The sequence below is a fragment of the Simochromis diagramma genome, unplaced genomic scaffold, assembly GCF_900408965.1.
Source record: "Simochromis diagramma unplaced genomic scaffold, fSimDia1.1 OVJJ01000753.1, whole genome shotgun sequence".
NCBI classification, from domain to species: Eukaryota; Metazoa; Chordata; class Actinopteri; order Cichliformes; family Cichlidae; genus Simochromis; species Simochromis diagramma.
Window position 1 is genome coordinate 8,441,735 of NW_024387523.1, and position 288,358 is coordinate 8,730,092.

Sequence of the window (288,358 nt, forward strand, 5' to 3'; positions counted from 1 at the left end):
AGTAGCTGTAATGGCAGACTTTAGTAATGATTCATTTTATCCTCCCAAACACACACAAGCATTATGCTTTGCTGTGATAAATCTGCACAACTTATGCACAATCACACACACATACAAACACACAAGTTAATTCACAGCAGAAACAGATTACAGGAAAAAAAAACATAATTAATGGAGCTTATTATCACACCTTTAAACACACACTAACACACAAACATGCAGATATTAGTGCACGCTGTTTGTTCTCTCTATGAACACAGGGCTTGTCGCTGGTTGTCATTCACGTCTGCATATTCCTGCCTGTAATTTGAATGCGTGCGTACTGCTGAAAGCCAGCTTGGAGCCCACTGACCTGAAACTTGCTAAATGACACACGGAGACTAGAGATGGTGAACGTAATGACACAGAGACACAAGATAAGCCAACCGCAACCACGTTAAGAAGGAAATCTCAATCCTAATCAGTATTTGGGATTCCTTTATTTACCCAGCAGCTGTTTGCTAAAAGTCCAGCGTCTTCTTGAGAGATTTCTGCTCTGTAGCAGCTCCTTCACCAGAGAGGATTCATTAAACCTTCGAGGCGCATTGTAGAGAATTAAACGAGCAGATATTTGACTTCAGCGTTGAGTTGAGTGACGCACAAATTCAGTTGATCTGGAGCTCTTTAAGCTTCTTAAAGCTTATTGTTTTTGTTCTTTGGTCGATGCATCCGCTATACGTTTCCGTCTCAGACAGTCTCATCAGTCAACACAGGCAAGGACTTCTTTGATAAACTCATTCTACCTGCCCAGTGATGAGCAGCAGGCAGAAAATGAAGACAAGCGACTTAAGAGCTGAAGACCCATGTGGTTTTCAGGAGAGAGCACCTCAAGTAAAACGGCAGCATAATTAATATGTATTGTAGAGGCTGCAAAAATAACTCCATCAATAATGCAGGGCTACTGGAAAGGGTAACACATCAAAACAAAAAGTCCTGTGGCAAGTGATGCAATGTTTATATTCAAAAAACAAGAACAAAAAACCCCAACAAAGTTTAAATAAGATGTTAAACCTTTTTTTTTTGTCCCAAATCATCTTACCTAGGTTATATCCTCACCCTGAAAAAGCATTCTTTTATCAGTTTTAGCACAGAATAAATAAACAACTCCACATAAAGTGCAGTTAGAATAAAGACTTTTACAGAGAACATACAAGTGTCACGTGTTTTGGCCTGATTATGCTAATCATGTCTTTCTCCTTATCAAGAAAACACGGAGCAACGTCACCTTTTATTTGTCGTCATGCTTGTGGTGAGATGACATAACTTGTTGCTGTCATTGTCAGTTTAGATTTGCTTTGATCTTTACCACCTAGAGATATTTTTGGCTCTGCAGCTGAAAAACGCTCCATGTATACCTCTTTTCCACCGAGCTGCAGGTGCTTGCGTGGGCCGCCTTTGCCTTGGCGCTTTTCCAGAAACCGCCCCCATTGGGAGAAATAGTTTGTGACTGCAAATCATTTACCGGTATGAATTTCTTGCGGTGGCCCTTCCCATAGCCGCTGACATCATTGGTTCCAGCTTTTTGCACTGGCACCAGTCTTTTAAAGGTGAAAATCTATGGAAGCAGCTCTAGATTAGTTTCTTGCACTGCCACAAAGTCGGTGGAAAAGGACTAAAAGCTCACAGTCGGGTTTTTCTGATGTTTTATAACAACAACGACACTGATGTGAGTGAAGCAAAGGCTAAACGTTATCTAGATTAAACCAAAACAGTGGGATATAAATTGCTAAAATGATCTGCAGAACCGAGGAGTACTGAGGGATGTTCACTCTCTGTGGGCTTATTACTACAAATGACCTCTCACATAATACACAGTTACGAGGCGTTCATCATTTACAAACATGATTAGTGAAGTTTTTAATTACTCTGATGTAAAATATCCCAAATAACTATTCCCCGTGTGGTATTGTTCCTTTGCTGCTTTCAAATGCAGACAAATCTCAGCAGGCCTTACAATCTAGTTGCTATAGTAACTTTGTCGCAGTGCTGTTCCTACAAAATATCATCTTATGCCGGCCGACTCTTTGTCCCACAACACTTTCTTCGCTTAAACACCAGTGAGTAATTTATTCATGCTCCTGCCCAGACTTTCCCAGCTGATGTTTCTGACTTGATTTTGACTTGTTGAACTTTCACATCCCTCATTAATGTAACAAGTAAACACCAGTTTCTTAGGCCTAATACAACCGAGGGGATTGCTAATGTCCCTTAATGGGACAAATATGCAAATGGTCTCATAATCACACTTCACACAGTTTGACGGCTGGTAGATTTTGTAGAACGTTGGAGGTCTAATTAATTCTGTTCTCAAACTTCATTAACATATTTTTGGAATAAAAACTATTTGCATTTTTTCCGGGCACCTAGCCTGGATGATGAGGGTATAGGAAGGATGCACACTTACATATTTGTTTACAGTCACAAAACACAAAGAGACACACTCACACATCTATCCATCTATCCATCTATCTATCTATCTATCTATCTATCTATCTATCTATCTATCTATCTATCTATCTATCTATCTATCGTTGCCTTTGGCTCATGTATATTCATGTTTAATCAACACGGAGTGCAGTTAAGCATAGCCTATCAGATTCTGCCCTGGCATTCCTGGATTTGCATATTTTAATTGCTGCCTCAACAAGTGTATTACTGACACATCACCTGCCTCTTGCACAGACCCACAAACACACACGTAAACAGGTGCTGTGGCACATAAAGTAGAATTTAGGTGTTTAGGATCGGTTTCTTTCGGTCTCTTGTCTCTCAGCCTCTCGGTTTCTTTATTTCACTTTGCTGGTAATATCAGTAATTATTCAGGCTACTTCCCACTAGTCTGCCTGGAATTGAATTTAGCTATCTGTGTGTGTGTGCGTGTGTGTGTGTGTGTGTGTGTGTGTGTGCATGTGTGTGTGTGTGTGTGTGTGCGTGTGTGTGTGTGTGAGCACGCACGTGTGTCTCACTCCCCATGTGTAATTGCTTGTTAAGCTATTTCAAAAGCAGGTGCAGTTTGTCTGAATGACTTCTCTGTTTTCTGAGTAGCTAACTGCTTTAACCTGCCAACTTACATGCCTGTGTGTGTATTTCTGTGTGTTTGCGTGCGTGCGTATAATAAGGGCGACGTTAGTCATCATGTCTGACAGCTCCCTTCCTGAAAATACACCTAAGAAAACACACGCTGCCATTCACATATGTGGCGGCAAGCGCAGGCTCTTGCAAACGCATGCATGGATTTCCACAGGCACAGATGCATGTGTACAAGCAAACAGGCATGCAAACACTCTCTTACGAAAAGATAACACACACCGCGTGCTGCTGACAGATGAAAACCTGACGTCGCCAAAATGTCAACATTTCAGTCTGCAACCTTTTCTGATTGATAGCCTTGCTTGTGAAACTACAGTTTGGAAAGTTTGGAAAGGGTGCAGTGGTGAGTCCTACCACTCAGAGCTCACACAGTGTTAAGAAACCTGTTTTTAAATGTCAGAAGCACAACAAAAACAACACATTGTGATACTTTTTTTAAAGCAAAAAATTTAATGGGCCTGTATATTAAAATACCAAAAGAAATTTTAGAAGAATACTTTTTTTGGGTTGTTTTTTTGTCTTTGTTTAGTTCAGTCTGCTTTATCGTGTAGCTGTTTTTATATGGAAAAACTGCTTTCAACTGATGCACAACACGAATATTCAGAATTACTATGCAGTTACACATACAGTAGTTTTGATATCCAAAGTATCCAGTGTCTCATACTGGAGTTCAGGCACCTCTGGGGTCAAACATAGTATAACAATGTCTTTGAGCTAATGAAAGCCCAGGATAGTTGTTAGATAGATGTTCCATATAATACAACAATGAAGAGGCAGCAGTTTACTTGTTCAAACCTGCAGAAGAGAAAGATAATACTCTTCAATTTTGATTTGGAAGTAACTTATATCAACTTCTGTCAAATAAAGACAGCAGTATGTAGCAAATAGTTGGGAATGTGTATGTGTATAGTTGTTTTCTGCTTCTCAAACCAGGAACACTTAAAACACCACTGCAATTAACACCCCCCCCCCCCGCTGTCTTACTATTTGTACCAAAAGCAATACAGATGTCTAACCTGATTATGTTGCATTTTTTATATTTTGTCTTCAAAGAGCCAGACTTGTAATTTTTTAAAGTGCTCTTGAGAAATAGTTCACCGCTTTTTTGTTTTTGTTGTGTTTTGTTTGTGTTTTTTCTTGTCTTTTCTTTAGACATTGGCTGTTTTTTTTTCAGCCATTTTGAGAGGAAGAATTTTCTTTCTTTTTTTTGTTAATCAATTCAACATTAGCTAAAACGTGAACGTGTGTGATATCTACGCAAATCTAATTTCATTACTTTGTTACTAGCAGCCTGTTCCATCTTATTTCGCTGATAAATGACAAAAACCTCACAAACTTCATTTCAGAATAAAACATTTGAAATATACATTTACAAAAAATGTGTATAGTGTGCAGTGTGTCCAGAACCGGACAAGTGAGGACAGAAGAAGAGGTTTCAGGGCTAAACTACATATACATCAGATGAAAGTCATGTCTTTAAGAAATGTGTGTGTGTGTGTGGGTGTGGGGGGGGGTGGATGACACATCTGGCTCCTCAGCTGATCTATCTACTGTTCACTAAAGCCTCATCAGAATGGTCACGGTGGAAGGGTGTCTACCAAATAGCCATTCTTAAGGAGGTATTTAACGAAAAATGACTGAGGTATGCAAAATTACACAAGAGCACTTATATTATCGGTCATGTTTTGACCTCCTCTGAGTCTGCACTTCAACATTATTTGAACACTGTCGAGAAAGGGGAGTTTTGGTATGTCCTTCAAAAAGCCTGGAAACTTTTCCTGAAGACAACTTGTAGAAATTACAAGACAGCAAGACAGCATGCCTAAGAGAGTTCAGTTTGAACTGAGGAATAAATGTTGTCACAACAAATTGATTTTAATTCAAGCTCATTACAGTTGTACTAAATTTCTTTCCCTTATGTTTGCACATAAATAAATGCCTGCACTGAATTTTCATGCTCCTAGCATAATAGAAAAAAATAGGGGTGGCTCAAGATTTTTACACAGTATGGGATTTTTTGAAATTTTGCAAGTCAGCACTGTTTTTCACTCTGCTATATGAAGTTTGATATATTTTAGCTCGATCCACTTGCTTCTCTGAAGTGTGAAATTCACTTGTGAATGCATTTTACACTGTAGTAACACTTTTTTTCTCCTGTAAGAGAAAAAACAAGGTGAAGGAGACAGGTAAACAGGAGCTTCCCTTCAAAAAAGCATTTCTTAGCCGTGACACAGCTACAATATGTCAGTGATGCAACCGGTAGCCGTAAGGGATTACACATCGTGGCACATGGTAGCTGCCCAATACAACTGCAGTTTGAACTTTTGACCGGTGTGCAGCCCCACTGGAGAAGTTTGATGTCTTGTGCCTTGCTAAGTGACCCCTAAATGGTGGATAATACGATGGAAGAACGTTCCAAAAAGATCTGCTGATCCAGCCAAAGGTCTGCCTTTGTTTGGACAGCGTGTATTATAATAAGCTCGTAATGTACACAAATAAACAGAACAGTCAGGGTTTTATATAAACCAAGCTGCTAAGCTGGAGTGTTTGTACTAATGAGGCTATCATCAACAGTTCTGATTGTTTCTTTCGCCTTCTGTTGCACTAATTAAACCACCGTGTGCCCCGAGGTCCACTTACAGGTAAAATGGGCTCTACTGGTTGCATTAACTGACAAAGCAGGGGAAAGATGCTGCATTGTTAGAATAAGCCAAACTTTTTAAGATTTCGTGCACAGGTGGAAAGTTTTTCAGAACGGAAGGGAAAACGACTTCCCTAATTATCTGCTGACAAGCAAAAGAGAAAATTAACATTTTAATTAGGAGAAATAAATGAGAAGTACTAGCATGTGATTCAGCAGAGACTATCCATTGCCTTCGCATTGAGTTTATTTGTTTATAGCAAGCATGAGAGAGGGTGAAAACGTTGTCACAATTAAAAGTGAAAGCCACAGTTATGGTTTTAAACTACGAGAAACGTGTTTTACTGCAAACGCAGCGTCGCTATCACTGCGCCGTTTTAGCACCGCGCAGTTATAAAAACATGAAACATATTAAACAGAAAGAAAAGGACTGACAGGCTCGCAGAGACAAATGCAGTGAAAGTCTAATAGGTTCAAGAGATGGGGGTGTCGGGGGGAAGTAAAAAAAACCTTTGCGCTGGGTTCCCCTTCGTTCCAGCCTGTCTCATTGTAAATTCCCTCATTTAAAAAATGGTGAAATTCATTTCTCACACAGATGGGAACAGGCAAGGCTGATTTCATTAAAATACCCCATCTGTTGGAGTGGGAGAGAGGGTGAAAGAGACAGAGAGAGAGAGAGAGAGAGAGAGAAAGGGAGGAAAGGGAGAGAGAGCGAGAAAAAAACAAACAAGGGTGAACCAAACAAAACAGTTCTGCTGTCCTGAAATAATTTATTTCTCCTCCAATGATGTATATATATGTGTGTGTGTGTGTTTGTTTCCACGTGGTACTGATGGGAGCTGAATTTGAACAGACAAGCTGCCATTGCTAGAAGCTAGAGAGAGAAGCAGAAATATGTGTAGGCTATGAGGGAAAGACTACGAGAGGGTGAACGAAGAAGAAGTAAAAAAGTAAAATATGCAACTGGAGTGACAGAAGTAGGTGGAATAGTTTAGGACAGAGATAGACAGGTAGATCGCTTAAAAATGAGAGCAGTCGACAGTGTCAGGATAACGCTGAAAAGTCATGTTAGTCTCTCTTTGCCACCCAGCACACGAGTGCGGTTAGCTTCTTAAAAATTACTGGATGAGCTTTAATGTTTTTACACTGAAACTGGCAGTTTTTTAAAGATCATATTCTAAGTTTATCTGAAACATTAAAGTTAATTAAAATGAGCAAATTAACAGTTGGTCTGTCACAGTCACCTGTTAAAAGTTTGATCCAAAACAACATGATGTCTCTTTTGTGTTATGTTCCCCAAAACACAAGGGGGATGAGGGAAAGTAACACTAAAAGCCAACATGATGGAAGCAATAAAATTAAGGATTATATTCTTAAATAAACTAAAAAAAACAAAAAAAAAACAGAGAAGACATGATCATCAGGTGAGAGAGAGAAAAGACTGTCAGGAAACTAGAGAAAAGGCTGAAAAACATGTACCTCTTCAGTGAGCATGAGTGAACCATCATAAACGCACAGCTAACACACTGTAAGGCAAAGTCCTCGCCTCCCCGATGTTAAGAGCTCTTAGCTCAAACTGCTGAGTGGAGACAGCTGGCAGGGGCGTTGCCTAAAGAAGAGCGGGGACGGCAAGACACACCCACAGGCTAATTTAGAGAAGGCGGCCGTAAACATTTTGTAAATTATGGTAGCATTTAGAGTGGAAGATAAAGTAAGATATAGTTTGCAGCTTGACTTAAGTCATCACTTTGAGTGGTAGTGTCCTCATTCCCTCAGTTAAATCCACCTCTTGCCTGGCATGTCTGTTTTCAAAAAAGGAAAGAAGGAGGAAAAGATGCCAACACGCCACACTCAAAGCTTAAATGTAAACACAAAGCCATGAGCTGTGTCTGTCTTTGATATACCTAAAGTCTAAAGATTTATTTACCAAGACAACTTTACATTCTTACTGATGATTTTTGTGAGTAAATGTTGCCATTAGATAGAAATGAGGTGCCAAGTTGTTCAGTATGGTTTTAATAATCTTATGCCCTGTGATTTGATAAAACTAAAAACCACAGTAAACCCTGGAGTCTGGTCACTGATAGAAAGTATCTGGTTTTAAAAATCACGAAATCTGTGTGCTGGTAAAAACCTGAGGTACATAACCTCCCGTAAAACCCTTCACGCTGTTACAGAAACTTTGTCTGTCTTGGAAGTGGTGGCATTTTTCTTTGTGTTTTGGACACAGGCTTATGTACAGTGCTGCGAACAAGCGTTTGTCCCCTTCATGATTGCTCATTATTCAGCATATTTGTCACTCTTACATGTACTTACATGTTTCAGATCATCAAAGAAATGTTAATATTAGACAAAGAGAACCAGAGTAAATGCAAAAAACAGTTTTTAAATGATGATTTCATTTATTAAAAAGGAATCCATGGTAGGATTCCAAAGAGAAAACCAATGTTGACCAACAAGGTCCCAAACTCTTGTCTCACATCTTGATGATCTTCAAGACTTTTGGGAAAGTGTTGCGTAGCCTGACGAGACAAAAGCCAAACTTTTCTGAAGGTTTTGGTTTTGTTCCATCTGATGTAAAACTAATACAACATTTCATAAAAGGAACAACATACCAACAGTAAAACATGGTGGCGCTATTGTGATGGTCTGGGACTGTGCTGAGCCTCCTGGACCTGGATGACTGCTGTAATTGATGGAACCAGAAAATCCTGAAGGAGAATTTCCAGCCATCAGCTTGTGTCCTGAAGCTGAAAAGCACAGTACAATGATCTGAAACACACCTGCAAGTGGCTCAAAAAAAAGAAAGAAAAGGTTTTGGAGTGGCCTAGTCATGTTTTGGCACAACGTTAAACAGGCTGTTCGTACTTTAAAACCATCCAGTGTAGCTGAATTATAACAATTCTGCAAAGATGAGTGGGAGAAAATTCCATTGTCAGCTATTGGAAATTCTTGATTGCAATTCTTGCTGCCAGTGGTGGCACAACCCGTTATTAGGTTTAGGGGGAAAATTTTCCACACAGGTAGATTTGGATAGCTTTTTTCCTTAATAAACAAAGTAATCATTTAAAACTAAAACCTTTATTACTTTTACTTTTCATCACTCTATAAGTCCACACGTGTGTTAACCAGTGTAGGGACTAACGCGTTATTAAGTACCGCGTTACAGTAACTACGTTATTATTGTGGTAACGAGCACGGTAACTAGTTACTATGCCAAAATCAGGAACGCGTTTATCGTTACTGGGATTTAGATTCGTTATTTGTTACTTCGTGCGTTGCGTTTGACTTACCTCCGAAATCGGAACACGGACCTTGAGTTCCGAGTACAATCAAAAGCACCACGACTGCAGTTTCCCTGTTGGTCATAAAAAGCGCAAGTGACGCTGTGACGTAGGCTAGAATCATGGCTGTAGTCGACGACGGTCCAGGCGTGGGATTTCTCTCGTGGAAATATGCAGATTCAGTTGGGGAAGCAACACATTAATAAGAGAATTCTGAGTAAAACCAAAGTTACTTTCCCTAGTAACTAGTTACTTTGAAAGTAACTTGAAGTAACTGAGTTACTTTTGATAGAAGTAACTAGCAATGTAACTAAGTTACTAATTTAAAGTAACCAACACTGGTGTTAACCCACATCTAGCTCTCAAAAACAGGGTTAACACACTTTATTTTTTAGAATGTCAAAAGGAAAATATGAATGAATCACCAATGGATTGTTCATTGTCTCAGTGCAGCAGCACTCAACCAGGTTTACAAATTTGTTTGAGTTGTGGAGAAAAAGTTGTAAATAAAGTTACAATTTCTTTATCAAGTCTAAAATGTGTGTCTCATATAGGTCGTTTACTGAAAACAGAAACAGAAATATACTAATGGAAAGAGCTTAATCTTCAGTTTGGCTCAAAAACCAGTATGAATGATCATGAGAAGAAGGAGGTGACAAAGCAGAGCCTTAACCAGCTGTGACTCAGCAGAATAATTAGGTTGTGTATCACACTCCTTACCAGATGCTAACTCTGATGCACAGTTTGTTTATTTTTTGTGTGTCCGCAGCTTTGGATGTAGAGGGGGAGCAATTTAGCTGTCCTTTTAGGTCAGTAGACTTTCATGAAATGACACAAAAATGTGCAAATGCAATTTTCAATATTTGCTGACTCAGTGAGGTCCAGCTCTTTCGCAGCCATACTGAGGTTTTGTCGGAAGCTGCTGGCATTACAAAGATATGCACACATTGTCCTTTGGGGTTTTTGCCAAGAACAAATGGTGCTCTTTGAGAGAGTGACAAAGTTTGCATATAGAGGTTTTAGGGGTGGTGGTGGTGGCGTAAATCACACAGTGTACAACCCAGAGGTTGGTGGTTTCTGACAGCTATGTGCTTCCTTCTCTTTTCTCTTTGTTAGGCAGAGGCACCAAAAAAGTATCCAGCAAACACCTGTCTCGTTATAGATGTAACCGGTGTGTCACGGCATCGTCAAAAAAAAATACACCTCGTTTGCATCTCTTATACGCCAAAACGCTTTCAGAAAACAGCTGGATTTCAAGGCTCGGGAATGAAGACTGGCTCTGTGGCCACAGTCTGAGACATGAGATTTAATAGAGGGCCGATGAGAAGGAATGAGATAGTGTGAAAGGGGAGCTGGCATTGTATTTTACATTTGTTTTCAGATGGTTTGAGATTTACTGAAGCCCAATCTTAATGTGTGTGTGTGTGTGTGTGTGCATGTGGTGGCGTGAGGCCATGTGTGTACGCGGGTGAGCATGTGATTCATGTATGAGTGGGAGTGAAGGGTGGGTTTAGATTGCTCCATAATTCATTGTGTTCCTTTTTTTATTGCATTTGAACAACAGAATTTCCCTACAGAGGTAATAAAGTTTATCCTCGGAGAAGGCAGAAACTGACAGAGAGGGCTAATGAGTGGAGGAAAATGAAGAGCTGCCAACAGAGAAGTGTGATTAACAGCTTCTGTTTCTGAACCTTTGGCCTGGATCAACCACCTCTGAACGGCAGGATCTGGTATCACGCTCTGCGTATAAAAGTTCAACTAAATACTCCGAGTTGCATGTCTTCCAGAGCCGCAGGGTAAAACAGCATGACCTCATTTGTTGTTGTTTTTTTCAAACCCAGAGGAAAAGAATTGTTGTCCCATTTATTGTTTGTTTTCACTGACAGCAGTTCAGCTAAATTGTGTTTTCCAGGAGGAAAGTGATACTATATTTACTGTGGCTGCCACAGCCAAAGAGAGGAGGGTGTTGTCTGTGCAGGCACAAACACTTTGCACATGCCTCTTGTGAATGCACATATTTTGGACAAGTGGTTTAGATGAGACTGAGATGATGAATTCATGCGTTGCATATGCATTCATTTATTACTCTTTGTAATTTGTTTGAGTGATACATTTATTTATGTGGCTTTTTGTAATTAAGGCAGATCTATGGCGTGATGAAAACAGGAGTCCCCGGGTGTACAGTAAAATCCTTCAGAATTCAAATCAAGAAGAAGAAGAATCTACATGGAGGAATAACCACATGTCTTCTTAATGAGCATGCTGTGACAGCATCAAATCTTAATGTCACTCTGTTTTATAATTGACACATGTGGCTTGCTTTATTACAGACTGTATTGTCGATTGGTTGGGATAGCTGGTGGTGATTTACAGCTGAACATGACATAAACATCAAGTATTTCTTATACAACTGTTAAATTATACTTGTTCTCATTTTGCGTTTCGCTGGAACGAAGAGAATTGTGTACCAAGAGCGAACAACACAGCTCACTACAGCCAGGAAAACAAGAACGACCTAAAATGAGCTTTCATGATCTAAACCTGCAGATCATCATTCTGAATGTCTAGACATAACTCACAATGGGGGAACTGGTTAGTTGTTACTTTTAGCTACATAACATGAAATGGACTGGTTATGAACCAGCGTTATGAACTGCTGACACCAGCAGTGATGAGAGAGCTGCGCATGGCAGCAAAGTTGTTGATTTACTGTTTGATGTGCATCCCTATCCTCACCTGTTGATATGAGCTGTGGGTAGTGACAGACATAATAGGATTGTGGATACAAGTGGGTGAAACAAACTTCCCCCTTAGAGGCTGAGGAGGGTCTCATAGTAGAGCTGCTTCTCCTCCACGTCAAAAGAAGCTACATGAGGTGATTCTGACTAGGGATACTCCTAGATGAGGTGTTTTGAACATGTCCTGCTGGGAAGAGGCCTTGGGACAGACCCAGGATATATGCTGGATAGGTTATTGCTCTCGACTTGCTTACATGTAGGAATGCTTTGGTGCTTCCCTTGAGGAGCTGGATGAGGTGGTCAGGGAGAGGGAGGTTTGGCCATCTCTCCTTGCAACCAGGACCTGGATAAAACACAGAATAACAGTAATTGTTGTAATTGTAATTGCATAGTAACTCCTAACTGCTTATAGGAAGAAAAAAGTGCTAAAAAGGCATCAGTGCACTAGAACAGCATCAAATGTTGGACTGACAACAAGTGACAAAAAGGAAAACCAGCTCCCCTGGTTGAAGTGCACCTAAACACTTGTGGAAAATGTTTTTGCAGTGGTTAAACTTTCAGTGGTTAAACTCCTCTCAACACTGCAGCGATCTCGCAGTGTAAACCAAATGTGTCAGAGTAATATGACTTCAGTGGCTTTATTGTTTGATTCTCGGCTGGAAAGTTTTATCCTCATTGCTACCAAAACATAGCAACACGGCACTCTTGATTGATGTAACAACCTCCTCTTTTTTTCTTTTTAAGATTTGCTTTCATTATTTGAGCTTCACTGCTGAAAATCCTTTTACTTGGCCGTTTTAAATCTTTTAAACTGACCATTTACCTATTTTCACTCTAACCTAAACAAGCTGTGAGAGCTCCATTATTACTATTGACATTGTCTTGCAAAGATGGGAAAACTGCCAAAGATTGAACAGACTTTTGAATTTGTTAATGAGTTTTTCCAGTAGTGAAACACTGCTTTTAAGCTCGCTATTCAATCCCTAGGATTCTGTATTAGTCACCGATATGCGCACATGTCTGAAAAGCTTTTGCATTTTAGTGTTTTGGCGATGTGTGTTAAGTAACAGACCCTGATCTCAGGGGCCTGACGCTTTTTCAATAACATCACTTCAGTCTTTTCAGATTTCCCACCATCTTTCCTGGCAGTCATAATATAGAACTGCCAAACATAACCTTTGGATGATAGAATGAACTTATAAACACCAATTTGGGACTTGCAATTGCATTTCACAAACAGCCTTACAAACATTTCATGAAGAAAAAAATATAAAGAGCAGCCTCTCTTTAACCTAAACCGCTTACCCTCAGTTATTGCTGTTTCAAGATACTATTTCCCCACAAGCCCTCATTAAAGGCTAATTTATTTGAGCTTTTGGAAGTTTGGAAGTGACATGGCATCCCCAGGAGAGTTCAACCCGTAACCTACGCACTTCACTGGAAATGAGAGAGTTTCTTTTTCCTAGCATTATGTACTGTATCCATCAAAGAATAAACACAAATCCTAAAATTAAGTCAGACATTTTATAAAAGTTAATATGTGGAAAAGCTTGTGACCAAAATATTCAATAGAAACTACTTTCTAACATTTGTACCATAAATATGCATGCATGTTTATTCTGGTGTGCTGATGTCATCCCATCAGGGAGCACAGGAACAACACATTTTCTCACTTTCTATAAGAAACAGACACACACACACACGCTCACGCACACACTAGCAACCAGCCGCAAAGTCTCTGTGATAATGCACACTGGGCATTTATCTTTACAGTGAATTATGGTACACTGCGGTCTCATTGACTCTGTGCACAAATGTGAGTGCGTGTCTCTTAGTGTGTATATGCATAAGTGTTGAATTATGGTACCCGCTGTGTGTGTGTCTGCGTGTGCGTGGCTGTGTGTTTTGAATTGAATTATGGCGCTGCGCTATCTCATTGACTTCAACTGAGTCCCATTCATCACAACTTAACCATGGAAATAGACTTTATGGACAAAAATGCTGTTTTAGCAGTGTGTGCGTGTCTGTGTGTGTGTGTATGTGTGTGTACGAGACACCGTGTGCAAGTCCTTGTGTTTGTGACTGTGGAAATTCCCCCGATATATATTACAGCATCGGCATCTGTCAAAGAGAGAGAGAGGTGCTCAGTATACACACATTTAGTGCACTAAAAAATGAAGAGATATCAGTGGTGTTTGATGTATTTCTGATTCTTTTTACCTGCATTGAGACATTATTTTTCTCAGGAGCAGTGCAATTACAGGTCTAAACCCGAACCTCACAATCATTCACTCACATCAGAGAAAAAAGTTACGAAACACAACAGAACGATTTATGAGGCTGTTTGCAGTGACCCAGAATCTATGTGGGCAATCTCATGTGCACACACACAGGTGTGCATGCACTCCACAGTCATAAAGCATGTGCAATCCATTCACATTGACCTTTTACTATAATAACAAAGTTACATTTTCTTTATGAACGTGTGTGGAAAGGTCAGTACAAAGTAAAATTGCACGTGAGCCTTCGACTGAGGGGAACAGCAGGATTCATATTCCATATAACAGGTTTACAATTTCTATACTTTTCTTGGGTAGAGCTGAAAGTTTAGAGTCCAGCAATGAATTTAACAACTGTAATAGTTTCAGCAGCCTCTAAATAATATCCTCGTGTATGCTACAAGACATGACAGGGGGTTGGCATGAGGAGGAGGCGTGGAGGGGAGATAAGAACAGCAAAAGAAGTCCTTTCTGTCAAGGTCTGTTTTCTGTTAAGCGGTGACACATCAGCTGATGTATGCCACTCTTACCCTGTTCTTCTTTTTAGTGGTGTGGAAAGTCAGCAGTATGGGTTTGAATGTTCCAAATACTGAGGTTTATTTTGATTTTTCCTGCACATGTACACACTTTGCGGTACTGAGTTTACCTCTGCATGACAGCTCAATAACAACAGTTGTCTCACAGGTTTATGGTCGGCAACACAATCACACCCGCATATTTTGCCACGGCTGTGTGTCTCTGCTACTGCTTTTAAAACACTGATCCATCTCGCTCTCATGGAATCATCAAGCAGGCTCTCCTCTGCTCTCACCATCTTTGGTGGTGTTTTATCTTGTAAACTCCCCCGTTCCCACCTCTACTGCCCAGCTTCACGATTGCCACTGAGGAGTGTTTATTTGTCCCGTTGAAGCTTAAGTGTCGGTCGATGCCCTTATATCTCCATCCAATCTTTTCCTCTCAGTGTTTATCATGGCTGTTAGGGCTTTTCATCCCTTCCATTCAATCTTTGAATCTCTGCGTTACAGGACTCAAGATTATTGCAGTTATTCACCCAGCACCAACCGTGACAGTAAGTGAAAAAAAGCTGATAGAAAAAAAAGTCATAAACTTTTCACATGTGACCCATGGAAAACATACGATATTAGTAAATGGAAGCAATAATGACATTATGCCCTGAAACTGCACTTAATGCTTACACGATACTTTAAGGCAATCACTGCCTGTGTGTGTTTTTTTTTAATATATTCAGATATTTGGAAAAAAAGAGGAAAATATGAAATAAATAGAGGAAAAAAACAAAACATACATGATGAATGATGGAAGCAGGAAATGACCACCAGCGTTTTAACAAGATATGAAACGTGACTATTTATGATCTTGTCTGCTCTGAAACGACCACTTATGCACTTGTGCATAAATGACAGTACAAGCGTGTGCTTATTTGTGCAGACCGTGGTCAAAAAGCTACAGAGGAGATGGCGTTCCTTTTGGTGCATGGGTCATCCTCAGTCGTCCTGTCGGGCACATCAAAGCCAAGTACTACAGTGACTGACAGACCAGGATCTTTTAAAATGGGCTGGCATGTAATTCTAATAACAAAGCAGGGGTGCTTTGTTCTGGAACCAGAACATTTCATCAGAATTAAAATAAATAAAAAAAATTGGTATAAAAGCATTGGACTTAATATTCATATTGCAGCTCTATTACTGATTCTCTTACTGAAGTGGAGCAGCAGAAGAATTTAAATATAATTTTGTGTTGAATAACTGTTTTTGTGTAAAAAAAAAAGTATTTAGGCATTTAAGATATAATAATACTTAAGTGACTTAATGGTCACAAATTAATTAATGAATTATTAAATAATAGGTAATTCATAGTGCACCAGTTGTATAATAGTTATATAGTATAGTTATATAAGTTATATACTTAAATAAAATATATTTGAAAGATCAAAAGTAAGCAGAATTATGTACACACATTTGAGTGAAATATACAGTACTACATGAATATTATTGTATAAAAATTGTCGGTTCATTGATGTACAAATACTTTGATGCACCAGCTGTTGACGATTTTAATTATTTATATATTGCTGGGTAGCTTGAGCTATAATAATGCAATTAATCAGAACAATAACAAGAAACTAAAGCTTTAAATTAATTGGTATGGGTTACAAAATAAAATATTGGCATCCAACATATAGTGGTATAAAAACAGAAGGCAGCACATACTCTGACTACTCCTCTCATCCTCTCATACGACATTGTTGATCATTTTAAGATTAAGAGCCCGCTACTCAAATGAGATCCGGGGCAGGGGCTGGTGCCATCTCGTACCCCCCTCTACACACACCCCTGTGTAATGCTGTTATATTTTGACATTTAAAATTAAAATAAAATTGTCTATACTCTAAGGTAATGAGCTAACAAAAACATAAACAACACAAGTTAATAAATTACTATAAGAGAAGTTGATTGTTAGTGTGCCCAGTGTCACAAATAGGCATTAGTGTGTCAAGCAAAATACCAAGAACCTTTCCCAGCTGTCTTAGGGCCAGAGGCAGGGTGCACCCTGGACAGGTTGCCAGTCTGTCGCATAGCTAACAAATAGACACAGACAACCATTTGCACTCACATTCACACCTATGGGCAATTTAGAGTTACCAATTAAGCTGCTTTGCAATCCACTTCCAGCCCAGCGCCTCCTTTCACAAGGAGTTCATGTCCCCTAACAGAGCCATGCCACCAAAACAAAGTGGTTCTGATTAAACTGCATTTTGTGCTCAAATGACAAAACACTTATAAAAATTGATCTTTTTCTGGCATTTGACTGCTCCAAAATGGCTTCTAAAGTGCACTTCATAACAAGAATTATTAAAGAATATGCTAAAAATTTAGTGTTATTGTCTTTTTTCAGCTTTCGTCTTTTTGCAATTCAAAAATTGACATTTACTGTTGCAAATTCTTTTCTCTTCTTTGACCTCCCATGATGTTTTTCACTCCAACACGCCGAATACATGCACACAGTAAAAAGAATAAAATATATACACAAACTTTCAAAGGTGATGGAGAGTGCTCTTCTGACTCTGTACTCCAAAATATGCTGAGCCAATGAACTAAGCCAACCGCTGTTTATAATTATAGATTTACAGCTCTCTGCGTGTGTGACCATGGGTGTGTGTGTGTGTGTGTGTGTGTGTGTGTGTGTGTGTTTGTTAGGTGCCTGACTTTTCGGTTTTTTTCTTTTGACTTCACCTGACCTCAATTTACCTGCCGCTTGCCTCTAAATGTAGCGTCACCCTAAAAGTACCCACACGTACACATGCACACACAGAAACGCCAACATACACTGTACTTGCTTTTGCCAATATGTGCACCAGCTTACATATCCTGTCTTCCTCTCACATTATCATATCTACACACACATACACACCATCACACCCAGAGTTCTTCATATGAATAATACATTATTATATAAGAGCTGCCCTAAAGTCTAGAGAGAACTGGAGACAGTGAAAGAGAAGAAGTGTAAAAGTTTCTTCTTGTGTGTTGTTAGAGTTAGTTTATTAGATGACTGGCTGTGACTCTCGGCACACACATACTGTACAGTGCTGCATTTGTCTCTCTCCATGTCCCCCTGCATGTCTCTCTCTCTCTCTCCTTCCCTGAAGGCTGTCAGATTGCATATGCCAACTGATGACACTCTGATCTGTGTGCGTGTGCCTCCATGTGTGTGTCTTTGGTGTGTGGGTGCTATAACCTCTATGCCAACTTAAAGTGGGTTCTCCGTTTAGAGTGGTGATGGCCCGATTTGTCTTCCACTTGTCAACTTCAGCTTCCCGAGAGAGATAGAGAGAAAGGGAGAGAATGAGGGAGAGGGCTGAGGCCCCCCACAAAAAAGCAGTGGACGCGTTTGTAAATTTAAAAGTTTGGCTCCTGAAGCTGTTTGTAAAATCAAAACGTTAACACATATCCGTGTCGACATCTTGTTCTGCCTGGTGTAAAAATATTGCAGACTAATATCAGGGTGATTTAATTAGAGTGCCAAAAGAAGGGGCATTTGCAATACTGCATGTTAAATAAAACATGGTGACCAGTTTTTAATCATTGACAAAGACGGTATTCAGCAGACAGCTGACAGTGCAAGAGAAGGACTGCAGCTTGAGTGAAATGCTCCTGGTTAGTATTCACTATTCAGTCTCTATTCTTTGCTGATGCAGTAGTGCTTCAAATGCAATCAAGCCAGACCTGTTTTTGAACAAAAAGACAGTGTAAACAGACTTACTGCTGCCAGTTTTCAAATCGTGCAGAAGCTGTGTAGGGTTTTCTGGACGAGCTTTACCTACTTCAAAGGTGAGTGGAGGAAGGGAGAAAGTCAAAAGAAGTCAATACAACAACAACAACTTTTCGTCTTTTTTCTCTCCCAAGACCAATGAATTTTGATCCTTGGCTTTCATCTAGCCATAATATAGCATGTATATCTGCAGATGTTTTTCTTCTTAGAAGCTTTAGTCTAATATCTTTGAAGACTGTCACAAACCAGCTCAGGCTCCCTTTTTAAATGCGACAACAAGAAAGCTCATACATGGGCTTTACTATACAACGGAAGAATAAACTAACAAAACACAAACACCAAAGAGGGTTGCTGTTAAGCCAATGGAAGAGAGAACCCATGAGCCACTTATCTGGGCCAGCTTTTTATAGCCTGATGCACAGGTGAACTGCATTAGCAGACGACCCTCCCGTGTAAGCCAGCTGTCAGCAAGAATAGGCCAGAGCTGCCTTCTAGACGGTGGGAGGGGCTTCAGCTTCTTGTTTTTGTTTCTGAACTTGAACTTTTTAACTACATGTTCTGTAGATCTTTTTAAAGGTGCACATGGTGTGAAATACCTGATTTCTGAATTTCCATTTGCCACACTCTAAATTGAAATGTGTGTAATTTAATCACTGTCTGTCATCTGCTTCTGGCCTCACATGCCAGAGGAATTAAACCTTTGTCTCATTTTCTGCACAGCCTTTGAAGCATTCATTTAAAGTACAGCTACAATTATAGTTTGCAAAACAGTCTGCAGCGATGTGAAGTGTGGCAAAAGAGCTAAACAGCACATTTGCGGTCCTTTTCAAAAACTCAAGAAGAAAAACTGAAGAGCAACCACAAATAAAATGCTGAAAAAAGTAGGGCAACGATTACTCAAAGCGTAATGGTTAAAACTGTCTAGAATAAAGTAATAGCACAGAGTGTCCATATATCACTCTTGTACCAAAGTGCTTCTGCTGCCAGGTTCTGTCACCATCTGCTTCTGGTCCCAAATACCAGGGGAATTTAATCTTTGTCTCACTTCTGCCCAGCCTTTGAAGCCTGCTGTTGTTTAGTATCTGTGTTTGCGTATGTGTGTGTGCATGTGTGTGCAAGAATAATTGTGTTTCCATTGTTTAGGTGTCAACAACTCATGGTGGGCTACTTGTTTGCATATTGTTAATTTCCCCCTCTCACTGTGTCCGGCTGTGCTTCCCTGCATGTTTCTATGCGATTTGCGTTGACGCCTGTGTATGTGTGTCCTGCCAAGTCGCGAGGTCCGTGCACAATGACACTCGATTTGACAGGCCTGCTGACACGCTAGCATTTAGCCCTGCATGCGTGTGTGTGAGTGTGCGAGTGTGTGCGGTATGAGTGACAAGGTGTGACACACTAGCATTTGTCTCGTAAATGCCAGAACAAGGAACTGACACTAAAGGGCAGAGAAATGGCGAGAGAAATGGTGAGAGAGAAATGTAGGTGCAAAAGAGAGATGGAGGAAAATGGGATTGCTATGTTCTCATATTTAATTGGTAGTTCACTCGTGTATTTGATATTTTTAAAATCCAGGGGAACCAGCGCACTGCTAATCTGCCTTTAAAGTGTGACAAGCTTCACATCTGCTGAGGTGTTTGTCTGGCTGTGGCACCTTTCATTTTGGATGTCACAAATCCCTTTTTCACTTTGCAGTGCAGACACTGTGCAACAAATCTCCATTTTAACAAGTCTGTTATAGAGTCCTGTAGCAGAAGTCTTATTCGTACCTCAGATGAAAAATTCTGCCAGTCAGATGCCAGTGTTATGAGAGCAATTCGGCGTATTTTCAATACAACTATTTGTCTTTTTTTTTTTAATCATGGTGCTAACCAAGACCTTTATATTATTGCTCTCAGCATCAAAGGAGCTGTCCAAGGTACTCATTTGCACCCAAGTTAATGCTCACTGCCAAAGGCAAGTTCCAGCAGATGATTATGAAATATAAATATGAATAAAAAAGAAATGTCTATATAAAGTAAAAATGGGTCACGGGATTTTTTTTTTTTTTAAATGTGTTTTTGTAATTGGTAAAAGCTGAAGGGTGTACTGTGAAGCAAGACTAATGTGTTAGTGAGGTACGTCAAGCTAGATCATCACAGTAAAGCTGAAAAGATAACCTGAGGCCTGCACTGCGAAGCAGGATTTTATCTTATTCAGGGTACACTTGTTACTGAGGTACATCTTCATGGCAACTTGTGCTGTAGGCCAAACCTGCTAGGGAGCAAATTATGGATCAACAGGTATGAAGATCACCACCTACTGACCAATCAGTTCTCCAGAAAATAATGCTCCCATTCCTGGAAGATCCCTTTCACATCTGTGCATCGACAGTTCCGAGTGTAAATTGTTGGATTTTTAAAAACAGCATCTAAAGTCTTTGTATTTTATTATGAATACAGATTCTTACATGATATACTTCCATATTCATTTCCATCTACATTTGGCCATTTTAATAGAGTTTGTTACTCTATAAAAAAGTCTTCTGTCAATCACATGATTGGTCACTGATTGAAGAAAACAGGAACAACCCCAAGTTTCTCATTGAGCCAACTAATTCTTTACCTTTAACTAGTAATGACTAATGAATGTTAACCAATAGACAAATTTCACCATTAATGCTTCAGTATTGCTGCTCTGAGAGTTTCTTCTTGACTCATCTCTCTTTAAATACTAATATTGTCTGTCTCTCCTATAGTTTGCATTTTGTCCTGTCTTTCTCTCTCGTTCTCTCTTTTCTCTCTTCCCTTTGGTCTCACCTCAACTGGTTGTGGCAGATGGCTGCCCCTACCCGACCTTGGTTTCTGCAGGATTCTTACTGTTAAAACTGAGTTTTTCCTTCCTAATGTCACCAAGTTTCTTTCTAATATTGTAGGGTCTTTACCTTTCAGTGCACAGCACCATGAGGCAGTTGTTGTTCTGAATTGGGGCTATATAAATAAAACTAAATTCAATTGTACACAGCTTTATTCCTTGATTTCCCCCCCTGCTGACTGTAAACAATATTTCAACAATTTTATTGTTTTATAAGTTTGAATACAAGACCATAAAAAGAGCACCTGTTTGTACTTGCATGTAGCCTAGTCTGAGCCTTGATTGTATGTATTCTTTGCATGTCCTCAGACAGTTAAACACCACAGAAACTGAAAGAAACTGAAAGAATAAAATCTAATACTGTCTTCCTCACATTTAAGAATTCATTTTAGTCTTTGATTAGCATTGGATTTAAAGTATTTGTATTTAAACATTAATCAAATTCTCGATTATAATCCATCAGTCTTAATGATAGAGCTGTCAAACGAACAAGTCTGTTAACTTTCAGAGTTGGCACTTTTGACAGCTTTCCCTTCTGGCTTCACATAGGCTTAACTTTATTAATATAGTAACTCTTCTTCAGTCTTACTGAACAAAACATTTAAAGCCCTTACACATTCATACAGTGCTTTTCAGCTCTAATGCACACTCACAGAGCTGTGTTGCTTTTAGTCTGTAACATGTTTAATATATTTTTTTCTAATATTGTAAGGTTTATCTATTTGTAATTGGTCAAACGCTTATAATGCCACCCCTTTCAGCAATATTAATGTTATGTTGTAATAAACAGAAAGCAATGTAAATATCAAGTAATATATAAAACTCTAATAGGATAGATTGTCTTAGAAATAAACAGGACAGAGAGTGCACTGAGCGGCAAAGTAAACAAATACTATATTATAATAAATATATGTGTATATATTTACCAAGGTTCTTGGGTTTTCTTTGTCTTTGTAGTTTTGAATTCTTCAAGTATATCTCAGTTTGGGTTTTTTATTATTATTATTCAGATTGTCTGAAATTTCAGTTCAGTTGGATTTTTGGGTTCCTCTTTTAATTTTACTTCATTCTAGTAATCTTGTTTCAGTTCTTGTAGAAGACTTTTTTTTAGGATGTCTTGACGAATATGTCAGCAATGTGCACAACACAACACATCTAAGTGCTGATAGTATGTTTAGAGGTCACAGGCCTTACTGTGACGGATAGAGACAGGTGGTGATGATGTAACTGTGTGGATGATATGTTCTTGCCTACTTTCTACTAAGTGAATATTATTGAAAGAGTACAGCCTAACAGAATTGTTGCTGAACATTTCCATCCCTTTATGACCACAGTGTATCCATCTTCTGCTGGCTGCTTCAAACAGGATAAAGCACCGTGTCACAAAGCTCAAATTTTCTCAAACCGGTTACTTGAAAATGCCAATGACTGTATTCAGATATCCTCCACAGTCACCAGATCTCAGTCCAATACAGCACCTTTGGGATATGGTGGAACGGGAGATTTACATAATGAAGCTGACAAAACTGCAGCAACTAAGTGACACTATCACATCAATATGCACTGAAATCTCTGAGGAATGTTTCCTGGACCCCGCTGAATCTATGCCATGAAGAATTAAGGCCTTTTTGAAGATAAAAAGGGAGTCCAACCCAGTACTAGCAACATGTACCTAATGAAGTCTGGTGAGTGTATACTGGTAGATGGTGTTTTTTTTTTCCTGGCTCCTCCATTTAGTCAGTGATTTAAGTGCCACATGCATGCATCTTTTAGATTCAGTGCCATAATGTCCCACTGTCTCAGGGTGAAATGAAAACACTGATTTAACAGCTGTTACCAAAAATGGACTTCAATACTCTAAATGTTAGAGCAGGCTAAAGTAGGCTAGCTCATATTTGTTTAATACGCTGTTCCTCTGCCTTAAAGCGACCCGCTCTTTCAAAAAACACCTGTACAACTACATTTTAATTTGTATTTCAGAGGAAACTAAACAATTTTGTTGTACAAGTACAATGACACTGAAGGGCTAAAATTACATAATTACCACTGGTTGATGGTTTACGTAGTGAAACTCGATGAACTCTGTGGAATGGTGCCCCGTAGTGTCAAATAACAGTTGCCACTGGTCTCATATTATTAAAATTGCTTTCAGCAATTACAGTGATAAATGAGTTTCTCTTCAGTGACCTGGGAATATATGGCTTATCTGGCCTAAATGTTCTAATATGATATGAATTCATCATTCTTTAGTCAGGAAATGAGGCTTTTGTGATTGGAGATGAACTAGAACTTGACACTGTGAAGTTTTTATCAAAAATAATACTGACATATCTGTCTTTGGGTTTTTCCTTTTGAATATATACTGTATATATACAAACAGGAGCTTTCTGTTCTATCAATAGTGAGCTCACTCAGCCAGTGAAGAAATCATTTGAGAAAGAGTTTCAGTTCTCAGCATTAGAGCTTAGATGAGCAAATGTGGTCTCTCACCGTGGGACTCAGTCTCATTAAATTGTAATGGCACTTGTGTCATGTAGAGACTTTGCAGTATCACCCTGTGACCCATGTAGAGCCACTGACTATGCAAAAGGAATAATATTTCTGTCTAAGAAGGAGAAGAGTGTCAGATTAAGGTAGCAGACTGTTTACTTTACCTTTTTATTTACTGGATGTGTTTCCTGTTAATAATATTATTCTATCAGAAATTATTGTGGATAAGAAGTTATTGCCTAGAAGTTATTTATTAAAGGCAGGCTACATGGACATGGATCCCAGCACCTGGTTTAGAAACCAAATCTATAAATTTCCACTGAAAAAAAGTGACAAAAAGCTGGCACTGACAAGTCTCTGCAAAATTACTGCTCCCAAATTCGTAACCACTGACATCAGAGGCTATGGTGGGGCCTACCGCAAGAAATTTGCCACCTATTTGCTGGAAATTACAGCTTCTGCTATATAAGTTGGAGCAGAACTTATACACACACGCACACACACACACAGACACACACACACACACACACACACACACACACACACACACACACACACACACACACACTTATATGTGTTCATTTACATTTGGAAACCTTTTTGTTTCTTTTTAGTGCGTGTTGAGTGTACTGTGTATTCATGCCACTATATGGACGAAAACCCTGGGGTGCTCCGGATGTCATTTTTTGGGGGGGAAACATGGAACACGGTTGACAAATGGTTTTGGAAACTCACACTGACACATGTGCACGCCAATTGGACATTGTTTTTATGTGTCTAGAGGCCAACGCTGTGAGTGTTTGAGTGTGTTCACAGCTACAGTATGCTGCAATGCTGTTTTCAGTTACCTTCAGATAAATGCAGGACATTAAGTTTACCAAAATTAAAATTATAAAAGGGAGCATTATCTTCCTGTCACTATAATGTCAGGTGATGCAGACAAACTATTCTTCTGGGGACACCCCAATATTTTAAAATTTTACATAAACATTTAATTGTTACCACTTCTGTTTTCAGAAGATTCCTGTTCTCTCAGAAAGCTACTAATCATGTTTGCTATAAGAATCATATAGAGTAAAAAGTTTTATGTAACATGCCTAATTAAATAGTGTTAAGCTAAAGGTTATGTCTGCTGATTTTAGTCATTGAACTTTTGTTCACTATGGTCACCCTTTGTGTTAACTCATACTGATAAGAGATTTCTGGATGGTACCTTGTACCAGGCTTAGTTGATCGCCTATCACTGCAGCCTTTTGTCAATGTCACGTCAAGCTTTAAAACATATAAAAAAACACACAAACACACACATAAGAAACAGCCCATCAATTTTACGCATTTGTTTTTATATATATTTCACTCTAGGTAATTCAGTGAAACGCTAAAATTAGTGTTGAGCCCAATCTCTAAAGAATCATGATCAGCTATGCTAGGCCCTTTCTGCAATGTGTTTTTAATCACTGAACTTTTATTTACCTGAAAAATGCACTTTCCACTTAAAAATGTGTGTATGAGCTGTTGTACACGAGAGTGTATTCATCATGTGCAACAGTAAAATGATAAGCAAGAATAAGTTCCTGCAGTGCGCCAATTTGCGACAAACATATTTTGTGAAGTTGAATTCCTCAAATGTCATATTTCATATGCCCAAGAGCCACATGCAGATACAAACAGGCATACAAGAAGAAGAAGAAGAAGAAGAAGGAGAAGAAGAAGAAGAGGAAAAATCCTTATCTTCAAACGCTGTGGCTTCCACTCCCTGGAGATTCTTGTGGCGCCTGTGTGCGTTAATGTGTGTGGGTTAAGTGCGTGAGCTTCTGCATATGATTTCCATGCAAGACAATGAAGTTTTTGTGTGTGTGTCATCGTGCGTGTGTGCCTTCTTATGTGCGCATGCTTTCTGATGTGGTTTTGTTCAACAGAAAAACAAGCCTTTAAGTTTTACAGAGAAAATCCTCAAATCCCCCAATGGATTGATAATTACAAACAGGACGAGACTTATATGTGTGTGTATGTGTTTATGTCACAAGGGCTGAAGCCGAACATGTTTTATGAGTTTCGAAGGAAAAATAATTACAAATTCCTGCCACAGCTGAAGAGAGGGAAACAGGCAAAGAGAATACAGATAGTTCGAGATTTAACTCGTGTGACAAAATGAATAAATATATAAATAAAATTGCAGCGAGAATGAGAAAAACATTAAATTCTTGTTATGTGACTAATATTAGATAGCTGTGCTGCAAGATATCAAGCCATCGCGGTTCAATTTAGTCCAATTACAAAAAAAGTTTTACCAAAAGCTGAAAACAGACAAAATATTTCTTTTTAATGAATGACATATTCAGTTTCGTCTTTTAGTTCTTCATATTTGAATACAAAACTACACTGCAATCAAAACAGCTTAGGAAATTAAAGTTTTTCTTACAATGGTATCAGAAACCATCTTTGATGCGAAAATTAAGAAACTCTTATTAGTACAGACTAAGCCAAAAAATAAAAAATAAAATAAGAGCAGCAGACAGGAGAGAAACAAGATGAGAGAACAAAACACAAAGAGAGAGAAAGAGAGACGGAGAGGGAAAGACAGAGAGGGTTGTTTAAAAGAGACATTTTGATGAATGAGCAGAGTTTTGGGCCAGTGGCAGTACAACTAAGCCAGAAAATTATAGACTTCTAAACAACTTCACACTTGCACAAGAGAAAGAGAGACCTTGAATTCAGCTGACTAGAATCCTTTACTGCTCGCTAAATTTATGGACATTTAGGAATTACCATAATTTTTTTTATTATCAGTAAAATCGGTCACATGATAAATTTGCAATATATTTAACATAAATAATAGGTTATTCATTGCTCTCCATGTGCATTGACATCATTGACATTACTTTTGTTTTTTTCTGCTTTGGAAAGTTTTGATGGCACCAAAATGGATGAATGTAAATGCATAAAAATGTATGAAAGAGAAGAGAATAAATGTAGTGGAGTATAAAGTAAACCGAGTGAGTCACTTAAAAGTTTTCTGACCTTTTTTGAAATAGTTTTTTTTTAATAAAGTGTTTCCTACATAGGATTCACCCGATGACTGTCATGTCTCTTTCTTTAAATATCCTTCATGCAAATAAGCTAATTGATAATACGTTTTAGCTGTGCTATCTGTTACCAGTTAGCACAGCTGAGCTTGGCTGGAGTCTTATTAGTTTTAATTCATAAAAACTGACCTAATAATGACAGCTGAACTCATTTTATGTTCTCTGTAGTGACCAGAGTGTGTGCTCATTCAGGCATTAAAGCTTGGAGCCGAACTAACCACGAAAAAGTACATTTTAAAGGTTAAATGAAGTTGAAGGTTAGCAGAAGGCTAACTAGCTAGTTAAGTTTAAAGCTGCTATGCTGTGATATTTTATAAGTTTTACTTAACAAATCTCCAGCACTGCTATAGCTTTGGCAGTAAATAAAGACAGTGTGTTTTAAAAGTTGGGACCTATAATTGAGGGTCAGTCATTGAGTGTCTAATGTAGTGTGAAATTATCCCATATATAACATTACATTAGCATTACATTACATTAACTTCTCAAGCCTTGAAGTCTTGGTGTCCGGAATACTGTGACTCTGGAGGCCATTAGTACACACAGAGAGTTTTGACATGCCTATTCAAAACCCAAATGGCACAACACTGATTCAGGTGAAAAAACAGGAGCCTCGGGGAAAGCAGGAAAGTCACAGAGCCAGAAAGACTGTTATCAGCAGATCTATACATCATTACTTAACAAGCAGAGTAGAAAAGTGTGTTGACTAGCACTGTAACATATTCACTGGAAAGGAATAAGTAAGTGTGCAAAATATAGATTACATAGAAATGGTGACATTAGCTACTTTAAAACCTAAAGATATGCTGTACGGTAGTATTACTACACTGCATCCAATTTGAATTTGAATTTGAAGTACACTAAGTTTACAGGAGAGGTCAGACATATATTTGGTGATTTTTTTTAAACAAACTAAACATGCCTAAATGGCTTCTCTCAAACGGGCATTCGTTTTAAATTCATGTGCTGTATATATAGTACCAGTAGCATAGCATATGTACTGAGTAGGTACAAAAAAGATATTTGAGTACTATAGAATACCTTCAGTGCTGTCTCGGCCTCCTCCAGGTGACACAACTTCACACAGCATAGCTGCAACCTCACTGGCACATGTGTTTATGTTAGTTTTTTAACTATTTGCAATTGTCCATATTAGCTTTGTGTTAAGTTGTCATTAGCAGGTTTAGCAGGTAGCAGGCTAGCAGTAATAGCTAGTAAAATGATAACACTAACATCAGCACTGAACAGCAAACCTTATCAGCTCTGCCTGTCTGTAAACTTAATAGGGTTAATCTACATCTGTTCAGGTATCAAAAAAAAGTGTTAAAGTAAATGACTGAAGCTCTGAAGCTGAGGAAAGAGTACCAGCACCCAGACAGAAATTGTAGCAATCCACATTACCCCCTTTGATCAGCAATAAAAATATGGTGGCAAGTCACCAGAAGCACAGGAAATACAGGACTTTAGACCAGAATACATTTGCACAGTCCAGTATACTTTTAATTTTTATTTCAAACAAATTTTTACCGCTTGATTTAGTCTTTTTCCCCTCAGGGTACTGAAAGTGCTTTTGAATATTGAGTATTTTATTGGGCATCAGTATCTACATATATTGAAATTCTAAAAAGGAAAAAAACCCCAAACAACCCTTTTTTTTTAAATGGAAGTACAACTGTCACGATTCTTTTTGCTATTTTCCTTAAAAAAGGCATGGATGGTTCATGGGAAACATCTATTTTAAAACTTATTCTCAAGACTTACAGAGAAAATATCTGAGATTTGATCCACACGCTTAAGTGTGTCAGTTCAAATTTTTTCAAGTTAAAAAAGATGATAGTGAATTTCACATTTATTTGTATGATAATGTTTCATTTAAAAAAAAAAGCAACTTTATTTTCTAATGTGTTTTTTGGGTGATTATTAAAGACCTTGTGCTTTGCCTCTCAGTACAATGGAAAGCTTTTAAGAGTTTGTGAAAGGAAATAAAACTTAATTATTTATTGAGTCATGCCATGTTAAAGAAAAAAAAGAAAGGTGCAATGATACACATACTACGAAAGGACTGTGCAGACAGGATAGCGTGTGCATTTCATGATTTCATGGTGCATTTGCTTCTGACTTGGGCGTGATTGTGTGTTACACAGTTACATTATAAAGAGATGTGTCTTCCTTATGAACACACAGAGGAAGCAATCATGAAGTAAATCATGAATTCTTAAGGTGAAGACGTGTTTTAAGGTTAAACTAAGGTTTACAAAAAATAATGTAGATGTTTTTTGAGGTCAGGCATACACGACTGTGTGTGTGTGTGTGTGTAATGAACTGTAGGATATGCAGCAGACAGTCATCGTTCTCTTCATCTTCTGCCACTGGAGGCAGCAGTGGCTCACACACAGACACGCCTCCTCCCTTTCTCCCTCTCTCTCTCTCTCTGCCTCACAGAGACACATGCGCACTCTCACTGACACACACAAAATCATCCATCAAGTGTGTGAAAGATCCTTAAGGCCTTAACATTACTCTTGTTTGGTGTGATAGAGTGCCGGACAACTCTGTCTCATTCTCTCATTCCCTCACTGTTTTTCTCTTTTATTCCCTTGTTCGCCCCCTCTCTGTCTCTTAATCTTACTTCCTTGTGTACTCTCACCCTAAATCTCCGTAGTCCCGCTCTCTACTCGCACCATACCTCTGCCTTTTCCACCGCCTTGTCTCCGTCTCGCCTCTCTTTGACTTTTAATCCTACTTCGTCACACGTACGATCACTCACGCACACACACACACACACAAACCTCACCCACTCGTTATCAATCATGATCATTATGAGCTGTATTGTTCCCTTAACATCACTGCATGAATGATGACATCATGCATCAGCGCATACATCACTGCTAATATGGTCTTCATTTGGTGTTCTTGAAGTGGGGTGAAAGGGAGACAGAGACAGAATGTGAAAGAGACAAAAAGCCCTCTTTGGTTGGGCTTAGTTTCCTGAACCATGTCTGAGATATAATTGCTAACAATGGGCGACGCTGCTTTCATGTTCCTATTCAGATGTGATTAGAATCACTGTACTTTCCAATAAATGCTACGAAAACGTGTTAAAATTAAGTTGTTGACATGACATTAACACCAGCATTCATGCAGAGCAGCCAGTGGGGACAGGCACTGTTCATTGTTCATTATTTTTATGTATTTGCACCTTTTGATGGTGCTAGCTGGAGCAATGAGTTGACAAAAGCCTGTTTTGTAATGTTTATGATCTCCAGCAGCTTCAGACTGTTGGAGTCTTTGGCACAATTTTGTTTGAAGGGAAACAAATTAGACTTGAATTAGTTTATTAAGTATCTGGCCAACAGAAAATTTAATGACTTTTTTTTAACAATCGCAATTTCTTTAAGGATAAATAACAATTCTGGCTTGACGAGTATGAGGATTTCTTTTTCCTATGCAAACCTAACATATGTGGATTTTAGACTGTTTTTCAGACATAAATTTAGGCTCTTGGAAATTGTCAAAGGCATTTTTTTTTTTAAATTTTATTCAACAACTGCTTGAAAGATCATTCAATGCAGCCCATCATAATTTATGCATTCATGTTTTTATTTGTGACACAGTACCATCAGGGAGGTGTCTGACTGATCCCAAAGTCATTCAAATGTAATGCAAGAGTGATAAAAAACTGTCTTCAGCAACAAGAAGCACAAGGAGTCGTGATTCATAAAGATGCAGAAGCAACCGAGGCAGTGAAATAACTAGTATGCATTCATTCGTGACATTATTTTTTAATGCATCTTCACTGTACTTTTAGTGCCTTAAATTTACTACTGTACTGCGTGTTATGCAATATTCAAGATGTGTCAGTGCAGATGGGATTAAGTGCTCAGTATCCTTGAATGCAACAAGAAAAAGTTGGTATCCTCCACTGTGATTCTTCTATTGTAGTCATAAAAAGGCATGGATGGTTCATGGGAAACATCTATTTTAAAACTTATTCTCAAGACTTACGGAGAAAATATCTGAGATTTGATCCACACGCTTAACTGTGTCAGTATCAATATATGAACAGTTCTTTGTTGGTTTTTATAATTTCAAACTGTGTGTCTGCTTTATGCAAACTATTTTTGACATCCAGTGAAGTTATTCATTTGAAACAAGTGTAAAACTGGGAGCAAGAGAGAAAAAAAACAGAAAAGGGAAAAGTAAAAGTTGAAGAGGGAAATTGAACAAGAATGAAACAAACACATGAACGTAAACTAAGAAAGTAAGATGTTCTCTGATCTGATGGATGCTGCAGCAACGGAACCTGGGATTGATTTCAGGGTGGTTGTCTGTCAACAAACCAACCACAGCACAGAGGTAGGTGGAGTGATGATTGATTACCATGGTAACATCCGGTAGCAATCTTTTCAGGTAAGTACCATTCCAGTGTCAGGAAAAACAGCATTATCTGCTTCAAGTTGACTGTTTGCATGATTTGCAGTCTGAGGCCTTCTCCTCTGTGACTGGAAAGTACATTTCAGGTATTTTGGGAGAGACAAAAAGTTATGACCATCATTCAATATCTCTTAAATTTAGGGGCTGCAGTTTGGAAAAGTGTCATCATTTCTGCAATCAAAACTTATAGCACCTATTGTCTTTTTCCTTTTGTTTAGTTTTTTTTTTTTTTTTTTCAAATATATACTGCTTTTAATACTTTTCAAGAAATACCTTCAGTTTTTCATCTTGCCTGTCTTGCTAATACCACATTATGTATATCGTAATATACATTAATTTTAAAATATAGAGGTTACGCTTCACTTTGCATATTTTTAAACATACTAAGCACTGGACAGTGACCTTGAATTAGTTCAGTAGTTTTTGATGCTGCTCCTCAGGAATTGGGTGTCCTGCTGGTTTTCATTTGAGTCAGTGAATCCAGAAATGAGTCAAATGCATCACAGCAGGTAAATGAAGTTAACCACCTGTTTTGATAGAAGCCAAACACTGCTGTGGATCTAGCAGACCGGTATGTAAAAGGTTAATATTTAATTCATTAAATTGTTCATTGTATTTTTATTTATTTATTTTTTGTATCCATTAGGATTGGGAGCTCTGCAGTTCATGCTAAAAGTTCTGTTCTGCATTGAGCTGGCCACAAGAGAATTAATCCAAGTCCTTTTTATTTCTTCTTTAAAAAAAATTAATTAAAAAAAATCCTCGAGATTATCCTCACTGTATGCACAGCAATGTTTACGTATCACGGAGTGTAATAACGGCCCCGTACTATTTTTAAAAAAAACATTTTTACAGCGAAGAATAACCATTACCATTTGCATGCGTAAAAGTAAGCAGAGTTAGAAAGGAAAATTTGTTAAAATGTCAACACTTTGACCTAAAAATATTAGAAAACTGTGGAATCTATGCCAAATAAAGTGCTGTTTATATTTTTGACCAGATAAGATCTAAGAAAGAGATTTTATCTCCGTGCTGGATCCATCTGTGTGTTTGTACTTTGCAGGAAGGCTACTGAAGCTCTGAGTTACATCTTGTGTAGTGAGAGAGAATTGAAACCATTTAAATTGGAGACAGAATATTGACAACATGTAAACCACACAGAGGAAAACATCTTTTTACGGGAAAGGAGAGCATTAAAAGAGTCTAAAAGGATCGACCACACTGGGCTCTATTTTCTTCTTTTCCCTCTCAGCGTTCTGTAAATTTGTTTTTTCCCTAATTTCTCCCAACCTTTAAATCTCTGTATTTGTGAAGGTTTTGTGTCCTTCTCAGGTTGTCTTCTAAATTTGGTTGCGTCTGTCCTCTCTTTATTTACAGCATTTATGGTAATAGGTATGAATTTTCTGCAGGTAGTGAGAGGATTTCTCTGCTAACTTTTCTGGTTACATCAGCAAAAAAAGAAAAAAGTGTGATATTCTGCATTAAAGTGTATTAGCAAACACTCAGCTCAGTGTGAGGAAAAAAAACATTTAGACAGCCTGAAATATTAACTGCGCATAATGACTAAAATAATAAATGGTAATTTCAAAATTCAAAGTACAAATATTGGAGTAACGTAAAACCTCAGCTAAATATAGATGTTGGTGAGCAGTTATGTTACTGAATAAAATTCAGATCATTTTAATACATAAAACTGTAATAATGTGTTTTTAAAAGTTGTTTTTAATCTACAAAGGCCGTACAAAAGGAGCAGACACTTATTAAGTAGCAAAGAAACAGATAGATGATGGTTACAGATGGAGGATAAATATTTCTCCTTGACTCAAAACACCATGAAGGGAATCATATGTCCAGGAATTAAGGGGAAAAAAAGAAAAAAAAACAGTAGTCTGTGTGTGTGTGTGTGTGTGTGTGTGTGTGTGTGTGTGTGTGTGTGTGCGTGTGCGTATGCATGCACGTGTGAAAGCAAGCAAGCTGGCATGCTACCTCGTCCACCTCTATGACCCACCCGTCAAGCAGAGCACTGTGGAAAATCCATCTGGCTAACACACACACACCTAATGATGTCACACACACACACACACCATGCAGAAGCGTTTTAGTTTTGTTTCCAAGTTGGAAGTAAAAGTTGCACAGACTAAACTCGCTGAACCAGAGCGGAGGGAAATCGGGTAAGAAAGAAGGAAGATGAGAAAATGACAAGAAGAAAAAGATAAAAGAGGAGAAGAAGGGAATCAGATAGATGTAAAGAAAGACAGATGACTGAAGCCAAAGATGGCACGAAAGGCTTGTGAGTCCGACGTTGCACGCACGCACACACCTAATCAGTCTGTATATGACCACCCTGATCCCATTTCCCCCTCTCATACATAAATATCAAACTATTTTATGCAGGTACAGCTAATCCTCTATGTGTGTGTGTGTGTGTGTGTAAAACTGGAGCATGGGGTGTGGCTGTGTGCGTGTGTGTGTGGTAGGGGGTGGTGTGTTCTGGCACGGCATCGTAGTCATTTCCCTTCTAGACTCAACATCATGCAGATACACACACATACACACACACCCAGCAAGCGTTGGAATATCATTACGGTAAGAGCTGCAGTGAGCAGGCCCCTGACACAAGCGGCCCTTTGTTCGAATACAGACGCACACACACACACACGCTGCAGACCCAGACTCAGGCCTTCCATATCGGCAATATAATTACAGCTATTACATCTGACTCAAATATAACTTTACATCTTGGTCTCTCGCTCTCTCTCTCTCGCTGTGTGTCTGCATCTTACTCGATCTCCCCTCTTTTGCTTCTTACCCTGCCTTTCTTACTGTTGAGCACTCATGTTGGAGTCGTGTATAACCATTTGTGTGTCTGCTTATGTGAGTAAGTGTGTGCGAGTGTGTAGAACGGGTGGGGGTGGGGGGGCATAATGCTATATAAACATTACCTCAACTAACGAGCGGTAACTGGTCTGGCCCAAATTTTGCGTTTGTGTATGTGCGTGGTTTAACTTAATGACCTGTACAGTCAAGTTTTTGTTCAGAGGGCTTTTACTGTGAAATGGAGGAAAGTTCTCTCTCTCAGTCTTCTGATTGAGGGATGGAAAGATGGAGGAGAGATGAGTGGATAGAAGATGAAGCGATAGTTAAATTACCGCCAAAAGACTCCTGAAAAATCTCATAAAATAATGTCATTTTCATTTCTTCAGTCGTAGCTGATTTGCTATGAAAGCTGAAAAGTCTAACAATCACTCAGTTGAATGACAGAAAGCATTTATCCAGACTGGCTGCTGCGCTTCATAATCTTTAAATTTGCACTGAATGCCTTTAACGTTGACATGGATTCATATGTACGTTTTCTTGAGACATATTTTCCCATTTTTTAAATTAGTTTTGAAAAGAAAATCAAAGATTCATCATGTCTCTAATTAATGCCTAAAATAAAACTTCACTCGTTTTCCTTTTGAGACAGTTTGCCAACTAGTACCCATGACATCTGAAGGTTTTTCCCAAAGCGGCACGCATTTGTATGCCGTTAGGTGGACCGCTGGGTTTTTGTTCTGCAACATGCCTGCAGGCGTATAATGTTGTCATCCGTCTGTCCGTGCACTAAAGGAGGAACTGTTTAGATGTTGGTGGTTGGTCAAAGTTAAAGGTCACCGTGACATTAAAATGTTATGCAAAAACACGTTTCTGGCCACTCGTCAGCACCGTAACTATGACTATGCCTCACATATGATCAGATACTAAACTGGTGACATTTTTAAATAACTGATCTTTGATTCAGACTGTATTACAGTCTTAGCATGTAGGCGTGTATATTGTAGCTTTACTGGCTCTATTTCTAGCACATATAATTGTATGCAATCAACTACGGGGGGGAGGAAAAGAAAAAAACTTTTTAAAAAAAATTAAATTTACACATGAAGGCATTTTAAAGATTTGTTTAAGGATCTTTGGTGTTTCAATCGAATGAATGCACTTGAGGTTTTAAAAAAACACTCTAAATGGAAGCCTGTTTTTAGGTTTATCCAGGCAAATAAATAAATAAAACTTTCCATTAGCAGCTTTATTTAATCAGATACTCCCACTGAGATAAAGTTTTTTTTTTTGGACAAGCAAGACCTGAGAACAAAAGCAGTCACAGTCACACAACCACATACGGAAAACGACCCATATAGAGTCAGACAACTAAAAGCAACAAATACTCATTAAAAGCTATTACAGGGGTCATAAAAAAACGTCATGTCTTAAAGCTTTACAATATCCAAAGGGGAATGGAAGAATGTGGCTGGAATTTCCATTTTTAAAGATTGTGTCTCTTGTTTCCCTGATTTCACACTGGAATGACACCATTAACCACCATTAGTCAGCGGCCAAATTACCTGGTCCGTGTCCCAATCTGCCGAACTGACCGGCAAAGAGGTGGGAGGTTTTATCCGGCACACCTTGCAGGACGGTAAGTGCAATTTTTATGTGGGTGACATCAGCAACAAAGGGTGGCTTCTGGTGACTTTGCAGCTCGGCGGGTCAAGTCTCTTGCTAACAGGTTCAAGGTTGAGTACCCACTATCACCGTGAGCATAAAGCAAGTCTGAAGGGAGAAGTGTTAAAGAAAATATAACACATGCCGCACAAAGAGGACTGAGACTTTAGCAGTGGCTTTAGCAGCAGCTGCAGCAGCGTGTCCCCACCTCCCCGCTTGTACTTAAAAAGAAACTTATGTCCTGGTTTCAAAGCTCCTTGATATTTAAACATCTCCCAGGCCCTCTTCAAAAGCCATTTAGGCATCAGAAGAAAGGAAAAGGATTAAACAGCCGCAGTGTAACAAGTTCACTCATTTTCATTCTTCTGAGACGCTTTGCCAGCCAGTAGCCATGACATCTGATGGTCTCGTTCAGACCAGCGTGCACACATGCATGCTGTTACATTGAATTTTTATGAGCTTTTTTTTTTTTTCCTGCGATTTGATTGGCAGTTTAAGTTATTCCGTAATCTCTCTCGCGCCCTCGCTCTCCCTCTGTGTTAAGTAGTCGTTTTCGATTTACAAGGCCAGTGAGTTTTTACTGCGCTCAAATCACATGTGATGGCAAACTGACTTTATGTGTGCGTGTGTGTGTGTGTTTGTTTGTAACAAATTAGTGGCTTGAGAGTAAAACCTTTTTTGTAGGGGACCGCTGGGATGGAGTGTAGGACGGAGCTGATAATGGAAAACAGTCATCCGGCGTCATATGCTGAATGTACCCACACGGGCATAAAATCCGAAAGTCAGACATTAATGTAAATTTACATACACTGTAGACATTAACATTAGACCTGTTAATGTATTGATATGAACTGCTAATCATGAATGATTTGTTACCTGTTCATCCTTAAGCGAGGAAGAGCATTTGCTTTCTATCATTAGTGCAGTGAGCACATATACTAATCATAGATTCTGATAGCTGGATTTGAAAATATAGTTTAGCTCAGTATACATAAATGGCTAGTTGTGTAAAAACAGTATCTCACTGAAATATGCTTATTTTTCTAATGCTTTGTGATTAAACTCTCATATTATATCTGTTAAAGTTATTGTGTTTCTAAACACACACGCAGGCATACGTTGATTGAATCTAGTAATGAACGACTGTACAAGATTATTTCCTTAAGCAACAGGTGTGTTTGTGTGCATGTGTGTAGACAGCGCAGGGCTTGTTACTATGTTTAAATCAGTGATATGTCCTATGCACTATAAGCAGTTGTTTCAAATGGATAATATGGGGAAATACTTTTAAGTTTTACCAGAGCCAATGTCTTTCCTAAATAACTATTCGAATGTTTTTCACCCTCACATGAAAACCATTCGTAGCCGGACAGCCTTTTTTGATATTAAATCAAATAAATTCCTACTTGGGCTCGATTTGGTTCCAGTAAAACAATGCGGGTCCCATTACTCTAACTCTAACTGGAGAATCAAAGATATCAGCGCTGTAGTAATACACCTTGAAGTAATTTGCATGCACATTGCTAAATTGCAAACACACACAGTCAGCACTGATGCATGTCTAAGAGGCAGCGTTGATTCTAAAGGGCAATTTTGATTACATCTTGCTTTTCCTCTTCTTAAAATAAGATTTCCTGCTTTGCTTGTTTTTTTGTTTCTCTGCAATTTTACCCTTTTCATTAATTTTTTATGGCTATAATTGTTCCTGCGTTTCAGTATATATATATATATATATATATTTGATATATATACGTGAAATATGTTCTTGCACAGTTTTTTTCTGCCCTCCTTTCTTTTGTGAGAAAAGGCAGGGGTTATTATTGACTTTCTCACACACTCATGGATCAGTAAAACCCTGATTATGTGTTGACCTGCTCATTAAGGCCTCAGTCACACAGGCCTAGAGATCGGTCGACGACCGATTGATTAATGGTTGACTCCTGGTGAAATTCAATCTGTGCCAACAAACTACAGGTGACTGTTTTGGTCTCAAGCACAGTCACCTGTAGTTTGCATAAGACAGCTGTAGTCAAACCTGAAGTGTGATGCAAACTGGAAACTGATATGGTTATCCTTTAAGTAAAGGTTGTGTTTTACGGCTGCATCCAACCCAGTTTAAAAGGAACACGTTTTACTTGAACACTCTTAATTATTGGTTTTCTTTGCACCTTTCACAATTGCTCTACTTAATTGGTGAGCACCTGGCAAGTGTTTGCATGCAAGTTGGGGTCTTCCACGCAAAGACGGTGAGTATGAGGGTCAATGGGGACATCTACAGACTGCTCTTAGTGACCACGTGGACTTGTACATAGAGAATTTATATTACAATGCACCAACTACGTATAATAGGAATGACTTCTTAGCTGTCGAGTTTCCAGCTTCCGGTGACCACATAAGCAGTGAGTTCCCAGTTCAATTCCTAGCCAGGATACATGTCATAACCCTGCTCTGTTTTCTTTTGTTCTTTCAATTTTAAGTTTGAAAATAAACTATAAATAAAAAGCATAATAAATCTGTGACAAAATAAGTCAAAATCAGCTGTGCTTAACTCGAGTGTAATTTGTACTGACACACATAGGCAGAGTTTCTCAGCAGGAGTCCAACACACAGTCTGCATATTTAGAAATTCACACAGCTGGAGGGTGAAATCTGTGAAGTCCAATTTTTGTACTTTAAAATGGGCACGCATCCTAATATAAAAACCTATCTAAGATTAAAGTCCAGTTTGAACAGTAAAGAGTTGTTGGAAGAAAAAAAGGCATCTGATCTGACGGATGCAAATTCAGTTGACCGGACGTATTTATTTATTTAAGTTAGCATAGAGTTATATAGAGCCTTTATTTTTATAGAGGCCTTGAGCAAGCTGTTAGCAAAACATCGCGTGTATTACTTGACTGTAAAATCTTTAGTATGACTGATCAGAAATGTCTCATACATACTTCAATCATCTAATTTTAATCAAACAGCAGAGCAACAGTCAAGCATAAGAATTAGTGGTGCTCGACTTTGCATACAGGGAGTGCAGAATTATTAGGCAAATGAGTATTTTGTCCACATCATCCTCTTCATGCATGTTGTCTTACTCCAAGCTGTATAGGCTCGAAAGCCTACTACCAATTAAGCATATTAGGTGATGTGCATCTCTGTAATGAAAAGGGGTGTGGTCTAATGACATCAACACCCTATATCAGGTGTGCATAATTATTAGGCAACGTCCTTTCCTTTGGCAAAATGGGTCAAAAGAAAGACTTGACAGGCTCAGAAAAGTCAAAAATAGTGAGATATCTTGCAGAGGGATGCAGCAGTCTCAAAATTGCAAAGCTTCTGAAGCGTGATCATCGAACAATCAAGCGTTTCATTCAAAATAGTCAACAGGGTCGCCAGAAGCGTGTGGAAAAACCAAGGCACAAAATAACTGCCCATGAACTGAGAAAAGTCAAGCGTGCAGCTGCCAAAATGCCACTTGCCACCAGTTTGGCCATATTTCAGAGATGCAACATCACTGGAGTGCCCAAAAGCACAAGGTGTGCAATACTCAGAGACATGGCCAAGGTAAGAAAGGCTGAAAGACGACCACCACTGAACAAGACACACAAGCTGAAACGTCAAGACTGGGCCAAGAAATATCTCAAGACTGATTTCATGGTTTTATGGACTGATGAAATGAGAGTGAGTCTTGATGGGCCAGATGGATGGGCCCGTGGCTGGATTGGTAAAGGGCAGAGAGCTCCAGTCCGACTCAGACGCCAGCAAGGTGGAGGTGGAGTACTGGTTTGGGCTGGTATCATCAAAGATGAGCTTGTGGGGCCTTTTCGGGTTGAGGATGGAGTCAAGCTCAACTCCCAGTCCTACTGCCAGTTTCTGGAAGACACCTTCTTCAAGCAGTGGTACAGGAAGAAGTCTGCATCCTTCAAGAAAAACATGATTTTCATGCAGGACAATGCTCCATCACACGCGTCCAAGTACTCCACAGCATGGCTGGCAAGAAAGGGTATAAAAGAAGAAAAACTAATGACATGGCCACCTTGTTCACCTGATCTGAACCCCAATGAGAACCTGTGGTCCATCATCAAATGTGAAATTTACAAGGAGGGAAAACAGTACACCTCTCTGAACAGTGTCTGGGAGGCTGTGGTTGCTGCTGCACGCAATGTTGATGGTGAACAGATCAAAACACTGACAGAATCCGTGGATGGCAGGCTTTTGAGTGTCCTTGCAAAGAAAGGTGGCTATATTGGTCGCTGATTTGTTTTTGTTTTGTTTTTGAATGTCAGAAATGTATATTTGTGAATGTGGAGATGTTATATTGGTTTCACTGGTAAAAAAAAATAATTGAAATGGGTATATATTTGTTTTTTGTTAAGTTGCCTAATAATTATGCACAGTAATAGTCACCTGCACACACAGATATCCCCCTAAAATAGCTAAAACTAAAAACAAACTAAAAACTACTTCCAAAAACATTCAGCTTTGATATTAATGAGTTTTTTGGGTTCATTGAGAACATGGTTGTTGTTCAATAATAAAATTATTCCTCAAAAATACAACTTGCCTAATAATTCTGCACTCCCTGTACATACAGAAATAAACAGAGGGTCAAAGAAGGTCATGGCACCATGCTGGCTTTCACTGCAACTCAAAGTACTGTACATATTGTAAATGTGTACTATCAGCATTTGGCAGCACTTATGTGCAACATTAGTAATGTCAGCTAATCTTGTTAAGGCTGGAACTGCTGGTGGTCCTTTAGCATAAATCCAGTTGTGGAGAAGACAGAAGTCGAGTTTGGCAGAAGTCAAGAATCTCCTAAAAACAGTGTCTTGACTTCTCTCTTTCAGCCTTTGTCTGGGCTTCTCATGCATGTTTTTTGACCTTTGAAGTTCTTTTCATGCTTTTTCTTTTGCGTTCTGAACTACATAATGTAACATGTCGGGCTACACACTATTGGCCTTTTGGAGCACTGGATCTCCCATTCTGCATTGATTTTCTGCAAACATTCTGGTTCTATTCTCACAATGTCGCTCCTTTTTTAGACAAAGATCTTCACCAGTGGACACCAGGGACTATCAATTCAGTATAACCTTATAAAACACCCAAAGTCACACAAAAGCAACAGCAAACTAATTGAGGAATAAATATGAAATATGGAACTTCCATTATCTGTGAGATAAAAAATGAAGCATTGAAGAATCCATTGTAATGCTTATATAGTTCCTGTTTCCTAACAAAAAGAGCTATTCTAAATGTCATAAATACAGCAGCCTATTGTAGATAATACAATGACTATGCATAGGCCACAGAAACAAAACTCCCAGAATAAATAAAAACTATTCACTGGGTGAAATGGTTATTTTCTTTTTAAATCTCATAAGGAAACCTGTAACATGGTGTCACTAATACCTGGTTTATGGTGACCACATCCGTTGTGTGATGTCACCACAGTTTCAAACATGCTGCAGCCTTCTTCCTGAATGATAGGACTCCTCACTCAGAAAAAACAAACCCTCTGCATCAATTTCTATAAAAGAAAAGGTCCAAATCATTAAAAAAAAGCACTTTCTATTACAGCTCGGTAATAATATATATAGAATTCCTATTTTAATAAAGAGAAACAGGCATGTCTACATTTTGAAGCTCTGTTTTCTGTTTTTTACACATAAACTACCATGGCTAATTAAGTGGTAATAACTTAGAAATTACCACTTTATTATGTTCTTGTATCATCCTTGTTACGCTGCTATTACCACTTTATTTCAGAGCTGTATTTTAATATTATTACCCGCATTAGGAGGGCTTTTATTATCCAGTTACATAAATTTCAGGGTAATATTACGCAGCTGTTACCCCTATTGCTACCATGATATCACCTGGATATTACATGGTTATTACTTTGGTAATTGCATAGTAATAACTTTTACCACATTATTACCTTCTTGTTTCCCCTTTATTACCCTATCATTGCCCCTTCATTACCAAGAAAGTGCAACCATTAATTTTTTTTCTTATTTTAACTTTCACCAGAACTTTCCATGCAACTGTTTTTCATGACCTTTCCAACGTATCATACAGTAGTTTGTTCAATATGGCAAATCATCATGTTCACAACAGGCAGAGGTGACACCAAAGTATAGTGTGCACCAGCAGCTGTGATGTCACTTTCGGTCTGCACCACTTTCGATTTATACCAGAGTTCACGAGGGCAGCAACGGTGAGCATAAACCAGGTGTAAATTTTCTTAAAACTGCAGTGGCTCATGAAAGACAGCCTGACTACTTTAGATACCACCTAGTGCTATCTCTGACCTTTTTACATATTTCAAATACACCCATGTGCTTTTGTTGCTGTTGTCAAACTCTTCCAAGTATCCTTAGTTCAGAAAAAAATGATTAATTTCAGAAAAAATAACTGATTTGTTTATTCAGTGAATGATGACTTAGAGAACTTTAATTAACTTTCTAAAATGTGTTGCTAATTATTCATTAAACTGATGATTTGGGACCTGCGGTCTGTTTATTGCTGTAAAAACTTTAGATCCTCTGGTGATTTTTACACAAATATGTGTATTCACAACCTGTTATAACTCAACATTTGTAAAACACACTTTTAAAGAGATTAAATTTGCATTGGATTTTGAAGCTTTTCCTTTAATTACAATGTGCTGACGCTAACCACATAAATATAGCGGACCCTTGTAGGATGTGTAGAAAAATATCATTTTGCAAACCATCTGAATGAAGTCCTTAAGGAGCTAATTTGCAGTCAACTGAACAACGATATATGATAATGTTTGTTTACTGTGTGTGTTAGCGTGTGCATATTTGAGAGGATGTCTCTCTGCGGGGAGTACTGTTTAACACACACACCATCTGGACTCCTTCAAACACTGCATCAATCTAAGTTCCTGAACATCAGTCTCTGTGCATGTGTGTGTTTGTGCCTGTTTGCACGTGTATATGTGTAACACACCCACTGTATTTTAAGATCATTGTGCTTTTTTTTTTGTCTTATGATTGCTTCTTTGATTGTCTGGATCTAGTGATTATGTATAGGTTCTGGAGCCTGCAGTTGCTGTTCTTGTTCCTTGTTTGTCACTTTCAGCGCTTTTTGTGCAGAGCTGTTGTTAATAAACCTTAGCTTAAAGAATTAAAATACATACATATGTACATAAGTCTATCAGTTACGAACCTATTTGCTTTGCACAGTTACTTCAAAGAGTTACATCATTACAGTATGATAACACCATTCATTGAATGACCTATACTCTTAGTTGTTTGGTACAGTTATGGACTACAACCCATCCACTAATCATGCATCAATTCTTTAGTTATTGCTGCTCACCAACACTCTTACTTACTATCAGTGGTATCCTGTGCTCTAATTAGTATGGGCATCAATTTCTTGCCTCAAAATTGGCTTGCCAGCAGTTATTTCACATATTTAGCTTGAAGTCATTGTCATTGCAAAATGCTGGAGCCATTTAGGAACCATGGCTAAGCAGCTTCTATGTACATGGTTCAGCTCTTTTGCCCATATGGTGTATCAGTCACACTGGTCCCACAGTGTAGTGCAATAATGTGCCCTTAATATCTTTTTTAACTCTATAGTAGGGAGTAATAAGCTGAATTAGACTGTGGACACATACCCAGTTCAAGTTGGCAGGACAAATGAATTGTCTTTTTTTTCTTTTCTGTGAACTTTTTCTGTGATTCGCTGACATTAGCAAAAATACAGACGCCAACTAAAGTAACTGTTTACAGTGTAATCTCATTTTACAGCAAATCTTCGGTAATGTATTTTAAATCTACATCAGATTTGATTGTCCACTGATGGTCATGTGGTCATTGTCTCCTGCTGTTACCCACATCAACAGTCTGCAGCGATTAATATATATTAGTGTTCTTTCCATTTACACTAATTACACCTTTTAACCTACTTCCTAACCTACATTACCTCATTGCTGTTGCTGTTAGGCTCTCTGACGTTATTGATAATGCACATTATGCTATTCTCACTTGCACCACTACTGCAGGTAATCAAATCTTCCATTTCCATTTCCCCATTGCATTTCTACTTATTATTGCACAGCTACACCCATTACACCCTTCACATCCATCCATTCAGTTGTCAGAACAAGAGTGTGATTCGCTCCCTCTCAACAGCGAGCAAGGTATTACTAAATACATAGTGAGGTGAGTGCAATTCAAATTCCCCTTTGCACTCTATAAATATCATTTTAATGAAAGTGTCTGTTATCTAGCAAGTCAATAAGTCAGTCAGCAAGTCAGACAGCTAGGCTGAAAGCCAGCTAGTCATCCATTTATGTATTTGCTCCATGTGCCAACCAGTCAATCAGTTATCCAGCAAAACATCCAGCCAAACAGTTGCCAGCAAGCCAAATAATAAATTATCTACTCAGCCTACTGGCCAAAAACAGCCAGCCAGTAAGACAGACAGGGAGAAGTGTAATTAGTGATAAGTGATTAGGATGTTCCAGTCGTTTAGGATGAACAACTGCATTCTGCAATTACAGCATCTCTCTTTCCCTTGCTGCTGTTTCTCCACTCTGCCTTATTCAATACTTTCTGCTTCAGATAATGTTGTCTGTGTAGCCAGACACGTCATATACACACAAACACAAACATTAGGATTCTGCTCTTTGCTGCACTTAGAGAAACTTCCATTGAGAATCCATTAGTGGTCTAAAAGCACTCAGACTAATTATGAATATAAATTCACTGATGTTCTCAGATGCCGTGTTCACACACACACACAAAAAAGTTGTTTTTGCAGAGCAAAAAATTTCAGTGGCGGAATTAATACAACTTGTTTTTTTTTTAAATGCAAAAGTTTTGTTTTACATCTAAGTAGATATACATGACACATACATATGAAAGACGTTGTAACTGTGTTCCTAAAGCCAAGCGGGAGTAGATGCAGGGATCAAAGCTTTTATGTCTTTATCTGTTTTATTAATCTAGGCACTTATTTATTAAAGTTTATTAATGTTGTAAGGTTGCAGCGTGTTTTCTTTTGTTGCATGTAAATAGCTGAATAAATGCCAAATGAATTTTTACACATCAAAGCCTGTTTACGAGTTTTAAGCAGTACTTCTGCATGCGATAAACATTTGATATACTGACTAGAGTTACATCAGTGCATCCCCCCCTTTTTTAAAGGTGCTTATGCATGAAATGTAAACAAAAACAGAATGAACAGAACAAGTTTTTCTGTTGTTTTTCAATTATTTATGAATTGAATTGATTTTGGGCTTCTGTTGAAATTATATTATTATTTCAGCTGTCTGAAGTTTTCTGAGTTTTAGATTTCTGTTCTTTTGTCTTTTAATAATTGTGAGTCTGATTCCTTGTGATTTTATTGGGTCTTTGATTTCTGTCTTTACAGCAGGGTTCTCAAACGAAGACGTTTCTGTTTGGTTATTGTGCGCTTTCATTCATGATTTAACAGTTAGTATGCTGAGTTGTAGCCTTATTGTATTAGTGGAGTTGTGGTTCCTGAATAATGTTCATAGAGTTGTGGATGACTGTTGATGATTAGCTGCTATAGAAGTAGCTGTGAATTCTTTGTTTCTATTTGTCTTCCAGTGTCTTTTTGCCTCTTGTCTCCAGGCTGAGTATTTCTTGATCGTTACCTAATCACCCCTCTGTGTATAAATAAGGCTGTTTTTCATCTTTGGCTAAAGTGTCTGTTATGTTTCCTGCGTTTGATCCTCACGTGCAGCACAGGGGCTTTTCCCTCATCGCCTGTGCTTCTTTGGATTTTTGTAGACACCCTCGGATTTTTATTTTTATTTATGGATTTAATTAAGCATTAAAGCCTTGCTTTTGTTTAAACTCCATACATCAAACCATATGACTTAAAAATTGCTGTTGCCCTAAGATGGATAAGTGACTACAAAAATGGCTGAACAGACAAAGACAACATGTCATTTGTTGAAATACTGATATTTTTATTAGATTTTTATTATCCTTTTTCTACAACACCAGTGTTTTCGCATTCTTGCTAAGATTTTGGCTCCAAGACAGCTCCTATGTAGAGTTATAAAATCATTATGAATGAAACAAATAAAACCTTTTCCTTTTAAAAAGAATGACACGTCTGAACTGCATGGAGAACAGTTTAGCACCCAACCTTGTATTGTAAAAAGTGTTTTACTTGATTTGCAATTTTGCTAGTAAAATTACAAAATAATTCTCATCTTTCGGGGACCATTTGAATATTCTCTCTAGCCTAAAATGGTTGAGGAGTTATTGTAATTTTAGGCGCACATGGTAAAATAAATGAATTTTTCTGTCTTTGTTCAGACACCAGTACTTTATGAATGCTTTGTGCTCCCGTAAATACCAAATATCCCCATAATGTCTTCTTTCCTGAACCATTTGAATTTCATCTCTTGAACAAACAGTAACAGAATTAAGGTCATTAAAGAGAGCTAGTAAAATGGGCCCACTGCTCATTTTACAAGCTCTCTTCTGTGGACATGGACACAGCTGGAGACACCAAGACTGACTGGTCATTGCTGTTATATTCCTTTGAAAGTCAGACACCTGTGGCGCATGTGTAGATGGTGCACCAGTGAAATAAAGTCTGTACTATACTAATACAAATACTGGCAGGTATTCAATTTTTTTATGCCAAAATTGAAGCCACTCAACCCCAAGTGGACGACAAGACACAGAAAACATAATCAAGACCAATGTTAAGCCTTGAAAAAACATGTCATTTCCCTAAGAAGACATCTGTTGGATGGTGGATATGCTGGCAGTAAAAACCTGAATATGATGCTCAGTTCTAATGGTGCCAGATGTGTAAGTTACCCATTGCTTTCAGAGCATATACAGTGATTAGCGATGGCACCAGAACCAATACTTATGCTACTTCTCTCCACCAAAATTTAAAAAATGCAGTACTTTTTAAACATTTCTCTTAGGTATCAGTTTTGAAATTCTAGTATTATGACAATCCTAGCAGTGATTACAGAACTGTGTCTGTTTTTAATGCAAATGCTGGTTTTTGACTTTGTCCCTTAGGCACAGTGATTTCTCTCTGGATTCTCTGAATTTCTTTTAAAAGATATCACGTACACTGGATGATGAAATCCCCAAATTCAAAAAGGTGGGAAGAGGCTTGCATGCAGAATCAGCATAAACACATTATTCACAAGACAAGTTGCTTGTTGCTTGCAAGTTTGTTCATATATATTTAACTGTAATTCATGATTCTCAGTGGCAAATCGGTAAAAAGCAAAGGGGCGATGCTAGTCCATCATACAGCTGCGGTTTGAGTGGTGATAGGTTGTCAAGATATTGTCGCGTGGGAGGTCTTATATAATAAGAAAGATGTGGTAATATAAAGCTCTTTTACCTCCAGGCCTTGCACAAATTTTCTTTCTCTCATTCTCTGTCTCGTTTCAATCCTCATTTCTCTATTCTCCAATCATGCTTTTCTGTGAACCTCTTAACCTCGCAGAGAAAGGGGGAAAGGCTGGAATATTGGGTTTCTGCTGCTAATGGGACACTTTTAAAAAGGGCCATCAGAAATGGGCTTTTCTTCCTTCATTTTTACTGGTGCCTCACAGAAGACTTGAATTTCTTTTTTTTTTCTTTCCATGTCTCCATTATTTTTTTAATCAGGGGTAAAAACTGCTGACCCCAAATGAGAATGGGGAGCTTGAGCTGACTTGAGGACTTCATGGTTTATGCTATTTCAGAAACAAGTTAGAATTATGGATATAAGGAGTGAGAACTGTGTGCCTATAAGTTAAACAGTTAAGTTTGGTTCTATTGATGAATCACTTGCTCAGCTCCCAACAGCAAATCTAACTGAAGGATCTCACCATGAACATTGATCCATTTCTTCTAATAATTCATCACCTAGTTCATCATTAGTTGTCTCTAAAATATATAAAAGCCAATTTATAAAAATGGTCCAAGTCCTGAAGTCCAGAGGACCCCATAGGAACAACATTAGCTTGTAAAGCAGAGCTTTTTAGCCACCTTGTAATTCAACTCTAAAAGTTTCTAGGTTACAAGATTGACTCATGATTTCTGAAGAAACATTTCAGCTCATTTACTGAAGCTGTCTCACCCCAGAAACACTTTTGGTCTGAGGGATGTGGCCATATTTACCAACTCTCCACGCAGGGAGGGGAAAAGGCCTTTTTTGTCTAGACATGATAGTCTAAATACTTGTGTGGTTACAGGAAATCAAAACCGAGTCAGCAGAGGAAGCACATTTGTCCAGATGCAGATGTAATGGGATTAAAATGTTCCTTCAAGAAGTTAATAATTATTGTTTACAGAGGAGAGCCGGAAAGATATGAGACAAGAGGGCATGTGACAAAAGTCCTGATACAAATTCAACCCCTAGAGTGTCACAACCACATAGTCTGATCTTTAGACCAGCAACCCACAAAGCTTTTATATCCACTCTTTCTCCCTGTAACTATATTATGGCAATAACAAGATAATGTTGCAGAATGAGTAAAGTCATTTTTACTCAGACCTCCTCTGTGTCTGCTGATAAAGAGGACAGATCCAATATCAGTGCTTTACTCTGACACACAAACACACACAGACAGACACTCATTTAATAGAGAAAATTCAATATAACTTTTAGACATCAGAGGACTCAAGAGAGCCAGTGTAAAGCAGACAGACAAGGCTTTTCTGTGTGATTTACAAACGTCTGCATATCTGTCCTAGCTTTGTGTTCAGTCTTTCACCATGACAATATAACATATTGGGATTATGTTTATGAGAAATGCCCTTTTGCAACCTTAAGGAATGAACTGCGATGTTTTTCTGCTATACAGCACTTTGTCATAGATGTTCTGATGCTAGACAGAACACACCTTATGTTAGAGACACTGGTTTGGAGGACTGTGTGTACAGATCTTCTAGTAATCAGTCATCGTGTCTCTTTAAATATTAGCTAACCCATATCAGTATATTAAAGAAGTTATTTCTAGTTATCATGACCAATGCCTGACATTCCACATACAGCCATCTGAAAAATAGAGTTTTGACAGGACTACATTATTATGTGTTTCTCACATTGCTCTGGAAGAATTTTGGTCATCTCTTCTTTGCAATGTTGCTTCAGTTCATTAAGGTCCAGTCACAGCATTTCTGATGGGTTGCGGTCTGGACTTTTTTCTTTTTCAGCCATCCTGTTGCAGATTTGCTGCTGTGCTGCTTTGGGATCATTGTCCTGTTGCATAATGGAATTTCAGCCGAGCATTAGCTCTCAGACAGATGGTCTCACGCTTGATTCTGGACTAAGGTGGAGTTCTTGATCAACTCAAGGACTGCAATGTTGCAGGTCTTGTGGCTGTAAACACGCCCAAACCATCACCCCTTCACCTTAAAGGTCAATGTCAGTTTTTTTTTATATAGCACGTTTTCAACAGCTCATGCTGTAGAAAATGCCAAACAACCTAAAATGGAGTTAAACAAGGAAAATGCACAACAGTGGTGGAATAAAAATGTAAAGAAAATAGAACTATAAGATAAGACAATAAAAAAAACTAAGAACAACAATGACTGAGGGGTAAAAAAAAAAAAGGTTTGAGTCAACATGTGCAAAAATCCAGTCCAGAAAAATAGGTATAGTAAGAAAGGGCTTGGCCATTTAGTGATTTAAAAACAAAAAGCAACATTTTAAATCGGATTCTGTAGGTAATGGGAAGACTGTGTAAAGAGGCCAACACTGGGGTTTTATGCTCCTTCCATTTCGTACCAGTAAGCAAACAAGTAGCTGTATTTTGGACCAACTGGAGATGATAAATACAGGACTAGTCCAAACCAAAGTAAAGAGAATCTGCAAGTAATGAACAGATGAATAACATGTTCAAAGACATTACCTGGAATCCATGGCTTTACCTTGACTATCTGTCTCAGATGGAAAAAGCTAGATTGGACTACTGCACCACCTGCCTACACAGTTTAAGGGAACCATCAACATACACATTGTGGTTTTAACATTTGTCTTACAATGAGCGGATAAAGGGCCCAGAGCACTGTTTACTAACAGAGTTGCCAGAAATGAAAATGTCTGTTTTGTTTTCATTTAGTTTTAAAAAATAAAAGGATATCCACTGTTTAACATCTAAAGCAAAAACAGCTGAAATGAGACTGTCCCGGCTTTTAAAGGCAAATGAATTTTCAATTTATCTGCAAAACAGCGAAAGAAAAAGTTATACCGACCCCACTGGCAACATGCACATACAGTGCAAGCAAGGCGGGAACCAAAATTGCGCCTTGAGGCACAACATAACTAAGACAAGCTATTTTCGAGCTGTAGGGGCCCAGGATCACAAATAAAGGTCCTTCCAGATAAGCAGGAGGATAAGCAGGAGCATGATAGGAGGATATCAAACAACAAGAGGGCAGCAGGGCTTAACAAGAGTTCAGAGTTAAATGAATATCACTGAAAACCCTTAAAAGTACTGTGTCCATGCTATGTAGTGATTTAAAAGCAGATTGAAACTTAACAAAGATCTCATGAAGATCAAGATGGGCCTTCAACTGTGAGTAAACCGTTTTCTCAAAATCTTTTGAAAGAAAGCTTTAAAATTGGCCTGTAATTAGCCACAAAAGTTGGGCCCAGACTGTGTTTTTTAAGGGGATCTTGAACTATAGCCTGTTTAAAACATGATGGGACGCATCCTGTAACAAAGGAAGTGTTAATTAACGTCTGGATAAAAGGGCCAGGAGTATCAAAATATTTTTAGCAGACTGGGGATAAGACAATCTGATGGGTAGTGTGATGATCTGAGACGATGAACTACCATAATTCACTCAAGGAAACAAGCTCAAACTGCTCCATAACAGCTGAGCACACAGAGCATACTTGGTGAAGGTACAGCACCAACATTATCACATAGACTAATAATACGATTAAAAACATTGCATCTACTAAAAATCTGCTAAAAGTCTTCGAACGGGCCGTTTGTAGGTTTATATAGGATGGAAACTTTGTTGGCAAAAAAAAAAGTTTTTCTCTACATTTTTATTAAAAACCTCAGAATGTCCTGCATAATTGTATAAAAATCATATAAAGAAAAGAGAATGAAATGCTCACCTTCTTACTCTTGTGCTATCCTTACAACAAGGATTGTGACACTTGCCTGTAGGTCAGGGAGAAGCCATTTATGCCAGCACATCAAGTAAAATATCACGTCACCATCTATGCTCCACATAAATCTTTATTATCATCACCGTAGATTTGTCTTATAATTCTGAAGGAACAGAGCAGTAATCACTATGCTCCAGAGAAAAGAGAAAGAAACCGAGAGGGGTGGAAAGGAGAATCGAAAATGCAAAGTCATAATTGGGCTATAAAGAATATTGTTAGCAGTAAATGAGCCATAGCATGCGATGACTCAGCAGTTCTTGGATCCTCTCATGAGCCAGCAGTTCTGTAACACGTTTGGTGTCACCCATGGACGGGCACACAAAACTTAAGGTGAAAACAGAGCTAAGTCACAGATTTTGGTGAAGTTACTTTTAAAAGTAAGTAACAGAAGTTTTTCCAGGGTTGCACTCTGGGTCCCTCTCTGCTGAGACTGATGAAATGTTGAAGGAAACCATTGTCACGGCGAGTGAGATGAGCCGTGTGGGAGTAATAAAGGAGGATCCAAACGCAGGCATTTGTGAAGGTGGTTTATTAAACACAAAATAAAAATAGACAAACGGAGAATGAACTAAACTATACTGGGAACAACTAACTACTGACACGAACCAGAACATGAAGGAAGGTAGACGATGGTATATGATGTTGCCAGCAGGGAGAACACACGAATGGCACATGGTAGAAACACAGACGGACCAGCGACTACTACAACAGAAGACACGACTTAAATACACTCAGAGAAACACAGGGAGATTACACACAGGTGGGGGACACAGCTGGGAGTAATAAACGAGACGAGACACGAGAGGTAAAACTGAACACACTCACATGAGACGCAGACCTTCACAATAAAACAGGAAACCATCACAAAAAGACGCAGACTCGACACTGAGAGGCAGACAGAATATAACACACGGAACTCAAACAATACATGAGATAACAAATCCTTAAACACGGATAAACAGAAACATGAAACTCTAATAATAATCATCATCACCAACACAAGCACTACAAGAGAATAAGAAAACAATCCATAATGCAAAAAACACACCTAACATAACAACTGACCCAGAGCCATGACAACCATGCAACGTGACTAAAGTTGACCGTGGTCGGTCACAGTCACCGTGTGAGTCAGAAGGAGTTAGGAGTTTTATTTGTGGTTCATGGAGACAGATGATCCCAGAAATCTGAGAGGAAAAAGACTGAAGAGTTTATTCATTCTGCACTGTTGAATTTAATTTTCAGGAGGCAGAGGAGGAAGAGTCTCAAAATAATTGTAGATGTAGTGCCACATCACTTCATATCTCTTTCTGGTTGAGTAAAACTATGTGTTGAATATGAAATAGATTTTTCACTGCCCAAGTTCTCATCCTATGCATTATTAAATAACAGAGAGGCACAGTGTGGTAAACAGTTGTGGGGTGGTATTATTGAAGGGTCTTTACCGTACAATATAAACCACCTCGAGGTGACAATGGGTGTGATTTAGTGTTATGGTAACTTTGTAATTTGATGACTCTACGTTAGTACAGTAATGTGATTACTCAGACCCCGCCACACTTTACTCAAGGCTTTTACATATGAATACACCACTGACAGTGGATACTAAAACCTGCAGAATAGATACTTCTACCTGAGTAAATACTTTTATTTTGTAAAATATGGTAACAATACTATAATAACACTTTCCATTATGGCGAACCTTCCACTACTGGACATTGTGTCAAAACTAATTCTGACACTTCTTGATTCAGGAAGTGCAGAAAGGTAAAAGCAGAGAGCAGAGAGATGCTGGGAAGAGACTCTCAGCACGGAAAAGACGGGCCGGGGGTTGGGGGTCATCGACTCTGCTGGCTTTACTGTAAAAGTCACTGCACACCACTGCCTTACATAGAGAGCAAACATCAAATACTGGGTCAAACTGACCCAACCTTTATTTCGCTGATCATCACTAGTGAGGTGAGTTGGCTCTCTGGCTGTTTTCCAGAAAGAAAACAGCACTTTCCAGTGCTGGAGACTAAAGGCCTGAAGAGTTCAGAAGCAGGAAGAGAGAAAGAAAAACTCATCACAGGTGAAAACAAATTCACTGAGTCTTTGATGCCAGTCCTTGCTTCTTGCCCTGGTGGTGCTAGAGAAGGCATCCAAACTAGCCCACAGATTAGAGCATCTTTGCATGGTTATAAAAAGGTGACTTTAGAGAGGATTCCATTTATTTACATGCTCTGTATGCACTGGATACTCAAACATTACTCAGTGCTTGAGTGGACCAGTATAGCAGGCCTGTTATACAGGTGTGTAAAAGTTCTCAAAGTTTTGGTGCAAAGGCTGACTTGACACTAGCACAGAATACATCACAACCTGACCGCCTTCCTGCACATGAATAATTTATGAGAAGAGCAGAGGCCGTTGGGACTCATTACAGTCTAATGGAGACCTGGCCAGCGTCCCCACAAGCCCCTCAAGTTGAGAAACTTGTCCCTCACCATATTGGGTTTGATGTCACAACTCCATCTGGAGCCATTTTTAAGGCAGCCATTTTGTGTGCCTCCTGGCAAGCATTTCACCCATTTTATTCGAGCGTGGGATAGAATTTCGTGTATGAGGTCTTTCGCAGGGCTTGTGATTGAGACAAGTGTGTGAAAGCTGGCGTATCTGTGAAGACTCACCAGGTAATCAGATATGTTGCTGCGCTCAGGTGATGGTTTTGGAAGAAGCTGTAGAGAATTTGCTAAAGGTGAAACTTTTTGTACGCTTCACTCCATTTGCTTCCTTCTTTTATTATTCTCTTTGCTTCATGCCCCATTCTGTCTTACCTTCTCATTCACTCCCTTCAAATCTTTCCAGGTCCCTCGCGTCCCATCGTCCTCATCTTTCTTCTTCCCCGTCTTTGTCTTTCTCCATACGAGCCTCTCTCCATCTAGCCATGCCTCACTCCTCCTCTCCAGTGTTTCACTCTCTCACCCTCCTTCCCTGTGTCTGCATATGCTGCGAATCAGAATAGGTTTCCGTGGGGAGCAGCTCTGAATATTATCTTAAATTTTTCATTCCTCATCTCTGCTGCTAGTTTTACCCTCAATTTGTTGCCCAGAGCCAAAAAGCAACATGGGATTCATGAAACGTGCAGACACCACAGAAAATGCGATTATAGCCTATCCATCTCTCTTTCCATTCTTCTGTCTCGCTATCCAAAACAACTTGGGAATCATGAAACGTGCTCACACCTCAGACTGAAGTACTTCTCTTTCTCTCTGTCTTGTCTCCTGTTTCTCTCGCCATACCCCGCCCTCTTTTTTCGCCTCCCTTCCATTCCCTTTTAATTCATTTTTCCTTCTCACTCAACTCACTTCGTGTTATCACTTCTTCTCTCTCCAGTTCAGTGTCTTTTTTCCCCCTGCCTATTTTCCATCTATATTTCACTCCCTCATGCTCAGAGGTAATTCTCTCTCTCCTCTCCTGAGCCTTATTCATCATCATCATCACCCTTTTCTCTCTCTCTCTCTCACACACACACACACAAATATACATTTCTATTGACATGCAAAAGCCCAGTCTGCGTATCGGTGTCACTGCTTCTGACCAATAGAGAGGATGATAACATTTGGGTGGGTTGAAGTAGAAAGAAGGGGAAGAAGAAAAGAGACAGTGATGGAGAGGAAAGGGAGAGTGATCCACTCACCACTTTATATACACATACAGTGCTGTGACAATTGAACCACACGTCATTTCTTTAGATTTTGGGTGGAAAATGGGAAATAGAAGCAGGAATTTATTGAAACGTGTAAACGTGCATAAAAATACAGTATATAAGGCAAAAGTGTGTAGTTCTAATGATCTTGAAAGTCAATATTTGATATGACAGTCTTTATTCATCAACACGGCCTGAACTCTCTTAGGCAAGCTTTCCTTAACGTTCTGTAACATTCAAAGCTCTTCTTTGGATGTTTCTGCCTTTTGTTGCGTTATCAGTCAACATGATCCAACACTGCTTCAATAATGTTGAGTTCCAGACTCTGCTGAGGCCAATCTATGACTGTGTGTATGCTTGATATTGCATAGTGGCTCAAAATCTGATGGCTGAAATACAGGCCCAAACCATGACAGAGCCTCCACCGTGTCTCACTGTTGTACATCTCTCCTGAGCTCTTCTGCAGGTAAGGATGAGATTTTGATTTTCAAATTTGCATTGATTCATTCCTTCGTAAGGCCTGTTGCCAATGATTTTCAATCCGGTTCTTGTGCAGTTGTTCACCTTTTCTCCCTGGTTCCCTTTCTTAACCTCCTAGGACCTGGCGTCCACATATGTGAACATCACATTTTGGGTTGTCTAGATCAAAATACCTAATTTTACTCTACAAGGGCCTGATATCCAGTTATGAGGACATTATACTGCCACTGTTCTATCAAAATTTAAAACATATGTTGATCTTATTTTTCTCAGAAACAAAAATTAGGTAAAAATAAAAATCTGGTAATTCTTTTTTACATTCATCAGGTCCCAGTCAGCTCAAATAGCAAAGAAAAATTTAAAATGCATGCCATGAAAGAGTTTGGGTCTCAGGAGGTTAAGAATGGCATCTTAACAGCCACTGAGACCATTTCTGATAGACAGATCAACTCAAGGTCCAGATGCATTTATCAGGTCCTATTTTAGGTCTTCGCTGGATCTTTTTCCTATTTTGACGGCACATAACTTTGAGATACTGATATTGTCACTGACTCCCCCACCTCACTTCCACACAAACTCTTGCCCACAAGCACTCGGATGTTGTTGGACACTGTTGTTGTCTATGTAAGATTTTGTGTTGTATTGTGTTGTACATAAGACTTTTATTTTGTTTTATTTTTATCTTTTTATCTTTATATTGTTTTAGTGCAGCGGTCCCCAACTTTTTTTGCACCACGGATCTATTTATTCATAACACACGGGAAAAGACTCAGGGAAACCAAGTAAACGATGAAAACGATTTTAAAAAATAACCCTAAAAACCCTAAAAACCATGAATTTGACACCCGAGCCTCAACTCTCGCAGCGCGGTACCAAACGTGGCCCGAGGGTTGGGGACCGCTGTTTTAGTGTACACTGAGGGCCGTGGGAGCACTGCAATTTCAAATTCCTGTGTATGACCTGTAAATATGGTTTTTGACAGTAAAGCTGACTTTGACTTGTTCTCCATTTATCCAGTTTTTTCTTATTTTTTAAGGACACACTGAACACCCCACAGTTTTGCAACAGTTTACTATTAACAAAGTACATAAAGATACCATTTAAAATTGGTTCTTTGCTAAGTTGTCTGTAATGTGTAGGCATAACGCTGGTTTCTTCTCTGGTTCAGTCGCTTAACAAAAAATAAATACATAACATGCATCTAAAAACAGTCAGGCACAAGGTCTGGACTGAAAATGAGTGGAAAAAGAACTCATTGTCCAAAGAAAAACTCTGCAAGACAGTCAGAAAGCCTGGAGAACTGTTGCTCAAGACCACATGAAAAAACTGCAAGTCTGTCTCCTTGGAAACAAAATATAAAGACACAAGGGATGGCTCAGGACTTTTGCACATTAGTGTAACACTGTATCTTCAAGTACTTCGACCAAGTTTCACCACATGTGTAAAAATAAACTGCTTTAACACATAGTACAAACAAAGAGAAGAAAAAAAGCATCGATAATGACAATGACATGAATAGCTTGCTAAATTATAAAAATTTACTTTCGAAAAAAGAAATGACGCAGATTGGAGAAATAACATCCTCGTGCCAAAAACGAAATGTGTAATTTCCACTGTGAGGAAATTCTCATTATTATTATTACAATGAAGGATCCTGTTAATGTGTCAAAATGTTGTCAGCCAAGGTCTTAATCATTTTCCCACAACAAAAGGCAAATGAAGGGATTCATGGAGCATTTTATGGATGCAAAGGAGCAGACGATATTACATTTGATTAACCTTGAATTAATTGAAGTAGATCTGTCTCGCGCTATTCAATTTTCCCTTTCGATGACATTTATTTATGACATAAAGTCAAAGGACGAGAGTTTCTTTCAAGCAGAAAGAAAAGATAAAGTGCACGAAATGGACAGAATTACGATAGTTCACACAAAATGTTTTCAGTGACTTTTGTTGAGGAGGAAAAGAACAGTTCAGTTTCACTAAGATTGATCTTTTCTTCCTGTAAATATCTGCGAAGGTAAAAAAAAGAAGAAGCTGTTGTTGGCTTGTTTTGAATTATTGCTGCGTTCAAGTTGGCTTTTTTTGTTTGCTTCTGAATATAAGAGAAATTTTATAAAACAATTTTAGAACTGCGTCTTTAAAAGCTGTCTTGTTACGTGCTTTCTGAATGAAAACTGGAATTTTATTTTCAGTTATTAAATACATATACATGTGAACACACACATCTAGTCGGACCACAGCAATGAGATGAACCCAGACCACACCAAATCTTTCTTGTTTATGTATACGTGTGATTTAATGTCATATAAATGGAAAGACAGAGCTCCCAGAGATACAAAGAGAGAAGATGAGAGAAGAATAGAGTACACTACACACACACACTGAGGGAGGAATGATAAATTAACATCATGTGTCGTCATAGACAGTTTACCCATGTGACATTAGCTAAGATGATGGATGAGCGCGGTTTATAGGCAAAAATAAGTCTTTGTATGTGCGTTTGCTTATGTCTGTGTGAAACCGACTAAAGTAGAACAATTTGTGCGTTTCTGGCTTGTGAGCGTGCAAATATGTATGATTTTTGTTTTTATGGATTTGAAGTCTGCTTTGTTTTTTTAACGGTTACACACATAAACCCTGCTATTGTTATAGATGTTATGAAAAGTTCAGAGGTGACCCAAATACAGACAACGAACACAGCTGACGGTGTAAAATGTGAAATTTAAGTTTAAAAAATGAACAAAAAAAATAAAATCTTCCCCCCAAATAAACATTTGGAAGCAAAGATCCAGGTGACAGCAAACAAAACAGGTGAAGGTAAAGAGGATGAGGGAGAAAATTCCACTAGAAGGAAACTAGAGGAAAACAAACATTGCAATAAATACTAACACAGGTGACAGGAGAAACTAAATGCAACACAACTAACCAAATTAACAGTGGTCAAAATTATTTCATACATTGCAAAAACACAAAGATTATCACAGTTTGTGTGGTCTTGTTAGTTTAAATAAGATATATTTATTTATATTATGTTATATATGTGTTATATATTTGTATCCAACCAGAATTAACCCAATTTAGTTCTGAGACAAATGGTAAATGGCCTGTATTTGTATAACGCTTTACTTAGTCCCTAAGGACCCCAAAGCGCTTTACACTACATTCAGTCATTCACCCAATCACACACACATTCACACACACGTTCACACACTGGTGATGGCAAGCTACACTAGCCACAGCTGCCCTGGGGCACACTGACAGAGGCGAGTATCTAAGTCGTACATCAACAAGCGCAATGCAAAGCGTTAGTGGCAGTGATATAAAGCATGCTGCCACTGGGTCAAGTACTGGAGATGTTCTCTGGAGTGACGAATCATACGTGTACGTCTGGCAAGCCAACAGACGAGTCTAGGTTTGGTGGTTGCCAGGAGAACAGTATTTGTCTGACTGCATTGTGGCAAGTGCAAAGTTTGGTAGAAGGGTTATTATTAGTTCCAGTGAAAGCAGCTCTTAATGCTCCAGCATAGAAAGATGTTTTGGGCAATTTCATGTTTGGGGATGCTCCCTTCCTGTTCCAACATGACTGTGCACCAGTGCACAAAGCAAGATCCATAAAGACACAAAGGAGCAAGTTTGATGTGGAAGAACTTGACTGGCCTGCACAGTCATCATTTTAAACCCTGTGGATTAAGAATGGTATGTCACTGAGGACTGTGTGTGTGTGTGTAGGCAGGTGAGGCAATACTTTAGGCGATATAGAGTTATAAAGATAACTCATACCATTATGCATTAATTAAACATTAAGCATAAATCTTTATTTCCTGTTTTTTGATGTGATTGGCACCATTGAGGAATAAAGCAGGCTGGAGAAGGAAGTGATTTGTCAAATGTGTCAGATGATCAATATCCCCCATGTTTGTGTTGTGTCTGTGTTTCTGTTTTCCTTGAATGAATCTGTTACTGTGATGTCACGTCCTTAGATATGTAAATCAGATCAGAAAAATGAATGGCAATATTTCAAAAAAAAAAACTTCACGAGCTAAAACAAAAAATAGTAATGGTGAAAAGTCATATCGTGAGCTTATTGCCAAAGGGGGGAATGGGGGAGCTTTCTGTAAATATCACTGATTCTCACCTGTGAATCCAGATTAAAACAGTTACAGTGGTGAGGTAGAAGTCAGGGGACCTGGTCTTGTGCGGACAAATTTCTTCTCAACCTGTTGTGCACAGCGATAGATGATTGGTAGCTAGTTGTAGCCAAAACTTGAATGTGATTTGCAAGGAATATACAACTGCTTTGGAGGATTTATAACAGCCCTCACAGTCAAGGACACTGCTTCAGGCTGGAGCTGCTAGAGAGGGTGTTGTTGGTCTGTAAGAGCGTTTGAGTGGCTGTGTGTTTTTTACAGTTATGTGAGATAGTCCTACCCCGGAAAATAACAACATAGGTTGTTTATGAAATTTCTTATTACGACCTATAATTACATTTTAAGTTATGTGACCTCTGGAGATTGAATAGGTGCATTCAAAATGTGAACTGCTGCACTCACCATTAGACGGGTTGGAAAATGGCACAGAAGTAAGCTAGAAAAATGAGCTTTCTAACCTGTATACTTTAAAGCAAAGCATACTTTCCAATCAAGAAGCTGTGGCACCCTTAAACGCTTAAAGCGACTACGCTATTTGCCTCCTTTTTCAGTGCCTTAATGTTTAATGTTCTCTTTTAGGAAATCTGCATGGGCCTTTCCAGAGGGTAAGAGTGAGTGACTAATATAACCAGTCATTCCTTTTGATTTGGTTGAGGGTTAAAGTGAAGGGTTTTTGAATCATAGACGTACCAATAAAGGCAGCTTGAGCTGATCACTGTCTGCTGGCCTCGTGTCCACTACTATGAGAAACTCAAACTCACATCTATATTTGTGGTGTTGGTGCCATTTGAAGCAATTATAGCAATTATCAAACTAAATAATGTATCCTGCATGTGTAGTACAACCCGCTGTGCTTCCATTTTAGTGAGTAAAATTCTGGTTCATTACATTAGCACTAATTACAGACTGCCATTAGTGCTTTACTAGTCAGACTGACCACTCCGTATGACTAGACACCACCAGAAGATTGCAAGCCCCATTTAACTGTACATTCAAACAGTGTTTTAGTATATAGTGAATAAGTTAACCACTTTATCACACATGCAGGTCTTTGGACTCTGGGAAGCCCACGCAGGCACACATAACAGCTCAGTCGGGATTTGAACCAGGAAACTTCCTGCTGTGGGGTGACTGTGCTAACTACTGGTCAGAACTAACCCTATCAAAGGATGACTCACTGTCTTCACAATGCTCCTCCACAGCCTCACAATAAAAAAAAATACTTTCAGAAATGAAATAGGAGTTCTTGCAACAAATAAATCTTATATTAAATTGACAAACTTCTTCTTCTAAACTTCTGACTCCTTCATAATAGTGATTTTGATCACTAACCTGCTGATATAAATGCACTGTCTAAAGCCTTTTTTTAATCTGTCCTTGAGGCAATTTGAAACCTTATTAAACTGTAAAAATGTCATTAGTATGATATTATTAATCAATAAGAAGGTAATGTTATTTCTTATTTGCTTTTGTTGTTCTGTTGTATTGTATCTTGTCACTTCTCATGCTTTTATTGTACCAAACAAACACATTTAATGCACAAAATACACATTTTTTGCTTCTCGTGCATGTCTCTTAAAATTTAATGCACACAGGCTGAGCTTTAGCTGAGCATCACCAGTTCTCTCGCGAATCGTCGACGATGATCAACTTTTTGGATGGAAAAAAAAGCCTGTTTGTGCTTTTCCATGAATCTAAAATGTAATTCACAGCTGTGCCAACTGTTCTAATGAGGAAAATATGTCCTTATCCCCCAAAACTGACACGGCTGATGTCCTCAAATATGAAATAAGCTGTCAGAGATTAAGGAAAGCATGTCAAGTTTCCTTTAGAGTGTATTAACCCTTTAAAACTGCTAACTGCGTCGCTTTCTGAATGCGGAATCTAAACGTTTTCACTGGCTCAGAGCATGCTAGAAAATGCAGCATCAAAAGTACTAATGAAGAAAAAGCAAGGCGAGTGAAAAACCGTATGGAACGCTGGATTCGATCCCACAGAAATGGCTTTGATAGCAATGTGTAAAAGTAGACACTGGTAGCGTGTAGACAATCGGCACCATGAGACAGACAAAGACACAGAGAAAGAGCAACACATTGAGAGAGAGAGAAGAGAGAGAGACATTGTGGTTTTTCTTCTCATGGATATATAATCAGTTTAAGAGGAAGTTTTTCCCCTCAGTTTTGCTTTGATGCACAATCAGATTTCGACCCACACTGTAATTCTCTGTCTCTCCCTGTCTGTCCCTCTAGCTCTCTCTCGCTCTCCCGTCGGTGTTTGATGTGGTGGCACCCTGGCATTGTTCTTGCTATTGTGCCAGTGTGGAAAGAAGGGAGGAGGGACAGAGATAGATGAAGGGATGGTATTGCAGTATTGATGTGGCATTGAGGCCCCAGTAAAGTTGAAAATCTGGATATAATTGACAGCTACACTGGCAGATCTGGGATTCCCATCAGAATGCGGTGGAATGTTCTAGAACGTTCCGAAATGACCTCTGTGAACTCCTCGGAAGGGCCAGCAGGCAGCAGAACTCGTATATCATCATATCACCATCACAAATACCAAACATTTATGTTTCTAATTATTCCTCCTGCCCTTGTTTATCTTCCATTACACTGTCCTTATCTCTGCTGCTTGTGCAGAGACAGAGTCGCGTGTCTTTGTATTGCGTGTACGTGCGAGCCCACTAGATGCAGTACTGTGTAAAAATTTTAGGCACTGTTGATTCGTTGATTCTTATCCAGCGCATAGTATCGCGAGGGAGGCATCTGACTGGGCTCCAAAATTCATTATGCAGCATGATACTTTGTGACAAGAAGAACAAGGAGTCCTGCAACAGATGGTATGATCTCAGCCTATCGGAGACAGTCTGTGATCACACGAAGAGACAGACTAAATCCACAATAAACTCCAAGGTACTGGAAACAACCCACCTGCCATGTACCTCGAAAACGGTGCGCATGTGTACCTGATCACAACAAAAATTGCACTTTAGAAACTCTTTTTGGTGTCATTAAAACCAAACTTTTGCACAGTGCTCTAAATCATTCATTTGTATCTCTTTCTCTGTTTTTGTTTCACGCTTTCTTTATGACATGGTGTGCTTTCCTGCTGGAAGAGGCCATCAGAAGACGGGTACACTGTGGCTATAAAGGGATGGATACGGTCAGAAGCAATATTCAGGTGGCGCTGAGGCAGTTAAACACGTTCATTTAGTACTCAGGGGAACAAAGTGTGCCAAGAAAATATCACCTATTACACTGCTATCAGCCTGAATTGTTGATATAAGTCTGGTTTGATCCCTGCTTTCATAGTTTTTATGCCACTTTGATCCTACAATTTGAATATAGCAGAAGAAATCGAGGCTCATCAGACAAAGCAACACTTGTTGTCAGATTTTGGAAGCCATGCAATTTATTAATTTCCACTTCCTTTTCTGACAGATGTCTGCTGCCGTAGCCCATCTGCTTCATGGTTCGACATGTTCAGAAACGCTCTTCTGCGTACCATGTTTCTTAGAAATCTGGTCATTTTCATCTTACTGCTGCCATTAACCAGTCCTTTTTCACCCAGAGAACTGTTGCTCACTGGATGTTTTCTGTTTTTATACCATTTGCTATAAAGCGTCGAGATGATTGTGTGGGAAACTCCCAGTAGATCGTCAGTTTCTGAAATACTCAGACCAGCCCATTTTGCACCAACAATTATGCCACATTGAAAGTCACTTTTCTTCCCCATTTGGATGCCGTTTGATGCTGATCTTATTTTGCTTACTTCCAGTTCATTAACTTCTCATCTTCCAGTGATGTTCTGACATTTAGGACCTTCCTACACACTCTTTGGATAACTATAAGGTATTTTAAGCTAATTTGATCACCACCACCCCCCCAAAAAAACCTTCTGATAAAAAACAAAACCCTGCATTAACAATGCATCAATGGACAAATCCGCTAAAGCATTTAACACAAAACCTTCACCAGAGCAGATGCCACATTAGTATATTTTTCTTTTTCAAAAAGGCAAATCATAAAATCAACAATCAGTTACACTAACACAAGAAACAGGATGTATTCAGCATCAGCAAAAAAAAAATTAAATTGGATCATATAAACCCATCAGAGCAAGATAACAGGATTATAAAATTTGCTGATCTGAAGGAGAGGCATTCTTGCCTCTCTTTTAGAAGCAGGAATGCTTCTCTTGTCTGTGTGCATCATTATCTTCAGGTGTGTGGAATGCATTTTTCCTCACCCCGTCTCTCTTTGACCCTCTATGGCTGTGTCTTTATCGATTTAGACTGCAGCAAATGACTAATTCCATTTAAATAACTCTGGATGAATACAAAGGAACCCCTTTCGCGACTCATCCAGAATATTGAAAAGACAGTCCGGCAAGTATCCTGTGAACTTCCACATGAATCTCCATGCGCGTACACCAAATGCTAAAAGGCAATCCCAGCTTTGACTTGCAGTTAATACCTAATGATTCCTGCTGACAGATCTGGGTACTGCAGAGCAGAGCAAACTTACTTCCAACGTGTCTAATGTGTCGCTTTTTGTCTCCTGGCATTACCCCTCTGGGTTAAAGTCTGTGTAACCAATGTGGGATCAAAAGGCAAAAGCTGTTTGATGTGTTTTTCATGATTTAATATATACAATCTAGCTAGTCTGTACAGTTTAACCCACTTATGTGTTCTTTTTTTGTCATTTGCCCAATTCTCCAATGCATGATGGAACAGTGTTGCACTCAGCGAACAAAGACTGAAGTGTAACTATTTATGTTATACTTTAATCCAAACATGGCTTTAGTGTACTAATGGCTAACCTAGCAACAAAAATCAATCAAAAGTGATCTTAATGAATTCAAAATGTCTTTCATTTACCTCTGAATTTGTGTTTGACTCTCAAAAGAGAGAGAGAGAGAGAAAAAAGGAAAAAGTACAAAATGTCACCTGGAACTGTGAGGCATAACTGTGTTGTGTGTGAAATTCAACGGTTCAGTGGCAAATTCAAAGGAGGAAATAAAGCGTGTGCGAGAAAGAAAAACGGGCGATGAAGAGAGCGTAAGAGAAAGAGAAAAGACCGACAGACAGAAAATGGGTGAACCAGAGAAGAAGGGAAGGGAGAGAGGAAAGAAAGCGAGAGATGATTGATGGAGCCAAAAAGCCGATTTCTTGCTTCATCTGATCTGCATTACTCTGCAATCAGCAGACACAGACGGGCACACGCATACACACACCTTGCAATCAACACACATACGCTCTCTCGACATCTCTCTCGCAGACTATTAGTCTGCAATCAACACACAGGTTAGTGATCAGCAGCTGTCATCGACAACACACAGCGCATACATGTAGAATGCGCGCCACAGCTGTAAGCAGGTGAGCATGTCTGTAGTCATCTGCCTTTGTGCAGATGGCTATGGTCATCAAGCACAGATGCAGGCTGACACGCACGCCCACGTGCACGCAAAGCCACGAGATGATTTTTGAAAAAATGAAATGCTGCAGACTCAGGCCCGGTTTGAAGGATTCAACATATGTTAATGGCAACACCTCCCACTATGTTTTACAGCTACTTTGGGTTTTGTCTTTTGGACACAGACAACCTTGCTTTCCTTCTTTCTTATTTTCTCTATTGATCCCCAAAGGGCTAATTCATCTCTGCGCTTGCCTCCTCAACAGGAAGGTCAAACCGCAGGGTCGGCTAAAAAACTGCTCCCCTGGAGCTGTAGACCATGAGTATTTTGCTCAAGGGCACAGCTTTTTGGTCAGAAAAACAAGCAACACAGAACTGAAGGCACGTTTTGTTTTGTTTTTTAGTATATAAATAATATTCACAGAATAATATCTGACATAGTGTCCCACAGATGAAGATATGAATGCAGAACTTCATCGTAATTCAAAAAATATCAGCTTACAACATAAGCTTTATGTTATTTATGTGAAACATTAAATGATTTTATCAGCAAAGATTTCTTACGGGACTCTTTTCAGGACAGTGACACAAAGTGATTCTCATTTTACCTGAGCAGGTAAGACAGGCTGTCCTTGGCAAAGCTTCTGGTGTCAGTTTTTTAGATCTTAACCTTTTTACTCTCCATCGAGAAAGAAGGAAAAAGGCTAAATTCTTGATTCTGATTCTCTAGGAAACTCTAGAAAATATCTTAAGGGCTGAGCTAAAGACTGCTGACTTTGTGTTAGGGAATATTTTCTCAACCATTACATTTAATGTGAGATGCTATGAATATTTTTGTAAATCTGGCAAGTAATGTTTGCCAGAGGAGAGCCTTTTGAAATTACATTAGCCACAGTAAAGCCATTAGCTTCCAGGGTTTGGAGACAGCTGCATGAGAGACTCAAGCTGGCAGAGCTCAGCTTCTGTTGGTTCTTAGACTCTGTGTTATATAAGAGTGAAAAACACAACTTATTGTGTATTTAGCTGAGGCATATTCAAAGGCTTCATCTTTGGGCAATTAAAAATGTCATTGTTATGTCTTGATTGATAAAAAGAAAATCAACAAAAATAATAGCGGTAATAAAATGCCTCAGCTGGAGGATATTAGAAAATATGGAAGTGCATCCATCTGGGAGATTCTACCACAGATTTTTGAATAATTTAACAACGTTTGGTGTTTTACATTTGTTTTACTGTAATAGTGTTCATTAACATGGGAAGATTCCTCACATTATCATAGAGTAGTAGGTATGTCAAGCTACAAAGTGAGGGGCTAAATAATGAAGCTAACAAAGGCGTTTTCTATAAAGCAGCATTATGTAAAAACATAAAAAACGTGACACTTTTAGGACATTTCACTTTTTAAGCTCACCTTAACTGTAAAGAGATTCGTTATTTTAAGAACAACTTAAAATGTATCAACCTGGACTTGGGTAAGAGGAAGGTTTTTGTTTTCTGTCTTTTAATGTGTTCTCTTGTAATAATAGCATGCAGGTCATGTTATATTATTGTAGCCATTTTAACAAAAACATTAACTTGATGGTTAACACATTCACCCGACGCACACAAGATATCAGGTTCCAGACTGGGAAGAGACACAAATCTCTGAGGGCTGTTTCAGGAAAGAGATCAGAGCTGGAAATCTGTACCAAATCAGATTCCAGTCCAACTTCTGTGGTGAAACCTTACGAATAAATGAGTAGCCAAAAGAAGCTTTCTTGCTTCTGGAGGCACTTTTATGTGCACGTGACTTCTGTAAACAACGAAGCCGTGAAAACCTAATAGTTTATTTTTAAAGGAAATTGTGGTATCACAGGGAATGTCCATCTCAAAAATGTAGGTCAAAATAAGGACGACCCAGGAGTTTAGTGGGTCCCATCATATTCAGTGTAGTAACTGATACTGAATACGAAACAGCCAGATATGATATATGGCATTCTGCAAGACCATCAGGAAATGAAGGATTACGTGTGTGAGTCCTGGTCGTGGTAAAAATAAATAAATAAATAAAGGTATCATCACCATGTGTATGAAAACAAGAAGTGCCCTGCAGAAAAAAATGGACAAAACAAAAATGTAAAAACATAGTTTAACATGGGAATGATAGCAAAACTAAAGTGTGACATATATAATGAATATAATGGGAGTATAATGACGACATGTCACCTAAGGGCCAGGTGTGACAAGTATATGTGTACATGCGTTTCTGAAAGTGTAAACATTATTGACTGTAATCTGATACATTTTAGATTACCTTCCTTTTGGCAATTGTAAAAATATGTTAATATTTTTGTAATAATGTATCAAGAGCATTTTTCAATACCATAACTTACTTACTGACTTAAAAAATTCATATGCCATTTTCTGTTTATGCTTATGCATTTCTTCCTGCTTATGTATCTGAGCTTTGCAGTTACACACACCGATGCTGTATACTGTATGAAGTCAGAACTACCATCCTAAATTAACATAGATAAATGAGCCCTCATGTGAAAACGTTCCAAAGTCAGCAAAACAGCGGCCCCTCTCTCCCTTTCTTTGGCCTACAGTTTGGACAAGCAAGCACAGACAAACATATATGGACACACACACACACACACACATTATTGGAAGTCTAATGTATGCATAGTCTTTAAAAGCAAATGCATGTAAACACACACACATGCACATCTGTGTAGATGAGTGATTAGTAACTTAATGCTATCGAAGCGTCATCATTTTTCAGTGGAGTGCAGAAGTTTGTAGTTATGAATTATGACCTCTGTAACGCCATCCATCTACCACTCTCTGTTTTCCCTCCATCCTCCCTCCATCTAGTTTTCTTCTCATTTAAATGTGTGTGTCTCTCTCTCCTCCCCTGTTTAAGTCTTCTTTTCCTACTCCTTCTCATAGCTCACTTCTCTGCCTGCCTGATCACAATAATCAGATATGATTTATAGTGGCACACATGCAATCATACACACACACAGAGACACACACACACAAACAAATTATTAATCAGATATTTGTCCTGCAGTGGCTCGTCGTAATTCTGACAACAGAATCTCTGGAAAATAAAAAAGCTCTGCTACAAGACACTTGCTGTCTTTGGGCAGATCGCACAAACACACACACACACACAGATTTTATGTACTCACATAAACACCTGCCCAGCAAACTCAACTTAAATAAACTGCAATGTAACTCAAATATAAACAGACAACACACGCATTCCCCCACACAAACACGTACTAATCTTTCATCTCTGTCATTATTTTCTCATCCTTCCTCCAGCCTAGCTCATTCTAATGTGCTACACAGTGTCTCAGGTTAGCCGATGCAAAAATGCTAAATGATGCCATACTGTCCTAATGGGATTTATGCCACGGGCATGCTAATGATTGCTGGAAGCTGATGTTAAAGGTGCAATCAGTAATATTTCAATGGCTCTTTGCACCAAATGGACGTAATTTATGAGTGGGGAGACCTGCGAAAGTCGATGATCAATGCCAGCAGCTCAGCAGCCACCGAGGTAACAGAGGAGCTCTGAAACTTCCTAACCATGCAGTCTGTTTAGTGAGCTTGTATCTGTGAATGTGAAAGTAATGGCATCTCGGCAGATTATTAGAAAATGGAGGACGTCTCCAAATCAAAACGATACCTGCAGAAATATGTGCTCTTTTTATCTTTGTCTGCCCTCTCAGAAAACACTCACACGCTTTTCAGGAAGCACATCTTCACTGCTGAGTCCAACAATCTGTAACATACAGCCTCACGTGCCTTCATCATGAACGGTTAAGATGAGTAAAATGTATTACATGTTTGGGTGTGAGTGGCACTGAGCAAAACTATCCAGTAAGAGCAGTCGGTATGGCACTCACCCATTTCTTCCCTTTTCAACTCAATAGCATCAAATCTTTTACTCATAACGTGCCTTTTAATCGCTCGCTTTGCCTACAAAGTAGTGAAGGCAAGGATGTGAAAGCCTCAAGACAGGAATATGCTCAGATGTTAGATGTTTAGTAAGGTTGCATTACTGAGAAATGAAATCGCTTTCCTCAGCAGATCAAAAACCACAGAGTCCCATTTCCCTTATTTTCAAGTCAGTAAAGTGAAGATCTTTCCTGAACACATAACAAATACCATGAAGGTTTGAGCTGCAACATAAGCTGGTATCTAACTTGAACAATAAACACATAATGCAAGAAAAAAGATTAAAGAAGGTCAGTTTTCATAACTAACTATTCATAACTATTAGATTTCGAGTGGAATTCTCCCCCTGTATGGTTACTACCCTTATATTCATATTCTTTGAGGATAGTTTTTAATTATTTGCCAATGTTTAATGTCAGTGCAGAGAGCAGTGTTCCCTGTTAGGAGGGGCAATATAGGGGGGTTCTGTTACTTTAGCCTTAAGTAGTGAAAGGGAAGGTCTGCAAGATGATAGTGAGACCTGCTGTGATGGATGGTTTGAAGAACAAAAAACAACAAAACAACAAACAAAAAACAGGATGCTGGGAGATGGAAGACTTAAAGATTGTCATTGGGAATGACCTGAATGAATGGACAAGATTAGAAATAAGTACATCAGAAGGACAGCTCAGGTTGAGTATTTTGAAGACAAAGTTAGAAAGGCCATGTGCAGAGAAGGGGTGGTGGATATTTTGGACAAATGATGTTGACGGACCACATGCAGAGGGTTCATAAATGGTAAATGCTAAATAGACTGGCTCCTATATATCACTTTTCTACTCAGCTTGAGCACTCACCCACTCACACCCAGTCATGCAAGCACTTTTTTCTACACCTAAGTGCATTCTAGCTAACATTCATACTCTGGGGGGAATTGCCCATGCATACTTAAACTTTAAGACTGGAGCAGCACCAACCTTTCAATTAGTAGATGATCTGCTCTACGTCCAGAACTACAGCAACCCCACATGTGACAGCAGAGTATGTTAGAGATAAGTTGAGATGAAGGAAGATGATCTGCCGTGGTGATTGACAATAGCAACACAAACAAAAGAAGAAAACAAAACCAAATTCAGGCTTTTGCTGACTAATTCAGTCTCCACATTGTCTGCCGATAGAACAGATAAATCTGTCAACACGCTCCACAAAAACATGACTTTGACTTGTCCTCAAGGCTGTAATAATAGGTTCAACACCAAAAAGAATTGTTACTCCGGGCTTCGTCTGAGGCTGCTGAGAGAAAAATTCAGAGTTTTCTCCTTCTGTGTTCAGTCCGTGCACTGTTGCCTGAAACCTGTCAATCATATTAACAGTGCTTTTGTGTAGCATGATCTCTGAATCAGGCTTGTTTGCACTGTCACTCTTGAGTTTGATCATCTGGCATGAATCACACACATACAATTATGGAAAAGTCACCGTGAATATGGTAAATTATGGAAAATACAGCAAATCTTAAACAATATCAAGATTCTTAAATGTGGATATTACAGCTTTCTACTCAATGATCCCTCTCATTTACATGCATGCATACAGTAAATGTGTGGATCATAATTACAAACTCTAGCACGGTTTCACTGATACGCTTGTCTCCCCTTTGTTTTCTCTCTCTGTCTCTGTTTCATTCAGTCTCTGCTAATGCATATGAAATGGAAGAAAAGCTTGAATTTGAATCTCTTTTGGGATAGCGAGCAACGCTCTCATTATTATGCCTACCCCTGTCTTGTGGTAAAAAGAGAAAGAGAAAAGAGCAAAAATAATAGTAAACTCTGTTCTCCCACTTAACCAGGAGGCAATCAGAATCTCTCCTGGCCAAACCGTGAATTCTAATGTTCAGAACCTTTTCCTTAATTTCTTTTCCTTTCTCTGTTATCTTGCCTTCCTGGTGCCTACAAACACTCTCATACGTGAATGCGCACCTGTGTACACACATACACACACAATGATGCAAAAGTTTTAATTGATTGGTCGGCATGTCAATCAGAGCTCTGATTTCCCTCTGGGTCATTTCCCAGCTGTTGTGTTTCTTTGTGTGTCTGTGTGTGTGCGTGCGTGTGTGTGTTTTCACTTGCCCGGCGTTCTTCAATCTTTTCGTGTGCGAGAAAATTGTCTTTGTTCTTTGATTTCCAATTAGAAAGACAAACGGCCCTTCTTTCTGCTTTTATTTATTACCTTCTGCATATTTACTTGCTTCCTCCAACTTTTCTTTTCTCTTCCCACCACCAGTGTTATGCTTCCATTTCCATCTTTTCTTCCTCTCTTTTTATGTTCCTCACTCTAAAAGGCCACCGCTGTCATCTGTAATCAGCTATTCTCTCCACCTCATCTTGTCCACATCTGGGAGTATGACCTTGATCTCCGTTTTCATTAAGCCACTTGATGACTTCATCTCCTTTTCACTGAATGCAACAGTCCTTGTGTTTGCAAGTGGTACACAGGCTTACTCAACTGTCCATAAGCCCTTTACAGTGGATGTCTTATGGACCATTGGATTAAGACCTGGCTGCCAACATCTCACTCGAATTCGAGTAACAACACCCAATCGGTGGCTGGCAATAACACAAAGGTGACTTCTCAGCTCTTCTCATCTCTTATTTTCTCTCTCATCTCTATATGTGATATATACTCACCATACACTTGATTAGATACTGTTGCTTTTTATAGCAGTTAATCAGCCAGTCACATGACAGCAACTTAATACTTAGGCATGTAGACATGGTTAACTGCTGAGGTTCAAACTGAGGTTGTCAGAATGAGGAAAAAAGTGATTTAAGTGACTTTGAATGTGGCATCGTTGTTGGTGCAAGTTGATGACTGATCTGAGGATTTCAGAAACTGCTGATCTACAAGGTTTTTCCCATACAAGCACTTCTAGAGTTTACAGAGAATGGGCTGAAAAAGATAAAATATCCAATAAGCAGCACAGTGATCAGAACAGAGCCGTTAGACTGCTTTTTGGCGGCAATAGTAACTAAAATAATCACGTGTTAAAATCAAGGTATGCAGAAGAGCATCACAATTTGCTGAACCTTGAAGCACCCGGGCTACAGCAGGACTCTCCTGTCAGCTAAGAAAAGGAAACTGAGGCTATAATTCACATATGCAGATCAAACTTGGATAATAGAAGATCAGAAAAATGTAGTTGTCTGATGAGTCCTGATTTCAAGAGTTGGGAGTTCGCCTTGTAAGCGGAAGGTTGCCAGTTCGAGCCCCGGCTTGAACAGTCTCAGTCGTTGTGTCCTTGGGCAAGACACTTTACCCGTTGCCTACTGGTGGTGGTCAGAGGGCCCGGTGGCGCCAGTGTCCGGCAGCCTCGCCTCTGTCAGTGCGCCCCAGGGTGGCTGTGGCTACAATGTAGCTTGCCATCACCAGTGTGTGAATGTGTGTGTGAATGGGTGGGTGACTGGATGTGTAAAGCGCTTTGGGGTCCTTAGGGACTAGTAAAGCGCTATACAAATACAGGCCATTTACCATTTCTGCTGTGATATTTAGATGGTAGAGTCACAATATGGATTAACATCTTCTGATGGCTGCTGTCACAAAGCTCAAATCATCTCGAACTGGTTTCTTGACTTCACTGTACTCAGATGGCCTCCACAGTCTCAATCTAATAAACCACAGCATGGATCCACATCATGGATGTTCTTTATTGGATTGAGAATCTGCAGCAACTGTGTGATGATATCATGTCAATATGAGCCAAAATCTCTTAGGAATCTTTCAAGCACCTTATTGAATCTATGCCACGAAATATTAAGACAGTTCTGAGGGCAAAAGAGGAGCGAAACCCAACACTAGCAAGCTGTATCTAATAAAGTCTTAAGTGAGTGTACAGTTAGATATTCCAGCAATACATTTCACCAAAAACCTAACGGAATGGTCCTTTTTTTTGTGCCAATACGACTAGAATTACCTCAAACTGGTTGTGTTTTTAGTGTGTTATTGTATTGTGTGTATTGTGTTGTGTTTTTAACTCTTCAATAAACTGGACTTTTCAAACAAATCCACAAAATAACAATTATTTATCAACTCTGTCAAATCGTTAGGCTCAAGACATTTGTCGTTTGAACTCACTGTTACTTCAAATGTTTCGGTTGATCGATTATAGAACGATTCCAAGGTGCAGAGGAGAGTTAGAAAAATGGTTTTGATAAAAGCTTTATATATTACAACTTCAGTTCATACCTATTTTTCTTTTACTGTATCGTGAAAAAAACTAGCTCTGTTACTGTTCGGGCATTATTTGAGCATTTATTTGTGTTTACAAAACTGGCATTTGTATTTCTGACTAATTCAGTTACAATATGCATTTAAAATATATAACACGATATATATATTTAAAAAGAAGCTTAAGCTGACTGTGTATTCCACCGCTAAGTTTGGCTAACGCACCAGCTACATTAGCTATATTGATGAAATGTAGCTAACTGCCATGGCTGTCTGTGTGTACAGTCAGACACTGAGTTGCTGCACTTAACTTTTACAGCGTCTCTATGTCCTATTAGTACCCCTATTATCAGCATAATGAGAGCTTTACAGCAGTGAGAGTGGGTCTAGCTGACAGAACTGCAACATAAGAACATGGACCAAGCGTAGCGATTAGCTGGTATTTGGTGTTAACTGATATCCCTAGACAGGAAAGCTTTTCTCCAGGCCTATGTGTAGCAATTTACTGCTATTGATTTGATTTGGGATGGTTATAGAAGTTGTTTGCATTGTTAATCCCATGCAAATGTAGTATTACTACAGTTTTGTCCATCCAATAGTGTCACACAACTTGAAGGAACCTCTGTAACTTGAGTTTTTTGCATTTGCGGTCTTGGTTTCAGGCTTCTCATTGCTTTGTGGGGGGTTAAAAATAGAGTATTTTGGGTGCAAATTAAAAAGGCTCATCTCACAGTATTTCAATTGTATCCAGAGATAATCCTTGGGATTTGCTTTGTAAGTCTGAGTGAAACATAGACTTAGTTTATCCCGTGTGAATGTGTGGCACAAAAGGCACATGGGGGGTAAATCACTTTTAAGTCTATTGATGAGCAGTGCTTTAGAATGACAAGCAAGGCATGCTAAATTCTAAGGCTTTTTCCCTTTATTTTGCAGGAATATTAAGTGAGTGGCAGTGTGACAGAAATGTCTTTGTTGTAATTTGTTACAGTAGGGTGTTAAGAAGAACTGAAAGCTGTTACTGTGTTCTAATGGTGTTGCTTGACCTTGGAAGAGCAGTTAAGCCATTGTGGTCCACTGATGAAAACAAATCTTCTGCAGGATGCAAAAGCTATTCCAGGTTTTAAGCTGAGTGGTATTCCTATAAAATAAGACCAGTCTATGAGGTCACAAAGGTTCATTGTCAAAAAGCACAGACAAAGAGAGAGTCAGATGAGAATAAGAGTAAAAACAGACAACAGAAGGGCACAGAGACAGAGGGGAGGATAAAACCTCATCAAAAAAAAAGTGGGGAAAAAAGGATATACAAAGTTTAAAAACAGTTTTATGAAGACATGAAGCAAAAAAGAATCAGACAGAGGGAGGGAGGGAGGGGCGGAGGCCGGCATGAAAACAACAACAAAAAAAAAGTTAAAAAGAAAAAGAGGGAACTTTACCACAGAGAGCCGATTGCATGTTCAGAACTTTAACTGCTGGTCAAAACAACTACACATGCATATGCACTCACACACACACATCCATGCATGCATGCCGATCCCGACACACTCAGAAAAGGGTTATTCTAAGCGATAATGTCTTTAGCAGGGCAGAGGACTGGTTGGACTTTGGTCCTGCGGTCGGGAAGCTCTGAAGCCAAAAGCTATGATAGTGGCGAGCCAGTTCTGAGGCATGAAAATGCAAATCATCTCAGTTATATACGACACTTTTGTCTAAGTCATCTCCAGTCCATGGCCCCAATTACAAGGGAAATTTTCATAATTAAAAACAAAAAATTTAATTAAAGTAAAATATGTAGATACTTGTCTGAAATTAAAGTTTTCTCCTTCAGACACACTTGGATATTATAGTCCAAGTAAACTTTGAAGGTGAAAAAGTCCCCAAAACATCATTGATGGCCTGCTGAAATGCAAAGTAGTGTGTTTGGGACCAGTGTTGGTCAAGTTACTTGAAAAAAGTAATCAGTAACTAATTACCGATTACTTCCCCAAAAAAGTAATCACGTTACTTTACTGATTACTTATTTTCAAAAGTAATTAGTTACTTAGTTACTTTTTAAAAACACGAGTTTCCCATTACGTCGTAGCGCACTCGGTGCTTGCTTGGAAGTTTAGGGGTTTTTTTCGCTGTAAAAAGAAGTTTTCTTCCCAAGCACAACGGACACTAATGTTTTTGTCACTTTTTATGGAATCAAACTCAAAATAAGGTCAGTACTTCCACGCTTTAAACGCTGCACGCTCATACTCTCTCCCGCACTCGATGATCCACTGTTGATCTGCACACAGCTGTTGTCACGAACGTCGCACTCGCTTACGTCACTGTCATGAGACATTCTCGCAAAAAAAATCACGGTTTTAGTAACACAGTAACACAGCGTTCCTACGGGAAAGTAACGGTAATCTAATTACCATTTTTGCAATAGTAGTAATCCCTTACTTTACTCGTTACCTGAAAAAGTAATCAGATTAAAGTAATGCGTTACAAGTAACGCGTTACTGCCCATCTCTGTTTGGGACCCACTACACTGTCAAAATTCACACTGTGGATGTTGCTCGGTGTGTAAGAGCACTAATAGAAGTATCCGGATTTGGAAAAAGTTTAAATGAGTATTTGATGAGTTATAGGGCTGAGGTATGCCAATTTGCACAGGAATTGGACAGAAAATGAGCGACAACAGGCCTTTTGGAGTGATGAATCCAGATTTTAAATTTTTGGCTGGGAACAGCTTCCTTTTTCAGCATGACAGTGATCCCAAACATATTGCCAATGCAGTAAAATCAAACGGACAATGGAAAACTATCAGACATGGATTGGCCTCCCCATATTCCAAACATCAACATTACAGCAGCAGTGTGGGATCATCTTGACAGAGAACAGAACAAAAAGCAGCCAACATCCAAATAAGAGCTCTGAATGTCCTTCAGGAAACCTGGAGAACTGTTCTTGAAGAGTACTGAAAAAAATTACATGAATTATTAATCAAGAAAGCTTGATTAAGAGAGTTCAGGCTGTGCTGATTGATCAAAGCTCATAGGAAATATTAACTTTCATGCTTGTTAAAATAATATATTCTGTTTTTGCCTTAAATACTGTATTTCCATGTATGCTTCAATAAGTCACTGCACTTATTTCCCATGTTCCTAGATAAATATAAAGAAATGACTTAATACTTTTGCACAGCTGTAAATCTGAACTTTCCCTCTTTCCTCTCATTTGCTTTCTTCTGTTACCACGGTGATTCAAAACCACCTCAGCTATAGAAAAAACCCAGAAATCGTCCTTCACATGCCACCTAAAAAGTGCCCTCGACAGGGATCTCAGCTCTTACGCTTTATCTGTTGCAAGTCAAATAAGGTCACGTGTTCTGCTCTGGGACCTCTTGTTCACATTAAATTCAGATTTAACAGACATATTGAAGAGTGGCTAAGCCAAGCATACTGCTGCTATAACCCCATTAACATTCACCTAACAAAATAACAAAAGAAATCCGTACACCTCAGAATCTCCTGGCAGAGCTGGCGCAGCAGAGCAGAGCTCCGGCCTTTATGTTTAAAAAGCTCTGTGTGTGAGGGAGTTGTTGTGTTTGGAAACTAGATTTTACAGGGAGGCCCTTTCTCTTTTCTGTGGTCAGTCCCTCAATTTCTTTCCTTCTTTTTGTCTATCAGTCGATCTGTTTGTCTGTTGTGGTTGGTGCTCGTTTTAGCCCGAGGACAAGTCAACTCTACATACACACACACACACAGACACACATGCACAGCGTATTGGCACCGAGCTCAAACAAAACCACAGTGGTCCAGCCCTTGGCAACATAGCCAAGATGAACTGACCACTTTGACGTCCGTCTGGACACACACATGCACACAAACACACACAAATAGTAGAATAGAGCCGAATAGAGCTTGTGGAGCGGAGTAAAATATTAATTTCGTCCCTGTGTTTTATATTTCATAATTTCACAATGATTAAAGAAGTTTTTTGAAACAGTTGGTTCGGTGAGCACAAAACACCGTTTTTTTAAGGCTGTTTCTATTCATGCTTGCATTCTAGCCAGCTGTGAGCTTTCTTCACAGTAAACACGAAATATATCGAGATAAATCTCAGTTTTAGGAAACGCTTAGATAGGGCTGAAGCTCGGAAACACAAACACACTGAAGGCTTCACTTCACGCTGACGAAAGAGTATTTCTTTACTTATTGACGTGTTCGAGTGGGCACACTACTCCCAGACACGCGCACGCAGGGACCCACACAAACAAACACACAGACGTACACGTGCACCCTGTGTAGGGCCCCAGCTAAAAGCAGAGGGGACTGTTTCCTGTCTGTCGAACCACACCCTTACTGAAACAAGGAGAGAGTACAGGGCACTCCTTGGCAAATACCATTTATCTGCACCCTAAATATGGATTTTTTTTCCCATTTCTGTTTTACTTCCACATTAGATTAGTGGTAAAAGAAAAACAGTCACAGTCATAGTTGAACAAGCTGAACCTAGAGTACCAGCACGCAGTGCGCTCCACACTCACATAAGCGCCTGCTTTTTGTTCAGCTGTCAAGTTCAGAAATAGTTTTCTCTGTTATTATCACTTCTCATGCACATTTTCTTTTGCAATAAATACTGTATTTAATTTATGATGCTGGTGTGGTTTCCTTTGTCCAAAACTAATTTATAGCGGCTTCTGCCTCATTTAGGTCAAATAAGGATAAAAAATTAAACACATGTAGAGTATGCATGTTTGTAGATGTTTACACAGTCAGCAGTCACATATAAGGGGATCTGACTGTCTCCACATGTAGTTGGAAAACCCAATTACATTTACACCAGCAGCCACTTTGTTAGGTACACCTTGCTAGGACCAGTTTGGACCCACGTTTTCCTTCAGAAGGGTCTTAATTCTTCATGGCACAGATTCAACAAGGTGCTGGAAACATTCATCAGAGGTTTTGGTCCACATTGACATGATGGTATCACACAGTTGGTGCAGATTTGTCTCCTGCACATCCATGATACGAATCTCCCACGCCAGCACATCCCAAAGGTGCTGTGTTAGATTGGGATACGGTGACCGTGGAGACCATTTGAGTACAGTGAACTCAACATTTCAAGGTGATTGAACCTTTGTGACATGATCCTGCTGAAAGCAGCCATGAGAGGACACTATGGTCATTAAGGGGTGGTTGTGGTGTTTTAGTGATGCTCCCCTCTAAGCACATTACACCACCACTAGTAGCCGTTGAACCACTGATACAAGGCAGGATGGATCCATGCTTTCATGTTTACACCACATTGCAGCTGAAATTGAGACTCATCAGACCAGACAATATTTTTCAAGTCTTCCATTGTCCAATTTCGGTGACCCTTTGAGAACTGTAGCCACTCTCTTTTGACCTGTGACACCAATGGGGCATTTTCACACAGAGAACTCCCACTCACTGGATATTTATCGTTTTCAGATCATCCTCTGTAAACCTTAGAGATGGTTGTTTGGGCACAATCCCAAGAGATCAGCAGTTGCTCAGTTTGAACTTCAGTAGGTCATCTTGACCATGCCTACATGCCTAAATACATCGAGCTGCTGCCATGTGGTTGACTGATTCAATCATTTCATAACGAGCAATTGAACAGGTGTACCTAATAATTTCTATATGCCCATTTGTTCTTTTCCCTTTACTGCGTGTAATCATTGGACGAGGACACCTGCCAGTACAAACCATTAAAAGATGACGAGTTTTGGTGCATGTATGTGTGTGTGTGTGTGTGTGTGTGTGTGTGTGTGTGTGTGTGTGTGTGTGTGTGTGTGTGTGTGTGTGTGTGTATTTAAATTTTTGCCGCGGTGGTCATCACGAGGATAAAAAAAAGAGCAAGGCTTGGGTCATGCAAAGTAAAAAATAAAAAATCTGTGTGTGTCTGTTTGTACATATGTAAATTGTCTGTGTGTGTGTGTATGTTTTGAATGTGTGTGTGTGTGTCTGTGTGTTTGTGTATGTGAGTGTGTGGGCACTCAGGTACATAGTATAAGAGAAAACCTAGCCATGTATAAAATTGGCTTCGCTGGCTGGCTGCTCATATTCACTCAACCAGCCTTGTAGTGCCACACAGAAACTATCGTTCAAATCACCTTGAATGGGGATTCTCTCTCTCTCCCTCTCCGTCTGTCTGTCTGTCTCTCCTTCCCTCCTTCACTCTCTCCAGTTCCACGGGCTGGGCTCTATTTTAGCAGCCAGCCATATGAGAGTGGCTGAGGATTCAAATTGAAACCTGCCCATTTATGAATCAAATTTGTTCCGCATATACATTTCCATAGTGCACAGGACTACATTGGGCTGTGTTTAGATAAGTTGGAATATGAATGAGTGTGTATGTGCATGTGTGTGTGCGTGCGTTCACAACGGAGGACTGGGGCATTACATGTTAAAGTGAGTATATGATCTTGCCAGTACGTGTGTGTGTGTGTGTGTGTGCAATTATGAATTATGCCATTGTTCCCCTCATCAACTTTGTTTATTGCACACTCGACCAACCTTGCTGTGCTCCGTGTATAAAGTTATTTTTGAGGAGGTCTGGATTTATTAATCTTCTTGTGATTTAGTTGGTTGGATTCCTGGAATTGCAAAATGTTTGTTGAGGAAATAGTAACCAAACTGTTGCTTGGCGTCATTAACTGAGTGGACAACATATAAAAGACCTGCTGCTTGTTTCACATAGCTGCACTGACCTGGTGGAGGACGGAGGTTAAAGCTCTGGCTCTTGTATTGATTTCACCTCCCAGATCCACTTCAATCATGAAGAGGAGTAAAAGACAGCATACATATTGATTCTTTAGCCTACTGACACACTACAAAAAATATGTGACTATCAGTTTAAATGCACTTCTAAAAATATTATACTTCCAAGCCCAGATATTACCATAATAAAACTGTAACTACAAATAACTGCCTGAGTGTTTCTATAAAAATTCCAATTCAATCTATTCCTTCTTGCTTTTCATCTAATTCTATATGATAGTAAAAAATTAGATAATTAATAAATAAAATTATAAACTTGCATGAAATAAATGATTTGCTACAGTTGGAACCACTCACTAGCTCGACACAAAGAACAAATAAAAAGAATAAAAGATAAAAATGGTACTTAATTTGGAGGGTGTAAATCTATTAGACTATTTACAGAAAAGTTGAAATCAATAGACTGCATCAAGCTTTTTTCAATTTTCTGACAGAGCTTGCATCTGTTTCATCTGATTTTCTTTCTAATGGAACGAAGGAGACCACTTTGAAGCAATTTGTCAGACTTCCAGCAGGTCCCTGGGGCTCAAATGAAGCAAATACCATAAAGTTAGCTGAGGGTTTCATGATGTCGTGCTTTAACTTGGAACTGCAGAAACAGCAGTAATTGGGTTTGGTTCAGTACTCATATACTATGTCTAAAGGTTTCAAAAATACAACCCCAAAACAAACAAATTACAAAAAAAAAAAAAATCTATCTTCAGTCTCAAAATATGTGGCAGGGTTCAGTTGGCACCTAACACAGGCGATATCGACACAGAATTTCAACATTTTCTTTAAGTGATGCGAACTGATCAAACAACGTTTAAGACACAGGAGGATGTCATAAAGATGTGTTTTTTCACATTTATTCAGTGAGTTCTGTTTATTCAGAAAAGTCAGACGGATATGTTGGATAATTATTTATTGATTCTAAGTCCAATAAATAACACTTTTCTCAAGTAGACCCGGTATGGTATCAAAGTCTTTACTGAGAGGGCAGGAAGCAAGCAGTAATCTTACAGGGCTGGGTGCATCCAAGGAAGTGTGGCTTTGGTGTTTTATTGACCTCCTGGAGAATTTCCAGAGAGGCATGTGTCTCATTTATACCACATTTGAATAGTTGCAAATTGTGGAACACGAAGAAAAGATGATTTTGTTTAAGATATGGACAATTCTATTATAAGGAATTAAGGCCCTAGTGACACAGGCCTAGAGACCAGTTGGTGACCATCTGGGAACCCCCAGTCACGAAGGAGAAATAGCTATTCCTCAATGAGCAGGAAAGTGGTTGCTGGAGGCTGATTACTAAAGCTTCAGTCATGCAGACATACAGATCGGTCAGTCCATAATGTGCTAGGGAAAAATGTGCATTCGGGAAATGCATGCGAAATCGGTTGAGGGAACTGGAAGAGGGTGCTTTGTCGCCAGCAGGTTATTTGCAAAGAAGATGCAGACACTCGTCAACGATTTCGCCAGGGGCAGTGAAACTGAAAAGTGCAACGCAACCTGGAAACTGAGAATGTTTACTTTTAAAGTAAAAGTTGTGCCTTTTGAAATGTGCTGGCTACAACATGTGCAATGTGTATGCAGGGGGACACTTCCAGTTTGCGTCACACTTTTTCAGATTCTACTACTGCTAAGCTAGCAGTTAGCAAGTGTTAACAGGCAAGACCGCATTATTCCATGCAAACTACAGGCAGCTGCAGCAGTGTACTGGCAACCCAAGCAATCCCAAGAAGGTTTTGGTGCTCCACCCTCTTTTTTCACCCTGTAGCTAGCAGCAAACTCTAACAACTACTTGGGGACTATCCATTTTTCTCTAGTGACCAGAGGCTGCCTGGGGTTGCCAACCAGTCTTTATGTGTCTGAGACCATAAGGTGTTTTCTAAACAAAAGCAAATTCAGAATAAAACTTGTTAATCGCAGGAGTTTGCAAATTGTTTCATAGTTCATTTCTGTAGTGTAGGACTGAGTTTGGCTATCGAAGACACTTTGAGATAAAAAGGTCTCAGTGCAGCTTTTTTTTTTTTTAAACATCGCAATCAGTTAAATCAATTTCACTAAAGCGGCCAGCCAGAAATTATATATATGTATAAAAACTACTTACACAATTCCATTCCTTGTTTACGTAATTACAAAAAGGGTGGATCTTTTCTGAACAAATGTTTGGATGTGTCTATCAAGGTCTGGAAACAGATTTAGCACTGCTGTTCATTTCTTCTTTTTCTACAGACTCTAATAAAGATTTAACTTTAATAAAACCTTGTTGTACGTTATTGACAGATTCATACTGTTAGAGAGCAGCTTTCAGTTAGAGGGATTATTTCCAGTTATTCTCAATTTAAAAAAGCTACCAGTACAGTAGAGTCATTTTAGGTTTTGCCTCCATACGCTGAACTTCTTTCAGTCCCAAACGTCTTGGATCCGTGTGTGTGCACCGACTCCTACTGCGTCGACTTCAGAGGAAAAAAAGAGAAATACTTTGATACTCTGTGTATATTGGTTTCATTAAATTTGTTTATGCGATGCTTTTATAAATGAGGCTGCAGGGCAGATAAAACACAATCAAAGGAGCCATGAGTGATTAGTTACACAATAGTCTCTAACTTGAGCACATCCAGTATTTGGACAAAACAATAAACAAATCTGAAATGCCACACAATAAAAAATCATTTCTGAAGACCAATTACAATAAGTGTATTAAGTTTTATAAACCCAGCACGCTTGGGCAGCCTCCAGATTTTTAATGTTTATTTTATTGTTTTTGGTTTTTTCTTTTTTAGAACAACCAACTATATTTTAGAAAAATGAGAACAGCATGTTACTGGCATAAATGTAAGAAAATATCTTGCCAATCTGTTTTTTTGATATTGTCAGAAATAGTGGGTTTTATGAAAGAAAGAAAGAAAGAAAGAAAGAACTAGATCTGCAGCTCAGTTCTGTATAAACGAATGCTCTCTCACTCCCTTGAGCAGAAAGTGAAGACGAGGGGAAGAAGGAGCAAACCAAATGAATATACCGAGATGGAAAATGTGAGGAGCAGGCCGGGGCTGAGTTGGTGGTTTCACCAGTATAACTGTCCTTTTGTCTGAGTCTACCAGAGACTGAGCACAGGAGACACACACGCGCACGTACGCACACGCACACACACCAACACCAACATGCAGCTGTGTTGTTGTCATGATCGTCATGAAGCACTAGTAAATTCTAGTGCATGTGTGCCTGTGTAAATAACCACGGAGCTAGACTGAACAGAGAAGGCATTAATATGAGACAGAAAACATAATGACCCCTGGGAAATCGTAACAGCGTTGATGATAGTGATGATGATGATGGTGATGTTTCAAATACACTGAATTTAACATGCTGACAGACTATGAGATATGATCTTTAATCCTGCAGGTGTGATTCTTTTGCGCTCACAGTTTAAGCCCGCCTGACAGAAATATAAACACCATATTCAAAAGCAGTTTTTCTTCTTCTAATGAAATAAAACTTGGATAGTTTATGTGCTAATATACAGTGTAATCATGCCTCCTGTGTGATGATTATCCTTTCTGGACTGAAACTGAGTGGAAAAACTCTCTTCACTTGGCATTCGCTGTTTTCGTGCACCTTTAATACCACGCCATTGCGCTTGCCTGTCACCATGAATAAACCTGTAAACTGAATATTCCAGTCCAGCTGTGGTGTCCTGCTCTCCGAGAGCCAGGCTGCCAGAACAAATGTCTCTAAAGAAGATGGGTCTGCCAGCTCCCCTCTCTGACTGAGCAGGAGGCAACTCCTAATACAGTGGAAAACAGTGATGATCCCAGTGGTGGGAAGTAAAAGTCAGAGGAGGGTTTTTACTTACATATATATATATATAGATATAGATATAGATATAGATATAGATAGATAGATAGATAGATAGATAGATAGATAGATAGATAGATAGATAGATATAGATAGATGTGTATGGAGTCACAACTTGCAGGCCTATTCTTTTGCCACATCAATGTAGTAATCGAATAACAGCAACAACAGGAAAAAAAGAAAGTCTGCCAGTCTCAACCCCACCAACCTGGACTGTGCCAACAAACTTACACAAAGGAAGCAAATGTATTCGTAATGAAAGTGGATAATGTTTACATTTGAACTAACAGCAAAAAAGAAATGTCTATTTATTAAACTGATTAAAAGTGACAGTCAGACATGCCCACTTGCTTTCTAATAATCTTATAATGGTCTTAAATGGCTTATTCGGAGAGACTTGTGTTACCGATGTATGTCCAAAGGCAGGTAACATAAGAATCCAAGTTTAAACAGATAATTCTTTGTGTACATTCTGTGACTGGCGCATGCAGGTGGAGGGTTGCCGCATTACATGCAGAGGAGTCGTGCATGTGACCGGCAACAGCACCAAACTGGGTAACTCGAGCAACTGGGATAAAAACTGTAAGTATCAACTCTGTCTGTCTTTTTTTTTTTCACTCTCTGTTCAAATAAATAAGCTTTTAATAACACAAAGACAACATTTAATACATTTTCAGACAGGAGCTTCTATGTCTCTGTCTTGTTAACTCTTGGTGTCACAGTGGGACCAAGATAGATTTAGATCAATACTTTTACTAATAGCTTCAAATTTTTAAAGCAACTCTTTATAATCTCATCCTAATTCAGATTTAGAGTCTGTATGTGTGTGCGTGCGCGTGTTTGTCCGGCCCCCTTGTGTGTAAAAGCTAGAGGACACAATGAGCAAATTGAAGAGGAGTACGGCACTGAAGAGAAGGAAAAACAGACAGAGGAGGGAGAAAAAGACAGGCAGGCTGATGATTTGTGACCAGAAGTGTGTATGTAAAATCTATAAACGTTACAGTGACATATGGGAGGACCAGCAGCCAGGCAGCATGTAAACTGAAACCAGAAGTTATGCTCGCCATTAAATAGTATCTCACGTTATTCCTCTGTCCACCTCCCCTTTTTATCTGAAATCTACTAAAACCTTTATTAACTCCAGTGTATGAATTTGTTTTATGGAAATTGTTCTGTTCTCAGTTTCGGTGATATTATTGAGAAACTCTTTATTTTACTGCAGATGAACAAATATTCTGATATTATCACACTCTGTGGGATGGGTGTTATTTGATTGGGCCTTTTATGATGGATGAGTGTGAAACTGAAACCTCTCACGGCTAAGTGCCTTTCGAAAAAGTATCGTTAACGATATAATGTGTGAATAAATATTTATTGTATTACGCTAATTTATTTTCAGAAGATACAGAATACCCACAGACACTAAGTGTATTAATAAAAAAATCCTTAGATTTAGAATATTAATATAGCTAGCCTATACATGATAATCTTTGATTATTAAAACATAAAGGGGGAAGTTTGTTCTTTCCTCTTCTCTCAAATTAATTCAAAATACAAGAGAACACATCTTTATTTGGTATCACCAAACTGAACTGAAACATGTTTATGCTTGGGAGATTACATTTCTTCCAGTTCTCTTTTCTAAGTTAAATCCAGTTTGTTACAAATCAAACAGTCATCCCAGCTGCTGTCATTCAAACCCGAGCTGCTCTCTTTGTGAGGCCAGAGAGCAGCAAAAAGCTTCAAAATATAAGCTGACATATATTCTAGGTACATAAATCCCCTTAATTTAATTTGTATGAGAGCTCCAACTAGGTAATTAAGCAGACCAGTTTCTGTGCTGCAGTGTGAGTACAGTAAAGCATAAATTTAAATAGAGATTTGCAGTGTTTCATGCATAAGTAATACAGCAGGATTTTGATATGAGAGCAATTATGTTAAAGAAAATAAAATACCATTTATGTATTTCTACATGTAGCATGCATTTAAATATTTATGAAACATCTTTTTGTGCATGTTCATATACACTACAAATGTTACCATACCATATATCTGGGTCTCTTTTTCTAATTAAGTAAGTAAAATTTTACTTCTATAGCACCTTTCAGGACAAATATCACAAATCGGTTGACAACAAAATACCTGAGCATTCAAGACAACTTACTAAATGTACAATTTGCTAAATGCTTTGCAGCCTGGGTTGTGTCCAGAGGTGAAGTCAAGGATTAAGGCACCAAAAAGCTTTCTGTTTAAGGCTCGATAGAGCTCATGGATTCTGTTAACTGTTAACCATTTTAATGTGTGTTGACTTTTTTTTTCTTTTTGCATTCAAAACCACATTCTCTCCTGAACCAAATCCCGCCGGCATGTATAAACAACAAGTACTGTGGTCTTTATGAGCTGATATTGCATTAAAAGATTCCATATTTGCGCAGAAAACAAATAAAATGCATTGTCAGCAAACAGTTCTGTGCAAATTAGTCTCTAAAATAAGTTCAACCCTAAGCTACTGGTTTGTATTTCTACACGACTACCTTATAGAATGATCGTGTAACCACGATCAATCACGACTGAAAACACACCCGTGTCATCACGTAACAAAAAGCACAGGGTAAAAGCATTATGAAGCTCACTGACTGACACATACTGTATAAACAGAACTTGGGCTTAGCAAAGCTGTAGACAAATTGCATTAAGGAACAAGCGCGCACATTTGCATCACATAAAGAGACCACCTGGACTTTTGAGCAGTGGGGGGAAGAAAAAAAAAAACGTAACCTTTTTTTGCTCTTTCACCCTTTTGTAGTTGGATTTAGATTCTGGTGGGAGGAAAGATGCTGTGAAACAAGTATCTGCAACATTGTTTGGCATAATGGTAGATTTGTCACAGCACGGAGACCACCTCATGAGCGTCATTACACTATATGAGTGCTCTGCATGGTCATAATGATCAAGGCCTTTTTACAAGACGCACCCTGTGGTGCAAATACTTTTCCCCTCAATGCATTTGCTTATTGCAAAGCCACAAAGCTTCTGCACAGGCAGACGTTTATTGCACAATAGAAAGTGAAATGCCTTACCTGTTATTATTATTTTGTTTTGAACTGTACCATAGACTATATTTAATGTAACCGCTGTGAATTCAAGCGGCTAATGTTTACAAGGGAGTAAATGACGACCTTGCTGCCACCCGAGTACAGTGTCCTGATTTCTTGATAATGAACAGATACATTTTAGATGACTTTGTGAGGTTATCAAAAAAATGAAGCCAATTCCTCAAAGTTTTTGATTCACCTTTGAATTAGGTACAACATGTGACTGTACGGTTCTTCAGCTTTGCTCAGAAAAGTCAAACATCAAATTTAAATTGGCTCTTCTCCCCTTCAAGGTAGACTACTAGGGCAGCACTGCCAAGTCCAATTCTGACCTGTTACACACGTACCTCTGCAAAGTGCAATGGAACTCGTCCAGGGTCCTAAAAGGGAAACTCTGCAACTCAGATTTCTATTTGGGGCAGAACATAAGGTCACAGGGAGGAGGTAACATTTTAGGAAAAATATTAGCTCATTCTGAAGAATTTAATGGCAGCAACACACCTTCCAAAAAGTCGTGACAGGGTCAACAGAAGGCTGCAAAAGTAAGTGCTACTGAAAAGATAATGAGGAATACAGTGAAGGAGAATTGATGGTTGTTGTTTTTTTGAGAAGCCACTTAATGTTTTAATGTTTTATGTTAAAGGTATTTTTATATTGTGTATTCTGTTGTGGATTTATATTTTATGTTGTATTTGAGATATTTGGGTTGTATGGTTGCTACTTTGGCCAGGTGTCTCTTGTAAAAGAGACTGTGAAAGAAATAAAGGTAATAATAAAGAAACAATTGGGTTAGTTGGTGACTGGTGATTAAGATGATTGGGTATAAAAGGAGAATCTATAAAGTATCTCAACTTTTTCAGAACTATCGATCAGGTAAATAGTGTTGTTTTCGGTGTGTTATGTGCTAGCAAATGATGGCACAATGGTGTGATGGCATAACCACAGTTTGGGTGATTTGTGCCAAACATTCAGGGTGTTACAGCAGAGCTTTGAGTTAACTGACTCACACTGGGTGGCAAATTTCTATTGGACAAAGGCCCGACGCTCATTACCAGTGATGGTCCTCATTGTAAAGGTTGGTTGCAGTTGGCCTGAGTTGATGTTTGCTTTCTGTGCAAGTCTGAGGTCCATGGGGAATTTAAAGATGTGAAATCAAAGTGGTCACAACAGTAAGTCAACGGGGCTATCTAAAAATATTCAAACTACCACAGTCCAGTGAAGAAGAAGCTCATAAAAGCCTTTCACGGGAGAGTTCAACAAACGTATGACTACACTTCACAATACATCTGATCTGATGAAACACATAATAATGTGAGTAACATTGTGCATTTGCATCTATTGCTGTGCTTTAGTCATAAGTGTCTTTCATTACATGGTGGCATTTAAAGAAGTCACTGGAATAATCAGCTCATAGAAAATGTATCAAAATATGTGATTACATTTCAAATATTCAAATATGAAAGGAAGCGTATTTATTTATTTAAATGTTTAAAAAAATAAATGAATAAATAAACATTTTTTTGTTGCCACTGATGATGAGAAGAGAGGCCATATGAGGATGTCCCTAAAATCTTTCACCTACCTTTGCTGCTAGATCCTCTTTAACATCCTGTCACACCACACAGTCGTTGGTAGAAGCCACGCTGAGTTTGGGCAGGCTCATTATGTTAACCTCAGGGAGGATGTTCAGTTCCATCAGGTGACTGGTCTCACTGTCAAATGTCATCATTTTGTAGTAGTTGGACCACCTGCAGCATAGATACATCAGTCCTCTTGGCCACTTCCATTTCCAGTGCAATACTGACCCAAGGAATATAATCCAAATGTTTCCCCACTGCTCTCATCTCCACAGGAGTAGGGCTCATCTCTGATGCTGTGAGAGAGTTTTAGCGAGTGGTGATAGACTTCTGCAGTTCCAAATCTGCCTTCAAAGCGTATGGCAGGAAAAGCAAGTCTCTTTAACTGCACTAAAATTGGTATGTATTTGCCCAGACATCCAGCCAAGATGATGGTGTTCAACATTAAAGGAGCTGCTCTTTACAGGGACAACACCAAAGTTTTTCAGTGGCTAGCAGAATGAAAGTTACTCATTACAGGGCTGCATCTCCAGTGAAGCACTACACTCGAGCTATGCACACAGAGAAAGTGTTTCGGCTACGTTTTTCAGTCATCCGTCTTAACCGAGTCTGACAGAACAAATACACTCAGCGAAATAAAGTAGTACACCTGAACAGCTTATGAATCTTCACCAACAAATATGGCGAGAAACATATTTGCAATTTGATCGCAATTTTTCTAACTTGCTCATAGTAAGTATTCCTCTGTGAAACTGAACTCCAAATCACAACACAAGAACACGGGGAAGACTTAAAAACAGATTCTGCTGCAGCTTCTTGCACAGGACAGGTGATCCATACCATCTCACTAACATACTATCAAGACACAGTAGAAGAATGGACAACTTTGCAAGCCCCCAACAGGACAATAAGTGATATATTCACTATTTCAAAACTATATTTTACATAAGGAATGGTTCTGTTTAATCAGAGTGGGAATTACGTGTCGGTGGATATGCTTATTCATACCCCTGGCCTGGGATTGTTTTTTCTTCACTGACTCATACTGACTTTTCGTTTTAAACTACATAAAGAGTACTCTACTTCTTGCACTGTCACTGAATGTGAGCATGTAGATGTAAACAGTGCCCTGCATAATCACCCAGTGTAAACATAATTCCTTGGATTACTGGCCCGGTAACAGTCTTGTCAAGTTGCAGTGGTACAGTCGTTGCATTAGTGGCTTCTTACGCAACGGGGTGAGAGTCCACTCATGTTCTTTTTTTTTTAAACTTAATCAGCAAAGCTGGAAACTATTCAGTGACTTCATGATGAAGGAAGAAAACACCTTTCTGGAAGTTCTGCAGAAATAGCTACCCGTCACATTTAATGAAGGCTGACTTGAGTGTGGCTCAGGCTTTGTGCTCACTGTTGATGTAATCCTGTTCACAAAGAGCATCCTTTACTCAAGGTCAGTTGACAACAAGATAGAGCTCCCCTTGCATCTTAGATAGAAGGTCAAACACTTCAGAGATAAAAACGTAGATATTTGAGAGAGTCCTTAGTTGTTATCTTGTTGACTTACAGGCAGATTCAGCTTTGACATAAAACATTTCAGACTTTCCTTTCCTTGCCTTTTCTCTCATGCTGGCTTGTTTCATCTGAGCAGGAATGAAGAAAACACAGAAAGAAAGACTTTAAACACATAATGCCCTTCTTTTCTGTGGTGATAAGGAACAATTACATTGAAATGGTAACCACGGATTTTGGCTCATTCCTTCCACTGATAATGATGGTTGTGGTTATGATCCTGTCTACAGTCGCTTAGCTGGACCACCACGGGGAATAGTCATCTATTTTTTTAGCCTCTGTGGGCACAACCCAGCTTGCAGATAAAGCACTTGGCAAGAACTGAACATGAAAGCGTATCTTGCTCTCAGAAACCATGGTAAAACTTGCAGTCTGGCTGACAGTTGTTGTGGCTGATAGCTCGACTCTGCAGCCCCTCTGTTTTGCACTGCAAGAATGACTTTATGACTAATATAATGAAGTTTTTCTATCTTGAAACAACAGTGTCGCTTGACTGTTAATTGAATTATACTCAAATCATCATTCCAGTATTTCAGAGTTGCAAAAGGATTGCACATTATGTCACACATGGTAGTCTTCAGCTTTTACTTAAATGTTTTCACAGCTCATTATTCTGCTTGCTGTTTCTGTTGCCAAGGTTAGAGATTACACTACTCTTATTGTCAGAATTAATTATCCTTTTAACAGTGGGAATATGAGGGTCATGGATAGGAATATGTTAGAGTTATGAATAAGTTTTTAAAACAAATTTATTTTGGCAAACAGCGATCTGAGAAAGTCCAACAACAAACAAAGTCTAATGTGGAAAATATTAAATAAATAGGATGGGGAGTCCTGGTGACTCAGTAGTTTAAAGTTTCAACCATTTTGGAGACCAATGTCGTAACTTTGGTATTCCCAGACTATCAAACATCCAGAAAGCAAAGTGTGCCTATTAACATTTAAATTACAATAAATAAATAAGTGAAAATGGATAAAGCCGTTTTGAAAAGCACTCTAAATCACCAGGGTGTTGCATAAGAAAAGTGTCTGAAAGCAGCATTTTGTTTAAGTAAGTGCATGTCCACAAGTCTCCCAGTGAGCCACGCTGACCAACTGGAAAAAATCAGCAAGCTGCCTCCAGACAAACTGTGGAAAGAGCGAGAACAAAAAAAAGTCAAGTAATGTAAGAGACTAAGAACAACAAGGTACGCTCTAGTTATATATATATATATATATATATATACACACAAAAAGAGATACTTAAACACCTGGGAACTAGCTTTTGCTGACACTTCTGTCTGTTTGATGGTCTATCCGTGTGGGTATGCCTTTCAGTGTCCTTGCATATACAATATAAAAGCAGCACTAAGGACTAAATATGAAAGGCTGGTGACACTGAAAAGAAACTTTTGTCTTGTATGTCATTGTGGTTTAATCAGGTTTTCCAGATGATAAGGTTTATTCTTATAAGATTAAAGTTATAAGTAAAGACATTATAACACCGCATTTACTAATGATGACACACAAAAAAAATCCCAAACAGACATTAAATTATGGCATACACAAAATTGGGCACACAGAGAGTATAAACGTGATATCTGCTACCCTTTGCTAAAGCGAATACAAATCAAATTCCACTGAAGTTTCTTTATTTTTTATGTATTTTTATTCACAATTTCCTGTGTTTTAGAACAAGAGTGTTAGCTATTGCTTGCTTTGGATATATTTAAGGTTTATTTGGAAATTTGATAAAGTATTTAAAGATTATGGACTAAACAAATGCCATTTTTGAAATACGCTGACTCAGGGGCTCTCGTTCTCACAGGGATTATCCCTATTGCTGATTACTGGGATATGGTTAGTTGTTATGTATATACACACTTCATTGTCCTCTCTGATTAAGGTCGCCTAGAGCCAAAACTTGGCAGCAAGGATAAAAGCAGCATTGATCTAAGACTGACTAATAACTTTATCATACTTCATCCTCAGACTGTATTTTTTTGTGATCAAGTATCAGCCTTTGGCTTCAGTCTTCAATAAATAAAGTATTGAAATGTACTCGAGCCCTTAAAAAATCTTATATATATATATATAAAATTAAAAAAAACTTTGTTATTTAATTAAACTAATTTTTTAGTGTTTGGGAACATTAAACCTGAGCAAAGTGGTTAATTGGTGAACAATTACGCCTATATAATTATGTATGTATACATTTTTGACTGATTCGACACCACAGTTTGGGGTGTGTGGTGATATCTGGAAGTGATCTGATACCAATGCTAAGTCTTTTTTTAATTTTCAAATCAATAAACTGTCATGTTGATGAATGTAACAGATGAAAAAAGCCACTGTTCTAAATTTGGACTGTTGCACTAAAATAAATATACCCCTGCCACTTGATGCTGATGATTAGAACAGTTCTCCTCTAACAGAGACGAAGGAGAGGCAATGACTAAATTACTACTATGAACGCCAAACAATACACTTCTGAATTGTAATTCACTTGAAAAATCAGCATTTGTGCAAATGGACGCAAGTGTTTAAGTAACATTTGGCAAAGTGATAATCAGTCAGACTAAAATTCACGTCAGCCACCACCATGAAGTTTGTGAGAAAAAGAATTCAAACAGTGATAACACAAATTATTGGGATTTTCTAACACAGTACAAAAGATGATGTCTGTGGCAGATCTTAGACTAGAGGATAAAAAATATACACTCTCTTAGCAAACAAGTTGAAAACAGAAAAACAGCAGAGGAAGGTAGGGGGAAAAATGAAATTTCAAAAAGAAAGCAATGGGAGCTTTATGTAGTAGACTTATGGCAGGTAGCAGATGTATTATTTCTCCAGACTTTTTCTCTGTGGTCTATGAAAAAGCCCACACTGCTCTGGAGGAGGTGGATATAGAAATGTGTTTGCCTGGAGGCTACAGTATTGCTTTTCTTAGTAAAAAATCCTTACCTTTGGCTTTTTAAGGACAGCGTTTGAAAAAGAAACTAAAGAGTTCACAGTCTCTTCCGCTTATTTATGAGATGGCGGGAGAAGGACTGAAAAGAATGGTGAGGGACTTCACACGAGGGCAAATTCATTATATATGTCACTCCCATAACATCCTCGTAAACAATTCTTTGATTATTTGCCACAATAACAAATCTAAAGCATTACTGAAAATCCGATATTAAATCCCACAGAAACAAACATTCATCTTGTCTTTATGTTTCCTAGTATCCATGTCACCACCCACACTAAACATGTGCATGCACTCATGACAGAGAAAAGCTGCTTGCATAATTAAATGCCAGCGCTCTCTTTTTTATTAAAGAGTAGACAACGAAGGATGAGATTTAAAATCTGTTACATTGCCTAAACCGGATATGCAGTGGTCCTCAGTAGATGCACTGTTCCCTTGACAAGCTTAATTATCATCTTATCTGTGCATTTACTGATGAAGATTTTGATCATACTGCCAAGTGTTTCATTTGCCCCCTGGTTGAATAGGTAGTGGTACCAGATAACAGCTATTACACTTCGGATCTTACAGTGTAGAAGGAAACCACATCAAATTTGGTTATGATGAAATACGATTTCCCTCAAATGTTAAATTGCCCAAGGTTTTTTTTAATTTAAAATATGACTTTGGACTGCTCATGAATGCTCAAGTTTTTCATGTATTTTGAGACTGTGAATGATATATTTAAATTTTCAATACTAGTGAATGTGGTAGAAGCAGAATATTTGTACCTGACTTATTTTGGGAGTTTGTTACATTTTTGTTGATTATATAAATAAATAAAACTATGCAAGATCTTAGTGTGAATAGATTTTCTTTTGGCTGTTGTGTTTAGATGTAAGGAAAAAAAAACATAGTATCTAGTCAGCTAAAGCTGTCATTCAGCTGAGTAATAAAATAATTAATAACTCACCTGCAGTTGTCTCATTTAACAAACTCTCTTTAAACTTAGAAATTAGACATATCGAGTGCATGATGTTACAAAATCATCTGTAAAGATTGCAAACAAGCTGTCTAGAAAAGGCTTTTTAAAAATTTGGATTATTACATGCAAATTTTAAGCCAAATTGAGTATTTAAATATTGCATTCTTTCTTTTATTCTCGATTAAAGAATGCAAATCTTCATCAGTCTTAATAGCCTCAATCGAATTACTTTTGCAATGAAGACTTCACGCTAACTTGTGGAGATATAACCACTAGAGGCGCTGTAGAACACACTCTTTAAAACTGGTCACACCTGCTTTGGCCATCTGTAATAACTGCAGTGAGTATTGGATTATTACATTATATCCCATGATAATTATAATAATTATCATGGGATATTTTAATATTGTATTTTTGTACTTCGTTAAAATTCTGTAAAATTCTGCGTTAATAGGGTCAGTTTAATTACTTTTCTAATGGAGACTTAAAGCTTCCTTGTGGAGATTTCACCACTAGAGGCGCTGTAGAACAATGCATTTAAAAACTGGTTGTTGTTACACAAATAGTTTCTATGGTTAATGCAGAGAGTATAGTCATGCAAATTTATAAACCATATAAAGAAAGAAATGCATACAAAAATAATAATAAATGTAGATTACAATGTAGATATTAAAACATTGAAATGCATTAAACATAATTTCAAAAAAAAGAAACATTGAGTTTTAGTTAAAACTCAACTGAAATAAATGCCAGAAATGATACGAAAAATACCAGAATACATTTTTACTACACACACTGGAGTTTGTGCCATTCACCTCGACTTTAGTATTTGGATTTTCCTTTAGCAGTTTTATGATTTCTGCTTGAACAGATTAACTGTTAAAGTCGCTTTGTTCCATTTTCATGTGATCTTATGTCAGTTTCTCAAAAACCAAACAAGTGACATTACAGTATATCGTTTTACGACGGGTTTCTTGATGTCGACCGAGCGGTTACTTGGGTTTACTGTGTAAATGCAATCCTGAGATTACAGCAAACTTTCGCTTTAAGAATCTGTGTTTTTGATTTCGCTCGAGTAGTACATTCAGTTTGGTACTAACTGTGTAAATAAGTGTGATTACAGTGTGTGTCACTTTAAGAGTCAGTCTTCGGATGGCTTCTTGATATTAATAGAGCTGCTGTGTCTTCCTCCTCTGACGTAATGCCCACAGCCTACAGAGAGACAGGCAGAGAGGTCCTGTCACAGCAAAGCGATAACACTAGTCTGAAAAAAAAAATTACAGATTTTTCAGCTTATCTACTTTTGTTTGCTGTGCCCAGCAAACCCATCCACGGCTGAATAACATAACTATACCTTCGGAATATTGCAATACCTGAGCCAAACTCACTCAGTAATGAGTCGGTATTAGCCTAGTTTCATGTGCTACCGCGAAGCCTTAACTATCTCTCTTTCCCTCTCAGACCAAAGAGGAAAAAAAAAGAAAAGAAAGAGAGAGACAGCCAAGACACAGTCACCCCGTCCGACATCATCAACAAACAAAAACCCCACAAAGAGACGAAGCAGCCAGCCAAGCAGCCAGCCAGCCAGCCAGCCACCATCTTAACAGGCTGCTGAAAGAGACACACACAGAGAGAACAGAGGCTAATGCTTATTTTTGATCAACAGGTAAGCAGCACCAAAAGAAACACTTCCAGCACAAATGCACACCATGCATACAGCCCTCTCTGTTGGTGCAGAGGCATTGTAAACGGCAAAAGAAGAAGAGAGAGAGAGTGAGGGAAAGCAAAAAAAATGCATCGGCGATGAACGCTTTGGAGTTGTACACGGCGAAATGCATGCTCTCGGACAAGTGGGAAGATGTAACGTGTTCGTCTTAAAAGGGAAGCCGTGTGCGATTAGGAGGCGAAATATCGCTCTGTTAGCTGTTGGTAGTTTTACGACGGGCAGCAGTCGGTTTGCGTCTTATGTAACTAACGGCCTGAGCGGCGTCGGTAAGGAAAGAGGGATCTGCTGAATGAGAGAGAGGGAAAAGAGCAGCACCGCTTTGAATTCACATGGCAATTTACATTTAGGTTAGGACACCCAAACGCCACACAAATACAAATTGGGGGGCTACTGGGGGAACCGCTCTGATTTTAAGACTGAGTTTGAAGCCAGCAACAAGGGGACGTGGAGTGACTTAGTCGCCTCAAGTAGGTTTGTGTATTCTCCTTTCTCAAAGTTTTGTTTCTTGATTTTATTTATTTACGTGTGTCGCGTCAAGTCACGTTAAATGACACCGATTTCCTAGAAGCCAGTGACTTGGAGTGATTTATTTATTTTTGTGTCAGCACAGGGTAACTCTTGTGTAACTACTAAAACTGCACGCTTACCTCTTGGTTATTTTCATTGATAACTTTTTTTTTTTCATTGCTATTCTGACTGCAAACTTGATACTCAAGTTCAGATTTCTTGCTTCTCTGAATGACGCACGTCGCAGAGACACAGAGACGGACAGAGAGAGGGGGGAAAAGGGGGTTTTGAAGCCCGAAAGATGAACGCAGTTAACTTGCTTGTTGTTTTCTGGACTTAAAGCGGAAAGAAGCGTGAGTCCACATCACAGAGATTGCGTTTATCAACCGGTTCAAAGACCGTTTGGCGCTGTTTGTTTGTTTGTTTGTTCTTATGTTGTTTGTTTTGCACCTCTTTCATTGTTAGGAAACTGGCGAGCGCATGGTGGATGTGAATTGTCGTAAAGGATACCCCCCCCCCCCCCACTCCTCCTCCTCTAACCCCCCCTCCCCGATCATCCTCTCTCTTATCAACTTTTGAAGAAAACAAGTGCCTCTTAGCTCAAATCTTTGCGAATTTATTGGTTTCCTCGCTGTTGGACGTTTCACGAGTGATGCCGGGAAGGCATGAGTTGCATTTCCACTTAACTTTGAAAAAGTTTCCCCCCCTCTCTTTCTCTCTCTCGCTCTTCGGTCGTAAGAAACTGTGATGTTCCTTTGAGATAAGGGGAGCTGGGTAGGCATGACAACTCTGTGGGGAGAGCAGAGTATGTGAAGCCAGCACAATGAGGCACACACTGCAAGGAAGCTTTTTACATAGTCCTTCAGCAGAGTTCTCCAGTTCTGGCCCCCAAAGAACCCCTTATGCGTGGAGCAACTTTTATTCAGCAGATAACCTCAGTGGGCTTTTTTTTTTTTCACCCCCCCACTTCTATTTCCTTAAAGAAAAGCAAGACCCTGAGACTTAACTGTGACACTTGTTCACAGCTGTCTGAGGTTACACTTTGTTTTTTTATGAAGCAATTAATTTATTCATTGGGCCCTTTCAAAATTGTCCCACAACCCTTTAAATGTAGCTCCATGGCATTTCAGCGTTAAGCAGAAAATGCTTAAAAGCCACTGCAAAGACTTTAAAAAGCAATTTCAAGTTGATATCTTGAGTTTTTATTTGTATCTTAAATGCCCAACTTCTTGGCCACGACACGGTGGAAAAGTTTCACAGTCGTTTCCCTTCAACTCAAAACTGTGTGGACCGTTTGAGGGGGGAAAAAAGTAAAATAATACAACTTGTGAAACTTTTAAGGTTTAGTTTGCATTTGCCGCAGCAGTCTGACACACGTCTGATTCTGAAACTTCAAATATTGAGCATTTGTTTGGACTTCTTCAGCAGAAAAGCCGTTCCTTCATGCACGAGCGATTGGCAGCATCGTAAGTCACACGTATTCTGTAAGATATGGGATTATGACAGATTATTTTTACTTTGGGGGAAAAAAGTACATTAATGTGATTTAATCAGCTTCATGGGTAACGTTTTCTAGCAGTGCTTTCACATCTGCTTTCCAATGCATGCATGCATAACATTGGTGTTTTTTTTAACAGTTCCACAAATTCCAGTATGCGCAATCAAGTTTGTCTTCTGCTCTTTATTATTGTGAAAAAGTCTGAATGGGACGATTCAGTTAGTTTTATCACAGCACATAAATAAACTTGGATGAAGTGATTTTTATCAGAAAAGAAATCCTACTTTAAATCTTTTTTAAAGATGAAGGTAACATTTTTATGCCATATTGTGTCACTATATCTTTTTTGCTTTAGATCCGCTACACTTCAGCTTTGGGTATAGTCGCTGCAGACAGTCCAACCCCCCTCACCAAAAAAGAAAAACAAAAAACGTGTTCCTATAACCGAAGACATCGTGCATGTAATGAGTCCCTGTCAAACTTTTTATAACTTCAACCAATGTTCTGTAAAATTAGTTAAAACACTTTATCCACCGATGTGTCAATCCAGCTCCGTAACGTTAAAACATTTTCCGCTCTCCAGACACTGGATATTATTGTATCGTACAGCTTTGTTCATAGCCGCTATTAAATGTCAAAACAGTTGAGAACTTCCTAAAGAGAACCCCCCCTGCTTGTAAAACTCATTCCCGTGTGTGTGTGAGACAGAGCGGGAGACAGCGCAGCACTTTTTCCTGTGCGTCTGTATGTGCTGTGGAGACAGCCGTGGCTTCGCTCATATGGCTGCAATATGTGAAGTCTCTCTGTGGTGGAACTCGCAACAGAGAAAGTTTGTAGAGACGGGGAGAGAGAGGGAGAGAGAGAGAGCACACATGGAGCGAGGGAAGTCAGAAATGTCCTGTTCAACTAGCTGGAATGTATCTCCTGTGTTTTATTGATGGTTTGATGTTCTGTAAGACATGAGGAACAACTGTAGTGATTTTGTGGGCTGCCATGCATTTGTCTTTGGTCGTTTCAAAGCGGTGCCGCATTACATGGGGGGAAAAAAGGCCAGTGCGAAATGGAGTGTAAAGGGAGACTTTAACTTAGAGCAAGTGGGTTTTTTTGAAGTAGTGATTAAACTGGTAGACGTGTGATTGATTTTGTTGATCCAGGGAAGCTGTACAAACCTGACGCGGCTGTGAATTTTCCAAAGTAAAATCGACAATCTTGCCTACCCTAAAAAACGTTAACAGGATTGATGCAAGTTTGTAAAACTTTCAGCGAAGCCCCCGCTGTTTCTCCTCTACAGTAAAAGCTTTTCGGGGGGAAGTAAAGTATGTTTGCCTAACGCTGAGGTCTAACACTACTAAAGGGAATGCAGTGTAATAATTTGACCTCTAATCCGTTGTTGCTGTCTCTCTCCTTCTGGTCCGGACTGATGTGCGTCCTTTCTCCGAGCTTTTGCAGCATTTTGTTAAACTGTACATCATAACTAACAAAGAGCTGATTGTAGTAATTCGTTTTGTTTTAATGTTGAATAGTTTAAAAAATAGATGTGATCGCAAACCTGTTGACCACTACGAATCAGTCTGTGAGAACACTTTTTCTTTCACTTTTTGCAAATTTTAAAAAATTAGGAAACTCTTTCTTAAATACTTTATGGCAAATGTTGAACTACTCCCAACACTCACTGTTTCCAATAGCAGGAAAAGATAGCATCTATTAGAGATTCAGTCGTTATTCATCTCGAGCCTGCCTGCAGTTCATTTAAAGGAAACATCCATTTGTCACTGATAGTTTACTTAAAGAAAAACAAGGCTTTCTGTAAGGCTTCTGGCTCTTTGGCTCAGAGTTCTCTAGCTAGCACATTTTTTTTGTTTTGTTTTTTATTAACAAATCTTCTGTTTTGCTCATATCCTCAGGACACAATTGTTTTTAAATTATTTTACTGTGTGTGCATATTTTGGGTCTATTATTGCTTATATTCAGTGCTTGCAGCATTGGTTATACAGGGATTTGAGCTTATTCTCTCGTTGCATTTACTGGAAGTCAGTCTGGAAAAGAGTGTCTGCTAAATGCCCAAAATGTCATCCCCACTCTGTCTGTGGTTACTGCAGTCTTGTTTAGGCTTGACTTTGTCTCTAATGTCTTTGGTCTATTTTAGACTTTTAAGTCTGTCTTTTTAGACCGCCTGCTTCAGATAACGAGCACATGGTCTTGGTTTAGGGTGAAATGATTCTTTTTTCTCTCTTAGTATTTAGATTTATTTGGGGGTGGGGCGGAGGGGGGATACGAATCCTAAATATGGGGCATTTTTGCCCTCCTTTGATCTAAGATAATAAAAATCCTTCTGCCACGTTACTGTAAAGACCGATGAAGTGGTGGGGCAGAGGATTAAGACGTGTACCCGCCGAAAGTAGTGACAAAGCAGCAGTACAGCCCTGTGGTTATAAAGGCTTTCCTGTTACCAAAAGACGCGTAACTTTTAAACTCACCGACCCCATGCGAATTCCCGTGCATCACTTAAATGTCTCAACTGTGCCGTAGACAGCAGTTGTTCTAAATCTGTCTTTCCCATGATCAGACTTTAATTACGAAACCAATCTTTGGCTTGTTAGTTGTGTCAGGGCAGTTGGTAAATGAAACCTACAGGTTGAGTGAGTGGCGAGCCCTGCCTGCTTTGACTCAGCAGTATCACACTGATGCCTCCCATACACCCGTGCGTTCAGATATCAATCACATTTCATTTGAGCGTCGAAGTTGTGCAAAACGCTGTGGAACATTTGATCCAACCCTTTGATAAATGAAGTTTTAAACAAGTTCCAAGTTAAAAAACAAAGATCTCACATGCTGCTCTATAAAATATGTACATCAAGTATGGAACATTGTTACATTTATTCCACAAAAGTTGTTGAACATTTCAGATGTTGGAGAGATTTGACCTTATGCTTTACTCATACAGACAGTCATTGTGTGGCTTGAAAATGCTGCCTCGACTTCTACCTTTTCTCGAGGTTTACAGCAGGCGCTCCCATTGGTTTGAAGAAAAAAAAGTTGACAGCTATATGTCATTAAGAGAGAATTGTAGCCTATAAACAGCTGTCAGTGATGCTCTGGAGAATAAGTAAAGAGCCTGGAAGTCTGATCAGGTTTACTTGAATGAAAAAGACCTTAATGTGTTTTAAACCTTGGTCCCTCAAAGACCTTTGATAACTCTGCATAACAAGATAGGAGCAAAATGTCTTTTATTGGGACTTGCATATTCCATCAAGCTATGTACACTCTTGTGTTAAAAGTTAATATGGTAGATTTTTGTAGTTTCCTTGAGAAAGCAACCAAATAGTTTCACATGTGAAAGTTGCATAAAAGTCCAGAAAGGGTGAAAGGTGACAATTACCTGTTGCAATCAACAAAGAATAAAAGTTGTAATTGCAGTGAATCATCAGTGAGATGTCTCTTGCAAAACCAGTTTCTCCTTGGCTTTTACTGTAGTGGCTCTACGATACTTGCTGCTGTCATTGCATTTCATTTACATTCGTCATTTTCTTTTGCTAACTTGATTTATTAGTGCGCAATGTGAAAAAGCAACCCGGGCCGATTTGACATAGGGTCAAGAGCGAGACGATCCATCACAGGAAACATGCAGGTTGAGGCGTTTGTAGGTGTTTTTAGGTTTATCTCATTGTATGCACATATTAGAGGACACATTATGTAAAGCTTTGCTGCTAGTCTGTATCTTGACACTAACAGAGAGATCAGGAAGAGAGGATACGGTCTAATCACTTAAAATGTTTAGACTCACACGCTTCACGTAAAGTAGTGCATTTCTATAAAATCCTTAATTTCTGTATAAAAATGTAAAGTAAAGTATACTTCAAACAGTCACCATTGTATAAGGGACAGAGTAGAGACATCCATACTGTAATACACTGATTTAAATGTAAACATCAATTTAATTTCAAAAAGTAAGTACATGTTGTCTGCATTTAGACTTACTTTGCTGGATGATTTTGATCGTTGCAAACTTCAGTTGCAAACATCACAAATACAACATTACGAGTGCGTTTCTTTACTGTTTTTCTTAACCGCCTTAAGTAATGAGCATGGCCCCGTCTGTAATTTCTTGCCGTTTTCACACAGCACCCAGCAGGCAGACAGCGAAAATTAACTATGGAAATTGTGACAGTGGCATAAGTGGCAGGAATCTGAATGTGATTTATGTTGTAAGCTTCTTTGTGTTGAAGCTGAAGCGGCTGTGCAACACGCAGATGGAGGGTGCTGCACCATTTTTCTCAAGTACTGTATGCGTAATTCAGTGAGACTTTTCTCAAGTAGAAGAAGTGTCTTTTTTTTTTAAAATCAAGGAAGCTGCTTGGAAACGAGTTATCTTGCTCCGAAGGGAGGAAAGATTGATTGTGAATGAGAAAGTCATTCTATATATTTTTTCATGGCTGTAAATAAGAACAAAATCCACCTGTTTTGTAGTAAGAAATTGTAAGATCAAGCTTTTTCCAGTGTTCAGGGTTGGAGATTTGCTTTTTGTTAACAAGTTCTAAAGTGGGCGGCACATTTGTGTTACAATAACTGTATTTCATGTCTCATCAGTTTTTAGTTTAGTACAATCTGGGCTAATTCGACAGATAATTTTCTGCGTGATAACTACAGTATTTTTGATGTGGTTGTTGACTGTTCACTGTTCACTATATAGTTTTAATATGGCATCCGTTCCTGCAGCATATCTTTGCACATCTTCGCATGCTTGGCCTGCAGTATCAATAAACATTCATCTCCAGACAGTTCAGTGTTGTTGATAGATAGCTATCAGTTATTGTAGGAGCCCACTGGCGCTTATCTTCTCCTCTTGAGGTCAGATCTATCTCATTCGCTGCATGGCTATGATTGAATTGACTCACTGATTGTTTATTTCTACACTGAAGGTTAACTGTCTGCTCTGTCAACAGTCAAATCAAGAACCTGCACAACACGTACGCACAGCTTAGATTTCTTAGCTCTTGAAGTGCCTCTTTCTGTTTCATTATCTCCAAATCTCTGCCTCCTATTTTTACTGTAATGCAAGACAAGAAGGACTGTTAGTGTCATGTGTGCCCAATCATCCTGTAATCACTGTCAAAACACTTAATTTACTTGCTTGAAGATTGCGTTTAACTTTCACTTCAGCTGACATTTGTTTGCTCTTGTGCGCTCTCTCATTCGCAATCGTGATTCTTTTGAGGTTTGATGTGGCACACTTTTCTGTGGCAGCGTTTGACGCTCGATCCAGTGCTTGTCTTGCAGTCATACAACAATACTGCTGCCTAATGCCTGTTTATTTTATGGATGAGTGTAATTGTATGTGTGATATACTCTTAAGCTGTCATTGCATTGACCTATGCTTACAGTTTCAAGTCTGTCCAATATAAAAATTGCCATTTTGTTATACGTGAATCTGTAGTTTCTCTTCTGTGATTATCTGCAGCCAAGCAGTTTGTTTACCTTGAAAGTGTTTGCATGTCCTTGTTACTACTATAGACCTGCTGAGGAACAAACTTTACTTTTACTGTCTTAAAACTATCGGCTTGTCTCTCTCCCCTCTCCTCTCTGCACACACACACACACACACACACACACACACACACACACACACACACACACACACACACACACACACACACACACACGTGCGTACAGCCCCATTAGTATTGTAGTCTGGGATCAGACTAAAACATCTGGTGGCTGAGTAACTTTTCAAAGTAGTCTTTGTCCTCACTCTGGTGCATGTATGCGTGTGTCTCTCACTGTGCGCTTTTCTCTGTGTGGTTGTGTGTTAGAAGGGGCAGACTTTTTATGGCGTCCCGTCAAATTAAAACTATGATTTAAGCGACTAACATTGTTTTTTTCATTAAAGCACATAGCCACACGTTGCTTCTCCTGATTTATTTTTTCTCGTTCTTTTCTTCTGCCTGTGGCCGTGTGGACTATTTAGTCTGTAGAAACTAAAGATGAGGGAATACGGATTAGGAGTGGAACTGTAATTCTGCTGTAACTGTATTTCATGAAGGGCCATTCTAGCCTGGCCTGATGTGTTATTTTATTCATGTATCCCTGGCTGGTTGCCCTATAACAGAAGGCAGCAAGAAGCACAGGGAGATATGACACCCTTTCAACTTGCTTCTGGTCTGGCTTGACATTTCTGAAAGAAGCAGAAAAATGAAGTTAGACATAGCTAACTGCCTCACCTGTTCTCTGCAGGATGGTGCTGGTCTTGGTTTTTGATATTGTAAAGTAATTGTGCGATAGCAGCTTTGGGCTTTAGAGGGTACACCCCTGCAGACAGTTAGAGCAGATGCCCTCAGGGCTTCTCTTCAAGCCACATAAACGTTGAAAAGGCAGGGACTAATCTTCTCTCCCAGCAGTGAAAAGTGCTTAATCAGCACATTTGAAGGTGTTGTAGCTTGTTCTGGTACAAGGACTTTTTAAATGTATGAAATCTAATGCAGTAAATTGTTTGAGTTAAAATGAAACACTTGACTTTGGGCACCAAGCCACAACCTTTTGGCTGAGGTACTCCCTCCCTCCATTTGGAATTGTATATCTGTGGGGTAGCAGGGTTGTCTTGTGGCTGTTTGACAATGTTGAATGGTTAATGGTTAGATATAGCCATTGAACATGCTTTGTGTTTAATGGCTTTAAATGATGTGATCTAAGAATAATATTGTTTTAAAGGGATTTTGCATATTGGGCTGATGTAAAATTGGGTATCGTGTATCATGCAATAGGGATTGGTACCAGCTATTACTGTTTTGGATAGTAATGGAATGGATAGTTAGCACTCTTTATTGATACCAAAATTCTAAAATTCTAAAAATGTAACAGTATTTTTTTGACTGTAAGTACCATAGTCAATGTAAGTACTGAATAGAATTTTGAAAAAAGGTATAAAAATACTAATGAATACTAAATTTAGCTATTTAGCTATTAGCAATTGCCTGATAACAACATTAGCCGTCTGCTAATTTATCATTAATGTAGCATCTGGTGGCAGTGGCTAATTATTAAAATGATGAAATTCTGAGCTAGGAAACAAGTGTTATCACTCTTGCCTGTCTGTAATGTGGACAGACAGTATTCATTTAACAGGATAACGCAACTATTCATAGTTCAGTAGGCCAAAGATGAGAAAAGTCTACCAGCAGCTAAACAGGAACGCGGTAGCTGAACTTACCAATTGTATTTGGTAAGTTAGCAACAGAAATATGGTGCCGAGTCACCAGAAGTGTAGAAAATAAACAGGGAATTAGATGAATAAATTTTCAGTATTGCACAAGTATTGTTTTAAAAAAATTTTTTTTAATGTATACCTATAAATTGCCTGTGAATATAAAAAACTTGAAACAGTTCAGTCACTTTCTATAACACAGTTTTCATCGTTTCCGTGGAACAAACAACAACTAAAAAAATGAAACCCCCCCCCCAGCAAAATGAAATAACCTTAGTGCCTGCAGTGGCTAACAGCTAAAGTTGTCATCTTACGTATTAGCAAACATTAGAGTTTCACTATTAAATTATACTGTTACCTTGAGTGCAGAAAAAATTCAGTAAAAGTTATTGTGAATGCAAATAGCAAGTCGTATTGTTAAAGAAGAAAAAGGTTATCAGTTTAATTAACGTCACCTAACGATGAACCTGTGCTCAAATGCAAGATTATTGCGTTTACTGTGGAAGTAGCCTAAATGGATTGTTTTCTCAGGGCTCACCTTTGGGTCCCAAACAAGTATTTGAAATGCAAAGAGAATTTGTTACCATCAGTATGTTTCTCCTTATGGATAAATGGTATTTGTGATGGTCAGCATAAACATATATGTCTGTATCTGCAACATTCCTGTACTCCCCTTTCAAAGATCTGATATTTTTCATTGGTAGCGTTTTCTTTTTCTTTGTCTCTTTAAAAAAAAGGCTTGTCATTGATAAGCTGTGTGTAATAGTGTGTTTGAAGAAGTGGATGCACGGATAGATGGATGATGGAGGGAGGGAGGTGGTTCTTTTTTGAAATGGAAATTAAGGGGGCACACATCTGGGGGTCTTTGAGACTTTTGTGAAGGGAGACGAAGAGGTGGGTGTCAGAGGCCCACAGTCAGAAGTGTGTGGATATATGTGTGGATGCAGTAAGTGGGGGGTTGGTGTGATAAAGAATGGACAGAGAGAGGGATAGTTTCTCATTTTTTGTGGTAGGAAAGAGTTTATAAGGAAAATAGGATAGCGAGGGTGTCTGCCTGTCTGTGTTGGACAGTGGTTTGGTCCTCATAGAATGATGGATGGATGAATGGACACACTGATGGTGAAAGGAAAGGAAATAAAAGGAGGCTGCGATGGACATTAATAGAGAAGGAGATGAAGCTTAATATGTACAGCAACAATAGAATAGAGATAGAATAAGAAGAGAAATGGAAAGGAGGAAAGAAGGATGAACAACAGAAAGATAGATGGGGGACTGTTTTGCATAGGCAGGAGGAGGAAGGGGGAAAAGTGGGGCGAGAAAGGGGGCAAAAGATCACTTACTGTGGTTGAAAACTTTACGGCTGACAGTTAAATTTTCTTCAGGCCAATGTGTGTGAGTTGCGGTGGGTGGAAAAGCACAGTGGGGGGCATGGCGTTTGTTCTGAAACATGGCTTTTGGGCTTTTTAGTGCTTCACACACAAGTTGTCCTCTCCCTTTTCTTTACAGGCTGATTTCATCTAGCTGTGAGAATCTCTCTCTCGCCTCCACTCTCTCTTTCGCTCTTTTTCGCCCCTCCCTTTTGCTCTTTTAGAAAAGTCAGTGAGTCAGTGAAATGATCAGATTCCCATGTGCCACATAAAAAAAATGTCAGTTTAATGTGTGAACTACCTTCTTTGGGAGGAGGTTTACAAAATCAGGATGAATGTTGGGCGATGAGAGATTTGTAATCTCTTCAAGTGGCCACTCCCTTCGCTGCTATGTATTCTTTCAGTTAACACCTGTGTAAAACTTGCTCTTTCTGATACTTGATATCCATTTGATGTGTCAGATTACCCAACACCCCAGTTTTTTTTGTCTGTTCTACATTATGATAAAGATTTTTACTTTTTAAATAGTAAAAATGTACCTTATCTTTAGAGGTACGTAAATCAGCTTAAACACTGAAGCCATGTTATAAAGGTTAACATAAAACAAAGTTCTCTTGATTTGTTTCCTAAATATATTCTTGTTGCAGTCGAATGGATTTACACCGTGGACTGACAACTTCACTTAAAATATAAGATGATAAAGCAAGGAGTTACAGAGATTTAAAATGTCCCTTCTGAATAACACTTAGGAAGGAGGCAACTGTGACAGTGTCTGATTTACAGATTATTATGGAGGAGATAGAGAAAGCAAAGAGAATTGAGAAAACCAGCATGAGGACTAGGAGGTGATAGAACAGCAGAGAGAAGTTAGGAGCATTGCAATGATGTTTAAACTCATTAGAGATCATCTTTGAAGATGTGTCGAATATCGGCACCACAGGAAAGTACAGCCATTTGTGCACTGAGAAAATCCTTTTGAATAGTTTCTGTTAAATGATGAGAAAAGTTTGCCTGTTGTACATGAAACCTCCCTGCTGTACTAGTTAGTGCTGGTTTGGGTTACCTGTTTGGTGTCACACCTGTTGTGGTTAAAAGAATCTGTCTGTAGCATTTTTCATGCTTTAAAACAGATGGTAACATAACTTAATAATGTCATCGTAAATGTTGTCTTTTATAGTCTGTTAGAGCTCAGTCTAGAAAACAGTCAGCAACCCACGGTTGACAGGGAAAATTGTATACTCCCGGTGTTGGCTCCTGGAAGTTGGGGTGATGTGTGATGCCAAAAACCTCCTTGGGATTGCTTTGGTCGCTAGCAGATAGCTGTCATTTGCAAATTTTCATCCAAGAACCTGCCAAAGATTGGTGAAACTTGAAAAAGTGTGACGCTAACGGAAAATGTTTGCCTTTGAAAGTGCCTTGCCATTTGCGGGTGAGTTTGAAAAGGCACAGATTTTACTTTGAAGGCAAACGGTCTCCATTTCCATTTTGTGTTGCACTTTTCACAGTGGCACCATTGTTCCTAGACTAGTTAGCAACTGTTTGCAGACATGTCAGGATTTTTCACACAAACTACCGCCACTGTGGCAATATGCGAGTGGCTAAAGCAATCCCAAGCAGGTTTTTGTGTAGCACTGCGTACCACTCTGTGACCTGTTTCAAGTAGCGACTGTCAACAACCGCTTGCTAACCTTTGAGATATACATCTTTTTCCCTTGCAACACATTGTTGCCAGAGGGCTGCCAACCGTCCTGTAGGCCTGTGTGATTTTCTTTGTCAAGGGTGGAATTTTCTGTGACTTTTATATTTATTATATATATATTTTATATATAATTATAGCAATGATATATTTGTGCTATGTCCTGAGTGTCTATGTCAGTGCCAATCTTCTGCTCCACCATAGCGCCACCAGTAAGAGACACTAGCTAATATTATCTCGGAAAGCCCATTAATCTTGCTGTCAGCATAAACAAGTAATACAGGCTTCAAAACAAACTCCATATAAGGTAAAAGAAAATTATAATTTTTTTCAAATAGTACTTTGTGATCAAGAGCATTGGCAAGGAAGGGATGGGGCTTAGCCAGCTTAGCCAATTTATGCCTTAGAGAACACTCAAAATAAAGTCAGTTTTAAACAGTGAAGTCTGTTTGTTCAAACTGGAATTTTACCAAAATTTGGGGAAAACTAGGAACCTTTGCTTTGGGGATCAATACAGAATTTATAGCTTGTGTCAGCTAATGCTAGCTTGCTTTTAATATATTTGAGCAGTCATGCACATTAACAGAACTGGTCTGATTGCTCATTTGGCTTATAGGTATGTATTTATCATTGTCCTTTAGACCGATTCCATCTCTAACACATTGCACGACCAGGGACAACTGCAGTTTTTCAGTGATAACAACAGTTTACTAGAGTTTATGCAGATAACTTTAATGTGACTAAATTGATAACGACCAGCTGAGTTGATTAATGCGTTGTGAGGAAAAGATGGTAAAAAGAGGGGCACTCTTATTAGTATGTTTAAAATTTTTACCAAGTGCTTTTTAAATGTGGTTTGCTGAATCTGAATTGTTAACCTCAGCTATGTAAGGCGATGATATGACTCTAAGGCAGTACGTCACTTTTTCTATCTCTTTGCAAATGAACACTGCATCACTGAAAATGTAACCTTGCTGCAGTCTAAGAAAATGAAAGATGCTTTGGCCTTCAGTGGAGATCAGTTTTTGCACCCTCATACACGCATGATATCAAAGGTAAGTTAATACAGCATCTCTTAGGCACTAGTAATATCTTTGACTGAGACACTGAAAAAAAGATTCATTAAAGATGTTTTTACTGCAGTGAAAATTATCCCGTATAAAAAATTACAGCAAGCCATTATGAGAAGTTGATTATACTTGTTTTTGAGATTTGATTAAAGCCCTTTTTTTCTTTTAATTGAGCCCAGCCCTGGATTGACATCACTGACAGTCTTCCAGTCTTGCTTCCCGATACTGCTCAATGGAGAAACGCTGCTTCACTTGGCCAGCTTGTAGATAGAAGGGCTCTGGAAAGGAATATAATGTCAACATTGTGGGTTGAAAATGTTCCGTTGTGTGTACGTGTGTGCGTCTTAAGTTTGTCCAGACATTTTTCCCGGCCGCTTGCAGGAAACGTCCGATTCTCCAGCAGTGGAAATATTGTGTGTGTGTGTGGTTGTCTTTGTGTGCATGTGTGTGTATTCCTGAGAGACAGAGTGTTGAATAGCGAATGTGGCGCAGTGCGTGCATGATCTAGTGTATTTGTCTGTTTCAGTTTGTGGATGTGAGTGTGTATGACTGATGTAATGTTTGAGCCTACCCAGACAGACAAACCAAACCAAGGCACACACAAACACAAGCATGCATGGGTGTGTGCGTGTACTTAAAATCATCAGATATGTCTGGCAGACTTCGGCAGGCTCGTGGAATGCATGTGTGTAATGCGTGTGTGTTTCTGGCAGAGCTGTAGTTTGTTTTCCGTATTTTGGGGGAAAAGACAGCTAGGCAAGAGTCAACAATCAACTTGTTGATTTATGCAGCTACTAGTTCCTTCCATTACGCCTACAACTACCACTGAAGCAGAGTTTGTTCTCCATTATTTTTGATGTATGAGAGTCTTAGCTGTGGAGAGCAAGGTCAGAATCAACAGTCCCCTGTTGATTTATGCATCTCCCGGTTTCCTGCTACTATCGTACATCAAGGCGGGACATTAGCACCGTCCACGAGGCAAATGTGGATACTCATTTGACTGTGGTTGGTAAGTTTGTCTCCTCTACCAGCCTCAACTGTAGTTAACTAGTAATTAGTTGGGCTTTCTCTTTTCTTGTTTTCTAAGATGTAGCAGATTAATTTGCTCAGCAGTTTCAAAACCACTTGTAACACTATGTAGTAAAGTATAGTTTTCTTTATATTAATAGTGTTACTGGTGGCAACGGTGATGCTGTTTTAGACTAATTTCCAAACCCCACAGGAAGAAGTGGACTAATATCAGTCCTACAACTGTTTATTTATCCACTCAGGGGGAACCTATGTATCACAGGAAAGCTGTGCTATGTCAGCAACTTGCACGTGCATATGTGTCAGAGAAAAGTCTAAAAGCTGTGGGTGTTGCATACAGTAATGAATAGGTAAGCCACTCCCTCAGCTTTAACCTCAGCAGCTGAAAGATCTGGTTGATCAAGGTCACTTAGTGGTGTGATTCACAAGAGAGCAGAAGCACTGGCACAGTGTGTTTGCTCGCTTGCCGTGCAGACGGTCAGATCAATGCAAAATGTAGAGCAGAAGTTTTAATTGTGTTCTTTGGTGTGGTTGAACATGTGCATGCTTGATAGGATGATGATCTGTCTATTAACTAGCTATTAACTATCTATCTATCTATTAACTATTATTTTAGTTAATCTGCCGTCACTTTTCTTGATTTGTTAGTCAATCCACCTAAATATTCAATTCACTGTGGAAAAAAAAATCAATTCTCAGATTAGGGAAGGGGGAACCAAGGAATTGGAACGTTTGAATGGTCACACACTCCGATGATCAGCTTATCAGATAATTGACTTTTTCAGCTCTGCTTTTATTTAAAAGTGTGAATTTTAGTGATCTGTTAGGAACATGGAAATATTCTTTTTGTTACCTTAGACGTAGTCATCAGAACATTGTTTTTGTCATGCATGCCAACACTTGCGAAAAGTGTCTGGCTGTATTTTACCTGATCTTAATGAAGTTCATTTTTTGTTCCATCAGGACCTTAAGGTTAAGGTTATTTGATGTTCTCCATAGGCCAATCATTGTCTCGTCACTGTACGAGATTGTCTGCACTTTGTATGATCTGCTGTGTTGGGGCATTGACTGCTTTGATTAACACTTGCTTCGTCTCTTCTCCTAATATTAATTTAATTTACGATTTTGGAAGAAGACAACTTTCTTTGATTGACAAGCTGTTTGCAATCACTAAACAAATTATTATGAGAATCTCAAGAGTAGTTTAATAGTTTCCTTTGTTTACCTGACAGTAAAATTGGAAAGCTCCACATCCAGCTTTATGGTTTTGCACCTGCTACTCAGTACGTTTTATGCCGCGGATAGAACGGCAAAGCTCTGCGTGCAGCTCTTGCTGCTTTTGCACTGCTTTTTTGGTATGATCTGCAGGGAACCGGCCGGAGAGCACTGAATCATAGTAAACCTCATTTGCATACAGTGCCTGCTTGTACATCGTTGATGCTTAAACCAAACAGGGGGACGATAATTCCATGACATCTGAAAAGACTGATAACTACCTGTCAGCACAGTTTGTCTGTATTGATCCAAGATAACGATTTTACTAGTACATAGAAAGATCTTTAGTTAGTGTATTTAAAATCCTAACAGCAAAAATGACCACAATAATCCATTTCAGCTGGAACGGTTGAGTTGAGCTGAATATCAAACAATGTACTCTCTGTGCTCTAATTGGTGAAACATGGAGCATAACTCTGCCTACATAAGATCTGAAAAGGCAACAAGACACATCAAAACGGCCCTTCAAAGACAATTATTTTCCTTGGGACAGCAGAGGAAAAAAAATTGCCGAAAGATGAGGAAGAAACGAGTGTAATTAGTTTGACCACTATGTCATTTGAGCCGGCATTAGCAATAACAAATCAGAAAACAATAAAAGATGAGGACAAAGATAAATTGAGGGTCTTGCGTTTCGTGACAAAAATGATTGCAAATGAACTCGAGTGCTATGTTTGTCGTCATGGATTTACACTAAGTCTGTGCGTCTGTTGGAGGCAGTGAGAGCATGTAACGCGTGTGTGCGTCTGTTTGCATGTGTGTGCGTGCTTCGGAGCGAGCGGAGAGCTGGCGAGTGGGCATGTGTGTGTAATCATGTACGTCAGGCCGTCATGAATGGTGTGTTTGAGACAGAGCGGAGTGTGGAGTTCCTCAGGCTGGACCAAATTGGAAACAGAAAAACAAACATTGCCTAGGAACCCCCGCTTTCCACCTCCCCCCCATCCCCCCCTCGTCTGCTGGCTAGTGGCGCAGTCCAACCTGTCTGGGACAATGTAACAGTCTATGGCCGGACTGGACCACACGCATTCACAAAGTGTGTGTGTATGGGGGGGTGGGGGGCTGCGGGAGTGAGCGCAGAAGGGATGGGGGGGCTGTGGCGGTGGTTGGGAGGTGGGGGGTATCTCAGCCACAATGACAGTTGGAAAAACAGTCAGAAGAAACACATTAATGTGACAGCGAGCTCAGTGATGAATTGATGGGAGAGAGACATGGAACGGAGAGAGGGAGAAAAACGTGAAGTTGATGGACGTGAGCTTGGGAAATGGAAGTTATACTAGAAAAAGAGATGAATGAATGCAAGAAAACAAGAAAAGTCATAGTGGAAGTTAAAAAAAAGAAAGGAAGAAAAAGAAACAGAGAATACAGAGAAAAACACCAAAGAAGCAAAAAACAGTGATTGAGAAAATGAGTAAGCAGGGGCTGACTGAGTCAGAGTTCCACAGGAAAAAAATATTTAAAGCTATACTCACTCTTAAGATAAAGAAAACCTTTCTTTCCCCTTTTCTTTTCCTTTTGTGGGAACTGCTAATGAATAAGTTGATTCTTAGATTTCTCTTTTTCTGCTTTGAAAAGAACATTCGTCCTCTCCGTTATAACGCTGTTATTACATGATGTGGTCGATCATGTAATAACCGGAAGCATGTCTGCTTGATGTGATACTGGAGTTCTCACCTTCTTTTTTTGTTTGTTTGTTGTGTTCTTTGTTTGTTTTTTTTGTTTGTTTTTTGTGGTGTGGACACTTTCATAAGGTTACCTATGGACAACTTTTTTCCAAGTGCCTACCTGGAAATCATCGTGTTTTTTTCTGAGAAGTTTGTTTTTAATCCTGAAAAACAGCACTGTTTTAAGATGGGAGGGTCTTTAAAATGACTCATAATTTCAGTAATGACTCATAATGTTCTTGGCTTTTATTGCCAGCAATTTTTTTTTCTTGCGAAACAGCAGATATCCATTTTCAGATAATGATAGCCTCCAGTTCTGGTGTGCTAACTTTCTATCTATAGCCCAAACAAAGTTAGAACTGTCTGTGGAAGTGGTCAAGACCGCTGAACAGGTATTGAATCTTTATCCACCGTTGATGCAGGCACCCACAGATACACGCACACACCAGCCAGACTGACTGGAGGAAAACGGTTTATTATAAATACAGACTAACATTTTGATTTGCAGGACGAGGTAGAGAGAGCCGAGATGGATGGAAAGAAGGAGACAGGGTGGCAGAGTGAGAATGAAAAAAAAAAAAAGAGAGCGGGAGAGGAGTGTTACTGACACAGAGGGTGGGGTTATTTTTGTGGTTGGGGCAACAAAAGGGGGAACTGAGAACTAGAGTGTAACTTGTAACAGTTAGAATTACAGAATGAAGAAAAATAGACTCGTCAGCGGGCACAGCCGCTGGAAATCCAATATGTGATCATTTATTTTATTGATTCCTGGAAGTTATTCATCAATGACGGCCTTGTTGTGATTCATTAAGCAATCACAATTGAAAGTGAGCAAATCATACTTAAAGAAGAAGACAGCGAGATGCTGGGTTCTGCTGTTAATTATATCCTTGGGATATTATTAGTGACCTTTTTTTTCCCCAGTAGTTTTGCGCCTGCACAGTTTTTTCTCATTATTTACCTGACTGTTAATGTCCGGGCTGTTTGTTGTGCTTCACGTCCTTCTGTGGCACAAAGAAAATATAATTTGACATGTGCAAAAAAGCAACGAGTTTACAGTTGTCAAACACAGACATGTTTGTTAATTGTAGATTTTGGTTGAAAATTGAACTTTTTTTTTCTTAGTTCACGGAAAGCTGACGACGCTTTCACTGTGAAAGAATCACATTTATTATTATTATTATTTTATTTTTTAAATTGTACTGTAAATTACCCGTGGCCCCGACTTTAAAAAGACCTCAAAACTGACTTCACATGTGAAAGGCATTGTCAGCTGTCACATATGGGAAAAGAAAAGAAAAAACCCCTCAAACCGGCCGGGGTCTGAGCAGGGCACTGAATGTTTTCTTGGCTATTGTGCACCTTTGATCAACCATTTTAATGTAGACGTCTAAAGTCCAGGCAAAATTGTTTCCCGTAAACGTAAAGTATGGAAAAAATGTCTGAAATCTGGCTCCAATAGGTTTCATTAACTTCTGCAGCATGTGCCCATTTCTAACAGTATTTATCTTTCTGTCTTTTTGCAGGTTGTTAAGATGATAGTGGACTCTGACAACCATGACTGAGGACCTTAACCAGAATTGAATTACGAAAAAACAAAACAAAAAATAAAGGACCGGACAGCAAACGTGACAGCTTGCATAACAGCTCTTACGCAGAACACACACTTGATCAAACTCAAAGCTGTAATGGCCAGCTGTTAAGCGTACGAGAGGGGGGGGGGGGCAGCAGCCGTGGACTAAAAGTAGCTGATGCGACTTACAGTTGAAGACCTTCACAAGCAAAAGTCAAAGAAGCCGAAGAATTTCAGCGCGGATGCTCACGGACCTGCGAGGAGTTGTGTGGACCTGATTAAGAAATGGAAGGATACTAGCTCTGGTCTGACACCTGGTTTCTGCTTTCCATTACGCTGTGGAGTACAGAAGGCCAGTAGCCGAACTGCGCTGCTGGACGGACCGCTGCGGCGTAGGGTTAAACCGAGCCATTTCATCAGAACCGATGCCAAAGCCAGGAGCCAGCCATGATGTTTATATAACCCGATGATCAGCAGAGGTAGGACATATATGTTTTCACTTTCAATCCCTCAATAGGAAAGTGAACAACTTTAAACTTAATGTTTTTACTGCTGATATTCAGGATTCTGCTGCTTTCTGTCCTACATGTTCTGACAAAACTACCGTGAATATTTACAAAGTCAGTTTATCAAGTGTAACATTTAGTAATTAAATGTATATAATACACTTTTTAATTAGACACTAATCTTTAATACAATATTAATACAAATGTTAATGGGATTTATTTTTTTACATTAAATTAAAGTGCTAATAATTGTTTATGAATTATTTTTCATTAGGAATAAAACAATAATTCACTTTTTTCTGCAGCATCAGCGTTCATTCCTTGAAAAAAAAAAATTAATATCCTTTTTCTGCAGTAACTCAGCGTGTTTTTGTGGTGTGTGTGTGCACAGCAAGTCTTGCTTTAAACTATGAAAGCAAACAATTTCACGAGAAATAAAAAAAATAAAAGCTTTAACAGGCATCCGTCGTTCTCAGAGCTCGGCCAGTTTGTGGGTCTGATATAACCACCTCAAGCCAAAGCGGGTACAGGGGGGTAGTTTACTAAGCGACTGCAGATAAAATGGCGTACACGCAGAACAACGAAGTATTATGAAAAACTGCTCTTAGTCATCACTTGTGGAGGAAGTGACTGCACGTTGCCTTGAATCGCTCCTCCATACGCTGTGGTATTTAATGTTTGCCTGGTGGCACCCAGTGAGGGTGGAAAACTGTTTAAATATCGCTCGAATACTGCGCTGTTTCAAATGATTCCTATGCAGAAATAAAAGTTAAAAGATTGTTTTTGCCATCAAGCAGTGGAGCAGTTTACTCATAGCGAAACGTTACCTGCTCTTCCAGTAAGCATCTGCTGCATTCTGGTTCAGTAGACCTCATTAGCAGAGCTCATTAGTTCCTCACACTTTGTAAAGTTTAGAGGGAGCAACTTGATCTACTGTTTGATTGGTTTGCTTCCAAAATATGCAATGGTTCCCAGGGATGTCTGTTAACAAGAGGTTTCTGACACAACTGCTTTAATTTCGCTCTTCAGATCCCATAAATACGCTTTCAAACGTCGACTCCAGCACCACCACAGCAAACTACTAGCAATGTCGATTAGTACCAGTGATCTCCAAGGCTTTACAGAAGCCCACATGCTACATAGAGACCGTTAATGGTGAGCCTGCAATTAGGGGATGGTAACATATGAATAAGAGTGCCTGTTCAATTAAATGCTGAGTTTTGTACAACACCAAAACATGATCTGTTTGTTCAGATATCAGAGTGTTTGAACTGAAAAGGTTACTTTTTCCTTTTGCTATGTGCATTCATGGATCCTAGAACGTAATGGCACTGCACAGGTTATTGTACTGCAGGAAGTACGTATATTTACAGCTGAGGTTATTATGTAAGCATGTGCAAAAAGCTGCAGTGGTTTGTGGTGTAGCATACATTATAATTATAGCAGTGCTGTATTATTTTATTTCGGTTTAAATACCGTATGTGCCGAACTGTCTGCCTTTATCCAAGCGCTCGCAAATCAAGAAATATTTTTCACATACAGTACATACAACCATATTGTTGAATTATGTCATGTAAATAGAGAATTATTCTCATCTAGATCTGTGTGTATATATGTGGGCGTGTACATTTGTATGCATTATGACGCTAACATACGGCAATTTAACCGCACTGTATTTTGCCTTATCGGGGCTTTTGTGTTACTAACAAGCTGCAAGAACTGACACGCTTTAAATTTCTGAATTTATTTATTTCCATTTTTCACCAGCCATCAGCTGTGCTGAGCACACACAAAAACACACCAACAAAGGTGCACAAACAGCTGCTGTGTATCCTCCTTTACCTGTGTCACAACGCACGCTGAAGCTCTCGACGTCTGCTTCCTTTTTCTTTCTCTCACACACTCTCGTGCTCTTTCTGCTGTCTCAACAGTTTTTATTGGGAACTGTTTCAACCGTTCAAAACTCTCCAGAACAAGGTTTCTGAATGATTTGAATGACTTATACATTGAGTTATGTAAGATAAGTTGATTTTTTTAGGAAGTGTATGAATCCTCTTTATTTGTATAGCTCAGTATATGAGTACTAGCAGCTTTCTTGAAATCTCTTTAAAGTGAACTCCAAGCAGCCTGGAAGGCTAAAAAACGCAGGTCTTTTTTGGTGAAATGACCCTTTAACTGTAAATGCACGATCATTGCAGAGAGTCTTTGAGACTGTCTCTGTACTTTTGGTGCGTCTTTATGAATATCTTTCCACGTAGCTATTTTGCATGCACCATAGTGATTGATAATGGATATGCAAATTTGCGTATGTCCTTTTGCACAGTGTGCGAGCATCTGTGTGTGTGTTAGCATGTTTTTCATTATGCGGTGCGGTGGCTTTGCTTGGTGATGTTATTCAGCAGGGCGGATTACTTTGAGCTGCTTGATGCTTTTAGCTGTGGTCATGTGTGTGTGTGTGTCTATTCAATTGTGTGTATGCATGTGCATGATTGCATGCCTTCAAATGTGTATATACAAATGTTCTCATAGATGCAGTGGTGTGCGTGCATGTTGGGTTATCTCCTAGTCTTTGATATGTTAGTCACATGTGCCAGGTTTTTTTTGTTTTTGTTTTGAGGCTTTAAAAAAACTGAGCAATGTTGAGTAGAGTTAGAGCCATTTGAATTTGATCCTGCACGCAACACGCAGCACAGCGTGCACATATAAAGACTTTTTTTTTTGTTTCTGTGACATAGTAGCCCACAAAAGAGTTTCGCTCCTCTGAGGTGGTGATTCCTGATGTGTTCCTTCCCCATTGTCTGTCAGCAGATCTTTCTCTCTTTTTGCGTCACCCTCTTACTGTCTGTGTGTGTCGGCCTCAAACAGCAAAAGTCAGAGCAGAGCCTGGTTTAGAAAACGTTTGAACATCCGCGTGTAAACTACCTGTTGACTGTTGCCAAAATGGGTCAGAAGGTAGCTCAGTGTGTGTGATGATCTCATCTTCTCGCAGCTTTACAGCGCGCTCTACCGCTGTTAGTTTTCCACACACATACACACACATATGCGCGTTTTTTTCCCTTTTCAGTGTTTCCGTGTGCGTATGTGTGTGTAGGACGTCGAGACATACCCATTCATCAATAAGTACAGAGGGCATTAAACCTTTATCTTCTCGCAAAGACGTACATGGACAAACTCATGCACACAAGTCTTTTTCTTTGTCCCTGACATCCCAACTAACAATTCATTCTAATAGATTCCAATTAAGACTTATTATTTAGCCAGGCAAAGATTAATAATGGAGGTGTCACCAGGTGTCATTGCTATTAATGGCTTAATTTGTCAGTTTGTTAATGATCGACTACTTTAAAGGACATCGAATCAATCAAAGATCAGGGTGACAGATGCGTGTTAATTCTTTGCACAAGTCTGTTTTATCTCAATTATGGTCTGTTTGCATGCTTGCAGTAACTCTGTTTGTAACTACATTGAGAAAGCAGACCTGATTGCATTGTCACACTGAATAATTATCTTTTTATGGTGCAGCTGTTTTGACCTGTTTATTCTGAGTTTGCTTTCTAAGCAATCAAAGTACAAGGCAGGACATAGTTGGCCAATAATAGTTGCTGTTTAGGAATTGATTGCATTGTCTGTAATATATTGATAAAACTCGACCAACAGTGTACTGTATATTGGCTGTTAGTTTATAAATGTAGCATTTGGTTTACAAAAAATTCTCCAATGGCTCTTAAGATGGTTCATTAGCTTATATAACTGTGCCCAGAGCTGTCCATACTACCGCATTGCAGCCCAGATGTCAGCAGGCTTGCAACCCCCAAATCTAGGCATAATATGCCTAGATTTGGGGTAGGCCTATAAGCGTGGTTAACATTTGGATCGAGATGGCATATCGTATATCTTACGACATAAACTGATGCTGGAACAAGTTGAAGGCTTGAAGAAATGTTATCATTAATGCAGGCACGCACGGCACAGTTCATGTTTGTTTCTCCTCGTATCCAAATTGTTTGGAGGGTCAGATTCACACAGCAAAACCTGACTAGCATTCGGTGCTTGGTGCGCTCATTTTCCAAAGCCTTTCTAGGAGGAAAAAAATTTGATTAATCAGATTAAGAACGGTAACTAGGCAAAGCTGAGGCAGTGGACCCAACCTAGTTTTCAAAGCTTGTACCAATTCATCTTCCTCTCAGTCTGCTTCTGTGTTTGTTGGAGAGACTGAGTTGAAATCCATTAATCAGATTTTGTTAGCAACTGACTACATAGCCAGAAGTAGATCAGACCCCAACCAACAGTTTTGTGTGTGTGTGTGTGGGAGAGAGTTGTGCTATCTCAACTGAAGCACTTCCAAGTAACTGTTGCATACACGTAAGATGTTAGTGCGCATGTAAAAGATAAAAGATTCAGTTAAAATGTACAATTTATTCTTTTTATATCCAACCAAGTGTGTGATTAGATGAGACTCCCATACAGTTAATTTATGCTGATTCGAAAACTGGTTAAATTGGACTCAGACATACAAACAGACTTGCCTTAGTGTGGTAAATGGAGTTTTTGCTAATCACTAACATGCTACTTAGTATTTATCAAAAGGTTCCCTCCAGTTTCTCTATATATTTATGTGTGGATTCACAATACTTACCTACACATTTACTCCTTTAAGGATGTTTGCATGTGTGTGTCATACTTCTTTGTGTGCATATAAGTTACATGTACGCTTTGGTCTGGGTGTGCACAGATGTGAGTGCATGTTTTTTTGTTGGGTTTGCCTAAAACTTGTGCTGGATCCAAGTGAACAAGTGTTAACAAGCTCTGTGCAGACTGTATTTATTTAATCCATATGCTGGTGAACTATACAGCTGCATGCTGCCCCAGTATGTCTGGAAGGAAAAATCTCTTTGCAGTTGCAGCCTTGACGGAGTTGCAGAAAGTTTGAAGTCAGCTTGAATGAAGTTTCTCCCCCAAAATACTGCATACTGTCATTTTTTTCTGTAATCAAATGTTGCTGATATTCAGTTTTTTCCACCCATGTATTAGTCGTAGGAATGCTGTGTCTTTACTTGCATCGCTTGTAAATGTTTTATCACCGCAGTGCTCTGTAGCAGCTTTGACCCATTCATTTATATAACATGACATCGTATTGGAAGTTTGGACAAAATTAACGACCACACTCGTTTTTTTAATACGGAGTTGATTTTGTGAATTACATCAAATTTTCAACTGTTGACAGACTCTGTAGAGAGTCCACTGATGAGGAACAACAAAGGGGAAGACAGAAGCTCAGGCTGCTGCTGATAGTACTCCTGCCAGGCCGGCAGCACCAGAACCCTTACCCAGGACGATAAAGACAGAGTTGCTGGGAGCTGACAGGCCAGTTGCTGGTGGTGATGCTAAAACTAGCAGCCAGCACAGCCATCCAAAGAAGCCAGGGTGCCTGGCAGCAGCAGAACAAGTTGCCAGAACAATAAAAACAGAGTAGCTGGGGGCTGACAGATAGTTCCAAACGGTAGTTTTTTCAGGTGCTCACTGAAGCCAAATGCAACCCAGACAGTCACCACGATGCAATGAGTTTCACAGCACACGGCTGTGTTTGTTTGACTGGAATGCCAGTGCAAGTGGTGAGGGACTGCTTGCTGTTGTGTGGAACAATGCAGGAGCAAAATTGTCATTAAAGATAAACTGACTAAAGCCACTTTCAACCTCAAATCCTTTTTTTTAATACTAGCTTGATGGCATCTGAACATGATGCTTTGTGACTAAGAAAGCACCCCAGACACCTTTTTATGTTCTGATAACATTAATGTGTCATTTACAACAAAAGTCTGTGTGACAAAATTACAACTGTGCAGTGGCTCTCACTTGTGTTGCCCCCCCCCCCAAAAAAGCGGACAATGTCAAGTAAGATTAAGTGAGATTAAGACATTTGTCCATGATGCATTATCTCGTTTCCTTAATCCAGAAGACAGAGTGCTCTCATGAAGGATGTATAGCATCGGCAACAGCAGCTGTCAATCACTGCAGAGCACACAGACTGATGCACACACATAGTCCTTGCTCATAGTGACAATGCTAGAGAGAACTAAACGTGTAAAGGTGTGGTTTAAATCAGCTGCAGGAACTTTTCAGGAACTTTTATGGGTCTAACATGGCATTTCTAAAAACATTACAACGTGGGGTATCCTAGATTTGCTAGTTTATGTCGAGCAGTGCGTTGTTGATTATTACTTATGCAAGACATACTTGCCTTATGCTTAAACAGCCTCTGCCTTGCTTTAGTTTTGGTGTCTTTGGGGGTGGCCTTTTAAGTATTTTCATGCAAAATCTCTTGTTTTTTTTTTTGACAAAGTAGGTTTGACATTGGTTCTGTTCAGCTGAAAACACAAAGCTGTTAATAGCAGTTAATGGTATTACTTAGCAATAAACAATCACAGGATAAAATAGCAAATGACTAAGAATTAAAATAATTGTGACAGTAATGTTTGTAACCCTAACTTTTACATTATGGAAACGTTTCTTTATTATGTGCAGTTTCTTCCCCATTAGTATGAAAGGAAGTTTCCCTCTGAGTGAGATGACTCAGTGCTCTCTTTCTCGGCATCGCGCATTACAGAAGTCACTTTTTTCAGTCTTAACAAATCAATGCTGAGTAAGTGGAGCTGAAAAATTGGGCATTCTTGTCTCCAGCTGCTTTGAGTCCATCGGATACATTTGACTGCAATAACAAACACTGTTAAATTTGACTCTGAAATGAAAGATGAAAAGTGCCAAATTTAAAGAATAATGGAGAACCTGCTGCGTCTTTGATTACACGAGAGAAAAAGGGAACTAGAGAGACTGGCATAAAAGTGGATTTACCGACTGTGAGAGAAAACAAAACTATGACCTAGAGGATATGTGGGAAGATTTTTTAAGTAGAGTAAGCTAATGGAAACGGTAAGCAAGACTTACTGAAACAGAAAGAAAGCTACGAGGATACGCAACTGAATACATCATAATTACAACTTTTTTTAAAATAAAGATTTCAAGGCTTCACCGTCAGGTTTTTATAGTAAAATAAAAATAAAAACAAGTAAAATATCAGCCTTTTTATTAGCTTGTATAATTGGTCGAGCTCCATCCTGGTGTACTAAGGAGATCCAGCTTTTCGGAGAGATCTGCCCCAGCTCCTTAACCGAGCAGATTTACAACCACCGCTGTTGGAATATTAAGCTGAATACCTACGTTTGGAGTGAGGAAAATAACTAACCTCTCTAATGGATAAGTGCCCTAGAATGCCTAATGCTAAGCCCCGGTATGTGTGTGTGTGTGTGTGTGTGTGTGTGTGTGTGTGCGTGCGTGTGTGTGGTAATCGCCATAGCAGGTTCTTGCCATTAGTGCACTGCTGAACAAGGCAGCAATTCATTCAGCAGATTTAACTGTCTGGTGTGTGCATGTGTGTGTGTGTGTGTTTGAAAGAGAGAGAGCGAGAGGGAAAATCTATGAGCCTGTGTGTGTGTGTGTGTGTGTGTGTGTGGTAGGTTTCTAAGTGTAGAATGTGTGTTGTTTTTAGAGAATTGTTTCCGTGCGCCTGTCTGCACCATATGGTCCAATGTGGAAAAAAGGCCCCTTTAGGGGTCTGTGCGTATGGGAATATGTATGGGAGTGTGCATGTGTGTATGTGAGTGAGAGAGAGATAGAGGGAGAGCGAGCGAGGGTGTGTGTGTTTGTGCGCATGAACGTGTGTACAACGGTCTGGTCTGCCCAGAGTGAAGCTGTAAAAACAAAAACGTCTTGAGAAAAGAGAAAAAAAGAAGTCTACATAGGAGCAGTGATGTCAGCTACTACCCCTTTCCCTCCGACTCACACACACATACATGCGTATTCACTGCACTTCCTTTTTCGTCTCTCATAAATTACAACATTTGCCTTTTTTTTCCTCTTTCGCATTAGCTATATTAGAAATTATCAAAACGAATGTGTTTTTTTTCTTCTTAACTCTAATGATCGCTTTCTATTTTTCTCCAATTATTACTTTCTTTTCAGCAATTGTGTTTAGCCGCTCTCATGGGGGATAGAGCTGAGGGGGGAGGGTTATTGTTTTCTCAAATTGGTGAAAATAATCACTTTAATTTTTTCTCCAGTAATCACTTTCTTCTCTCCTCTTGTTTTTCATTTATCCTTTTTTTTGTTTTTCGTTTGCCGTTTATTTTGTCTAATTGCCGTAAACCTCGAGGCTGTGGTAATGACTTCTGAGGTTAACGAGCTTCTGCTAACAATCACTCACTCGCTTGCGCAGCCACACACTTGTGTAACCAAACACAAACTCTCAAGCAAGCACAATAAGTACATTTAGATCACATATATATGTGAAAATGGACTTGTTCCTGCTTGTTCCTTCGAGGATTCGCACACTGAAGCCTCATCTGCAGCAGCCTTTCACAAAATGTGCAAGCTTTGATATTATGGTAAAGAAACATGTCATGTTTGATTCATGAAGTTCTTTACAGCTTCGGTTCGAGTGTTGGATCCAAAGTTACAGTGAATTTGTAAGCAAAAAGGCCAATCAGTCTAAAGGGCCATGTTTCAATAAATAATTTGTGTTGGGTTTTTGTCAGATGTGTTGAGAAATGCTCATATATCACTGTCTCTAAGTAGAAAAGTTAAATAGAAATTAAAGAGAAACTCCCAACGTTTCTGATGTGAAGCTGTTTGTAGAATTTGTTCGCTATCTGAAGGTGTCTGTTGTTATTGCTTTTCTCACTCACATGAAAGATGCCAACATGCCTGCAAACACTCGCCAACTATTCACCAAGTGGTAGTGGACTGGTTCTCATCTAACGCACACAAAGCACTTTATAGAACATGCCTCATTCACTTATGTGTATAAGCACTTTTCCTTATGCTGAAGAGCTCTCTATTCAACATTCATAGTCCGAGGAACACATCAGAGAGCAACTTGGGGTTCACCATCTTGCCCAACATGTAGACTACAAAGGCTGTTGAAATGTAACTATGGGCAACCACAGCAATCTACTAGCAACCAAAGCAAACCGTATACCTCTTCATTTCTGTATACTAATTTTATCTAGCGATGGCCAGCTACCTCTACTGACCACTCACCAACCAGCTGCGGAAACGAAAATTTTCCCTGTTGACGATGGTTGCTAGAGAGCCACCGACCCGTCTCGAGACCTGTGTGACTCACTCAAAATTAGGTCACTATTAAGTCTCATAGCTTAAAATTTTGATTGACGGCATAAAACGATAGTTTCCCCTCTCTGATGAGTGAAACTGCTGAGGTTAATTGCTCTTTATGTGGCTTTTCAGTCATTATGTCATTGCAGTAGTTTCTAAAAATGTCTATAAAATAATCAAAGAGTTGTCTTAAATGACGTTTTGGATATTTTTTAAGCGTTTGATGCATTATGCCTATACAGAAACCTCCTCTGTAAAAGATACGTGCCTATACTCCTGTTTGCCCGGACACTCCAGCGTGGCTTCTGTACTATTTTACCTATGAATATGATGCCTTGAATTGAACAGGCTACACAGGTGCTAATGCATCCTGGTCAGTTTTTCAAAACTTCCTTCACTTTCAGCAGCAGATTAAACAGTTTGGATGCTTTGAGATGTGAAATTCCACCAAGTCTTCTCGATGACTGGAATCCAACTTGAGTCTCAACTGCAGTCTGCTAGTTCTCCTGGTGTGAACTCTGCTTTAATCTTCCTTTCTCTCTCTTTCTTGCTCTCTCTGGTATCTTGATATGGTCTGTGTTCTGCAGTGACTTCTAAACATTTACATTTCTGCTTTTAAGTGCTGTTTATATATGGCTCTTATCTGCTATCATGCACACAACACACACACAGACACACATTCAGACAGGGACAGACACTGAATCAAATCTTTAGTCGTCCTGACAGCAACACTGTTGCTATGTCCATAATAGGACAGGAGGAGAGAGAAAGAGGAAGGCAGTAAGAGAAAAGAGTGCCACATAGACAGAAAGAGGGGGAGGCAGATAATTTGCCACCAGAGTGTTTTGTGGTGAGGTGAGGCGTGGAACTGGTGACTTTAGCTCACAGGCTTTTTTGTGATACTCCAGTGATCCCCAGTAGTGAAATCGTCTCTTTTCATCTCCCCCTGTAGATTGCAACCTCCGCTACAGAACAGCACCCCTGGGACTGGTAGGCATTTGGTGTCTTGCTCAAGGACACTTTAGCAGGTTGGATTTTCACAGTCACGAGGGAGATAACTTAGCCTTCTGGTTGAAGGATGCTTTACTCTTGAGTCACTCTGCCACCCTTCCCCGCTACCCTTGGCTTGTATGCTTGAACGCTGCCCTATCTTGATAAACTCTTGACAAATTTCCAGCATGGAAAAAAACACCTTTGGGACCAGTGGCTCCACCCTGTGCTGCACTCAGCAGGGACGGATTGAAAAGGACTGCACGCTGTTACTGCACAGCTTAGAATTTTAAAGCAGGAATTCTCAAAATTTCAGAAAACCAAATGGATAGATATGATAAAAAGGTTTTATAAAATTTGACTTATTATGCTTTTCTCTAATTCCCGGCTTAACGGTGGAAGCTTATATTAAAGGTAGCCAAGGTTTCAAATAATGAGTTTAGCATATGTGCAAGGAGCCCCTCGGGTTTCACACTGCTCTAAATGAAAGGATGCAGACAGTTTTTTTTCTACTCTTGCCTCTGTATGAAGTCAAAGACAGTGGATATCCCTGATATGGTCAACTCAGCACACATCTCTGCCTACTAGCACAGAAGCTTGATATGCCTGCTTCTGTCTATGATGGTAGAATAACGAATAGAAACAGAGCTAAGACCTCAGTCACACACGCTGGTCAATGACCCTGTCACTAGGAAACATTGTGTATTTCCCGACCAGTTGGCAAGTTTTTGCTGTTTAGCAAATTGCCATTGGCGTGGAAGATACTCACTTGTCAAACAAACAGTTCTTAACTAACCACTGAAAGGCAGTGAAACATGAAAAAGTGTGTAAGTTGTGCCATTTCGCTTCCAGTTTGCGTCTTTTAAGCTTTCAATACTGTTAGCGAGCAGTTAATGAGTGTTTGCAGACAAGTTGGCATCTTCCTTACAAACGTCTAGCAACAGCAGCACCCTACTTTCAGTGCAGCATTGTTTACTTCTTTGCAACAAATTTTACCAACAGTAAGAATCCTCTTAAAACCACACACAACTACTCAGGGAAATAGTAATTTTTTTTCCTAGCAGCTAGTTTTTTGCCAGTTTATATAGTACAATCTAATCATATAGTCTATAGGTCTGTTTTCCTGAGGCCTAAAACAGCTTTGCATTTCAGGATTATTTTGATCTGACAATCATACAAAGATACTCTTACAACAAAAGGAAATGAGCACAGTGTAAGCACTTTAAACAGTTTTGATTGATAATATTCCAAGTCAGAGTTATTTGACATTTAGAAGACAGAACATTACACACAAGTTTGCAAGGACCAGATTTATTCTGCTGTTCTTTGTTGGAATTCCTACATTGGGAACCATTGTTTTAAAGTTTTCAGTTTCTAACATAACTTGAAGTAGGTCAAAGAGTACATGCCAGTTTCTGAAGCATAGCTCACAGCTGATCCTGATCCCCCAACCCCTCCCATTAAACTCAGACAAGAGAAAAGACAATTTTATTACAGGGATCAGTTGAGTATCACATCACACAAGACTCCTTTTCATGTGATCATCTAGTGACATACTGTCACATGGCTAGAAATTGACAGCGTAGTTTTTTTGGTGTTTTTTTTAAGTCATTTTTTTTTGGAGGATAGTTGAATTATTGCTTCAGGGAGATGTGCCATGAATCGCGGGATGATAAGGAAAGGCTTGCGGAGAAGGAGAGGGAGTGATCGAAAGCCTCGTTAGATAGGAATAATGTAATGCACACATAGAGGGGGTGAGAGAGGGAGAAAGAGAGGGAGAGAGGAAATGACACATAGGTGGAAAGAATCTTATCCCTGCTTCTGTCTCAAGCTGGCTTTCTTTTCTTGCACACACACACACACACACACACACACACACACACACACACACACACACACACACACACACGCGCCATAATTGAACACTAATTGAACACATCTTATCTGCGTATCTGTCCAAAGAGGTTCAGAGTAAATGGTTGTGTGTGTGTGTGTGTGTGTGTTTGCACATGTGCATGTGCAGTCTGATTCTTATCAAACTGTTTTACTCAGAGCTGCTTTTAAGGCAATGAATTCACATTTCATCCTCTTTCTGGTTCCCTGTCTCTTCCTTTTCAGGCTGTCTTTCTAAAGCTCTCTTTCTCAGTCTCCCTACCTTTTTTTTCTAATGTCAGTAGGTCTTCTCATCAGAAGGTCATCTTACAAAATACAAGTTGATTAGTCTTAGGAGGTGCAAGGATCTGATGTCAGAGACCTTCAGATCAGCTGCCAAACAGCCTTGTAATTTATTTTTTGGGTTAATCAACCCCAGAGGATAAACAATTGTGAATGGCAAAGCATTTTCAGCGATTTCAGTTTTGCATGCCTTCGCTTTTTTAAGTCCTTGCCAGACTTGTGGTTTGTTATGTTTGACTCATGCGTAACTGGGACGAAATGGCGCAAGTACAAATATTAAATGCTGACAACAGGTAATATTGAGAGCAAGTTAGCTAAAAGGTGCGGATAGAGGGTAACCGATAGCTGTTCGGCTTGCCAATTTCCCTGATACTACCAATGTGTATTTGATAATTTTATACCTGTTGTGTTGCTCCAGGTCTATGGGACAGTCTTTAACATCGGGAGAACAGCTTAGGCTGCCAATTGTAGTAAAAATTGAACATATTAAAAAATAAAAGGAAGAGATTATCAGCAGCACACCAAGGGTACGTCATTTTTTTAATGCCATTCATCATAGATCAGAGAGATTAGAGAGGAGAACAAAAAGAGACGAACAGAAGGGAAGACAGAGGGAGGGGCTGGGTATAAAATAAGAGATGAAAGGATTTAGGGTGTAGTATCAGCTAGATAGGTTTAGGCGCTGAACTCTTCGCTTGGTGCGCGTCCATGCTTGTATTTGTGTGTATGCATGTGGAATTTTTTAGGGGTGTACCAGCAGTTAGATGGGTGTGAGAACTAAACATTACATACCTGTGCTCTTATTACTGATCCACCCGAATCTCTTGTAAATCTCTGACCTATTTAAGGTGTCCTAATCTAGTTGAGAACACACGACCTCAACACACACACACAAAAGAGGCTGATAAGTTCTGGCAGAACAGGTAGGATAGGGTGTGTTAAGCTCTTCTTTTTCAAATGTGATCATGTCATTAGTTTGAGGCCATGCGAGCTGATAGCTAAACCGCGTTGGAATCACGCCCTCAGAAAACAGTCCTCCCTTGTTGAATTCTGACAGTGTTTTGTAATCACGGGTAGAGTTTGCTCAATGCTGTAGGTGACAAAATATGCCTTCTTGGAGTTTGGGTATTGTAGCTGACAGCCATTGCATACTGCTGTCTTTTGTAGTCACTTTAATTGACATGCAAAATAAATGCACAGGAATATTGAAAGTTTACCTCGTAGCCTCTCCTTTTTGATGCCAGATGTCAGAATGATCAGAGCCCTGTATCCGTTCACAGTGCCAGTTTCTAAATGGCAAACATATTTTAGACAAGACCGAGCGTAATGCTGTATTTACCCTCAGGTCCAGAATATGATGAAAACCCGCCCTAAGGTCAGAGTGAATTTCCTTAGCAGGTGTTTACAGGAGGCTCTGTTTACATTCACTTCTTTCTCTCTTTTTTTTTTCTACATAACTTATTATCCAAAGTGCATTGCAGGTGGGATGCTGGCGCTAGCTCCACAATACACGATTAATGGTCGATACCATTCTGTCGATATTGCAGCCAGAGGACTTGAGTCAAGATGACCCTCCTGGAATAATCGCCACCTTCATCCCGCTCACAAAGCCTCTGCTTCACCCTCCTCCATAAAATCATCCAGAGCACGCTGAGACACATAATCACAGTTGATCGATTTCAGTTTATCATGTTGAGAATGCAGAATTAGATCAAATCGGGTCCGCGTACATTAGGGTGACATCCTCGGTATGTATGAGCTGTGCAGTTTGATGTGAAAGCTGGAGCAATAAAGTTATTCTAGTTTAACATGGTATGCTTAGCGGATGCTAGACAGGTTGGAATATGCTGCAGTAGATGTAGGATGTTGGACGTTTAATGCACTGAGTGTTTCCTCTTCACTCACTATGTGTAGGTTTTTATTGATCTGTGCTCTCTTCCACAGCATGTCTTTTGTCCTGTCTTCCTCCCCTCACCCCCAGCTAGTCGCGGCAGATGGCTGCCCCTCCCTGAGCCTGATTCTGTTGACAGTTTCTTTCTGTTAAAAGGGAGTTTTTCCTTCCCACTGTTGCCAAGTGCTTGGTCAAAGGGGGGGCTGTTCGATTGTTGGGGTTTTCTCATTATTACTGTAGGGTCTTTACCTTACCAACATAAAGTACCTTAATAAAACCGAATTAAATTGAATAGCAGTTTTAAATGACAAGATATATTTAAACAATTCTCTAACAACATTGAATCATTTCAAAATTTTCAAACTTAGTTACCCTCAAAATACTGAGAATTCATTATTTCAAGTCTTATTTTTTGTTCCACATAATTTTCAAAAATGAAATGAAATCTTGTCCGAACATTTAATTTAATACCGAGGAAGACAGTGCTCTTTTCCCTGTGGTGATGTGTAATGATGGTTGAAACTCAGTGCATATCAGTGGTTTGAGAAGTCATTATTTAAATTCATGATTGTGATGGGTTTACTCAACATCTCTCACAGTTTATGTAGGCAACCGCATGACTGCATTGCAATCTGTTGACATGCGAGTGAAGTCGCAGCATCACAGTCATAAAAACCGGTTCACTTCATAATGTGCTCTGCTGGTAATGGCTCTTTTAAAATGAAAATAAAGTTCTTTTGCACTGTGATAGGGCGATGGCTAAACACTGATTTCTTTTCTCCTAAAAGCCAAATTTATGATAAATCTAAGCAAATTTCCCACTGAGTCCATGTTGTGTGTTTATGTGTGTGTGTGTGTATGAGAGAGTGATAGAGCTTTTATCTCAAGCGCTGATGTCGCAACAACCTGCAACTTCCCCTAGCACAGGAAGGCTAACAGTCTGCACATTTGTCTGTGTGTGTCTGTACTCGTTTTACTGATCTTGTGGGGACACAAATCTCTTCACACAGTGAGATTGAGGGGACCACCTCACTTGTGGGGACAACAAGCAAGTAAATGTAAAACATAATATTTTAAAAAGTAGACGTGGTTCTATCTTTAGGTTACAAATAGAATTGAGATAAGAGTAGTGTAAAGGTTAGTCTTAGGGTTAAGCAAGTTAGTCATGTTTATTTATATTACTGCCGGGAACGCTATATCAACTTAACTTTTGGAAAACTTTACATAACATCAGTTGTGTTCCTGAGTGTGTGTAGTCGTGTGCATGTGTGATGGAGTGTAGCAAACAAGAACTTTGTGGCTAACAAAAGAAATATCTTAAACTTACATTTATCTTTACATTAACTTATCGTCTGCCTTTTTGCGGCATCCGCTTTAAGATTACGTCTCATTTTCTCATATAATCGCTGTAGCAGTAAATGTGCAGATTTGTTTTTATTGTAAAAAAAAAAGTTGGAATTTTGTTTTCACTGATTTTTTTCAAGTAATTTTTCATTCCGGACCAAACGACTCTACTTGTCGAAAAAAGCTGAATGTTTAACTATAGAGCGGGTTTGTGTAGTCATTTCTTTTAGAGCTGTCTACCTCTGCGATTGCTCTGGGCAGGCCAAAAGTCTCGTAATGGTGCACTCTCCTTCTGTCTCTATATATCCGTGCGCTTACGTGCATGTGTGTGTATCTGTCAGTTGTGATGCAGGATAGAGGAAATGAAAGCTCAGACTTAGCCCCAAGCCTTTTCAAACTGCCCCAGTGTCTTTTGCATTGGGTTTTTGTCTGTGACTGTGTGTCTCTGTGTTAGTGTCCTTAAAAAAAAAAAAGAAAAAAAGAATACACTCATGTTATCTCTTTGTCTCCTTTTGTTAGACTCAAATACTGACATCACACACACACACAGCTACATGTCCCTACATGCAATCAAATATGCAGAGATGCACACATAGTGTAAGGAAGTGAATGAATCTCAGTTATAATTGTGAAATAGTGGCCATAGCTGCTACCTCCTTCCTCTTTTTTGCTCTTTGCATGGGTGTCATTAACATTTGAACTGTGCTTCTACTTTTACTAATACCGCGCATCGATCCTCGTTGTTGTAAATGACAGGAACGTGACAGAAAGAACACAGGTTTACATATAAAGCAACAAAGTGCAACAGCATTTTTTTTAAGCCTTTAACTAAAGCCGTTCTGCTCCGGGGGGCCTGAAACTGAAACTGTGACTTCCTGGGTGACAGTTAAGATGATGGCACCTCAGACCATTTCAGATAGAATTTATAAATGCACCATTACATAGAGTTGAGTCAGATTACATTACAGTTTAGTCAGTTACTGAATAGAAATCACAGTGACAATTTGGTGTCTATATCAAGCATGTTAACTGGCCTGAATATAAAAATGAAAGCTAAAACACATGTTTAAATTAAATTTTTGTATATTTTAAGAGTAAGGTAGTGTAAAGTAATTGAATTATTCACAATGTTACAGTATATATATAAAATCATGATTTCAATTGTAATCTAAACATGTTAATTTTATATAAATTCTATATATAAAAAAATATATATATAAAAATATATATATATATATATATATATATATATATATATATATAATAAATGCATGATATTTATTACAATGAGCTGTAATTTTGTCAACTATATGATATGTTTGGGCTCTAAGCTGATGGCGCAGATAAAGACAACTGGTGCAAAAAAGGCTTACAACGAGCTTGGAAAGTTCAAGTCTATGCATTTCTCTGACTTTATGTGGTGCGCTTTCGCTCGATGTTTTGACAGGCTGCTCGTGCAGGCCATCCTAACTTGCAAAAGACTTGAGACAACAGGCAGTGTCAGCGCCCATTTCAGTGAAATGTAACCACACTTTTCTGCTTTTAGGTTTTGTCAGCTTAAGTGCAGCATGCCTCTTTGTTTGTGTGTGCCAGTACAGCATATGAGAGATAAGCTGCCCCCACCCCTCACACTTTCACAGAAAGAGACCTCTCGTCTGGGTTGGGAACAGCAATAACGCATCACAAGTCAGAGCTTATCAGAGGTGTTGACTTTAATAATGGTGCCCTTTGTAATACTTACCCAAAGTCTCCCTGTATGTTCTTCATCTATTTCTATCTTTCTGTTTGTACATACAGTGGATGCAATGTTGGGCTCTCTTATATATACTCTACAGGGGATAACATGAGCGCTATATTTGCTTTGTGTGACTTACCTGTATTCACTTTTTACACGTTTATTTGGTGTCCATTTAAACTGACCCATATCCTGTGTGTATGTGTGAGAATGCGTGTAATTTCCTGGTTTGTCCCCCAGCAACCTCTGAGCTATGATCGCAGGAAGATTAGAGGAAGTTGTCGGTTCTCCGCTACACACACGCGCGCATACATACCTCTGCCTCCTCCCACGCTTTCACACTTCTACAAGAAATGGTAGTGGGGAGTGAATGAAAGGGTGAAGAGCAGCACTCCTTAGCAAACTAAAAGAATGCATTTCATTCATCGGCTGCTCTTAGAAGCCTCGTTAAGGACCCCGGAGAAGTAGAGAAGCTTACAGAAATCTGTGGCCACGTACTTCACATTTCTATTGGTGTTTATGGGTATCACATGACAAAGACCACGACAGGAAAACGTGACAGTCATGTGTCAAAGAGCTCATCCCCACAATCGAAATCATTAAGACGCATAAAGTTTAAAGCACAACTGCAGGTTATTTGAAATTTTAAAAAAAGAAATCTAGCAGCTGATGGCAGGAGAACCCACACCACAGGCATCGAATGCTGCCTTTTAGTGTAGCTTTGGAACAGTGCAGTGGGTCCCCTCGGCGTGGGAAGCCAAACTGAGTTTTTTTGGCTTTTCGACTGCTACATTTGGTGTTTGTTAGATGTGTGTGCCTTCACTGTGTGAAGTTAAACTGTTTCTGATAGTTTCACAGTAAATCAATATCAATATCACTCAATTTTTCTGTCTTTCAAGCAAGCGTAGAAAGCTAGAGTTCCTGCTTTGAAACTTTTGAAACATTTCAAGAGATGCAGCCTAAATTGTGAGCCTTTCAAATATGCACATTTGTGAGTGCAAGTGAAATAGATATTTGGGCATAAAATATGTATTATTAAGGCAATTCTTGGCACTGGTGTAGCGTGATATTGTGGTTCGGTCTTTGATTAGTATTCATATTTCACAGGGTTGTGGTTTTGACATGAGGCATCCTCATTGACTATTTCTTTTTTTCTCACTCCTCTTTTCATAGGGCACGTTTTTTTTTCACATTTCCTTTAAAAGGTCTTTTCAGTGCAGAAAACTTTTTTTGGGTTTGTTTTGCAGGATGTGGAGGATGCCCTTCAGTTGAGTTTGCTATTGAGGGTGCCCTTTAATTAGTTTTCAGACACTACTTTTGATGTGTGTGCTTCATTAGGCATTGAGGCTTAGGTATTTATGTTTTTATCCCAGTGTAACATACCTTTCATTGGTGTTCAAAAATTCGTTTTAAATGCATTCCGCTAGAGAATATTAATCTTTCGGTATCTACTAACTTTAGATTTTAAACTGGAGGATGGAGTGTGTGGTGTTCAGTTGATGCGTTGGGAGAATATGAATGAGTTTTTAATGAAGTTGGATTATTTTTAAATGATGTAAATGTTAGATCCAAATGATGGAACTCATCTTTTTAAGCAGATATAAAACAATCGTTTTTCATGATTATTTACAGCCATCCCTTATTCAGCGAGATGTAATTGTTCATTTGAACAGTCTGTTGGAGGGCTGTGTGAACGTGCATTTATTGTGTTTCTTCGATTGAAAATTTTCTTTTCCTTTTATATCTTTTAGTGACGTTTTCAAACTCTGCGAGACATTTTCCCTTTGAAGATGAATTCAAAAGTGTGATTAACTATGTTGACATGTGTTTTCCCTTTCTGCGCGTTTGCGTTTTTGTCTGTCTCATTGCCAGCCTGTTTCTCCTGCCAGCCAGTTAGCAACAATTGATTACACGCACTCCTTGTGAGCTGGCGGTTTCCATGCTGCTGCATGTTTGAAACCACGCTCTCTCTCTCTCCCTCTCATGACAGGTGTATGACATATTCTTATAGTCACAAATGAGAGAAACACACAGCAAATAGCTTTAGTCCATCATTTGCACATCACAAAAAAATGGCAAAGGTGACATCGTCAGTGGTAATGGGAAAGAGACGGAGAGAGATCCATTTTTAAAGCGGCTTTCTTAGACGTGACCACACACACATGGTATGCTCCCCACACACATTCGCTCGCAGACAGAGTATGCTCCGAGGACCATAGCAGGGGAGCCGTGTCTGTATATGAGCGTGTATGTGTGTGTATATAAAGTTAAAATCCAGACAGCCATTCCAACGGCCAGACTATTGAGTCTTATAAACTCTCAGGTCACAGATTATTGAAATAGCAGAAGAGATATATAGTCTGTGCCTGTGCGTGTGTGTCTTCTGTTTCACTATTTTAGTAAAACTGCACAAATTGTTTTATAAGAACCAGAAATCCAAACACATGTGAAAGTGAATGGTAATGGCTGTGACATAATGAAATAATGCAGATGTGCAAGAAAGATTTGGATGCAGATATGTATGTGTTTATGCATCGTCTATCTTTGTGTGTGTCCGTGCTGTCATACTGATTTATTTCAGTGTTATTTAAACTTGCACTGAAAACTTTACAGCAATGCCCTAGGAGGTAACCTTTTATAGTAGTATAGCACTTGATGTCTTTTTGTGTTGGGAAGTCTAACAAAATATACTTTAGTTTGATTTACTAAGGCTCCAGGCAGACAGCGTTAGGCACCACATGCAACCACCTGGCAGCCACTGGTTGCTAGGGAAAAACACGTATTTCCGAACCAGTTGTAGTGGATGCTGTCATTCGCTGTGATATCGATTGCTGAGCTTCAGTTGCACAGTCCTAGAGACTGGTCAGTGACCACCTGGTAACCACTGGTGTTCCCTGACCAGTTGGTAAGTTGTTTAGCCAGGTTCTGTTGTGAGGCGAAATTGATCGCAAAAAAGTATCCGGTGTTGTACTTAAAAACACCTTAGGCAAATAGTCAGCCTGTTCTCCCTCCCGAGGCGTAACATCCTGACGATTTGTCACGTCCCGCGGCGTTCCTGAGGAACACAAAAGTTGACCTTCCGCGTTCTTATGCTACGTGCTAGCATTATGGGTGAAATACAGTAGAATAATCCTAACCATAACCTTATCCCTAACCTTAACCTGCACTTTAATGACGTTAAATAGTGTTTTCCAAAGCGATGTAAGTAAAATGAATGAACATGTGTAGATTGATTCCAAACGGTTCTCATGTTTCCTCATTTTTTTCCGATCTCGTCATTTAGGGACGTGTCGGGTGCCCGGAAGCGTAATATGTTGACGATTTGTCACCTAGCGTAAAATATTACGTTTTGGGAGTGAGAACGTGTCGAAATAGTAGTTTGCATGGCAGATGATGACTTGTCTCCGAACACTTGCCAACTACTCAATAATTAGTTCAGAAGCTTTGAAAAGTGTGACTCAAACAGAGAAACATCTTCCAAAAGGTGCTGGTTTCACTTTGAAAACAAATAGTCTCTGTTTCGAGTTTCAGTACCGCTGGGTGGTTAGTTAGTAGCAAACTATTCCTAGGTTTTTGGTGCAGCACCCGCTTAGCGACCAATTTCACCCAGTGACAGACAGCAACCTAAAGCAAGCCCCACTCACTAAGAAATTGAGGATTACAGCTTTTCCCCTCGTAACCAAGCTCTTGGGGGTTGCTGGACTGGGTCTGTGTGACTGAGGCACACAGGCCTAATCTCCAGTAATCTCGGTAGGAAACAGTTTACATTCTTTAGAAGAAGTGAGTAACCTGTTTTTTCACCCACCTGTGGCTTCTGGTGTTCACTTCAAAATAATGTTTTTATGGACCAAAAGAGCTAGTGTGTCACCTGTGACTTACTGTCAGGAGTCATAAGTGAGAATTTCTGTGACTTGTAATATTTGTGCGTGCTGAGCATGAAGACAGAAATTTAACTCTTTTCAATTAACAGATCACTTAAAAGAATCTTGTTTGTTGAATTTTCTCTGCTAGAACAGTGGTTTGAATCCCAAAAAGCTTTGTAGCCAAAGGATAGTGCTTGCACTGGACAGCTGCCAGTTATTTTTGTATGTCTGCATGTGGTGTTAAGCAGTGTTCTGCCTTTCCTCCCCAAAGGGTTAGGTAGCCCTCCTACCGAGTATTAGACACAGACGCACATACACATAGCACACACAGTACAGTGTTTCCCAGACCCTGTGTGGTGCAGTAATCCCATGTAGTTATTCAAGGTCAGACTCCTCTAATAGACTTTTAATAAAGTTTGTGTTGGGGGGGGGGGGGGTGTTGAGGGGAGGGGGGCTGTTGTTTGTGTGTGTACAGGATAGACACAGTCGTATTTGAGCGTCTGGAATCTGTGTCTGGCGGATGGTTTTAGCACAATATATAACAGGGTAAATTCAGCCTAACAGTATTGGTTTATTTGATGATAGAAGATTTATTTTACAATTAATTTTATAATAGCAGTAACTGGGATGTCTCGACATATCATTTGAATACTTGTCAGAAAACTATAAAAGTGTCAGTGATAGTTCTGATAAGAAGGCACTAGGGCTGTGCGATATGACCAAAATCTCATATCCCGATATAAGACATCTATCGTCCCGATAACGATATAAATCACAAAAATGTAACATTTTCTGTAAATTCTGTGAATCTCGGGCAGCTCGACTTGCGGGAAGTGTTTCCAGCTGCGCGTCATGTAGCTGAAGTCAAGTGTTTTAACCGATGCATGAAACTCTACATTTTTAGACATAAGTTGTAACGGCCGCCGTTTTCTTTGTGAGTATTTATTACACGGCGTGCTGCGGGGAAAAGCCTGTTCAAACGTTTGAGCGTTTGAGTCTAAGGTTTATTTTTTTAGCACCTGGTGGCTCTTTTTTTACTTCTCATCCGTAAATAATCTGCTCTTTCACGTGATTCAGTTTATTTTGAAAAGTCTCAACAGGATCTTGAGCTTTATTGTGAAAGGTTTATGTGGAACATAAACAAGCGGACACGCGATGGTGTTACCGTCGTTGTTGCTAACGACAACGCATAAAAACAGGCGCTTGTCCGTCCGTAGTGTGGTTATATAAAATATAAGACAAAGAGAGAACTTTAAGAAATGAATATAGCCACTACTGTGACCATCAAAACGATGAAAAAATATTGCAGTAAACAGTTTATTTTGCGACACCACGAAAGAAACGATAGCGTAAAATGAAACGATAGACATTTTTATATCATCATCCGATATATATCGTTATATCGAACAGCCCTAGAAGGCACTATTGGTATTATGAGTATCCTGGATCTTAATGGGTCAACCCAACCTAGACATGTGACTAATGTTAATGGCATAATACATAATCAATCAATAATTAATCAGTTTCCAAAGCAACCGCACCCCGAGGCTGTTCTAAGGGGCTCATTGTAATGGCCCCTGTGTAACTGTAGCGAGAGCTTGGACTTGTACCCGGTAGGCATTGGACTTTACCAGGGGTGCCCTTTGGTACAGATCGTGCTAATAATGTTTAGAAGCGCGATCAGGTAGCCAGGCAGAAATGCTCAAAAGGTGTAAACAGCAGCCTGTCAGTAAATTAGTTATGGAGACAATTTCTTGGAACAGCCAAGATAGAGGGTGCTGGTTTTAGAGGTGTTAGAAGTCTCTGCATTTTGCCGACCGGTTCAAAGTGGCATGAATGACAGTTGGCACCTCCAATCCAGAGGCTTTTGGTTTCAATGAAAGAAGCCTGGGTTGCTTTGCTGGATCCAAGGCGAAGGAAGTTGGGATTTTGTTGACAAGTAGAGGAAAGGTAATGAGGGAGATTGACAAACTTGAGTGACAATTTACTGACTGATCTACCTCCCCAGTCTCACCTTTGCCTGGATTTCAACATCTTGCTCTGCTTTAATCTGGAATCTGGGCTGCTGAGACTGCTGAATAAGTGGCAGAAAACTAGTTAATGATGGGTGGATTAATCAATAAACGTATCAGTGGACCGTTTTTGGAAGTGTTTTGCATCTAAAGTTTTTGAGACAAAATCAAGGTGGAGTGAGCAAGTATCTTTGAAGGATTAGTTAGATGTGCATAGCAAGCACAGAAAGAACAGCGAGGGTTACAGTGCGTACTTCTTTTATTTAAAAAAACAACAAAAAAAAATCTTCCTACATTTAATGATAGCTATCTGCCTGTCAGTCACGTAAAGGGATTGCTGTGCTCTAGAGAATTACACCTTTACACGCACGCACATGTACAAACACATCAACACATCAAGGTTCACGTAAGGATAGGCCAGGAGCGAGAGGAGGAGCGAAAAAGAGATTGAGGGAACGACAGGCAGGGGGTGGGAAATGGATAAGAGATTAATTGAGAGAATGGTGACTGAAAGATGGATAGATAGGGAGAGGAGGAGGAGAAGTGAGGTGTGTTTGTGTGTGCGTGACTGAGAATTGGACCCATATAGCTAGGAGTAAGAGGGGAGCCATCTAGAGAGAGTGAAGAAGAGGTAGAAACAGAGAACGGGAGGCTCATAATGAGAGAAAGGTATTGAAATGTGAACCTCTGATTAAGTTTGACATTTAAGATGACATATTTTGCATGCTGTTACCCCATTACAAATGAGTCCTACACTGTGGTAGAGTGGGTCTGCAACTGAGTCTACGTGTGTGTGATTTGCTTGGCAGGAAAGAATTGGGCCCCTGCTACACAGCAGACGAAGCGAGAATGTGTGTGTAAGTAAAAATTCTGGCATTGATTAGGGACCTGGTAGTCAGCTGAAAGCTTTTAGTCTTAAAATGGCAGGTGGACTCTGTCTCGCGGTGGTTTCATGTTGTCCTCCTCTTTCTCCCTATTTCTGTTTGGCTCTCGAACCCCCCTCCCTACTTTCAATTAGACTCCTGCCTCTGCAAAATCAATTCCCAGCTGTTACTGGTTCTCCCGAAAAAAGAAATCCTCCCCTTGGCCAACTTTCTCTCCCTTATCCCCGTGTTTCTCGAAGAGGCCAGACACGCCCGCCCTCCCATCCAGGACGCGAACGGAGCGCAGCGCAGCATCGTGCGCTCGCGACCATTTCCTATTATTGCTCCGCCGCTCTAAACAGGCTCGGTTTCACGGGGACTGATCTGTTTCGTCTCAGTGGGTACTAAACCGTTTACTTGCACGCTTTCATTAATATTGTCTTCAGCTGCTTTCATTCACTGGCACATAACCTAAAGCTACAAGGCACTGCAGCGTGACTGCCATTTTGTGCATCGGTGGACTTCCTAGAAGAAATAATTGTCTAAATAAATGACTGCTGAGTGATACAAGACATTCGTGAGAGCCTTAACAAATGCAGCAACATTTTTTGAACATAAAATTGAAGCGATTAACACATTTTATTTTTCTTGTCTTCTTTTATTTGAGAAGTTAGAGTTGCTCTTTTGGGCAGTAGCACATCATGATAAGGTGATCATGTTATTTTCAATTTTTTACTAAAAGAAAAAACATTTCTACACTGACACAAAGTTGCTGTTTTAAAAAGGAAATTTCTGAAATGTTGACTTAGTGTGAACCCTTTCTGCGTAATGGACCCGAAAGTGAGCACGTCTTTAAAACCACCCATGTGTGATGCATACATGAGCCATACCGGATCCAGTCTCAGATATGAAGCTGGAAATGCAAGTGTCTGATAGCCACAAGATGTATGAATATTCCAGCAGCTCTAATGAGGAAGCTCAGAGGAGCCTGCTCTCACATTTCTGCAAAGTCAGTCATTGTCTGTGGTTTTCTCAGCTAAACTTCCACACACAGACTCAGACCTAGATATTTGGGAAGCGATTGTTTTGCTAAATTAGTCAAAATAAACCTGAGTTCAAATTGCGGCTTGCAGAATTGTTTTAAACCCCATAGTCATTATATTGCAGGCTGTACGAGGGGTGCCCAGCGGGAAGCCTGACCTGTAGCATGACTCGATCTTCAGTGTTCAAAATAGGCCCGAAATAAAGCGTTCAGTAATGAGTTTGCTTTTGTGGGTATGCAGTGACTTTGAAGGATGATAAAAGGTGGCTTATGAAATATACCTATGAAGTGATGATAAACACTGATTTTCCACATGCAGAATGTGAACTTGTTTTGGACATCACAGGAAGCTTTATATTCAAATCATCTACTGGTTTTTTTATGTGTGTGTGTGTGTTGGGGGGGTCTTGTTAGCATGTGGAGCTTATCTGCTCCTTGCCTCTTTCCTTTTTCTCTCCTCCTATTCTCCCTTTCTTTGCTCCTGTCTATCCATTTCCCAAGACAATCAGCCTTTTTTCCTTCTTAAAAGAAGAAAACACATTTGTGTTCCCGTCTAAAACCTCTCATCCCCTCCAAACGTCTACGCTCCTTCCTTTTACTTCCCTTTCACAGTGCCAGGATTCTTATTCCAATTAAAAGTCCTTACCCACCATCTCCCTCGTGCGTTTCTTTCTCCCTGACTCCTACCTCTCCTTCATGTGCACCTTACTTACCCGTAAGTTGTTCTATCTTTTCCAAATCTCACAAAGTTCCAGTAAATCAGAAGAGAGGAACAGAGATGGCACCGCGAGAAGAAAGCGAGGACAGATAATGAGGAGCAGGAGAGATAGGGACAAAGAGGGGGGAGAGGATGACACGAAGAGCCAGAAAGCAGCGCATCAAGAAAGAGAAAGAAAAGCCAGAGAGAAGTCTGTCTTTGTAATAAGACCTTGCCTTTAGCTTTATTTCTTCATATGTTGCACATTAATCCTTTGTTTATGAAAGATGGAGATGCCAGCTACAGCTGTCCCACGGGGAGGGAGAGAGCACAGATATCTGGAGGCAGCAGGGATATGTGGATGTGTTGAGATTCGGTATCAAACCCATCCATTACCGTGACTCAATAATATGCATTTAGAGAATTAGCTTGGAGTCACTGTGTAAAATGGTTGAGATGTACTCGTAATCTGTTTTCCTCCATTAGAGAGATCTAACTTTGTTCTCTGAATGACAAAGGCCTCTTTTGATTTCTTATGAGTCGCATGAAAATTCATTGCCAGGCTGGCGGTGCACTAAGATGCCGTAAACATGATGTGGTTGAAATGGAGTAAGATATTGTTTATATAACCTAATTAAAGCAACATGTGTTAGACCCCTACAAAACGCATGACAAACGACAGGATTGACCTCCGTTGTTGTTCGTAGCGTTAAAACAAGCTGATTAATTTGTTCTTTTTGTGACAAAGATTGTATGAATGGCCAAATTAATTGCCGACAATTAATCACTGGAGTAAGTGAACAAGCAGAATTGACAAACCTTTGTTGATTACAGCCCCTCAAATATGAGGGTTTGTTGCAGATATCTTTGGATTTTTGACTGATGACAAGGCAAAACAAGAAATTTGAACACGTCAGCTCTGATTCTGGAAAAGTCTTCTTGTAAATAACTGACGTAAAAGCAAATGCTGTTTAGCGTGCATGCGAGCGCTTGGTTGAAAATACCTGCTGGTTTGAGTTTGAACTGCTCGACTACGATGACATTTTTGAAGTTGATTTATAGCGCTTCTCTGGAAAACACGAGCGAGCCACACAAAGAAACGCTGAGATGTAGCGAAAGAGTAAGTTTCACAACATAGTTCCCCAACATGGTCATCCGTCTGCCACATGCTTCTGAAACTTACCATACTCCTGTTGCTGCGTCTTTCAGCAGTTGTCGTTGGATGATTATTGGCAATTTTAGATAAAAGCCTCACTGGCGTTGGGACTAATTGTAGTTGATGGAAATGATTAGCTGTCACATTTATCTTTGCTGAGGTATTGAGGCCAGTGTGGTGTATAAGGGCTAATTGTAGCTAGTAGCAGTAGTTGTTATGCGGTATGTTGTGGTGGGTTGTACCTAATTGTAGTTGATAGTAATGGTTCCAGTCTGTGTATACAGCCTGGAGCAGACAAAAGCTCTGCTGCGACATTGAGAGACACACACACACACACATATATACAGATGCTTACACCCAAAAAACACACAGTTGGGCCTTTAAAGACACACCTCTGCTTCCTGCCTGCATCCAATAAAAGTGGCACTGAAGTATGCATAAGACCAAATGTTTCCAGCATAAATAAATAAAGGCTACAGAATCATTCCTTCTACTTGCTGCTGTGTTAATGCAATAATTGTCATCACCGGTGAACTTACTAAGTCACCAGTCGGATGGATCATACAGGGCATACGGAAACATAGTTTAGGTCAGTCAGTGCTTCTTAGGTCGGGGTTTCAGCTTCATTGCTTTACCACAACGATCTGTAGTTTTCCACTGTGTGTGTGTGTGTGTGTGTGTGTGTGTGTGTGTGTGTTTGTGTGCGTAAATGATGAATTCTGACTGGGTGTGGTCGACATCAGATGAGATTTTCCCCTGCTCCCTGCACTCACTCACACTCTCCCGCTCCCTCTCTTTCCCTACACACACACACACACACACACACACACACACACACACACACACACACACACACACACACACACACGCAGGGCGAGTGCCAGGGCTGGTCTAGGCGTGGGCCCTTGCAGACATAAATGCTTTATTTTAATAGTTGTATGGCAGAGAGAGAGAGAGTGGGAGAAAAAAGGCAAATACTACAAAGGCCACGGAGAGATTGGATTCAACAAAAACAGCACCCCTCTCTCATTTTCTGTTTTGCTCTCCTCTCTATCTCTGTTTATTAAGTATTTTCTAATCCTCTAGATAACAACAGAACGCTGCCCAAATATGGGTATTGTAACTGTGCATCATCACCCGATTATGGATATTCAAACTTATTCTCATATTTTCTTTAGCAGTGTATGTCTGTGTGTGTGTGTGTGTGTCAGTTCTCTCACGCTTTAACTGTTTGCAGGTTGCTATCAGTAAATAACAACAAGCTTTTGTCTCTCACAGATGCTCACAGGGTGGTGCACATGCTTTCTGGGTTTATCATCAAATAATGCATTACTCACACATAAAACCCTCAAAGACAACCAGTGTCTTTCCCCCTCATATTGCATTGATCTAAAAGTGATCAGTTTTGGCGTCAATCAGGCGTCGGTTGGGTTTGACTTTGTTTATGACCAAAAGAAATGGGTGTACGGGTTCTCCGGGTTGACTGTGCACCCACGAATATGAACTGAATGACCACAAATAAACACAGATGCGCGCGTATGTGCACGCACGCACACACTTGTGCAAGGAAGACAAAAAAAAAGAGCAAAAAAACAAAACGCATGCAGCATCTCCCTGTCACGACTGTTGTGAACGCTACAACCACAATTGTTCCCCTTTTGAACAAAAGAAAGATTATGGTTTAACATAAAACACATGTTTGGTTATTTGATGGCTTTGTACAGTGATTATAAGGGAAGGAGGGGAGGGGGGGGGAGGGCAGGAACAGAAAGAAAACATTTAATGATGGAATTACTTAAGTTATTGTTGCAATTATTCTTGCATGTGAAAGAGGGCAACACAGAATAAAAAAATGACTTGGCACTTCATTTCTTTGATATTGGTGTTTTACACAAGGATGCGCAAGCAGGAAAAAGGTGAAAGGTCGAGAGAGAGAAAGAGGATGAGTGGGGCGGGACAAAAGTAAAATGTGACATGGGGGGAAAAAAAGTAGGCAATCAAAAGAGGAAACCGAAGGAGGTGATGCAGATAAAAGTGTGAGAGACAGTGAGAAATGAGAAAATGAGAATTTGAAAGCCAGAAAATGAATGAAAGGTTTAAAAAAACACCCAAAAAAGCAAAAAACGAGAGGAGCAAAATGGGAAGGAGAAATTTGGAGCGCTTGAGGGAATGAATTGCAGTCTGCCGCCTCCCTCATCCATCTTTCTGATATGGGGCGTTCGGTTTGATGTGGTTGTGCGTTGGCCATTCTCCCTGTCTCCTCTCCTTCATCTGTCTCCCCCGTTTCTCTCCGCGCCTCACCCTCCTCCCCCCTCGCTGTCTCTCCCGTCTCTCTGATATGGTTTGGGTTCTTGATGTGGTCACGTGTTGGAAGATTCTCACGGATGGTTTCCATAACGATAAAAAGATTCACTCCCCAGTTGGGTTGAAAAAGGAAAAAAAAAAAAAAGTTGTTCGATGGGTGCTTTTTTTTGGTGGGGGGGGGGGGGGGGGGGTGGCCGTCACATTTCAGCAAGCACCCGCCCTCCCCCCAAAAAAAAATCCTGAAAAAGAAAAAAAAATCTCTCGCAGCTGAGATGTTTCTGATTTGTTGCGCCTGTTTTTCTGTGACGAGGTTTGTGGTCGAGGATTGTCGCAGATTTTGGTGTTCAAAGAAGTCTGTAAATTAAATCAAAGCTATTTTGCGCACATACTGTACATCATTGTCAGATAATTGTATTTGTGTGCATGTGTGGCGCTATATGCAGAATATTACTGGAGTTTGAAAGGCTCTGTATCTTTTAGTGTCTCGAGGGAAGTCAGCTTGCTGTTTTTTATCCCCAAGCTCCTTCTTCTTCCTCCCTTAATACATGGTAACAAATCATAATTTTCTTTTTCTTCTATTTTTCATGTTTGTAGAAATGGTGAGGAAGAAGAATCCCCCTATCCGGAGTGTGGGAGGCGAGGAGGAAGAGGAAGAAGAAGGGAAGAGGCCAGCGGGAGAAGAGGAAGAAGAAGGCGAGGAGGAAGGGAGAGTGGGAGCAGAGGCCGAACGAATAAACCGACCCTCCGAGCCGGAATCCTCCGAGCGGGTCAGAGGAGATGAGGAGCAGCAGGAGGAGGAGGAGGGGGGAGAGAGCGAGTGCATTTCCTCGTCTGTCTCTCCCTCGTCTGTCGGCGATCGCTACGGTAATGAGGAGCGAGGGGGGAGGAGAGGAGGAGGCAGGGGAAGGGCAAAGCAAGGAGGAGCAGCGCTGACGGACAGGCCGGAGAGCCAGTCGGAGCCTGAGGACGGGGACAGAGCGGTAGAAGAAGGGGAGAGAAGCGACAGAGAAAGGGGGGAGGCAGATCATCTCACCCCTCCTCTCCTCTCTGCCCCGCACCTCCTCCCCAGACAGGAAGGAGGGGAGGAGACCACGACCGATACCCCTCCGCTTTCCTCCAGCCCCTCTCCTAAACTCCAGGACTTCAAGTGCAATGTGTGTGGCTACGGTTACTATGGCAACGACCCGGCTGACCTGGTGAAGCACTTTCGGAAGTATCACCTGGGCCTGCACAACCGCACACGGCAGGATGCTGCTCTGGACACACACATCCTGGCACTCCACAACATGGCTCCCCAACACACACCTATTGGTAACTTCAGCTTTCTCTTTCCAGCGCTTATTATAGAAATGAGTTTATAATGGAGAATGAAATGTATGACCCTAAAGACCTGGACAGTCATAGCAAATATGAACCAGTACAGGAGAAAACTGCCAAAAATACATATGAGTTCATCTATTTTATATATATATATACATATATATACTTTGAACTTGTCTTCCAGTAAGGACATAGCAGTTACTTAGAAAAACAGCATGTTGATTCTGAGTCTAGTTTTCCTTCTTCCCAGATGTCAGGCTAGTTCTCACATTTTTTTTTTTGCCTCAAGCAGCTTGAGCCCTCTTTGTTTATCTGTTTCTACCAGTCTGACCCCTTCTTGCATTTCTCATGTCAGACATACAGGCAGGACAAGGGCAGAGGAGCCAAGCCAAAGACTTGGGGAAGACAAGACCAGAGATACAGAGTCAGCAGCATAGGACAGTTATGATGAATGGCACATATGACGTACAGGTAAGTACTGGGTGTGAAATACTCATAAAAGTGTTTAAAATACTCCATACTTTAATAACTGAATATATTTAAAAAAAAAAAAAAAACTATGTGCTGTAGTAGCCCTTTTAAGGAATTTTAAAAGGGGTTAAAAATAAAATAAAATAAAAACCTCCTCAGTCCCACAGAAAGCCTTAATTTTTGGAGCTGATTGGCTTTCATAAAAGTCAGTGTGGTATTCCAAAGTACTATTTTTCTTGAAGTTTGCCAATTTTGGTATCTGTGGCCCATTTTCCACAGTATGTTCTCAGATTTGGTGACTCTCATCCTGCCAGCATGCCAGACTGCAAAAGGCATTTCTTTTCCCATTAATTTAGAGCTTCCGCTCAAAGTACCAGGAAATCTAACTCCCAAGGATTTTTCTCTCACGCCATCCAGACATGCTTCAGACGGTTGACTGTCTATATTTCCAACCCTTGAAATGTCGTGTGTGTGCGATCAAAAATGTTAAGTGCTGCAAGCCTCACCCAGAAATTTCTGTACCTATTGAAAAGTATTAATCTCCCGGGGAGTTTTTTTTTCTTTTCTTTTGTTCAGGGGTAGAATAATTTCCCCACAGTAGAAATTGTTAACTGTTAATAGCCCCTGGAGTTAGTTCCTGCAGCGTGGAAGCTCTCATAAGCCGTTTTTCCACCACAGGAACTTTTCCCAGGGTCTAGAAACTTTTGGAGGGACTCAATATATTTCCATTTGTCAAGTAGCCTAACTGCAGCGTTTTGTCTCATCTCACAGTCATTTGAGATGGTTTTTTACTTCAAGGTATTCCGCAGAATTTGTTGAGTATTGCTTGTAAATACCACATTGTAACTCGGGCCTTCATGTCTGATTCAGAGCGCAAGAACGAGAGAGGGAATGAGAGAGACTGAGCAGTTGTGGTCAAGCATGCTAGAAAGTGAATGTGAACAAACCCGTGAATCAGACAAACCAAACTTTATTTTCTGGTTGTTTCTCAGTGGTTGCGTTCTGAAGTAGTGATAAACAGGCTTATATTGTTTCACAACCCTACGGGAAGGTGCGTGGTTAGATTTTTTTTTATAACCAAAGGGGAGGCTTAAGCCTGTCCGCCGTGGATGCTCTGTCTGTGTGTGTATGTGCGCAGAAAAGAGGCACGATGGAACGTCATCTAAACTTTTTCAGACATCCCACATGTTAAAACAGCTAAAGTGATGGGCCTGGTCTTTTCTTTACCGCAGTGGAAATGTAGAGAAACAATGACAAGGATCAGGGTGTGAGCTCCACACAAAGAAATAATAAAGAAACATGTATTTCTGATGTGTATTTCCTGTTAGGCTTATAATAATGCTGTTATTACACACGTACAAATGATGTTATTTAAATATACTTTTATTTTGCACATGCCACGTATTTATACGGATCAGGTATAAATCCAGTAAACTTTATGTAGTGTGAGAAAAATGTGAAAGTGGCCACGTTGACATCATCTGAGTCATCTGCGTATAAAACATAAAAGTTTACTGTTGGAAGCAAAAGTGAAACTTTTTAAAGTTGTTGTTGTATTTCTTTTCCACGTGGGTTACCTTGGAAACAGATTTTTTTTAAGATAACAAACACAAGTTGACGCACTTATGCCTCGACTAGAACTGGTGTTAGAGATTATGGCAGGGCTCCGGCACATTTGATGTAATCTTATAATTAATTATACAACAATTTTCTTTTATTTTGTGGTAAAACGGTAACATCAGAAATATGCACTTATGGATGCAATGCAGTCTCAGTCTTGTTTGCATATGTTTAATGCGCATCATTGTGTGCACCAACATGCACTAGTAAAACTGGCGTAAAGTTCTAAAAGAAAACTCAAAAATGTTGCATTCATTTCATTTACATCAAAGTTCCAGTTAAATTAAATTTGTGTCATAATAACTCGAAGAAGTGCGACATACTGTATATGAAACATTTTATGTAATCATAGTTAGAAACTTTGATCCAATACAAGTAACACTGATTTAGTTAACAGTTCGCTGTAATCACAGTTGTAATAAATCTGCAAAGTTAGACTCATAACTGAATGGAATAATTTATTGGGTAGAGCAATCTGCAACTGATTTGTAACATAGGGTGTGCCTTATTTGGACAGGGAGGTATTGTGCTGCAAGTTATAAAATTTTATAGACTGACAGATGGATAGACACAGAAAGGGAGACAACCGGGGCACCTGGCAGACAAGTCGCGCATATGGGGGTATGCATAGTCAAGCGTACGTGCGCGCGCACACAAAAGCCATAGTGTCGACTTCCCAAATCTTTTGCAGGGAATGCGTGCGTAGACAAATGCTCGCATGTGCACCACATGCATGATTATAGCTGTTAAATAATTCAATAAAATTCATGCTCATCCCCATATTGAGGGCTCATTTTATAAAACTAGGTGAATGAAGGGGATGCTGCAAACTTGCAGTTGCAACTAAAAATTCCTTCTACGAGGTGAATGTCGTAGATATACTAGGACGCTGTACTCAAACTTCTAATCGTAAATAATCAAAAAACTTTAAAAAAAAAAAAGAGATGTGTTTTGTACCTGACATCAACAGATTGAACAGAACAGAACCGAATCAATCTGAGGATAAAAATAGCTTTCAATAATTTTGTTCTTTGTGTTACCAGGCGTCCATAATCAGTGAAATCAGCAGCGCCAGTATTGATTTGCGGTGCATGTTAGTACTGAACATTAAAGCCTCAGACTAACTGCTCATGTGTCTGCTATTTTTACCTCAAGAGCTACGAAGTTTAAATGAGATCTTAAATCAGATCAGTGATATCTAATCACCTATCAGTTTAGCAGTATTTTCAGTAATAACCTACAGGTTCGCTTGGAAAAAATTTTTTAATCGTCAAATGTTTACAATATGCTGTAAATATAAGCTCATTTTTGGCAATAACTGAGTCAAGGATTAGGATTTCGAGTATTCATGAACTGTGATGTTTTTGTGTGAAAGATTTAGTGGGATGATTCAACAAACGTGCGTGTGTGTGTGTCAAGAATAGTGAAGGAGTTTAGTTTCATTTAAACCAGCAGCCTGTAATGATCTAAAGTCACGTAATGGACACAGTAATACACATACGCGTGCAGACACACACACACATACGCACACCGAATCAGAAATAGAAAATCCAGTGGGCTTAAGTCGTCATTATGAAGAAAAAGTGAAAGTATATATATACTTTAAAAAAAAAACGAATGAAAGGGGTCTCTATTCTCTCCATCCCTCACTCACTTTTTCTCTCTCTCCCGCCCACGTTTGGAAAATTCCATGTTGTCATTTGCTAAGACAAGATTCCATGTCAACCAATGAGATTCCAGACCCCCCCCAAAAAAGTCATAGTGGAGAAAAGGGAGAAGGAATGAGTGAGAGTGCTCGAGATGGAGGAGGAAAGGAGAGAAGGTAGTGACAGAGGCAGACGGAGAACCAGTAGTTATAATCGGCTGTTAGGGAGTGTAATGAAACAGCTGTCAGACATATTTAGCTGTCTTCTTCTCTCCTGCTTCTCCATTTGTCTCTCTTATCATGTCTTTGTCTCTCCTTCACCTTCTCCTCTGCTCTGCCCTCTTTCTTTGATTTGTCTTTCTTAGTCTCTATTACTTTATCTAATCCATTTTTCTCCAACTTCTCAATTTGCTTCCCGGCTCTCTTTCGCCTCTTTCTTTTTCTGCAGCTCTGTTCTTCAACTTACAATTTTTTCTTTCATCTTGTCCCATTCGCCCTTTGCCTCTTTTCTTTCACTCTGTCCCTGTCTCATATTCTCGGTCATGTCTTCCTGCACATTCTGCCTGGTGAAATTACTTGATGCTTTGCTCTTTGCTAATTGTCTGGGCAGGGTCTGTTGGATGAGATAATTGTTGAATTTCTGTCATGAGATCACGTACAGTAATGACTCTCATTTAGACTTTAACATTTATTTTCTTTAGCTGAGTTGACGTATACCATCTCACGCTTAATTCTTTGTACAAATATTACTTTTTCCACCCTTTTTGGCAAAATGATTGCCTTACTGTCACTCTTGTTGTCTATGAAAGTTCAGATTTTCAGCTGTCCTATGAACTGATTGTAGTTTCTTTAAAAAAAAAAAAGACAAACACACAGAGAAAAAAAAAATCTTTTACACCTTTCATCTTCAAAAATGTCCTTGTACCATCATAAAAAAAACTACAAATTTCCCTTTATCTTAACTTCACTCCCACTTTTAATCCCAATACAGTTTAACCATAAGCATAAAACTAGGCAAATAAATAATTTAAATAGTTTTGCGTGTCTTAAAAACTAATTTCTGTGCTAGATTTTGGGAAAAAATCCCAAACAACAGACGGTATTTGTATAACATGAACAAAAAATAGTAGTAGACACAAACTTGTATCTCTTGTTATTTAAAAAAAATCCAAGTATGAAAAATATATAAACATATACAACCTGTCAAACTCACACAAAAAAACCCCGCATGCTAGCAATCCATTATACTAGGAAACATGACATAAAAGCTGAACAGAACATTCCCCGCTAATCTGTTCTTGACACCAATTGACGTAACTGCCATGCTGCACATTCGCTGATTCTGAGATCTAATTCCTAGTATTGAAACGATAAACAAGAGCATTGCGTCTGTTTGGCGTTTTGTTATCTGTGGAGCTTTGCATCTTTGCTCATGTCACATGCAGCATGCAGCTCTGTTACCACACTGCCCATAGTTATCTTAAAACCTCAGATTTAGAGACAAATCTATATTGTACTGTAGGGAGTCCATTGCCACTGTATGGCATGCCAGATTGCCTCATTACTATCATAACGATGAGCACAGTGTAATCACCTACTGTCTAGAGGCTAACTTAATAAAAAAAAAAACAGTGCCAGGTTGCTGACTTAGTTATATAAAACCTTGGCCTCGACCCTAAACACTACAGTAGAGCCTAGTAGTTTTGTTATTGGTTGGTTAGTTAGACTTAGAGTTGCCTTTTAATTGTCTACAGTTACATACGGAAAATGATGGATTATGTTCATTGTGGGTTTGAGTAGCTAAGGCATAATTATCCTGCACAGCTCTACGATCGGTGGCTTGTGCCATGTGTCCTTTAAATATCTGCTGCTTAGGAACACAAAAATAACTGCCTTGTATCTAATTTCTTTCATGTTTGTCTGTTTGAAGGAAAAGGCAGTATAACCAGTCATTGTCTTTTTTTCCCTTCTCTGAATCCTGTAAAGTACTTTAATAAATGTAAAGTTAGCATTAACTTTAACTATTTAAAGAATTATAAAGAAATTCCCGGATTGCTCTTTATTTCACAAGATTAAGAGTCTGATATGTAGTTATTCATTTGCAGCAGCAATTTTAGGAAATGCAGAAATTTGGAAATGGAAAATGGACAATAAATAAAAACATCTTTTATTTGCATGAAGCAATAAAAAGCAAGCAGACTGCCTCTTAATCAAACTGTTTATGCATTAAATATATATTTTTATTCCTTCTTTATTGTCTTTTTCTTTTCTGCCTATCAACAGGTGACGTTGGGTGGCACACTGATTGGAATCGGTCGGAAGACCTCGGATTGCCAAGGAAACACAAAGTACTTTCGCTGCAAATTCTGCAACTTCACGTACATGGGCAGTAATTCCTTGGAACTTGAACAACATTTCCTTTCCTCGCACCCAAACAAAGTCAAAACACCGCCAACCACACCCCTGCTGACCACAAATAACCTGGCAACGCACGACAACCAGCTGAAGGGACGGAGTCAAGCCTTAGACGGGGCCGAACGAGTTGCGGTGCGCGCAGAGGACGACTCTTTGGTCGGGTACTTCATCCCAGTTAGGTCTTGTTCAGATTCATCGGGCTGGGTGGGGGAGGCTGGTCGAGGTGCCGTGCAGACGTATTATTGGTGTAAATCCTGCAGCTGGAGTTGCGAGTGGTCGGGGGGTTCTGCAAAGCTTTTAGAGCACTATGAGCAAAGACACAAAATGAACACCGGTGGTACTACGAGCCCCAACAACTCTAATCCTGGTGGGATGGACAGAGAGCGAGAAAGAGGAGGAAGGAGAGATGGAGGAGAGAGAGACCAAATGGTATCAAAAGGCCGCAAAGATCAGCCATCCAACCTCTCCAGCACCAGCCAAGGTAATGAAGATGTATTGGAACGTGGCAGTAAGATGATGTTCGTTACTGCTGGTAGATTGTATCTGCTTAAAGCGAAGATAAATGATTGCCCTCAATAAATGAGTCTTCTATTATTGTTTGTGGTGATTGTCACCTCATGTTTGTTTGCCTTGATTATCATAATAGAAATTATACGTGATAATATTTGAATTTCTGCCCAGGTTTTATTTACTTTTGTTCTGCTTTTTGCTCCTAGGAGACCCAAACAGCAGTGATTCAGAAGCAGTTGTGACCAGTTATAACTGTCAGTTGTGTGATTTCCGGTACTCCATGGCCCACAGTGCGGATGTGATCGTAGTAGCACCATTACTACTGCACTACCAGCATAACCACTCCATCCACCGCTGCAGCATTCAACACTGCATGTATTGTCCACAGGGTCTCTGTCAGCCACAAAAACACCTAGGGGAGGTGAGATAAATAAAATATTGAAATGTTTATTTGCTTGTTTTGCTGCCTGCTTGTTAATTAGAAGGAAAAAAAGAGCTGTTTTGCAAGCAAAGGAAAAATAAAATGTAATATAGGAACAAGTGTAAAGTTAATTGTTCCAATTTCCTGCCTAGTTAAAATTCCCTTGCTTTCCTCAGTCTACCCACGCTTTCTCCCCTCCCTCCTTTTGTGCCAGCTGCCAGCAGTTCTGTTGCAGCTGTTAAAAATGCAAAAAGGATGGTTAACATCCAAAATTGAGGGTGGCATCATTTACTTAATAATGCACATTCATACTGGTACTGCTGGCTTCCACTTCTTTATTAGATTCATAGAAAATACACGGCTACGCCACAGCATCAAAACGAGATTCTTCTTATATCGGCAGTAATCAGTAAAGAATTTGAAGGTTCAAACCACTTTTGCTCTTACCTTTTTTTCTAATTTGTTTCAACAGGTATCCCACCCATTCGCTTGTCGGAAGCCCACCTGCCCCAAATGCTGTTCAAAGTTCCCTCAACTCGCCAAACAGCAGGACGCCATTGGTTCAAAACCCGCTGTCACCACCTCACCCAGCGTGACTCCTCCTAATCCTAGAGGCGACCACAGTGGGATTTCTGGTTCTACTTTTCACCCCTCAAACCCCGCCCATCCTGTTGTCACACAAGGTATTTGGAGGCATATGTTATTTATATATATATAACATTTATCGGAAGCCTGATTCTGGAGCTTTTCCAGCATGACCCTAAATTCTTTGCTTCTTGCTTCTGATTGGTTCCGCTTTCCTGTCGTAGGCGTCACCCACTTGTGTGACCAGTGTGCATTTGCTACCACTGACATTGACGTGTTGCTGCAACACTATGAAAGCTGCCACAACCTGATCAACCTAAAGGGGGCTTCCCCACATGTCAAAGCTGAGGAAGAAGCTGCGGGAGACAAGGAAGGAGGGCGAGGAGGCGCAGGAGAGAGGGAGTACTCATGTACAAAGTGTCACTTCATTACAGAAGTGGAAGAAGAGATTTTTAGACACTACAGGTGAGATTGCATGGTCATTATAATTGTGTTATTTGATAGGATGTATTTTCTTCCCCCTGCCTAATAAGCTAATAAGCTAACAGTGCCCCAGTTGATCCCGGGAGGAGACACAAATCCCTTTGGGGTCATGGTAGGAGGGGCATCTGACTTAAAAGAAATCTGCCAAATCAATCAAACATGCAGAGCTACCCCCTGTGGCCCTTGTAAATAAGAGAGCAGCCAAAGGTAGCTTCTTGATGATGTTTTTTTACATTATGTAGTGTTTTTTTCTGCAAGGGTTGAGCCATTCAGTTTTCCATCTTTTTCAAAAATCGGTGCTTTTTTTTTGCCGTGCATGCAGTCAGTTAACTTTTTAAGACATAGAATCTCATACAGATTGAGTATTTACTTGATTGAATTCATCATGGTGAAAAAAAAGGCAAGAATCTGAAAAATTTTGTTCAAGTTAGGTGCTAATTCCTGTGCTTTGTTTCAGACCCCTGCGATTCTTCCTTCTTACACTCACTTATCAAGTAAATGTTCAGTGAGAGGAAAAAAAGAAAGAAAATTGTACGCTTAAGTTACTCACAGACACCATTTTGACATTCTCACCTGGAAGCTGCACAGATATGATCACATATTTATAGCCCGTGTTACAGATTTTCAAACTGATATTACACACACCCGTCTGTGATGAAGTCCATGAGTCGAATATCTATGAAAGCATCATGTTGTGGCTTATGGGCTATTTTCTTGAGGGGCGAAAGGCTTTGGCCTTAAGTTCACATTAAAGTTACTCCATGTCGTACATTGCTGGAGATTAGACGACTTAAGACGCATTCCTCTTTAAATGCACCTTGGATGCCTGTGAAGCCAAAACCCCAATATTGCAACAAGCTTTACAGTCTTTGACATTTCACCCACGTCTGCTCACTGTCTGAAAGTGAGTGGTCAGAAAGGTCCTATTGAATTTGTCTTGCACTACGTGAAAAAATAAAGTAACAAGGTCTTAATCGAAAAATGAAATCTAGGTTTCAAAAATATTACATTTCTCTTGCACTGACAAGTGCAAGAAGGATTTAAGTTTCCCTGAAGGTGGGAATTTTCTCTTTTTATTTGCACATGTAAATGTATACACTAAATTTATATGTATATTTTCTAAAAAATACCAAAAACTCACTTTTACAGGCTGTAGAGGCTAGACTGGACTCCACAGCCAATCCTGTCTTCTAGATTCAGATTTAGTGACAGAAAAAGTAAATGAAAGGATGAGTTGGGGTGGGGTGGGAAAAAGGGGAGTGGCGTGGGAAAGTTGGGCCCAAAGACACAAAAAAGTGGAGATAGTTGTGTGGAGATTTGCAGTTACTAATCTACACTACTGATCGGAATGTTTTATTATATGTTGTCACTTGGCATTGGTATCTAAATCAGGCTAAATTATCAAAGAACAAAGTATCGATAAGCTGTGATTGTTTCTGCTGTCAGGGTTTTAAAACAATATGCTGCACTTTCTTTATTCCCATGAAGAATGGAGATCCTCCTCTCTGAGCCTGTGTGCCTGGGGCAGAGGCAGCTGTCACTCCCTTTAACTGCAGCACCATGCAGCACACACAGGCACAGGGCCTCAAACTCTCTGCCAGTGTTAAAGTTTTTAAATGTGGTTGCTCCTCACGAGAAGTGATGCCAAAGACAATTTCTTTCCATGCGAGGGCAGAAACACAAGCAATATGTGAAGATATTAAATGCAGAGGAATTCACAGTTTTCGTCTGCCTAGCTGTTAGTTTTTCTGTCGTTGCCCCGGGTATGTTATGGATACTCAGTGTGTGGGCTCTAAGCTCACACACTGAGATAACTTAATTACACGAAATTGGATTGATGATAAAGCGCACCTTGTGTGTTAAGCTACGGATGGATTCATAAATTCAAGCGCAAATGTTCACAGGAGTATCTGAACGGTTCTCAGTTAGGCTTTTAGAGCACGCACATCGGGAGCACATTCAGAGATGAGCCTTTCCTCAGTCAAAAACAATGCTGTCGCAGTTTGCGGCTCGAGAACTTTTCTCTTTTGACAGCCTGATGAGAACAGCAGATGGCAAGGACCGAAAGACGGGAAGGGAAGAAAGAAGGTTAGAAGAAGGAATGTAAGAGGGAAGGTGAATGAAATACAGAGAGAGAAATTCAGAGAGAAGGGTGCTGAGCAGAGAGCGAGAGAGGGTGACAAAGCAGAGTTTGCAGGGGATTTAACAGTTCATTCACGTCCTTAACAAAATCTAAGCCCTGAATCTTGGAGCTCTAATCAAATAAAAGTGAAATAAAGCCAGAAAGTTTCATGCTACATCTAAAAACAACCATTTTTTATTTTTTTTTAATCTGAAGGCCAAGTCTTAGAAAACAAAAAGCAGCATGTAATTATAGGGTGTTCAGATCAAAGGATGGTGCTGTGTAATGCGAAAAAGATCGTCAGCTAAGGGAAGCCAATCAATCCATAAGTTTTATAGATAAACTCTCACCTAGCTGCTAATATACACCTTAAATACAATCTGATGGCTGACAGTGGTCATGTTAAAATTACACCCATAGCAGCCAGTCACACAGGTTCTTTACCCACATATCAGATATATATGTATTGGTCCGGGTAGAGCCAGTCACAGTAAAAAGGATTTTGTCCACAAATGGGGAGCCAACCAATGGTAAAGCCGCAGTGGACTACACTCACCGGTCATTTTTATTAGTTACACCTTGCTAGTACCACTTTGGACCTTCTTTTGCCTTTAAAACAGCCTAAATTCCGGTGTGGAAACATTCCTCAGTCGACTGCACATCCTGTGATCTGAATCTCCTCTTTCAACACATCCCAAAGAAGCCATTTGAGTAGAGAAGATTTATTGTAATGTTCAAGTTTGAGAGGATTTGAGCTTTGATACGATGGGTTATCCTGCTCAAAGGAGCCATCAGAAGATGGGTACACTGTGGTTATAACGTGATGGCCAGCCCGAACCATTGCTACAAGAGCCATGCTTTCCATCCGAATGTTGCAGTAGAAATTGAAACTCATCAGACGAGGCAACATTTTTCCAATTTTCTCTTGTCCAATTTTGGTAAGCCCAGGTGAATTGTCACCTAGGTCACCTGCTTTTAGCTGGCAGGAGTGCATTCAGAGATGCTCTTCTGTATACCTTCGTTGTAACAAGTGGTTATTTGAGTTACTTTTGCCTTCCTGTCATTTTGAAGCAGTCTGGCATTTTCACCTACAGCACTGCCACTGATGGGATATTTTACATTTTTTCAGACCACTTTCTGTAAACCCTAGAGATGGTTGTGTGGGAAAGTCCCTGCAGATCAGCAGTTTCTGAAATACTCAGACTGTGTCTCAACAACCGTGCCACATTTAGACACTCTTAAATCACCTTCCTTCCCCATTTTTGGCTCGGTTTGAACTTGATCATTGGCTCATTAGATATTTGCATAAACAAGCAGTTGAACAGCTGAACCTAATGAAGTGGCTAGTGAGTCTACAAAACACAAATTGTGCTTCCGGATGCTGCAGAGTGCATTGCTATAATAAGATGTTTGGAGAAAAAAGAGACTTTTTTCCAACTGTCTCGCTGTTTCTTACCCTACTGATGGAACAATGCTGCAATCCTAAAGGAGTCAGAAATCGGAATTTCAGAGTTCCAAGTCAGAATTTGAATCTAGAACTCAGACTGAGGGGCCCCAGTAACCTAGAGTTAACAATCCAAGATGGCGGCATTGAGCGTAAACATTAGCAAAACTATAAAACTTTGAATCTGTGCTGGCTCTGTTGTGTATTAACTCACTATAACTCCCCAAATTAGCCACATGCACAGCACTGGTCAGGCTCAGTCCACGGATTCACAGTGCCAGATTTATCAAAACAAGCTTTAGGACATAATTCTAGTGCAAACTAGAAACTGTTTATTACAAATGGATAAATTATTATTAAAACACAGATAGAAGAAGCATATTTTTTTATGTCTGCTTCAATATTTCCCGTAGGAAAAAAGTTGAATTAATGTTACTGAGATAGATCAGCAATCACTACATGTGTAGTGTTAACAGTGACAGACCCAGTAAATGATGAAATCAGTAGGTACGCCAGTCCACGTGTGGATGCTGATGATAAATCAAGGCTGCTGTGTCGTTCAGCAGCTGGAGACATAAGTCTAATGGACACACTATATGCTTTTTCATTCACACGTTCTCACAGATTTCTGCAAATATTTCAGCCTCTGTGATCTGCTAGAGGTGCAGGCCTTTTATATATTCTTCAACAGCTAATAAAGGGAGAAAGAGAATATGAGGCAGGATGATGAATAAGATAAGTTTATGTCAGAAGTATATATTTATTTCTGTATTTTCACTTGCTGTCGTATAAAAATCATGCATCAGACGTACAAGACAGCAAAGAGTATTCTGAGAGGTTATATATCGTGACGTATTGTAAATGTTTGTGTGGGTCTGGATCTGCAATATCTTCTCATTGTTTTCAAATTCACGCCTTAAATGTTTTGTTTTTGTTTTTTCCTGGGTGAGGAATTATTATGGTAGGGTTCAAAGCAGAAACCAGAGGATGAGAGTCGCAAAATGGAGAAAAAGGTGACTCTGGATATGCTTTTTTTCCCCTGTTTTCAGTGACTTTTGGTCCGTGTTTATTGTCTGCTATTGTAAAACCCTCACTCTGCTGTAATATGCAGCGATAATAACCTACTGGTGGGAAAAGCCTAAAAGAATAAAACAGGCAGTGTTGGGAAAAGCGGTGTTTTCTTATGACATTTGAGTGAAGCAATTAAGCAAGTGTAATTTTGGATTTAAGTGAATTATGTGGTAAATGACGATATTGACAAAGGAATATGAATAACTACAAGATACCAATTGTTAAACTGTGGCCTACCATCATTAATAAATATACCAGCAAAACAATTACATAATCCAAGTGCAGACAAAATGAACAGCTTCATTATTCTGTGAAACATTTATTCATGTGTTGGTATATCTGTCTGTGACAGCTGCGGGGCAAACCGAGCCTGCCGAGGTCCACTGTAAACAACACACAAGTTCTTGTTCTAGATGGTTTAATGCTTTGCTTGTTGGCCTGCACAAGAAGCATCACGGCTGTTGTGTGTGCCAGGAAAAAATCTTGACGCTGTGTATCAGATATATCGCTGGTCGCCCTCGCCAGCAGGAAATGAAGGTGGTTTATTGATGGGCGATCCAGTACTTGTCATTCAGATTCATTTATGGTCCTCACGATTTTGAAGTAATTCACTGTGATTTAGTGGGGCACTGAGTCACTTTGTTGGCCTCGAGCTCTGTGAAACTCTACCTGAGTGTTTGGGGGAATTTAGGCAGGGGCAAATGCACTTTAGATTTAGTCAGTACAGGGGGTGGATTTTCTTCAAACTGTGAGTGATGAAAATCCTATTGGAATTAATTGTATTTACATTTTAGAGCAATAGATTCAAACATGAACTGACTTTCTTGTTGCCAGTAACAAAACTAGTTACTTAAGTCTTTCCTCTTACGTTCAGCCTTATTAGTGTTACTTTGACTTCACTGTGACTCATGCACGGTGAAGATAACCACTGATGACGGGATCTCCTTTTCAAAAAAGTCATGTCTCCGATGTGACTTGCAATGCATTTGTTCAGAGAAGGTTTGAGCAACTCAAGAATAAACTGCTTATTTTTGCAATTAGCAGTATTGCTTTATGATTAACATAAAAGCAAACAATATGTACTAGTGTGTATTTTAATGCTGAATATTTTGTTCCTTCTGAAGGTCCGTTTTGTATTCATGAGTAATTTACGCACTGCTCTTTTCTCTTGGCAGGCGTGTCCACGCGTGTTGTCGCTGTCGACGTTGCGACTTCACGGCTCCAGATTCATCAGCCCTCCTCGACCATTTCAACTCAGCTCACTGTCACGACTCCTCTCCCTCGTTAGGCTCATTCACGACGACCTCCTTGCCCACCTCACTGACTCCTTCCCTAACACTCTTGGCCAATGGCTGCTCAGCGCCTTCTACTTTAGCCATTAAAGAAGAGAGCAAAGGGGATATCCGCCTCCTCTACTCCCTGGCGCCGCCTGAGGGACGGTTGGCCGAAGGTGGCAGAGAAGAGGCAGGCGGGCTGGTAAAAAGTGAGGGTGTTGAGGAGAAAGAAAGAGAACGGGAAAAGGGCTGGGTTCTTGGTGAGACAAGAGGACTGGGGGAAAGAGGGGGTGAGCAGGCCCACGGCTTACTTTGGGTGCCTAAGGAGCGAATGGGACCTGAAAGAGGTGCAGGAAGTGGGAGCCCATCTCTTTTCACCTCCCCACTGTCGCTGTCTTTTGTCCCAGCCAATCACGAAGTCTCACAGCAGAAAAGAGGCGTGGCCTCACCTAGCATGGTTTACCTGGGAGACACCAAGTCATTTTTGGGAGATACAAAGTCCTTTTTGGCAGATGCCAAGTATGGAGGAGGGAGACCAGGATCAACCGCTTCAGGTGGGGCTGGAGCTGGTGAGAAGCAGAGCCAGATGACCCCCCAGCAGTACACAGGAGGAGGAAGTGCTGGTGGTGGTGGTGGTGGAGGTGGCGGAGGACAGGAAGGGAAAGGAGGAGCCAATAAAGAGGAATCCCAGTCCTTGCTAAGGGTAAGGTGGAACATGCAAAAACCCCCTGCTTTTCATCTCATTCTAATGAGATGAAAATCCTTCTTCTTTGTCTCATTTACACCCTGACTTTTGCGTTTAGCTCTCTGAATGGGAGCCTTTGTAGCTAGGCCTCTGTAGCCAGATCCTGCCTGCTGAGAAGCCTTAGTTATCAGGGACCTTCTATTAATACACTTTCATCTTAAACTCATCTTTCCTTTCACTCAGATGTGAGGATTAGATCTCATGCATTGAGCCCATACACTGTAATCTTTTATTCTTCCATCATATTTTGAGGGCTTAAGCAGATTTGGGTTGGCTAGCAGAGTGTGTACCCAAATGCTTGCGTGTGTTCATATCTGTCCCTGTGCATATGATTCCATGACATCATTTCCTTTCCCATAGGCGGCATTCATCTTCTTTAAAAAAATTGAACTCACAACAGTGAGAAAACCACCCGCTGCTATGGAAACGGGGAGGAAAACTGACAGTTCCCATAGCTACCACGTGTCAGTCAGCTCCCTCACCCTACTTTGTGGACCACAATGCTTTTGACTTCACAGTGATGTCATTGACTGGCAGTAACAAACTGTGGTTTGCCTGCACCACAGAGCTCATTGGCTATGATCACATTAGATCAGAATAGACTGAACTTTCTCTCTCTCTCTGTATATATATAAGTATGAGTTAGTGTGTGTGTGTGTACGAGTGTGTGTGGTGTCAGGGTTTGACTTGGGGCTGCGTAAATAGTAATATTGAGTGTTAGAGTTGTGTTCTTAGTGTGTGTACGGATATGCTGCTGTGTGATTCGAGTCCATGGGCCCTTTGTAGGACTTGGGGTTTGGCCTTTTGGATGTGTGTGAATGTGTGTTTGTCTGTGTGAGGTGTTGGCAGTAACTTGGCAGGCTGGGCAGGGTGGGGCAGCAAGAGGTTTACTCATTATCGTGGGTGGGGCAGTGTGTCTCTGTGAGAGAGTGGGAGGCTAAGACTGAAAGAAGGAGGCACAGATAGAGAGAACATGCGTGCATGCGTGAGAGAGAACAGTGGAAGATTAAGATAAAAAGACGTAGACGGGAAAAGTCAGACGGAGATAAGAGTATAACAAATCACTCACCCCTTTCTCGCTTGCTCTTTAAGGAAAAAGCAGCTAGTCAAGAAAATGTTTTCAAAATTATAAACAGAACAAAAGGAGACTGGTTAATACAGATTTGTAAATTTGGCGAGCACGTTTTTCACTTTCACTCTCACTCAGTGTTATTCTTAACAGTCTGACAGTTTGACATGTATGCTTATTTTAGATATTCACTAATATTATGAAATGTTTTTGTAGAGTCAAATATTCACATTTGAGGCTTTTTAAATCATCATCGTTCCATCAGGATGAATATTATCTCTTTTTTCCATTATTGTATACACATTTCCTCCAAAGCTATGGATATAAACCATTCATCCATTCATTTAGAGGGGGGTCCACCCTGGACCCTGTGACCGCAGGGCTATCACTGAGAGACACACAACCATTCACATTCACATTCAGAGGAGGGCATTGTGGTGGAACAGTGGTTAGCACTGTTGCCCCACAGTAAGAAGATCTTGGGTTTGAATCCACCATCTCGCTAGGGCCTTTCTGTCGAGAGTTTTCACGTTCTCCCCGCGTCTGCATCGGTTCTCTTCAAGTACTCTGGCTTTAGAGACGTGCAGTTAGTGGGACTATGTTAACTGGTGATTCTAAATTACTCAGAGGTGTGAATGTGAGCGTGAATTGTTGTCTGTCTCTAGATGTAAACCAGTAGTTCTCAAACTGTGGGGGTGATGTCGCTTGTGGCGAATAGAGTCGCTGCTGTGGATGTGAGGCAGATAAAGTGCTTAAAGCTCTGTATGGGCAAATGTGGCCTGTGGCTTAAAGTGCTTTAAGTGGTCAGTAAGACCAGAAAAGAGCTGTATAAATGTCAGTCCATTTCCAGGCCTGAAAACGTCTGCGAACCGCTCACTTAAAAAACGATTTGGCTGCTGCAGGTTTGCAATGGCCGACCCATCAGCAGGCCAGTAAGGGTAGAAGCTCATTTTAAATATCTTCTATGTTTTGTGAAGACCAAGTTTCGTATGAGCCATCTCTGACTGTTCCATTTGCATCTGTGCTGCCTATGAGAGCCTAAAGAAAAGAGCAGATGTTTACATAAACAGACAAAGACCCAGAGTGAATCTTTGAAGATGAAAACAACTAAAAAAAGAATAAAAGGAGATGAGAAACAAGCAGTTTATTAGAGACGAAGCTGAACACGACTTGTTGCTTAAGTAGCTTCATAAGGTATGGCCTTTTCTTCTTCTTCTTCTCACTGCACAGTATTTATTCTCAGTTTCCATGGCTTGCACTGACACACACAAACATAAATATGCCCGGCACACATAGACACATGGGCTGGAGTTGACTCATCACTGGGCAGGGTGAGGGAGGGGCACTAATGCAAAAAAAAAAAAAAAAAAATCAGAAATAGCTTTGAACACACACACACACACACACACAAAAACAAACTTTTGGTCTAATTTAAATGTGGCATGTGGACTCAAGAGGGCAGAGTCTGTTAAAAATCCATCCAAAATCCAAATAGTTCAAGAGGAGGCGGAAGGCAGTGATGGAGGGATGCAGGAAGTGATTTAGTAGGGAGGAAGTATATGATTAAAACCCGGCAAATATGGAAACAAATGGCCAGTCATATTTCATCCCAACCTGTGTGCGTTTGTGAGAGTGTGTGCATGTGGTTCTGTGGTTTTTGTATGTTTCCCTCATCCTTACTTGTTCTTTCTACTGTCCGCTGCATCGATCTGTCTTCCTCCTCCTTTTTCCTCTCGTTCTTTTTCTTTCATTTCCCTTCTTTTCCTCAAAGGACAACTCGCCCAATACGCGGGGATCGATACACACCTCACGCACACAAAAGCCATCAGACGTGCACAAACGCTCCCACGCAGGTGTGCACTCACACATACACAGAAAGAACCCACAGTTCTTAGTATTCTGGTTTTGTGAGGCTTTTCGCTCGGTGGAGGGGAGAGAATATTTTCTTTTGAAAGCCCTGATCTATAATTGCCGCACAGCATTGCCTTGTTGAGACATTGGCCCACTATTGGCTTTGTTTTCATAGTGATTTATTACATTGAAGACGTTTTCTCAGTCTGAAATGTTATTTTCTAGCTGTTTTACTGACTGTATGAGACAAGGATAGAAAGCGAATGAGGTTTAGAGATGAAATTAAGCTAAAAGCTCGGTTGATGTTTGAGTTTATAAATGGAACGAGGCAGACTTTGAGTAATGGCGGTTTTTCCAGTTAAGTAGGGCTGAGAAAGGTTTGCCTCCGAGCCAAACATATGTGAACATATGTAGATATACCCGAACATGTGTGACTCTGTCCAAAACGTACATCATCTAATAAATTCCAGCTTGTGTTTCCGAGGGGAATTCCACCTCAAGGACGACACGGACTGCATAAAATGCACATAAGCAAAAGAAAGTGTGGATTTGGCCTTACAAACACAGTGAATATCGCGGTCATATTGCAGTATTGAAACACGGGCATTTGAGGTTTTAAAAAGTCCCATGCGTGACATTCAATTCCATGTGAGAGACAGAGAGAGAAAATAGAGAGACCGAACTGAGAGAGATAAACGGGAATGTGTGCTTTCAGCAGATCAGAGAAGAGTTTCATTAAAGTTTCTCTCGTTTACATTTCTGCCCGATGGAGCTAATTATGTTTAAAGGACGCACACGCTCACACGCGCTCGCGCACACACACAGACTAGACACACACACAGACACAGAGCTGTAATTCCATAAAGTTCTCATTACTTGGCTTTCAATTTTCTTTTATCCTTTCTTTCTGTTTCTTTCCTTTCGCGTACATTTCGGTGTACACGTGTGTCTGCGTGCTTACCCCTGCTTGTGTACTTAATTACGTGCATTGTGTCTCCATTTGCATTCCGAGCACTTGTGTGTGCGCGTGTGTGTTTTGCGAGGAAATTAAAGCGTGAATTTAACTTATTTTCTGTGCTGATAATTTAGCATCCCTTTATATCCGCTACAGGAAATTATAGAGCCTATGTTCGAGTCAGTGTGTGTTTGTGTGTGTGAGAGAAACTGTGTGTTTGTCTGAGCCTGTGCGTTTGTATTCTTAATGCTTTTTAAAATCAAAAACTGAGTAAAAATTGTGTTCTTTGACTTATCTGTGTTATCTGAATATTATCTTTGTTTTAGAGCTTTTTTGCCACCGTGCTTTTCGCTCTCTACAAATACCCCTCAGAGTGAACTTCAAATTGCCTTTGATATAAAGATATACTTTACCGTTCCTTCTCGAGAACTTGTGTACCTTTGTTTACCTCATGGAACATCCCTTGAGAGTCAAGAAAAGTACTTTAAAAAGTGGTTTCATTTTAAAGCTGGAAAACTTGTCTCGGAGGTGAGAAACACCTGAACAACCCTGTTTAGTTATAAACCTATCCAGTCATTGCCCATTGTTTTCTAGCTGGATGCTAGTGGACATTCTGGTTGTGTGCATAACCCTTTTGTATATTTCCCTCCCTGTTATATGTCAATAAACAGTGTATCTTGTGGCCAGTGGTTGTTGCTGCAATTGCTCACCTCAAAGCTCACAGTAGTTAACATGAAGGTACCCCTTCACTTGTGCCGCACCACAAGTTCCTGAATTTCACCGACAGACGATGGTTTTTCCACGCACATCGCTTCTCCTCTCTTCCTGTGTTTACGCCACCGAATTATCAACAAATTTCACCACAGGTTAGAAAAAGGAACGTGTTTGAGGCTAACAGCCACTGACAAGTTTTACATATCTCGGTTTCTATCACATGTTTATGTAAAGTACAGAACTCTGCAAAAAGTCTTGAGACGCCCACTCTTTTTTTACATTTCGCTTCCAAGGAGTCATCTTCTCTTTTCGTTTTTTTAAAGTCTTGAACAGTAGTTCTCCAACATTTCTGAGAATCTTTCAAAGTTTTTCTGTGAAAGCAGCATATTAGCTGCTTTTCTAGTCCTTGCACCTGAACATTTTTTGAAGAATGTTTTTTTGAGCGATGCATCTGGCCCTTCAGGTGATCCCTCAGCTGTTACCAAAAGCCGTAAAGTCCCAGTCGAAGGGTGGCTGTCAAGAAGCCATTTTTAAGGAAAAGCTGAGAAATGCCAGTGGCAACAGGTCTTGTGTGATGAATCCAAGGTTGAAATCTTTGGATCGTCATAAATATGTACAGAAGCCGTCGTAACCAAAAGTGTCTACAGCCACCTGTAAAGCACAGTGGAGGTTCTGTGATGGCTTGGGGCTGCATTTCAATCAGTCGTGTTGGGGATCTTGTTATGAACGCAGAAAAGTATCATCAGATTTCGATCCACCGTGCAACACCATGGCGATAAATGCAATAAAACCATTCCCAGAGCCCAAACCTCAATGTTATTAAAGCAGTGTGGGATCATCTTGACAGAGAACAGAATAAAAAGGACTAACATTCAAAGAAAAGCTATAAATGTCCTTCAAGAAGCTTCAAGAACTATACTTTCTTGTAATACTTAGAGAAATGACAAGAAAGCTGCTCAAGAGAGTTCAGAGAGTTCAGACAGTCACATTCAAGCTGTTAGAATCAAACAACTGTTTTTACCTTATGTACTATATTTTCATAGATGTTTGCACATATTTCAATGAATTGTTACTCAAGACACATAGCACAGTACTGTATATAGGTCAGTATGGTTCAGATTCCTGCTCTGATCTTTTCAAATTATTTCATAATCCTGGCAGTGTACAGTAGGCAATATTTAGTGTACAGAAAGAACCCTTTTGATGTTGGTTAGTTGATTTCTTCATTTATCGACACATTCGGCCATTGCTGAGGCAGCAAACTGCATATCCGACCCACTGCTTCAGTACCGGCTGACTATCGACAGGTCCAACAGCCATTAAACATCAATACAGCAGTTGAGAAGGGTCTAAGCTCAAAGGCACATTTTTTTTCCTACAGACATCCTAACAAAATTCACCTCATAGACGAGGCTGCTCTTGTGCACGCTTTTAACATCCTATATACTCTGTTATGGGAAGGGTTAAAAGAGCTGCGTTCGCCGTGTCTTGCTGCAGTTTGTGTGCGTTGTGTGCAGATGTGTGTGCGTGTAGGAAAAAGGAAGACATACTAATATTCATCCATTCTCTCTCTTGCCCTCTCTCTCCCTCTCGCTCTTATACACCCTCACACCAAGTTGTCTGTTCTGGGCTGCTCGGTTTGTTTGTGTAGCAGTCACATTTCCCATCAGGACACAGACTCAAATAAACACAGGCCATGTTGGAAAGAAAAAAAAACGCAAGTGTCTGAGTTTCCGTCTTTGTGTGTGTGTGTGTGTGTGAGGTAATGTGCCTAGTGTATAAAACCCAGGCTGTGTTTGGCGTAACAGAAACATAATCGGACAACCTGTTTGCTATAATTTTTACCTGCGTGTGTTTATGTGTCTGTCTGTGGAAACAGTGGCCTTTACGCTCATGTGTGAGCATGTGCGCGTCCCTCATGTGTGAGCTGCGCGCCCGTCCGCTGATGGGAATGTTTGTGCGTGTCACAGTTAAAACCAGTGTGCGGCTTTATGCTGTGTGACAGTTCACAGCGGTCTCATTGTCTGCTAGGAATATTACATTTAGCTTGAAAAACAAATTACACCATTTTAACCACATTTAGACCCATTTTGGGTTTTCCACACATGTCACGCTCGCACACGCACATTACAGCTGACAACATGCGCAGTTCGAAGGTGACAGCTTGGCATTTTTGGCTCGCATAAATCAAGAATTTGCCTTGACTCGGTCTTGGCTCGTGTTCGAATGGTAATCCTCTGTTTAGGACTGCTTTGAATTGTCTGATTGACTAAGTCTGACTCGGGTTAGAAGGGAAAAAAAGATCTGAAATGTTTCTTCTCAACCTGCTTGCCACATCACACCATTTCCAAAAGCGTAAAATCAGTCAGCAGCCCTAGAAAAGGACGCATAATTGACTTTATAATCACAGGATTTGGCAGCGTGGTTTAGACTTTAGATTAGTCAGAGCTTCCTCAAATATGACATTCAGCCTCCATCCCATGTGCCTGACATGTCTCATTTGCTGAAGTGTCCTTGACATTGAATTATTATTTGCTCCAGGGCTGCCATATGTAGCTGAACTTCCTGTTAAGGGGAAGCAGCGAGATAAGGCACTGATCCTTCTGGGGTATTAAGAAACACTTTCCTGTGATTGTATGAACTTTACTGGCACTCAGTGAATTGTCCTATTTATTACAAACCACACCCCTCTGGCACAGCTTTAGGAAAGCCATTAAAACAATTTGGATAATTTTAGTGTAGATTTCGATTGATTTGTTTCTTTCTTTATATATTTTTTGCTGATAAAGCAGAACTATACAAATATCTTATAATATCTTATATGTGTATAATATATTCATGCCGCCTGTTCAGATGGCCTCTCGCTGTTGGGAGCATATTATTCGTTCAGGCGCATGTCACTTACACATTGAGCGTTTTCATTGGTTTAGCTGGGCGCCAGTGAAACATGTGTTCCACCCACCCCAGCAGAGAACCAACCAGGTGTTTTTCATCATGTCGACATGGCAACGGTAAAACACAGTGGTTATTTTAGCTCCTAGCTGTAATTTAGACGTTTACATCAATTACTGTTACAATCAACTTACATACACACTACTGGAAGTGTGTGTATGTGCGCATGCATGTGTGGCTATGTGTGTCCTTTTCTATTTCTGTGTTTTTCTGCCATGGCTTGCACATCTAGCCCATTGGTCCTTGTGTGTTTCTCTTTGTCGGGCTCTCTCTCTCTCTCTCTCTCTCTCTCTTCTTTTCCTTCCGCACTCGCTCTCTCATTTTTGGTGTAAGGCAGGAGCAATTCACCGCAGGCTAAGTGTGTGTGCACATATGTGCATGGACATAGACACACACACGTGTGTGTGTTCACACATGGAACCAATATTAAGGCCAGATGTTCATTTTGCTACAACAAGACCTCTACACGCAACTCTAGCCAGCTACATACACACACACACATACGCACAAATGCATAGGATACACCAATCTGGCAGCACTTCTGTAATTAGGAAGCTGATTGGTTAGATTAAATGTCCATCTGACCCCTGACCAATAGTTAATTTGAAAACCCTGCCTGCCTTCCCCTTCTCCTCTGTCCCTTGGCTCTGTTGCCTTGCCTCTGCTTTCCTTTCCCCATCTCTTCTTTAAATCACAAGTTCTTCCACACAATTGGCCCTTGTCTGGATAATAGTGAGTGATGCAATTTGACAAATAGGAGAAAAAGAAGCTCGAGAAAATTACGGTGAATAGTTTGACCAAAAGTGCTTCCAGTAAATGACTTAAAGTTGATTGACAAATGACCACTAATGCCTTTTTCTCTTTTTATCCACCCAAGTATCTGAGCTCATTAATGAAAACATGTCTTTCCACAAACACGGAGTAAGGAGCAATAAATTAACATGTAGTATTAGTTGTATTAGTTTTTTTAACTTTAGTTCTTCAGTTTTTCAGTGTTTTGCAAGGCTTATTCTGATCTCTGCCTAATATGTGAGTTTCCCAGGGGAGACACTTCGCCCATGCATTTTAACAAAAGGATGTGTCTCTTCTAGTGTTCAGACAGGGTGAGGGAACATTACGAAATAACCGCCTATGTTAAAAAGAAGGAGAGAACACTTTAAAATTTGAAAAGAAGTGCAGTACAGATATCCTGCCAAACCCAAAAGGTAATAAAAAAATAAGATAAGAGTTCATTCCCACCTACATCTTTGCTGACGTGCGCCAAATACCACTTCACTGTGACGCGCCCAAACTCTTTAAGTGCATCTCGTGTTTAAACACGGAAATCGTCATCACAGTGCCGCACCTAATTCGCTGCGAGAAAGCAAGTGGAAAAAGTAGATTTAGAGAAGAATTTAAAAGAGCAGCACCCATATTCATATTCACACCACACAGGCCCACACACAATCAAAAATATACAGTACGCACGATCACACTCTGGCTCGACCAGTCATCTTGACACTTTAATCCACTTCACTTAAGGACATCGAGTCACACCCTGCTCTGGTGTGCGTGAGAGGGAAAGTGAGAGGGAGAGAGTGCGGAAGTGGATGTGTGTGTGTATGTGTGTGTTTGTGGGCAAGTAATGCCATGGCAACCTTGGCGGCCCAAGGACCTCTTGGCGAGGTAGCAAGATCGCCCAGGGCATGTGTGTGTGCGGCCGCCGATTCCCCCCCCCACCAAAAAAAAAAGGTGTGAGTGTGTGCGTGTGCGAGCAGAATGCAGAGATTTTCACTTTTAACTCGTCTCGGTGGAAACTCACATCCGCCCCTGAAGTTATAATACACACTCGCTCAGTGGCATGCATACTTGATAAGGAGTAAAAGCTAGAGAAAGATACATCACTCCTTCTCCTTCCCCGCTCACTGTCTCTTTCCCTCTCTCTTTCAGCCTTTGCTCCTCCCTCTTCTTTCTGCCTCCCCCATTGTGTCCCATGTGAGGTCTTCACTCATTAGGAATTCTCCACTAGTGTGTGCATGTTTTTGTGTGTGTGTGTGTGTGTGTGTCTGTGTGCTAGTTCGTTTATGAATTCTGCTCCACTGGCATGATGCATCTTGTACACTCAATTTCCCTTAAGAACGTTTCTCTTTTGTTCTCCTTCTCACTCTCTCTCCCTTTATCACTATCTGGCTGTACAAGACAACAGGGCCTGACACAACTCAGCACAGCTTCAACTGTTCCAGACTTGTTTGCTCCTAGAGTATATATATATATATTGACTGGTATTGTGTTCTTGTTGTCCTGTGTAGCTCAGTGGATAGAGCCAAAGCTAAAGACACTGTTGTGTTGTCTGTATTGCTTGTCTTTACAGCTAAGAAGTTTTAGTGAGAGCTGACCGAGTTTGGTCCTCGGTGCATCTGTGGCTGCAGACCTTCACTGGGTTTTTTTTTTCCATATGAAACAGATGAGACACTTCCTGTCCAGCTTGAACAGATGTTTGGGGCTTCATTTTCAGTCATTCTCTGTGCACTAAATGGCCACTGAAATGATAGTGTGAACATCATCAGCATGGTATTCACACCTCTGTATGACGGATGTATAGAACTGTTCCAGTGGATGAAAAATGCAGACACAGAGGGAGCAAAAATGCTTAGAATGTATCAATTTATAGAACCTCAGGAAATTTTCAAGTCTCCTAATCAAAAATTTGAAACCTCTTGTCACTGAGGTTTTGTGGTAATTAATTCATGAATGGGTTTTTTGGTTTTGTTTTGTGGTTTGTTTGTTTTTTGAGTCACTTGGAATCTTTCTGTTTGATTTAACTGTGTTTGCATTCTTAGTAGTTTTTTTGCAATGTTAAGAACATTGAACTTTTCAATACAAACCCAAAGAGTTGGGTGTAGAAATTCTTGTTGTTATTCTGAAATACATGTTAGCATTGTGTTTTTGTGAGGCAGCTATCATTGCCATTGTGAAATCAAATGCATGGAGTGGGTAACATATAATTCTTAGCCTGCTAATTACCTTGTAGTAACATAAACGGGTGACACAGCAAAAAGCCTAACATTTCGCTCTGTGTCCTGTCAGTAATATACATTATTAACGTTTTAAATAAAACAGTCTGCCACCACAGTGTCTGTGATCTAAACCACTTGGCCGCCCCTCGCTGAGCCTGGTTCTGCCGGTGGTTTCTTCCTGTTAAAAGGGAGTTTTTCCTTCCCACTGTTGCCAAAGTGCTTGCTCATATTAGATCATATGAGTTGTTGGGATTTTCCTCTCTATGTATTATTGTAGGGTCTACCTTTCAATATAATGCGCCTCGAGGTGACTGTTGTTGTGATTTGGTGCTGTATAAATAAAATGAATGAAATTGAATTGCATTAATTAGCCCCCATATTATATGTCAGGTAATGCCATTAAGAATTAATTAATTGTAATTTTCTTTAAAAGGCACACATAAAGATAAAGTGAAGGAATCAAGAAGTAGACGCAATGTGAGACATCATTTTAATAATATGCATGCTGTGTGTGTGCGTGTGTATACTCTTATTCAAAGATGCGTCATTGTTGCAGATGTTTGGCTTCTGAGCTTGTGCACAGTCACAAATGAATACACACACACACACACGTGCATGCTGACACAAACATTCACACAGTCCCCTAGTCCCATCTATCCTGTTCCTTAATAGACCAGGTGCAGCCAAACAATGGGTGTGTGGACGCATGCCCCGTTTGTGTGTGTGTGCGTCTTTGTGTCACTGTACGTTACCAATGTGCTCACATGTCCTTGAATGTTTTTATTTTTCAAAGTTGTCTTTATAAGTAGACTTTATGAACATCTAAGGAGGATATATTGCTTCACTAAAATCAGATGTCCCGAAGCAGACACACTTTGACTCAGATAGCATCTGGTTGTATCTGCAGTCTGTGTTTATGTTACCCATTAGAGGAAAACTTAGAGACTGGTCTCATATGTCTTTTCCCACTAGATCAACACAATTACAACACTGTTATCTCCCCGTCTCAGAAATCTTGGAACTATAATTCATCTTTCCAACTGTAACAGAATGTTTTTTTTTCCTTATGTTTAAGCCAAGTCTGATAGGATTCACTTCCAGACCAGCATTTATTCGTGTATTTTGGGTTCAGGTCACTTGGATAAACCCATTTTTGAGGGAAAGTCCTTTCTGAAAGCGGATCCTTGTTATTGCTTTGATCTAACACAGCTCTCTCTCTCATAGCCACGAGCCTGGTAGTCAGAGCTTTAATGCGCCAAAAAAAATCGCATAAAAACAACTGCAATTTATGTATTTTTTTAGTCTTCAAAACTTTGCTTTTCCCACTAATTGGATTTTATTCCATATTAATGTAGTAATAATAGCGCAGCATTTTCCCACCGTGTTACTTGCTGAAAAGTCAGACAGTTCAAGAAATATGGGCAGACAGACTAAAGTGATGCATTTTAAAAAAAGTCACACCTTTGAAGAGGAAAAGGCACAGATGCTTGGTAAAACGGTAGCTGCAGGTTTGCATGTGTTTTCTTTCACAGTCTACAGGCAGAGTTTTGCAGCAGACAGTCCCTGTGCAATCAGCAGTTGTAGAAAAAAAATTGTATATTTTTATTGCCTCAAAGTTGGCTGGTTAGATATACTGTCTAAATTGTCAATATATTTTTTTCTCAGTGTGATCTTGTCTAAATTTTTCTCTTTTTTTATTGAAACATTAGTCCTTCCACTTAGTGTCATTGTGTTTTTTTATGTCCATTTTACAACCAAAATAGGAATGGAATTTCTGTTGTGTCATGCTTTATGCTGCAAAAAAGCTGAACCTTATATATAAATATGAATGAAGCGTACAAACACGTCCCACACACCTTGCAAACATTTGTAAATGATTAGTATTATGTAAAGCCCGCTATTTTCAGATTAACCAGGAAAGAAGCATTTCATTACATCAGGACCACTGAGTGAGCAGCAGAAAAAGAAATTGAGCACCAAGGGACACGAGAGTAAGAGTCAGAGAGCGAGAGAGAGAGAGGAAGAGCAGTGAGAGGCAAAAATAATAAAAACAAAAAAATATGAGGAGGAGACAGAAGACGCGGGGAGAATGAGGGAAAAAAATAAAGACAGACAGAGAGAGAAAGGGGAGCAGCTGCCAAACTCTGAGTGGGGTTAAGCATCACCACAAGAACAACCTAATAAGGTCTGAAAGTGTGCACGCAGACACACACATACACACAGACTTGGCCTGTGTTCAAAATCTGTGTTTCTGCAGTAAGCAACAGCAAGCAGTAAATCACATCTGCCCCCAGAGCCTCCGACGCTGAATGCTGTTGTGATGCATAATGTTGAAATCTTGCGGAGGAGTTTTCTTCTGCTGACCTTACACTACATGATTTTTGAAGCTATTTCTGTGGTAGGCTCATTTACAAGTCGAGTAGATTTACACGGGTTGTCATGTGTCTTTTCTAACAAAAAAAAAAAACCAAACAAAAAAAAAACACATAGGATTTAATATTCATGGGGGTCTTTTTGGGGAATTTGTGGAAATGTAAGACTACGAAAGCACTTTGCTTTGCTATAATAGGAGACCTGTGGAGGCAATAATAAGAGTGAAAATTGTTATGAGTTTATTCACACATTGATGGCCACAGGATGTGTTGCAACACGAGCAGGTATCCTGTCTGCTGATTTCGCCGCGTTCACCTGCTATCTATCAAGCCACACTTGAGCTCGAGATTGCAATCGCTTTCCTTCCCTGCCAGCAGCGTGTGTGGCCTGTTGTCTATATTTTGTGCCGCGTTAGACTAGTTGTGCTGTAATTTGGTGTCTTATATGGCTCTTATAAAACTCTTCAACCTGAAAAGTTGCAACGCGAGAGCTTCCGTCTGCAATGCATCATATAGTGGGAACTTTTCCAGGAATAAAAGCAATGACTCATGGCTGTCATTAAACGCAAGGGTTTGAGATTAAATGTTCCCTTTATGTTGTTTAGGCATTAGTTGAGCTAACCAGTTGAAACAAAACAAATTTCTCATGGTTGTAATGCCAATTTCACATAAATTCACTCAATTAAAAGGTAATAGCGAGTATTATTATTTAACTTTTTTTAAATAATTTTTTACCGGAGAGGCTGTGGCTCAGGAGATAGAGCAGAAGGCCTGGTTGGATTCCTGGGTCCTCCAACCTGTCTATCAAAGTAACCCACGTTTCTCTGTCTGGCAGTCCAATGGATGAGACTAGGTTTGTTGGTTGCCAGGAGAATAGTATGCGTCTGATTGCATTGTGCCACGTGTGAAGTTTGGTCTAGGGGAGATTAAGGTGTGGGGTTGTTTTCAGGAGTTGGATTCGGCTTCTTAGTTCCTGTAAAAAGAATTCTTAATGTGTCAGAGTACCAAGACATTTTGGACAATTTCAACTTTGTGGGAACAGTTTGGTGATGGTCGCTTCCTGTTCCAACATGACTAGGCACCAGTGCACAAAGCAAGGTCCATAAAGACATGAGCAAGTTTGGTGTAGAAGAACTTGACTGGCCTGCACAGTGTCCTGACCTTTGGGACAAATTAGAGCAGAGACCATGAGCGGACACCTGACATCATATTAAACTCTATGAATTAAGAATGGGACCTCACTCAAGTGCACATACTTGAGTAATATAGTGTACTTTCTGAATTCAATTAAAGAAGAAACTGCTAGGGTATTCTTTAGTTATCTCCTGAAACAGCTAGAGGACAAGCCCCTGTAAAGCATCTCCAATCTATTTAAACATTAGCGCACTGAAAACCGTGCTGTATCTGCCCCATAATTGGGTGCAAATCACAATCTCTCACCTTGGCAATAAGTTGTGATCTAGTTTGGAGCTTCATTTCTTAGTGAGTCAGTCTTATTGGAGTGTTCTTAATCTCTTTTTAAAGTGTTAATGTTATAACATGCATGCTGCAGGTTACTCTTTCGCTCACTCTGTAGTTGTGTGTTTAGTACAGCTGTTTAAAAATTGTGCAGAAGGTTATTGGACAAAGAACGATCGGGTTTTTGGTAAAGATCCAGTCTTTATATTTAGCTAAACTAGTACGGTGAGTCCATGGGCCAGGGAATTACACGCCTGACTTCCATGTTTTCATCCACTCGCTGTCTCCTCGAGTAGACGACTCGTCAAGACAAGTATTAAACAAACACAAACTTCACAAAGTCTACCGCTTTGCAAATTGGACAGCAGCAATACTGTGGATGGCCTGAACAAACTCAGCAAGTCAACCATTCCAAGCTAAATAATAACTGTTGAGGCCCTCGTCAGCTCAAAGTGAGGAATGAATGTTGACATTGCTGCCTGCAACGCAGGCGCCCTAAATAACCCGACAAGATAAAATGAATATCATCATCTTTCACAGTATTCAGACAATAGAAATTAAATCACGCGTACACACCCACCCACCCACACACACACACACGCATCTAAACCAGAGCGGGCAACTTATGCTCGCACGCTCCCTCTCCCCCAGAGGCAGGGAAAAGTAAAGAAGCCGTGCGAAACAAAGTGAGTAATGGGAGGAAGGAGAGATAGGGGATAACTTCAGGCCCCTCCCCCGCGCCATTCACTGAGTGGTTATCACTTTCTCTCACTGAGTGCCTTCTCTCTCTCTCTCACTGTAGTCCTCTCTCTCTCCTTCACTCAGTCGCCCCTTCTCTGCTGAAGGGAGATTAAAAGCTGATAGGAGATTGCAAAGACATGTTGCACTCTTGTTCTGACACACACGCGCGCGCACGCATGCAGACGGTAACATTAGCTCTTGTATAGCTGGGAGCTCTTGATGTAAAACACATGTTCCTGCCTCGACAGTGTGTGCCGGTGTGTCTACGGCTGTTTAAACCAACTTTATCGCTCCATCAGTTCAGAGACAAGGAACGATTCATTCAGAGACAAGAGCAGGGGGTGGAGTTGGTGTGTGTAGCGGGCGTAGTGTGTGAGCGTATGCCTGCGTGTGTGTTTGCGTGCTTGCCTTGATATGTGTTTAGGAAATGCAGGTTGAGAGAACTTTTCAATATCTCCCATCAGAATTAATCAAACCATTCAAGCTAAGCTCACCCACCCCTCCTTCCCTCCGACAACAAAAGCATAAAAAAGAAAAAGACAAAACCCAGTGCTGTGCTAACTGGCTAAAGTTTTTTCTATCCTTTTAATATTTGCTTCAGATCACATTGGTTCTTATGTGTAGTAAAAGGTTACAGAGTATGAAGACTCATTAATGCTCTGCTTTAATGAGCCATTATTTTCATTTTTGATTTGGAGATCAGTATTAGGCATAGCTTGTATTTCTCTAGGCTGGCCCCATAAAAGTTTGTAATAAAACCAGATATTAAAAGCTGTTTTTACAGTATTAACTATCTCGGGGAACTTTTTGAGGAAATTTAGTTCCCCTACCACTGTTTCATCTTCTCTGGGTGCACTGAATAGTACTTCCAGATAATTTAGGAACTAGAGCCGTGAACTTTGCGATGCTGAACTTTGCACTAGTGAACAAAAACCATCAGTAGGGATATCGGGATGAACGGTGGCCTTAAAAGGATCTCCAAACCTTAGGATGTGACAGGTTCTTATCAGGGCTGCTCAGTGTTAATAACAAGTGAGACATAAAGGCTCCGCAAAGTGTAGCTGGAGTACTGTTAAAAAATGCAGCTTGTTTAATGGGTCCTCGTTTTCTAATTTATCAAAATGCTCAAACTTTCTTTTTAGGAAAACAATGGTGGGATAGACAGCGTATGACTAATCACATTTTCTGTATTCTGTATGTAGAGTCACACATTATTAACATCAGAACTCTAGTTTTTAGCTCATCTGACTGATGAACCAATGAGACGTTGCCTGCCTTTCCCAATCATTGGTCAGATTTTTATGGAACCTTCACACAGTGATCAATGAAAGGGTCTTCATTAAAGGCAGGGTCATATTTATGGAAGTTTCTTTCCGCCACTGACAGATGTTTGTTCGAAATAAATTGAAATTTTGGGTTAGTATCTTGAAATTTCAACTGAAATAACAGAAATAACTCGAAATTTTGAGCTATATAACTTGAAATTTTTTTAAATAATACCATATTTTTCCACACTATAAAGCGCACTTAAAATCCTTTAATTTTGTCAAAAATCGACAGTGCGCCTTATAATCTGGTGCGCCTTATGTATGGATTCTGGTTGTTCTTACTGACCTCGAACCGATTTTATGTGGTACACGGCGCTCAAAAATCTGTCAAAAAATGTTTTAGTATAACTTTGGTAAGCTGCAAAGCCACATCATTTGATAAACTGTTGGAGCATTACGGCTACTGTAGTCAGGAGCCTCGCGGACACAGAGTAATCTGGGTCCAAAACTCGGTCTCCTTCATGTCCCAAAGTCAAACGAACACTGCGGCATCACTGAGAGTTAAACACTGTCTAAATTCTTTCATCTTTACCAGGTGTAACAACTAAGTTTAACATCCAGGCATCCATGACAACAGAATTTATTAAATTTAATGGAGTTAGAAGTTACCTGGAAGTTAGCTCGCTGGTTTCCACCTAAACATGATATAGCATGTTCTTACTGAGAGATTTGTGAAAAAATTCAAACGTACAGCTCTGTTATCACTTCCAACAAAAATGAAGACAGAAAACTAAACAGCAGTGACTTTTGTAGGGTTACTGAAGTTGGAGTTGAGTAAAGTTTTGTTTCCCTTGATGCACCGTATAATCCGGTGTGCCTTATGGTCTGAAAAATACAGTAACTTGAACGTTTGACTTAGCTATTCTTGGCATTTTTCTTTCTTTTTTTCATTGGTGTCAACAAGCTTCCATACACATTTGCCTTTTTTGCACTTTTCCATTTTCACAAGAAACACTTGAGTATTGGTCAGATGTAATTTTTTGCCCCATGATATGAATGTTTGTGAGCCTCCACGGCTTCACAATGGAAGTAGAGGTTCTGTAGAGGTTCTCAGTCATCCAAGTCATGGTAGTCTAGAGATCTTGAAACAAGAGGCAACTGAACTTCTTTAAGTCTTTGAAAACATTATGTCTCGCATTCAAGAGGCTTCTTCAGTTGGCTGAGGAGGCTGAAGAAGCCTCTTGAATGAGAGGTGTAATGTCTTCAGAGTTAAAGAAGTCCAGTTGCCTCTTGTTTCTAGTTTTCTAACTGTCTTTCTGTACTTAATACATTACACTAACTTGTGAATTATTTGGGATCAGTAGACAGGTGAGTTATTCTGTCATTGACCTTCAAGGCTGTTTTTTTAAATGTATAAGTTCTTCAGTGATGCAGATCCTTTTTAACCCCTTTTAATCCAGTATTTCAGCACTTCTACTGATATTTCCTGTTTTGGGAGACAATTTGATAAAAAGTTCCCGAGTTTTCCTTCTTGATACCTGGAAATACACAGTAAAATAGTCCGTACGTACTAACCCTAATGCCTAACCCTAACTGTGGAACAAAGTTGAAAAAGAAAAAGAACAAAAAGAAACAGCAGCTCAAACACAGTGTCTGGCTTTGGTTAACCACCTGCATGGGTTTAGTCTGGTAGCGAAGTTTGGCTTTATTTTTATTCGCCGTCATTTGACAGTCGTGTGTTAGTCATGTGGAAGCTCTGGATCCCAACTGTAGTCACATTTGAACCAAATCGCAGATTGCTGTGAAATTAAAGTGAAGAAACACGTGTCGATAACATTTTGTTAAACCGATTGATAGGATGGTCAACTGCAGTGAGCGAAATAACAGAAAACAAATAGATTTGCTTGATAAAGGTTTCTTCTTGCCACCAGTCGTTCTGGCAGACTGAACTCATCTACATTTAGATTCACCGGCCAATGTGTGTGGTCATCCGTGCCTTTGATTTAGAGAGTGTGTATTTTTGTGTATATGTGTGAGCTTTATTGACCAGCAGATGAAGGCTGTGTGTGATGAGAAGCAGGGGACCAGATGGACTTATGGGAAATAAAAACCTTTTATTTATTTATACAATTTGATTAAATGGCATTTGTTTCTGTCTCTTGGTGTGTATGGGTGCCCATGCGTGGTAATGTGTGTCTGGCGTGTGTGTGTCGTATTTAATGACAAATAGAATGGAGGGATCAGAGCAATCAGGTTTGAATGATTACTATGGGAACCTGGGAGGGCGACTGATAGGGAGGAAATAAAAGGGAAGTAAAACAGACAAAGTCATATTACAGAATCATTCTTACAAAGACTGAAAGTATGTGTTTGTTTGGGATTTCTGTCACTTTTATTTTCTTTTATCTGTTTTTTCAGTCTCTCCTTAGTCTCTCCAGTCATTGCTCATGTTTTTCTTCTTTTTCTGGCCATGCTCTCCTATATGTGCCGACTCTTTTCTTCATTTTCTTATCAGTGTCGTCACTATTTCCATTATGGGATTATTACTGCTCCCCCACCAACTCCTTTTGCAATATTGCCCCTGGTTACATTTTCTGGTGTTTATTTGCACTCTATTTGTTTTTTTAATCATAAGCATAAAATGACTTGATTCCTGCAGCTAACAATTATTTTTGTTATTGGTTATTTTATTATTCTTGATTAATATCGGTTTTAAGTAAAAACCCACTGATATAAGACTTTTAAGACCAAAACTGATTTCCCTAAAATTTGCTATATGTGGTCATTGATTTACTTCTTTAGGCTTTGCACAACGCTGCTACAGTCTGCTATGTTTCAACCTGGCGTCGCCCTCTGGTGGACAAAATTTGCGGCACCAACACTCATAACATGGTTGAAGGGTGTTTCTCCCAGCTCTTATAAAGGCTAATACTGATAGATTAGCAAAAAGCTCATATTGGCTGATTATTTTGGCTTGCTACTAAATAGGTGGGGTTCTTGTTTTGAGCATCATAAATGAAATACCCACTCCAGTTCCCTATAGTTTCCTATAGTTCCCTACAATCTAAGGTCACAGTAAGAAGACTGATATTTAGTTGCCTGTCACCATTTCTTACAGTCTATTGTAGAATCTTCAAATATGTGTCTTTTATCATTTTTTACCACCAAATTGGTTGATAGTGTTCTGTATCAGATGAAGTATAGAAGTTAGATATATCAGAACTGTTTTGCTTTTTTGCTTTAGTATAATAAAATGGAAGCATTCGGTTTAGAGGGTGAGCAGCCGATGATCCACCAATCGGTTAAAAGGCTCATTGTAACACTCAACTTTACAATCAAAAACTCCAAATCTAAGCATATTTTTTTCAGCGATATGACAAAGATAAATGGTGAAATTTGGCCTTTTAGCTTGATAAATGACACCATAAATATTTGCTCAGTCAAATTGTAGAATATTCATTTCTGTTAAATAACTGATTAACTGAATCGCTGTTTCAGCTTTTGTCATCAGCATCGTATGTAGATTTATTCTGCAGTCTCACCTGTGGGCAGTTTCTTCATGTGTCATATGAAAGACATTTGTTTGTCTTGCTAATGCAGCTTTTGTCGATGTTGTTTTGCCTCCAGATGTTACCATGCATTCTTCTTACTAGTTCATAAAGATCTGGTGTTGATTCATTCCAAGGAGAGAGAAAAATCCCGATTGAAATGATGCCGTACAAGTACTTCACAATAGGAAGTAGAAAGAAAGAAAGAAAGTGTACTTTATTGATCCTCGTGGGGAAATTCCTCTCTGCATTTAACCCATTCACCCAGTGAAGCAGTGGGCAGCCATTGGGCGCCCGGGGAGCAGTGTATAAGGACGGTATCTTACTCAGGGGTACCTCAGGGTAGCTGTTCAGCACTAGTTCAGGGGAATCGAACCCCCGACCTTCCGATCATGGGGCCACCACTCTACCTACTGAGCTATCCCTGCCCTTAGTAGTGTCTAAATTATACTTTGGGGGCTAGTACTTATGAGGATCATTACCATTACTTGTTAGGACTTACTCATGCTACCACTTATTTAGTTTGGTCACTTTATAAAACTAGGCAACTTAAAAATATAAGCGTGCATTACCCCCATATTAAATCATGACTATTCTGTTACCTTGGACTGGCAAATGGACTGGAAATTATATAGTATTTTTCTGAGCACTCAAAATGCTCTTACACCACAGTCCACATTCACTCATCCAAACACACATTCACACAGCACATTTTATTCTGAAACTTTAAATGCGTTGCACCTATCACTTCACAGTCAAACCTGGCAATGACTGCTGACCTTCTGATTAGTGGAGGAGTCACTTTACCTCCTGAGGCACATCCGCTCAATACCTGCCTTGTACAGCGCAATATATATATGTCTAAAGTAGTCAAACACACACTATAACCTAAACAGAGCCGTGGTGAAAAATGTTCTACTCACAGCACCAACTTTCTTCTGGTGTTCCTGGAAATGAAGTCAGTGATCGAGTTGTTAAAGTCCAACTCCCAGACGGTTCTGATTCTGATTTATTGGTCATAAATGACAGGCTGATCGGGTGTCACTGTGTTACCCTGAGTTAATACCTAACATCCTGATCATTTGGGAAAAGGCCAGTCTTTCTAGGCAACAGGGAAAAGTTGAATCCAGTCCACAATCCTTTACCTTTTTACTGTAAAAGAGAACTCAAACAGCACAGCCAACTTTCCTCTGTACCTCGTCTAGTTTTGCCAGCATTTCTGCTTCATCACTGTCAGTCACCCCTGAGCAGTCCTTTTGTGAACCTGGGCTAACAACACTGACATACCTGCTAACTTGATAAGCTTTGATGACTCGCAAAGTTCAACTTTCTCCCATTGTCTTCCAATTTTAACCATCAAATTGACAGTTTATACTTACAGGTTATGTTACAACATGTACATTCAAGCAGCTTTATGATCATAGTGCATAATCCAATATTTAATTACCTTAAAATGTATTTTTTCTCATATATATGCTGTCACATCTAATAATGCGAACATTGATGCCAACATATCTATACTCTACCAATATCATCTGATCAATGTACCTCTTGTTATTATTTTTTTCTTTTACATTGATCATGTAAGATAAAATCATATAAATACATAAAAAAAATCTATATTTCTATGTCTCCTCTGCTGATATTTCATTTGCTACAGCAGAAGCAACAATTCTGCTTATCTAATATTTTCTGTTCATTTATTATTAAAAAATATTAGCGCCGTCATAAATTACCAACAGCTTTGCAAGGGAGTCGAGGTGCGTTTGGAACAAAAACACGGTCTTGATTGATTTTTCTCATTACGATAATTTGGATGCTGAAAGGTTGGATGCTTTTCTAGCTAAGGTTTTTGGATCGCACCTCAAATGATTAAGACATGTGGCTCCCCTGAGATTCCCAATGTAACTGCCTTCGAATGCTTCCGCACATGTGTTTATGGGTTTGTGTGGGGTTCATACGCAGAGGCTCCAAGTTAACTTACAGAAGATGTAGTGTGTGACTGCACAATGTGTATCTGTCTACTGTACACCAGCTAACAACCTCCTACTTGCCAGACACTCTCAGTTTGGCTAAAGAGTTTTAGCTGTGTGTGTTTGTGTGTGTGTGTGTGTGTGTGTGTGAGCTAGAAAGAACGAAGGAAAAGACAAGGAGTGTCTACATATGTTCCAGCACAGATTCCAGCCTCATAAATCACCTCAACTGGTGTTCAACAGTCAATCTCTGTCTCTCTCTCTCCCATTCTCTCTTTTCCATTCTCTCTCGCTCCCTCTCTCTCTGACTCTCTCAGTTGAAACATGCTGTTCTTCCACTGCCAACAGGGAGATTTGTGTTCTGTGTCTCTGTCGTATAGGATTAGAGGAGAGACGAGAACAGACGGAAGGAGAGAGAGAGGGAGAACGAAGGGGGGGAAGCAGATAGAAAGAGGGATAAAATGAGTTGAAGGAAGGGAGACGGCGAGAGCAGGAGAGAGCAGCAACACAGTTTCTGCCTTTTTCTTGGCAGTGTGTGCGTCTTTTTTTGGCCATCTCTCTTCTCCGACATCATCTCTGTGCTTCTCGCTTACTCTGCTTGTGTGTCCGTATGTGTGTGTGCGTCTTTATCTGCGCCTGTGTGTCCTGATGCTATCCAGATGTGCAGCTACAGTGGGCCGTAAAACTCAGAGTTATTGTCATAACATTGTTGCTTACCGTGTGTGCGTGCGTGTGTGTGTGTGTGTGTATGTGTGAGACGGCTTGGTTGGTGTTACTGTGCGCTGCTTCCTGTCTTTGTCCTAACACTTTATTTACAAGCTGATGGAGAGCCAACACAAGGACACTCTCTCACATGCAGGCACACACTTCACATGGGCATACACTGTAAGAGCAACCATGAGAGTCAATTGTCTGCAGTGTAATTGGCTCCACCATGTATTTACACGCTCTTTACTCCCATCTGTGTCCAGGATGTGCACCTCCTGTTATTTGTTCATCTGGGGTGGTATCTTTTAGCTTGCTGGCAGTAGTTTGGAATCAATAGCAAACAGTCTTTTGTCTGATTGCCCTGTCACAGAGTCAAAATAGAGTGTACTATAGCGGTTTGTAAGAGCGCAATGTTCAGTGTGATTTTGATTATAATTTGGAACACCCACTGGGTAGCCTTGAGCATCATGATTGTTTTCCAATATGTGGGGTTAGTGTGGAAAAAAACAAAACCAAAAAATTAAACATCATAACTCGTTAATATGACTGAGTACTTTCGTTTCCTACACCTAACAAAGCAGCAGGTGAGGGCAACAGTAAAACGCAAGTAAGCACAAAAGCTGTCAGTAAATGACAACAGAAGTGCAGAACACAGTGCTCACAATGGCGGTAATTTTGTTTTTCTCACTTTGACTTCACTACAAAGGTGGGTTTTTTTTGCCTTAGAAGTTACTAAGCTCTGCGTAGGATAGGCATACGGTCATGCAGTTCTCTTAAAGTCACGGCTACCCCTCCTGACTCATGATGAGATTGCTGATGCTCCTCAAAAGCAGGCAGTTAGCCCACTGCATCCAGTGTTGCTGCAGTCAATGCATCAGGGATTTGCTTGATGCCTGCCACGTCTGAGAAATAGGCAGTATTCGATGCCCTAGGACGAGAACATGTTGGTCTGCCTGCTGCGATGGCAGCCTTTAGATAAAAACATTGAACCTCTCTGTAATTCATACACTCCGTTAGCTGGTGAAACTCGTAAATTTGATGTGGCATTTTGATAAAGGGTGTCTAAAGAGAAGCGATACTCTGCCAGTACTATAATTTTTTTGACATTTAGAGAACGATATGTTTTGTATGAGTCTTTTTGCTGTACATAAACACATAGTGTCGAGTCCTTTTACACATAATCTGTGAAATCCCCTTAAATTCCTCTCAGGCAGGTAGAAGCAGTTTGAGTAAGTTGGCAGCTGTGGGCGATAAATGACAGATGATGGTTTGAGTAGTTAAAGTCTCAAAAAGCCGAATCCCCCTTGCGCAGAAACGTTACAATTTTACTTAAACTTTTGAGCAAATGATCACTGTTATGCCTACCACCTTAAAAGCTCTGAGTGAGACTGTGCTACGTTTGGTCCTGTCAGTTTGTGAAGCTGATGTCAGCCCTTTAAGGTTTAAACTGTGTGCGGTTGATAATCAGTTATTATTAGCTGTTGACAGTTATCATAACTCCTGATTATCACGATTGCAGCTAAATATTGTTGAACTATAAATGTTGTTTATTGATGTATTTTTTTTCCTTACAGCTTAAAAAACGAGCTAAAGCGGGCTTTTAATAACAATCACTCGTATTTTAACTGATAATTATTATAGTTTGATTATTTTTAATTTAATTTAATAATTTACAACTCTTTTGCTGTACAAACTACACAATACACAGCACGAAAAGCCACACTGAAGGGTGTAATTGCTGTTTTCTTTCAAGATTTCATTATATTGCTGGTTTGAATCAATATATCTATACCTGCTGTCAGCAAATTAGGCGCTACAGCGATTCATTTGCTTGCTCGCAGATGAAGCTGTTTGCTTTTTACGCTCATGAACATTATGATAAACAACTTGTTATGGCAAATAATCCATCACACGAAGCCTTAATGTGGTTTTGTTTCAGTTTCTGCTGAGATGTGAAAGGAAAAAAAAACTAACTTCCACAACTCTGCTTACTGTCAGTGACCCGACACATGACGCCCACAGGAGGAAAAAAGTCTTTGCCAGGAAATAATCCTTCCAAAACGAGTTTGCCTAAATTTCATCGTAGATCTGTTTGTTTGTTGATGACAATCATCTCAGTGTAGGCTTGTCACAGACTTGCAGGTTTAGCCCCACTGAGAAATTGGCACTTAACACATGAAAATGAATCTGCAAGTAAAGTTTTGAACCACTAGAGGGAGCATTGAATTTTGGCTCTCTGCACAGTAAAACTAAAGGATTATTCGGTATTCTGTGTGTATTCAGAAAAAGAGAGAGTAATGAGTGATGTAAGATGATAGGTTTTTTACTGACATTGCTTGTCCATTCGGCTCTGCGTTTACTCTAATAAACAACGGACGTGCAGAGCAAGAGCTCGACCGACTGCTCTCTGTATCAGTTACAGTAAAAGCACATTTTCCTGGTGTTGTTATAGCTACTGTTGGAAGTGATTTTTTTCTCCTCCCCTCCTGTTTACTCCTCTCCAACCTGTGGGGTGTCTTTTTTTTGTTATTTGTTCTCTCGCTGTGATGAGATGAGACAAAAGATGTACCAGAAGATAAAATAAAAAAGAAGAGAAATCAGGTTTTTGGATCTTTCTTTCTTTTTGTGAATGTTTCTCGATATTTTTTGTTCTCTCCACTTCTCTCTCAAAAACACACACGCTCACCTCCCTCAGTTTATCTCATCCCATTCGTCTTTCCCTGTTTCTTTCTATCGCTCAGTAATGACTAAGTGCTAACCATCGCTTTGAAGGTCTTGGTATTTGCTAGCTGTAGGTGTCTTTAGTGAGTCTACAAGAGTGTTTGTGTGTGTGTCTCATTATGAGAGTGCATGAAGCACTCTGAGGAGAATAAGTCAGCCTTCAGGCTGTATCCGGGTGAATGATAGTGTGTGTGACTGTGTGTATGTGGCTATGTTGGATGATATCAAGCTGTTAGTACAAAATTTTATTCACAAGTAGTAATTTGCTCACTCCCTTTCCTTCTTTTTCTCTCTCTGTTTCCTTCTTATTCTCCCACACTGTATCTCTCTCTCTCTTTTGCTTCTTTCTCAAACAGATTGTTTTCTGCAGGGGTGGTATAGAAGCTGAGACAGAGAGAAAAATTGAGATTCCTTGTCCTTGACTGACCCAGTTGCATTTCTCGCTGTAAACGAAGAATCCTCTTCACTGTTCTTTCTAACCACTGGTTTGATTTCAGGGATTTTTGTTGGGAGTTTTTTTGTAATGTGGTCAATTTTTGCTCAGTTTTATCCTGCTTCTCTGTACCTTTTCCAGGATATTGATTACTGCAAATAGGTATTGTGTATTAGATGCTAAATTTCTAAATTAGCACCTTGTGTTCTTTTACCAATTTCCAGTCAGCACATTTAGTAGCCTAAAAAACATTCCCACATAAAAGCCTGACTTGTTGTAGCATCTATAGCTAGTTCATTGAACTGACTTCAAACACTTTAAATATGCAAAAATATGGCACCACTACTGATCACCTGGTTAATTTGATGACCTGATGTACTGAAGGCTAGAGCTCTCGCTGCAGAGACCTTGTTTCTAGTCCAAACTATTCCCTCCCCTTTTCCTGTCTGCTCTCTGCAATGTCCTGTCAAAATAGGACAAAATACCTTCTATCCATTTTCTTTCACTTATTCAATTCAGGCATCTGAGAAACTGGAGCCTGTCTCAACTGTCATAGGGCAAAAGGCAGGGTACACCCTGGACAGGTCGCCAGCCAATCACAGAGCTTACACTGAGAGAGAGAAACTATTCACCCCTAAGGCCAATTTAGAATTGGCAGTTAACATAACCCATTCATGTCTTTTGGGCTGTGGAAGGAAGCCGGAGTACCCAGAAAAAGCCCACACAAGCATGGGGAGAGCATGTAAACTCCACACAGAAAACCCCAGCCAGCCACTGAATTCAAACCCAGGAACTTCTTGCTGTGAGCCATGAGTGCTAACCACTGCACCACCAGGCTGCCTAGCTAGTACCCCTCCCACAAAAAAAAACAAATAAGAATAGGAATTTAAAGGGATGCGAAATGATAAAAAAATAAACAAGGACTTGAAAAGAGATTCTAACTGCAGAATTACATGAGTTTATTCCGTCAGCAGAAAAGTACAGATTGCAGAAATACACTGAGCATAAATAGTGAAGTTCTTCTAAATTAAGCTTATCTATATCTTCAGTTCTGCTCTTGATGTAGCTGTAGTCACTGCCTATGAAGGTGTCAGAGCCAAGTTGGATTTGAAGCCAGGTTTCAAACCTGTTGCTAGATCCGACTTTTGGCAGCGGCTGCGAGCCATGTGTGAAAAGACACCAAGTCCAATTAAAGCCCCATAGGTGACATCAAATTCTTTAAGTCAGCTAGGACACCTCTGCACGTTAACGCTGTTTTCTCGACAGATGGAGGACTGTGTGAAAACAGTATGAAAATCTCTCAACAAATAGGGTGTCAGGTGATAGTCCCCGAGCAGCCCTGTCTTTCTCTTGCTCTCCGATAACAAGGGTTATCATACATGGCTCTGTCTGGAGCAAATGGAACAAAGATGAGACATCGATTACACACACACGCGCACACTACTTGGAGGATAGCTGATCTCTTCCGTTCCTCTTGACAGCTAGAGCATCGCCATCAACACCCCGAGTGCGTGTGCGTGTGTCTTTTTCTTTAAACAAGTGTTTGTGTGTGGCCCCAATGCAGCAAAAGGACTTTGGGAAACAGAGAGGAGTGAAGGGAGGAAGGGCTGGTGAAGGGGTTAGAGTAATTCAGATATTGATGTTTTAGTCTCTAACTCCACCCTGAGGGCCTGTCTTGGTGGAAAATGTCAAATGGGCCCCGAGATGGTCACACCATTTAGCATCGCTGGAGCCTCAGTGGTGTCATAGAATAAGCGAATACATTAAAATACAGAGATATTTAGAATAACCTGGCACAATCGCTTCCACGTGAACGTGCAGATGCATCAACACATACACAAGAGAGCATTTGCATCTCATACTCATTTGCATACTAAACACAGGGATGCTGTAGCATGCAAATGGTGCACCCTAAAGCATGCAGATTGCTGAGTGATATGCGGTTTTCACTAGACTGCGCCACACTAGCATAATAGGTATAGAAATGACTCTGTGGGGCAGATGATCTGAATTGAACTATGTTGATTGTAACTGTATGTAGTATTAACATAGATTTCAAGGCGAGTATTCATGATGCCCAGAGGATTCATTCTTATGGGTTTGATAACCCCCTGATGGTTTTTTCCTTGAAAATGTTCTTAATGACTCTTGAGTGAACTGGCAGGGAAAAAAAACATGGAGGCTTTAGTGGTCTACAATTGTGGTTCATACCTGCACAGTTATTTTCCCATCCATACTCAGCTGCCCTGTGTTAAAATGCTGAGTAGCATTAGGTCCAGTTAGGCTGCCTCTTATTTCCCGATTGCAGTTTGCCCACCCACTTCCTGAGTCTGACGTCATTAGCCATTCTCGGGTACAAACTCTACTTTGGGTCACAAAGTCAAACAAACCAGGAGAAGGGTTAGCTTTATTCCCCCTCAATAAAAGTTAATGTGAGGGCAGAGACAAATGGCGGGAAGAACATGCTGAAAATGGGCTAAATGTCAGTCGAGAGAACATGTGAGATGATTCATCTGCAACACATGGTTAGTGATTGATATGTTGCTGGATGAAAAATTCAAGTCTACAATCAATCTGAATGCAAATTCTATTCAAATTCAGAATAAAAAGCCAAATTTAAATGAGTGTCTTTCATACGGGAGCATAGTAAACTACTTAGATATGCGCTCTGCTTTCTCTGTGCGTCTGTGTATACAGGCACCAAAACTGTGGACATTTTTCCGAGCCGTCTCTTTCGCAGTAACAAGCATAGATACTTCGCCATCTCTAAGTCCCTCCGCATAAATAATAATAAATCCTTAGCTTTGGCATGGCAGACATTGTCTTAAATGGACCAGACACAGCAGTACCTTATCAGCCCACTGTCTTCTCCATCATTAATGTCGGCATACAGTCGTCAACACTGCAGCATGTTTAAGAGTAGCTAACAGTTACCTCATACCGAGACGAGCATAAAGAAATTATAAAGTGCCGTCAGTTCCACAGTAATGATGGTTCAAAGAAATCAATGTCATTAATTTCAGGCACTCGTTATTGCAGGCGGTAGAGCTCTTGGTGTGAATTGCTTCCACAAGTGACTGAATGCAGAGCAAAAACTGGTTGGATAGATAGAGACAGGCAGATGTATTGAGATTCAATTTCATCATCTTCTTTAAAACTCGTTTTTTATATGCACATTTAAAACCTGGCTCAGCTCTCATTAGGTTGTTGAAGTGGTGTTCATTTGTTTGCTTTGACTCCAGTATGGCTTTTGAATTTTTATGAGTGGACCTTAATGAGCTGACTGAGCTTATTATTTGTCCTTTTGGCTTCAGTTTGATGGGTAAAGTTGACCAACTGCAAACTGGGCTTCAGAGCATATAGTGTTACAAATCTTTTTTTTGCACTTTTTCCAGCATTGTTTTTATGTTTTTTAAACAGATTTGGTTATAAAGTGTTGACTTTTTTCTTTTAACTTGACCTTTTAATACTTTTATACATTATGCTTAAAATTTATTAGAGTACCGCTGCAGTAAACACAGGGATTGAAACAATTAATGCTTTGTAAAAGTTATCACAACTTTAGCCAATTAACACTTCACAGAGAAAAGCCATTCTTTTGCTTGCCTATATTTCACTACCTCTATTACTCTGTTGTTGTAGGTTTGTATCTCTGCACTGTGTCTAAAGCTTGTGTTACTGAATCCTGTGTGTGTGTGTGTGTGTGTGTTTTGTATACTACCTGTGCTTCCCAGGCATCACCTTGACCTCTGTGCCCACTCTGTGTTGCTCATTTCCCACTGCCGTGGCCTCTGCCACTAAGATACATGTGCAGATGCTCACACACAGCAGAAAAAAAACACACTATTTACAATCAGGTTGAAGCTTGAGGAGAATCTGAAAATCTTCAGCTTCAGCAAAGTCTTGAACCTTGCTCAACCTCTATCTCTTCCTCCCATCTGCTCTTTTTCTGTGCTCATAATTGCAGCATTTGCTTAGTAGATTGACAGGGCGTAGAGAAAGAGACAGGCATGTGGCCAGGTGGGTGAGGAGTTGACACATATGGCTAAACTGGATGACTGGTAGAGAAAGTGATTGGTAAATGTAGCGGTACACCACAATAGTTCATTTATCCATGTTAGAACATAAATTAAAACCTGTCAAGAAGAGAACTTAGCGCTGTGGAGTTAACAATACTAGAAATGACAATGATGTGAAAATTTCCCTCTTTTCTAGTCAATTCACTATTCTCTCTTTTCAAGCCCGGCCTCCTCATCCTCCTCCTCCCCTTCTTCTCCCCTTTTTTACACTTCCCCTCTACAGCTAATTGGGAAGATAAAGTCATTCTGCCAAGAATATGTGTGTGTGCAGGGCATTGTGTGAGGTCGTTTAGAGGTGTAATACGCTGCTCTGTGCAGCATGGTTGAGTCTTCTCTCGCTTCTTTTTCCTTTTCTTCTCAGTCGTATTTTGTTCTTCAGTCTTTTTTTTTTTTTTTTTAAATCTTTCTGCTCTTGTCATTTAGGGAAATCTTGCCTGTCCAGGGTTGTTTAGCAATTAAGTTGTAACGTGTAACGCCTGTGTGTGTGTCTGTGTGCATGTTTGCACTAGTGCCCATCTTTAACTTGTTTAAATTAAAACAGTATTAAACAATTAGCATCACAGCTGTTCTCATCAGTTCAAAATGAACATTTAGGGACTGAGAAAACTTTTCCTGTCTCTGTTAATAGAGAGAAATGTGCTTTCCTGAGAAGTTTAATCCATGCATGACTTCCCACAAGGCACTGTGGTTTTACAACCTGAGTGCTGAGGTTTACCTGGCTATAGACCCCATAGGACCATCTCTGAGGTCACGTGTCCATTCCCACTGGAGTCAGAGCTGTTTTTAGTGACAGTATTAGGCAGGTGCTTTTAATGTTGTGACTGATGGGAATATGTACTCAGTTTTCCGGCTATACAACATCAGAGCTTTGGGTGTCCAAATCTGGTTACAATATGCATGTGCTTAAAGATTGAAGCCTTTGGTCACAAGTTTGAAAGAACAACTACTGAGAGTAGCCATGGCCGTACTCATAGGAAGACTAGGAGCTATGTTGAATTGCCAGTGATATTCAGGGTCTTGTAGCAATGACAGGAAGAGTCACTGTGTGCAATTACTGAGTTAAACTCATTTCTAATTTGAGGCAACCGGTTGAAGCGGCAACCAACCGCAGCTTACAGTTGACTGCCCCGAGCATAGAATAGCCATTACAACAACCAGCTAAGTGATGCATGACAAGTAAATTGCTTTATGTGTGCATGGGAGTTGAACCTATTCACACATAAATTACGTTGTTTTTTGCTCCTCATTCATATCTATACAATTGCATGACTACTGGATAACAGGACATCGTCCATTGCGGACAAAACTGAGGCTAGCAGATCAACCGAACATGCAGCACTGATCAGCTGCTGGCACTACTCCGGCTGTGTAGCTTTTCAGCACCTCAAACAGACACTTTCACTTAATTTACAAAGCAAAAGTCCACCACCTGAGTGGATCACGTGGGTCTTTTTGTTGTGTGGGAATCAGCCCCCTGAACTATTCTCAGGTAAACAGTAAAAACAGTCTAAAGACAGTTAATAAGACACTTAATACCAGTGGATAAAACAACAAGTATTATGGATGACCATTATAATGAGGCTCTTTTGTATATTTCCATCTCTCTCTCGCTCTCTCTTTTTCTCTAGGCCTCTCTCTTTCCGTTTTGGGGTGAGTTAAGGTTTCAGTGCCCTGGTTTCCACACCAGATTATGTGCACATTGCCCGTGTGTGTGTGTTGTGTGCGTGTACTCGTGCATGTGTATTTATGTCAACCTACAGGGCCTTCCCATGACGCCACACACACACACACACACACACACACACACACACACACACACACACACACACACACACGCACTTCTTTCTCTTTCTCTTTCTTTTGCTCCCCAGTCATTCACACACAGGCACAGACTTTCATTTGTATACATCCTGATCACACACACGTCGAATACCGGTCAGTGTGAAGTGGGTCATGAAGTGCTCTGCTTTAAAAGGAGGAAATTAAAACGCAATTTTAGATAAGGAAATGCACGTGTGGCTTTATAATCGAGAGCGTCTTGCACATTGCCAGATTAAAAACATGCAAGTGGTCGATTATGGCAAAAAATGCAAACCCCTTGGTTTGATTTGAGTTGAACAAAATGTAGTTTTTTTTAATGTTTATTTCTACTCTTAGATTGTTTAAAATGAATAAATTGGAATGCTTAAGGAGGTGGCAGTGTGAAGTATTTCCCAAGATAAAAAGCACAAAATAGAGAATTGTTTTTTTTTGTTTTTTTTGTTTTTTTCTTCTTCTATCACCATACAGAGAAAGTCCAAGGTTAAATCAGGAATACAAGAAAATACACACAGTCTATCTCACGCTATCTTATCAAAACGGTGAGTTTTAGCTTTATAAAACGAGTTGCTTGATAAACAGAAGTACAAAGAACTTGATATTCATCAGTAGTCCAGATGGAAACTCACCTCATACAGATACACAAACACACAGCCCTGATCTCCGGGTCTACGGACTCCAGGTCTGCATACATTCAGGCTGTTTATCAAAATTAGATCAACGCAGAATGATTTCCCTTTCTTCCCTTTGCATCTCTTGCGCTCTATCTTTCTCTCTCGCCCTCTCATACACTCCACCGGTTATCACACTTTTACCCGAAACACATAACTGTGAAGTCAGTGCAACTGAGATCGTTTATCAAAATTAGATCAATGGAAGTATTTTGGATTTCGCCAAAATGTGGCCTGCCCTGTGTTTGTGCACAGGCCAGTTTTTGCACATTTCACAGGAATCGAGAGTCTCGCTGCAGCGTAACAAAGGTAACAACGTGCCGTATTAACTGAAAGGAGGGAGGATGAATAGACCAGAGCCGGGAAGGAGAAAAAGATCCGGAAAGGAGTGATCGCAAAGGCTGAATGAATGAAATGAGGGAAGTGGGCCACAGTGTGTGACCCATATCTGGCGTGTGTGTGTTTGTGTGTGTCTGTGAGAGAGAGAGAGATGCATTGACCTCACTCTTCTCGTCTGACGGTTGGAGATGTGTTTGCGTAGGTGTGCGTGTAATGGTGATGTCATCATGTTCCGGTGTTTTCTTCTCCCCTGCTTTAGACACTTACGTCTGGCTTCAGCACAAACACATAGACATAAACACACACACACACACACACACACACACACATAGAGAGATATGTGGGCCTAGAATAAAAGACCTGCTGTGTAAGCTGACACCTTTTATTTCACTGTCACACAAAGTCAAACGTGTACTGTATGTGTATTGACATTTCTTACTAACAAAGGATCTTGGTTGTCATTTCTTCACTCTTATTCAGCACCTCAGCTGTCCAGACTGTTTTTAAAATATTTATTCTGCGGTTGCATCCGCATGCGTATTTGCAGTTTCACCACTATCGCAACCCGTCATGTAACAAAGTTACTAAGAATATGTTTCAAGCTTATTTTTGTGCTGGTGGGTCATTGCCACTTTGGCGGGTACTGATAGTTTCTTGCATGAAACTGAAAGTCACCAATATAAGGTGCTGATACAGACTTTCAGGCGACAACCATGAGACGAATCACCATTGTCATCATTATCACAATTTGCAAAGCCATCAATACCAATCAATGACAAGCAATCATCGCCTTCCTTCTGCTTATACCGTCACGTAGAGGCCTAAGGCAGCGGGGATAAAGGGCTTGTTATGCCTAATCTTCTTGGCAGGAGTGAGAATGTGACTTGTGTGGTCTGATATATGACAGCTGTTTAGATTTTGATCTCCACACATAGCTATATTGTAAGCAGTCACTTGCATTCCTTTTAAAGAAAATGCTTTAGTGTCAGCCAGTTCTGGGCTTTGCCTCAAACGCTGTCATCATGCCGTATGTATTTATTCACAGCAAGGGATGCCCTCTCCGGCATTATCTCGCTAGATATTTACAAAAACAGGATGTTAATATTCTGGTCCCGCTCTCCCTACATAGCTAATGTCTGAGGATGTGTTTTATTTGGAAATTTCACTTGCGAGTCATCCTAACTGCCAACCTCTGCTCATAAACAGTGCCACAGTAGGCTCACTGCTGAGCGCTTTTGCTCTGAAATTTGATTTTCTTTAAGTTCTGTTGGTGCTGCTTTTAAAGAGGGGAGATAATGGAGAATAGGGTGGGTGTCTGAGGGCTGCTGAAGCAGATGGTCGTATTATTGGTACAGGCTGTGCTTGGAAGCTCAAGGTCACACTCACTGTGACAGAACAGTGGGTATTGTGATAAAAAACAGACAATTTTGATTCTAGCAACAGTTTCTTTCAAATTCCTTTCTCCTCTCAACTTTCCTCATTAGTTTGCGCTGCTTTAGTGACATGTACAACTCATTTAATAAGTACTTTTAGAATTGCAAACTGCTCAAATGCTCCATAACTGTGTACTTGCAAAACCTGTTGCTTTCAGGCTCTCAGGCTTATAGGTACTGAGTCAAGGCAAAGTACTCCACAGACTATAATGTTTTTCTACAGTGTGTCATCATTATCCTTTTTTTTAAAGGTCTCTTGATTCCTCAAGGGGTAATTAGTCCTTCGGTTGTACCCTTTCACAGAGCTACTGGGGTAGGGCATTTTTGGAAGTTTAATGCTGTACTATTTCTTCCTCCTTGCTAATATCATGTGAGCAGATAATCAGCAGAAAATGTAGGAGGTTTCACTTAAGAAGTTAAGAAAAAAACTTGTTCCCTGCTTAAAAATACATTCTCAGGCTTTGGCTTGTAATTAGTTTGTTTAAGCAATAAATCACAGATTGCTGGTGGTGTGAATCTCTCTCATTTCATCTGACTTGATTAAGATTAACTGATTTTTAAACAGTTTAATCGACTTTGTGCTAAAGACTTAAGAATGAACACATACGTTTAAAATGTTAGTCATATTCTAATGTGTTTGTAAGATATTGAATGTCCCTATTTGCATCTCCCTCTACCTTAATGCCTCACAACTTTGTTTAAACTTACAACCCACATTATCCTGACATTATTTGACAATGATCCAAAGTGCTTCTTGTGATGTCAGGAATCTGTGGCTTTTTTCAGTGGCACTGCAGGTGTTTGTTGGGGTTGAGGTCAGGTGGACCCAAGTCCATGAAAGTCATCACTCCTTGGTCTTCTTTGATCTTAAAGTAGTTCTTGCATCACTTTGAGGTGTGTTTGGGGATATTATCCTCATGCTGAACGAATCCTTCTCCACATAGATGCAAACCAGAGGGTGGAGGTTGTCTTTGAACCTGCTTCTTCTTTTTGGTCAGAGAGAAGTCAGGTCTGTACGTGTGTTCAACCAGATTTGAATTTTTCCCACCAGCATATTTCACTAGGGGTTTGATGCACTGTCACTATCATAGGACTTCATCCTCTTTGAAATCCTAGCACGTCTTAGCTTACCCCAAGTTTTTTGACCTTTTTCCCCTAACCTCAGAAGTGGCTTAGAGACTACTCCTTGTCCTCTGAGACTCCCACTGGACAGCTGTCCTTTTAAAAGTGCTTTTGCTCATTGGAGTCTGACTCGGTTAGTAAATTTACTCCCTTTGATGTAGTTGTTTTTCTGTCTCTTGGTGGCCACAGGTTGACATGTTGATTTCCTTAAAATATAGTTAGAGCTTGGTAAAACACTGAAGATATAGCAAGTCAGAATACATGTGTGAATGAGAGGGAGGCAGGTGGACAGGTGAACATGCAAGAAGGATAGGCACTGAGGGTAGATGAGTTTAAATACCTGGGTTCAGCCATTCAAAGCAATGGACAGGGCACAAGAGAGGTGAAGAAGAGAGTGCAGGCAGAGTGGAGTGGGTGGTGATGAGTGTCAGGAGTGATTTGTGACAGATGGAAAGCAGCGAGAGTGAAAAGGAAGGTTTACAAGATCGTAGTAAGACCTGCTATGATGTATGGTTTGGAAAAGGTGGCACTGACAAAAAGACAGAAGGTGGAGCTGGAGGTGGCAGAGTTGAAGATGAAGATGATGATTTTCTTTGGGAGAGAGCAGAATGGACAAGATTAGAAGTTAGTACATCAGAGGGACAGCTCATGTTGATCAGTTTGGAAACCAAGTTAGAGAGGCAAGGCTGAGAGGGCACATGTGCAGATTGGATATACTGGACAAAGGATGTTGAAGATGACGCTGCCAGGCAGGAGAAAAAGAGGAAAACCTCAGGATGTATTGAAGGAGAACGTGTAGAGGGTTTGTGAGACAGAACAGGATGTTAGAGGTAGGCTGAGACGGAGGAGGATGAGCAGCTGAAAGAAAAAGAAGTAAACATGAAAGATATCAGTATATTGCTATTGTGGCGATCTACAATATCATTGAGCTGCTTCTTCAGAGATTCTCGGCTGCTGGTTTAACATACTCCAACTCCACTGCCTTGAACCTGCAGCTGGAGGAGAACTGCTTCATGCGCTGCCACACCAAGATCACAGAGGCTGTGGAGCAGAACAAGGGCTACGATTGCAAGCGGCAGTCTGAAACTGTGTAACTGGAACCCGTGCAAAGAATGAGACTCAGTGAAGAGGCAGTTAATTACATTGCTCAGTTATTCATCTGTCTTAACTGATAAAATATTTGCTGAGGGGCAAAAGAATTATTTTAATAAATATTTAAGAAAGCGTGCATGTGCACAAATATGTGCTTTGTTCGTTTTATTGTTTCTCGTTGTTCAGTAAGAATAAACTAACAAAATTTAAGTCATTAAATCCAAGTTAAAGTTATTTGACTTAAATTCAGTCATTCTATTAGAAGAATCCGACACAGTAGTTTCAGACAAAACCACACAGATGGACTTTTGCAGCCATATGCAAACGACATACTGAGACCTGCACACACAAACAGATAATGGTGGGTAGAACCTGCACGGGGTTCTCTTAGATTGGACCCAGATGCTTTTCAGTGAGTTTGTGTGTGACTGGAGGATAAATTTTAGCTAATCTTTATCTGAGACTATCGTTGCATCCTCATCCAAAGGACTATTTCTTCCCCTTTTTATGTAAGAACTTGCGTGTGTGTTCGAGTGCATGCATATCTCTCTGATTCAGTGTATAGGATATTGGTCTTGGCAGTATGGAATTTAGTTAATTCCTCCAGCTGGTCTTCTGGCTTGATTAAATAATCGCTGATTTAATGCAAGTCAGTGTAAGTGTGCGTGCGTGCACGCGCCTCCTTTTGTGTGTGCATCTGTGTGTTAAAAGCAGGGCCGACTTACTACTTAAGTGAATTAAATGTAATGTCATTTTGAAAGACTTTGTTTGGAAAGCCCTCTTTTTAAATATATTTTAGACCACAGGGCGCCTAAATGGATGCCTTTCTTCTCTCTCTCCCCAGTCTCCTCTCTTGTGCGGCTCTCTGTTTCGCCACATTTCGTCAAGGACCATTTAAAATGTTTTGCGTGTTTACCTTTACTTCACCGTGCTCAATGTTTAAAATGAAGAAATTACAGAAAAATGCTGAGAGATGACAAACGTTGAATTTTTAAACAGCAGCCCATGTGAAGGCCACCAGTTGGCCTCGCCAAATTCCTTCAACTGAAGCTACACCACCAGAGTTTTAAAATGCTGGTGCACATTGGTTGCAGATGCTAAACTAAATCTGAGGGCCTCAGTATTGCGATGAGACCCAAACCTTTGGATGCTTATCTATTCAGGCTACTTCTTCCATAAAGATTTAAAAGACTGTGCAATGTAAACAGTTGGTATAACATCTGTAAATTTATGGCTTCAGGAGAAAATCAGAGTGGACTCGAAGCCAAAGCTGAAGCACTCAGCCACAGCGTGGTTACACCATATGTTTGATGTTGAGTACAACTTCAGATTCTCAAAAATTAAGTTATAATTCACTAGGGCGTTTTATGAGTAAAGTCACCAAAAAAGGCAATGAAAACGGCCAACTTCTATTTGAGTTTAAAGAAAAGCAGCCACTTCGAACTCTTGAATGAGAAGCTGGTGTGGCATCGCAAACATATTAAAGTCATGAGATACATGTTACAGTGAGATGTTGCATGTTTCCCCAAACAAACAGCAGCCGGATCGCGTAGCCTCGTTTATGCATTCTTGCATTAATTCTAATGCCAGACAAAAGCTTTCCGCTAGAGCTGCTTGTGCATCCGAGCGCAGACTGACCGAACTGATTGTGGAAGTTATTAAACCAATAAATGTTGTTTTATATGCAGCCTTCCCTGAGTAGATTGTACTCTTAATTTCTTCTGTTTTTTTCTTTTTACAAGCATCAGGAGACTGATAAAATCTGAACATATTGTCAACTTCTCATTGCTAGATTATAATGTATACTCGCTGTTTATAGTGACCTTATCCTCGGGCGATTAATTAATGAGAGGTATTTGTCCCAACTGTCTTTATAGGTTCATAAGAATAGCAACATTTCATATCCTATCTGGGCCCGGGGCACTCTCCCATAACATATCCTTAAAGGTTAATAAATAAATTTGAAATGCATTTGTTGGTTTGAATTTGGCTTGATTAGGAAGAACTCGATAAAGAGTTTAATTTCCTGGCCCGCTGATCCTCTGTCTCTGCACGAGCACTGCCTGTGTGCGCGTCAGAGGGCGTTGTTTGCGGTGCTGATTGAACGCTGCTATAGGCCGCAGATAAATAGATGTCATTAAGACCCCGATCCCTAATTACAGCCGGCCCTTCTCTGCAGGGTGAGGTGAGCGGAAGAGGCCAGGTATCCGTAATGAATCAGAAAAAGTGCACACCCACACTGTAGGTACACACTAATTTACCCTGCTCACAAAACTAGTTGTCCGAGAAAAACAAGACAAAGTTCACAAATTCAGACAAAGTATTCGCAGTATGTGATATATATATACAGTACAGTATGTTTATAGAAATGTGTGTATGTACGTTTGATGTGTTGATGATACATGTGAGCTTGCACATTTCCACAAATGTCAAGCCAACTAGCTGATGATTGAAAAGGAAGTTGGATATCAGGAGCCACATTTTGAGAGAGCATTCGTGCATGCGCGTGCACATTTTGGACGGTGGTGCGGGCTATTTCTGTAGTTTCCTGTGTAATTGACACTTGAACCTCTCATTCACACACACACACAAACACACAGACACACACCATACAGTATTATTGTAGTCTACTATTGGTGTAGCCAAAATATCCCCAACACACACACATACACTTCTTGCCGCTTCTCATCCAAATCTAGCTTCATTAGTCAATGGAAGCCAATATTTTCAGGTGTGTGTGCTGCTCTCAGGGGCAGCTGTGGGGCCATATGTGAGTGATTTGAGCGCTCAGAGGGAAACTGAATTCTGATGACAGACGCACTGTTTGGCTTGCAACACTATACACACATACACACACGCGTACGCACACACACACACATCCACAGAGGAAGCATACATCAATCAATCACCTGGCTCCGTCTCTCTACATGTGGTGACCGTATGGTGTGTGCACCACACTCGAATAGGCATACACACTCAAGCTCAGTGTGCCGCTGAGAGGATTTGCTAATGTAAGTGTTGTGCTGTCTAATGTCAGATGGATGAAAACATGTGTACCCTAAAGACTGGTAGTTTTAGCTCAGGTGTTTAATACATGCAGAAACATTGGAAGCAAGATTCTTGTACACATATTGAAACTGAGAGACAATGTTTCTCCAGTGTGATCCAGATACTATGAAGAACATCATCATAAATTTGTGTTTATCAGCTAAAACTGCAAACTTCTAAAACAAATTGGCAAAAATCCGACTTTTTTGCATTTAAATTTGCAACAAAGCAAATAGATTTAAATATTTTCCTTGGATTTCAAAGAATATCTCATGTTCTTGCTGGGGATAACAATGGGAATATTCCTTATGACAATAGCTCTTAACACACCTACACTAACATGTCAAATGATTCTATTCAAATGTGCAGTATTTGCACTGGATTGCTCAGGCTGAATGCTCCATGCACATTCAGTGTGTAACGTCTGTTCCCAAAGTTATGTTAAGTGGTTAATTGTTCTGTGATCTTTCCGGTGCATTAGATTGCAAAATAAACTGAACAGTGCTGTGCCCACTGGGCTCTTCTGCTTTTAGCTCGTAGCTCAAAAACAGATGCTCAGTGGAAGTGCCGGTAGTGCCTCCATCTGCAGCTCTGAGACTACAGAAAGCCTGATTGAAGTGTGGCACTCTTTTGTGAGAACTTGAAATGTCTTTAACTTCGAACAGTGGATGCTCTGAGCCCAAAAACTAAAAATAAAAAATGCTAAGCTCTCAGCACTGTCATAAACATAAAACAAAACAGCAGAGAGAAGGTCCCAGTGGACCATAGCCCCATGATGTTGGAGGGAACACGGAGTAACACAACAGCGAGAGGAAGATGGCAGACCAGATACACAAACTGCATATACAGATTTTACCAACATTCATACCGCACGCTTGTATGACTTGTAAAACCTTAAAAGCCTACATTTAATTTCACAGAGTGAACATGTCAGACTGTGAAACTGTGAAATGTTATTGTGCTAAATGCTACTTTTGAATTTGATGCCAGAAACACTTTTCAAACAAAGTTGTAAGCGGGCCATGCTTACCAATGTGTTACATCACCTTTCCATATAACAACACTTTGCAAACATTTTAAAACAGAGGAGAGCAGCTGCTCTAGTTTTGAAAGCCAAATTATTTCTTTATCTTTCTTGATGACATTGTGGGACATCCTTTGTTGCATCGTCAAGCCTCTGACATTTTTCACAGGTGACATGTCTGGACATGAGGCGGGCCCATTCAGTATAAGGACTCTTTTACCACAGAGACATTCATTTAGAACACAGTGTTGTTTGGTGTTGTCGTCCGGATGGCAGCATGCTCCATGTGTTTTCAGAAGTGTTCCTGAGGCCCTGTTGTGATTTCTTCTACAGAATCATATCCAGTTTTAGGATAATTTGATTATTTTTTGATATGGTACTGCAGGCGATGAAAACTCCAAGTAGTTAAGAATTTTATAACTAAAAATTATCAGTTAAAAAGAAGCTGAAAAGGAGAACCCTGGAATAGTGAGCACTTTAAAGGCTAAAGAGATCAGAGCGGAGATCGCAGCGGAATAATTATGGGATGTTTCAGGAAAGGATAGATAGGCAGACAGAGGGAGAAACTGACAGAGGAGTTCCGCTGGAGAAAGATGAGGTATGCTGTCCTCTCAGGGTCATAAAGGTGGTGAATGGGGCCAGAGGCTTAATGGGATGGAGAAACGTTGTGATTGGCTCATTACTGTGATGGAGCACGTTGCCACGACAATTGGCCTTTTCACCCCCCCCACCCCTCCTTGCACACACTACTTTTCTATGCGCCACTGCGCTGTGAACTGCAGAGGTGTGTATATGAGAACTTGCACACTAATACAGTAAAAGTCAAACGCCTGCCTGTAAAGTACCTGCTGCAGTTCAGATAAACACTAAAACGCTTTATGCTACAAGGTGAAAGCATAACTCATCTCTTCCCACGTCTTTCAAGTGACAAAATTACCGCAGTGCCTCATGTCTTTCTTAGATAAGTCCATGTTCGATCTTATCGAATATTCGAAAACAACTTAGTCATCTCGACTACATCATTTTCTTTTCACTGAGGTAGTTTTTTTTTTTTTTATTAACCTTGTTCTATGCAGGGAAAACACTGTAGAGAAGAATAATGTTCTCAATAGGATTTCCCATTAGGTGTGATAAATGAGAGTCCATCATCTCTCTGCCACCAAGCCAATCTGCTCTCTCCCTCTGTCTCCCACCCTAACTACCAGCCTATTGCACTTGAGTGGCATGAAAATTACAAAGGAATCAAAAAGTTCATTTTTGTCCCCCCCCACCCACTTTTTTTTCCCTCCAGCGATTTGCCATCTTTCTTATCCTCACCAAATTTCTTCATTACACCATGTTTTTATTTTCACTCTCTAACATGTCTCTCTCCTTCTTCCTCCATAGCGGCGCAGAGGTAGTGGAGTTTTCTGCGCTAACTGTCTGACCACCAAGACATCGCTGTGGAGGAAAAATGCTAATGGAGGCTACGTCTGCAACGCATGTGGTTTATACCAAAAACTACATTCAGTAAGTCGCACACAGGTGTTTCTGTCTTCACCAGCTGCACTCTTACATTTTAAAAAACAATGCAAGCAGAGGAAATAAAATGGAGGCAAATGCCTACAAGTGTCCTGTTATACAGAAGTTAATATGCTCTTAATGGCCAAACTCATATCCACTTCCTATATATACACGTTTCCTCATAAAGGTCCTGCTGGTGTCTTTTTATACTACATCCACGGGGGTGGTTCTGACCACTAATTATCATTCCTCCTGTCTGGCCAATTAGCATACGGAGCAAATAAAATGCTGCACACCGCGGGTAGATTCTTGTATATATTCTGTGGGTCCTGCTGTGAAAGTGTAATATTTTGGAGAAAGCATATTTGATTTGGTGGGAGTTACAGACCGTTTCAGCAGTCACAGGGAGCCAGATCCATGTAGTGAGAAATATGATGGAATGAATCAACTTTACCATCTAAGCCTAGGGAAAGTCTATGGAAATCCCAAATTTAATTAGACTGCATGAATTACAGATGAGATAAAAACTTGCCTGGAATTTAGTTGACTTCAGAATATCAAGATTATTCACCTCAGATATGTTCTTAAGGTGTTTAAGCCAATTACACACTTCAGCATACTCATTAATCGCAGCGGTTTGCAAATACTAACAACATAAAGCAACTTCAGAGCGTCGCTGCATATGCCGAACCCTGCTTCCAGTGTGCGAAAGTTCAGTGCGGACGTTTCTGTGTGATCGATCACAGTGATAATAAATGCATTAGTAGACTGACCGTGTTGCAACCCTGAGCTATATGCTGCCATTATCCAATGGCGCTTTAAAGACCTTTCGGAGGATGACAAGCTATTGAAGTTTACTGCTTCCTGCCCCTGCAGATGTCCTTGGTTCAACCCGTTCATCTCATCTGCTGCTCCAATCACGTCCCGGCTCCCTCTACTCTTGGCAATCTTCACGACGGCCATATTTTATATCCCATAATAAAAGTTTTATATGCTCTACACACATTATTAGAGAGGATAGCAGCTAGTAAAACACTTGAGAGTGAGAGAGGGGAAGGGAGAGTTATGAATAAAGGGGCAGGAAAAAAAGTGGAGGGAAAAAAAGGAAGGGGGGAAGACAAAGAAAGGGAAAAAGATTAAGGTAAGAAGGAGGACGGGGATAATGAAGGGTCAGGGTGTGAATGAAGAGTGAGAGATGGAGGAAGATGGGAGAGATTAGAAGAGAATGCAGAAGCAACATTTAGGAAGAAGAAGGGAACAGACAGAAAGGCAGATTTATGTGATGTGTGCTAGCAGCAACCACAGCCCAGGTATTCTACCAAGCCACCCCTACAACCATAAAAGTGCACAAAATTACAGCAGCCATGTGTGTGTCTCACTGTTTGTTTGAGTTACTTGCACCCACAGGATTGTAGACACATTAAAACCCTATAAATAAGCATCACTTTCTGCAGTTACTTAGGTGACAGCTCATGTAATTGAAAAGATACAACACAGATATATAAAAAGCTTTTCGAGGAAGTTTTAAAAGGAAAGCATATGATTTCATTTTCCAATCTAAAACAGGCAAAACACCATGTGGTCACACCTGCTGTGAGAAGACACTGGCAATACAAAGTAAACAAAGTAAAGAGGAGGAAAGGATAATTAGGGAATGGACAGGGAGGAAAATCGAGTCAAATTCTTGCTAAAACAGAAGCAAAAAAACAAAAAACAGTGAGTGACTGAGTGAGAAGAAGTAGCAAAAACTTGTGCTGCTTCCCTATTCCATACCACATATGAGCTTCATAGAATATGCGCTACTGGATGCCACTGGATGTCAGTCAAACTGCAACTTTAATAAAGAAACTAATTTATGTTTTCCTAGGTGTTTCACCTCCATGCAGTTGTTGTGTTTATGAGTATCCCACTCCGAAATTAAGGCTTTTCCTCATCTTTATAGTTTATTCAGTGGTTCTCTCAGTGTGAATGGATTTAAATCATGCTCTGAATCACTGTGTCTCGTGCTTCCGTCTTCCATTCCCTCTTTATTTCACGCCCCCTTCCCTTTATCCGTCCTTCTGTGCACCAGTCGGTCTTTAGAAACACAAATTCTAAGGCCAGAAAAAGAGAAATGTTTGTGGATTTTGCTGCTATATTTTGCGAGTGCCACTCTGCCAAGTGATGGAATCTTGTTTTTGATATTGATCCATATGTCAAGAAGTTTCAGCGAGACAACTCTCTCATTAACTTTTACCAGCTTGCCAAACGAAGGACTGAAAACACTTCGCTGAAATGCATGTGCATTAATAGGTCCCTGAATCTGAGTTTTGCCCTTCTGAGTTTGCTTATATAAGCGTATTCGATTGTTTTTGCTTGTTAACATTAATGCGCTAATTATATGTTTACATAAGCACAGCACAGTATCCCCGAATCATTATAATAATATTAAAATTGTAATAGAAGTGACTCTTCTGCTCTTAAATATTTTCGGTAGCTGCTCTACAGTGACTGATAAACTCCACGCTGAAAATTACATTGTCTTTGCCCTTTTCACCCACACACTGGCGTGCACACATGCACTCCCACACAAGCATACTTAATGCACATACTCTGACAGACACACATTCGGTCACAGGCTATCAACACGAACATAAGAATACATTTCCATACACAAAAGGATACTGGAAATCACCCAAGAGTTTCCCAGCATAGGCACAGGACACATTTTGAAGGCATTGGTACAGTTTTTTTTCCTGTACCCAAGTGTCTATCCATCTCAATATCTTGCTCGGTCTTCTGTGGATGGCTTGCATCCGCAAATATGCACTTTGTATTTCAAAGTCCTACATCATTGATATACACACAAGTTTCTTTCTAAATATGTAAAAGTATACCCGGAGATATGAACACAGTTACACAGTACAAAGACAAATTTCTGCAAACCTGTTTTTAAAGCTTTGAAAAGCCATGTCCTGTATGCTAACTGAATTTGACATTGCTGTGCAGAGGTCACTGCTCATAATGTGAATGTCTTTCTTGAATAATGGCGGGTTAGCGACACATTTATTTTGATTGGGCACCTTATAAGACAGTTTAAATTGAACGGTTTATTTTACTAGGAGCAAAGACAGCCTTTCAGTGATTTGTTTGGAAATGTATTAGACAAGCTGTGTGCGTGTGTGTGTTTTTGGCATGTGTTTAGCATCACCATCAAAAAAAAAGTTTCATCATCATTCAGATTTTTTTTTATACTCACACTATTAAACCCAGTGGGGAATTAAATAAGTGGGGAGTGTTTTAGAAATCTGGTGTTTTAGATGCAAATGAGCAGTTTTTATTCTTTGGAATTATGCATGACTTTTGCCTTTTTTTTAACCAAAACACTTGTAACCAGAACACAGCCTTCTTTGAAGCTCACAACCTGCTTTAGTAATTGGTTGTAGTGTTTCTAGCTTTCCTGTTTTATTAAAAAAAACATTTCAGTAAGTGTTTCACGCTGAAACAAAGCATATTATAGGACTCGATTAAAGAGATGAGTGCACTGTAAGTGCGAGAGGGTTGCACTTTCAACAGATGTAAGTCCGCCCGCACCCCCTTGTGGCGAGGGCAAAAACCACAGTCATCTGGAGGATATGTTATCAGTCTTTCTTTCATCGCGATGCATTTAGTTATACTTCAAATCTATATAAAAGAAGAAAGACTGTCAGACTGTAATCTGCCACAAAGGGCTTTTTAGGGAACTTTGGGGAACCTAAAACCAGTAGCTACTGTTTTAGATCTTGACTGTGGTGCGTATTGCTTTCTTTGTTTCACCAAATATGCTTATGATAGCTTTATGATTAAATAATTGTTATACTCGGCTGATTAGTCAAAGTAGAGAGAGCTTTATTTTTTATCCACAGTCGATTGCACCAAAGGCACACACAATGGTTATTTAATCTCTGAGACCACCTATGCATTAAGTAGGAATTTTATCATAGTCAAGTAATGCCGGGGCATGTGTGCTTGACATTTATTAATTAGTTCAGCAAAGTTATCAGCGTGATGAAGTCGAATTACCGCCTCATATATTGCTAACTGTCTAACTCCCTTCCCTCTTGCTCATTCTTCTGTGTTTCCTTTGCCTTGCAGACACCCAGACCTCTAAACATCATCAAGCAGAACAACGGTGAGCAAATCATCCGCCGTCGAACCCGAAAACGCCTCAACCCCGATTCGCTTTCGTCTGAAAACCCTGCCCCCAAGCAACAACGCATCACCAGCGAAGAGCGCATGAACGGGGAGGAAACAGACAGGAGCTGTGCGTCAGTCAAAAACCAACAGCCTTCCCCTCGCTCACGCTCACCGCGGTCCACGCAAGCCTTCTTGGCCAATCAAACATTGGAGATCCACAGGCGTATGCCTCCTCTTCTCCTCCCCTCACATGCCCCCTCCTCAGTGGGAGCGGAGGGCAATGGCGGTATCACAGAGGGAGGTATAACATCGAAAGCGGAGGGGGGTAAAGGAGGAGGGGGATCGGAAAGAGGCAGTCCAATTGAAAAGTACATGCGTCCGTCCAAACCGTCTAGTTATTCACCTCCAGGTTCACCCATTGAAAAATATCAGTACCCTCTTTTCTCCTTACCCCTTCCATTAACCATTTCACCTGAGTTGACCCCGGAGTCAGATTGGCTCAGGTTCTGGACCAAGTATAAGATGGCAGCCGCCTCTGGGGTTCCTGGTAGCATCAGTAATCTAAGCAGCCCCGGGAGCCTTGGAAATAACGCTCATTATCTTAGCGCGATGGTGACTCCAGTACAACATCATCAGCAAAGCTACACGGTGCCTTACTGCGCCTCTCCCTACTCTCCTCTTCCTCCACCTCCAGCTCCTACTCACTATCCTCCTCCTCCTCTTCACGTCCAAACCCCTACTTCATCATCATTAGAAAACGATGCTCCTTTGGATCTCGCAATAAGACAAAGAGATACAAGTGCTGTAAACGCGCACGTGTCCACAAATGGTGCCGAAAGGCGAAGGCAGGAGTCGCCGCTAACTGACAGGCTAAGAGGTAACTGGAAAGGAGAGAAAGAGGAGGAGGAGAGGACAGACGAAGGAGGGAATCCAGGTGAGGAGATAGGGAAGGAAGAAAAAGAATGTTTGTCAACATGTCAGTCAAGTGTCCCGTCTAATCGCAAAATGGTGGAGGTGGCCACACAGGATGACCTGACCAATCGCTGCGTCCACTGTGGGATCTACTTCATAGATGAGGTGATGTATGCCCTGCACATGAGTTGCCACGGTGACAAAGGACCATACCAGTGCAGTTTTTGCCTCCACGTGTGCGCGGATCGATACGATTTCACCACGCACATACAGAGAGGCTTACACAGGTACACAGACAAAACGACACAACAGAGATGTCAAATGCAAGACGGCAACATTCAGAACGCTGCGGGAATGTCGGAGCACGAGTGTCAAAACGCGACGGAGGAGGAACGAGATGAAGACGGTCATTATGAGACCACCGGCGAAGGTGATGTAGTAGAATCGTGTCATGACAACCAAGCAAAACAACACACAGGCAGCGATGGCACTGACAATGAAACGGAGACTGAAAAAGAAGCAAAAGGAGAGGACAATGCCGCGACAAACCAGGACTTGGGAGGCAAAAAGGTGTCGCACATCAGCGATGACGTCACGAGAAGCTCAGAGGTCACAACTGTTGCTGGCTCTAAAATATTAGATGAGAACACAGATGGGAATTAATTGATCTCTTTGACTCATGCAAACCTTTAAGAGCGTTGTTCTTGGATGAATAAGCTGTATGCCTTCATGTTTCTGGAGGCTAGCTCATGTCAAAATGGGCCTATCCTGGGCACTAAAAGGAACACATCCTTATGCTGGAAGCACCCGGCTGTCAAATGGTCAGAAATCATTGTAGGATCCAGCTGAACTATAGCAGGGGCAGTTGAAGAAATTGCCCGAATCCTCTGCTGAGTGACTGCCACTTGACAGCTCTGTGGCAGGCATTCAACAACAGGCATGGAGTTGAAATCACCTTTAATAAGCAGCCACTTCATGCGATTTCCACATAAGGGCATTGGAAGCTGGGCTAAAAGTTGAACTGGTTATATTTTGGATAACTTTTGGGAGCTCAGCACTTGCATGGCCACCATAAAGGAGAGCAAAAAAAAAAAAGAAACTAGAAGCAAAATAATTAACCTGAACTGAACTGAGCTGGGCTGATTACTTATGCACCATACTAAAAAAAAGCTGGTCCAAACTAGTCTAATGTATCATTAAGACGGTTTTATTTTGGTACAGCCAGATGTGATCTGGTTAGGATTGCTTTGTTCTTGTCCAGAGCATGTTTTTGACTGTTTTTTTTTTCTCTGTGCAAATGGATCTAAAACCAAAATTCTTTTTTTTTTTTTGACTAATTAAAGCTGGTTAGTTTGAAACCAGTTTATGCTGGGCTGCAGTTGAGTTGGTGTTACCTCGGTAAAAAGTGATCAGTTGATTTCTTTCACTTAGCCTGTTTTTTCTGAAACTGATCAAGTTCTTGGTTCTCGGGTTTTGAGTCAGCTGGGACTTTTTCGAACTGCTGAGCCAGTTTGACTTGATAAAACCGGTTAAACTCCGGACCGAAGTGTTTTCTCTATCCGTTTGGATTAAACCAAGTGACATTATTTTCTACCTTCCTCTGTGCCATGATACTAGCTATGTGCCTGGCTGCCTGCCCAACAACCATCTAGTACCCGCTTAACATTTATATTAATAATAATAATAAAAACGGTAATAATAATGATGATGATGATGCTATCGTACAAAAAAAATGCAATTTGCTACACTTTCATATATAATATGGTATTTTGTAAAGGAAAATGCTTTTTGCAGGAAATGGTACTATAAAAATTAGCCTATGTGAGTTTTTTTCTCTTGTTTTTGAGCTTCTTAATGAGACTTGTTACATTTATAACAGCCGCCTAGTAGAAATGGTACAACAAGGGAGGGAGGGGGAGGGGTGTGTGTGCATGTGTGCATTTGTGTAATTGCATTTCTACGCGTAAGGATCAAAGGATGTGTCCGTCCCCAAATGATGATGTAAACATAATGAAGGCTTGCAGTTGGTTTTTCAGTCCTCAGGGGTCACACATGTTGCACACCAACCCACCTGTTTCATAGCATGTGACACATCAGTTTTACAGTACATGGCCTAATTGTGTTAGCATGTCACATATTGTTCTCTTATGTTCTCTTATATATGTTCTTGTTGTGTTTTTATGTGTTAATAGGTCAACATGGTCTCAGTATGTAACTTTTTTTTTTCTATGTCTACGAATTGTTAGGTCGCACAGTTTTACAGAAAGACTTAGGAACTTAGGGAGTAAAACCCCAAATCTTATCAAAAGGAACAACTGTTTTGAGTTAACTGTATAAACCTTTGTTCTGTACTGAGTCTACAGATGTTTTTGCCTACAGTGTTTGATGTCATATTACTGAGAGTTTGGTACAACTTAGGTTACCTCTATGTAGCATGTTAGCACCTGCGAAATCTACAAAATAAGTTGCTTTTTTTTCTAAAGGTGTGAGGTGTTACATGAAAGACCTAAATAATACTGAAAGAACACGAGGTGACATTGCAAAGTTATGTTTTAATAATTCAATGAAGTAAAAGTTTCACGTGGCTTGCAACTCCATTTGACCCATCGCACATTACGCCATCATCAGTGATTTCGTTGCTGTTTTTTTGGAACAGTTTCCATAACTGAGTCTTAGTTTAAACCAAATTTCATCAGTGAGAAACTTCTAACAGTCATGTCCTTGAAAGTCCCGCTGTTATATCAAAGTGGTGGCCATCTTGTTTATTTTTGATAAAGATGGGATGACTTCTCTAGCCGTGTTGCCTTAGTTGCTAGAAAACAACAGCGACAAAAGAAGAAAACACCAACGGACTCTGTTGAAGGACATAATATGTCAATATAAAAATAAAAGACAGGAAGGAACGAGCTAAAGAATGTGAGGGGGGGGGGAAAGCTATTTTTCTATGCTTATCCAAAAAGACATGAATGACGAATATTCCACCTAGTGCCTGGTAACTTGTACCACTTTTCAAATCAATATGTTTTGTTGTCTGCATTAAAAATGTTATGTAAGCAATGAGTCGTGTAGAACAGAAGGTGGGAAAGCAAACTGATATATTCCTTTCCATGCACTCACACCACCAAGTCATCTGAGTCATCGATTACGATTTCTGCTTGACCGATCGGTCAGGTGTTTGTTCAAACTTTTCATGTTTGCTTGCTGTGCTAAACTTTCATTTTTGTGCATATATTTACACTACTTTGTAGAATGTTGAGCCATATGCCTCAGTTACTTGTATGAGAGACACAATGCCAAGAAAAGGACCTAATTTGGAGATTGAAACAGAGACACGGCCATGTCACCAGGTCCCATATCATGGTGGATGCAATGTTGATTATTCACACATTATTCTAAGACGGTTAGCAATACAGCTAACTTTGCATTTATGCCGGATAAACAGTTTAAATTAGCTTTTTTTTTTAAATTCTACTGCATTGGTAACAGTCCAATGCCAAGTAAAACTAGATAAGAACCACGTATAGTTCCCCCTGTAAAATTACATTGGATTGCTATTAAGGTTGGATTTTATTTTGATGCGAATGTCGGAGCATTTGCAACCATTGTCAGTAGCTTGTTGTAGCTCTTTTTAAGTGGATTGCCTCAGAAAATTCCCATCACTGGTTTGGAATTACAATTGTTCGCTTATTTTTATTTTGAAGTTTTCAGAGATAGTATACTGCTAATAGGTTTCTAGGATGCTAACAGCCTAAGCATTGCTCATCCAATTAAACCAAAAGTAAGGCTTAGAATTATAAAGTAAAATTCATTCTCTTCTCTATTTAAAACTCAAAAAGAAATAGCTGAACTTTTGGCTAATTTTAATACTTCAGTAATTCATTTTGAAGCAGTATTTTAACTTGCACGTACGTTTAAAAAACTGTGTACAGCACTTAACAAATTTATCAGACAAGAAACGGAAATATTTTGGAAATCTTTGCAAAACTTGTTTAGAGTTAAGAATTATATAAATGTTCTGGTAAATAAAAGGAATTTGTGTTTTTATTAAGCAGGCATACTAGACTTCTTCTTAGTGGTCAGAAATTAATTAAGCAAATCATTCAACCACAAAACCTTTTTTCTTTTTAAGAAAGCAGGTAAATAACTAATTTTGCATTGCAACAATAATGTGTTTTATTTTATTTTTTTTCTGCTTTTTTTAAAGCAGTACATTTGAAAATTATAGATTAAAAACAATAATTATATTTTAGCATTAAAATATTTTTATTAAAGAGTTTTCACGTACCGGTGGTTAACCATTGGTAATTATCAGCACTGTTAATATAGGACAGCTGTGGCATTAACTTTACATTAGGCAGTGTAAGGTCAATTTTTTTTTTCTTTTAAATTTGTTAAGCACTGTATGCTGCATTTTACAGTCAAACTGCCAGTGGATCATCTGTACGATAATGCATAAGAAGGGTTTGTTTAACTTCTCCAATAACACGTGTCAAGTGAAAACATCGTAACTCCTTAAGTTACAAAGTCTAATGACTCTCTCGTTCTGATGTTTGCCTTTCATTCGGTGACCAGGTCTTAACATATTACTGTACGTGCCAGTTGGGTCAGTTCAAAAAGGTAGTGGTTGAAAAATCTGGGGGTTTATTGTTTTTCTTTTCTTTTTGTTTTGTTTTCAGAAAGATTGTTCTAATTGTTTTTATTTTCAGAACTATTTTTGTGCTTTTTAAAACTTTTTAGAATGAATTCTTTGGTTACTTTTTTATCGGCTGCTGATAAAAAAATAATGAAAAAATGTTTACATTAATAAATGTAGCAAAAAAAAAGAAAGAAAAAAATAGAAAGGACGCTTCACCATTCTTAAAAGACACAAGAAAAGGAGGGATGGATGGGTGCCTTTGAAGAATATGTGGAGAGAAGTGGATGAATAAAGGGAGGATGAGTTCAAATGAGGCTAAAGTGGATGATTCATCCCCTCTGTATTGTCTCTTTACCTCCCTTCAACTTTATTTCTTTCCTTCTCATCTATTATTTTTTAATGTATTATTCACTGTACCTCTCCATCCCACCTTTGTTTTTCTTTGTTCACCTGCTACAACTCTAGCATCTCCTCCATTTTTCCTGCATCCCATCATTTGATGAATGTACAAAGATGTTCTCAGTAGACAAAGAGAATACGGAGGTTTTAAACGGGAGTTAAGCGTTTGTATTACGGAATGTTGCACCCCAAAAGCTGAGCTAAACTCAGTTACCCCACACATTAAAAGGCTGATCTACATGTTTATTTAGACTTTATTTAGGTTAAGCTTCTTTAAATTAAATCGGCCTCTGGTTGGTTAAAAGAAAATGTTTAAATACTTTTTGAGAAAGTCAGAAAATCTTTGGTAAAGGTTCTCAACATTGTCATGGGATTCCTCACTTACCTCTCTTTACATGTCATCTGACTCAAAAGGATTTCTCAGTAGACTGGAGACAAATGTATTTTCAGATGCCATAATGTTTCACTAATTCCTTTGAAGTGAAATCCTTGGGTTCTTTTTAAGTTGAAATAAAGAAACCTTTATTGAAATTTGTTCATTCATACTTTCTGTACTCTAAGTATGCCGCAGATATCTGTTCTGTTGTTCATTTGAGAGTTTAACATTTATAACTAAATTATAAATAGATGTTCATGTTGGGGTGAGAGGAATCTCGGGGGAACTTTTAACCCGATCAATCGAAGCGGGACACACATGACATGGCCTTGGGTTACTTCAGCAATGACTTTATGTTTTAGGTTTGATGGCATTTCAAATCAGCGTTTACAATGGGAGGCCTTAACAAGTGCTTTCATGTTTTTGCCTTTGTCAGAATTTGTTATAGAAACAAATGACGCTGTTGCTTGCACTCCATTTATTATGTTCTTATTGCCAAGGAAGGGACAACACACACACACACACACATAAGAAACACACAAACAGCGGTACGGATCGAGTGTACATTTTGGGGTGTACAGTGTTAACATAGGCCAGTTTATTTTTGGCCACACACACACACATGCATGCATACACACAGCAAGTATGTACATTTAATCAGTATATTTTAGTAGATTTTTGTCTCTGTTCAGTTGAATGGCTTTTTATAGAAAAGAAATGGGATTTTTTTTTTTTTTTAGGTTATGTTCTCTCTCATGTTGTATTTTATTCTGCTACCTTTCTGTACGTTATTGTTTTTAGGTTTTATTTCATGCAAAATCATATTTCAACAACATATTTTGACAGCCAAGAAAAGTTTGTTACACAGCTAAACTTGAAGAATAATGTTGATAATGATGATAATAATTAATAAAAGTAATAACAAACAGTACTCAAAATGGACATTTGGGTGTTTATTTAATAAACAGTGAAGAAGAGGAAACCTATATTGTGTATAAATCCTCCCTCGAGAAAACAGCCTATCTGTGGCCTTCCTGCAGGATGTAAATGCCTGTCATTATGTTTTAGATGAATGTGTTCTTATCCTACACAAGCTGGGGACTTAAGGAGCAGCTGTGGAGGGTACAGATATTGAGATATAATTTTTTAAACCTAAAGCTTTCATACCCAGTCAGGCGAATTTGTTTTGGGGAAGGTAAAAATAAAACCTGCAAACCTACCTCCTGCTGCGCTCTCAAGACTGTGGCCAGGAGCCTCATATCATCCATATTTCTCTCCTGATCTGCTCTTCATGCAGTCTTCCTGTGTTTTCCAAACTTGTTTTCCATTTTCCGTTAAGTGTCAGACTTACTTTACTGTTTTCTTTTGCACAACATACGCTAGTGAAGATTTCATCACAGTGCAAGACTCCAAAGGTCGATTCCCAATAATTTAATTTTCTGCTACACAAATGACAAGATTTCTGCTGGATTAATGATTTGGACATTAAACAGGTCAGCATGCTGAAGCCTAATGGCTGAAGTCTTTAATAAAATTTGCTGTGAATGATCCTAAAAGGATACATTTTTTACTGGTTTGGAGCCCACTGACAAGCTCCTCATAAAAGTGAAGATTTTATTACCAGATCTGAAATATAAAATTGTAATATTAATGGCTGGATGATCCTGAGCCATCACATTTTAACACACTGGGGAACCCTATAGTGTCAGTGTGCAAGTTAAAAACAGAAAAATCTACATAAGTGGTCGTTGCTAGATTGGATCAGCAGAGGGGACAGTAGGTTAATGGATGGGTTCAGTTTATTAGTCAGCATAGCTTGGGTTGGAAGAGGCCCCTCTTCAGTGGACCAGCTTTGGATTCGGGACACAGACATTCTCTCTCCTTTTAAGATTAAACTTAAAACTTTCTTTTTTAATAAAGCATATAGTTAGGGCTGGATCAGGTGACCCTGAATCCTCCCTTAGTTACATTACATTAGGTCTTGGCTGCTGGTGGATTCCCATGATGCAGTGTGCAGTGTATGAGTGTTTCTTCTTCAGGGACCTTTCTCACTCACGATGTGTCTATACACCTCTAATCATGACTTACTATTAGTCTCTGGTGCTCTTCCACATTGTGTCTGTGTCCTATCTTCCCTCCCTGACCAACCATGACTGCTTAGCCCTGAGCCTGGTTCTGCTGGAGGTTTCGTCCTATTACAAGGGAGTTTTTCCTTCCCACTGTCGCCAAAGCGCATGCTTGTAGGGGGACATCTGATTGTTGGGGTTTTCTCTGTTTTTTATGTATTATTGTAGGGTCTTTACCTTGCAATATAAAGTACCTTGAGGCAACTGTTGTTGTGATTTGGTCAACTTCTTTTAACTGCAACCAACTCCTCTTCCATTTTCATTACCACTTCAATAGGCCCAATAAGTGATGATAAAGACACTAATAAGGAACATATGGTCTCGTGTCTCGTATCGTCTCTTTTTCAGACAAACATGTCCCCCATGGGCATGGCATGTACTAATTTAACTGATTTTAGAGGAAAATTATTTGTATAATGAACACTGCATCTTTTGTTCTTGTGACACTAACAATTAATTTACTGTTATTTCACTGTAAAGATCAAAGAGACTGATTGGCAACAAAGCCAGAGGCTTATTTCTCACCTACATGCGCCACACTAATATTATTTTAGAACCTTTTTTTAATCTTTTCACAACCCTCCCCTGGGTCACGAAGTTTGACAGCTTTAATCAGTGTAGTAGTGCAATCTGTCAGAAGACAAAGGCTTCTAATCTTTGGTCTATGCTATGTTTAGCATTATCAATTTATCTTTCTGTTTATAATGAGAACATTGATAAGAGCTGATTAACTCTGCCTTTGAGCCTGCAGTGAAATTATGTAGCATTGGGGCACCATTTAAATGTGTGTGTGTGTGTGTGTGTGTGTGTGTGTGTGTGTGTGTGTGTGTGTGTGTGTGTGTACAAGTGTGAGCTGATTGGCCACAAAAAGTCTGTATCAGACTAGAATGCTAAACATCATGATGTTTACCGAATAGGTCAAGACATGGACACACTCAACACGAAATAATTATAAAGCTTTTCAAGGCAAAACAGATGCAATAAGATCATAAACAGTAAAACAGAAGAAATGTAACAACTTAGAGACATATTTACCTACCGATGAAAGGAAAAAACTGACACGAATTGTGTTACGAGATGTCGGGTTTCGATGTGCCTTGGCATCATTTCTCCGTGTCTCTTGAACTCCAGTCATTCTACTTCCAAAAGATATTCCCCTATGCAGTCCTTTGATGATGGCGGTGGAGAGCGCTGCGTAACGAATGTGTTCTGATCCTGGGGCATCGCATAATGCAGCTTTGTCAGATACTGCCTACATCTTCCCATACCCTACACACTAGGTGTCAGTTGACGTTGCTTTGACGCATGAGCAAGAGAGATAACTGATTATTTTTGTAAGCTATCAAATCTAGATTAAGAAACTGGATTAGTCACTTTTTTTCAGCCAGGAGACCTCAGTTTGCGCTACATTTGGCCCTTTGTGTTATGCACGTTGGGTTTTTTTTTCCCACTCCCTCACTACATCCGTGAATCTTCTCTGAGGACTTCCTCTTTTCCTCCTGCCGACAGCTCCATATTCAGAATCCTTTCTCCAATATATCCACTGTATTTCCACTGCAAATTTTGGAACCATTTAAACACTGCCTCTCCATCCATCCACCCTTCCACTCATCCATCCATCCACTCATCCATCCATCCTCATCTGCTTATGGGGACAGGCCTGAGCTGTCCTTCTGATGTACTCATTTCTTATTCTGTGTTTTCTGGTCCACTGTGTTTTCCATTGAAAATCTTATCATTTTCAATTCTGTCACGTCCAGCTTGGTCTCCTGTATTTTTGTCATTGCTGCCGTTTCCAAACCATACATCACAGCAGGTTTACCTACAATCTTTTTCACTCTTGTTGCTTTCCTTCTGTAACAAATCACCCCGGACACTCATCCCCATCCACTCCAGCCTGCCTGCACTCTCTTCTTTACCTCCTTTGTTCAGTCTGTTGCTTTGGATGGTTGACCCCAGGAATTTAAATCCACCTTCGCTACCTTTAGTCCTTGCATCTTGACTATTTTCCTCTCTCCCATTCACACACCTGTATTCAGTCTTGCTTCTACTGTGTTTCTATCTTTCTTCTTCTCTCCACAGCATACCTCCAGATCATTATGTTGTCTGCAAATTTCATATTCCACGGAGACTCCTCCCTGTCCTCAACTGTCAGCCTGGCCATCACCATTGCTGTTTGAATTAAAATACATGGAGTGAGTGGGGAATGACTTCTCCATCATCACAAACTGAGGCAGCTTTGACAAAGCAGTGTTATTTTACACTCTTACTCTACAGAATGTTAGTCTGAACTGGGCTGAGATCTGGTAAGAGACCATAGCATGAATCATGTTATTTTCATAGTAGAGGACTCAACAAAAGACAAAAAAAGTTGAACAATTTTGCGCTGATTTGCAGAAACCCTCCCTTCTAACAACACACCCTCACAGTAAACAAGACAAAAAAGGCTGTAAAATTCTGAGATGTCATCATTATTTCCTCTTATTATTCCTCTCTTTTCAGGTTTGAGGTTTTTCTTTAATTCGTCACCTGCCTGTAGTATGAGGACAGATGCATCAAATGAAAGATTTATGCCTGTACCCACTCAAATTTTCTATTTTTCAGCACCATGCTTGCATCTCTCCTCTGTATGCAACGTCTGCCCCTGCAGGTCTGTCTGTCAGCTTGCTGTCTCCCTGTTTAAACATCTTGCAAACATCATTTCTGTTTATTGTAATTCATGTTTATGTATGAGTAACCTACACCACTGAGAGAAGGCTTGGCTGCAACAGACTATTGCATGTGTGTGTGTTGATGTACAGGTGCCTATGTATCATCCTGCATTTTTGTTATTCATGTCATGTTGTCATAAGCATTGATTGAGATGTTACCTGATACCTGACATTTTATGAGAGATTAGATTTTATGCTGGGATGGATAGACAGATAGAAAAGAGGTAGAAATTCCTTAAACCACACATCTGAGCAGCTCCAATAAGAGCAAAAACTAACCAGTCCTCAGTGAAGTCATAATTACTGCTTTGCATCATCTCAGTATGTCGTCTGTATATCATCAGCTTCGCAGGGTTTTACTGTGTAATTTTCTCTTTACTAGTCCAAAAGCTACACTATCTGCACACCTTCTCTTCTCTTCTCTTCTCTTCCACTCTATAATTGGTGAAAAACGGACACTATACCCAGATGTATGTTGTAAGAAGATCATTGTAAGCAGGTTAAAGTGTCATGTGGCAGGTGAAGGAACCAGTATGGTGGGGTAGTTGGGGAAAATTTCTTACTTAGAAATAAGTCCCATAAAATTTTGTTGTGATTTCCAGTAGATTTTTCCAGGCTGTGATATGCTGAGTTTTCCTGCCGGTGGTTCTGAGGGTTTTTGTGTCTTTTGCCATTTAGCTTCATTTTATAATATTGCTTATGAACTAGTGCTCTCAGCGTTAATCTCGTTAAAATGACGTTAACGCCATAACTGCATTAACGCGGCAAATCTCCGTTGGCGAGTTAGCACGTATCGCGCCGTTCGGCGTTAGCAGCTCTAATGTGAACCCATGGTAAATTAGCCATTATGGTAGTTTTCCATCCCTTAGCCATTATAAAGTTAGTAAAGTGGCGCAATTTCATAAGTGTTCTTTCATGACCTTAAATTCAGATTGATGAGACCTTACTGAAACAAGTCCTGTTACTCAGCAGCCATATTAAAACATATCTAAGCACTTTTTTGTTATTGTCAAACATTGTCTAAATTAACTTCAATATTAGTGGTCATCAGGACATATATTAAGTCAACAGTAAGTCAAATATAATCAAATTTGTCTAAAGGTTTGCTGACTTTGCGTACAAATAATAGAAGTTACACTTCATTGTTACATAATTCTCTCATAGTTTTCAGTTCAGAAAAGTGTTTATCTGCTGCTACCTAACCTAGTAATGGCCAAGGATACCACTTTCTGCCCTGGACCAGTTCAACATCTATAAACTTTGATCAACACGGTATTATTATCCTTCAATTTGTTTACAGTATATATAATATACAGATAACTTGCGCAACACCTCATGCACTACATATCCAACATCTTTTTTATAATTGTAATCTTTAAACTCCCATCACTCCTTGCGGCAGATGGCCGCTCCCTAAACCTGGCTGTGTCAGAGGTTTTGTTTTTCAAAACGGACGTTTTTCCTTCCCACTGTCACCAAGTGCTTGCTTAAAAGGGGTCATTTGATTTTTTCTTTCTCTGTATTGTTGTACGCTTTATACCTTACAATATAAACTGGGTTGAGGTGACTGTTGTGATTTAGTGCTATATACATAAAATGTAATTAATTTAATTGCACTTTCTAATCTAGCAAATGTCACTAGCAGAGCAGTCTATCTGAGAAAAGGATCTCTCATCTTTCTTCTTCTTTCTCTCCCTAACTCTATTGCCTATTTCTTTGTCTATTTTCAGAGAACCAGGGTTATCCCTATAACCAAATGTTCTCTTTAAACCTCTAGCTCTTGATAGAGGTCATGTCCAGTCGTCAAACCTAATTAAACTGGGAAAATATGCTCATAAACTACACAGAGATCCTTTACAGATGCTGGTGGAGCAACTATGAGAAAGATTTTAATAGAAAAACTACTGGTAACCATTTCTAAGTCATAGTACTGTGAAAATAGATGGATGAAACCTGTACTGCTCACAATAAATGTGCACTCTACTCCAGCACAGAGTAGCTGTTAGAAGACTCACTATGTTAGGATCAGGATGCAACTTCACATTCCTGTATTCTGGGCAAAATTGCAGACAGGACACACGCACAGATTAAACATGTTATTCACTTATTTTTCAGTGAATAACTTGAAGTAAGCTCACTCTAAGGGCTTGAAAGACTCAGATGCGGGGTGCAACTGATGATCTCCCTTAATAAGCCTCTTTATTATGAATTCCTAACCTATTGGCATATTACCAAATGCATACACAACAGGCCCAAATTACAGCCATGCATGCCTTCATAGTGGAAAATATCTTACCACTCTCTGGCAAATTCTGCAAGAACCAGAAGTGGGACAGAGCACTTAAAAGAAATGGTGTTCCTGTGTGCACAACATCTCTCAAACACAGCACTAGCCATCATAAAAAAAATGTGTAGAGGCTTTCTTCTCCCACAGCTGGTGAAATACTTTGGAGATACATCTTTTCTCGTTGAACAGTGGCTTCCCCTCAGACAAATGCACCTCAGCTTAGGTGCACTGTGTATAATGACAGGCGCTTACTGCTCCACATAATAAGGCTATAGGTCAGCCTGTGTAAAGTCACAGAGAATTTACCCACCTGCTGGTTTATGTATACCCCTCCTACTTTGTAGATATACTCACAAAAACATGGCAAATACCCACCCTCAACATTAATAATGTAAAGGACACCCTTGTGCCATCTAAATAGCTCTGACCTGTACAGCACAGACCTCTGGGGATGTTCTGTGAAGTCTGGTGCAGGGATATCTTTATTCTTTGGGTCCTGAGGGTTGCACAGTGGGATTTCCATTGAACAGTTCCTTTACATCGTTTGGATTCCAAGCTCCCACTCAGGATCTAGAAGTTTCCTTGAAATGGCAACTGTGGGTTTTCCATCATATTCAGTGAGTAAGAGCTACCTGAGTCTAGCTCAGAGAGATAAAGGGCGGCTTTTAATATTGACACTACAGTTGCTTTGATGTTCTAGCTTGATGGTAATAGAATTGATAGAAAGAATGGCCCCAACATGACATAAGTGATTTTTATCCTGCTAGAATTAGCAAAAGCAAATTTTAACAGGAGATATTCAAAGTTCAGTGATTATCTCCATGGCCCAGTCAGTATATAGTTAAATGGCTAAGCTAGCTTTAGGGCAGCTGAGAATTCCAGGAGATCTTTATACAAGAAGACACTGAGAATACCTGATATGGGGCATCCAGCAGTTATATAGATGGTCAGATGACTGGTCTGGACTCGACAGATGTAGCGGTTATGGAGGTTCCGTGAGTGATTAGGCCAGAAGGCTCTTTCCTTACTGAAATACTGAGTGAGGTTTGACAGAGAACTCTTGGTTTTGACTTTCATTTGCCCTTTCCTCTTCAAAGCTTACTGTCAGAGCTGAAAAGACTAAAAGGTATCCTCCACTTCTTTTTTATATCCCACATGAACAAAGTAGACTTCATGAGGACAAAACACCTACACCTATCACCAAAACCCGGCTGCACATACATGTATATATAGAGGATGCAAATACACTGTTTTTCTGTAGAAGTAATCTTTAGGGGAGATGTATAGAACTATGCATCTACACACACACACACTCACAATTATTCACACATTGCATCATAAACACACAGCTTTTCCTTGCCCCGTCCTTCACATAAAGGCTCTGGAGTTCTTTAATAATAATTCCCTTAATAATATCTCAGCACAATAACAATGATAATGGTATGCGGCTGTGAGTGTGTGTTTTTGTGTCCTCAAAAGACTATTTCTATTTCTCTGAATAAGTCAGATAAGATTTTTGCTCTGTAGCCTTACCTGCAGCCCACAACACCCCCACCGTATAACCTTCCCCCCCACTTTTCTAATGGAAAGCATTTTAATTTTCTCCCGAGCACATGAGAGGACAACAGGACAAGCAGTCGGAACAATTCACAAGAAAAGCTTCTCTCTGTTTTGTCTGGTAGATTTTCGTTTGCTGTAATTCTGTCTGTATTTATCGGTATCTTTATTCTTTTTTCATTGAGTTATTCTGATTATATTTTCAGCCTGTAAAGTTTCTTCTTATGACTCTGCATTGTATATTAAACTTTAATAGGGTTCTTGGTGTGTATGGGAATGTTTATCTGTGTTGTGCGTGTATGCGTTTTATCAAAGAAAAACTCAGTGTGTGCACAGTCTGTGTGTGATGTTTAAACATTAATAATATTTCTTTCTCTTTATCTATCAAGAGAAACAGAATTAAGCTGGAGGGAAACTCACAGTCTGAACCAGGTGTTTTCTACCCTTTAAGTGTAGCGCACCCCTAGGTACAATTACTATTATCATTATTGTTATTACACTTAAAGTTAGACCTGTCTTGCATCTTCTTAAGTCACAGTTAGCACATTATCCTTTGTTCTCAGTGCAGAAACCTCTGATGTACACTCACACAGTGAGTACACTTCTCCTCCCTTCTACTTTATTGCCTCCTGCAATCTCTTTCTTTCCAATCATCCATGTGCTCATTGTGCACTGTCTCCCAAATAATTGGACCTTGATTCAATTTGTGAGATGAATGTATCTTACCACTGGTTTCTAGCAACCCTAAAAGAGACCCTAAACTATTCTTAAGACACATTTCCAAACAGGATGCTTCGTGCATTTCTTGCCCTTTTAATACTGTGCGTTGTAGATTTTTATTAGTAGTCATAGTGCACTTTTAGAAGGAATAACTTGTTTTTGAAATTTGAAAGTTGAAGCTAAAGTCAAGGTGGAAGGATACATTCAAAATGTTCTGAAAGAAAATGCATAAAAAATGTTACTCTGCCTATTCAGGCTGTGTTTACAGTAAGTAACAAGTAAAATCTTGTATTACCATAACTAAAGGTTATAGCTAACCAATTCGGAGCGATAAAGATGGATTTAGGCAGTTTCCTGGTCAGATAAGCCCTATAACTCTGTGATTTCATGCCAAATTAATTAGGCATAGCATCTTAAAGTGATTAATTTTTATTTCATAGCCTTTCAATGTAAATTTGAAATATCAGGCCTATAGGGTCAGTTCAAGTGAAGGAAGCCATCATTAGGATAAAATGAAACCATAAGAGAGATAGCAAAAACTTTTGGAGTGGTCAAAGCTCAGCAGTGCCTAAAGGCCTGCCAGACCACAGGAGGACACTGAAGAGCACAATGACAAAATTATTTCCATTGTTAAGAAAAACAATTACACAACCATAACCAAGTCAATTTTCCAACATCCAATCAAGTGATATCACCTCTCAAGGGTGAGGTGCAAACTACTGGTTAAACTCAAGAAAATAGAAGCCAGATTAGACTTTGTCAGAAAATATCTAAAAGAGCCAAAGAGACTGGTACCAGAATGATGGGAAGATAAATGTGTGGACAAGGAGAGAAACCAGGCATGATCTAAACCATAATCACATCGTCTGTCAAAGAAATTGGAGGCAATGTTACGATATGGTTATGTTTGCCTGCCAGTGGAACCAAGCCACGAGCGTTTATTGATGATGTTAATACTGATAGAAGTAGTACCAATTCTGCTCAGTGTTAGTGAAACACAGCCAACCTGATTCGTCAGTCCCTCACAGTCCAAATGGATAATGACCCAAAAATTCTGCGAAAGCAAACCAAGAATATCTCAAAGCAAAGATTCTTCAATGGCCCAGTCCGTCTTAACCCATCACAGCATGCTTTCGGTTTTTGAAGATAAAACTGAAGGCAGAGGGACACGCAAACTGAAGTGGCTGCAGTAAAGGCCTGGCATAGCATCTGCAGGGAGGAAACATTACATCTGGTGATGTCTGTGGATCCTACACTTCAGGCAGTCATTGATTGCAAAATATTTTCATCCACCAAAAACAATTCAATTGGATAAAATTCAAATAATTGTCCAATTAGTTTGAGCTTAGGACAATGTGGGACTGTGTATAAAAACACCACAATTCAATCATTAAACAGCTAAAGGCAAAAACTTTTGTTAAACCCCTCGAATTAAAGCTGAAAGTCTGCACTTCAATCACATCTTGATTGTTTGATTTAAAACCCACTGTGGTGGTGTGCAGAAGCAAAACTACTAAAACTTTATTTAGTTAAGAAATTACGGACCTGACTGCAGCATTAACAGAGAACTGCTTTAAGACTCAAGTAAGGCCAAGTAAAATGTCTTCTGGGCCAATTACAAATAACATATAAAACACGAATACAAATCTTTACACACCAAGTACTCATTTTTATGGCTCAACAGTCGGTTACTGTTATTTATTTATGATTATGAAGTCTAAGACATAACCTTATGATAGTTTATTGAAGAAATTTAGTCAGATTAGCTCAAATGTTTTCTCTTGTTTGTGTTTCTCCCTGGGTGTTCATTAATATGGTAAGTAAAACCTTTCCTCTAACAGCACAATTGGAGCTTGTGCACCTTCCACAGCACCGCTATAGCCCACAAAATACTGTAATGAGTGACTTATTGGGTTATTTGATCTGCTATTCATGCTTATCAGACTTCTAACTGCACTGACAGAAAAAACTGCTGGTTTAAAAATTAGAGCCGAAGGCAATATCACTTCATGACTCACTAACTTCCTTTATGATAATTCATCTTAACTTAGATTCATGCTATTGACATTTCACATCCACAACTAGTTTTACAGCAAATATTTCAAACGTATTCAAGTTAGGTTAGAGGAAAAATAGGGAGATCTACTTACTGATAGCATAAACCTCTGGAAACCAAAAGGTTGAAACCAAATGATGTGAATGGGGCAGCCTGCTCCAGGCAAAGGTTCATCCCTATGCATCACCAAAGCTGTACTGAAATTTGAGTAAAAACAAAACTGAGGTAACTTTGGTAGAAGTTCTACCAAAGTTACCTTGAAAATCAGCATTATTACTCTTTACATTTAGTTAGCTGATAAATGATTTACATCAATCGTCACTTTATAAAAATGGAATTTGGACAAGAAAACAGAGACGAAGCCTGTTTCAGGCTTCAAAATCTGTTATTTCAATCAGAATAAATGATTATATTTGATCTCTTAAAATGAAGATAGTTCTACCTGTGGCTTCTCATCAAAGGTTGAATCTACATGCTAACAAGCTGTGCCCAAATCAGCCTAATTTTCCCTTCACACAATGTTGTAATGAAGTATTTTTGACAGGCCTGATGAGCTATAATTATTTAATGGTTTACAGGCCGACAAGAACGATAAGAGAAGATTTCCCCCCCAAAAAAGAAAGAAAAATAAAAAAAGGTTGGTGGTGGGTTTCTTGCCCCATAAATCATTTAATCTTTTTCACTTACCTTAAAAGACACATTGTTTTATCAAGGTTATGTAGCATGTTATTTAATATGCTTTTGAGTAACAGTTCTTTACCCAAAATTCCTGCTTTTAGAAACACACTAAACAGTGGGACACAGACAAAACTTGTTCCCACCATCACCCAGTTTTCTTTGTAAAGCAATATCTAAGGTGCCTAAACCTCAACATTATCAAAGCAGTGCGGCATCATCTTAACAGAGAACAGAACAACAAGCAGGCAACACCCAAAGAAGAGCTTTGAGACTTCAAGATGCTTGGAGAACTATTCCTAAACACTACTTAAAAATATTTAAAGAAAGTTTTCCGAAGAGATTCCAGGCTGTGTCGAAGAATAAAGAAGGTCAAATATTGAATTATGGAAATATTGATTTATGGAAACTCTGTTTTTGCCTTATATGCTGTACTTCAAAGTCTGTTTGTGCATTTCGATAAATCGCTGAATCTATCACCAATTTTCTTAGAGATACATAAAGAAATGAGAGGTGGTGCAAGACTTTACCACAGTGCTGTGTATGTTTAGCAATATTTCAGTGAAGTTATTAGCTGCAGGCAATGTTTTGATTAGTTCAGTTAAAGTTTATTTCATTCAAAAGAACTATTTCCTGTGGTAAAATCTCATCAATATTATATGCATAAAAATGTGTGTTATTTATGGCAGGTGTCAGAAGATTTTAGCTTGATAATTTTAATAAGAATATACTTTAAATAATTGTTAATAATAGTGCTTTGTGGTATTGATGAGACGAAAAAGAGAAAAGGAAAAAATAAGAGGGAGACAAAAAGTAAATGAGCAGATACAAAGAAAAGCACAAGAGTGGGGATGAAGTGATGCCAACTCCTACCTCTCCCCTCCACCTCATCCATACATTATTCAGTATACCTTCAGGTCAAACTCTCAGTGTCTTCTTGACATCTTTCCCATCTCCTCCTCATATTCAGCAGCTTCCACTCCAGCTCCCTGCTCTGTAGCTTTCCTTTCTCCATCTCTCTGACTGTCACCCTTTCATATTCACCAGAAATGACCTCTGGGATGAGAGACCTTACTGTGAAATGTCAAACTTTTATGAATTCTTTTTTTCTTCTTTTCCCTTTTTTTTTGGGATTGAGGAGGGTTGATTATAGGCATATGCACGCAGATGTAAACATTTTAAATGGTTTTTAATTTAACAAACTAATCAATTAATTACTTTTTTATCAAATAAAAGTTCTTTATCACTTGCTGGCCTCTTCTTTGTCTTTCTCTGTCTACAGAGTCAGGGCAAAGAATATGAACAGAAAGTGTCAGATTTTATTCAACAATGATTTGATTAAGTATGGAGTCAGCCTGTATGTGTGTACCTATATTTTCCTTTCTGAAAGATTTGTGCAGCAAATTTCTCATAAGTCTTTCTTCCATCTTTTATCTTCTGCATACTAAAGCAAAGTTACCATACAAGATTGATCTGAATCGGTCTACAGTACCTAAAGAAATCAAGGTGATGGAGAATATGTGATGTCAGCATTTCACCTCACCTTGACCCCATCCATGGTCTGTGATGCAAACTAACAAACTCAAACAAAAGTAAATGGAAAGTAAATGATAAACAACTGGATATGAAATAAATTGCATAAAAATATTTTTAAAAATGACATTGGTTTGTTAAATCTGATGTTGATTTTTTTACGTTTTAATTTTCTTCTGTATTGATTTATCATTGTATTATTTCCCCTCATTTACTTTCCATTTCCATGTTTTAACTTTTCAATTTGTTTATTCATTCATTTATTATTTCTTCTGAGGATTATTCAATTCATTTATTATTTCAAGGGAGCACAACAATATTGATAGGGAGGCCTTATAAATTATATCAGCAGATGGGTTCCTACAGACTAACTGTACTACTGTTAATCAAGTAACTTAGGCCCAGGAACGCAACACTGCAGGTCTGTGAAGCTCTATCTCCAACTAAGTTTTGGTCCATTTTTCTCTGCTGTTCTACATGAATGTGTTGCTAAGATTTTAGATATTTGCGGATGTCACACATATGCATACCATATTTGCTTGTATGTCGTGGCTCAAGAGTTGGCAGTTTGCCTTGTAATTGGAAGGTTGCCAGTTCGAGCCCCGGCTTGGACAGGCTCGGTCGTTGTGTCCTTGGGCAAGACACTTCACCCGTTGCCTACTGGTGGTGGTCAGAGGGCCCGGTGGCACCAGTGTCCGGCAGCCTCGCCTCTGTCAGTGCGCCCCAGGGTGGCTGTGGCTTCAATGTAGCTTGCCATCACCAGTGTGTGAATGGGTGGATGACTGGATGTGTAAAGCGCTATACAAATACAGGACATTTATCTAAAACCTTTCAAAATAAAGTTTAAGTGCAAAAGAATAAAAACTTAACTAACTTAAAAAAAATTTAATTAAAAGCTGTTCCAAATTCACCTAAAGCAATGGAATTAATTAAACACAAAGCATAAGTAAGCATTAATGAATTGAAAAAGCCAAATGATAAAAAAGCAGGGTTTAAAAAGAGATTTAAAACAAGATTCAGAGTTAGCCTGACTGAGATTTGCTGAGAGTTGTGGGGCCCGAACTACGAAAGCTCAAACACTTTTAGTGACCAGACGAGTCTTTGGGGCCACTAAAAAGGCCATGTTAGATGGGCTGAGGTAATGTCCAAGCGTATAGAGAATTCACAGTTTAGAGTTGTAGGCAGGAGCCTGACAGTGCAGGGCTTTAAAAAGAAAGAATAAAATCTGAAATTCAATTCTAAAACTAACCAGCCAGTGAACAGCTGCAAGGACCGGTGTAATGCGGCGGCTCCTTTTGCTATGTGTTAAAAGCCTGGCAGCAGCATTTTGAATTAATTGTGGCCTGTGCATGTTACGATGACTGATGCTGGAGTAAAGTGCGATGTAGTGGTCAAGTCTGGAGGAAATAAAAGCAGGACTGACCTTTTCTAAATTGGGCCAAGACAGGAATGAGTAGATTTTAGATATCTGTCAAAGCTGAGTGACACAGGACTGCATAACTGTGGACATTGGCAAATGAAAAAAGAAGCTTGGAGTCAATGACTATGAGAGGTTGCGAGTAAGTGTAAATACTTCAGTTACTGCAGTGCCAAACTTTACATTCAGGTAACCATGAGGTTTTTTCAGTATACATGAGGTTAAAAGAGGAGATGTACTGATATACAGGACACGAGGGTCAGGTAAAGCCAAGGTGAAAACAGCAAGGGCCAAACACAAGTTGACAGTCAGGCAATTAGAGCTGAAAGGCAAAAAAACAAAAAAACAAACAAAAACAAAGCAAAAGAGAAATAGTTCAAAAACACAAAATCACACGATCAAGCTAAAAGTCAAAGTAAAAATCACACACACGGAATCTAATGAGAAACCTGACAACAAAAACAAACAGACTTGAATGCTTGGCTCCAGAGAGTAACAGTGTGGCAAATAAACTACCTGAACTGACTGCATGATTGAACACAGTGGGTATTCAAAACGGATGTGAAACAAAACAAATGGCAATAAAAGCAACTGGAATACAACAAAGTGGCTCCAAATAAAAAGGAAAATTTAAAAAGAGAGTACATAGCAAAACGTGAAACAACATCATAAATTCCCATTTGATATTTGTCTTCTGTGAAAAGACTTTCAGATCATACAATAAATAATTCTAAACACACTTGAAAGAGTATTGGCATCAGGAGAAAAAGAATTAAAAAAACTGAACTCAGCAGATGGATGATTAGATAATCTCTCTGGGACAGAGAATCAGAATGCTGTTACAGTTCAAGGCCTTGAATAACAACACTTAGAGTGTTATAAAGGTAGTGTAAGGTGAGACAACATTCAATGGACTCCAGTTATGGAGTGAATGGCCAATTAAGGAGGAGTTAACATGGAAAAAAAAAGCAAGAGAGAGCAAGAAGAAAAGGAGATTCAACATCAAAAAGTGGAAAGCAAAGAAAGTCCAGAGGTGAGATGAGGCTGACAATGAAAGAGGAGCATAAATTATTAAATGAAAAGAAAATCTTGCATGACAAAGAGGGAAGAACATGAATTGTAAAGAAAATGAAAGCTCCCACCAAGTGATATGAATAAACTACTCAATGTCTTCAGCGAGTGTGGGAGATACAGCAGATACAGCAGAGAGAGGGAGAGAGAGAGAGGCCAAGTGGTGAACAAGGAGAGGACGGGAGAATGAATAAATGAATCAAAGAGAGGTGGTGAGAGAGGGGGGGAAGGGTGTCAGGGCGAGAGAAATGGGAAACAAATGCATCGGAGGGAGTTAAAGAGTGAATAAATGAAGCAGGAAGAGAAAGCAGGGAATGATAATGATCCTTGAGGAGTTAAGGGGGAGAGTATTAGGAAGGAGCAATTGGCGGAGATAGGGAGAGTGACGGATGAGGGGAGTGTCAGAGAAAGAGGAAACAGAGGGAAATGAATGGTGAGTACAAGATGACAACAGAGATAGAAAGGTGGAGGTTTTTCTTGCCTCGTCCCACTTCCTTTCTCATTTTCTCATACTTTATCACTCACTGTCATGATGTCATTCAAGAGCTTCCCTTTTCCTGCCTTACACTGTCTATCACTTGCTTTCCTTTTGTTGTCTTTAGTCCTTCTTTCATCATGGGAGCTATTCCTACTCTACCACAACTCTACTCTATTACATGTTTACAAGTTGTGCATAGCAGGTTAATAAGCTTACGGAAAGACAAACACTCATTAATATATTATTTTATACACATTACCATGTTTCTATTAAGAAGGTTCTTTAATTTTGACCCAGTTTATTCTATATGAGAATAAAGTTTATTCTTTAGGGTCCAGTTACACAGTCTTAGAGACTGGTTGGTGGAGCATTCACCGAATGGCTGCAAAGTTGCTTGCAGTTGATCACCGACTGGTTCCTTGGCCTGAGTGACTGAGACCTTGGTGGAACAGTCTTTAAATATTACAAGACTGTTTTGCACAAAGTCATTAGCCAATGCAATATTAGCTCTGCAAGCCTTGTTGGCATAAGCAGCACAACACACATGACACGTTTGCATATGTATGGTATGAAGCTATGTTTGGACTGTATTTGTACAACTGCAGCTAACATAGCAGTTGCTCTGCTGTTAGTAACTGAGATTAAGTGAACACAAATACAACATGTGCACTGCTTAAGGCCCATTTTGCCAGTTTTTCATAAAAACTTTTGAAAATAGAAAATATTTTTCCTGCATGCAAAAACGCTCAACATTAGCCGCTGACTGCTTCATCTACAAGCACTAGTCTCTTTACTTGTTGTCTTCAAATATATTTTGTCATGATGCACAGCATTACTGGAAACAACTAATTGCAAGTAATATGTTAATTATAACATAATAAACAAAAAATAAATAGCAATAATAATTTAGTCATTTCAAAGGAACATCTGTGGAGAGGTTTTTGTATCTATAAACTAAATGGATAAATAAACTGGGTTTATAAATTAATCATCACATCCAAAAATTTGCCAATTGCCTCCTTTCCGTGAGCTAGACAAGACAGAGCAAAAGAAATAACAAGTGTGAGAAACAGAGATGGCACATAAAACAGTTCCTGGAGAGGCGAGGAAGAGAAGAATATCAGATCAACAGATGAGACACTTAGAATATTTTTTTCAGGGTTTAAATGAGCTCTTGTTGCATAATAGCAGCGAACAATGTGGGTCCATTTGTTTAAAACTGAACAAAGCATTGGCAACATAAAATTTAGAATATGACTACTTCATTAACATTACGAACCTTTTTTTTTTTTTGCTCAGTGCTTTATGCCTGCTGTTGAAAATAAAACACAAATTAAGTTAACCAAGACCCGAGATGGCACCGTTGCAAACGGCAACCTACACATCTGACCAGAACTGAGCACTGTGTCTAATATCATTTATTGATTTTACATTGAACATACTGCAATAAATGGAATCTGAAGATCTGACCTTTCATGTTTCAAGATGCCAACGACAAGACAATGTATTTCATTTACAAAGAATTCATTACACACTTTAACACTAAAATTTATAGCATTCTTATAAAGACATGAGATACACCCACCTGTGCAAAGTGACATCTTTTGTGAGTCCCTTTTGGACCTCCAATTTTAATGTATTGTTAAACGGTCTAGTCTGTTTCTGTTACTGTAACCCTCATAGTTTCCTTAGAGATTAATAAAGTATGCTGATTCTGATAAACTTCACAGGATTAAGCACCCCGAGGCAACTGTTGCTGTGATTTGGCACTTTGTAAATACAATTCAGAACTGAGAGATCAGTAACTGTTTAATCATAGCTGGTTGAATATTTACTAATAGTCCTACCTCAAGTAATGGTCAATATAATATATAAATAAATAGTAGTAATAACTATGATGCTAGTACTCGGTAGTATTAAGTAAAGCATTAAGTACAGTGCAGTGTTATCTAAATGAGAATTAGGCAGCAAGAGAGCATGTGTGCATATGTGTGATTAATTAATTACCAAATTTCTTTTAAAACGTCACTTTCCTGTCTTGAGCTCCTCAGCAGGAAGCCTCAGAGTTGCCTTCCCACAGTTTTCTGAATAGGTTTACCTGACATGACATTGTCGTTTTCCTAGTTTTTATTCTTTATTTTTATGTGTGTCATGTTTCATTTCCTGTCTTTCTACCAAAAACAGAACACTAGACATCTACACCATCCATCACAGCACTAGCTAACAACACAATCAACTTCTAGTGTGATTATCAAACAGGCAAGCAGTGAGGCTTTCCTCCAGTGTGAATGGATGGAATAGTCAAATCGAATAGGAGTAATCACCTTGTTTTAAAATTATTGCACAACGATAGGCTATATGACCCATACTGTATCAGGTAATGTGAAATGCATCATGGCTTCAGGTAAAAATAAAAGGAAAATACAACACGTCTGCTCAGATTTGTAGCAGTTTTCCTGCAGCTGGCACAAAAAGACGCCTCAATTATTATGAAGGAGATGGCAATTTTGAACATTTTATCACAAGCTGCCGATCAAGAAGAGCTGTTTAATATTTGAGAGAAACCAATGAAAAATCATTTGAAAAGGTATGTTTGCAGCCCCTTTTCTGTTTGCTGGAAGATTTGTTGGAGGTCAATAAATCAGGAGCTGACACACACACACACACACGCACGCACACACTTGCCTTTTATATCTTAATCCTAACCCTTAGCCTAAACCGATAATCATAACCTAACTGTAAACCTGACACTAAAACCATGTTTTGAGCCAGAAAAAGTTCTTTCAACATGTGGGGTCCAGACACACACATGCACACACACACACCAACATCTATGTAGTACTAAATGTTGCTGCATGCTTTGATGTCAACCAGCTATTTTTTTTGTCCAGCTTAAGTCAGAGATTTTCATTTCATCTGCTGCAAGCAATTAGTGTGAATGTAGTTCAGAAATCTGTGCAGGATTTCTAGTTCCAGGATTTTGAAGAACAATATTCTTGGTCAAACAACTTGTATATTCTTGGCAAGGAATAATGTGGTTATTTCAATCCTCTGATCGCCTTCCAAATAATTTTTCTTGTGACTGTACTACACTGCACTTTGGTAGAAGTTTCACATAACTTACAACACCACCAGATACTACTTTTGTGCACAACAGAGAGCGAGCAGTGCCCTCAGTGTGACTCTGAGCTCTGTCTCTAATGTAACTTGCTTGTCTGTATGTTAATAATGTACCATGTTTGCAGTAGCCGATTCAGAAGCTATTGCTGGTTCTGTCAGCTGATCTGTATTCACTGCTGAAGCCTCTGCAAGGTGTCAAAGGTCTTTAATCACACCAGTGACCATATCACAAAGGAGGTTATTGTTTTGTTGCCTGCTGAGGCTCTGTTGCCCTCCAGTCCACCAGCATACTCTCTCAGTTTGATGCAATCACTCTGGATACCTTCTGACAATTGAAGTAAATTTGCCTACCACCTCTCCTTACCCAACTAATTATGGATGTCCCTCTCATATTAAGACCCCTTATGGTCTGTATGTTAATAACTCCCATTCCCCATTTTCATTGTTCCATCAACCTTCAAAAGAGATATGATTAAAAAAATTAATAAGTAACGTTAACCTTAATGTCCTCAATAATTACAGCCACATTTCAAATAATTTCTTTCTTTTGTAGTTCAGGAAACCTGGCAAGCTCACTAACTGGTTTTCTGCAGAAGTGCTGTGTTTGAAAAATCTGAGTGTTTCATAGGGTTGTTGATAGCACTGAAACAAGCACACTGTGCGGAGCAGCATTTTGTTGGCTCTTAACCTTTGCAGTGTTAGATAAACCTGAGAAAAGAACATTGAGCACACAATCTGCCAAATCTGTTTGAAAATTTTCCAAAACTTGAAATCATAAGTTTCACGTTGTTGTTACATCTGGTTTGACGGTCTTGACAGCATGGCTGAAATTTGGAAAAGTAAAACCGACCATATCAGCTCCTGCTGCTTTGCAGTCAGTTTCAACAGTGTCCAATTTAACTGTGATCTCTCATTAAAAAATAATTACACTGAGTTTGCTGGCTAACACGCACTGTTCTCATCCCTAAGGTGTCTATGTGTATTTGTTTGTGTGTAAAATTTCTCCAGCCATGCCAGGCAAAGGAGAATGTGGACATGCAGGAAAATGTCATACAGGTGGTGAGGAAAAATACAAATAGAAGGAGAAGAGGAAAGACCAGAAGAAAGATGGAGGAAAAACAAAAAGAACATTGTGAAAGAGGACTACAGGAGGGGAAATTTGACAGTACAGTACTAGAACTAAAGACAGAAGTGGAGAAAAAAAAGAGGATGAAAAAAGAGGAGAAGTTTGCCCATGATGAGACAATTAGTCCCTCCTGCAGGTGACTCAAACTGTGGATACCTGTATGTGCATGTGCTCAAGGGTATGTGTGTTTGGTGAACAAATGGGTAACTGTGGGTGCTGTTCCTAGGATTGCGCTCTTCTTGACAGAAATCGCAGATGTTGTTCCTGGGATCTGCTGCTGGCCTACCTTGGGCGTCACTGCACTGAACGCTCCAATTACCACTACGACCATTGTTTCCTTAACTCTCCACATCTTCTCGAGTTCTTCTCTCAGCCGTTGGTACTTCTCAAGCCTCTCATGTTCCTTCTTCCTGATGTTGCTGTCATTCGGTGTCGCTACATCTATCACTACAGCCGTCTTTCTCTCCTTGTCCACCACTACTATGTCCGGTTGGTTAGCCATCACCAGTTTGTCCATCTGTATCTGGTATCTGTGTAAAGATCTGTGTAAAGATGCCCCTGGATTGTCTCAGGGGCATCTTTACACAGCCTGCTGTGGTAGACCCCAGTCTCTATGGATCTTGTGCTCAGAGCTTGTTCCTGAGCTGCCATGATTAGTGCTTCTGTGCTGTCATCCAGTCCAGCTTTGTCCAGCCACTGGTAGGACTTCTGGATGTCAACCACTTCCTCTATCTGCTGGTGGTACATCCATGATGGTTCTTGGTTCCTCTTCTTTCTTGGGTTTCTGGTGCCTGAGGTATTCACTAAGCACACGGTCGGTTGGGGCCATCTTCCTGATGCACTAATGAATGTTCATTGTGTCATCCTGCACAATGGTTTTGACACTCACAAGTCCTTGACCTCCATCATTCTGCTTAGCGTGCAGTCTCAGGGTGCTGGATTTGGGGTGAAAACCTCCATGCATGGTAAAGAGCTCCTTTGTCTCGATGCCAGTGGCTTCTATCTGCTCCTTTGGCCAGCTTATTGTCCCAGCAAGATATCTGATCACCAGCAGGGCGTAGGTGTTAATTGCCTGAATCTTCTTGTTTCCATTCAGTGGACTCCTGAGGACTTGCCTTAATCTCTGCAGGTATTTGGTGGTTGCGGCTTTCCTAGTGGCCTCATTGTGGTTCCCATTTGCCTGTGGGAGTTGCAAGGAATGGTAGCTGTCCTCAATGTCTGCAGTGCTGCATTTGGCATGTGTGTGTGTGTGTGTGTTTGGCAGTTTTAGGAACTCCATATTTGAATATCACCCAAGCAGTTCCACAGACATAAATAAAGAGACAACTAGTGAACCGGTGAAAGGCAGAAGGTGAGAAGAGGAAGATGGAGACAAAGAGACTGGACTGAAAAATGAAGAAAAGATACACATATGGAATAGAAACACAGACAGATGGATGGATGAGTCACTCTCCCCAGCTCGCCTCTGTGTTCACCTCAGTCCTCTGTTATGGTCCGCCATCCTTTCTCTTTTCTTCTTTACAATGTTCTGTGATCCTGGTGTGATGTTTATTTCCTGCCTCGGCTCTACACACGATGCAGTCTTTGCTGGTCGGTTACTCTGAATAACTTATTGTCATTATTCATTGCAAATAGCTCAAATAGCTCAGGAAGTTGTGGTGGCTCTTATTCCTCCTTTCCTGCATTTATCATGTTCTCTCATGCACACATGCTGCTCACTTTGCTGTTGTTTGTCCTGTGTGTATGTCGTTGCTCATCATGTCATCTGTCTGCATGAGCTTTGTATCAGTTATTATTTACAATTGTTTAACAGCTCTAAGCTCTCTTGATGTCTTACTGCTTCCTTTTACCCCCCAGTGTTTAAAGTGAATTGTGACACTTCTCAGCCAAATGGGCATGAAATAATAAGACTGAAGGTATCAGCTTTACTAAGTGTAGACAGATAGATTATGGCTTACACAGCTTCAAAAGCAAAACACATGCTGAAATGCACTGTAATGACACCCATGTTTCTTGACATATGCTGCAGGAATGAATCACTAATGCGTTGACTTTATGTTGTCAAAAAAAAAAAGAAAAGAATCTTTAGTAAAAACTGAATGTGATGTGCTGCAAAATTTGTTTTGGTATGAAGCTTAATAAGACTAAAATATGTTTTATTGTATAATTTTTTAATTGATTTTCAGTAACTGAAATGTGATTTTAATTTATTTGAGTAACATTTAAGTAACAAATCAGTGGCTTTCTGTTCTTTAATGGTCCTGTAACTGGACTGTATGGATTTGCTTTCCATAGGGTCGCAAAAGCAAAAAACACACTGAGAATACATATACCAGGCAGCACAATTCAACTTTAATGTGATGACATATAAGCTTATGCATAACATGTATTGCTATCTAAACTTGCCTGTATTTCTCAGCAGGTTTTGGATTGGTAATGGGAGAGCTGGACCACTAAATAATCTCCAGCTGAGATTCTCAGTGGGGTTAAGATCCAAACTCTGTGGTGGTCAATCCAGGTGTGATAATTCTGGGAGCATGACATAACATTCCCAACAGTGGTGGGATAACACAGCATGACCAAAGTGATTGCAATCGTGTGTAATAAACTTGCAATCTTGTTGCCTTTGAAATGGTTGCTTCAAAGATGGGCACTATGCCTTGTAATCAGCTTGCACCCTCAAAGTGAGTCTAGTACATCAAGACCAACGACAGACAGCGATAAAATGGCAATAAAATAGAGTCAGTCTGCTATCAGTTTGCAATTGAATGGGGTCAGGTTGGCAATTACATGAAAACTGTTTGTGATAATATGACATTTAAGTTGATAAACTGGTAAAAATCTCAAATCTCTTGTCATCTACCTACACAGAATTTACATTAACTTACATTGAGAGTCCAGGCAGAACCTCATGGAAATGAAACAGGAATTCCTAAAAAAAGAGATATAATCAGAACATAACAATTTGACTACCTTTTAGAGTCGAGTCCCCTATTGAAAAAGAGATGCATTGTTCATCTGTACTGACATATAAAAAAATCATTATTGGTTGTGGACTCAACTGCTCATTTAACTACCTTTAGCAGAAATAACTTGAATTTGATTGAATTCTATGTACAATCAAATGTGTGATCGTGTCGGTTCTTACTGCCATTTTAATGACATTCCAGTACATAGGGTCAGAGATATACAGATATTCAGAGGAAGATGTTGAAAACTATTTGAATACTAGGGACTTTGTAGAAGAAACACTTCGTAAAAAAACACTTGGCAAAGTCTTTGGTTCTGATTTGGACTTATTTTCCTACTATATCAGCACATATGTGACAGTATCATCTGAGTAGCAACACCTATATTCAGGAAAATACTGCAGCTGCTTCTTGGGCATAAGTAGAAGTGATCATCTGTTGCTGCAGAGCTGAAGTGACCAATGCAGAGGGTATACTGGTGCCTTTAAGGTCCCATTACAGCATTTCATTCGGGTTGAGTTCTGGGCTTTGACTGGGACATTACAACACCTTGATTCTTTTTCAGTCACTCTGTTGAAAATTTGATGCTGTGATGTTTGGGATCATGTCCCGTTGCATGACCCAGCCTCACATTTGATTCCAGAATGCTTTGGTATACAGAGGAGTTCATGGCCAACTTAGTGACTGCAAGGTGCCAGATAGCTACAAAACAAGCCATAATCATCAAAATTCTTGTGGTTTGCAAACCTGAGCTGTGTTGCCATGTTCATTTTAAAGAGGAGACTTTCTCCTGGCACCCCTTCCAAATAAGCCATACTGCCATTCTTGTTCAGTGTTTTTCTAATTGTGCTGTCATGTACTTTGATATTTAATACCTTGAAGTGAGACTTGTAGAATCTGAGATGTAGCTCTTTTTGCAGTTTTTCTGATCTTGGGGTGAATTTGCTGGGGTATTGATTCCTGGGAAGACTGGGAGCTGTCTTGAATGCTTTCTACTTTTGAATTATCTTTCTCACTGTAGAATGATGGACTTCAGATTGGTTGAAAATGGCCTTATAACCCTTCCAAGATTGGTGGGCAGCAACAATTGCTTCCCGAAGATCACTGCTGATGTCTTTTCCTTTTTGGTATCGTGTTAACACACACCTGAATGCTCCAAAGCAGCTGACAGACCTCTGCTTTTATAGAGGTGCATACACTTGCTGCTGATTAGTTAATCAAGTGCATTTGATTAAGATCATCGGGACGCTGTTAACACAGTAGTATTATCTTTGCTATATGGATACTGTAGACAAGAGAATCAATAGTCAGTGAAGTGGTCCATGATATGATTTACAGTGGGAAATGGACCAAAAGTAAAGATATTTACAGAGAGTTTCTAAATGTTCAAAGAAGTGCCTTATGCCCTGTTGATGAGAAAGGAACTAGAGTAGAGAAAAAATAGCATTTAAATTTCTTGTCTAATTACTGTGACTGCAAGATGATACATGGAAAATGGACAATGAAGAAATATTGGAGATTGGTTGCCACATAAAAACTGAAAATAGGCTGCAGGAAGCTGGAGGAAGCTTTTAAAGAGAAGATAACTTTTCTTTAGGAAACATTTTTTTTTGTGGTAGTGGTTAAGAACATGTAGTTTCTGCCCAAGGGATGCTGTCTCAACCAGGTCTTTGGCTAGGTGAGAAAAGTCATGGGAATCTCTGCTGCAGCTTTCTGACACTGCAGGTCTTTAATAGAGAGAAGCAACTGACCCTATCAGCATGACAGATGAAACAGATTTCTGAGGATTAGCAGATAACAGGTGAAAAACAGACTGGTTATTGTTTTGATGATTTATGCAAAAATATTTCTGTGGATTTCTTAGGTATTTATTAGTGACAAAGAAATATAGGGCTATATATTTCTGTTATCTAAAGTTGGGTATTCTGAGCACTGAAGACAGCTCCAATGCTCACTACTGCACCCATTAGTTTATTATAATGTGATGCTTTACTGATCAGAATGGGGTCCTTCTGTTCAGGTCAGAGCCTGGGGTTGAAAAACAGATCCTTCTCTTTGACTGATGTCTCTATAATAGCAAGTCCACCCAGCTGTCTATAATATCCAGGAGGGCATGAGTAGGCGAGAGTCTATGAAAGTGTGGGACCCGATTCTCAGTTTTCTGCACATTAAGTTCCAATTTGTTTGTCTGCTATAGACGATGACAGCCGGCTGACCCAGCTTGCATTGATGCCGGTGTGGTGTCACCAGTGAGTTTGAGTGCTTTGACAGAGGGGCCACAGGAGGGGCAATCATTTCTGTGAGGAGCACAGAGTAGGGGAAGTGCGAACATATCCCTGATGCACCTGTGCTCATAATCAGGACATGAGTACATACATATATACAAACATTCAATGAATTTTCCCTAGGAAGTGGTATTACCAGACAACTCATCATTTGAAGAGTACTTAGTTACTATGGCAACATGCACTGTGGCTCGGCCGCAGGGTCTCAGTGGGAAATGGATGATCACTGTGTGAGCAAGAGTGTGTTTGTTCAAAGGAGATATCAATGGGCAGAACGTGTGCGTGCCACATCAAGGATGTATGTGATATGCTTGAGTGTTTCCCAGATGTTTGTGAGATACAGACCAAGGCAAAAAGGGGGGGAAAGTGATTGAGTCATCAAGAGGAAGTGGGGAGGACAAAGAGAAATGAAGCAAGTGAAACTATGTGACAGATGTGGGAAACAACAGATTCTACACCTCTTACTGTGAGGATGAGAACTGTGACATCCGAATACATGATGGCTCTCCTGCCATCTCCTTAGGGATACGCTGGCTTTAAATTTATAGTGCGTTATTTTTTGTCTCATGAGCTTAACAAAAAACAAAACAAAACAAAAACATAACATAACATAACATGACATGACATGACATAACATAACATACAATTATTAAAATAAAAATCAAAGAAAATAGAACCATGGGTCTATGTACTTCTTCCACTGGATGGAAACTAGGGTTTTCATTACCATTTAAATGTTCAATGGATTGGCATATAAGAGGCCAAACCTATGGTGGCCCTGAGAGGCCAAACGGACTGCAACTTAAGAAAACACCAGCAATAAGAAAAATGCTGCAAAAGCACACAAAACACAATGGAAATGGAAAAAAAGAAAAGAGAAATAGGAAAAAACACAACAGAAGTGTTTCTGGGGAGACAATAACCTGACGGACCATTTGCAGGAACCCAGCTAGGCGTGTTTTATCATGATTCATATAATACTGATGACGGAGTTATAGGCTAATAGTTAGGCTAACACACTTACCTCTCATATTTTCTTTCCTCACAAAAGCAATAGATCCTCCACTTCTTTTAAGTGTCTCCCAGCGCAATTCTTATTTTGGTTCCTGCAACTGGTCCGTTGGGTTATTGTGTCCCCGGAAAGACTTCCCTTGTGCTTTTGGAAATCTGTTTTTTCCTATTTTTGTTTCTGTTTTTCCTATTTCCATTGTGTTTTGTGTGCTTTTGCAGCGTTTTTCTCATTGCTGGTGTCTTCTTAAGTTACAGACCATTTGGCCTCCCAGGCCACTGTACATACCTCAAAAATAAATAGATAAAAAAAAAAAAAACAACCCTATTCAGAATCGTGGAAGGCTCTACAATAATGCAAAGAAAACAGAGAAAGCCCCAACAATGACATGGCCCCCCATGAGCAAGCACTTTGGTGACAGTGGCAAGGACAAACTCCCTTTTAAGAAGAAGAAACCTCCAGCAGAACCAGGCTCAGGCAGGGAGGAGCAGCCATCTGCCGTAACCGGTTGAGTGCAACAACAGACCAACACCAGTGTGTGTGTGTGTATGAGATTGTGCAGATAAGTGCTTGAGGTAGTGACATGTATGAAGGTATGTGTTTGCGTGTCAGTCCAGTCACTGACTGTTCAAGTAAATGCACAAACTGGTTTTTCAGCGTCACTCTGAGACAGGATGTTTCTAATTTTGGAGATATTGGAAGAAAGCAGTCCTAGGTATTTTTTTAATATGCGCATTGAATTACATATCCTGGTCAAGAACAACTTCAAGATTCTTCACAGTGTTACTGGAGGCCAAGGTATTGCCATCCCTAGTAAGCATCTGGTTAGATACCACATTTCTAAGATTTACAAGTAGTACAGTAACCTCAGTTTTATCTGAATCACAGCCAGTTAGCTTGTGGCTGTCACTATAAGTCTGTTCTTTACTGTTTGTGTGGAGGACACAAAATAAACCGCAGGGCAACAATCACAAAAAGATTCATAACAACAAATCTAATAAGAAACTTAAATTACCAACACCCAGCTAAACATGCCCAGTTTGAAGAAGCTAATGAAGGCAAGTAAAAAGTCCTATTATCTGTGAAGCTATAAACATACCGGACAATTATGTAAGTACCTCATAGTTGTTTTGTTATATACATCTGTTGATCTTACTTTTGTTTAGAAAGGTAAAATATGTCAGGTGGATGTTTCAGAATTCTTTAAAAAAAAAAAAACTCCTGAAACAGAGTTTCAGGAGTTGCATTGAAGAAAAGTTGACCTTTCTTTGTATATGCTGCAAATTTTAGTTCTTAGAAAGAAAGTTAGAATTGGAACAAAATGGTGGTGTCAAGTCACAAAAAATCTGGAATCCGTGACGAAAATAGCAATCAGTGCATCCCTAATTAATTAGTTACACTGGAAACTAAAAGGTGATCTAAAGGTAAGTTTATTCAAGTTGATTGTTTTCTTCTTTTCTCAAAGTTCGGTTATGACTCATTCTCCATCACAGAACACTTCAAAATGCAAAGACATGGGGCTATGAGCTATAAATATGGATCAAGAAGGAATATGTATTCTTGGTACCTGCCAAAGATACCTTTACGCCTCGATTTATGGATCTGAAAGATTTGTTTGCTTCTCAGCATTCCACCAGTAACCTCTGAAGTCACACGCAAAAGATATCCTACCACTCTGTATTAAAACTGCAGAGTTAAAATACTTTGACAGGTCCTTTACTTCAGTGGTCAAAATAATAATTACGTTCCAATACCTGACCTGTGAACAAATAAACACACAATCAGAAAGCAGCTGCAGGTGTATGCAAAAACCCCAACTTAGACAAATAGTCAATAACTGATAACTATTCATAAGTTTTAAATATGGGCCAACATGCCGATGCAACTCATTCAAGACAATCAAGGGCAGTCACACAATTACACACCTTAAATGGCACAGTTTTATTGGGATTAGCCTGTAGATTCAGCTGTTGTGTAGAGTTTTATTTTATAACATTTAAAAATGAACTCGCATGCAATACAGTGCAACACACACAAGAGAAAAACTCTATTTTTTTTTCTCAAATACACACACATACCCTCAGTGACCCTGCCATTTTCTCTGATTGTGTGATTGATGTGCCTATTGATGTTCCATATGGTTTATCTCTGAGGCTATGACCCAATGTATCGATCCAACAATGTGTGTGAGTCTTTGTGTGTTGTTTTGTATCTGTTTTGCATCAGAATGTATGTGTGTGACTGATGGTGTGACGCACTACATGACTCTTGATGCATGTGTATGGTTGGATGTGTTGTGTATCAATCTGTCTGTGAATGTGTGTGTTTCAGGCGTGTGTGTGACCTTCTGTCATTGATTACAGGCAGGGTATTGGAAAATCACCGCGTCAGGGGGCTGTCCAGGGCATCGCCCCCTGAACATGCAAAACCTCGTGTTTGGGTGCGGTGAACCAATGAAATTTGATGACATCCAAACATGGAAAAGCTCCACGCCATTTTTTTTCAACTACAGTACACTAGGGCTGTGCAATCAGATAGATCTCTATTGTTTGTCAGGGTGAAAATATCAGTTTATTAAAGACATGCAGAGAGGATTGAGAAAAACACCGTGTTAGCAGACTAAACATCCCAACAAACAACCTGTTCTCAGCTGTTGAGGTCAGGAAGCGATTCCGCTGCCTTGACAAACAGGAGACTGAGGAGGATTTCCGCGGCGATACGTCTCCAATCACACCACCACACTTGACCGCATATGGTTCTTACAACAACACTGACCTGGACTTGTTTTTGCACACACTGGTACACTCATTCCTTATACAGTACACGGCTGTTATTGTGTTATATGTATTTAATTTAATTCTTCAACCTAAAGTTAATGTGATATGACAGTTATTATTTTCAACTTTAATTTATAATTTTATTTATCTTCCAGTTAAATTTCCTTCTATTTGTGTTGAAAGTATTTCAGTTTAACCTTAATTTAATTTTATCTCAGTTATTACCCTTTTTAATTTTCATGCAATTTGTCCTATGTATTCATGCTTTCCTTTTTTGTTTTCTTGGGTCACGACAGTGTCCAAGCATCAACGCAATCGACGGTTTGATGTGTACAGGAAAACTGAAAGTTGGGTAAATATAATTGGAGATAAACAACTATACTGTGTCACTATGTACTAAAATAACAAAACAACATCAAGAAGCAGTGTGAGAACGATTATATCCATCCTCACTGTTTCTATAGGAATTTAAAAAAGCAGCTAGGTCTTGCTAATCAAATGCACCTGATCAACTGATCATCAGTAAGTGTGACCAGACTCTACAGCCCTCTGTTAGCATGTTAAATGTTAAAGTTCATGACAGTAGAATAAAAAAGGCTGAATAAGTACGGCTTGTTTGGAAGTGTTGCCAGGAGAAAGTGTCTCATTTCTAAAAAGAACATGGCAGATGGGAAAGTTCGGCAAAGTTGCATCTGAACAAATTAAAAGATATTTGGAGCAATGTACTTTGACCAAATTCAGTATATTAGCGCAGTTATTGCCAAACGTCAGCCATGGTGGTAGAGGGAGACTTGGGTTTGTTTGGCATCCATAGAACCTGAAGACCTTGCGGTCAATGAGTTGACCATGAACTCATCTGTTAATATTCTAGAGTCAAATGTGAGGCCATCTATCTCACAGCTAAAACTTGGTCAAAATTGGGTCATGCAGCAGGACAGTGATCAAAGTCCAGACCTCAACGTGATCGAAATGCCGGGACAGGACTTTAAGAAAGTTGTGCATGAACGAATAGCTGTAAATCTTAATGAACTGCAACAGTGTAAAGAAGAGTAGGGTAGTGTGTTACTGCTCATTAAGGTGGATCTACAACTTAAATAATCACTGGATGTGCTTGTTTTTTCACATTGTTTCTGCATTTTGTGGTTTATTGTTTATTAATAAATAAATAATCACAGTAATAATATGTGATGTGCTATTGTTCATCTGGGATTTTGTTTGCTTATATTTTTGTTTTTATTTCAGATCCTGGTGAGGAATAGATTTATTATTATTATTATTATTATTATTATTATTATTATTATTTCCTGATACATAAAACCTTAGAAATCCATGAGGACGCACCTTCTTTGTCACATGACTTTAGGTTATGAGGCAGTGTCCAGTCTGACGATTTCTGCATCCTCATGGTCGAGCGATCTCTTTTTAGGACTTCAGCCTCCTGCCAAGTGCAGATTATTGTGAATCGACACCAGATGTTACACATTGGTACTAAGTAACTTTGAAACGACCAACAGTTAAATATATTTTGACCCTTTTTTGCATTTGCTGACTAAACACCAGTTATAGGTCTTTTAAACGAAAGCAGGAGCTGAGCAGAGATGTGGTGCTAAAAGGATAGATGCTTTTCTAGTCTGTTGAGTTAACATGTCAGCATGTGGGATGAACAGATTATATGTAATATAGTTTTATATAATTTAGTTGAGTTTTTTAAAATCATTTTAATACAAAGGCAGCCAACTCAATGAAAAGTTAAGGACCTGAGCAGGCACGTAAGCTGCAATTAGCCAGTTTCTAATATTGGAGTTAAAACAGCGATAGAAAATCACAGACAAATATAGTTTTGTTTCTCTTGCAAGCTTGTTTCATCTCTGTGTGGTGCTAAAATAGTTCACTTCCACTCAAGCTCTCACAGACACACTGCAATGCAGCTGGACTTCACTGGCCATATAAACTATAACATTGCCTAAAGCCAATCTCCACCTTTGTTTTCCCACCCCACTCTTTTGTTTCTTTCTGCTGAGTTTGCAAATTAGCATCCACACCAACATTTACAGGGTTTCACTCCACACATACACACATACACATAAAATCTCCAGTTTACCCTCGAGAATCCAAAAGAAATCGAACACTTATCAGAATACTGAACTTCCACTGACAACAGATAAAAACAAAGCCTTAAAACTCTGTAGTCATGCCACATACATGGATCAGTCATCTTGAGATCTGCTACTTCAATTTTGTTTTAAAGCAGATCAATAAATAGGATTATGCTGTCCTTTTCCTTGGGTCTTAGCTCTTATCTTGGTTTTTACTGCTTGAAAAGAACTGCCAAGTAGGTGCATGTAAACTTAGGAGCTCATAGATTTTATAATATGCATTTTCTAGAAGAGGGTTAAAAGTATTTTGAGGAAAGGTTAGCTGGATTCCAAGTACAAAGGTGGAGGAATAAAAACTTCCAGTGCATCTCTTTAGAACGGTGGGATAAGAAGAAACCAACAAGTCAGGTGAGGATTTCATATCATCACATGCTGTTTCTGTCAGCATGTGATGATGTCAGTCATGTCAACTCTTGCATATGTTGCTGCCTCAGATGTCAGTATCCTAGAAAAAGAAAGATGCTAAAAAAAAAACCCTGATAACTTTGGAATGCAAATAAGCTTGTAAACTGTAAACATGATTCACAAACCAGTAAGAAAAACCATAGCCCCGTATTATGTGTATATATGCATGTATATATGTATTTACAAGACTGTGTTTAGCTTGTTTTGGATTTGAAGTTTGATTGATTTGTTTGATTTAGTTGAGTAGACAATCCATGGAAAAGTGTTCATTTTTGAATCTGTGCCTGCTGAAACAAGAATGTTGTTAATCTATGGCCTTCTCAGATTTATTTTTTTTGTGGTTAATTGTTCCAGCCTGGAAGACTGTGTCAAACACTAGAATAAGATATACGGTATTAGAGTTCGTCAAAAAATTGAGAAACTGATTGACAGAAAATCATTCTGCAACAATGCTTTCTTATAAAGGAAGACAAGCATACAGTTTTTCTTCGAAGTGGAAACAAATAGATGTAGTTTCAAATGCATTGGTAGCAAAAAAAGACATATAAGTGTACTTACTTCACAAACACAATGTTGCAGAAAGGATGAGGGCTAGGTTTAATGTTGAGAAGCATGAATCAAGCTTCACTATGGATTTCTTTTCCTCTCATCTAACTTGACTTCCTTCCCTTTTCTGTTTGAAGTCAAAATAAGACTACAGAGCTTATAAACCCATGATGGATCAAAGTATTAGGGGGGAAAAAGATTATTTCTGGAGCATGACTTAGTTGACTCGGTTACAAATTAAAAAAATAAAGAAATAAAATGCCACTCAGAAAAGATGCAGCCACGCACAATTCAGCATAAATTATGACTATATATATATATATATAAAACTCCAATGAGGGGTGTCGAACTCCAGGCCTTGAGGGCCGGTGTCCTGCAGGTTTTAGGTATCACCCTGGGTCAACACACCTGAATGAAATGATTAGTTCATTACCAGGCTTCTGGAGAACTGCAAGAGACTTTGAGGAGGCAATTTAGCCATTTAAGTTAGCTGTGTTGGATCAAGGACACAACTAAAACCTGCAGGACACTGGCCCGCGAGGCCTGGAGTTCGACACCTGTCTGCTAGACAATCAACCTGCTATCTGTGCAAAATTGCATGAAGTTTTCAAAGATTTTCAAACCCAAAGAACATTGTCTTCTGCACGAATTAAACAAAATCATGCAGTCTTAGGAGAAGAACAAATAGGCAGAAGCATAGTCTGTTAGTGAACGAGATCAGTTTAGTTGTACTTTTTAATATTAACAAAAGCCTGTGCATAGCATATAACACAGAGCAGATTTCTCTAAGCTATTGTAATGATGGTTCATGTCATTTTTTTAAACATATTTTTTTCCATGCAATGTGACGGTGAAAGTCAATGATTAGTAATAATAATATTTGTATTATTATCAGTCCCAAGTAGAATGTCATGCGGGATTACTTGGAAGAAGCTTTGATGTGAAATACATTATATATTTAATATTTTTCAGTCATAACGTGCCATAAATTACAAAACCATTTCCAATACGCTTTCCATCTCCATAAATATCCTTTATCTTCAGTGCTAGTGCCAAGGCTTCAGTAGTTGTCTGAGTGTGTGACATGCATGCATACATATGCATGTGTATGTGCATTAAAGTCTTTTTGAATAAAATGTATTGCATGCCTTCAGAGTTTTGATTATGCATCTACCTCCTGTTCTTACATAATTCAAACACATAGTTCAAACACTCATGCAAGGAGAGGAAGTCATCTGTCGGCTCATTTATGCAGGTTCCTGGTTTGGTCACAAGCAGTTAATATTGTAGGGAGGCAGGTGAGTGTCCACAGGGTCTCAAAACGTGAGGTCAGTGGGAAGTTAAACAAGAAGGTCCAAGGACACAAACACTAAACATACTCCAGGGAAAATGAGAAAGTGTAAATGTGCAAACACTTAAGCTGCTATAACTGTCTGGCAAAGAGTGAGTGGATGAGCTGATCCTTAACTAATGAAGGTGAGTGATCAGGAGCAGGTGTGCCAGCCAGAGAACTGGTAAAAGAAAGATTAGGGTTAACCTCCCAGGTACAGGGAAACCTGCCCACACAAAAAACACATACACAAACATCTACAACCCAAAGTGTACAGAGAGGGAGATTGAGGCAAAATAGAAAAAAAACCAGGCAAAAAAAAAAGGACAAACAAAAACACTAAAACTAGCAGCAAGCAGGGCCTATAATACAGTTAGAATTTGAACAGGTCTTAAAAGTCAATTGGATTGAAGCCAAATGGTACTATGGGCTAATACACACATCTACTGTAGCTGACTACTTTTTACTACATGGCACTTTCACACACACATTTACACAGTGCTTTATATTATGCCTTTAAGAATTTTCTGAAGGGGCTTTAGGGTAGTGCATTTGTTTCCATTTACATAGGTATTTAATCACATTGTGCACCCAGACCTGCTTGTTTTTCAATCCTCCAAAGAACCAACAGCAGATGCACTCAGAAGTTTTCTTACACTAATCATGGACGTCAATGGCATCGTACTTTGGGGCTTTTAAGTATTTCTTTGAATTGCTCTTTTTCAGGGTGGAATGATTCTACAAGATATATTTTAAGGAATTTTAAAGAGTAATTGGGTGCATACATTTGGTTTGGTTTCCTCGCTTTTAAGTGTAGTCCACAAATTATCAGTAGGGTGTGTCATTATCAATACTAGCCTTTATCCATGATGCTTTATCCATTTTAAAACCAGTTTTGAAGTGTGTTTGAGACACAAATGTTGGAACATCCAATTGTGTCCCAGTTGAAGTTGAGGTAATGATCCTTCATTATTTCATCCACTTTGTGCAATGACTGGCATGATGAGCATGATGCTGCCACCACCGTGCTTGGTAGCTGGTACAGCGTTCTTAGGTTTGAAAGTTTGATGGTGTTGGTTCTGCCCAGCACAACAACCATGCACACTTAACATTTCAGGTTTTGTAATACACACACACACACACACACACACACATATATATATATATATATTTTTTTAACAGCATGGGCTTTCCAGACTGTTATGGCCAGCTGTCTCTCACTGGGAAGGTGCCTGATCACTCCCAACCAAATAGGGGAAGCATGAACTGATGATCTTCTCCAGCTGCGTTCGCCAGCCTCCCTGCCACTACCCCCTGAACCCACAACACCAGCCCTCCCCTGCAGCATAGCCACAGCCCCAGCCTCACTTTTACTCCTCTGAAATTACCACTTATGATTACTCCCACACAGCTCAATCTTTGTCTCATCTGAACACAGTTACAAATTTCATTTGAGCTTGGAGGTGTTGATTTTGAAGTAGGACCTTCTTTCTTGGTTGGCACCCTCTCGATCAATGGCAATGTAAAACTTGTTTCACTGTGGACAGTCATGCTGATGTTCCAGCAGTTTCTAGGTCATAGCATGAGCTTTGTTGGAGCCCAATGGTTACATACAATTGTTTAATCTACAATTCTCCTTCTTAGAGCTTCATTTAGAGCTTTACTTGGACTTTTCCATTGTTGTGAGTATTCTTCAGTCCAGTGAGTGCTCTCAAACAAGTCCTTCTTATGCTGCAAATAGAAACCACCAGTTGCAGTCAGTTATGATCACTAATCAGAAGTCAATAGATTTTTGCATTGTCAAGTCAGAAGACATTGCAGAATCTTCAGCACCACTGATTAAAAGATTTGGGTGTGTGCATATATCGGAGCCTATATTCATTCATTCGTTTTGACCCTGTGTAGATTAGAGAAAAGACACGTTAAAGCCTGTGCTCCCAATACTTGTTTTTTTTGTTGTTTTTTTTTAAAGTAATTAAGGATGTGTGCTGTTCAATCGTTCCAACCTGGAAACAGAACAGTTCAGAAAACTCATTAAAATTACCATGAACTTTACTTTTCTTACTGATAAGCGCCACCTATCCATTATCTACCATTTATCCAGATCTAGGTCCCAGAGGCAGTACTCTAAGCAAAAAAGTCCAGACTTCAAATTCCCCCCAGCCACCTCTCTCTTCAAGCTCATCAGGAAGGTGGGGAAGGGTCACTGTAACTAGGATCTGCTCCAGAAGAACATGCCTCACCTAGGAGGCATTCAGGGGGCATCCTAATCAAATTGTCAAACCACCTCATCCTTTCGATGTAGAAGAGCAGTGGCTCTAACTAAGTTCCTCTCGAATGTCTGAGTTCCTCATCATATCTCTAAGGGAGAGCCCAGCCATCTATTGAAGGAAACTCATTGCATCCAAAATCACTGCTTGTATCCATGACCTCATTCTTTTGGACACTACTCACTGATTATTATTACTGTACTAGTGTGCATCAGAAAACTGTTTACTGTAACGTGAATGATACATTCTAGTCTAACACCACAGTGTATGTGAAATGTATATTTTTAAATTTTAGTTTATATTTTGATGTCATTATACTTGAACTCAAAGCCAAAGTAAATTAACCAGTTTATGGTAGATCTTGTGATTCAGGGGTGTGATAGCTACTCTCAGCAGGCCCGTTACAGGTGCTGCTCCATTAGTTGCAAAACCAACAAACCATGCTCCTAACTTTTCTTCAAAGATGCCCTTCATAACAAGAGTTTCTTAGTGTAAGATGTCACAGGGAGCACCCCATAACTGCAATTCAGCAAGTTGAAGGAAAGAAGAAGCTGCAAAACTCACCAGTGATGCAGATATGGCTTATCATTAATTACAGTTATTGTTATGCTTGAATATGCTCCAGCCCTCCAACCCTAACCTTCAACTGGGGAAATGATGGATGGAGAGAATTTTAGTTGGTTACAAAAAGCCTTAAAAAAGAGGAGGAAAGAAGTTAAACTGAAACATCTGTCCAATAAGAAAATAAATGAAAAAGAAGACTGATATATGTTCCTTTATCTTAAGATTACATTAAAAAAAAAACTGCTCTTACTGATGTGATATTTTTCTCCATGGTTCTTGTTATATGACCTGCATGACACAACGAGGTAAGAACACTTGGGGTTAGGTAAGACATGCATTTTGTAGTGAGTCTTCTAGGCGCTGAAGTTTCACCACCACAGACATGTACCCTCACATGGTTAAGGAGTCTAGTGTAAGTGTAGAAAGCGATTATAAATTAATTCACACCTAGCCTTGACCTCATGATGTTTTCCATTGAGTTGAAGGAACCTTGATTAGGGAAAGAAGGTAGAAGTTTATTTTGGGACTCTTCAGCTACACACATGTAATGGATTTATGTTGTGTCCAGGTGGGATGTTGAGACATGGATCTGTGTTGGTAATTTTGTCAATTAGAGAAGAATATTCCTATATGCAAATATGTCGGTTTCATTACTTGGCTACAGGGCTGTCTGCGAATACCTCCACAACCAAGCCTATTTGATTATTTGATAATGCAGAGCACCAACAGAGGAATTGCAAATGTTATATGCACTTCAGTTGTGAAGGTCCTTTGAGTCAGGGTGCTTTCAACAGCATATTATAAAATAATATGAAAAATATTACTAAAGGCATCATTTAATGTACTTTGACTTGACTCCCTGCTACTAGTAAAGGTCCAAAAAGTAAAGTAGAGATAATTTTATTATATTTGGAATTTCACAGTTGCATTTCACATAAAATTCCACATAAAATTCCAAAATGAATCAAAGCACCCCCAAAGATTTCTTACTTTTTTTTGACAATATTTGTTGTTTGTGTGACACACTGCTAAAAACAAAAAAAGCATACAGTACTTGGTTGAGACATAACATTTTAACAACAAAAGTATAGAACCCCCCCCTGCCCAAAATGGTTTGTTCCAGCTCGCCTCTCCCCTACTCTGGCTCTAGCACCCTTGCTGCCAGAGCGATGGTGGCTGAGACGCTGCGGAGCGGAGGTGTTAGTGCCTGGCTTAAAACAGGACATATTAGCTGCATTTAACCTTCAGTTACTTTTTATATAGTTAGGTAGATACAAGTACTGTATCACCATCACTGACCCAAAATTAGTAAGGTTTGATTTCATTTCTTTTGGAAGCATTTTGACTGTAGACCAGTGTCCATGTTAATCACTCTTAATATGCAGACTAAAAGGAAGAACATTTCATTAGATAAGTAATTGCAGTACAGGCTATCATCTGTGGATTATAATCATCGGGTCTTTTAATTTCTATCAAGCTCAAATATTGTAATCACCACCACAAAAAATAAAATTAGAGACAGCTGAAAATGCTAAGATGAGAGTTATTTTATGCAAAAAATTGAGACAAAAAAATGGATGCCAAATAGGTCTCTAATTGGATTCAAAGCTGTCTTTAAAAGTAATTTTAAAGAAAATTTTAATTTAACTTGTTATACAGAGTTTTAAATGGATGCAAATTCTTCAGTCAGTGCACTTATATTACATTAAATAACACCGCAATAACAAGTTGCATATATATCTGCAAATCTTGTCACAGTAAAGGGAATTCAATCTTTACTACAATGCCCTTGAATACACCAATTTTATAAGACAATACTGAGGACATAACATATTCAGAATTAATAAAAAGAAGAAGAAAACAAGCCTATTGACAAAAACAATCATTAAAAGCACTGTGAGAGGGCAAGAGAATGCATGATCCTGCTGTGAGTCAACAAGATGTTGGTGCGAGAAGAGAGTGAGAAAACACAGCTTATTGGGGTTTTAACAATACTGAAATTCAGAAATGTTATGCAATGAAATATAAACTTCTGAACAAAAACTTATACACATGAGAGCTGCTTCTAATAGCTGCCTTATGTCATTATGTGACATGAGTTGCATTTTTGTTGTCTTTGTTTATTCAGGTAATGGCAATATATTGTTAGAACATGCGGTATGCCTCATTTAACACTGACCTAATTGCATTTCTTTTGTGATATTTGTGTTGTTTCAGATTTCAAAGTCTTGCAAAAAACTGTGCAGATAAACTGATTTTTTTTTTTAAAAGCCTGTGCCTCATATGAATAAACGGAATAATGAAACATTTTATCTCAAAATATAGGTCTTTGTTTTCACTTTCTTATTTCTCCTCTGACCTAAGTTCTCCATAACAACAGCACAGAGAAGCCAACGCTGAACAGTTTTAATGAGAGCATATTTTGTGTTGGCTGCATGAGCCAAAGGCTGGGTTACTAGAATTGATGATATGCATTGTCCAGATCTTGCTCAGTACAGTGTTAATAAGTGCTCGGGGTTAAGGAGGTCTGCTCTAGTGGTACTGGACAGCCATGTGTGTGTGTGTGTGTGTGTGTGTGTTGTCCACATTTATTAATCCAGGGATTATTATCAAGCCATCCATGCTTTTCTATTTTTCTTTTCAGCTCTGCCCTTATTGGCCCTTCAAATACCAGCATGAACCTCAGAGACCTGCCCTGCAGAGTCTTTTAATGTCAAGTGACCAAAGCAGTTTGGGGTTAATTGTCTCGCTTAAGGGCACATCAATGTGTATCAATACTAGCAAACCCATTGTTAATGCGCTTCCATTTTATCTTAAAGGATAATTGAGTGAGAATTTTCATATCCTCTCAGATTTTTAAATTGCAAATATTTATACCTTTCAGAGTGTCAAATACAAAATTAAACATGCTGTGGACCATTTAAAATGAAATACATTTACAGAATTTACTCATGCATTGAGTATTTACATTGTGAATACTACAAATCCATACCGACATTTATTGCCTGTTTTGTGGTATGTTCTTACTTTTTCTATGTACCCAATCACCTTTTGTTCTAAAACGACCAAACCTTCTTGTTCCATTGCACTAATGAGTGGGCAGATTTTATTACTAGCTGTTTGAGTAGGAAAATAGCAACTGAATGTTGCTTTTGAACCCTGTGTGTTTTTATTTTTCTTCACCTCCTCTGTAAACAGGAATCTAATCATTTGCTGCCTAGAATCCCCACAGTCACTCCAGTTGTTCCACAATCAGCTATTTTGACCTTTTGCAGAAAGCTACAAATTACTACAGTGGAAAAAAAAAATCCCATCATGCTTTGGTTGCACATTGGAATATTTTTTCATTTTCTTAGAAGATTTCATACTTAATGGTAGAGGAAATTGCACAGTGCAAGCAATGCTTATAAGGAACTTATCTAAATGATCGTCACATATTAAGATAATAATGTTAAGAATCTTAATAAGAATAAAAAGTTGTCTGCTGCCATTTTAAGTAGTGAAATAACATCCCACATAATTACTACTCCTTTTCTGGGTCACAGTGTGAAATTTACAGTCTACAGCAGGACTCATCTCAATGGTTGAGAAAGTTGTAAAGGAGCGTGTGAGGTTACTCCAGGTGAAAGAACACTGCTTGTACAACTCAGGTACACACTAGGAAAAAAAAAATCATCACGGGGGAGAAAAAAGTGCTTGGATTTCTCCAGATAGCTCAAACTGGTCTTTTGTGGTTGTCATGTAAGTGTTGGGTACAAATTGCAGAGCTTTACTGAGGTATTTGTTGTACTACAAGGGTTCATTGATATCACATACACCATAATTGGGGTAGAGGTGCTGACCTAATGATACTGTTTGCTTAAAAAAAAAGAAGTTAAAAGTCTTTCAGGCAGAACTGCAGAGTGAGTTCACAATATATGCGGTCTCTGTGCTCTGCTTGTACTCATTTCTTGTTCACTATGCACATGTGCACTGTTAGAAAAAGCATCTTGAAAAAACGGTGATATCCCGGCAGCTGGGGCGCCAAAATACGACCGTATAATAACAGAAAATAACTGTCCCATAAAAATACGGTCATTTTCACTAATGAAAATAGAGTTTGTTGCGCTAATTTTACATGGGATTCTGCCTTTTCCAAGTGCTTTTAGACATTAAATTAGGAACATTTTAACGTGATCAAACAATGAAATTACCTATAAACAAGGTCAATGAATGTGGCAATATGAATCATAATACATAAATAGACAGTTAACAGTTGGTTTAAATAATAATGGATTGCATGCCCTGGGACTAGGGATGGGTACCGGTGTCCGGTGCCATGATGGCACCGGTTCTGACATAAACGGTAGTAACCAGACCGAAAAGCAGCGCACATTTCGGTGCTTTATTTCGGTGCTTTTTTTTCCTGAGCTGTGATACACTTCTAGCCAATAATTTTACGTTTCCGAGGATAGTAGGCGGGTCCAGGTACGTACGTTCTTTTAGAGCAGAGCTACAGATTAAAAATGCCCAAGGCGAAGCGGTCAAAAGTCTGGCTGTACTTCACAGCAAAATATGCAAACTCAGCAGCCTGCAACAAGTGCTTTAAGCTGATACTGTGATACTGTCAAAGGAGGTAACACCAAGAATCCGATTAAACAGCTGGCGACGCATAGCGTTTTTTTTAAAAGCCCAGAAATGCGCAGTATGATAGCTTGCTGCCAGACCTCACACCGAGCGCATCTACTGTGCGTGGGTTGCCTGTTATCTGACCCGGAGTTAGCAATATCCCCCAAAAACCCCGAAGAGGAGAGTCTTGGCCCCTAGCCCTGCCAGTGTAGCAGAAATGATGAGGATGATGATGCAGCAGCAGCCGTTCTTCTCTGCGTGAGTAGCTTAATGTTCGTGTGTAATTTACGTTGAGTAGGCTAACCACGTTATTACATTAATGCATGTAAGGTGAACTAGCAAACATCATCATAGCTACATGAGGCTGTCTTCTTGTTTGATGGCAGATACTCCCTGCACCCTGGCCAAAAAGGCTAAAATGACCAAAGAAAAAGTGGAAAACAGTTAAACATGAGAGGTTTTTGGACAAAGTTTGTGTTTTTTTCCATTGATTAAGCACTGTTTCCAGCCAAGAATGATACCATATATGCCCCATAGCTGCAGAAAAGGCTAACATTGTTATCTTTTTACAAAAAACCAGCTGAACATGAGCGGTTTGGACGAGGCTGCCATATCACACCATCAGCCCCTTTGGCCATCACTAGTAGGCGGTAGGTGAAGAGTCTTCACCACGGACACAACAACAGAGAGTGTCCGAGCCAGGGGGCGAACTGGCAACCTTCTGATCACAAGGCGAACTGCCAACTCTTGAGCCACGATCGCCCTAACTAGCAATGATAATAATACTTATGTGATGTAACACAAGCTCATAGGGATCATGTTATATGCTTTTCCATAGCATTACATTTGAATTCAACAGTTCAATCTTTCAAATAACGGACAGATATTTGTGAAATCATGATACATTTGTGAATGTATTTTAACAATCTAACTATGCATATGTACAGACAGATACATTTAATAATCATGAAAATTATGTTGTATTACATTACAGTGATTTAACGTTAATTTACATTCAAAATGTGAAGTCAAAGTCTATTTACGTAACTTTAATGACATTCTAGAAGAACAGAACATTACTGTAAAATGCACAGTAAAATACCTTCATATTAGGGTTTTTTCCTACGGTCGCAGCCATACCTTGTTGTTGTTAGTTCACATTCATTGGCTGATGCTTAGCGTCATGTTATTTATATTAATTGCAATTCCTACTTCTACATTTCTTTTTCAAAATATATAATTAGCACAGGTATGTATGGCATGCAGAGGAATCTTAACAAAGAAGCTCACAGAGAAAGATCAAGCTTGTTATTCAACCCCAAGCTGGTAGGGGGAGCTCCTTATTAAAACACTTGCCAGTGCTACAATGTGCCTCAAGGTTCAACAACAGCACAACAGAAGTCACTCATGGTACAGCACTCTCTCTACAAAACAACAACTGTCAGTGACTCTGCACCACGGCATAAACACAACATTCAAGATAACAGTTAAAAGTAACGTAACCATAACCAATAAAACAAGAACATCTAAACAGCAGCACATGTCCCGACACATGATGAGAGAGAACTAGCTGTTCCCCCAACACGCCACAATATGTTTTTTTTTCTTTTTTATTCCTATTAATTATATTTTCACTTGTTACCTCTGTATACTCCTTTAATGATTGATTATTCTCATAAATTTTTGATCATTTTATATATTTTTCCATAGTATTACATTTGACTTTAACAGATCATTCTCTCACATAACAGACAAATATTTGTGAAATTATGATACATTTCTGGATGTATTTTTACAATCTAAATATGCATATGTATAAAAAAATATATTTAAAAAACAGGCAAATTGTGTTTTATTACATTTACAGTGATGTTATGTTATTTTACATTTGACGTGTCAGATCACAGTCTACTTATGTAAATGTAATGATATTCTAGAAAAACAGTACACAACTGTAAAATACACAGTAAAATAATTTGACATTACTATTTTTTGGAACAGTGTGTGGTATGTGATAGTTGAATTCAAATTAAGTCCAGTAAGATAATAGCTATGCCCACGTCTTTTCCAGTAATATTTATTTGTGTGTGATACTCTTGCGATATGTTGTCTGCAACCATTTACTACAACCAAGTGATGTTCTGTACACTGTAAAAAAATTGTAATATAAAATTATTTTACTGTGTATTTTACAGTTTTGTACTGTTCTTCTAGAATATCATTAAATTCACATAAATAGACTGATTTTACATTTCAAATGTAAATTAACGTAAAATCACTATAAGTGTAATAAAACATCATTTTCTTGGTTTATAAATGTATCTGTCTGTACATATGCATATTTAGATTGTTAAAATACATTCACAAATGTATCATAATTTCACAAATATTTGTCCGTTATTGAAAGATTGAACTGTTAAATTTAAATGTATGCGATCGTGGCGAGTAAGCAGCCAAATTTGCCAAATTCTGTGGAATAAAATAGGATGTTATTTGGTCAGGGCTTTGATATGTCCAATGCTGAAGACTCATCTTAGTCACTGACTTTGAGTTTTGAACTGAATCTGATGTCAGGCATAATACAAGTTTACTTAAAGCTTTATGAATTCTGATTTATAATATGTCTGAACTCACTCGACCTTAAGAATCAAGTCTTTTTTTATCATTCAGTCTCTTTTTCTCTCATTTTTTGTTTCTTTTGACCACGTAAACCACCACCTCGGCTTCTTTCACTCCTTTCAAAAGGTGAAGTGAAGTGAAAGAAGCGTGAAAGAAGCCATCTATGTCCACTGTGAAAGGCCATCTTTGAACAGAGGTGGTGGTTTACGTGGTTTACGACACCAACTGTCTGCCATCTATAATCCAGTTTTGAGATCCCTTCCCAGACGCCTTAACGCCCACTCACATCCTGGGCCATCTGACCTCAGGAAATCGCATGATTGCTCGGGCTAGGTTTCACAATGAGCTCACCCGAAACCCTGGCTCATTGTGACCCACACCCGTTTTCACACCTTGGCTAGAAGAAGCTTCTCAGATGAGAGGTGAAATGTGTTCAAGCAACTTAAAGAAGTCCAGACGCTTTGTTCTTTCCAAGCTCCTTAGACTACGATGTCCTGGATGACTGAGAACCTTCACAGACATTTCTATGTATATTTGCACGTTTCAATAAATCACTGCATCTACTGTAGTTCTCATTTTCCTTACAAAATATGAAGACATTAAGGGCAAGACTTTTCCATAGTACTGTATTATATTATAGAAAACATATCATAGATAATACAGATGCTATAGTACCATAGAGCTGGCCATATGTTTGTTAGGTAACAACAGATATACCAGGCTGAAGCAGTTTATTGTTTATGTCTGTGAAGGTTCTCAGTCATCCAGGTCATCGTAGTCTAAGGAGCTTGGAAAGAAAAGCGTCTGGACTTCTTTAAGTTGCTTGAAGACGTTTCACCTCTCATCCGAGAAGCTTCTTCAGTTCTAAGGTCAAATGGTGGGGAGTCCCAGATTTAAACCCAGTGGGAGTATTCCCCCACAGAGGGACAAAAGGACCCCCTGATGATCCTCTAATCACCTGAACCAAGGTGTGAAAATGGGTGTGGGTCCCAATCAGCCAGGGTTTCGGGTGAGCTCATTGTGAAACCTGGCCCCACCTTATTTTATTGTTTAATTTTTCTAAATGTAAACCTAAGAAAGTGGTTCAGTACACCATGGTGCATGTTTTTGGTGCTTTGGGCCAATCTGAAACACTTCTGAATAGGTTTTTTGGTTGGTTGTAGGTATATATCCCACAAAAGGACATTTACAACTGTTTCAGACCTTATTTGTGTGCTCCCTGTCTGGCTGGTCTTCTTATATAGTGGTTTACACATTTCTGTGTATGCTTTTTCCCCTCTTACAAAAGAATGAAACAGAATGGAAAAATATTGCACTCTCGTTCTAAAATATGTTTGTGATGTGTTTCTATCAGCATGTACACTGGGTCACTTTTTCCCTCTTGCTTTGTTTTCGTGTGTATCGCTGTGATGGATCTAGAATGACAGCTAAGTGCACTGTGAGCCAAGCACACCTGACAGCAAAGATCTCTACTATATAAAGCAACTATACTGGTAGTTGCTTTACATAGCAATAGTTAATATGCTTGCACATGTGCATACAAACTATAGTTTATATAGGACAGTGACTGAATCAGGCAAAGTGCAAAATGACATGTTTTCTCGTTTGCATGACGCTATTTGTTAATTGGGTTTGTTGCTTGTCAGTGGTTTAGAATATAAATCGAATACAATTATATTGGAATCTATAAAAACTATTCATTTTTATTACAGTTTTTTAACACTCTAGTTGCTCAAGAATTTAAAATGACTTACAAGGTGAATCTTTTCCCCAATTCACTAGCTTTTTTTTCCCTCTAAGCCATTAGATGGTGCAACAAGATAATTCTACTGCAAACATACCATGACAAAAAGCAACCAAGAATACAACTATGTCCTCCAACTTGTCATTTTATGGCCTCGCCACAAGTGTGCTAACCTGAAACATAAAAAACGTGTTACAGTAGCACCACCAAAATCACAAGTATTTAGCCATTTAAGCCCCCATGACTACAGATAATACAAAATTATAGTCACAAACAAGCAAACGGTTACATAACTTTCCACTCAAAACACACAAACACACACACAAGGGAAAGAGAACATCACCTTAAACATTTCATACTCAGGAATGCACTGAGAAAACAACCACTTCAAGCCTAGATGGTCCTTTCTTTCCCCCTTTTCCCTGCCCTCATTAAATATCAAATATCTCAGGGAGCAATAACACACAAAGAGGCACACACACATGCATTCCCTTTCTTATACATGTCATCAAGATCTAAAGCAGTGACACACTTGCACACAAAAATGTTTTTTTAATAGTTGGTAGAGAAATCTCAGTCCCTTAACACTTGTATGTGTGTGTGTTTATGTGCATGTGTATGTGCTTGCACAGTATAACAGTGGCTTCCCTGTAGTGAGTCTCAGAACTGCAGCGCAGTTCTCTGTCATCGCCTGTTTTCCTAGTAGAATGCCTCTCAAATGTTCAGCCTAGTTTCAAGGTAATTAAGCATGAAATCGTGAAAAGTGTAAAACCCCAGAAATAAATGACTCTAGAAGGACTTAGAAACCACACCCTGATGTTTTGGCTCTGACTTGGAACTCTGAACAGTGGAAATTGAGCTGTTAGAGCAATTAAAAGGGCTTAAATCTGAATATTAATTATTTCAGGGATTCGTGATATCTGAACAGCTCAGTGGGCATGAGAAGACCTGTGAAATGGCCTTTTTGAAACGGCAGAGATAATGAGGTCTGAAATTCACTGTTTCTGATGTATTAGCCGTCTAACGCTAGCTGGTTTCATAAACCCTGTGAACATTTGAATATGAAACTGATAACACCAAAGTGCTTTAGAGGACAGATGGAGAGGTTTTTGTGGCTGCACATAAAAAAGCAGATAGTTAACACATACTTGATCTTAGTTTGAAGTATATTATTGTTGTGGCTACTATTATCATCAATAAGTATTGTTTCTTTCTTGTTTTCTTCCACATTTCCACATTAGTATGTTATGGTAATTCCATCAACTTCAGCAGCTTGGCACTAGAAATAAAGCAGTGATGTGCGAGGATTTTTACAGAAAAGACCCCACCCCAAACTCCCCATTTATAAAAAACAAACAAACTAATTTCCTAATTTTATTCTTGCATATATGCTGAAATGCTATTCCTTGACATTTTCTGTCATCATTTACAAAAAAGGACTCAAATCGCAAGATGTCCTGGAAAAGGCGCAAAGATTTTATTGAATAAAATGAGACTTGGATTTGTTAACACCGTAACAGAAATCAATCAAATAAAAATTTCCCAGACTTTGTATCTTCTCTCGATGGGATTGTGAAACCAAAAGATAGTTGGACAGGTTAGTAATAAAAAAGTGTAGTGGAGCTGAAGGTTTAGATAAGTTCAACTTGGGAACTGAAGGGGTGGTGTTCAATGTTGTTAGTGTGTATGCCACTTGGAAGAGAAAGAATAATTCTTGGATGAAATTCTATATGATCTCCAGGAGGGAGTAACTGGTTACTGATGCAGACTTTAATGGACATGTAGGTGATAAGGTGGTGTTGCTAAGGTATGGTGTTAAGAAGAGAAATGCAGGACTGATAGTGATGGATTACAGAAAAAAACAAGGATGGTAATATCTATGATGAACAGATGTTTAAGAAGAAGAAGCAACAAAGGGAAATACGAGTGGAGAAGGTGCAGTTTGAACACCAACATGGAGACTGCAAGGTAGTGTCAGAAGGTAGCTAGACAGTATTGGATGGTAGTCTCCAGGATAACTTTGGACATCAAGAAGAGGAAGTGATTGAAAGCAGAGGCAATTTAGTGGTGGAAACTGAAGGAATTCTGAGGGAAACTGCCAAGAAGCTGTTTAGTGTGTATCATCTAAACAAAGGACACAGAACAAGACTTGGTGTTGGAAAGAAGAAGCATGGGAATGTATTCAAAGTAACAGCTTAGCAAAGAAACAATGGGATAGTCAGGGAGATGAGGTTTGCTTTGAGTGTTGATAGAGAAGCATACAGAAAGTCAAAAGTTGTTTCACTGTGTCTTTGAGAAATTAAATAAAGCATATGATATGGAACTAAGAGAAAAACTTTGGTTCTACATGAGGAAATCAGGAGTGACGGAGAAGTATGTGAGGGGGGTGCAGAGGATGTGCTAGGACGGCAAGACAGTGGTGAGGTTTGTGGATGGAGTGGCAGATGGGTTCAAGATGTGGGTGGGATTATGATTTTTGTTTGTGACTGCAATGGACAGGTGGCCAGAAGAGATCAAGCAGGAGTGTCCGTGGACTATGATGTTTGCAAACTACACTGTGATCTTTAGTGAGAGTAGGGAGCAGGTTGAAAAGAGTTAGGAGAGGTGGAGGTATGAACTGGAGAGAAGAGGAATGGCATTTGAAAAATCAAGACAAGTGTGTGAATGAGAGGAAGCAGGTGTAATAGTGAAGAATTGAGGAGTAGAGATAATAAAGGTAGATAAGTTTAAATAGCTGTGTTAACCATTCAAAGCAATAAACAGTGCTCGGCAAAGGTGAAGATGAGAGTGTGGGCAGTGTGGATTGGGTGGAAACAACTGCCTATCGTGACAAAAGGATAGAAAAAAAGTTTACAAGATGGTAGTGAGATTTGCAATGATGTCTTCATCATCCAGATATATGTATTGACAAATATCTAGGAGGCTGAGGTGGCAGAGTTGAAGATGCTTGGATTTACATTGGAAGTGACAATGATGGCCAAGGATGGCCAAGATGACAATATAAAAGTATACCAGACAAAGTTAAAAAGGCAAGGTTTAGGTTTGCACATGTGAAGAGGAAGAATAGTTGATGTATTAGAGAAAAGATGTTGAATATGGTGCTACCAGGCTGGAAAAGAGGACCTTAGACAGAGTTTATGGATATATAGGATATAGGCTAGTGTGACATACTTTAGCATACTTGGAGTAAAACACTATGAAAACACCTCAAATAATCAGAAGTAGGAGTAATTATTTTGCAGAAAAATGATCCTCTCCACTGCTATACTGCAATATCATTGCCACAAATGTTTAAAGTTGCATTTATCTGTTTGATCTACAGTAATGCATATATTATAAAATTATGTTTGCAGTAGCTATCCTGGGATGGATTTGTGGTGTCAAAATTAGAATAGGCAATTTCTCATAGAAGCTAATCTGCAAATGTTGGTTGTGTCAACTTGCCTGTTTTTTTTAGTTGTACATGGCAGAAGCTGGCATTTCTTCTACATTGAAAAAAAAAATCAAACTTTATGACAGAACACTGTGATTTACTTTGGTAAGTCTTAATTAATGGCTTGTTTTTAGATTCCGCTTACCTGCTGCTCTCTGGCAGGTAGCTCCATGCCCTCCTGGGTTTTAAATGCACCTTAGAACACACATGCATCAACACTACAATGAGCGGGTGGAGGGAGGTTTGGAGTCTTCTCTCACCCCCGTTCTCTGCGGCCTGCTGGAGCGGGGGGACTAGGAGGAGGAGTTGGCCGTCCGACTGCGGTCTGGAGTGTGGGGCCTCCCTGCTGCTGCGGAGTCGGGGCGGTCTGCCTCTCCCCACCGCAGGGAAAAGGGTAACACCACCTGGGTCTGGGTGCAGTTCCCCCCCTCAAGGATACCTAGACCCGGTTCGTAGAGTACGCTTGGGGAGTGTGATCGTGTGTACAGCGTCTCTTTATGTTTGTCTCCATGTTGGTTGAGTGTGGAGTAAGTGCATATGAGAGCATGAGGGTGGGAATGGATGTTTGTATCTGTGTGTGCCTGTATGTCTATGTCTATATGTCAGGTTGGGTATCAGACGCCACCTCTCTAGGGACATCTCAGGCCCTCCAAGGTTTGGAGGCCTATCCCCCCCCACCACCACTTCCCCTGCCAGTGGCGGACTCCCTCAGACATCGGTGCGTTGGTGGTTCTTTGTGTCTGGGGATGGGCGTCCAGGTACACACCGGCTCACTCCTTGGCGGGCGCTTATCGGGGCCTGGAGCCTGGGGCTCGCTCGGGCCACTTCGGAGGTGGGGTGCCCCCGGCCTCTCGGCCTGGGGCTCGGTCACTCAGGCACAGCTGGCTGCCCGCGGAGCTCACGGGCGCGTCACTGCAACTCCCCCTGGCTTCTGCTCCGCGGCTGCTAAGTGAGCAGTGGGACTCTCCTCAGCTCTTTCTGGGACAGTGGCACGGCTGCCCCTCTGTTGGTCTTCCTTGGTCTCTTGTGTTCTGGGGGCCTCTGGATGTCTGGAGTTTTGATCTCCTCCATACCTGCTTCATGCCCTGGAGGACGGGGCTGTGGCCCCCCCACACCCTCTAGCAGATCATTACATGAAGGAACCTTTTAAAAAAAACAAGCGCGTCCATGCTCACAGGTGTACACACGGGTGATCACACCCACAAACTACACCCTTTTTGGCTCCTACCTCAAAGCACACTGTGTTCTGTTGATCTTATGTGCTGCACAATAATGTTTAATATTTAGTATTTACTGTCATATTCCCATATATCATTGTGATGTTGTTTATTCTATTACTCTTGTTCTCTTCTGCTTGTTTTCTTTTTTCTTTCTCAACAGGTGATCCAGGTGATCGATATATGCATTTTTTTTTCTGCCCATTCTGTTGGTTTTTGTTTTTTGCCCTTCTCCCCCGTCCCTCTTCTCAGCTGTTTCTCTTTCCCTCTTTCTTTCTCCCTTTCTTTCCCCCAGTCAAGTCTGTCCCGTATTCAGCAAGTGAAAATAAAATAAACAATAAAAGGTGAATCAAATGGACCATTATGGCAAGGCTGGGATGGTCAATTTGGTAAAGTAAATCCGTTGGGCATCTTTCTTTGCCTTTAGACAATAATTCTGATGGCAAAAGAGCCAAACGGGACAGGCAAAAAAAAAAAAAAAAAGCATAAAAAAAAAAAAAAAAAAAAAAAAAAAAAGATTCCACTGGACAAGCACTGCTTGCCTTGCTTGCCCTGATGAACACCATTGAAGAAAGGTCAGTATGTCAGTAGAAACTCATAGACTGGCACAAACCTTTTAGAAAAATTCAATTCCATTTCTAACTACATGGCTTTGATTCCTTTTAGCCCAAGTGAGATAATAATGATGAAATTTCCTACAGTGCATATCCCATTTCAGTACAATTTGTGATACACAAAGATTTGCAAATTGGTCTACTCTAGTTTTATGAATTACAAGGCTTGAGAATGTCAAACTAGAAAATGACTGAAAATGAGGTTCCCCATTTCATTAAAAGCAAACTCAAAACTACTGCCTGATATAAAGCTGATCTTTCATTATTCACTGGTTGGTCTTTTACACTTTATACCATCATTACAGTGTTCCCAACATACTGCCTATATATAAGAAAACATGCCCACCAAATGTGAAGAGGTGCCAGTATGAAACACAGTACTTCCTAGCCCCCTCAAACAAGATTTTTGAATAATACAAAACACAATTAAAAAAAACACCCACTGTTTCAGTATGGATAAAAAGCAGTACCATTACTCTGCTGGATCCTCTATCTACAACAATGTGATGGTGCCAGCCCTACACTTTAGGAATGAATAACAACATGAGGGTATTGGAGTTTAGACAAAATTATACTGCCAGTTTTCCTAAACTTGGCACACAGTAGAGGAGCAGCCCTAATAGCTACTTAAAATGCAGTGCTGATTGGTCATGCAGTGTCTTGATATTCAGCTATTATGCCTAAAAATGACAGAAATGTTTAGATTTTAATGTATTTAAAATCAGAGTAAGTCTGATCAAGATCTTGACAGCTGCGGTGAATATCTTGTGCACAATGTTCAGTCTTTGATAGGTTTCCGTGAAAAGACAGTTGACAGGGAGATTTTGCATCAGAGACTGTTACGCTGGATCGTTGTATTCAAATGCTGCTTTTTTCATGCATCTCTAAGATAGGAAAAGCTATCATTTAACACAGTGGGAGAAAGCATGGATATCTGAAAGGTCAGTAAAGCAAAAGTTTAAAAAGTGATATTTATGTCACGATGAGGACAGTTTTCGAGCAAAACTGAATGACATGTGATACAGATTGTTAAGAATATAGGTTAACAGTGGAAAAATGACTTGTTTCTGTTGTGGGAACTTTCATCACACATATGTAAAACTTCATCATATCTGCACACAATATTAAATCGCAATACGAGTCAAAAATCACCTCTTTTTCCAATTCACTGATTCATCTGTATGTTTACCTTCAGCTTTTATCAACCCCAGAAATGATAACATTGTACTCTGATTGAATAGTAGGTTAAAGTAAGTTGATGTTTTTGTCTTGTGTTAGTCATCAGCCTGTCATGTTTGCCACCACCATTCTTGTGGTATTTTTTACTTGATGATAATAGATAACTAAATTAATGTATTTATTTTAAATACTCAAGATTTTTTATTGTGATTTTAAAAAAGGAAAATATATTATTTACTTTAAAGGTCAAAGTTGTTAAATGTAACCATTCCAATGCCATGTTTTCTGCCACGTTAAATACCATGTTAAACCCCACCACAGTACAGGCATAACAAGGCGTAACATCAGAAGGCCATCAACTCTCATGGGAAAGGTTTTGCATGAGAAGGGAGATTGTACAAAATAATTTTATAATTTTATTTTTCCTTCCTGTCTAATTATATATGTCTTTTGTGTCTGTCTGCATGGTCCAAAAGACAAAAATTAACTGACAGAAATAGCTGTTGTCATTGTTTTAAAAAAGGGGGTTGTTACCCATGTACACCAATCCCTCTTTGCAGCAGTCATTTCTACAAATCTTCATGCACTCATGACCCATTTGCTCTGACATGCTTACTATTACACTGCTGTGGGTTTTCAAGTTGCATCTCATAAGCCCCACTATTACCACAGCATCCATTTGTATAATTCAACATTCAGCTCGTTTGTGCTGTGCCTGTTGGATCTTTTGCAATTGACAAGTTCAGGGGCTAGCTGTCAGATTGCCAGACCTTTAGATATTCTGCATTCATGTAACAATTTACGAACATGGTAAAAACTGAATCTCCTTGTCAAATCTGAGCTTCCTTTTAATATATAGCAATTGTACTGAAGAAGGTTAGAGTCTATAACTAAAATACCCCCCTCCCATCTCTCAACTGCTTGCTCTCTGTGTGATGTCTCATCTCATTAATGTGTGAAGGAGCCCCCAGGTGTTGTCCCCTATCACACTTTGCCTTGTTATCTCCCCTCTTAATTGACCTGTGCTCATTATCTCCTCTAAATTGACGACCTCTTAACCAGTGTTTAACGAGGAGGGGAAGAAAGAACAGAGGAGAAGTGTTAGGGATGTGACCTTTGACTCCCAGCTCCCTGGGGGGTGTCAAGTGATCAGAGACAGAGACACGTGCACACGCACACAGAAAATGAGCAGGACAAAGAGAAAACACATAGTAATGCATAGTAGTAGCATAGACACACTTACTGCACAGTCAGATGTGCATTTGAGCACAAGGTCAAATCAGATCTTTCCTTGTCAAAGGCAGGAAATAAAAGGTCATATTGCCTAAGGCAGAATTAGAACAAAAGAAGAAAAAGAGAAAGAAACTGAGAGAGTAGAAAACTATGTGAAACTGTTTTTCACTGTACGAACCCAATAAAGACCAAAACTCACGACATATTCGGCTAAATGGAACACACAGGAAAAGACACATGATGAAAACCAAACTAACTCACAAATATTTACATGGCTGTCTTTGATTTACATGATAACAAAGTTTCTTCTGCTCAACAGTTACAGAACTCTACCTTAACCTTTAATATTTTTACAGGCAGGAATGTAAATCATGGTATATTCTTAACTGGGTGGGGTGATATGGACAAAAGAAATATGCCTAGGTATTTTTGACTGATGTGACGATTGCCAAAGGTATTCACTCATCTACCTTCACACATATATGAATTTCAGTGGCATTACATTCTTAATCCACAGGGTTTAGTACGATGTCAGCCCAACCTTTGGAGGTATAAAAACTTCCACTCTTCTGGGAATACTTTCCACAAGGTTTAGGAGTGTGTTTATGGGAATTATTGACCATTCTTCCAGAAGCACATTTGTGAGGTCAAACACTGATGTTGGATGAGAAGGTTTGACTTGAAGTCTCCAGTTTAATTAATCCCAGATGTGTTTTGTCAGGTTGAGGTCCGGACTCTGTGCAGGCCAGCCAAGTTCTTCCACATCAAACTCACTCGTTCATGTCTTTAAGGATCTTGCTTTGCGCTCTGGTGCACAGTCATGTTTGAACAGGAAGAAGCCCAACTGTTCCCACAAAGTTGGGTGCACGAAGTTGTCCAAGAATGTCTTGATATTACATTAAGAGTTCCTTTCAGTGGAACTAAGTAGTCGAACCCAGGTCCCGAAAAACAAGCCCACAAAATAGGGGTTGTTGCATTGGGTGCTCCCGATGGGAGATTCTGATTGCAATACATTCAATGCTTTGCATTGTGCTTGGTGATGTAAGGCTTGCATCCAGCTGCTCAGGCATGGAAACCCATTCCATGAAAAGCTCTATGCACTGAAGAGCACATGAAGTTTCGAGGTCTGTAGATATTGACTCTGCTGAAAGTTGGTGACCTTGGGCACTGGGCAATGTGCGCCTCAGCATCCACTGATCCCCTCGGTGAGTTGCGTGGCCTACCACTTCATGGCAGAGTTGCTGTTGTTTCCAGTTCCTTTCACCTTCTTATAAATACCACTAACAGCTCACTGTGAATTAATTAATGTAATATATTTTGTTGACATTCTATCGCAGTACCTGAATTCACTGAGTTCCTGAGAGCGATCCATTCTTTCAGAAATGTTTGAAGAAGGAGTCTGCATGCTTAGATGCTTGATTTTATAAACCTGTGGCCATGGAAGTGATTGGACCACCTACATTCAATCATTTGGATAGGTGAGTGAATACTTGTGGCTACACAGTGTATCCTGTACAAGCATTTTTATTAAAATGTACAAAACTGTGTCTTCCTCCATTTTACAGATGTGTTGAGTGTAAGCCCTTTACGTTTGTTTCTTTATTTCCAATAAAAATGTTGTCTTTTATCAGTTATCAATTCATTGATTGAGTATGAAATACTGACTGAATAGTACCCATTAAAATTACACTGGTAACCAACATTTTACAAACATCCTTTATTATTGGGTCATTCACCACACCCAATAATTCGGCAACAGTTGAACTGCATTTTCAGCTACATTTACATGTGAAACAATCAGTCAGAGAGTTAGTTTCAATGTGCAGCTCAACAGGTGCTTGAGGGAAGAGAAGAGATTTTTATCTTATTGCATTTGCACCACCAGGAGAAAACACTAAAATAACAAACAGCTGGCTAAAAATACAGCCAAAACAACACAATGGAGGCCTCTGCTATGGGCTGTGTGCTTGCTGTGTCAGGGTCCTGGGTCTAAGCGGTCCCTGGTCCAGTTATGGACTTGTTATATTATATGTATTTTTGGTGTTGCTGCCCCTCTTCTCCGTGTTTGTAGATATGAGTGTTTGTGGGTGTGTGTATGGGTGCAGGTGTGTCTGAACACTTGTTTACAGGCGCTTTCAGGGCTGGTGGGTGTGGCCCTGCTAGGGGACTGGCCACACCCGAAGCCACACACCTGCTGCTGATCAGGACTCGTCGGAGGAGCTACTTAGGAGAGTCTTGGAGCTCCTACTGGTGTGGGATCATTGAGTTAGACTCCCAAGTCAGTGTTAGTCCAGGAAGTACTGATCGTGTTTTCCCGCAGGGGTCAGTGTCTAACGGCTGCTTCCATTGTTTTCCATGCAGGAGGAGCGTGGAGAGGAAGGACAGCACGCACAGGGTGTGCACAGTCACGACAGCGGGGAGCACGAACACGGACGCCGCTGGAAGACACACACGGGAGTCTTGGGGAGCACGGGGATTAATTGTGCATCAATATTTACCTTCACTGTAAATAAACACACTGTCTTTATTCAGAGCTCCGCGCCTGGGTCCTCCTTTCCCCACATCCCCCACGGTCTGCCAGTCTATTACCCACTGATTCTCAAGGTAGCAAATCCTGAGGAAATTCTTGCAAAGGTTTTTAAATTTTACTAAACTTTTTTTGTTAGTATCGCGGTTGGCATATGCTGGCACACCTTTATGAAAGAATGACTATGAATGATGAAACACTATCTGGTTAAGCACACTGTATATGAACACAGAACAGTATGCGAACTTGAAAAGTTGACACCTTTTCAACTGCCTAGCATTTTTTTTAGCTTGTTTCTAGTATGACTAAATTGCACAATATGACGTCACTGCTCGTGATCTATTTTTAAATAATGCTGTTGATATTTTTTCTTCAAAGATAAAAGTAAATCCGATAATCATCTGAAAACCAGAAAAAGACTAAATCATAATTACATCCCAAATTGCAATCTTGGATCCAAAACTGCTGTATTAACTAACTGTATGTTGCACTCGTGTGGATGTGTGAGTGTGATAAGTACTGTGTTTCTTTGATTGTTGCCTCTCTTACACTGTGCTCCACGGCAATCACTTTCACAGCTCGGTTGGCATCTGATTATCTCTCTCTCACACACAGAAATACAATTACAGAAATACTCACAGATACACATTCTGCATTATTCGCATACCGCTTCAATCTTGAAATTGTTATTTTGGTAATCAGACAGACAGAGAGAGGAAACATAATTAGAGAACTGACTTCCACTTAGTAACAGCAAGGTGTTTGTGAGTGTATGTTTGCACACATAAGTGTCGTCTTTCTTTGTTACCATTTTGTTCCAGAAAAGCCTCGCTTTGCAAATCCACCTCAGTCCCTGTACATCAAGGCAGGTTATTAACACATTTATTTACAATGTAGGCGGATTTAGAAGAAACCACATTGCTCAAAAGGAAACAAAATTGTTGGAGATCAAACAGGTTTGAGGCCCAGTAACGTTCATTATGCTGCACATACTTTAAATTAAGAATTTTATGTATTTTTGGATAAATTCCAGTGTAAGTTGGTGCAGATTTGCATGAAGTATATACTTTTTGACCCTAAGTGACTGTACAAGAAATAACGATTACACTTGGAAAAAATGATTCTTTTTAACTTGGCCCCGGAGGACTCTAATAATGAGTTCATTTTAGTGGTGTTGAATTTTGTTTCTAATACTAAATGCTTTTCTTACTTCTTGGGAACTATAATATATTTATATATTTTTTAAATATACAGTGGGATGCAAAAGTTTGGGCAACCTTGTTAATAGTCATTATTTTCCTGTATAAATCGTTGGTTGTTACAATAAAAAAATGTCAGTTAAATATATCATATAGGAGACACACACAGTGATATTTGAGAAGTGAAATGAAGTTTATTGGATTTACAGAAAGTGTGGAATATTTGTTTAAACAAAATCAGGCAGGTGCAGAAATTTGGGCACCACAAAAAAAGAAATGAAATCAATATTTAGTAGATCCACCTTTTGCAGAAATTACAGCCTCTAAATGCTTCCTGTAGGTTCCAATGAGAGTCTGGATTGTGGTTGAAGGTATTTTGGACCATTGCTCTTTACAAAATATCTCTAGTTCATTCAGGTTTGATGGCTTCCAAGCATGAACAGCTCTCTTTAACTCACACCACAGATTTACAGTAATATTCAGGTCTGGGGACTGAGATGGCCATTCCAGAACGTTGTACTTGTTCCTCTGCATGAATGCCTTAGTGGATTTTGAGCAGTGTTTCAGGTCGTTGTCTTGTTGAAACATCCAGCCCCGGTGCAGCTTCAGCTTTATCACTGATTCCTGGACATTGGTCTCCAGAATCTGCTGATACTGAGAGGAATCCATGTGTCCCTCAACTTTGACAAGATTCCCAGTCCCTGCACTGGCCACACAGCCCCACAGCATGATGGAACCACCACCATATTTTCCTGTAGGTAGCAGGTGTTTTTCTTGGAATGCTGTGTTCTTTTTCCTCCATGCATAACGCCCCTCGTTATGCCCAAATAACTCAATTTTAGTTTCATTAGTCCACAAGTGGCTCTGTTTGTGCTGTGGGCGGAGAAAAGGCTTCCTCTGCATCACTCTCGCATACAGCATCTCCTTGTGTAAAGTGCGCCGAATGGTTGAACGATGCACAATTACTCCATCTGCTGCAAGATGATGTTGTGGTCTTTGGTGCTGGTCTGTGGGTTGACTCTGACTGTTCTCACCATTCGTCGCTTCTTTCTATCCGAGATCTTTCTTGGTCTGACAACAGTGCCCAAATTTCTGCACCTGCCAGATTTTGTTTAAACAATTATTGCACACTTTCTGTAAATCCAATAAACTTCATTTCACTTCTCAAATATCACTGTGTGTGTCTCCTATATGATATATTTAACTGACATTTTTTTATTGTAACAACCAACGATTTATACAGGAAAACAATGACTATTAACAAGGTTGCCCAAACTTTTGCATCCCACTGTAATTTATGTAATATATATAATTGCAAAAAAGAAGAGTATGATACTCAGCTGCAAATATGTATGCAACAATAAGGTGCACACACACACTTGTACACAAAAGCCTACACAAACACACAGTGAAAAGACAAAAAGAAACCATTATATACTCTTTTGATGACACAGCAGAAACTGTAATTGATAAACAGGTAGAGAATAATACCCTCCACACACCCACAGGAGCACTGCTGCAGAGGAACAAAATTTGTCTCCAAGTGTGCGTTGCGATTACGGCTTTGCTTATTTGCTTTCAGTGACAGTCATGATGGCCCAATTACCATCTCGTCTCCTTTACTCACACCTCCCCACAGTCCTCCACCTCCTGTTTTCTCTCCTCCTCCTCTTCGCTTGCCCTCGCTCCTCTTATTTTTGACACATCTGCTGTACGTGCCTTTGACCATTTTGTAAATAGCTCTGTCTTCTACTCCCCTTCTTGTCTTTATATCATCACTCTGCACTCCCATCGCTCTGCATCACTACACCATTTGTTGAATAATTCAGCATATCTATCATTGAACTGTTTGGTAAATATTACCCAGTCTCTCTGTCATTTACTGAATGATTCTCACAATATCCATTTGCCAGTACAACCTCATAATCATCTTCTCCTCTTCTCCATTTCTGCCTTGCTTTTTCTCTGTCCTTCTATTTCCCCTCTTCAGCCCTTTTTGGGTGTTTACTGATCTGCACTAACTCTCTTTCTCCTGTCTTGTGTTGAATAATCACCTATCAAAGATGTGCATGTATGTCCAGACAATTTTCTACAGATGTGATGGGAAAAATCTATTACACCCTTGAGTTTATGCACATGTGTCACAGAGAGAGGGTGGCTATTTATTTTTGCCGAACTAACTTTAAGCTAAAACACAATCTATGTGTGATATTATGGTTTTCAGTTAAATTGCAGATGAGTGAATTTGTTCTCAGTTCAGGTTAATATGAATGCAACACTGACCTTGACACAGTTTTCCTGGTAAGCAGAGCCTTTTAGTTGAAAAAATATCTGATTCTGGTGTACTGTGAGCAGTCATTTCTTACAAAAAAGGTCATTTTATCTTGGTAATGTATTAAACTATTGTGGCCGATGCAGCTCAGGAAGGTTGGCTTTGTTTGTTTTGTGATTTCAAGGTCCTGGTTTTGAACCCACCCTCTCTTTTGCCATGCAGTTAGTGGGGTTAGGTTAAGTGGTTATTCCAAATTAGCTGTGTTTTTTGTTTTGTTTTTCGGGGTTTTCCCCAGCAGAGAATCTATACTGAAATTACAGACATTTGTAGACATTTTAAAACTGATCATCTGAACATAACTTGCTCCTGACCAGGTTATAAGTTACCAGGCTGATTTAGCCAGGTGAAAAAAAGCGCCACTTTCATGACACAGAAAGCTCTGACTTTAAGGTCGACATAGCTCGCTAACCCATTCATCGGGCCTCATAGTGCACCCCTCAGGACTACTTAAGCTCTGCACAGAGCCATATACTGTGAAGATGTGTAGAGTGTAGAGGCTAGGACCTCAACCCAGGAGGCTTAAAGCTGAAGCAAAAATGTTTCTTTTAATGCTGAAATAAATCCCATTTAAACAAAGTCCAAAGACACAGGGATACTTACGAAGGGAAAAGAAAAACGTAGAAAACATACTTTACAACAAAGACTAAGGGAAAGACTGGACTACTTAAAGAAACAAGACTCATTTGGGAGTTAAGAAAGAAAAGCTGATGCAAAGGGAAAAGAACAAATCTAAAACAAAAAAAGCAAATAACAAAATGAGATTAATATGATGATAACTATAATGATAACACACTCTGAAGAAGCATGAGACAAGACATCTCACAATGAACATGGATAGAGACAAGGGAAGACAAAACACAGAAAGATGCGACAGTGGTAGGAGTGGATGGGGAAACACTGAGGGAACTGAAACTAATATTAATGTTTATTATGTGTATTATTATGTTTTAATGTGAGTGTCAGTGGTTTTATCTTGTGTTTTACCCTTTTGTTTCTGTACAGCACTTTGGCTTCTGTTTTTAATTGTGCTATATAAATAAATTGGATTTGGATTTTGGATTTAATAAAAGGCAAAAGATGAACTGGAACACCAAAAGTAAAATCCATTAATAAAATAAGCACAGAGTAAAATAAAAAAAATCACAGACACAAAATCGCATGAACTGACTCTAAACAGGAATTCCAAGATTAAAAAACAAACAAACAGAAAACAGAACTACTGTCATGGTCCGCGGCCCGGTGTCCGAGGAGCTGATGGGATGCCCACGGGTGTGGCTGTTAACTCCACACCTGCATCCCATCTCAGGCGATTATCAGGCAGTTATCAGCAGCCCAGCCAGCTGCTCCACGCCAGTCCGTTAGTCGTCTCACAGTGGTAACGTACACCCACGGGAAGGCGGTTGTGAAAACCCTCATTTACCTGAACAAACGCTAATCTTTTCCTTTGCGCTCAGGTAACAGCTCGGCGTGGTTTTGAGCCACCTGCCTGTTTGGATCGCCTCCGGTACCAATCACCTCTACTTTCCTGGAGCTCCCCCATGGACCCTCACCCCTCCCTCCAGCTCCCACGGCCCGCTTTGACGGTAAGACTCATACTCTCCCCCACATATGCTGCTATTTCCCCACTCCCCAGTAACTCTCTTCCTCTTTCTGTTGCAGCCTCCCACAGTCCCGATTACTGCGTTCCTGCGTAACTCATCCCCCGGTCCCTTGGTTTTTCTAGTTCCTCGCGTGTTTTCCTTTGACCCTTCCGGGACACCTTTAGTTGAAATAAAGTTTCTTTTTCGTACTCCTGTGCGTGTTGTCTCTGCTTCTGGGTCCAGCTTGTGTACTGAACTTCGGTTCATGACAACTTCAAAATCTTGAATAACAGTAGATCCGAAACATGCAAACTCAAAAATATTCACAGTCTTCAAATCACCTGACCAACAAAAAAAAACACAATAACGACAAAACCTCCAGAAAACAAAAACAAAAACAAACAAACAAAAAACAACAACAACACAGGGCTGTGACATATGCAGGTGTTCCCAAATCAGCTTAAATCTAATAGGATGAATAGTAAGGGGAGGGTCTGATATGACATATCATTGTTCCCAAAAGCAAATATTTGTTAACATTTACCCACATTTCAACCAGTGAAATAGAATATGGAAGTTGTGAACGCTACATTGTGACATTTTAAGAAATGACATAAAACACGTAAACAACATTAGAACCACTACAGTAAGGCAGGCAGAGCAGGTATCATTGATTGCATGGGTGTATTTTGATATCCTTTAAGAGAATAAAGTATCTCCAAGATAATGTGTCTTGTGAAATGTTCTTGGTATGCTGTGGTTAGTGCTGAAAGGTCTAAGAAAGGATGAACAGTGAACTGGCAACAATAGAAAGATATTAGATTGTTTGTATTTGTATTAGATTGCTGCACCTAGCGTTACATAGCCACGGACCAGCCAAAATGCTCATGTTGACACCTTCCCACTGACCAAGTAACTAAAACGGCCATGAAAACAGCTTATTCTGTGGGATCACATTTTCTTTTGCATCATGTGCATGGCAGGGTGCTGGTATGTCCTTTAAAATGGGGAAAAATGGCAGCAGGAGGGACTGTTAAAAAACAACAACAAAACAGAAACAGGACACCTCTGAGCTCTATTCTGAGCAATTATTCTGCTAGGAAATGAGGGGTCCTGCATTCATGTTATTTGTAGTGATCACCTCCATGTCCATTATTCATTGTTGCAGACCATATTGTACACTTCATGGCAATGATATTCCCTAATGGCACTGGTGTCTAATGTCCCCAGAGACACTTTAAGCCTTATTTAGGAAAAGTTCCACAAACCTGACAGAACCTTCAGGGTGTTCACTTGACCTCCAAATTCCTTATATTTCAATCCAGTTGAGCATTTGTGGAATTTGCTGTAAAAGCAAGTCCAATCCATGGTGATCCCACATTGCTACTTAAAGTATCTGCTGCTAACATCTTGGTGACTGATAGCACAGGACACCTTCAGAGGTCTTGTGAAGTCCATGCTTTGACATGTCAGAACTATTTTGGTGGCCAGAGGGTGACACACACGCAGTATTAAAAAGTATAGTTGTGATGCAGTGACTCATTAGTGTACGTGACAATATACAAAGTGACATTTGTTGTCTGTCAAGTGGGGTAAGCTTGCTTAAGCGTGTTTATGTTGTGTTTATGCATGAGGAATTTTAATGGAATATAATTATCATGTTAACAAGGATGTCCTAGTGCAACACCGTCATTCACTTGCAGTTGTGCAAATCAAAATGATGAATGTGTTAAAAGAATTAGCAAGATTCTAGTGTACACCAGGTTCTTAGCATGTTGATAGCCTCCAAAATATTGTTTGGTGTCTCATTAAAAATATAAAAGTGAGATATGAAGGGCCATTATGCGGATGAGCTGAATTATTAAAAACAGAGAAAAAAGTATCTATACTTTCGACTCCTTATATCTTTAAAAACTTTTGGCTTCACGCATTTGAAGGTAGTTCTTATTTGACATCACTGTGGGCCTTCAAACTTCAAACCGATTTGAGCCTAAACAGTAACACATGAAAGACAATCTGTTTGTGTATTAATCACTAGGGGTTATGGCATACAAAGAGATGAAAGAGTCAAAACCACGGGTTATAGTCAGGAGTTAAGTTGTTTGTTTTTTGACATAACACTAGAACGGCAGATGTCCATAGGTTGCGGTCACTGTACTTTAGCATCTAGCAGCCCTATAAAAGAGGAGCCGACATAAAGGGAGCGCAAGATAAGAGGAAAGCAAGAAGAGAGGTTATAGAAGAGAGTTAAGGACTGCTCTGTGGTATTTGATTAACTGGAAATTTAAAGCTTACATGTAAGTCCTCATTTGTTAGATCAGATGCTGGGTCTGTACATGTGACATTATGTTTTTCATGTTGTGAAATATGCTGCAAAAAAAAACCTATAGTGTGTTATTTACATATTCCATAAAATACTATGCAAGTTAGTGCAGGTTAGTTTGCTGTACACTGAAAGTAAAGAACAGTGTGTTACTGGTGCACAGTGGCTGTGGTGCTTCAGTTAGATTACATCAAGTAAATGACATGAGAGATGAGTTTGAAGCTAAGCTGATGATGCTTACATTCATTTGTTGAATTTCACCATCATACCTACATTATGCAGTGTAGTATTAAAACAGCATGGAAATCAACCAGGACCAGTAGCGGTTTTTGATACGGGCGACACGGGCGGTTGCCCGGGGCGGCATCATGGTGGGGGGCGGAATCACGGGCATCGGCAAAAAAATAAATAAAAATTACTCGTACTCATGCTGCCCCGACGTCATGCCAGCGCATATCGGGAATGTCGTAGGCAACGATCGGTTTTCTATCGCCCATTTGCTGGGAGTAAGGGTGCCCTCCGTTTGCGAGGTGCGCCTGCTGCTTGCTGCACAGGGAGGAGAGGGCGGGGCGACGGGGGATTCTCTGACTGGCTGGAGCAGCATCTAATAACCAACTCGCAAAATAAAACAAAATAAAAACAAACCAACAAACACGAAAACACCAGACATTATGATACAGACTTATAATTTGCACCGATGTTTTTTCGAAATTCTGTACACGAAAAGTGAGCGCGAGAGCCCTCGGTGCACCTGCTCGCTGCTGAAGTCAAAGTAAACTTTATTGTCATCTCCGCTACATACAGTCCAGTATATAGAGACGAGACGACGAGGCTCCAGTTACAGCAGTGCAAGTAAACCAACAATAAATATAAGAAGAGTAAGAAAATAAATATACACTTTAGGACTCGGGGCAAAGGGATCAATAACAATTTAAAATTTATAATTTACAGTTTGATGATTTAAAGTCTCACACACAACCCGTCGAAAGAAGAGGGAGGCCTGCACATTTCATTCATAATATTGTCAATCCAAGCCCATTATGGATTCATGATTTGAATCCTGGGTTGTGCGTAATCCCAGAAATAAACCCTAGAAAAAGTGAATCTGTGAACTAAGGTGTAGGTCTATTAGGTTATGTTGTTGTGATCCTCGAGTTGGTGGATTTGTGTTCATACTGGAGTGCAAAATTAAAACCAATGGAAGATGGACAAGAAAAGTTCAAAGCCATCAGGTGCTTAGCTTAGAAAAAAGAGAAAAGAAGAGGAGGAGAAACGAGCAAAAGATACAGGTAAGCAGATGTGTGATTGGATAATGGCAGGTCATCCTGAAACAATCAGAATCAGAATACTTTATCAATCCCTAAGGAAATTATGTGGGTTACAGTTGCTCCAAGAAGAAATGGTAAAACTAGTAACAGTAACAGACTAAACTCCAAACAATACCTTATGTTACAGATTTTACACATTTAAGAAATAGCACTAACATATACAGATCACTCAATTATAAATATGAAGGATTAACAGAGGTTATTATAAATAAATATCAAGAAAATTGATGAGAATATTCCAGAGTAGAAAAGAGCATGTGTTCAGCACAATATTAATTAGTCATTGTCAGTGTTGGGTAAGTTACTTTAAATTAGTAACTTAGTTACATTACTAGTTACTTCTATCAAAAGTAACTCAGTTACTTCAAGTTACTCATTACTTTCAGAGTAACTAGTTACTAGGGAAAGTAACTTTGGTTTTACTCAGAATTCTCTTGTTAATATGTTGCTTCCGTAACTGGATACCCAGCAAGATTGCCAGTCGTCTAGCTTGCTTACTTACCACAAGTGCACTGTGCCACCTACCAATAGAAAGGGAAAAAATAATGTTCACATTTCCACGAGAGAAATCCCACGCCTGATTCTATCCTAGCCTGCTTTTTACATCCAACACAAAAACTGCAGTCGTGGTGCTTTCGATTGTACTCAGAACTCGGAAATTCTGCCTTCTGAATAGGAAGATGTAGGTAACACCAGACTGAAGATGAGCTGCATACAGGGCTGGACTGGGACAAAAAAATCGTCCCGGGCATTTTGACTAGAGACCGGCCCACCATTACAGGAAAAATCATAAAGCCTTTGAATGAAAATAAACACTGTTGTGGCAGTGATGTACACTGTTCTGATGGTATATATGCATCAATCTATCAATTGTTTGTTGTAAGACTCAGATAATTATTTTTTTAAAAGTGAGACATTTTAAATGAGAATAAGAAAGTATTTCCTTGTCCCCCCCTTTCCCTTTTAATGCTCTACATGGACCCCTGGCAACACTTTGCTAGACCCGCCCCTGCACAGTTACCAGCTGTCAGCTGCTTAGAAAAGGATCCTGGTGTTATTTGTCTCTCAGAAACAGTTCATAACTTCCCTTCAACTCATTCATGTCACCTAAAAGGTAAACCTGTTTCTCCATCACAGCTCTGATGATTCAGTAAGGACATCTCCTGGTTTCATCTTCATGTTTCCCTCTCATCACATAACCAAACCATATCATGACCAGCAGGTTTACAGCTGTGGCTCCAGCAAACATCAGCTGATACTAGAAATTAATATTAAATAAATTCTAACAACAGCTGATCAAGCTTAAACGTGCTGCTGTTGTTTAGCGCGACATCCGCTGGTTTCCTCTTTCTGGCGCAAAGTGGGCGATAAACAAACAAGAGAGAAAAGCCGATCAGCTGATCATTGATCAGTTTCATGATTGAAGTAGAAACAGGAGAGGGAGGGTGAGAGGATGAGAGAAGAAGAGGCAGCTGTGCAGCGTAAACACAGAATAACTCCAGCTTTGTGTCTTTTTCATTGTAGCTGAAGTCCGGGACAAACTGTTCCTTTTCACCTCAATACGAAACGCGTAATATTTTCTCTGAATACGAGACGATTCCGTTTTTTACGGGACGGTTGGCAACTCTAATAATTAACCTTATGAACAAAATAAAGTTCAACATCAGTAACATAGCACCACCCAGCTGTATAGAAACTCCATCATGCTAGCTAGCACGCAGTACGAAAAAGTCAGCATAACGAAAATAAACTCCACCTAAACTTGGTTCATATCTGACCCAGATAGACTGCAGGTTATAACTTCTTACCTGAAGTTCAATTCTCCTGACACTCGGACCAGCGGCCGCTTCGGGTCTCTCCTCTTGCCTCCCTTTTCCTTCATCCACCTGCTGGCCTCCACCACTTGCTAATGTTACTGAATCTGTGGAAGCTCCGCGATAGCCACCACACGAAGTAACCAATAACGAGCCTATCTAAGTCCCAGTAACGAGTAACGCGTTCCTGGTTTTGGCATAATAACTAGTTACCGTGCTCGTTACCACCTGCTGGCCTCCACCACTTGCTAATGTTACTGAATCTGTGGAAGCTCCGCGATAGCCACCACACGTAGTTACTGTAACGCGTTATTAAGTAACGCGTTAGTCCCAACACTGGTCATTGTCAATTCTTGATTTGCGCTGTTCTCATTGTATGGCGAATTATGATGGCTTTTTGGTAGCCGTTTGCATACAATGCATACTCTCTCTCTCTTCATGTATGTGTATGTTTCTCTGGTGAAATTCAGTATGGTTCCAACAAGTTTCATGTTAATGTACAATCCTTAATATGTTTTCTTGTGTGTGTCTGGTGGGGGGCTCTAGAGGGAGTGTTCGCCCAGGGCGCCAAACAGGCTAGGACCGCCACTGACCAGGACAACTTATGAAACATCTGTTTGCATCTTGTTAATTACAGTTTTGTAAATCTGCATGTAACAGTAAACCTGAGACCAGCAGCAGCACAGGTCAGCTGATCTAGGCCTGTACATTAAGAATATCAACTGCAGCAAAGTCCAGATCTAAATCCAATCGAGAATCTGTGGCAAGATCTGGAAACTGCTGTTCACAAACACTGTCCATCTAATCTGACTGAGCTGGAGCTGTTTTGCAAAGAAGAATGGGCAAGGATTTCAGTCTCTAGATGTGCAAAGCTGGCAGAGACAAACCCTAAAAGACTGGCAGCTGTAATTGCAGCAAAAGGTGGTTCTACAAAGTATTGACTCAGGGGGCTGAATAATTACACACACCCCACTTTTCAGTTATTTATTTGTAAAAGATGTTTGGAATCATGTAGGATTTTCGTTCCACTTCTCACGTGTACACCACTTTGTGTTGGTCTTTCACGTGGAATTCCAGTAAAATTCATGTTTGTGGCTGTAATGTGACAAAATGTGGGAAAGTTCAAGGAGGCCGAATACTTTTGCGAGCCACTGTACTTTATTAGTATTTTTTCATTCTTGTATCTGTACTTTTACTTAAGTACAGAATGTCTGTAGTGTTGCTACATCTGTTGGAGTTTTACCGATTGCCTAACTTTTTTTAAATGAACTAAATATTCAGTGAACTAAAGATTTTTTTTTCTAATATTCCAAAAACCTTTCACTTTTTCAAAAAATTCTGAATCCCTCAGTACTGTATAACACTAAAAAACTCTTTCCTAGCAGACTGGTTGATTATACAAGTTTCTGAAAATAGGAATCCAAATAGTTCAAGCTTCTTTCTCCGCTCATTTGAGTGGAAGTCAGATTTGAGTAGCTTTTAGTTATTGCCTTCTGAAATATTCCCAAAGATGTTTGGTGAGCCTGATGTCTACTGACTGTGAGGGGAAAGCCACGCATGTCAGTACTCTTTGCCTTCCCAGGACTTCAAACAGGCATGGCACAGTGTCACTGTATGTCTAGGCCAATTGTCCGGCTGCAAAATGAATCATTTTTTCAGACAATTTCAAGCCAGAGGGGATGGCATGCCACTGAAGAATGGAGTGGAACTCCTTTCTTGTCAGTGTGTAGTTCATCTTGTCTCCAGTTCCTGAAAAGGCAGAGCATCTGCGCACCTGAATATTTCTATCATGTTTCACTATGAGCTTCATGCTTTGTTATACTAACTTTTCATGTGGTGCCAGGTTGGCCTGACCTAGAGTTGGATGAAAAATTATTTATCTGTAGAAATAATTGCAATGTGGGTTATACTCCCAATGCAAAACATTTCATTTCAGCTGCATTTTAGATGTCAAATACTTTGACTATAAAGACAATCTACCTTTAAAATAATTCAAAGCCCTTTTAGATGAAAGCTTAACTAACTGTAAAACCTAAATTTTCAGTAATTTGAGAAGTATTTGTTATAAGGATATGTTAATAATTGTTAACAATTAACATAATTATATTGGATGTGGAAGATAAATACATCTGATTATCTTGAATATCTAAATTTGTATTGGTTCAGAATTTATTAAATGACAAAATGTTTCAATAAATAATAAAATCAAATAGTTATTCAGTGGAGCTGATTTGGAATAAATCACTGTATTTATGATATTCTTAGTGTTCCTGATGACACATTGTTTTCTTTTGTAAAACAGTAACACCATATCTCCTCACATAACCAGAATCTACCATTTACACAAACAGTTTTTTAGCACTTATACAGTTATATTATTAAAAAATAAAAAAAATCACAGGATTCTATATGATAAGATAACTTGTCTGAAACATTCAGGTGTGCATTAAAAGATACAACCCAGCAGCAAATTTACCATGAGATCAGACTGCAAAGTTGCATCATAATAAACACAAGATTTCTGCAACAATGTCCTTTGGACAGAAAAGACCAAAATGGAGATGACTGAAAATTGTATACAACATTACTTTTTGGAGAAAACCAAACACAGTATTTCAGCACAAACACCTCATACCTGTTGTTGCGCATGGTACTGGAGGGGTGAGCTTGCTTTGTAGCCACAGGACCTGAGCACCTTGCAATCATTGTGTTGTCTGTAAACACCTCTGTACACCGAGGTTTTCTAGTCAAATGTGAAGCCATCTGTCTGACAGTTAAAGCTTGGTTGAAATTCATGCAACAGGACAATGATGCTGCACAGCACAGAAGCAGATCTACAACAGAATGGTTGACACAATAAAAAAAAATAAAAAAAATAAAGGTGTTGCAATAGTCCTGTCATCCTGTCAAAGTCCAGAGCTTAACCTGCTGAAATGCTGTGGCAGGACATTAATAGAGTGGTGCATAAACAAAAATCCACAATGACTGTGAGACACTGATAAAGTTATAAAGAAAATGATTACTTCAAGTTATTGCTGTTCAAGATGGTTTTACAAGCTACTGAATCCTTAGGCGTCTTACTATAAATTTTAATTACTGGCTAAAAAGTGTCTTAATTTTGTCAAACACATAAGTGGTTACTGCTTAGAATTAAGTGCAGAGTACTGCCACACACACCTACAGCAATATTATAACATTTTCCATGTGTAGTACTTTTAGTTTGTTTGGGGTTTTTTGGTGTTGTTTTGCTATTCTCTTGTCCTTGGACAACATGGCAGCTCACAGTGCTGCCAGCTGGCTGAAGCCCTTGTCAAATCTTGTAAATATTTTATGGATGACACAGGAAATACATGACATATCCTGTAAATATCCTGTATATATATGTATATACACACACAAACACACATATATATATTTGTTTATTTATTTATTTTTGCGACATTCCACTTTGAGTTGCACGGGAGTGAAACAGAGCGGACACTCTTATCGCGTAAACCAGTGGTTCCCAAACTTTTTTTGCTGGGCCCCCCTTTGTTTTACAAGAAAAATGTTCGAACCCCCCCCCCCCCCCCACGCGCGCACACGCACAAACACATCCTCCAACCACACACACCCATATTTTGCTCCATTGCGGTTTATTTCACACCTCAAACATTTAGTAAACAATTAACCAAATACAAGTGATCTGCAATAAATTACAGGTGGTAAGAAAGTAAACTACTAACTCTTTTACGCTACGTCCGCTCCTACACTGGTATTTTTGAAAACGCAGCTGTTTCGTCCACATGTAAACGGCGTTTGGAGTCACCGAAAACTGAGATTTTTTAAAACTCCTTTTCTGCGTTTACGTGTGGACGAGGAATACAGAGTTCATCACGCAATGTCAAAGGTATGTGCCTTTTTCACGTCACGCTGTGCGCCACATTATTGTTTACATGAGATGAATTGCAGAATGGCAGATAGTCAGATTAACAGTATTTCATCTCTATCTGCAGGTTTTACATGCTTACATATACACGCAGTTACTGTCCCTCCATTTACAAAGGCAGAGGCGTCACGGTTTGATTATTTTACATGTAGTTGTTTTTTTCCTGTGTAATAATATTCAACATTGCTATCAATACATTTTTCAAAAAATGCCTCTCTGTGCAAAATGGGTTCAAAAACATAAACAGCTGTGGGATACTGTTTGTCCAGGATTTGAACCGGGGGAACAAACTGTGGCAGGATCAGCCTGATATTATTTGTATCCCACTGTAACTTTACTGTATAAAGAGCTAACATCTCCAACATGTCAGGAGTAGTTAGTCTTTACGACAAGTGTTTGTGAACTAAAAATCAAGAATGTGGGACACTGTTTGTCCGTGATTTAAACAGCCCAGCGCTGCTCCTGATGCAGGGAAAACCAATTCTGCAGGGGAGACCTACCTTGGCACTTGTGCAGGTGAAACCAAAGGGAAGATATGCTTCACCATATTTTCTAGTCTTTGGCTTAGAATGAAGTTGGTTTGGAAACATATTCAGCGATGCTTCATCTCCTGCTTTGCGTTTGTGTGGGAGCCCCGTCAAAAAACCTGTCCATTATGCTAGCAGTATCTAAGCGTTGTTTTTTTTTTTTTCCCCCCCCCTTTTCATACCGCGCCCCCCCCCTGCAATGGCTCTGCGCCCCCCCTAGGGGGTGGGCCCCACACTTTGGGAAGGTCTGGCGTAAACGATTTTGCATGAGTTTAGACTTTGGCTTAGTGAGACAACTTTTAAAAGCCTGTTGTCCTCTCACATACCAAATTAATTTTAATTAGAAAAGCTGATTTCTGATTGTTTGCTAATTTAATACCTCTGATCAGCTACTTATGTGCACTACAGAAACAAAGGTGTTTTTATAGTGTTGTCTAATTAAACCTTTTTGAAGTATATTGTTGCGAGGGGCTGATTTCACTTGATTGAAATTAGTCTGCAATGAGACACCCATCATCATCCATGTGTGTATGCATATGTATAGAAAAATAGATAGCAAATATCTGGCAAGTGACTAAAACCACATGACTGCACAACATTTAACAGATCAACAGATATGAATGGATATTAATAATTAATATGTGGAATGCAACTAATATGCAATTAATAAATCTTCTGCATGTATCTGGAACACCATAATTATGAACCACATCATCAGCAAGGCTCTGTCCATGTGTAGGTGTACTGTTTTTAGATGTGTTGCTGTGTTTCTATAAAGAGGAAAAAAGTTCAGTAAAAGAAATAAAAGAGTAAATGGAAGAAGGTTTTGGCACCTAAGGATTTATCCCTGGGAAAAAGTTTTTATGTTGGGTCTGAAAAACTGACTTATCTCCTGTTCGAAATATCGATAGTTTAATATTGCATCTGTATCTCATCTTTCTTGTCCTTCATCAAGGCATGTGTGTGTGTATGAGGGAGACTGTGCGCAATAAAGTGCAATCTTTCTGCTGTTTCACATCAAACACAGTAAGCATGCATCTGCGTGTGTATGTTTGTGTGCCTGTGCGTGAGCATTTGAAAACCCATCACAAGCTTTTTGAGCCAATAAACGTTACAAAGTGTGCAAATGTGTGCATGCCTCTGTATCTGTGCCTGTATATGAGTATAACACTGTTTTGTGCAGACCCTTTCAACACAGTATACTTACAAACATACAGGGTTCAAAGTAGCTTACTGTAACATAAAATGGACACATTAAAAGAGGGAATCAGCAAAGTTGAACCTAGCTGGTTGGATCCTCCAGGGAGATCACTAAGTGCTTGTTGTGGGCTTTAATACACGCTCTTCTTTTTCTTAATCTCATTCAAGGGTTCATGACAGAGTGAAAGAAAAGGCTGTACAATTATGGTCTGACTGTAGAGAGTCACTGGTAAGGTGCTGCTTCCTTAAGCACAACAACAAAAACTAATACATTATTAATATCCAAAGTCATGTTAATAAGGGCACCAATAATACAGGCAAAACCCAACAATCAAATAATCACTTTTGAGTAAGCACTTGGCAACAGTGGGAAGGAAAAACTCAGTTTTAACAGGAAACCTCCAGCAGAATCAAGCTTAAGACGGGGCAGCCATCTGGCTGGGGGTGATAGCAGATCATGAATGTCCTTATTCACAGTGTTTACTTTGAGGAGTCTCCAGGCAACTACCTGGTCAAGCACAGCAGTTCCTGTGGGTGGCCAAGACAAGAACGGAGAGGTGGAGGTTCAGCTGATCTACATAGTGGTGACTGTAGTGAGCATCTTTGTAGACATCTGTTATCTTAAGCTGCAGCCCATTGGCAGCTCCTCTCGTTAAAGCCACCCCGTTATAATCTTGGCTGATATGTTTGGCCTTGTACTCATTTGGGAGTGTTGTACTCAGCAGCAGTGCTGTAGAGATGGTCCTGGTACTTGCACTCTGGATGATTATTAACTAAAAAAACACTCCAATGTAACACAAGTGCCAGCTATGAGTCAGTGGAAATGTCATTATTCTCATCTGCTTGCATGGTGATAATATCAATACTCTACATTTCCTGAGGACTGGAGTGATTTAAAAGAGACAGCATGCAGTCCAACAGGTTGATTTTGACCATCTTTGAAAACCATAAAATGTCTTAAGGTGCTTCTTCTATTCTGTTGCATGGCTAACACAGAGAGACAGACAACCATTCACAACTATGTATGGCTGAAAATTGTCAGTTAACATAAATCATGCATATCTTTGGACTGTGGGAGGACACCAGAATACCCGGAGGGAACCCACGCATGCACAGGATGAGCATGAAATCTCCACATAGAAAAAGCCTAACTGGCCCAAAGATTCAAGCCAAAGACTTTCTTGCTTTATACCTTACAATATAATGATATCTGCTGTTGTGATTTGGCCCTTTGCAAATAAAACTGAGTTGAAATTGAACTGCTACAATTGAACTGCTTTCCAGACCTTCAGAGACACCTGGAACTTTGACCCTTACATAGTCTTGGCTTAGTGTGCGGATTTTGTACCAAGTAACTTTCAAAATAAAAATAGAAGTGAGACCCAAATGGGGAAAACACAGACACATGAATGGACTTTATGTGTCTGTAGTCGAGTTGACACAAGAGGGTTGAAAACACAGAGGAAACAAACTAAAATCTAAAGCTAGGACTCAGTCACATGAAGAACTAAGACTCCAAAATACCAAAAACAGTTCAGGAAAAAAAAGGTTCCACCACAAAGCCCCACAATCAGACCCGGAATCATGACACAAGAACACAGCTAAAGTACTTAAGGTCAGGTGAGAAGCTCAGCTCATAACTTCTAGAAGATTTGAAATTGTAAAATTCAGGATAACTCAGACAACTATGCACAAGACCAAAATTGTGTTGCATCCAGTGTAAATGTGTAAGAGAAAATTAATATGAATAAGAATGGTAGCACTGGGAGAACCATAGAGACTCTAATATTGTAAAGCGTGATACTGTGATGTGGTCAGTGTCTCCCTGTAAATGTTTTAAGGTCTGGTGGTATTTAGCCAGGGAAAAAATGTTAGAGCTCATGATGCAACAAAGTGTCTGCAAGTAATACTTGCTTTCCTGTTCTTGTTCATTCGGTGGAGTTCACACTCAGGAGAAAGGATTTCTGTCCAGTTTGTGGAGATGATCAAAAAATGATATGGTTGAGATAGCTGTCTTTATTATATCCCACATAACATTTAACAGAAAAATTGTTTACTTAATGAACTAACTGTTTACTGAAAATATACTGCAAATTGCTATTAGGGACAATGGTGTTCAAACTTTAACACTCATAACCTTCACTTAGACATGGGCATGTGTTCATTCAGAATCACTTCCATCCAACCAGCTTTATTGAAAATTTAAGCTAATGGTCTATCTTTTACAGGTGTGTAGTACATTCCTGAAGTAAGCCAAGGAGTAGTTCTTGTTCCCTAAGCACCTCATCAGTGTAACACTCTTACATGGTGAGTTGTTCCCACAACACAGTGCGAAGTTCCCTGATGAAACAACGGTGAAAGAATACTTCGTGCTGAACAAGGTAAATGCTCAAAAACAGAAATGCCATTCATTTATGAGAACAGCGAGTTCAAGAGTGACAGTGGTGTCATGCCTCTGTATCAACAACCTACAGACATCTTCCACAGAGGCCGTTCGTCTTCTCAAGGTCTTCCTCACCACACCCACCACACAACAGCTGAATATGAGAGGTGCTTTTCTACTTTGTAAAGGATCAAAACTTTGCTGAGAATCACCATGACACAGGATTGTCTTAATGCTCTGGTTATGCTCTCCATGGAGAAGAAACTCGACAGAGACTTTTAAGAACAAGGTCAACAAGAGGTTTTCCACTCAGACAGAGAGAGGAACAAAGTTCCTGCACAATACAAATGTTTTCCTAGGACATTACCTTGAGTTTTTGGTAGCCGTTTACCAGGTTTTATTATTATTCCAGGTTTTTATTATTCTTAATACTCTATATATAGATATATAAGAGGTGCATAATTTATTCACGTTGTTAGTACAGGTATTGTTTTTTACTATATTCATGTCAGGTGTGGTGTTTGGTTGCTGACACTTGGTAGATAGCATTTGCTTTTCCATTGTCTACAAGGTGCAAACTGTGTATGAAGGTCCAATAAATGGAAAATATGAATACTGCTATTTTTTTCAACATATGACAGTTTACATCAAAAATATATACAGATAATACACAACATACTCAGCAGATGCACATTCTGGTGCGTGAGATCCATCTTGTGTAGTGTTTCTGGAAGCTCTAATGAAAGAAATCAACTGCGTATGACTATCATACAAAGTCTTATTTTCAATGCATCACTGTGATTATTGTGTTGACTTTTTGTTTTGCTCTGTGTGCGTCTCAAAGACATGCAACTGGCCAAACAAAGCAGATGAAAAAATCGAACGCAGGTGAAATTAGTGATATCGTAAACATCCCAATGCAGCAAGAACAAAGGATATAGTTAATAATATAGTTTATCTGAAGCTTAGTTTGGTATACATCCAAGAAATATGATGATACTTCAATTCCCTAGCTATACTCAAACTCCAG

General features: G+C 39.6%; 1 protein-coding gene and 1 long non-coding RNA gene across 7 annotated transcripts; both read left to right on the plus strand.

The window, feature by feature from the left end:
• Positions 1-94,724: 94,724 nt before the first annotated feature.
• trps1 (trichorhinophalangeal syndrome I) lies at positions 94,725-212,864 on the plus strand. 6 transcript variants are annotated; one of them, XM_040021300.1, is made up of 12 exons: positions 94,725-95,180; positions 114,068-114,593; positions 124,741-124,778; positions 144,455-145,171; positions 145,536-145,651; positions 151,200-151,812; positions 152,048-152,262; positions 152,735-152,945; positions 153,072-153,312; positions 159,143-159,944; positions 201,758-201,880; positions 205,988-212,864. In XM_040021300.1, the coding sequence occupies exons 4-12, from the start codon at positions 144,457-144,459 to the stop codon at positions 207,602-207,604; spliced, it is 4,653 nt and encodes a 1,550-aa protein (XP_039877234.1). In that variant the 5' UTR covers positions 94,725-95,180; positions 114,068-114,593; positions 124,741-124,778; positions 144,455-144,456; the 3' UTR covers positions 207,605-212,864. The 6 variants fall into 6 exon arrangements, with proteins under 6 accessions (XP_039877234.1, XP_039877228.1, XP_039877230.1 ...); XM_040021294.1 differs by lacking the exon at positions 124,741-124,778; XM_040021296.1 differs by lacking the exons at positions 94,725-95,180; positions 124,741-124,778 and adding an exon at positions 95,195-95,711.
• On the plus strand, positions 165,547-176,613 carry LOC120727130. The gene is made up of 3 exons (XR_005694432.1): positions 165,547-165,557; positions 172,189-172,197; positions 174,650-176,613. It is a non-coding gene; the product is annotated as an uncharacterized LOC120727130 (long non-coding RNA).
• Positions 212,865-288,358: the final 75,494 nt, after the last annotated feature.

Coding starts and splice junctions, on each gene's coding strand:
- trps1 (XM_040021294.1), top strand. Junction 151,813..152,047: donor CCTCTCCAGCACCAGCCAAG/GTAATGAAGATG, acceptor TTTTGCTCCTAG/GAGACCCAAACAGCAGTGAT. Junction 159,945..201,757: donor AATCCCAGTCCTTGCTAAGG/GTAAGGTGGAAC, acceptor CTTCCTCCATAG/CGGCGCAGAGGTAGTGGAGT.